At 47.7% G+C, this 286,383-nt stretch overlaps 8 protein-coding genes, 1 long non-coding RNA gene and 3 other non-coding genes across 26 annotated transcripts in view; 6 read left to right on the forward strand and 6 right to left on the reverse strand.

Moving 5' to 3' along the window:
* Positions 1-17,989, forward strand: part of LOC135251718 (receptor-type tyrosine-protein phosphatase-like N) — a 42,683-nt gene extending 24,694 nt beyond the window's left edge. Inside the window, exons 13-23 of one of the 3 annotated variants that reach the window (XM_064329417.1) lie at positions 8,346-8,555; positions 8,926-9,162; positions 9,838-9,985; positions 10,821-10,894; positions 11,264-11,341; positions 11,615-11,734; positions 12,188-12,354; positions 13,871-13,924; positions 14,113-14,177; positions 14,577-14,662; positions 15,307-17,989. In XM_064329417.1, coding sequence (XP_064185487.1) covers positions 8,346-8,555; positions 8,926-9,162; positions 9,838-9,985; positions 10,821-10,894; positions 11,264-11,341; positions 11,615-11,734; positions 12,188-12,354; positions 13,871-13,924; positions 14,113-14,177; positions 14,577-14,662; positions 15,307-15,378 — 1,311 coding nt within the window. In that variant the 3' untranslated portion in view covers positions 15,379-17,989. Of the gene's footprint in view, positions 1-8,345; positions 8,556-8,925; positions 9,163-9,837; positions 9,986-10,820; positions 10,895-11,263; positions 11,342-11,614; positions 11,735-11,816; positions 11,850-12,187; positions 12,355-13,870; positions 13,925-14,112; positions 14,178-14,576; positions 14,663-15,306 lie in introns of those variants that run through there. The other 2 variants (XM_064329418.1, XM_064329419.1) reach the window with 2 other exon arrangements.
* A 443-nt stretch (positions 17,990-18,432) lies between these two features.
* LOC135251727 (dnaJ homolog subfamily B member 6-like) lies at positions 18,433-29,646 on the reverse strand. 8 transcript variants are annotated; one of them, XM_064329439.1, is made up of 11 exons: positions 28,626-29,646; positions 27,442-27,528; positions 26,276-26,385; positions 26,062-26,115; positions 25,490-25,573; positions 24,859-24,960; positions 23,786-23,890; positions 23,131-23,248; positions 22,944-23,014; positions 22,069-22,245; positions 18,433-20,271 (listed from the first exon to the last, which is right to left on the reverse strand). In XM_064329439.1, the coding sequence occupies exons 2-11, from the start codon at positions 27,504-27,506 to the stop codon at positions 20,222-20,224; spliced, it is 936 nt and encodes a 311-aa protein (XP_064185509.1). In that variant the 5' UTR covers positions 27,507-27,528; positions 28,626-29,646; the 3' UTR covers positions 18,433-20,221. The 8 variants fall into 8 exon arrangements, with proteins under 8 accessions (XP_064185509.1, XP_064185507.1, XP_064185505.1 ...); XM_064329437.1 differs by lacking the exon at positions 28,626-29,646 and adding an exon at positions 27,857-28,484; XM_064329435.1 differs by lacking the exon at positions 28,626-29,646 and adding an exon at positions 27,691-27,845.
* A 3,070-nt stretch (positions 29,647-32,716) lies between these two features.
* On the reverse strand, positions 32,717-35,323 carry LOC135251722 (tubulin alpha chain-like). The gene is made up of 4 exons (XM_064329425.1): positions 35,289-35,323; positions 34,466-34,688; positions 34,049-34,197; positions 32,717-33,892 (listed from the first exon to the last, which is right to left on the reverse strand). Exons 1-4 carry the CDS (start codon positions 35,313-35,315, stop codon positions 32,915-32,917), a joined length of 1,377 nt encoding a protein of 458 aa, XP_064185495.1. The 5' UTR covers positions 35,316-35,323; the 3' UTR covers positions 32,717-32,914.
* Positions 35,324-47,452: 12,129 nt separating this feature from the next.
* On the forward strand, positions 47,453-55,417 carry LOC135251723 (tubulin alpha chain-like). Its single transcript, XM_064329426.1, has 4 exons — positions 47,453-47,608; positions 51,066-51,288; positions 53,671-53,819; positions 54,158-55,417. Exons 1-4 carry the CDS (start codon positions 47,606-47,608, stop codon positions 55,130-55,132), a joined length of 1,350 nt encoding a protein of 449 aa, XP_064185496.1. The 5' UTR covers positions 47,453-47,605; the 3' UTR covers positions 55,133-55,417.
* A 9,492-nt stretch (positions 55,418-64,909) lies between these two features.
* On the forward strand, positions 64,910-68,097 carry LOC135251725 (motor neuron and pancreas homeobox 1-like). Its single transcript, XM_064329432.1, has 3 exons — positions 64,910-65,885; positions 66,594-66,754; positions 67,209-68,097. The coding sequence occupies exons 1-3, from the start codon at positions 65,465-65,467 to the stop codon at positions 67,575-67,577; spliced, it is 951 nt and encodes a 316-aa protein (XP_064185502.1). The 5' UTR covers positions 64,910-65,464; the 3' UTR covers positions 67,578-68,097.
* Positions 68,098-69,848: 1,751 nt separating this feature from the next.
* On the forward strand, positions 69,849-82,141 carry atic (5-aminoimidazole-4-carboxamide ribonucleotide formyltransferase/IMP cyclohydrolase). The gene is made up of 15 exons (XM_064329421.1): positions 69,849-70,008; positions 70,994-71,120; positions 71,426-71,569; positions 72,543-72,631; positions 73,172-73,323; positions 75,257-75,413; positions 75,898-76,023; positions 76,683-76,790; positions 77,427-77,512; positions 78,145-78,234; positions 78,624-78,749; positions 78,880-78,972; positions 79,108-79,290; positions 79,587-79,742; positions 80,223-82,141. The coding sequence occupies exons 1-15, from the start codon at positions 69,990-69,992 to the stop codon at positions 80,340-80,342; spliced, it is 1,776 nt and encodes a 591-aa protein (XP_064185491.1). The 5' UTR covers positions 69,849-69,989; the 3' UTR covers positions 80,343-82,141.
* Positions 81,378-113,936, reverse strand: LOC135251716 (fibronectin-like). Of its 3 annotated transcripts, none has more exons than XM_064329416.1 (47): positions 113,550-113,936; positions 112,929-113,054; positions 112,492-112,629; positions 112,252-112,383; positions 111,746-111,883; positions 110,569-110,727; positions 109,671-109,868; positions 109,295-109,477; positions 108,676-108,852; positions 107,039-107,194; positions 106,793-106,921; positions 106,371-106,514; positions 104,341-104,462; positions 103,017-103,185; positions 102,485-102,661; positions 102,043-102,171; positions 101,626-101,715; positions 101,305-101,499; positions 100,258-100,536; positions 99,746-100,006; positions 98,897-98,991; positions 98,435-98,603; positions 97,977-98,063; positions 97,266-97,457; positions 95,595-95,867; positions 95,003-95,086; positions 94,443-94,634; positions 94,199-94,288; positions 93,790-94,056; positions 93,534-93,650; positions 93,052-93,216; positions 91,967-92,122; positions 91,351-91,464; positions 90,615-90,884; positions 89,738-89,925; positions 89,192-89,279; positions 88,834-89,013; positions 88,086-88,175; positions 87,754-87,942; positions 86,981-87,070; positions 86,122-86,249; positions 84,849-84,987; positions 84,414-84,572; positions 83,865-83,990; positions 83,556-83,662; positions 82,968-83,081; positions 81,378-82,466 (listed from the first exon to the last, which is right to left on the reverse strand). In XM_064329416.1, exons 1-47 carry the CDS (start codon positions 113,704-113,706, stop codon positions 82,398-82,400), a joined length of 7,197 nt encoding a protein of 2,398 aa, XP_064185486.1. In that variant the 5' UTR covers positions 113,707-113,936; the 3' UTR covers positions 81,378-82,397. The 3 variants fall into 3 exon arrangements, with proteins under 3 accessions (XP_064185486.1, XP_064185484.1, XP_064185485.1); XM_064329414.1 differs by having other exon boundaries at positions 86,122-86,564; XM_064329415.1 differs by lacking the exon at positions 95,003-95,086 and having other exon boundaries at positions 86,122-86,564.
* Positions 113,937-137,983: 24,047 nt separating this feature from the next.
* On the reverse strand, positions 137,984-138,065 carry trnas-aga (transfer RNA serine (anticodon AGA)). Its single transcript has one exon. It is a non-coding gene; the product is annotated as a tRNA-Ser (tRNA).
* Positions 138,066-142,043: 3,978 nt separating this feature from the next.
* trnas-uga (transfer RNA serine (anticodon UGA)) lies at positions 142,044-142,125 on the reverse strand. The gene has a single exon. It is a non-coding gene; the product is annotated as a tRNA-Ser (tRNA).
* A 176-nt stretch (positions 142,126-142,301) lies between these two features.
* On the reverse strand, positions 142,302-142,383 carry trnas-aga (transfer RNA serine (anticodon AGA)). Its single transcript has one exon. It is a non-coding gene; the product is annotated as a tRNA-Ser (tRNA).
* Positions 142,384-163,800: 21,417 nt separating this feature from the next.
* On the forward strand, positions 163,801-183,774 carry LOC135251728 (uncharacterized). 4 transcript variants are annotated; one of them, XR_010329193.1, is made up of 5 exons: positions 163,801-164,260; positions 164,477-164,558; positions 173,853-173,960; positions 180,383-181,674; positions 183,512-183,774. It is a non-coding gene; the product is annotated as an uncharacterized LOC135251728 (long non-coding RNA). The 4 variants fall into 4 exon arrangements; XR_010329195.1 differs by lacking the exon at positions 180,383-181,674 and having other exon boundaries at positions 163,803-164,260; XR_010329192.1 differs by lacking the exon at positions 183,512-183,774 and having other exon boundaries at positions 163,803-164,260; positions 180,383-182,200.
* A 37,990-nt stretch (positions 183,775-221,764) lies between these two features.
* pard3bb (par-3 family cell polarity regulator beta b) overlaps positions 221,765-286,383 on the forward strand; it is a 273,730-nt gene continuing 209,111 nt past the window's right edge. Inside the window, 2 exon segments of the mRNA XM_064329842.1 lie at positions 221,765-223,098; positions 243,424-243,525. Coding sequence (XP_064185912.1) covers positions 222,982-223,098; positions 243,424-243,525 — 219 coding nt within the window. The 5' untranslated portion in view covers positions 221,765-222,981.

Consider the following 286,383-nt stretch of genomic DNA (forward strand, 5'->3'; position numbering starts at 1 on the left):
TGCAATTAAACTGCTACATTGATCCTGTTATAAGATGAAAATTCATGACCCACATATATGGCATTGTAACAATTTACTTACATATATTTTCAGAATAACAGCAGTTTAAAAAAGCATATACATTATGTTTACATATTTTCAAACGTGATTGCGCTTGGAAGTATTTATTGTCAATCAGGTCTATTTTTGGCTCGCAATCTAATCGGCTACTAATACCATTACTCACTGCTGCGGCTAATAATGTGATAAAGATTCTAATAACTTCCTCAGTCCTTGTTTTGCCCCGGTGAGGCCTTGTTGTGCATCATCTGATTTGCCCCGGCGTCTGCCGCCGCCGCCGCCGCGCGTCCTGTCCTGTGCGTCGTCGCCGCGTAGGATTAGTTACCCCGAAGTGGGCACGGCGGAAATCTGTCATAAAAGCATCTCAAACTCCAGAGGCGTCCATTTTGTTTGGTGGGGCTTTTCCCTCCCGTGCAGTGCAGTGCAGTGAGAGGCTTTTTCAGATGAGAGGTATTCTTCTTCTTCTTCTTCTTCTTCTTCTTCTTCTTCTTCTCTCATCTCTCCCCGCCGCATCTGCCTCCTGAAGCACGACCAGGGCCAGCCAGGAGGGTGCTGCTGGAGAAATAGTTTTATATTTATCGCACAAAATTTACATTTTTTCCTCCTCGGAAGAGCAGCGAGCCGTTTTCCCCAAATAATTGCCAAGAGATGGCAAAGAAAACCTCTTTTATTTTGTATTTATTCATAACTGACATTTTGATATATATATATATATGTATATATTTATATGCACACACACAAACTCATGAGTGTCAATGACTGTCAGTTAATCATCAGAATGCGTAGGGACTCTTGGATTAGTAGAATTACAGATGCTTATCTGTAACGGTTGATCCTGGAAAGCAGTTCTCTGAGTGCAGTGTTTCCTGTTTACCCGTCTTAATTATCCTCATCCTCAAAGACGAAGACCAAGTTACCGTACAATTTAGAAAAAAACTGCGTTGGAAGATGCTGTGAATTATTGATTGTTTTTGGCATTTATAAATAATCATTTGAATAAACTCCCCTGCTGAATAGACTCACCGAGTAATTCACATGGATGTTTATTATTTTGACAGTTTGCATGAGGATTAATGAGCACCTGGGAAAGTCTGCAGGTGTATTCAGATTGTTAATTGATTGAATAAACTTATGCCCCTGTTGAATACCTAAGTAAATCCCCCCTGAGTATGTTTGAGTTGCAGTTAAATGACAGCTACTGTGCTGGAAAACATCAGGGTAATCTGGGCTTCTTGCCATTCTTGGATTTAGAAAAGATATAGTCAAAGTAAATATATGAAATTATGAATATGATTTAAACTTGGACAATTAATTTGAGCCTATTTTGGAAGTTCCATTTTCCATATAATCTATGTGTTCTGCAGGGATGACAGGCTGCTTTCTTTAATGTCTTCCGTCTGTACGGACTTCTCTTGCCGAAAGTTTCATAAAGCACCCGATCGTTCCCTTTCCCTCTCAATAGTCTTTTTTTAAATTAGAAAGGTGATTCTTGTCATTATGCTGATAATAACCGATGATATTTTTAAAAATCAATTTCCGTTAGAGTCAGAGTTTATTGGGAGCTTGTCCTGAAAGATAACATGTGGCCCAAAGTTAATTATCGCAGGTGTGTAGCCGCCTAAATCCGAAGTCTTCAACCCTCCACTCCCACTCTCTCCGGGGGGTCTAAATGGGATAGGGGGACTGTAAGTGTCTGCAAATCCTGTTGCTGGGTCATCTTTTCTCCCCCCCTCGCAAAACACACGCATACACACACACACATACACGTATGCGCGTACACGCACACACATATACATGTATGTGCATGCACACACACACACACACACACACAGGCACACAGAAGCATGCAATGCACACCCGAACAGCATCTCATTCATTCGTCACCCTTAACGTAAAACTAAACATAGCGAGCCTTAAAAAAATATTACGCTATATTAGCATTGAGTAAAACAGAGTGAAGCTGGACAGGTCTTATGTGAGTAGACTGGTAGTTGGGTGTTAGTGATGGGTGTCTCCCTTCCTGTGGTACCCCAGAGAGCTTATCACGGACACACAGAGTGACAGACAGGTTATTCAGAGCTCTCCTTCAGAGGTGATCCAGCCTATCAGGGCTCCTGTCCTGTTTTCATTGTGAGGAACATTGCGGATGTGCGGATTACTGCGTTTTGTGTGTGTGTGTGTTTGGGTGTGTGTATGTGCTCAGGCGTGCACTGAAGGTTGAGTTGTCACTGTGTTCACTGCTGTCCTCCCCCCCCCATACCTCCCCCCCTCCCCCCTCAGACGGTGATGTCAGGTGAGGCGGTTGCTGTGGTTACGGAGGTCAGAGCAGTCTGGACATTGGCGATGATGTAATGCGTTTGTCATCCATACTCTTGCGGTCTTCATCTCCATCGCACATTTCAGTAATTCTCGCATATTTCGCGTCGGTTTGCGCGCTCCCTCCCGCCCCAGTTTTATTAGACCAGAAAACGCACGCATTCAGAACGCATCTTTCCCAAACACGATTTGTCATTTTTTTCCACACGTCTTCTGCTCTCCTTTCCGTCTCCCGCGGACGATTTAAAAATCGCGGACGCGTCGAACCGACGAGGCCCCGTTTGTTTAAAGTTTACCGCGAGCTTATCGCGACGCCGGGGGCGACGCTCCTTCGGAGATAAGAGATCGCCGCGGAGACCGGCGGCTGTAATTACAGAACGCCGTTCGTTTCCTCGACGACCTCTGACGAGCCGCAGGTGCGTTAGCGTTTTAAAAACGATCAGACGCGAGACCCCGCGCCTGTACCCGTGTGCTTTTCGGGCGCGTGCTCTCCTGTGCATTTCAGAGGGACTCGTAAAGCTGGTGGATGGCTGGGGAGGGCTGTCGCTGTGCTGTGACAGACAGGAGAGGGTGTTTGCTCCCCTCAGTGTGGAGGGTGCAGGATGTAGAGAGAACGCTCTGCGGAGGGCAAATAAGATGACTGTGACTTTCCCTTCTGTTCTACCCCATATCCCCCCCATACACCACCCCCCCCTTTTGTGATGCAGATAGTAATTCCCTTTGTCATCTGACTGTCTTTGCTCCGCAAACACCCCGCAAATCACACACACAACGCACACACACACACACACACACACACACACACGCACGCATGTACGCACGTGTTCATGCACACATTCAGTTTTCCCGGGAAAGATTGTCGGTTACTTTTACCGAACGTTTTCTTGTGCGTGATGAGAAACGGAGAGAGTGTGGGACAGGGCCACAGGCCTGTCTCAGGGACCCTGTTCTTGGAGGTATGCGGGGGTCAGCACTCTTGTCCCGAGTCCGCTGGACGGCCGGCATTGTTTTGCTGGGAAACCCCGGATCTGTGGGTGTAACCAGTGGGTGGGCGGATAGGGGTGGACCCCCGAATCTGTGGGTGATTGAAAGGGTCAGCAAAGGTCAAGGGGTGATATTGGGGGGTGCTATAGAGGTCCTGGGACCCTGCGTATCTGTCTTTCTCCCTCTGTCTCTCCCTCTCTCTCTCTCTCTCTCTCTGTCTTTCTCTGTTTCTCACCCTCCCCCTCTCTCTCTCTCTCTGTCTGCCGCTCTCTCTTTCTCTGTCTCTCGCCCTCCCCCTCTCTCTCTCTCTGTCTGCCTCTCTCTCTTTCTTTCTCTCTCTCTCTTTCTCTGTCTCTCACCCTCCTCCTCTTTCTCTGTCTGTCCCTCTCTCTCTTTCTTTCTCTCTTTCTCTTTCTCTGTCTCTCACCCTCCTCCTCTCTCTCTTTCTCTGTCTGTCCCTCTCTCTCTTTCTTTCTCTCTTTCTCTTTCTCTGTCTCTCACCCTACTCCTCTCGCTTTCTCTGTCTGTCCCTCTCTCTCTCTCTCTCTCTCTCTCTCTTCCTCCCTGTCCCTCTCTGTCTCTGTGGAGTAGAGTGCTTTTCTCTCCGCGCTTTTCCGTAGTGGATGGTGTAAAAGTGAGGAGTGTTCGCGGTTGCTGCGGTAACGAGCAGCGCCCCTTCCCCTCCCTCTAATCACTGCACTTTTACAGAGATAGCGGAACACGGGGATTTGGCGCGATATGGGGTCACGAAATAGCACACATTTCCCCTCGGCTGTGGTCTGTGCTGGGAGGAGGAACAGCGTGGTGCCCTGAAAAACAAATGCTTCGTTTGAGAGGAGTAAAAATTTTACTTCAGTTTTTTTTACACCTGTATTTTATTTTATTGATTTTTTTTTTTTTTTAGGTTTTTTGCTATTGAAAATTTTCAGGGTCATTCAGATGAACCTGTCAGTTTTCAGTCGAGAAAACCTAAAGAATATAGGTGTAACAAATTGAAGTCAAAATTGTAGGTTTATCCAATAAAGCATTTTTTTTGTTGTTCAGTATACCATTTTGTTACTCTTCCCAGCATCCTTCACTTCGTATCAGGGGCTGCCCAGCATACACAAAATGTTCTCGCAATGTTACTGGAATGTTCTGTCAATGTTTTAACATTGCTGCTGCGTGACAGCAACGTTGTGAGAACGCTTTGTGTTAGCAGGGTGTTTGCTGGCTCGATCTGTATCTCTGGAGCAGGGTATGAGATGAACACCATCCGTCAGCCAAATGCTGGTAAAATTTTAGTTGTGGCTGGGAATATTTTTCTACTCCGTCAGCCACTTTGTCTGATAACCAACCAGGTTCTGTTATATTGTAAAATGTTGAAAATGGCGGGTGATTTTTAGAATCCACACGGCACTCTGGCCAGTGGGTGAAAAGGTTAATTTTATGCCTTGGTATGGAGAATGAGGCCAGCTGCCTGTGTGTGTGCATTATAAGGATCTCATGTGTGCATTATGAAGGTCTCATGTGTGCATTATAAGGACCTCATGTGTGTGTTGTAAGGACCTCATGTGTGTGTTATAAGGACCTCATGTGTGCATTATAAGGACCTCATGTGTGCATTATAAGGACCTCATGTGTGCATTATAAGGACCTCATGTGTGCATTATAAGGACCTCATGTGTGCATTATAAGGACCTCATGTGTGTGTTATAAGGACCTCATGTGTGCATTATAAGGACCTCATGTGCATTATAAGGACCTCATGTGTGTGTTATAAGGACCTTATGTTTCCTGGTAATACTCGGAGTTGCAGATGTATATAAATATGCATTGAATATATGATATAGCTATAATACATAATTAAAAAATACATTTTATAGCTACTGACGGAACTGAATGCACGTACACACATATTTCTGCATGGCTTACCTTGTCATGGCATGACTGTACAGAATACCCAATTTGGCTCGAGTAGCAAATTACAGGTGAAATCTTGCTAGCTAGCAAACTTTTCTTATCCCCTGGACAACGGCAGAACAGCTTGCCAAAAAGTTAGCTGCTACCACTATTTACAGTTATTTTAATAACGCTGCCCTTTAGGCAAATAAACCCATTTAAGTGTAATAAAACGAATTAGCTATGAACTACAATTTCTGGATTCTGGCTGACTGTTTTGTCATAGCTAGACAACTAGCTAATTAAATTGCTGAAGAGACAGGAGACTTTTGACTTTTAGTTTATTTGACATATTTGAAATGGTGGAAACGTGGAGAAACTGTCGAGGATAATACGACAAAGACCGGGACTTATTTCCATCGTAGTCCTCGATGTTCTTTTAGCCCTCACTAGATGACGAAAGGCATCATAGTTTTGAGCAACAAAGAAACATAAAACAACATCATATCACATCATGAAATGCAATAGATTTTTCAGAATTGCTCATTTCATTATAAAATATAAAATGACAAGATCCATATTTTAATGGTTTAATATACTGTGAAAATGAAAAGGATACAACTACAACTCACACATACACTACACTACAGGGATACACTATATGGATGTGGATTTAACTGCAAATTAAAAAACATCAATATCAATGCTATCTGTTTATTTTTTTGTCTGTGGCTAATGAGTGTGTACTATTAAATGGAGTGTTTTTGTTTTAGTGTCATAAGCTGGATTATTTGCATGTAAAACTTTATATTGTGTGTCATTAGCTGAGATACATATTCAGCATGTATAAATCTTTATATCTCGGTGCCTGTCACTTGCTTATAAGCATATTAATAACAATAGCTTTTTTTGCAAATGAACTAATATTAGTTATCGCCAGGCAACCTGTGTTGTATTGTAATGTGCAATTGTGAGGAGAAACATTGAAATGCAATTTAATTGTGTTCCTGGGCTTTGATGATTGACGCGGTCTCCGTGGTTTATGTAACCGTCTGAGTGGGTGTGTCTGTGTGTATATGTGGCCACACCCTTTTCACTTCCTTCCACCTCCTGTCTTCCTAGCTCCTCATTACCTCATCCTTACGCCCCCTCCCGAGCCCCCTCCTGCTCCTGCTCCCCTGCCCTGCTCGCCCCCTCACCCCTTCACCCCGGTCCTCCTGTCTGTCACCCCGCTCAGTCTGTCCCCGGGTGTCTTTGTCCCGCTGTCTGCATTCGGCCCATTTTTCCTCTCTCTCTCTCTCTTTCTCCCTCTCTCCCTCTCATTCTCTCTCTCTCTCTCTCTCTCTCTCTGTGACGCTGTCCTCCCAGTGTAAGAGGCTGTCAGTCTCCCCTCCGTGGCCCCACTACTGGGGCAGCAGGTGAAGCATCCCTCTCACGCATTCCAGGGGCCAGTGAGGGGGGGTTGGGTTGGGGGGGTTGGTGGGGGGGGGGGCAGGAGAGGGACAGAGAAATAAGAGAGGAGAGGACCGAGGGAGAAGGAGAGATAAGAATAGATGAGAGTTTGAGAAGGAAGAGAGGAGGGACGGGGAGTCGGTCTGTGACCTATCATGGCCGACTCCAGGGTGTCTGTGCTCCCGTCGGCTTCCCCTCCAGTAAGACCCGCCGTCCTGCTTCTCTTCCAGGGTCGCGACTAAAACTGTCAGCCGCAAACGTCCCGCGTGCTGTATCCACGGCACGACGGGTCGCCACCCGTTTTTGTCGTCTCGTTTCATCTGGAAGAGTTCGCTCACGCACACGGTTATATTTCTCTTCCTCTACCGTGCGTGCGGTCCAGAACTCGACAGCACCAGCTTATCACCGTATGGAGACACCGTGTATGAATGGCACTGAGAGAATAAAGACACAGGCTACAGGAGCAAACAGGGGAAAGTGCTAGTTCTCTCTCGCTCTCTCTCTCTTTCTCTCTCTCTCTGTCTGTCTGAAAGAGGTTGCAGTGCCTCTCTTCTCCTTCTGATGGACGGGGATTACATGGAGCATTTTGCTGTTGCCATGGCAGCGTCAGGGCCCATTCTCCGAGCCCCTGCTGAGGCTCCCAGTTGCCATGACAACATCAACAGGCTGGGGTTGAGGGCTGGTGTGGGGGTACATCGCATCATTACCCCCTTCCCTTTCTCTCTTTCTCTCTCTCTCTCTCTCCCTCCCTCTCTCTCTCTCTCTCACTCCTTCTGTATCACTCTCTATCTCTCTCATTTTCTCTCTGCCAATGCGTGCGCTCAGACACAAAGCTGAGTGACAGGGTGTCCTCCTCATTAACTCAGCTTGGGGGGGGGGGTTCTCTTTAATCGTTTACATGCCAGTAATGAAGCAAAGCGAGTTGTGGGGGGGGGAGTGACTTCCACTAATTATTTGTGGTTGATGAGTGTGGCGCGTGTCGGGCTGTGTGTGTGTGTTCGTGTGTGTGTGTGTGTGCGCGCGCGTGTGTGTGTGTGTGGCGTATGTGTATGTGTTGCCCGGGTAATTAGTAGCTGATGATGGCGCCGACGGCTGGCTTTTTTACACAAACAGAGGGAGACACAAAAGCGGGCGAGGGGGGCACGGGCAGGGCACCTTCTGGGCACACGCCTAGTGGGACCACACAGCGCACCCCCTTCAGCCCGGGCAACGGAGGGGGGGGGGGGGGTGGGGGGAGGCTCTTCATCGCCATTCAGTTTCTGCAAAGACAATGGCGGGAGGCTGACCTTTGACCCCTGCACAGGTCATAGGTCACAGGTCACAACTCCTCCACAAAAAACGAGCTCTGCTTCAGTAAGCTAGGCCCCTGCCCAGGGCTTTCTCTCACTTTTGTTCACTTGGGTCTTTTTGTGACATTAGAACCCCGGTGTGCTCTCCCTCTGTTTTGATTGGCTGAGAGCGATGCTGTCTCCCCCCTAGTCCCCAGCTCAGTCTTCCCTCTAGCTCTGTGTTCTGTGAACTACTGGAGGGACGAGAGGAGTCCCTTACCTTTTATCGTTTAACAGCGGCGGTGGCCTCGCCGGGCCGATAAAATCAATTTGGGAAACGTCCCGCTTCGCTTTCTCCCGTCTCGTTCTCTTTCGCCTGCACAGAGGAGCGACGGGCGAGGGTTGCCCCAGGCGACGCGGGTTCGGGACGGCTCCCGCTGGGTGTTCCTCACCCTGGTGGGCGTGGCGTGCGTGGGCGGGATCCTGGTGGCGGCGCTGACCATCGCCTGCCTCCGACACCACGCCCGTCAGCTGGCCTCGGGCAAGCTGGGCCTGGGCCCCGAGGGGGGAAGCGACACGCACTATGACTACCAGGTACGGCAACACCACTGGGACAAAATGCACGCTGGTAGCGAGAAGGCGACAGGTGTACATGTATGTGGGGGGAATAGTTAGAGCGGGGGGGTCTCAAACCCCAGTCCTGGAGGGGTGAAGTCGCTGCTGTGATTTTTTTTGTGAATTCCTATAAATCAGCAGCAAATTTAGGCCTTGGAAACAAGGTGTGCGGACCCTTTAGACAATCGGAGACTTAAAATAAGCACTTGAGTGCAAAAACTAAAACCAGTAGACACAGCAGCCTTCTGGGATGTGACTTTGTGATGCCTGGTCTTGAGGGGTGTGCATTTTGTTACTTAGCAATATCTCCATACGAATTCAAGGACTGAATCAGCTCTGTTCTTCTCAGGAATTGTGTCGTCAGCACATGGCGGCCAAGTTCGGTCGACAGGAGGCGGGAGGCGGGGCAGGGGGAGGCGGAGGGGGCGGGGGCGGGGGGGGCACGGACACCTCCAGGGTGAGCAGCGTGTCGTCCCAGTTCAGCGACGCCCCGCAGCCCAGCCCCAGCTCGCACAGCAGCACCCCCTCCTGGTGTGAGGAGCCGGCGCAGTCCAACATGGACATCTCCACCGGTCACATGATCCTGGTCAGTGAGAGACTCGCGTCATCGCCTCGGCCGCCAAACTGACATTTTGAAAGTAAACGTCTAAATTCTCAGAAAGCGCAATGGAGATTTATTTATAATATCATTTTGTGAACATTTAAAATGAACAGTGCAGTATAAGGACGGCTGAATGGTTTAGAAACTGACCTTGTAGCTAAAATGTTGCAGGTTCGATTCTCACTGCTGTTGTACTCTGGAACAAGGTACTTAATTTGCACTGCTTCAGTATATATCAAGCTGTATAAATGGATGCTATTGTATAAACTGCCAAAGCTGTGTAAATTTCTGTGGATAGGGACGTCTGCCTGTAACGTAAAATTCATGTAATAAACACTAAAGAACATACAGGATGTACAATCTCCATGCCGAAAGTTAGATGAATACTGTGACAAGCAAACAAAAGCTGGTACTCACACTCTACAATAAAATGCTGAAGCTTTATTACTTTCTGACGTTACTGAATTCTGCAATATGCAGAATATGAGATTATGCATTTAAGAATAATAATAATGATAAGAATTCATTGCAAAGTGTGGGTGCTGACTTTAGCTTGTCACAGTATTAATCTTTTAGCCACAGGAGTGAGTTTGAGCCGAGCGGTTGTGAGTTTTTTGGGGCGTACCTCTTGAAGTTGGTGCCTGTGCCCCGCATACCCAGGCCTACATGGAGGACCACCTGAAGAACAAGGACCGCCTCCTCAGGGAGTGGGAGGCCCTGTGCTCCTACCAGGCGGAGCCCAGCGCCGTGTCCGTGGCCCAGAGCGAGACCAACATCAAGAAGAACCGCAACCCCGACTTCGTACCCTGTGAGTACCCGCCCCTCACCCCCACCCCCCCTTCATCCCTACTGCTACCTCTCCCTTTCCCTCCTGCTCTACCTCTCCCTTTCCCTCCTACTCCTACCTCGCCTTTTCCCTCCTGCTCCACCTCTCCCTTTCGCTCCTGCTCCACCTCTCCCTTTCGCTCCTGCTCCACCTCTCCCTTTCCCTCCTCCTCCACCTCTCCCTTTCCCTCCTGCTCTACCTCTCCCTTTCCCTCCTACTCCTACCTCGCCTTTTCCCTCCTGCTCCACCTCTCCCTTTCCCTCCTGCTCCACCTCTCCCTTTCACTCCTGCTCCACCTCTCCCTTTCCCTCCTGCTCCACCTCTCCCTTTCCCTCCTGCTCCACCTCTCCTTTCCCTCCGCTCCACCTCTCCCTTTCCCCCTGCTCCACCTCTCCCTTTCCCTCCTGCTCCACCTCTCTTTCCCTCCTGCTCCACCTCTCCTTTTCCCTCTCTCACCTCTCCCTTTCCCCCTGCTCCGCCTCTCCTTGTCTCTGTTCCCCTTCCTTTCCCTCCTGCTCACTCTCCTTTCCCTCCTGCTCCACCTCTCTCTTTCCCTCCTGCTCCACCTCTCCTTTTCCCTCCTGCTCCACATTTCCCTTTCCCTCCTGCTCCACCTCTCCCTTTCCCGCCTGCTCCACCACTCCCTTTCCCTCCTGCTCCACCTCTCCTTTTCGCTCCTGCTCCACCTCTCCCCGACATCTTTCCGCTTCGCCGTCTTCTCACGGTTGTTCGCTAGCCGTCCGTTCTTCCGTTGTTTGCTAGTTTCTCCACGCGCTCTCCGTTGTTCGTTGTTCACGCGCGCTGTGCTCTGTTGCAGACGACCACTCGCGAGTGAAGCTGAAGGCGGAGGTCAACCCCTCCCGCGCGGACTACATAAACGCCAGCACCATCGTAAGCACCGCCCCGCGTTCCTCTCCCCTGGCTGGCCGCCGCACGGGCTAGCCGCCGCACAGACCGCACTGGTCCCCCCTTCGGTCCTTCTCATTGGTCCCAGTAACTCAGTCTCACCGACAGTAACGTACCCTTCCTCCTCCCCCTGTCCTCTGAACCGGCGAAACGTTCACGGGACGAGAAGGAACTCTTTCTGGAGAAGAGAGAGTAGCGTAACAGTATTGGGGTGAGGCAGGCCGATGGAATGCCATCTGCGGCCCCTGAAGGGGGGTGGGTGGGGGTGGGTGGGGTTTGGGGGGTGGGGGGGGGTTGGTGAGAGTCCCCGGGCTGTGCTGTGACCGCTGACTTGTGTCGTTTCCGTGGCCACAGATTGAGCACGATCCTCGAATGCCCGCCTACATCGCCACCCAGGGACCCCTCTCACACACCATCGCCGACTTCTGGCAGGTTGGTCGCGTTACACCATCTGTGTTTGTGTGTGTGTGTGTTAATGTGTGTGTGTGTGTCTGAGCGTGTGTGTATCTTTAAGCAAAATGCACATTGCTGCACATGTGTTCTTGGTGTGCGTGACAGCGTATAGTGATGCCCTAGGGTGGGTGTGTGTGTGTGCTTGCTTGAGTAGCTGTCTGTGCCCTGTGGATGGTATACGCACGGCAGTATGTTTTGCACCATAGCCGGTGCGACAGGGCACGTTACCCAGCCGGTCGTGCTGCGTTGCAGATGGTGTGGGAGAACGGCTGCACGGTAATCGTGATGATGACGGCGCTGGTGGAGGACGGGGAGAAGCAGTGCGACCGCTATTGGCCGGATGAGGGCTCCTCCCTCTACCACATCTACGAGGTACAGCCCCCCCCCCACTCTCCACTGTGCGTGAGCATGCACCGCTTCCCTGTGGCGACTAACCGCGTGTTTTCATTCCCAGGTGAACCTGGTCTTCTAACCAAGCATGGTTATTCTCAGGTGAACCTGGTTTAACCATGCTTGGTCATTCCCAGGTGAACCTGGTCTTCTAACCAAGCGTGGTCATTCTCAGGTGAACCTGGTCTTCTAACCAAGCATGGTTATTCTCAGGTGAACCTGGTTTAACCATGCTTGGTCATTCCCAGGTGAACCTGGTCTTCTAACCAAGCATGGTTATTCCCAGGTGAACCTGGTTTAACCATGCTTGGTCATTCCCAGGTGAACCTGGTCTTCTAACCAAGCGTGGTCATTCTCAGGTGAACCTGGTCTTCTAACCAAGCATAGTCATTCTCAGGTGAACCTGGTCTTCTAACCAAGCATGGTCATTCTCAGGTGAACCTGGTCTCCGAGCACATCTGGTGTAATGACTTTCTGGTGCGGAGCTTCTACCTGAAGAACGTACAGACGCAGGAGACGCGCACGCTGACGCAGTTCCACTTCCTGAGCTGGCCTGCCCAGGGAATCCCCACCTCCACTCGCCCCCTGCTGGACTTCCGCAGGTACTGACGCACACGCTTACCCACAGGGTGTACCGTATGTTACGTGCATTATATTGTGAATATTATTTGCAAATGAACAAAATAATAATCGCATTACGCACACACAAACACACACACACACAGACAGACACACACTGTCACACATACACACACACACAGACACACACATACTCACACACGCACACACGCTCAAACACACACAATATCATACACTAATTAATTGTAACAATAATGGAATTCTGGTCACTGTGCCAACTATTTTATTTCCCATCACCCAGCCCAACAGGGTCGCCCTCACACCAGTCTGTCTGTCACGCCTCGTTCCACTCAAACGCTCACCCTGAGCCCTGGGGCCCGTGTGAGGCTCCTCCTCCTGCTGTCCTTAAAGGCCCTGTGTGTGGAGGGCCCTCCTCCTCCTCTCCTCTCTCCCCCGTTCCTCTCGTTTCTCTCGTTTCCTCCACCTTTCCTTCGCATCCAGTGACTGGGCCCTGGTTGAGGCTCCTCCTCCTGCTGTCCTTAAAGGCCCTGTGTGTGGAGGGCCCTCCTCCTCCTCTCCTCTCTCCCCCATTCCTCTCGTTTCTCTCGTTTTCTCCACCTTTCCTTCGCATCCAGTGACTGGGCCCTGGTTGAGGCTCCTCCTCCTGCTGTCCTTAAAGGCCCTGTGTGTGGAGGGCCCTCCTCCTCCTCTCCTCTCTCCCCTGTTCCTCTCGTTTATCTCATTTCTCTTGTTTCCTCCACCTTTCCTTCGCCTCGGGCTGCGGTCCTCCTCCTTCCCACCTCCACCCCCCTCTCCATGCTCCTCCCTCTCTTCCTCCCTCCCTCCCTCCCTCCGCGATGGGGGTCAGCGGGGCCCGTGAGTTAATCCACATCTGTCAGTGTCATTTTTGTGATTTGCAGCTAGTAGTCTGGGTCCAGTTGCATAGTCACAAAAATGATCATTGGCAGGTGTGACTGCAGCAAGAGCGACGCTGACTGGACGGTCCATCGCCTCTCTCCTTCCTCCTCCCTCTACTTCTCCTCCTCTTCCTCCTCCCCCTCATCTTCCTCTTCCTGCTCCTCTTCCTCCAGGGCGTCCGCTGCAGGGCCAGCTCCTGCTCTCGGGGGCCGCTCCTCCTGCAGAGGCTACTCTGTCTGTCAATTGGCTCATCTTCCTGTCTTACTTAAACTTGCACCAATCAGGGCCTCGGTCGCAGCTCCTGTCCCGCCTCCCCCTTTTCGAGCCTGATCCCTTTGTACCGTCTAGTATCCTCTGTTCTTTGACTGTGAGGGAGTGTAATGTGGGTTCAGATTAAAATTTAAATATTCATTATGCGCAGATAAATCAAGTTTGATGTTGCCTTCATGTTTCAACGTCGTATTTTCCGACAGGGCCATTACTGTGGCTGATCCTCTCTCCGTTTCTCTCTCTCTCCCTCTCTTTCTCTCCCTCCCTCCCTCCCTGTCTCACTTTCTTATCCTTCTCCTTCACCATTTGCTCTTTCAATTGCTTTTTTCTCTCTCATCGGTCTCTGCGCAGGAAGGTAAACAAGTGCTACAGAGGCCGGTCCTGCCCAATAATCGTGCACTGCAGGTAAAACTGCCGACTGCAATACCAACAGTGGCCACTAGGTAGAAAACACATCTCAGGAAACAGTAGAATCAAAGTAGCATTTTGTTATTTGTGTTCATATTCAGTAGCATTAGCAATAAGTACATTCCTGTAAGTTATGCTTTGTGCTGGTTGTCTTGCCGTTTCTGAGTATTCTCCGTTTCATGCAGCGATGGAACAGGCAGAACGGGCACCTATATCCTGATTGACATGGTCCTGAACCGCATGGCCAAAGGTGAGTCTAAAAACCTTCCTGTTCACTTCCTTCTCAAATGTACATATTTCTGAAATTACATGGCAGAAGAAATTCCTTTAGAAATATTCAATGTTGTAATATCTGAGCTGGCTTGTGTGGACACATCTGTGTGTATACACAGTAAAATGTTCATTGTTAAATCAGCTCTTACAGAGTACACGTAGACCCTTTTGGACCAATATGTGTGAAGCACAGTGGTTTGAGAATATCTCTAGCATTCCGCCTATTTCAGGTTCAATTTCTGAGCGAAGCAATGCTTTAGTAGGGTACAAAATCCAAATGCCTTTACTGCTGTATTAATGGATAATATGTAAGCAAATGTGTACCTTGCTGTGGACAACTGCATCTTCTGCATATCAGTCACTAAAATGAATAAAGGTTGCGTTTCAGGAGTGAAGGAAATCGACATCGCTGCAACCCTCGAACATATCCGTGACCAGAGACCAGGCATGGTGCGCACCAAGGTACGACCATTTTGCCTCAGTTCATATTAATAATTCACAATTAATTCATATGTCGGGAGTAAAGCAGCGAGTCCTTCCTTAGCCCTTTTTTAGGTGTGAGATCACAAATCTGAGATTAGAATTTTTTTTCGAATGAACAGTACATTCCAATGTGGATGCGACAGTCACTGCTTATATTTGAAAACAACTAGAAGTTCTAGAACACTGATTTAGAATTATGAAAAAAAAAAAAACCTGCTGTGTTCAATGGGATAATGTGTATTTGAGCAATAGCAGGGTGAGAATGTGTCAGTGTGCGTGCGTGTACGATGTGTGTGTACGATGCACGCGTGTGGGCATGTACAATGCGTGCATGTAGGCATGCACGATGCATGTGTGTATGATGCGTGCGTGTAGGCGCGTACGATGTGTGTGTGTATGATACATGTGGGCGTGTATGATGTATGTGTGTATAATACGTGTGTGTGGCGTGTACGATGCGTGTGTGTATGATGCGTGCATGTAGGCGTGTACGATGTGTGTGTGTATGATACGTGTGGGCGTGTATGATGTACGTGTGTATAATACGTGTGTGTGGCGTGTACGATGCAAGCGTGTGTGTGTGTGCCGCTACATTTCCCCTCGGCTTCTCTCTCCGTTCGCAGGACCAGTTTGAGTTTGCCCTGACGGCCGTGGCGGAGGAGGTCAACGCCATCCTGAAAGCGCTGCCCCAATAAGCTCCGCCCACTCCGTGCCGACCCCCTGCCCTCCCTCACGCCCCCCATCCTCCCCCCCCCGCCGTCTTCTTCTCCTGCGCCTCCTGACACTCGTAGTCACACGGAAAATGTTATCTGGAAACATCCCTGCATGGCCTTCATTCTGACTTCAACAAAAAAAGAATATACAGTACGAGTTGTTTAAACGAGCTGTGTGTTTCTCCCCTTGTGTTACTGTCCCTTTTTTTTCTTCGGAAGACACGGCGAATATCCGGGTGAGCGCGATGGTAACGACAGAGCCGCCCCCACCCCCCCCCCCCCCACCGGAACGCAAATCCGTTTCCGAGCCCCTCGCGAGATCAGAGCGGAATGGCGGGAGAGGGCACAGCTCTGTGAGAAACCCACTAAGGTCACAGACGCCATTTTAATGTCATTAGCCTTGGCTTTTACGGTTTTACGGTCAGGTGATCAGGTGCGGTCGCTGCATTTTAAAGTGTGGGGAACATCAGGCAGAGATGCATTTCCTGTACGTGATAAGAGACCGATAAAACCTGTCTGGAAATTCACCCAACTTCTGTGCCTTCCTCGCTGGTTGTTATGACGCTCTGCACTTTCTCTCAGTAACATAATAATAATAATAATTATAATAATAATAGCTCTTTTTACGACAGTTCCACTGCAGAAATGCAGAAGGACGCTTGTCTTGCGTTCTCCTGGCTGCGTGCTCCCAATTCCTCTGTGATCTTGTGAACGGATTCCCCCCCCACTTTGAAACACTCAGACGATTACCTGTCTCAAACATTACACTGCTGAAAGCACAGAGGCCTAAATGGATGTGAAAATCGCTAATCTAAACCTACTATGCGCTAACTGTATCCAGAACTACCTACCAACTGTCATCTCCGATTCTGTGGAGTGCCTTTAGCTTCTTCAGCAGTTCTCTGGATTGAGTGATTCCACACTTTTTAAAAATCATTTCTAAGGTTCTAAAGTACACTCTCAAAAAAGAAAGGGTAACACCGGAAATTTTCATTTTTTCAGTATCGTCACCGTATCCCATGAAAACGCGAAAACCGAAAATGTTTCTGTCCAACTCTTCGGTACTTTTTGACAATGGCACTTTTTTCGTACCTCACTTAGCGTTCAGCTCGGAAAGCCTCTCATTTCAGTTGTGCACAGAAGTAATTGAGTACTGCTCAGAATGACGTATTTTCATTTTTAGAAAATGCGACCTATTATCACAAAACAACATGGCCAGTATACTTTTTTTTAAAACCAGATTTACATCTAAATGGAGCAAATTGTTAATTTGAGTGGGGAGCGTTTTTAGAATTTCAGTGCCGCGCCTAACTACTTTCCACATATTGGAAAAAAAAGTTGTTTTCGCTTTTTAAAAAGTTGTTGTCAGTAAAAAGTACAAAGGCCAGGTTCTATGTAGTAGTGAATTATACTGACCAGAGCAACGATATGTCTCTGACTTGGTTTAATACTTTTTTGGACAACATTGGAGTTCTGTGACTTCTGGTATTATCAGCATTGGCTAGACTGACAATAATTGTTTGTAGAAAATATTAATTGGTCTTTTCATAGTATCACGTTGACAATACTGAAAAAGTTTAAATTACCTGTGTTATCCTTTAAACACATCTGTTTTGAGAGTGTAGTGCCCAACAAATTATGATTGAGCTTACTGTTAAAAAAATTTGCTTTTTAGACACCACTCACAAAACTGGATAGATCTCTTGCAGCATTACACCAAGAAAATTCTGTTTTCACAACTCAACAGGTGGTCAATATAAGGTCAATTTAATACATAAAAGCTGGTATTTTGTGTTAAATCCGTTCTTTAGTCTTTGTGGCAGTTATCTCACTACTGTCAGTGTTTTCTTTCTGAATTTGCTCAGAAGACACATGCTAGTTTTGTGAGGTAAATCTCACGCAAAACTAGCGTAAGTTCACCTATGCCATGATAGGGACCACTGAACATGTGTGAGGAGTTGGTCTGCTTTAAATATCCCCCTCCCCTACCCCTGCCCCCCCCACCCCCACACTATTTGATTTTCCCGTCAGCACGTTCACAAACTGTCTGTTTCTGCCTGTCGACCTGTCACGGTATTTTCAAAACGACAAAAACGTCAGAATCCGTTTCTATCTTTTTTTTTTTTTCTTTTTCTTCTCACTGTTGCATATGCACAAAGAGGGGGAACCTTCTCTGTCAGGTCTTTTTGGATGTGCTCAGAATGCAACGAGTGTTACCGAAACGATCGAGCCGTTACAACTGCCTGTCGGAGATCCCTTTATAGGTGGTGTGTGTGTGTGTGTGTGCGTGTTTGGGGTGGGGGTGTGTGTGGGGGGGGGGGGAGGCGAGTCGTGACTGCTGGGGCTCCTCTGATTCCCTACGTCATTTTTCCACATTTATACCCGGCTCCTGTACCACCCTGCAGCTGCTCTCTCCCTCTTTCCCTCCCTCCCTCCCTCTCTCTCTCACTCTCTCTCTCTGCCCATAAACACAGGAGCAGGTTCAACCTCTGTCGCCATCAATGATCGTTGTAAATGATTGATCTCGTATTGCTGTGTTCCTGTAGCAAACAAGTAGAAAACAAAATAAATAAACAAAAAAAAAAAGACAAAACATGAATGTTATATAGGGGAAAAAAAATCTATTTATTTTGTAACTTTGTGATGAATACATTTTGTCTGTGAAGTGATGCAACTGCACAGTGGGCTTGTGTGTTTTCTTTATCGTCGTTTCTTTTTTCCAATCCTTATTTCCTGACCCTCCCTGGGAACTATGGGAACCCACAAAAAAACCGCCAACCGCAGAGGAGTGTGTAACATTTAGACGAGGTCCCGCGGTTGACTTGACGGACCTTCCAGGGTGACCGTCGCGTGGTCTGAACCATGGACCTGGTCAGGTCACATGATCATCTAAGAAGATATGAGGCATGAAAAAAAATAACTCACTTAAATCTTTTGAAAATGATTTACAGTGGATAAAATGGTAAGGCACCCACTACCAAGCTGTTTTGGAACGCGATTCTGCGGGGGGAAAAAAACAATCATGACCGAAATTAATTATCATTCAAAATGCTTTAATTTGCAAAACACATCAATGTGTACACTTACACGCTTTGAAGTAGAAAAGTATCCATACAACGACATTAGACAACTGCAGTATGTCCTTACAGTACAGGCATGAGGAGTGCCAGGTCTTCACAGCCACATTTTCTTTTTCTTTCCTTCACTCATCCCTTCTTCATACCTCCACTGAAGTCTTTCTCTCATACCACATGCAATGACCAGTTCTTTAATTATCCACATTTTCCTAAATGAAGCTGGGAGAGGTAATCGGCAGGCACGCACACTTGGGAGCGTGTGTGGACACAAGGCACAAAGTACAGGGCCGCAGTGCATACCGTGGAATTGATTAGACTGCTCTCCTTCTCAGCCAATCGCAGCCAATAATAGCAAAGGAGCGCAGGTGTTTGTGAGGCCCACGTGACTTTGAGGTGCAATGTGAACATCCTGAACTCTCACTGTGGTTCTCAGGATGTGCAGCAAGGTGGAGAAAACCCCAGACATGTATCCAGGAGAAAACAAAAACTAACATCAGTTTCGAGGACAAGAAAATAAAATGAAATTCCGCTAAAAAAATTTCTCACCAATCACTTTATTTAGAATAAATAAATAAACAAAATCTGAATCTGCTTCTCAAACAGTGCAGGCGTGCATGTTTCTTGTTGGATGCTGATATATCTGGGTCAGTGCACAACAAACAGCCCAGTACCTTTTTTTTTTGTCTCCCATAAATTACATTCCATATTTTTCCATTTTCACACATCTTTCTTGTAGTTTTTATTTCCATTATTTTTCACGTGTATTTTTTTTTCTCGTGTGGAGACAAAAGCGAGGAGACAAAAGGTCCAAGGACGAGGGAGCCGATTGGACAGCTTTGAATCGATGCACACGCAAAGGCAGGAAAGCCTGCAGCCATAGGCCGGGCTTCTTTTTACCTCCAGGGGGGCGAATCGGTCAATGAAACCTTGAGATTGCAGGGAGGGTGAAAGAGAAAGAGACAGATCAGGGAGAAAAGGAATCAAAACGCAAACAACAGGATTCAAAGAGTGTGTGGGAGGAAGTACTTCGCTCTAGGGTTTTCAACACACTTGTTCCTGGTTTTGGTTATACAACTTGTTGTACGTCGCTCTGGATAAGGGCGTCTGCCAAATGCCTGTAATGTAATGTAATGTAATGTAATGAAGCAGGTTCTGTTGGAAAGTATTCTGTTGGAATGCCGATGAATGAATAGGAGGGCGAAACAGGGCAGGGACAGGTACTACTTAGATTAAGCAGTGTGTGTTCCTCTTATGGTCACGCCTGAACCAGACTGAGCCATGCAGATGTAAGTCGACAGCAGCCACACAGGTTTTTGAAAGTAAACATTTTAATTCTGATGTCACACAATGAGTCAGTAATGAATTCACTGACACGAGGCACAAGTTCTACCTTCACACACGTCTAAACACAAACACAAATTTTTTGAAAGGTCTTTTCACTGATATTCACTTTAAAGAAGAAGGCGTAATGGACATTCACAAGATTCTCATTTCAGAAAATAAAAAAAATACCCGTTCTGTTTGGTTGCTAAGCAGCCCTCCTTCCCTTGAACTTTACTCTCCTTTATCGTCATAGTGATGTGATGTCATAGTGATGTGATAGGCACCAGCCGGTCTGACACGGGCAAAGTCAGCCAGGCGCCATGACAGAAACAGGCCAGACGTGGGTGGGGGGGCAAACAGAAGCAACTCAAAAGTTGATCATTTCACAGTGTTGGGGGGGGGGGGGTGTGTGGAAGGAGAAGATGTTATGCTTCCTTTGTACGCCACGTAGACTTGTTTGCCCCTCTACTCAGACCTGTTCAATAAAGCACAAAAGAAAAGTGTGCAAGACTTGATCACATTACATTGTTTCAAAACATCTTTGGCAACTGATTTCACAATGTCAGTACAGAGAGTCAAAATGGCCGTTATATTTAAAATACTGGTTTTATTTTTGGGGCACAGCTATTGCCCACATCTGACAATTGGGTCCTACCCAATTAGTTAGAGCAAAGATCTTCATAACATAACATAACATAACATAATATAATATAATATAATGAAGAGAACAGGCTATTCAGCCCAACGATGCTCGCCATTTTCCTAACTAAATTAGTGCATCATATTCACATCAAAATGCAAAAAGGATTATATACTGATACAAGCTTTTTGATAACTTTGATCTTATGAAAGAGGAGTGCTGATATTCTTATAATCTTTATAAAAAACTGCAGCACGTGTCCTTCTGTCATATGATAACAAGCACTTTTATGCATTAAAAGTCTAAGAAAAAGATATTGAAAGAAATGTAATTTTTGATAGCAAGCATTTAAGATGGCATTGGCTATATTATAACAGCATCCATTCATTCATGACAGATATATATATTGAAAATAAATGGAATATTTATTCAAATGCTACACATAACAATCACAACACGTGTACGCTGAAACGCATTACGAACATCAGCACTTGGAGAGATTCTCCCTCTAGACAGGGACACCAAATCACTGGGGCTGCTTCCACACAAACATTTGGCGAAAAGAAACCAGCGCACGAATGGCCACACTATGTTAGTGGTCATGATGCATACAGACAAACCAGGAAATAATTCACGCAAAGATGCTGTGAAATTGTTCATCTCTGGGAAGGAGAATCCAGGAATCGTTCAAAAGAACCAAGTGCACACTGGAGCTCTACAGAGTGTCAGTGCCCCAAACAGAAAGGCCAATCCTGAACCCTTCAAAAGAACCAGGTGCACACTGCAGCTCTACAGAGTGTCAGTGCCCCAAACAGAAAGGACAATCCTGAACCCTTCAAAAGAACCAGGTGCACGCTGCAGCTCTACAGAGTGTCAGTGCCCCAAACAGAAAGGCCAATCCTGAACCCTTCAACAGAACCAGGTGCACACTGCAGCTCTACAGAGTGTCAGTGCCCCAAACAGAAAGGCCAATCCTGAACCCTTCAAAAGAACCAGGTGCACACTGCAGCTCTACAGAGTGTCAGTGCCCCAAACAGAAAGGATAACACATGTAGTGTACTTCATTGCATTCAGTGGTGTGAGAAAGTATTTGCCCCCTGATTACCCGATTTTCTCTATTATTGCACATTTGTCACTCTGAACGGCTTAAAATCTTTTCCACGAAAAGATAGTTCAGCTAGTTCAAGCTTGCACTCTGCATCACAAAAAAAAAAGCCAGTTTCTTTAAATGCACAAAAATTACCTTGAGCGAGTCTAACACAGCGGAGTACTATGAAATCACTGGAAGAGCCAAGAAAGGCAAGAAGCAGAAGAGAAAACACACTACAAAACCCTAAGGAGAAACCACATCACCGCCAGCCCGCTGGAAGAAGAGAAAGATACACAGTAAAATGGCCAGCGTTGATTCAACTCTAAAAGGGTATGAACAAATCCAATAGTACTCTGATTTAATTTAACACTGAACACTACTGTGCAAACCGTCAAAACGACAGGAACCTCGTTAGTCGCCTCACAGCAGCACACAGTTGAAATTCCGACGCCCAGTTCCTGGGTCTGCCCGGTCGTTGAAGGCTCCGCCCTCCCGGGTTCTAGCCCCGCCCTCGTGTTCCCAGGCCCCGCCCCCCCCAGCACCTGTGTTCAAATCGGCGGCCGCCGCCCCCTGCTGCCGCACGGGGGTCCCTGGGTCCTGCCCGTCCTTGAACTTCCTCTTCCTGTTGTCGCGCTGCTGCTGCTGCTGCCGCCGTACCGCCGGGCCCTGGCCTGGCCACCGGCCGCGCGCGACGTCGAGGGCCGCCGGGTCCTCCACGCCTGTAACGAAGCAACGCGCGGCAAAGCGCCCAGTGCTGAATTAACTCTCACAGTGTGCGCGTGGCCCCGCCTGGACTCGCATAAACGTGGAGTTCGAAGTAACACCGGTCATTACACTGTGTGCAGGGACACTGCGCGGAGAGGTACTGTAAAGAGAGGGACTGCAGTAGGATTGGGAAAAAGAAACAAAGAGGGTGGGAGATGGTGGAGGGGGGGGGGGGTTCTGGGAGGGGTGTGGGGTGTGGGGAGTCATAACAGGAAGATGGGAGAGGGATCGGTTACTCAAATCATGGTCCATGAGGGTTGAGAACTGCTGGTTTTCCACCCTCCCTTTACCTGGGAGTCAGGTGCGAAGACAGTCTGGCCAATCAGTAACACTAACTGTTCAGTTGATTACCTGGGAGAATAGAAAATCAGGGCCGGATTTGGATCTGAGAGCCAGATTTGAGTATCCATGAGTAAGGGCAGTGGTAATCAAACCCTGTTCCTAAAGATCTACCCTCCTGTAGGGTTTTATTCCAACCCTAAGGAAGCACACCTCATTCAACAGCTAGAGATCACGTTGAGCTGCTAATCAGTAGAGTCTGGTGTGCCAAATTAGGGTTGAAATGAAAACCTACAGGATGGAAGATCTCCAGGAACAGGGTTGACTACCACTGGGTTAGGGGATCAAAGGATGCACATCGGCAGGTGCTAACCATTGATCAGCACGGTCTTCAAGACTCCATCCTCCACAATCTCGGTTCTCTCCTGGCCATTTTCCTTCACTCTGTTCAACAGTCATGGATTTCAGGGCATCAAAGGCACAGTCAATCGCATTTTTTAAAAATAATAATAATTTAAATAAAGAAGACAAAATCGTAACAAGGAAAAGAAAGAACTGACGTTTTGGTGGTTATGCTTCTTCCATTGACGGTTCTTGTGCAGGTGGTGACGGAGGTGGATCTCATCCCAACTCCAAATAAAGTATTTGCCAGTCCTCTCATTGATTGGAAGAAGCTTGCTCCTGAAAGACGAACAAGATTACAACACTACCAGATTAAAAACATCCACCTTACCAGCAGACCATTCAAATACTTTTCTGTGCTCTATTGATCTTGCCTGGTGTAATTGAGCCTGCAGGTATGACCAGAAGGCAGGGCTTGCACTTTTTTAGAGGTTCCAATATACCAGACAAGATCAGTAAAGCATAGAAAAGTATTTGAATCCAAAACAAATACATATTTGACCCAGGTCTGCTTACCAGAGACTCGAAAGGACTACTCCTTCTGAGAGTTAGTCTTATTAAGGGCTCGTCTTTTTGAAGTGATTTTATTCCATTTGTGAGTCCATATTCCGGAGAACCGGTTTTCCATATTCCGGAGAACCGGTTTTCCTCCTGTTTTGTCAGCTAGGATGAGGTGCAGTGAATCACAGATGAATTGCATCTGGAATTTCAATAAAATTCCACAATTTCCACACTGCACATTTGCAGAGTTGGTCATAATTCGGCCATCCAATCCATTCACACTCTGGTGACGATTTGTGTGCCTGGGAGCACTTTTACCTCCGGTGGAGGGGGAGGAAAAGGAGCTTGTCCCAGGCTGCGAGCTGTAAGAACTTCCCCAGGTCCAGCCGTTCCTCCCGCCACCGAAATCAGAGTCATCTGCAAACCATACGCAGAGAAGAAGCAGTGAGCTCTTACCCACTCTGCAACATAACAGTTCAACTTTCAGAAATCTTTACTTGACACAAAATGCACACAGTAAAATGTTCAGCGTTGTGCGTGTGCATGTGGGGACGGAGGTGGATGTAATCCAACCTCCAAATAAAGCATATTTCAGTCCTAACCATTGATGATTGGAAGAAGCTCCCTCCTGACAGATGAACAAGATTACAACACTACCAGATTAGAAACATCCACCTTACCAGCAGACCTAGCTGACAAAACAGGAGGAAAACCAGTTCTCTGGAATATGGAAAACCGGTTCTCTGGAATATGGAAAACCGGTTCTCTGGAATATGGACTCACAAATGGAATAAAATCACTTCAAGAAGACGAGCCCTTAATAAGACTAACTCTCAGAAGTTACTAAGGAGTAGTCCTTTCGAGCCTCTGGTAAGCAGACCTGGGTCAAATATGTGTTTGTTTTGGATTCAAATACTTTTCTGTGCTCTATTGATCTTGCCTGGTGTAATTGAGCCTGCAGGTATGACCAGAAGGCAGGGCTTGCACTTTTTTAGAGGTTCCAATATACCAGACAAGATCAGTAAAGCATAGAAAAGTATCTGAATCCAAAACAAATACGTATTTGACCCAGGTCTGCTTACCAGAGACTCGAAAGGACTACTCCTTCTGAGAGTTAGTCTTATTAAGGGCTCGTCATTTTGAAGTGATTTTATTCCATTTGTGAGTCCATATTCCAGAGAACCGGTTTTCCATATTCCAGAGAACCAGTTTTCCTCCTGTTTTGTCAGCTAGGATGAGGTGCATTGAATCACAGATTAATTACGTCTGGAATTTCAATAAAATTCCACAATTTCCACACTGCACATTTGCAGAGTTGGTCATAATTCGGCCATCCAATCCATTCACACTCTGGTGACGATTTGTGTGCCTGGGTGCACTTTTACCTCTGGTGGAGGGGGAGGAAAAGAAGGAGCTTGTCCCAGGCTGCGAGCTGTAAGAACTTCCCCAGGCCCTGTCGTTCATCCCGCCACCGAAAACAAAGTCATCTGCAAACCAGACATGGAGAAGAAGCAGTGAGCTCTTACCCACACCACAACACAACAATTCAACTTTCAGAAATCTTTACTTCACATAGCATGTACACAGTAAAATGTTTAGCATTAAATCAACTCTTACAGAGTACACATGGTCCCCTTCTGCACTCTGATAAGAGCTGAATTAGCGCTGCACATTTTACTGTGTAGACGGGAAAGCTGTCGAAGGCTCATTGGTCCAAGAAGAAAGGAATACACGATACAACACAACCCGCAATACCACACATTAAAATAAAGACATTAAAAGGAAACTGTAAAATAAGGAATTAAATTAAGTACATGTATTTATTGTGGATTTTTATAACGTATCACTATGAAGTGATAAAAGCAGTTGGACTGTGCACACACTGTGACGAGGAGGCTTTGCGCTGTGTGTGGCTGTGGGCCTTGGGGGGCCCAACTCTGTCCCAAGGCCCGCAGTAAGTAAATTGTCAGTAAGCCTCACGAAACTCATTAGAGTAGCTGGAGAAAGGCTCGTTACCCCCGAAAATATCCCGAAACACGTCGTCCGGGTTGCGGAAAGGCGTATCCCAGAAATCCCTCTGTGCGGAGGAGCCCCCGATGCCTGGGGAGAAACGGTAAAAAGGTCATGTGACCCGGAGACGGGTAATCGGGAAGGCGCGGCGGGATTTGGGGATACTGCGCGACAAAGAAACGGAATTCGGAATTTAAAAAATTCCCATCTTAGCAACGGCTGCAAGTGAAATATATATATTTTTTAAAAAACTTAACAGACACTCTCATCCACAGCAATTTCTACAGATTACGTTTTTTACATGTACAATCCACTCACACGGCTTGGACATTTTACCAAACGCAATTCAGGTTAGGTACCTCGGCTCAAGGATGCAAGGCATCCAACCTGGCAAATGAGCTGAAAACCAGCCCAGCTCCATCACTGTTGCACGGCACCTGCCACCCCCAAGAAGCCTTACATGCACCAAGTGAAAGAGTCACACCGTACTTTGATGGCAGTTTATGGCTGATGCTGGTTTGATTAGTCTACAGAGGGACGGGGTGCGAGACAGGCAGATGATAAACACGCCCTCTCACCTGTGCTACGGTTTCCACGGCTGCCGCCGTGGTCGTAAGCGTCTCGCCTTGAACCTGCGAATGAGTTCAGAGCAACGTTTTGAACATGAAAGCAAAGAAGTACGCGGAAAAAACAAGACTATGTTAAATGAGAACTCAGGCCCCCCCCCCCCCGATCCTAACCCCAATTCGGACCCTGAGGAGCGAGGCCTGGAGCGGGCAGAGCAGTACTTACTGTCAGACAGAACTTCGTAGGCCTCTGCGATCTCCTTGAACTTCCTTTCCGCTTCCTCCTTACTATCTGGATTCTTGTCTGGGTGATACTGTAGGGCTAGCTTCCTATACCTACACACACACACGCGCGCGTTAACAAAAAAAACTTTTCCGTAAAAGCAGGCACTCAAATTTTAGGGTACAGTACAGGGTTGAGTTTTCAACAAGGGGGTCCACTGACCCCTGGGGGAACTTGAAAGTAGTGTAGGGGGTTATTGACCAGACTTGATATACAATGTATTGATTGAAGAATATTTTTTTTTAATGTAACACTTTATAACTAATGGGGGTCCCCAGAATGCCTTTATGCTTGGTTGGACATCCCTAGATCCAAAAAGGTTGGAAACCCCCTCTAGACTATTCAAAGGTGAAACTGAGCTCTGTCTTTTTTTTCCACCACCACTTTGGAGTTTGAACCTCTGCTGTGACAGCAACATTTTATCGCCGTTTTGACGAAGTTAGGCTACATTCAGGGGGGAAAAAAATATTTTGTGCACCACTATATCGCTATCTAGTGGCTACGACAACGGAACCCCGACAAGCAGAACATTTGTTCTTCCTAGGAGCACGAACTCGGCGCTCGTAAATTGAAAAACTTAGGAGAACATTAATGCATCCCGTTTCGTAAGCGCACTAATGCGTCCGATTTCGTAGATCAGGCGCTACTAAATTATTTTTACAGTTAACAAATGCTCCTAAAGTGGGGGCACTGTAGAGTTCTGAAAAGCGTTTAGCTCTCAGACAAACGCGTTTTTGTAAGTTTGCCTGCTTATCATCGCTAGTTTTAGTTTCGCTTTCAGTTTTATACTGTAGCTTTGGGGCATAATATTAACCACTGGAAACAACCCTCAGATCACTGTGAAGCGGTTAATTGTACTACAAGCAACGCGTTCTCCTATCTCACACCTTTTATTTATGCCTATCTTTTTTTCTATGCAATTTTATGAGTAAGTTTATAGAGTGCCCAATACTACATACCGCTGTGTTACAATTTATGGTTAATAATCATTTTAAACGACGCATGCATTGGTTAATGTATACTAAACTACTACTGCAGAATCCGTTTATTAAAAGTTTCTAACATTCAAACCACAAAACCATCAAGACAACAAATGATCGCCGACTTACGCCTTTTTTATATCTTCCGAGGAGGCATTTCGCGGTACTCCCAGCACGTGATAATAATCCACCATGTCTTTACTAGACTTCAAGAACCTACCAAAAACAAAGCACTTCAGTTATAGGCTACGACAATCTGCGTCTGGAGAATCTTACTGATTTTATAGGACTCCGAATCTCTTTCACTTTTGGTTGCTGTTCACATGATCGTTGGCTCTGTAACATATGACACATAACATATGAACACAGCATACTTACACGTACTATATTTACATTAACGTAGCTAACTCAGATCTAATAAATAACACTCATGTAGGTTAAGGATCTCTACACTGTTCCTTTTTAAACGCATGGGTATGTCCCTAGCGGCAATAAATGCGCGTACACTTTTCCAAGGTTGCCCTGCCGTCCCGGCTTTTCTCACCTAAATACTTAAACTTTCAAGATGAAGGTGCAGGTTTAAAAAAAAGCCTCGGTTACTATTTTCTGTTAATAGTTGGGTAACTTTGAAAATCCACCGTGGGTGCAGTCAGATACAGTGTGTCGCGAATTAAATTGTGCATCTTTCCGTGAAAACCACGGAATATATTTGTAGAAATAGGTAGGCTACAGGAAAAATTGAAAAGTTATAATTCAGCCTCCTTCCTCTCCATAGCAAAATGTCCGGTGTTAATTCAACTCAAGCAGAGTAGAGTACAAGTATGTACTCCGTAAGAGTCGATTTAACACTGTACATCGTCCTCTGTTCCTCCAATTGTTTTGAGAGACAATTGGGCCGGAAATATTGAAATTTCTGCAGGCCACCTGTCTCTCAAAACAATCGGGGGAACACACTTCCTCTGACCTCACAACACTGCCAACGACTGACACTCCAAGCAGCAAGTTAACTGTGTCGTGACATTTACTTAATACTGGAATGTTCTATGCCAGAACCAATGTAGGATTGCGTGTACTGAAACTAATAAAAGCTAGCTGCAGATAGAGTACTAGGCCTAGCTCGGCATACAGATATGAAGTAGCTACATATTCCAATATACAGAGACATAAAAAAAATCCAAACCAATTGAGAATCAGAATGTTTACAAACAGGTGCATCAAAAATATTAAACTGTAGTGACATATTAGCTGATTATAACAATGTAGTAAAATATAGTAGATATAGTCTTGCACTAAACACTATGCAGATACCTTACCTTTTCTTCTTCTGTCCAGCAAGATGCTGTCTGTGCCCTTTTTTCTAATTAGAAATGATTTTTGTTAGCTTCCAGATTGCACTGACCATAGACACATGAATAAGCGTGTTGCAACCCCCTACAAACCATTACCAGCTAATTCTATGGAGCACGTTCATTATTTGGGCCATCGTGGCCTCTCCACTTCACCCTGGGGAACTACATTAAAGTCAACAATTTAAGCATAACGGGAAATTTAAAAAAATAAATACAGAGCTAATAATTCTTGGCACTGTTATGTTAGTGTTGTATTTGGAATAGTTATAGGCCCCAACAATTATTACTAAAAATATACTGGTCGGGCAGTAGGCTAGACTATCCTGCACGTGCCGGAGGGCTTAGTGTGTGCGCGCATGCACATGATTTCTGCGTGAAAGCTTGCTAAAGTACCTTCAATAATGGTTCGACTAACGAGCTAGAAGTTAAGACGTTAAGATTTGGTTACAGAGATCGGCTGAAAATGTACTCTCTGTCTCCACTGAGGCGCATGTTTGGTGAACATTCTGGTGCAAAATGGCCAGGTGGGTGTTACTCATTGGTGATGGCTGATGTGAGCTTACTCGTTCACTGCAAATAACTTTGAGACCATGAGATGAAATACGCTCTGTAAGTGCAAACCATAATTATTAAGAGAGCTATAAAACTAATCTGTTCGCAGCCCCTGGAAAAATAATGTCACTGTACAAGCAGCTCCGGAGTTAGGCCTACTTGAAGTCTATTTTCTTGCTTTACGCCACTATTGCAGCCATTGTAAAGTTGGCTGTCTTATCTAAAATATCCCTCAATGAACATAGAAACTGTATGGGACAATCGTATAAAAAACAGTTGAACTATCTGTTTAAGGAAGTGTAGTGGCTCACTGACTTCTACTTTATGCAACCGTTCTACTTTGGCCAAAAGAGGGCACTCCAGGATAATTATCCATTTATGAACATTTTGCACCACCGTCAAATCAGATATTAAATTATTTGCAAGTTTAATTAAAAAAAAAAATTAAAAACAAAGGGCTGCTTCAGAAAAATCACAGTCTTCAACAATTTAAGTCCAAAAAAGAAACAGAAAATAGCCTGCAGCATAAAGAAGAATAGGTGTCACTGTGGGGGTGTAACGGTAGCCTAAACGTCCTGTAAGTGGTGTAATGGGATTTTTGCAGTGAATTTTATGAAGATTAAGTGGCAGGTTGCACTCGGTAAGCAATTCGCTAGATAACACATATTGAAATAGCCCATACACACTAAAATATATTTCAACTGTAGTATTCGTAAGTTCAATTTTTTTGTACAAATCTGCTTCTACTTATAAGTATGCATTATTTGTTCAGCACCGAGGAGAATATATGCAATTAAATTAACACTAAAGACGCGGTGATAAAAATAAGTCTGGCCGACAATATTGGGTGCAACTACTTATAACTCTCGTCTAAAGCATATGGACTATTAGGATACATTTACCACAAGGTGACGCCACAAGCAAGCCAGCGCTCCACATCAACGTAAACAGCAATGTCGCGTAGCCTACTTATTTTCTAAAATTTCAAGTGTAGTAATTTTAACTAAAAGGTTTTCAAAAAAAAAAAAACTTCTTAAAGTTAGTTGGCTATTCATAACAGCTTTATGTTGGCGACAGCAAAACACACGGCTTGCTAACAAGGTAGACTAGGCTTATACGGCCTAGCCGTTTTTTGTGTTGAGAAACTGTCCCCGGTTAAAATACATGTTTTTTTCATGTTATTGTTCTTATTCGCAAAATAGCTAACACTAGGTAGTTACTATTAGCAACCTATGTTACATTCAAATAAGAAATCAGTGGACTAACCATAAACTGTATAACGTTACAGTAACGTTAGTTAACCCTTGTCCATCTTGGTTACCATGGAGACGCTACAATCGCTTCTAACATGCATTTTGAGTGAAACGCCTTTTGAGTATTAGGCCTACGTGAAAACATTAAGTGTTTTTCCATTTTTCATTCTACTATCCTTTTTTGTTGTTGTTGTTATTTTGTTATTACAAATTACTTCCTTATATACTTAAAAGCTTGCATCTTATAATTATTATAGCTTACATTGTAATATTTAGTAAAAGCAGAAAGATCTTCATTTTATAAATAATAATAATAACAACAACAACAATAATAACACTGATATATTTTTGTTAAATCTTCATTGTAAACACACTTACCAAAAGCTTTAAATAAAGTCATTGGCCTATAGTACAGCAAGGGTTCACTTCAGTTGTGGGTTTCACATAATTTAAAATCACATTGCTCCCGCAAGAATTGATTGAAATGACCATTAAATAGCTAATGTTTTTTAAAAAAAATTTTTTTTACTGTCATATCAATGATGTATCCCACATGAAAAGTGAGCAGACCTTACGTTTTGATGTGTGGAATGAATGTATGTGTAATTTCAGGGACAATAGCATGGAGCAAAATTTAGCATGAAATTCAGAACCAGTTGACCACCACAAGAGTAATTTTGCTTCATTTGGCAGGGGAGTATAAATACTTAAATACTTGGGTGAAGGTCAATTAAATGCCCAAGGTTTGTAGTATAGTCACATTTAATAATAATTTTTAAAAAATCACATCACAGCTCTGGTGCAATGAGATGATTAGCTCTTGTTATACAGTACTCACTGTCAGAATTTTTTGTTCTTTCGGGAACACATTTCCCAAATGTACCTCAGTGGCAAGCATGCCGTTATGGGAACCTTTTCATATTACCCTTTTTTCTGAGAGTACAGAATGTGTGGTGAACTGAATTAAACTGGGTACAAAATTGTTAACATACAAAAAACTAATGTTAACAAGCAAGTCACAAGATCACAACTGTGCTTGCATAGAGTTAATCTTCTTTGTAAGGCCTTAAAAAAAAAAAAAAACTAGACAACTGTGCACATATTTGGAAAATATTCCATCGCATTGATTCCAACTGCTGTAGAATACAGTCATCTGCCAGACTTGAGACAGCTGCCTAGAAATTTTAGAAATCCCAGGGTAAGACCTTCCCAAACGGATGAACCTCTTTACTTTCTTCTGTCGCTACTCACTAAAATGTCATCCTGTTACCTCTTTTTCATCGTTTGCTTAAATCTGTAATGGTGTCTGCGTGTTCTTATCTCCCCGCTTTTAACTCTACCAAGCTTTTTGATTCCGGCCATGGCTTGCTTGTGCTGTGCGCGGGCCAGTTTTTTAAACAAGGAACAAAAAGTAGCAAGGTCGTAGCCAGAAACTGAAACTGACCACCCCTTCCCTAAACCGTGAAACGTGAATATAACTGTTGCTTGGGGCAGAAAAGGTTGGTCAAGATGTAGGCCACTAACAAGACAAAGGGTATATTGTTTTCTGTTGCATGGAGCCCTAGGATCACCATGTAATCTTTGCATTTTTCCAGCATGTTCACAAGTGGTCAGTACACAGGCTTACAGTGTAAGGCTTGGGCCTCACTGCCTCATGAAAAGAGGAATGTAAAATATGAATATAAGTTTCACAAAAACAATGGAGGAAGTGAGGTAATGATTTGTATTTGTACATCTGGTCCATTTGCACGAATGTTTGGGAATTGATATTTTTGCCATTTGGAATCAGATTAAATGAGTCGTAATACTTACTTTGGAAACACATCTTTCTTGCAAAACAAATTAATTCAGGCAATAATTATTCATTGTAAATAAATCATTAGTTCCGCATTAATGTGAAATTATGTGGAGATACATTCTTAGATTTTTAGAAAGTTGTTTGACATGAATTATGTATTTATTGTATGTAAGCATTTATTATATGTAAGCATATGTTAGAGATACTGCAGCTTTAATGACCCTTCAGAGAAAACCTCATTTAGGAAACTGGTTTCTCAGTTCCTCAGTGGAATTTTTGTGCTGTCAGCGTTTATAAAATGCAGAAGTCACTTGAGTGGCATGTTGTTTTCATATAGTTTCTGGCCTGAAGTTTCAAATGTGCAATTTTTTTGTGTGGAAGCTGAAGTTACAAAAATATACCATTTTTAAATGTGACCTTTTTCCCCCAACATGAAATAATAGAAAAATACATTGTATTACTTTCAACTCGGTATTTATTGAAAACATGGACTCAACCTGACATGTGGCAAGAATATTCTAAGCTTTAAAACTTTGGAATGATTCCTAAAATTGACCCTTCAGAATACAGCTGAATGCAGCAACCGCTAACCGGAAGTGGCTGTGGGACTGGAATGGAGGGGTCAGTGAGCCTGGAGAATGTCTTCTTCATTAGTACTCCTCTCCCTCTTCTTCATCCTCCCCCACACTGTCGGTGCCCACCTCTTCATAGTCCTTCTCCAGGGCGGCCATGTCTTCTCTGGCTTCGGAGAACTCTCCCTCCTCCATGCCCTCCCCCACGTACCAGTGAACGAAGGCACGCTTGGCGTACATCAGGTCGAACTTGTGGTCCAGACGGGCCCAGGCCTCGGCGATGGCGGTGGTGTTGCTCAGCATGCACACGGCTCTCTGGACCTTGGCCAGGTCTCCCCCGGGCACCACGGTGGGCGGCTGGTAGTTGATACCCACCTTGAAGCCGGTGGGACACCAGTCCACGAACTGGATGGTGCGTTTGGTCTTGATGGTGGCGATGGCTGAGTTGACATCTTTGGGCACCACGTCGCCGCGGTAAAGCAGGCAGCAGGCCATGTACTTGCCGTGACGGGGGTCGCATTTCACCATCTGATTGGCTGGCTCAAAGCAGGCGTTGGTGATGTCAGCCACTGAGAGCTGCTCGTGGTAGGCCTTCTCGGCGGAGATTACTGGGGCGTAGGTGGCCAGTGGGAAGTGGATGCGGGGGTAGGGCACCAAGTTGGTCTGGAACTCTGTCAGGTCCACATTCAGGGCCCCGTCGAAGCGCAGGGAGGCAGTGATGGAGGAAACGATCTGGCCGATGAGCCGGTTGAGGTTGGTGTAGGTGGGGCGCTCAATGTCCAGGTTCCTGCGGCAGATGTCGTAGATGGCCTCGTTGTCCACCATGAAGGCACAGTCGGAGTGCTCCAGGGTGGTGTGGGTGGTCAGGATGGAGTTGTAGGGCTCCACCACAGCTGTGGACACCTGGGGTGCTGGGTAGACGGCGAACTCAAGCTTGGACTTCTTGCCGTAGTCGACAGAGAGGCGTTCCATCAGCAGGGAGGTGAACCCTGACCCAGTGCCACCGCCGAAGCTGTGGAAGATCAGGAAACCCTGGAGCCCGGTGCACTGGTCTGCCTGTAGTATGGAATGGAGAGGATTTCTTTACTTCTTTAAACAAATAATATGTAGGCTGTAATAGATGCTTATTGAAAATGGCCTTTCTGTTTCTGTACAGGGGGGAAAAAAAGTCATTATCCACAGAATAATACTCATTTAGAAGAGCAGACTCACCAGTTTGCGTGTTCTGTCTAGTACCAGGTCGATGATCTCCTTGCCGATGGTGTAGTGTCCGCGGGCGTAGTTGTTGGCGGCGTCCTCCTTGCCAGTGATGAGCTGCTCTGGGTGGAACAGCTGACGGTAGGTACCTGTGCGTACCTCATCTGAGGTGGGGAAAGGCAGAGAGAACCGTTAGCCAGTGCTGTAGCCTAGCAACTACAAAAATAATAATAATTATCATCATCATCATCATCAAAAAAAAAAAAAACTCAAAATGGTTTTTAATATGTGCTGACATAATCACCAAAACCAAGGTCCACTCAGCAGAGATGTTGCCGTACTTTCATTACAATTCATAAACAATAATACAATTCATGGGACCCGAGTGTTTATGTGGTAGACGTTACAAGTGGGAATGTAGAGACTCCTTACCAATGACGGTGGGCTCCAGGTCTACGAACACGGCACGGGGGACATGTTTGCCCGCCCCGGTCTCGCTGAAGAAGGTGTTGAAGGAGTCGTCTCCCCCTCCAATCGTCTTGTCACTGGGCATCTGCCCGTCCGGCTGGATGCCGTGTTCCAGGCAGTACAGCTCCCAGCATGCATTGCCCATCTGGGCACCGGCTTGGCCGACATGCATAGAAATACACTCACGCTGAAAAGGAAGAAAGAAAGTAGGACAGGGTTACCATGTGATGGCAAGGTAATTAATTTAAGATGTGTGACACTCTGAAAAAGGATGTGTTAATATCCTCTGCACTTTTTTTTGGGTTACTACTTTTCCTGTTACTGTCAACACATTTTGTGTCAAAGCTGCTGCTTTTTGTGCTACAAATATACAATTTATGTGTTACAATGGGTGACTTTTTTTTGAACACGGACTGTGTTGAGAGTAACACAAAATGTGTTGTCCATAACTTGACATGGAGGTGTGTTTAAAAAAATGACATGCTACGTGTTGCTTTTAAACACATTTGTGTTGAGAATGTGTGCCCTCTCGCAGTGTCGATCGACCGTGATTCAGATATTGACAGGCAGAGACAGATGTGTGTAGAAAGCTCGTATTGAACCGCTCGCTAATGCAACAGAACAAAAAAAGGAGCTGAGTGGTCATGTGTGCACAGACAGCAGGGGCTCAGGTTTTTTGGGGTAATGGTGCGCAGTCAGCACTATCAGTGGCAGATGTTGCCCCAGGGGTAGGGCTGGGTTTCAATTCAGGGGCTGGGAACAGATAATCCTCCATCTCCACCCTCACTCTGAGAGACTGCCCTCCGCCTTCCATCTGTTGAGCTATTATTTGATCAAGGTTTTGGAAGAAGAACAAAGTTGTATTGTGACAATCATTTAAGCACACTGTACAAGCAATACTTCTGCTATTTGTCTTTAACCTGTATAATGAACCCTTTGTGAGTGGGGGGGGGCGGGGGGGAACTGAAGTGCCGTAGTCTGCTAATGGCGGTAAGAGGAGAGAGGGCTCCCATTTTGTTTAGTCATGCAGAAGGACATGACATCTGAACCAATCGATTAGCTGGGATTTTCCTTTGTTCTCTCGCAGCCTAACTGCCCTCTGCGGCTCAAATGCACAGTGTGCCTCCCACCCCTCCCCTCCCCTCCCCTCTTCACCCCACTCTACCCTGCCCCAACGTCATAAATCACCAGTTCCCTAAAGGTTTTTTACCATCTGAAAAGTCAGTTAGTATCTTTGTAATATCAGTTAGTATCTTTGTAATATCGGTTAGTATCTTTGTAATATCGGTTAGTATCTTTGTAATATCAGTTAGTATCTTTGTAATATCAGTTAGTATCTTTGTAATATCACGGCATTTGAGTCCTCCCAGTATCACACATCTTTGCACAGATTCACTACATGTATTTTGTTACATGTTAAAACACACAAAAGCTATGCGTGTGACAAGCAGAAACGCAGGCCCCTTGAACTGCGATCCAGTCTAATGAGTTCTGTTAGCTTAAAAAAAGAAAAAAAGACACGCCACAGAAAGAAAAAGAGATTTTAGTGTTCGGGTTGCCTGTGGCTGTGTGGGGGGGGGGAGGGGAGGGGGGGAGGCGACGTCACCGCGCACATTCCCTCATCCTCTCTCTCTCTCTCTCTCTCTCTCTCTCTCTCTCTCTCTCTTTCCCTCTCTCTCTCTCTCTCTCTCTCTCTCTCTCTCTCTCGCCGCGCGCGCGCGTGAGGGAAAAATGACGGGCGTCGCCCCGGCCGTCCCTCACGGAGACTGCGCCGAGCGAAAGCGGAAAAACACCCCCAGTGTGTCCCCGAGGACGGGAGGGGGGAGGGCAAGAGGGCGCCTCTCCCCCTCCCCCCACCGAGGCCATGCGGCCCGGCCCGCCCTGCTTTGTTGCTACGGATATCTGATTTGAGCGCGCAAGAGCCGCGGAAGAAAAAAAAGAAAGAAAAAAAAACCCTCGTCATCCCTCTCTCTCTCGCTCGCTCGCTCGCCCCGGATCTCTCGCTCGCCCCCAGGGCACCTCTCTCCACGCTTAAAGGCTTAAGGCGCTGCCTCTCTCCGGTTTTGGCTTCGCGCCCAATTAAAAAAACTTCAGCCTCCCCCCCATCCATAAACAACCTCTGCCTTTGCGGTAAAACCAGGAGAGTTGGAAAAATAACCGGTGCCCTGCCATATAAGCCGTATTAACTTAACATGTCTGACTACACAAAGGCTACCATTTCCTCGGAAGAGAGAAAAAATAATAATCCGCGAGCAAAATGAAGGACGTCTTGAGTAAAGGATGGACTGCCGGGACAAACTGCGCCAGCGATTCCTGGCGTCTGGCCCGTAGGCTCTGAGAGAGGGAGCACGCAGTTACACTGCAGCGTGAGTCTCTCTCTCTCTCTCAATTTCAATTTCAAGGTGCTTTATTGGCATGACAAATATAGGCACTTGTGTTGCCAAAGCAGCGGTTACAACATACAACTATATACAGTGAATCCGAGAATGTGAATTTGTTATATAAAAAATATAAAAATATATACAAAAATATCAGTAAGTGTTGTCGCCAGTTATATTGGAAATGTGAATGCATTCTGTCGCCTCGGATGTCAAGACATGAAAGTGAATGTTCGCATATATCCTATTTGTTGCATAACAACGGTCCAAGTTCAACTACCAACGACAGTTTTGCTTGACAACAGTAAAATATGCCCAAACGGCTGCAGAAGAATATTTCAATTCCAGGTGATTAAATCGATAAAAATCAATAAATACAAAAGTAACCATATGTAGTCATTGTTGGTAACCCGTTGTATATAAGTGGAATAAACCCCTCCGGGCTGTCTCGGTTATTAGAAAATAATGTAGGCTACTTCGGTGGTAGTATGGGGTTACAGAAGAAATCATAGGACAGATGGACCGACGGCAACGTCGCTTTTTCATACGTCAGTGGGCTAATTTGCCTAATCTTCGCGGTACTTTAGACCGCGGTGGAAACGCAGACAACAATGGGCTGAAGGAACCTTTTAGTTCCTTGAAAAGTAGTTCCTGGGACTAAAAGTTCCGGGTACTTTTGGTGGAAACCCGGCTAAAAGGTTCCTAGTCCTGGGATAAAGTTCCTGCGGTGAAAACGCGGCTTTAGTGTGCGTGGGGAACTAAGGCTCAGGACCAGCTGAGATTGTTAGCTTTGCTCAACTCTTGGTATTGCAGGGCTCTTCCTCTCTCTCTCCCCCCCTCCCTCTCTCTCTCTCTCTCTCTCTCATCCTCCATCTTACTGCACATCCTGCCTCTACCGAAAAAGAATACAGCCGCAGCAACACTGTTGTTTCCCTGCTCTCTGCGTACAGGCACATTTAACCACATTCATTCCATATGTCTGCAAGAATAATCATTCATTCGCCGGTGTAAGAATCAGAAAAATGAAAAAAATAAATAATAAATAAATGAAAAATCCAAGCAGCACATTTAAACATCTTTCATTTTCAGAGGGTAATTTCTACGTTGCCTGCGCGCTAAAGGAGAAGGTAAAGCTGAAAAGACGAAGACGATCGGAATTCAGATCTCATCTACGTCAGCACTCACCATTTTGTTAGATTCTCCTTCTGGCGAACGTTGAGGATTCGGGAAAAGAAGGCAGCAATGCAGAGACTGGGCTGAGGCGGGGTTTTTATAGTGTGGGGGCGGGGGGCGGAGGGAGAGGGTGGAGGGAGGGAGGAGGGGGGGGGGAACAGGAAGTCGGCTCCCTGTTGGCGGGAGCAACAGTTAGCAGAGGGAAAAAAAAAAAAGAAAAAAGGGGGCCGGCCTTCTCCAAGCAGCAAAACTCCCTCTTCCACAAGGCCCGAGAGCCTGTGAGGAAGACCAGTGAGGAAGAGCCTCACCACGCACAGTATTTACACGAAAGCTGTCCATAAATTCAGAGACGCAGGGCGCGCTCGAATGTGCGCATGTTCGCGTGAACGTCCCCGTACGTCAGCAAGCAACGCTTTTTTAAATTCAAAGGGTCCAAAGCCCGCCCCCATATCTCTTTCTCTTTCTTTTTCTCTGGGAGTGAGGTCAGGTGATTTTCTGAGCTTGCTCACCAGGAGGTGACAGAGACAATGCAGGGGCGACCGCCACACCCACAGGGAGAGCGAATTGTTAAGCGACCAACAGGAACCAGAGCCGCAGCATATAGCCTTGGGCTAAAATTGTAGCTTCACCTTTGAAATGAAGGGAAGTTTCACCCTGTTTATTTCCCCTTTTGGCTCATTTTCAGCCCCGATCCCTTACACAGATTTCACTTGTGTGACAAAAGGACAACCAATCTCTTATTCAACAAGATTTCACATTCACATTTCAGGTATCTTAAATAAGGAATGATTCACTGTTTTAATAATTGTTGGGATGTAACAGTGTAAATGGTTTCTTTTGTTTTTACTTTATTTCTTTTTTTGCAGATTAGTGGTTGCTCTTGTTTTTATTTTATTTATTTTTTTGCAGAGAAGTGGGCAGTCACACTTGTGTAAAAGCTGGACAGTGTTTTATTTTTCAATGAATTCCCCTGAAAAAGGGGGAGAGCCATGCTTGTGGAAAAGGAGAAATGGAACACGGACGGCTGTCTCTTTGTGATGTCACAGTGGGAGGGAGGAAACCTGGTTGCATTGAGACATATGGGAGCTGGGCGGGGGAGGGGAGGCACCGAACAGACAACTCTGTCCCACTGGCTTTTCACTTAGCCATATTTATGTCTAAATAAACAGCTGAATGCTATTTGAATGGGATTGGCTTTAATAGCTTGACTGCAGAGTGACCTGGCAGAACTGGTTTTAACAGGCGTTTTTAAAATATATTCAGATCAGATGTTCAAACATTTATTTTGGTGTGCGTCCAATCGCACGCAGTCATCCTGAACAACGCGAAAAAGATGAAAATTTACTTTTACATATAAAAAAGGGTTTAAAAAAGAAAAAATTATGTTCTCCATTTTCTTTTTTTTGCAACACAAACCTTCAAACAATCCAATAAACATCTTCAAACAAGAGAGTAGTGCGACCTGGATTGTATCCGGGTTTAAGCATTCTCCCCTGCAGGTTGCCCTTGTGGATTTTACTTGCAAATTTCCGGCATTGTAAGTAAATGAGTGTGTTTCCTGAAATGCGAAAACACACGCAAGAGCAAACACTGAAAATAACAAACGCTTGCGCAAGGTTTAAACTTTAACTCTCTGCACCAATATACGCACCAATGGGAAATCAGGATCGGCATCTCCAACTGAGTCAGGAATGCCATGGAAGAATTCTCGGTCCGTGCGGAGTCTGGGAAGCAGGATATCCACGTTTTCCCAATTCCCATTCTTTTCTGAGAATTCCATTATACTTAGCAAGCCTTGGTGTTCAGGTATCTCTGCTTATGTAACATCCTCTGTGTAAAACACTTTACCCAGTCTTCTTCAGTAATTCAGACTAGCCGGTTCAGTTACTAGGCACTGATTAATTGATATTTGGAAAGGGCATACGAATCTTGTAAACACACTACCGTAGAGCTTTTGATCACCATGCAAGCGGGGGGGGGGGGGGGGGGGAACAAGAGCCAGCCAGTGAGAAGGTGGGTTTTCAGATTAAACAAACCGGCTTTACTCAGCTGACTTCAGCTGACGCACACGAATGAAAGGAACAACAAATCAGTATGCGGCCATGTAGACGAAGTACACAGCCATGAATTAATACTGAATAGAAGATACTCTTCAAGCACAATGGTTTGAAACCCCCCCTTTTGCTTGTGGTGACCAGCTAGGAGAGCCAAACCGGAATGACAAACGCTTGCCTGGAGAAACTTGCAACTATTTTTGGAATGCTGACTGAACTGCTAGATAGCCAGTGTTTTAAACAAAAACACTTCACCTGCAGATGTTTTGTACCGTAAAAAAAAAAAAAAAAAAAAAAACCCATATCGGGTCTGTAATTTGAACATCCATTTGTCATTAAATATGCTTTGAAATTCCTTCATGGAGTAAGGTAAAGCTTTTTGACCTTTCAAGTTAACCTCAGTGCTCGTTGATCATTTCCTGTCGATGCACACATGGGGTGGGTCTCGCAGGATATAGCGGTGTGTCCAGGTATCCATGGCAACCACACATCCAATCAGAGACAGCTTGACAGCAAGTGCCAGGCCTCACACGAAACCTGTGGCAGAAAACACTTAGTGAATTCAGTCTGGCGCCAACACACACACATGCCAATATCTTTCTGCATACAGTATGTATATTGTATTACAATACATTACACAATATACATATTTCACAGACACTAAGAAACGTGTTTGACTGATATATTATTTCTACCAGACTGACTTTTAAAAAAGAAATTTGATTGCCCATTAAAGTATTTAGGGAGAGGTGTAGGGACAGTTCTCAGTGCTGCTGTGGCAGTAAGTTTTATATGGTCAGTGAAAGTAAAAAAAAAATGCATGAGACATTTTACATTACATTACATTTTGGGGTGTATATTATGCCTCCTGTGGTTTTCAGTTACTGACCATTCACCATCTGATGTGTCAGCAAAATATGCAAAACATGGAGTACCAATGAATGGTATCGCAGTGCCTAAAAGCGATTGGTCCAGAGCCCTAGACATGCATGTTGTAGTTCCAGTAAATAACTATTATTCAATGCTATACATTCTATTCTTTCAGCAGATATTCTACAGCTACAGTTCCCAACCTGTAACATATGTGACTATAATGGTGGTCTTCCATGACGAGCACTGTTAGCAGTCAGATGTTTTGAATATTATAATATTATAAGTGATGAAAGCCAAGTTGCTCACTTTTCACTGTCCGCACCTCTTATAAATAAATGATCTTAACCTAATTCTCAGTGAGTCTGTGCTGAATTGTTGCTACGATGTGAGAGAAATTTTACTTTCTCATTAAAGCCACCAGCTCCCTGAGAAGATACTGGTCTTTTCCTTCTTTCTTTTTTTATTTTTATTTTTTTATTTTTTTTTGAAAAAATGGAACAAAAAAAAAAGAAGTTATTTTTTATTTTCTTTTGTGGAATGCAGGGTGACGTCGGTGACCTTATTTAGGAAAGGTGCTTCATCAAAGGCACAGGAGCTTTCTGAGAGCATGCTTAAATTACAGGCAAGACTTGCTGTCCTTCAACACCAGGGCCTTTAGCCCCAAGAGGAAATAAAACTATAACTATAACCATGTGCAGTTCTGGAGCCAAAGGATGATTATTTTTAAAAAATGGAATAAATGGTATCATTTATTCTTTTCGAAGCGGCTGACGTGTGCCTTATTCAGAGGCATTAAGGGGGTTAGGTAGTGTCTTACTCAGGCAGACACGTGTCCACTTAACCGCAAGCCTCGCCCACGAGCAATAACTTACTATAACCATTCTCTGAGCTAGGTCAATACCAAGTAAGAACAAATGGTCTTGTGTCTTACTTATCACAACTGTTTTCTAACTATTACTTATTTTCAGGCACACGTCTTAACAAATTTTTCAAAATTGTGATACTAATGAAATAAGAGAAGAGTAGATCCACGTTCAGTTAACTTCGAATGATTGCAGTTGTAACACCTATTTCAAGGACGAGCACTACCTCCCGCTCTAACAGTGCACGTCATGAAGCCCGTTTGGAAATCCGACTCCTCAAAATTGAAATGCCTCAGGTTATATCATGCGCGAAATTAGCACCAGTGTGTGTGTGTCCTGAAAGGAAAATGGGGCTCGAAAGGTTACCCTGGGTGTGCGTCAGTGCGCCCTTAGCATGCTGGGAAGGCACAATTTGATGACGTTCAAGAGGATGAAACGGCTGAACACTTGACAAAACGTTCCAGTAACATTGTGAGAACATTTTGTGTTGGCTGGGTATACCAGGGGCACAGTGTCAACGTTGTTTTAACAATGTTTTTGTGGATCTGCTAAATTGGCCTGGGTTTTCTCACCGGTTTGCGTGTTCTGTCTCATGCCAGGTCAACGATCTCCTCGCCAATGGTGCAGTGCCCACTGGAATAATTGTTGGCACCATGAGCTGATCTGGGTGGGAAAGGTGGCGGTGGGTAGCCGTCCGCACCTCGTCTGGTGGGAAAAGGACACTGTTATTGCCAAGTGGTATGACATTGAGCGTTTGATGTTACGAGCGGTGAGTTGCTTTGAGTGAAACAGCTGATGTAAATCATTGGTTCTGAGGTTGAGGATATAATGTTTTAATTATGCAGAATGTTGATATATTTCTACATTTTCAGGTGAACAATCTGACAGGTTACCTTTTACCAGTGACGTTGGGCTCCAGGTCTACTAAGACAGCACGGGGGACATGTTTGCCTGCCCCGGTCTCGCTGAAGCAGGTATTGAAGGAGTCGTCTCCCCCTCCAACCATCTTGTCGGATCCCATGTTCCAGGCACTACAGCTCCCAGCATGCATTGTCCATCTGAACTCTTGCCAGGCCTACATGGACAGAGATACATTCCTGCTAGAATAAAACGGAAGTGAAATGAACCACACACCAGTATTTAATTTTTTTTTGGTGGGTGGGGGGAATAATTTGTTAAGCTGTGTTATTTTAACTGGGAAAAAAAAAAATACAAACAGTATCTTTTCCAAACAGAAAATGCCAAAACACAGATAGGCTAAAAAGATATTCTTTGCCAAAATATACTCTGCTGTCTCAGAGAAAGTTCACATCTATTTGAGCTTGATGCAGTGCTTCAAGAACCACATTCATGAAATGAATGGAGGGGAACTATGTTCTTTGTGTTGGGTATTAAGAGTTGAGACACTGGTATGCGTATGCTAAAGCATTCCTCACTCCTCTTTGTCTGTGTTCTTTCTCTGCGCAGTTAAATTGACTGTTGTTGTACCTCAGCTTGGCCAGTGAGTCCTTAATTTCCCCAGGAACTCTTTCTGCTGTTATTTTTTTTCCCTATGCTCTTTGCCCAGGGCACTCCTGTAGTATTTAGAGAAAGACAGGATCCCATAGAAACAGGTAGGCTGTGAACTCACTCACCGAGTCTCTACTCTGTGTACTTCACCTGATCAGAGGGAACTATAATATGGCACTTGCGGCAACGCGTTGTGTCCTTGGGTGTCCGAAGCAAATCCAAAAATTGGAATTCGCTATTGCAATCTCTCTCCCCTCTGGTCCATGATTGCAATCTCCCATTGCAATTTTTTATTCTCGCAAATTTCTCTGGTACACGCATAATTAGAAAGCTGGAAAACCACTACTACTGTACAGACACCATTTTTACATGTGATAAATTTGTGTGTACTATAGTATGCTTTCTTTTGTATTAGTTACGTATGGCATAATTTGTTACCAAAGTAGGCGGACCGATAAAAGTCTAGCATGTGCTTGGCTTAGTCGTAAATATTCCCTGTAGCCCTGAATCAGTAACTGTGAGCTGAACACCACGGGAGCAGCAATCTACCTGCGGTTTCAAAAGAGGCAGAGAGTCCAGGGGTCAGGAAATAAAAGTCCTGCTTTTGCTTTCACTAATTAGCTCAACCTCCTGGCTTGCAGAATTGTGCTAATTATAAAAAATCCAGGTCATTGGTACAGAATACTAGGGGGAGGACTTTTGCTTTCTGAACAGGGATTTTTCTCCTCTGAGGTTTCAAACAGTGTACTTTCAAAATGGTGCTTGAGAAAAACCTAGCGTGCTGTGTCCTGCGTGGCCTATATTTAACCTCTTAACAATTTCTCCTGAGCGGGCTGAGGGTATATCGGGGTCTGGTGGAACACTGTGCCCTCAGAACCAGTTTATTCTGCATCTTCTTAAGAGTGAAGCTGGCAACCCGGAACACAAGATGACATAGCTCAGGAGGTAAGTGCGGTTGTCTGGCAGTCGGAGGGTTGCCAGGTCGATCCCCTGCCCTGAGCGTGTCGAAGTGTCCCTGAGCAAGACGCCTGACCCCTAACTGCTCTGGTGAATGAGCAACATCGATTGTAAAGCGCTTTGGATAAAAGCGCTATATAAATGCAGTCCATTTACCATTTGCCAGGACAGAGTCAGTCACAGTTCTGTGATCTGCTCGTGTGCGATAATGATGATGACGATCACAGGTAACGCAGATATTCAGCGGGCTGCACTGCAGAGCTGTCAGGATGAAAATGAGACTTCAGGGCACATTAACCAGAGGGAGGGAGCTGATCCCCTGCGCATTGCTGCTGCTGCTGCTGCTGTTTGTTGCTGAGTCACTCTGTCGCCCTGAGGTCCAGACAGCCATGATTCACATTTACTTGTGTCGGCCTTTGACGGCCTCTTTAGAGGCTCAGAGGCACTTAACCCCCCGTGGGCTCTGTTGACTGACACAGACCATAATATTTCATATTACTAACATTCATATTTACCGACATAGAATATGAAATGTGGAGTGTAGACTATTGCACTTTCTGCTCCAAAATGTATTTAATCAAATCACATTTATTTTGCGATTTGAAGCAAAAATATGTTTGCTATTTCACCTTTGCGGGGAATATAATTTTAAGGATTCAGATCTGCTTCTTTTGTTTGATCATGTATTTGCATTCTGGCAACAAACAAGAGCTCGGACTTCAAATACTGTTGATATATGCAAAAGCACTTTAAACCATTTGAAGAGCAGGTTTTTTGGAATGCTTATTCAATATTCCAAGGCAGTGTTCTAGAACTCCATCGGTTTCTATTACCAGTGCCGATTGTTACACCAGCATTGGAATGTTCACTTCAGAACATTCTAATTACATATTTGTGATCTCACATCTTAAAGCCTTAAATTTAGCTTGACCCCTTTAACAACTGTGTCTGTGTGGATCAGTGGAATATTGTGCATCATCATCTGGATTGAACTTCCCTGTTCTTAAAAAGCCATAGATTGACAAGTGCATATACGCTGTCCCCTAGTGGTCGTGGAGGGAAAAAGAAGAGGCAGGAGGGAATGGTATTCTTGTGACTGACACTTGCCTTCCTGGCTCTGTAGATTCCAGCTGCAACTCCATGTCAGATTGAAGAGAGAGATGGCTGCCAACAGTGGTGCAGCATGATAGTCTGCATATGCAGTCTCTGTAGCCCCCTAAATTTGAAACTAAAACTAAAGCAAGTTTTAGTCTGGGCCTTTTGAGCCCCCTCCCCTCACCACCCTCTCTGATTTGGGGCCCCGGGTAGTCAATTCCACTGTTGCCCCGCACTGTGACGCCCCTGTGTGTGTGTGTGTGTGTGTGTGTGTGTGCGTGCGTGTGTGTGTGTATGTGTGCATTTGTGCATGTGCGTGTGATGCCCCTGGCTGCCAATGCAAAGCATATTTTCATGGAATTATTTGATTTAAAAAATTTTTTTTAAAGAAATGAAATGGCAAATCATTACTCTTGCACCTGCTTGGATTTTACAGATGTCAAATCAGAGCTGATGATAAATAATTCACAGATTGGAAATACTTATGTTTTTTTCTTTTTTTCTTGCTGAACTCACTGCTATATTGAACTGTCTTGTATCAGAGATAATTTTACCTCTAGGGGGCAGCCTAGCTAAATAAAGGGTAACTAAATAACAAATGGCCCGCAGGCCTAACTTTCTATTCGTGTGACAGCAACTCAAGTGCACTATGTGCCTATAATTATGCACATGCTACCAGATACCAGATTCCCAGTGTAGAGTAACCTCTAGGTAATCCCGCCCCATATGTAAAGAGGGCTCAGAGTTGCCGAAGAGGAAACTGAGATGACAGGGCTTTGCACAAATTTCAAACTTTCAAAAAACTTTTTAAAATTAGATTTATTAATACCATCTGCAGTTTAAGCTTGTGTTCCGTGACAGTGGTAAGCAGTGACAGCATTAGTGGTAAAATATAAAAACTGCATAGTATTGACTGTGCCGCCATTTTAATGTTGGGGAAAGGAAATGACCACCTTGACATATGAAATGGCAGCCTGACATTTTTATGGTTGGCTAGTAAAGTAGGGCGCCAATATTAAAAGGGACCGAGGGACCTTCTGTTTCCTTTCCTCACTATTCAAATCTGAGTTAGAGTGGGTAGACTTCCACCTGACCATTACTATCCAGGGAATGTTAAATAAGCTCTATATAGTCTTTCATTGGAGGTGATGATGAAACTCTTCTTGTAATGAATGAAATCCCATTGGACTCATGGCTATAGTACCTACACAACAAGAAAAGCAGCCAACCCTACACTGCAGCAGTAAGCACAAGGTTTATTACAAGGTCTAAAGAACCTCGGGGGCCCCACCCACACTCCTGTTTACAGACAATAAGTCTAATTCACACACACCCCTAAAGCTATGCACACACACGCCCTCCTTTTCTCCATTGAGCATAGGCCTTGCTGTTTGTTGAAGAGTAAGTGTGTGTGTGTGTGCGCGCATGCTCGCGAGCATGCGTATGTGTGCGTGTGCATGTGTGTCGTCTTTGTGTGTGTACATGCATGCTTGCATGTGTGTTTGTGTGTGTGCGTACATGCGTGCATGCGTGCATGTGTGTGTGTGCGTGCATAAGTGCATGTGTGTGTTTGTGTGTGTGTGTGTGTGTGTATGTCAGGCACCTTCTCAGTAACTTGTTGTATTTCATTATATTTATCACTATCACTCATAATCAAGCTAAATTATTTGATCAAATTCTTGACCTGCTTTTCTTGATTCACAGATAGTAATAATCTGTAATTTGGCACGGTTAAAATGAATGTATTTTGCGTTATTCGTTGTGATATGACACCTTCTATAGGTTTTAGGTAAAGAAACAAAATTACATTTATTTTCCCCAGTTAGCATCTTGTTAATGATGGTATACGATTGATGAATCAGACATTACTACCTTATGCATACCCAAAACTTTTCCGTGCTGTATATTCTCAAATAAATTCAGCAGTTTTTTCCCGTTGCGGTAAAGCGCTTAGTCTTCAGTGTCCACCATTATTATTACGCCATGCGCGTGAGTGCGCGAGAGTGCCGATAGCGCCCCTCCTTCGCAGTTCCGCTCGGTGCAGTCGGCTATATAACCTAAAAACAGAACCGACAGTCTGGTACAACTAGCTCACGGAGACCACATTGAAGGTGTACTGTGAGGAGTTCAACTGATAAACACTTTTCGCTTTTAAACCATTTATATTTTTTACTTTTAAAGAAAGACCAACACAGAAACAAAATGGTGAGTTATTTTTCTCTCTCAAAAACATTACCTTTATCATTTATACACTGCGTGAAGGAGTTATCTCCTTATGAGCCATTCTAACTCTTCTAATATGAACTGTAGTGTTTTCCGATGTTCCGATGTTTCCGATTGTGCCTGATGTTCTTTGAATTTCCTGAGCAGTACAGTACATTATAAATTAACAAGGTGCGCACTTAAAATGTGCGGGAAACACCAGTCGCAGTTGTCATTTCCCTGAATAAACGTAGTGATTGGCTGGACGCGGTGCCAGTTCATATGAACAACCTTCAGAGATTATTAAAATAGTTATTACAAGAGTTTAATTATAGCTCATTACAGCTGCTGCGACCAATGGCAGCATTATCTGTACGGATTTTATTACTTATTGCAACATCCAGAGCGGCACTCGGTGCAATGCAGCATAGTTGTCGCAAGAGTTTTTGTAATCCCTGTTCTAATAATGTGAGCGCTGACGCATCGCAAGCTATTTTTCCGTACATGCAGTGGTAAGGAATTACCAGACGGGGCGCGATTTCCCAGAATGACAGTGCATTACCCTTAGTGTAACGCACTAAAGGTAATGCACTGTCCCTTAGTGTGTGTGTGTGTGTGTATATATATATGTATAGAGAGAGAGAGGCAGAAATAGAACTAGTTGGGCCAGACTACTTTGGTGGGCATGTACAATTGGGTGCGGTTCAGCCAAGATAAATGGGTGGACCAAGCTACTATTTATTATTTAGGTGGCTCTTGCCCACCCCAGGTCATCCACCAACCCTAAGCCAGTGATATGACAGTGATATATGTGGAGATATTAAAATGAGAAACTCCATTAATGATTGTGTTCGTGGTTTTGTGGCTGTTATAAGGCATTATATGGTAAAAATGACAAGTAGAGCAGAAAAGTATATTTGCATTCAAAATGCAGAGAACAGATTTCAGCCGATGCAGAGGATGATTGATTATTTAGGTGTGACCTAATATCTGTTTTATTTGGTGATCCACAAGTTTAACTGGACTGCATTGCGTTAGGGCCAGTTTTTCAGATGGCAGTTTAATTAAGCTTTATTTAAATCTTATGGCAGTCAGGGAAGGGGTTAAACAAGCTTCAGGATTTCTCCCATCTACTGAAGTTCACTCTCTGTTTTGTGGATGGTAATTGCCGTTTTTAAGAAAAAGGGAGAATAAAATTGTGGTCCATTAATAATTAGATATACATTACAGCAGAGATAGAGAATAATGAGCTCATGTACTTTTTCTATCATTCTGCTGGTAACTGTGTTGCACGGATACACCTACGTATATTAACGTCAATGCCCTCTTTTAGACTATTCCTGTTTCTGAAGGCAAGACTGTGCGTGTACGGTCTTGACGTCAGAAACGGGAGTAGTTTAGGAGTTTGTAGGCTACGAGATCGAGAGCAGCACATTGCAGACTTGGCTGCGTTCTTCGCCAGACGTTGATTAGCATTTGGGCGTTCCCTGCCCTACTTCTTGCAGGTGGGACGGGAAGTCAGAGGTTCGGACTGGCTCGGTCCAGCGTAGACTTCGTAAAGCCGCATTAACTGGAACCAGCAGCGAATTGCCTATGCTGACAGCATATGTGACCGACAATCATTTACAGAAGGCACTCGACGTACTGCAATAAGCAAACAGTAGCCACCTGTCCACTGTCCTACACTGCAGTTTTATGTTTGTTTAGATTGCCATTTAGACTTCTGCGGTGTGCGAGGCCGGCCTGGCTAGTTTTCGTGCGCACACTAAGGAGAGGAGACAGACAGAGTCTCCTTGAAATAGCTGCCAACTGACTTGGGCCCTCATGCCCAAACGGGGAAATCACATGTTCCCACACAGTCTGTCTGCCCTGTCAGGTTGGAGGGACAGGAACAGCTGTGACAGAACAGTGTTAAAAATAGAAGCCCCTGGTCCTCCGGAGAGAGGGCGAAATAAAAGAAAGTCCCCGATTGTGGGAAAGTTGGACGCAGTTTTGGGTCACGGTGCTCTCTAGACGTACAGTAGAACTGGGGCGCCTCCTCAGAGGTGGGGGCTATTTCCAGCTCAGAGTTCGCCGCAAGCATCGCCCGCTCGCCCCCCCCCACTCCTACCCACCCACCCCATATCACCAGGTCTGTACTGTAGACTGTACCTGTTTTTTGAATGGACACACAAATATACGTCATGATTTTACAAAACCTGATCTTGAATCTGGGACTAAGTTTTTGCAGCTTAATGAAGTTAACAAGAGAGTCCAGAGAGGACTTTTGGTTTAGTTGTTTCACAGCTCTTACCATTTTTGCTTCGCATGCATTTTCACAGCTGGATACACACTGAGGTTAAGCACCTCGTTCAAGGGTGCAATGGCAAGGATACAACCTGAGAGTCGAACCTGCTAACCTTTGGGCTGCAAGTCCAGTTCCCTACTACCTGTTATACTACACTGCCTTCCTTATACTCACAAATCTTTCTCAGATCCCATCAGCTCTCTGCTACTGTGCGGACTGCATGCTCCAAATACTGTCGCTCTGAAAAAACCAGTCCGGGCTCCTCGAGCGAATTCGTCACATACTTACAGTGCTCTCACACCGACGAACCGGTTGATGTGTACTCTGAAGAGAGGGCGTGACTAGCTGAGTTGCCGCCAAACAGTCGGGTAAATAAAGCCACAGTAAATATGTACTTTTCCCTGGCCTGATCGGACCCGATAAGAGATCTGGGCGTAGTTCATTCAGAGCCTACAGCTGAAGGGAATTTATAAGGTAAAAGTAGGAGCAAAGGTTTCAACAAACCTTTCTTTCAATATTCACATAACACAATTCGGGTTTTGAAACATCAATGAAATGTTGCCGTGTTAACAGACGCTATAAAGTTCATATGAAGAGGTCGTTCCGTGTCATGTGATATGTGAATTGTGATTTTCCCGTTAGTGGCTGCACACTATAATGCATAGACTAGAACTTGTGTTTTATATGGCATTTTGAGATTAGTGCCTAAAGGCTTCTGGTACTACTTTGGAAACCTCAGTTCTGTGGTTTAGTACACAGAAGAGCAGTACGCAGAAGAAATTACTTGTAAAAGGGTAGTTATCATTCACACAATGCAGAATCAGAATCTACATAAGATTATGACTGTTTCAGTTGACTTACGACCTCCCTTCCACAAGCCCTGAGAACACCTGGCTGCTCTACCTGTGGGTGATCTAACCCAGGTGTAGGTGATCCAACCCAAAGGTTTTCAAGCTTTTCTGATCCAGGGACCCCCCATCACGAGTTAAAACGGGTTATTCAAAAATCTTTAGCACATATATATCAGGTGCCACCTAGTGGTGAAATACGGCATGTCTTGAAAAGCAAAATGAGGCCACTTAAGGCCAGGCCAATTTCACATCAACGCCGAAACCACGGCAACCCTCCACTGAAACGCGCGATACGAACGTGTGGCGTTGTTCTCTTCGACAGCGTGAGTGCATCTCGGTCCACGTGGGGCAAGCGGGCGTCCAGATGGGCAACACCTGCTGGGAGCTATACTGCCTGGAGCACGGCATCCAGCCGGACGGCCAGATGCCCAGCCTGAAGCCGGTGGGCGGCCACGACGACTCCTTCACCACCTTCTTCAGCGATACGGGCGCCGGCAAGTACGTGCCCCGCGCCATCTTCGTCGACCTGGAGCCCACCGTCATCGGTGAGTCCGCGGGAAACACCGCGCGTCCGTGTGCTGTATGTTCTGGTCCAGTGGTCTCCAAGCCCTGGTCCTGGAGAGCTACATGGTCTGCTGGGTTTTTGTTTTTTCGCCTTAAAATCAGCACCCAGTTGAGACCCAAGACGCCAGGTGAGTTGAGTTCACTGTGTAATCGACTGCTCTAATTGATTCATGAAGTGCAGAGTCACTGTGAAAACCGGCAGACCCTGTAGCTCTCCAGGACCAGGGTTGGAAGCTACTGTTGTGTCCTGAGAAACCGCATTGGTGACTAGTGCGTTTGTGCTTTTTGTGGCTGTTGTAAGGCATTAGAAGGTAAAAATGTAAGACGAGTAGAACAGGAAGTATATATTTACAAATTCAAAATGCAGAGAACAGGTTTCAGCTGATGCCGAGGACAATTGATTATTTAGGTGTGACCTAATGTCTGTTTTATTCGGTCATGCACAAGTTTAACCGGACTGCAGTGTGCTTAGGGCCAGTTTTTCTGATGGAAGTTTAATTTAGCTTTATTTAAATCTTATGGCAGTTGGAGAAGGGGTTAAACGTGCTTCAGGATTTCGCCCGTTGTCGTGTACATACATGTTCATCTACTGAATGCAGGAAGTTCGCACTCTGTTTTGTGGATGGTAATTGCCCTTTTTATAAGAAAAGGAGAGAGGTTCTGTTTGAAGGGGATCTACCCACTCTGCCTTTTGTTGCAGAATGAGAGACTTCCATGGGAGCTGGTCACAGTTCTTCAGCTGAGCCCCGGCCCCAGGTTTTTTGGTGGCCCTAGAAAGCAGTGTTGTTGTGGCCCCTGGAAGTAATGGGGACATTTGTGGCTTTAAATGACCGCGTGGAGGGTTTATGCCAGTGGCCAGCTCTGTTCTTCAAAATGGCGTTCAACGGCAGCTCTGTCCTTTAGAACGGATTTGTGATGTGTGACTAAGAACATAGCCATTCATCTGTTGCCCATTCTCATTTTCAGTTTGCGTGGGTTCTCATCTAGGAAATCAAATACTGTAATATTTATCCTATTTGAAAGTTTAATATTTAATTATTCATTATTGGTCCTCCTGATGATGTTAAATTAATATTTAGAGAAGTGGAATAATTGTATGATAAATACCATCTAACTATAAGAAATACCATCCCTCTGTGAAAATGATATCCTCAGCCTTTGGAAAAAAACAGTTTACTGACTTACAGTTGTGAGCAAAAAAAAGAAACATGGTTTCTCCCTGTTATCAAATCAGGTACATACATGGCCAATTGTATGTGGACACCCGAACATCACATCCACATGTGCTTGTTGAAAATCTTTATCCAAAACCATGGGCGTTAATATGGAGTTGGTGCCCCCATTTGCTGCTACAACAGCCTCCATTCTTCTGGGAAGGCTTTGTACTATATTTTGGAACTTGGCAGCAGGGATTCGTTTCCATTCAGCCTCCGGGGCATTAGTTAGGTCGGGCACTGACGTTGGGTGACAAGGCCTGGCTCGCAGACGGCATTCCAGTCCCAGAGAGCGCATTTCCACTGCTCCGGAGTCCAACGGCGGTGTGCTTTACACCCCTCCAGCCGACGCTTAGCACTGCGTGCAGCTGCTCGGCCACGGAAACCAATTTCGCGAAGCGCCCGACAAACACTTCTCCTGCTGACGTTGCTTCCAGAGGCAGTCTGGTAACTTGGTAGAGGGTTGTTGCAGCCGAGGACAGGTGATTTTTTTACGCGCTGTGCACTTCAGCACTCAGCGGTCCCGTTTTGTGAGCTTGTGTGGCCTACTGAGCTGCTGTTGCTCCTAGACGTTTCCACAATAACAGCACTTGCAGTTCACAGGGGCAGCTCCAGCAGGGCAGAAATTTGATGAACTGGCTTGTTGGAAAGGTGGTGTCCTGTGACAGCGCCACGTTGAAAGTCACAGAGCTCTTCAGTACAACCCATTCTACTGCCAATGTTTGTCTATGGAGATACCCATGGCCGTAGTGTAGCACAGTGGGTAAGGAACTGGGCTTGTAACCGAAAGGTCGCAGGTTCGATTCCCAGGTCGGACACTGCCGTTGTACCCTTGAGAAAGGTACTTAACCGAAAGTGTTTCAGTATATATCCAGCTATATAAATGGATACTGTGTAAAAATGCTATGTAAAAGTTGTGTAAGTTGCTCTGGATAAGAGCGTCTGCTAAATGCCTGTAATGTAATGTATGCTTCATTTTATGCCCCTGACAGCAATGGGTGAGCCGAGCACGCTAATTAGAAGGGGAACCCTCATACTTTTGGCCATGTAGCGTATCAGCAGCTGTTCTGCGGCTAACTAGCTGTTTGTCACAATATAGTTGGAAATGTTAATTGGACACTTTCCCCCACCCCCCCCCCCCCCCTCCAGATGAGGTACGCACAGGAACCTATCGCCAGCTGTTCCACCCGGAGCAGCTCATCTCAGGCAAGGAGGACGCCGCCAACAACTACGCCCGCGGACACTACACCATCGGCAAGGAGATCATCGATTCGGTCCTGGACCGGATACGCAAACTGGTAAATGCCATTGAAGTATGATTACTATAAATGTAAATTCTCAGGTGACGACCTGTCCTAAGAAAGGTATTGTGTACCTTGTTACGGTAGCAACGTGAACAGGCAATGATGAGGGACATTATTTAGTCATTTAAGGTGTGAGATCACAAATATGTGGTTAGAATGTCCTTAACTGAACATTCTAATGCTGACGTTGCAGTAATTACCGGTGGTTGGTAAGCAATGGAGCTCTAGAACACTGACTCAGAATGTTGAAAAAACATTCCCAAGAACAGAATCTTCAAAGGGCTAAATGAATGTGCACCAGTCAAGTCTTTTTATCTTCTTCTTCCTCAAAGGCAGACCAGTGCACTGGACTCCAAGGGTTCCTGGTCTTCCACAGCTTTGGTGGTGGCACTGGGTCTGGGTTCACCTCCCTGCTCATGGAACGCCTCTCTGTTGATTTTGGCAAGAAGTCCAAGCTGGAGTTTGCCATTTACCCAGCTCCCCAGGTGTCCACAGCTGTGGTGGAGCCCTACAACTCCATCCTGACCACCCACACCACCCTGGAGCACTCCGACTGCGCCTTCATGGTGGACAACGAGGCCATCTACGACATCTGCCGCAGGAACCTGGACATTGAGCGCCCGTCCTACACCAACCTCAACCGGCTCATCAGCCAGATCGTCTCCTCCATCACTGCCTCCCTGCGCTTTGACGGGGCCCTGAATGTGGACCTGACAGAGTTCCAGACCAACTTGGTGCCCTACCCCCGCATCCACTTCCCACTGGCCACCTATGCTCCAGTAATCTCTGCTGAGAAGGCCTACCACGAGCAGCTCTCAGTGGCCGAGATCACCAACTCCTGCTTTGAGCCAGCCAATCAGATGGTGAAATGCGACCCCCGTCACGGCAAGTACATGGCCTGCTGTCTGCTTTACCGCGGCGACGTGGTGCCCAAAGATGTGAACGTAGCCATCGCCGCCATCAAGACCAAACGCTCCATCCAGTTTGTGGACTGGTGTCCCACCGGCTTCAAGGTGGGTATCAACTACCAGCCGCCCACCGTGGTGCCCGGGGGAGACCTGGCCAAGGTCCAGAGAGCCGTGTGCATGCTGAGCAACACCACCGCCATCGCCGAGGCCTGGGCCCGTCTGGACCACAAGTTCGACCTGATGTACGCCAAGCGTGCCTTCGTTCACTGGTACGTGGGGGAGGGCATGGAGGAGGGAGAGTTCTCCGAAGCCAGAGAAGACATGGCCGCCCTGGAGAAGGACTATGAAGAGGTGGGCATCGACTCCTTTGAAGAGGACGAGGAGGGAGAGGAGTATTAAGTAGAGTCGTGCCAGTGAAACCAAAGAAAAAACGATTAGCTAGATTACATCACTGGAAAATGAAACAACTTAAATGGACGCTTTGAAAAAGGAAATGATGTCCTCCGGTTTTTGTAGATATTTTTTGCATTCGTGTTGTTTGCTCACCTTCAAGGCAACTACTGTAAATATCCAGTGTGTAGCACAGAAAATGGGTGGGTTGTCATGGAAATGATCTTTGACCTGACCTGATTCATTGGCACAGACAGTGACTGCCAAACATGCTTAATAAACAACATCTGAATACTTGTTGTCATACCTTGTATTTTCATTATTATTATTATTATTTTTTGCATACAAACATAATCAACATGATTAGTTTCTGTTTGATGCTTGATTGATTTATAATTTAGGCAAATGGAATTAGGCAAATTAATTCAAATGTGCTAATTAATTCAAGAAATAACACAAGTAAATGCGTTCATTAGGTAATCTGTTTACAAATAAATGCCTGTATACATACTGGGGCAGACAAATTCGATTAATTAATTATTTAACTTTCATCTGTTCTTTTCTAAATATTTTAATGGAATTAATTTTTATTTACCACCATTGAACTTTTAGTGCCTGTATAGCTGAATACTTGTTCAGCCCATATTATGAAAGCATTTAGTATTTCAAGATTTATAGGCATTTCTAAGTGTACTATATTTCAACAGTATGCATATTTATTAGAAATATATATATATATATATATGCAAAATGCAAATTGACCTGACTTACAGTTTTTCACATACTATATCTAGTTTTTTCAAGCTACAGTATTACTATACCTCCACTAGTGGGAGACAAACACCAAAAAGTGCATCGCTAACGACCACAGTTCAAAAGAACCATAGAGCTTTGAGAAGTATTTAGCCACGTGGTGGCGTCTCCTCCCGCGTCTGTACGTACAGACAGATAAGACGTACAGATAACACACGGTAGATAACAGGCACTCTAACTTCTTACTTGAAGTGACAGTACATAACTCATAATGGTGTGTTCAGGCCCTGATCACTGTGAACGCTGGTTTGTGACGATGCCCTACACAAAGTGCTACACAAATGAAATTGAATTGAATTGAATTGAAAAAACACAAAATTAAAACACAGTGTTTTAATTTTGTGACACAATACAAGTGCCTTGGATGACAAAAACATTGCCGTGGAAACAGCGGCTAGTGGTTACCATTTTCCACTCTCATTATGTAAGTGTGATTATTTATATAATTCACATGTGTACTCTTCATATGTTGGGTGTTCACATGTGGTTTTATGAGCACGTGTGGTTTTTGAGCACGCAATTTGTTTTGCGAGGGTACTGTGTGACAGTGTCTAATTGGTAAACCCGGACTTCATTAGAACAAATTAAGCTGTTGAGGATGACGGGGATTTCCAGCAGCACAATAGCAGTTAGCTGCACGAGCCTGTCCGCGGGACGACAAAATTAGCGGATTAAACGGGACAGCTAGCTGTCGGCGGCGAGGAGGCAGCGGCCGGTGATTAATGTGCGCTGGTGGGCGGGCGGGGGGGGGGGGTTGCTTGTGTATTGTGTCAGAAAGCAAGTGAAACGTCTTCATCAATTTGTACCCATTATCATGTCAAAGGGGGCGGGGGGAGCGGGTAGAGCGGGGAAGCATCCGGGACCTGCTGTCTACCCATCTGCGCAGTCGGCAACAAGCTCGCGCCAGTGCGGACACGCACTGCTTTTACCCATACAGGCAGCCCCGCTTTGCCGTAATACCGTTTAATAACCACAGTGCATCAGTACCTGGGATTTGCTTTACATGCAGGGTTCATTGTCTTAAATTAACCAGGGGTCTCAAACCCTGGCTGATTTGCAGAAATTAAACCTAGTACATTATCATCCAGTTAAACTGAAATTGAAATAGATTGGAAAAAGTAACTGAAGATTTAGGAATTTTGCGAGCTGGGTGTGTTGGTAGACTTACTGGTATGTGCTATGTTATTTCTGATGCAGGTGACAGAGCTCAAACGGGTGCTACAACACTGACAAAGGCAAATGCTAAAAAGCAGAAAAATGATATGCATATGATTTCAAACAACTGTACCAGTAAAAAACATTAATTTAAAAATGTACATTTATTAGATGTCTTGACGTAACACATTTATTAGTCTTACTTCTCTTCAGACTGTCAAGGAATGTTCTGGAATACTGACTGAGTAGGAGTCCTGTCGTGTGACTGTGTGATGGTGCACAGTAATGACCAGAGGAACGATCCAAAGCCTCTGAATGCAGAACCACTGTCCCTGAAACCTATGCAGGTTTGCACCCAAACAGAACTGCAAATCCACTCCAGGGGCGACATAGCTCAGGAGGTAAGACCGATTGTCTGGCAGTCGGAGGGTTGCTGGTTCAAACCCCGCCCCTGGGCATGTCGAAGTGTCCTTGAGCAAGACACCTAACCCCTAACTCCTAACTGCTCTGGCGAATGAGAGGCATCAATTGTAAAGCGCTTTGGATAAAAGCGCTATATAAATGCAGTCCATTTACCATTTACCACTCCGAGCGGTAGTAAGCATCTCAGTGGCTGAGCTTGTGACTAGATTACAAAGAGGAACCTTCTCACAGGTAAATAAACCATCTACACATGTCCATTTACCTCTACCTTTATCTATGACATAATACAAAACCAACATTTGTCCCATTTCAAGACATTCCAAATGGGACAAATAGCTCACACATAGGGCCAGTTTCACAGGCATGGACTAAATTATATTTCCAATGTAAATTCTCTATTCTCAGTTTAGTCCAGGACTAAGCTAAATATGTGTCTGAAAAAAACCGGCCCCTAATGTGGAAAATTAAACGTATATTTGCATGCAAAATGAAAAAACAGCATTATAAAATCGGGACGGAGTGTAGCACAGTGGGTAAGGAACTGGGCTTGTAACCGAAAGGTCGCAGGTTCGATTCCCGGGTAAGGACACTGCCGTTGTACCCTTGAGCAAGGTACTTAACCTGCATTGCTTCAGTATATATCCAGCTGTATAAATGGATACAATGTAAAATGCTATGTAAAAAGTTGTGTAAGTCGCTCTGGATAAGAGCGTCTGCTAAATGCCTGTAATGTAATGTAAAATGGGGCATTTACCCATAAAGAAAGTTGCCTCTGTACATAGCAGTGCAGAGCACAAGCCACCCACGTACTCTGCCTCTAGCAGCAGTCTGCTGTGTGAGAAGTTTAACTCGTCCCGCATTGTCCCAGAGAAACAGATGTGTGTAACAGCTCTCCGTTTCTAATTATCCTCTTAATTCTCTGTCTCACTGTCATTTGTGTGCTTCGCCTTGTGCTCTTCCATCTAATTCAGAGGGGTGGGGTGGAGGGTGGGGTGGGGCAATCACTGAATGCCCGCCCCATCCCCCAGCAGCTGGCACGCTCCCCTCCTGCCCCCCCCACCCCCTGCATTGTCCCGACGTCTCACTCTCACGGTCATCGTTAATCACGTCCTGCAGGGGTCAGTTCTACCGCCCCCCCCCCCCCGCCCATGCTTGGTTAGGAAGTCTTCAATACCCCGCCCTCATTCAGAAGAACATGAGCACACAAGAAAAGGGTGACGCCGGGACAATGGGGTCATTTCGGCTTCATCTCACTCTGATTGGTGGCTCATTGTTCTCGGGTCCCATCAGGGAATGTATCGTTTGTTATCGGGGGGGGGGGGGGAGGGGGGTATGGGGGGGGGAGTTGTAGAGTTCCTCAGAAGCATCTTCTTTGGCCTGATGTTCCCCCTTCCTAGACTCAGACAGCTCTGGCCCAGGTCAGTGTCTGGGCACTCAGCTCTCTCTATCAAACGAGACCGCAAAATGGCCGCAGCTGAAACTCTCTGAGGTTTGAGGCACTCTTAAAACCCTTAAAAATCCTTCTCTGCAGTTGACTGGGACCTCCAGATGTAAATGAGCTTAGTAGCTAACCCTCTGGTACAGCTGAGTTGTACATAGTTCCTGACAAACAAACAAACAAAAAAAAACTATATAAAACCAATAGAGGGACATAGCTGACCCCAAATCGAAGCTGAAGCCTTTACATAACAGCAGAGATCACAGACAACCTCTTTATCAGAACATGTCATTGCATCCATTACATTACATTACATTACATTACAGGCATTTAGCAGACGCTCTTATCCAGAGCGACTTACACAACTTTTACATAGCATTTTACATTGTATCCATTTATACAGCTGGATATATACTGAAGCAATTCCGGTTAAGTACCTTGCTCAAGGGTACAACGGCAGTGTCCTTACCCGGGAATCGAACCTGCGACCTTTCGGTTACAAGCCCAGCTCCTTACCCGCTGTGCTACACTCCGTCCAAACCTAACTTGTGAATACCAGGGCAGTCAGTGAGAAGGACAACACAACATCATGGGAATATCCCACCAAACTGGACACACTTCTCTCTACCAAACAAACATTAAAGCACAGACTACATTAAATAGGCAGAACATCTAAAAAAAAAAAAAAAGTGACCACAGCCCTGCTAGCAGAAAGTTGGATGTTCTCTCTCCTCATTACATTACATTACAGGCATTTAGCAGACGCTCTTATCCAGAGCGACTTACACAACTTTTTTACATAGCATTTTACATTGTATCCATTTATACACCATTTATACAGCTGGATATATACTCTCTCCTCAGCAAAGCACAGCACAGCGCCCGTGTCACAGTGTACATTTGTGTATCAATAGCAGCAGAACGGCTCTATTACAGTCTGTGAGTGATGAACGCTGCGGCGCTCACCCCTTCCCTGGGGGCCAATCCTGGGGACTTGTTGAGCATCTGTGCACTTGTCTTTGTTGTTACTGCTGTTTTCATTGGAGGGGGGAGGACCAATTAGACATCAGATGACGGCTTTGTGTGGTGAAGAATGCGGGTGACGGGGTGCTCCACGACCTCGTTAATCATTTGCCTAAGTGGCTTCCTCACACCCTGGCGGTACGTCGCTGTACATTGTAGACGGGCAGTGCGCTTGTGTCTCATCAACGTTTTCGTGGTTCATAAGCTGGAAATTTAACTTGCTTTCCATTGGAAAACCTTACACGGACACCACACACACACACACACACAGATACACACTTGCACGCGCACACACATACAACACAAACAAACATAAAAACGAAACACTCAATATGTTTAAATGGTTTCTGAGGACAAAGATCAATCAGAAGGCAGAAGTGAAACTGAAACCGCTCAAACTTTTACACCCCAGTGTACGCAATCACTAAAAGCCCAGTGCTTTACTTTGAAGTCAATGCATGATTGAGCATCAATAAAAGACCCAAGTGCATGACCTGATAAACACAATCACAATAATTAGGTCGGTATTAATGATTAGCTAAAACGCCCTTTCTTGTTATTAGCAGAGAGGGAGATAACCGAAACCGTTTGTCCGTTCTACTGTTGGAATTGAGTTTTTTTATGACGGAGGGGTGAGATTATGTGCAGTTTAGCGATGGGGGATAGCAAGGTGAGAGTAATTACGCTCGGCGATAAGGAGTGATTACCTGCGATCGGCGTGGTCACACACAATGGCTCCCCTGTGCGGGACAGTGACTTGTGATGTTGTAAAAGTCTCTTTAACAGTCTCATAAACCTCCCTGTGCGTTCTGTCTGTCTGGAAGGGTTTATTATTTATTTGTTTTCCTTGCCTGAGCTGAAAAAACACATTGGTGTTCAGCAACATCAGCAACATGTAAATGTAAATAAGTGTACAGGATATATAAAAATTATATATATGCAAATAATTTATTTGGCCTTTCATTACCTTTACATTTATTTTTATTTTTATTTTATTTTTATCCCTTCAGAGAATACAATTTTATATTTCTTTTAAAAGACCTGATATAGTAAACTACGTCAACATGTTGATGAGTTAACATGTTATCTTTAATTATTTATATACTGTACTTGTTCATTTATGTAAGATTACCGAATATGTTTGTTTCACCTGTAAAATATGTTAAATCCAAGGATATAGAGGAGTACTATTTCACTGTATGTTTAGTGTTAATATGAGATTAACTGAGATCAAGTGTACTCTATCAGAGTACATATAACAATGAGAGTTCACTTAGCAGCGAATGTACTAATAAGAGGGAAACAAACTTAAGTTTAATTCTTATCCATATACAAAGCGCAAACAATGCATTTCCTGCAACAAGGAACAATGAACACATCCTGGAACTCACAGGAACGCCCGAAACATATCAATGGTCCTCCAAACTCCATCGCAATTAACTGTCTCTGTTTCAAATGAGTTTGATTATCAAACGCTTCCAAATCTGTTCCCATGGAGACCCTGGTCCTCAATATTGAACTGATTGTGTAGTGTTGTATCTATTCAGGTGCTTTCTCATACCTTTTGTGCTTTTGTTTTTATGGCAGGCCCTTGTTGTTTTATCACATTAAAGAGCTTTAAACAGAGCGTTCAGAGTGTTATTGTACTGTATCTCCACCTGACAAATGTGTTCATGCCAGGTAAGTCTGTTTCTATGGGTGCACTCAACTATAATTTGCCTTAAACAACGAGGTCGTTGATAGAAATATTCATTATTTTTGCGATGAGTGATAAATAATTTAACTCATATTTGCAATGTGGACTCATTTTGTCTGCAGTCTGTGTTACTTCTTTCATAAAGAGACACAGATGCACACCCAACGACAAAATGAGCAAATTGATCTGAAGTGTCAACGGACTTGGCTGAATATGAGCAAATATGATATAAACAGATGAGAACATGGTGTCACTTCAATGCAAATGTAGCGCGTAGCTTAAGGCTGCTCAAAACTGTCCCTGGAGATCTACCATCCTGTAGGTTTTCACTCCAGCCCTAACAAATCGCACCTCATTCAACAGCTAGAGATCTTGTTGAGCTGCCAAATTACTAGAATCGGGGTGTGCCAAATTAGGGTTGAAATGAAAACCTACAGGACGGTAGATCTTCAGCAGTAGGGTTGGGCAGCCCCTAGATAAGCACATTACACAAAAGGTTTGTCACAATATGCTTTACAGCAGACTCTCACTATTTGCATTTAATGGCTGCAACAAGGTACTTCCTGCAAAACCCAAAAAGCTCCATTTCCAGGATAGCTGCAGGCTGCTTATCAGCTTACGGACAAACTCTGCACCAGCCTGTGAGTAAACAAAATGCTGACTTCGACAAAGAATTGTTTTAAAAAAATAAATAAATAAATAAAAATGGAGCCCTTGGAAAGCCAATCAGTTATTGCGTTATTACCAGGAGATCGGCCTAGCATTGTGATAATGGGTGAAAAATGTACCTGTAATTGACGGCGAGCTCTTTCATCTTCCTACAACACTTTCGGGCACTAAAATTTTACTGCCTGAGAATTAACTGATAAGCATTTGACTTTGTGGCGCAATGTGACACCCCACCGAAGGATGACCTGTAGGTGCACCTGAGTGAGGTGAGGGACTGAGATGCTCATTACCTGTGGGGCTGCGTTTGAACCTGCGGTCCATACAGTAACCCTGTTTGAGTCACTGTGTGAAATGCCAGGGGCCTTTTGATGTGTTTTTCTGTGGGCGTGGCAGCTGATAGGCTATTGTTAAGGCCTGAATCGAATCCTCCCGCACCATATTTTGTAAAAAAAAAAAGAGTAAAAATTGTTTTTTTAAAAATTAAGCAATTGTCACTTTCTTGTTATTTAAACAAGCCTTTTTGTTCATTTGTGCAGCAGGTGCAAGTTGTCAAAAGAGGAACTTTGATTTAAATTTGCTAGTCAAAATCAGTCAAACAATATGCTGGCAGAACGGATTGCAGTGTTTCATGGAGGATCTTTGCCTGTAGGTAAAATCTGCAGTCTGATCTCACTCTGTGTAGCAACATGCCCTGGGCGGCAGGTAAGGAACTGGTCTTGTAACCTGAAGGTCACAGGTTTGAATCCCAGATTAGACACTGCTGTTGCACAGGTACTTTACCTGCATTGCTTCAGTATACATCCTGCTGTGTAAATGGTTGCAATGTATATGCTACGTAAACGTTGTGTAAGTCCGATCTCCCCAGTGGTGGAACGAACTCCCCGTCCCTCTCCGAACCTCCCCCTCACTATCCATCTTCCACCGTGGCCTGAAGACTCATCTCTTCAGACTATACCTAGACTAACCACCACCACGCTGTATAATAAAAATAAAATAAAAAATAAAAAAAAACCTTTTTTCCTGTCACTTGTTACATGTTGCCCCATCCCTGCACTTCTTGGTAATTTGTATTTGTCCTAATACTGTAGCTTATTCTTCTGCCTAGTTGGCTTTGCAGATGTTAGACCAGAATAGTGTTCATTGTTCTCGGCTAGAAATAGCTGTACAAAATAAGTAATTGTACCTTACTGAACCCGTGTTCAGCAGTTTGTTTACGATCGTGAAATGCACTTTTTTGTACGTCGCTTTGGATAAAAGCGTCTGCCAAATGAATGTAATGTAATGTAATGTAATCTCACTCTGTGTAGCGATGTGTCCTGGAGAATGCTCATCACTGGAGGGGTGGTGCAGTCTAAGACAACCAGGCATGAAACCAGGTTGAAGGTTCAAAACCCGGGTGGCAGTGCTAACTGTTAGCAAAAACACTATTATTAATTACATTTATATAGCACTTTTCCAAATGCTCAAAGTGCTTTACAGTGAAGGGGAACTCACCTCACCCAGCACCAATGTGTAGCACCCACCTGGGTGATGCACGGCAGCCAATTTGCGCCAGAACGCTCACCACACATTAGCGAAGGTGGAGAGGGAGAGAACATTTATTCAGCCAGTTAAGTGTCATGGGATCTTTAATGACCACAGAGAGTCAGGACCTCGGTTTAACGTCTCATCCGAAAGACAGACTATGCAGCTGTTTAGTGCTTAGGGCCACAGAATTGGAGTTTATTTGCTATTTTTTGGGAACACTTTGGGGCCACAACAACAACATTCTTCTTTAGGGTCACAAAAACCCTATAGGTGGCTCTGCCAGGTGGAACTGTACTGTTTTGCCAGAGTGCAAAGTACTGAATATAATGCTGGTACAATGTCATCCTAGTGAAGATTTCAGCAATCAGATAAGCAAAGTGATAAAATATAATCTGTATTCACAAATGAATGAATGATGAATGTATAAATATTGACTAGATTGTCTATTACATGTGACTCATGAGGTTGCAAATGCTGTATTAATATAGTCCAAATGCATTTTGCATGAATATTCATTGGAAAACAGAGGCTGTTAACACTAATTTTGAACGTTTACATAAAGTGGAGGACAGAATCCACCACCAGGTACTAAACCAAACAAACAAAAATACTCTGAATACTATTATTATTATTATTATTATTATTATTATTATTATTATTATACGGTGCTGAATATATGCTAATCATGTCACAATACTTCTATGAGGTCGCAGCAAATGGGTAATTATTTGATTTAAAAAATTCTCTGGAAGTTTGATAAGGTCGATAGACGAGCCAATCAGAGCATTTTGCATGCATATTCATTGGAAAACAGAGGCTGTTCACACTAATTTTGAACGTTTACATAAAGTGGAGGACAGAATCCACCACCAGGTACTAAACCAAACAAACAAAAATACTCTGAATACTATTATTATTATTATTATTATTATTATACGGTGCTGAATATATGCTAATCATGTCACAATACTTCTATGAGGTCGCAGCAAATGGGTAATTATTTGATTTAAAAAATTCTCAGGAAGTTTGATAAGGTCGATAGACGAGCCAATCAGAGCACGGACAGCGCGAGGGGTGGGAAACACTGGGTGACTGATAAAGAACCGAAGTAGCACAAAGTTGTAATACGGTCTGAAGGAGGTGGAGACTGAACAACACAAATTAGAGGAAGAAACAAGTATACAAGAGAAGGACTGAAGTTAATAGGCTCCGAGTATAATAAATTAATGTTCACATTAGCGCAAAGTGAACAGAATGTTCTGTCCTGTGGGTTGAAAAATTTGCGAGTGTGTCATTGCTCATAGATAAGAGAAACACCTTCTGACGTTGAACATTTGCCAAGACGTTTCTCGACTGGAGGATGTAAAAATTTATAAATGTGTTTTGATATCCTTTTTTTCAAAAGAGTTCTGGACTATTTACAACCATATCACCACGTGCACGATAAACTCGAGGTGCAAGACAGATTTCACATAGCGCTCATTTTATCAAGCACAGGGTAGCGTGTGTGAGATGTGAGATATTTTGCTTAAGTGAATATTCTGCAAAAAAAGAAAAGATTTAGAACAGGCTTGTTACGATCCTGGAAAGCGCTGCTATGGATAAATCTAAAAACTTTCGAATTGATGCTCTCCTGGCGGACGAATCGCATTGGAAATGGGACCTCCCCTCAAGACAGAATTCGGACATCCCGGCTGGCAGCCCCGTGCCCTGCGTGCGCGCGGGGATTCCATTGCCCCGGGGGACTTGTGGAGCCGGTCAGCTATTGACCGAACTTGACTTCAAATCGGGTTCGCAGAACCTTCCACGCGAAGGCCTGGCGCCTCAAGGTGCGATGTACTCGCCACCCATGTACCCCATGTCCGCCATCGGAGACAGGTTTCCAGACTTCTACCCAGGATTCGCGCAACTAATGCAAGCTACACCAGAACACTTTAGGGTGGCGGGAATGTCTGGCTCCTTCCCGCTGGACCACTGGATCGGCACTGGTATGGTGCCACGCCTGCTCGAATACATGAGTAAGTTTAATAAATCTGTGATTTTTGTCTACCAAATTTTACCCCAGTTAGCTATTGAACAGCATAAAACCCTGTGTTGCCTGTTTGTCTTTAATTCTTTATTCAAAATAGAAAACCGATTAAATCGAAAAACTAAAAGACTGAACTAGAAATGCTGTTTTCTTCTTCCTTTTTAAAAATCATATTATGCATATTCGCCACATCTGCGCTTTTACGAGCGGCTCATGAACAAGAATAACACATTTGCAGTAATATCCACTGTTTAAAATAAAAATTAGAAAAAAAAACTTAAGCATCCAGTTTTACAAATGTGCGTGATGTTCCTGATTGTCGATCCAAAGGTCACGCAAAGCCAGGATACAGTCTGTGTGGGTTAACTTATAACCAGAGGTAAACAATATATTTATGCCAACAATTGGATAAGGTAAAAAACGAAAAGGGGCAGTCAGCGGTCTGCGTTACACACAGCACAATTTCTATAATTTCAGATGGGGGTTCACTTTAAAGACAGCAGGTTGTCATGTACGCAGTAAGGGCCAGGGAATGCCACACTACATGATAGGCCACATGATAATACAACTATAATAATAATAATAATAATAATAATAATAATAGAAGAATAATTTTATGACAAGGCTGCCTGAACCTGTTCCTGGAAGTCTGCCATATTTTAACCCTGTAACACTGCTGTTTCTTCCCTCCCCCCAGCCGGGCCCCAGTCAGAGCTGATGGGGAGGAATCGCAGACCTCGTACAGCCTTCACTAGTCAGCAGCTCCTGGAGCTGGAGAACCAGTTCAAGCTCAACAAGTACCTGTCCCGCCCCAAACGCTTCGAGGTGGCCAGCTCCCTGATGCTCACCGAGACCCAGGTGACCCCGGGCCCACACATAAGGGGGTGGGGGGTGGGTAAGCTTTCAGGGGTCCCGTCACTGGATAGGGCCCAAGCGAGAATCTATGTAGACATTAGGACATCCAAAAGGTTAGGGGTGGCTCAGTGTGGAAAACTGGTGTAGAAGATGAGAAAATGAAAATTATTAATTGCTTATTTGGGACCTGGACGTTAGAATAGAATCTCATTGAAATGTTTGTCTTTGCTCCTGTGTGGATGTGCCTGTGTTATCCTGCCTGACAGTTAGGTAGAGGAGGGTGCTGTTACGGGCAGGGCCAGCATACTGATCCTTTCGGAACATTTTGGGGGGGGTCTGTGACATCACAAACGGGGGATTGTAATCACAGACTGGCGAGTGGGCTTTTGGGTGGGCTTTTCAGAGCTCCCTCTGGATCCACAGTAGTCGTAATACGGGTTTGGTGTTCCGTGCGCAGGTGAAGATCTGGTTCCAGAACCGGCGCATGAAGTGGAAGCGCGGCCGCAAGGCCACGGGCCAGGGCGAGGCGGACCCCCAGAGCGGGTACGGGCGAACGGACCGGCCCGGCAAGACCGCAGGGGAAGAGACAGAGGAGGAGGAGGAGGGGGAGGGGGAGGTGGAGGTGGATGAAGAGGAGGAAGAGGAAGGGGGGAAAGACACGCGTCGCGAATGCGCCACGAAGGGTCGCGTCAGGTCATCGTCCCGCTCCCTACCGGACTTCCTGGGGTCCCCGGGGGACCCCCGCCGGTACTGCCCCCGCCGCCCTTGCGCTGGGCGGGAGCTGGAGGAGGCGAGGGGGGACGGGAGGATCACAGTGGAGCTGTGAGGAGCCCCGTTTCTCCTCTTATTAGAGGAACACCCCTGTGTTTTAATGTGCATGGGGGCCATTCGCTGGAGAGCGACTGCATTTTCGCTTCAGTTTGGAACATTTCCTCACCGGCTGGGATGTGGCAAAGTCACACAGAAGACACAGAGCACTGAGACTACACCGACATGTAACTAATTTGCTTTGTTCTTTACTTTGAACTACACATTTTAAAGAAAGTTTTACACATGTTAAGGTACATTTCTTTCGTTTCATCAAAATGAAGGCAAACCAACATCTGAGAACTGACAAATAAATTCATCACTTGCTTAAAACTTACGGCTCAAACAAAAAAAAAGTCCCAACGCATCAGCTTTTTTTAAAGGTGTGATGCTTTTTCAGATATTCTCTGAATACTGAACACTCTCTGTATCACCTGGGAAGGCGTGCTGCATGTTTTGATGCAGTTCTCATTTGTGTCCCTGTCACATCTGCTCATTTTCTGTATAAAATGTATTTATAAAAATAGAGAAAACAAAAAAGGTTCTTGTCTACTGTTTTTTCTTTTGCAATGAAATTCTTTTTTATACAATATCTTCAGGCCTAGAGTTTGTACTGTATGGTTTTATCAGGCTGTTTTCACCTCCTCAGTAAAGATTCCATTGTTAAAAATGTGTATAGGATTGAATTTTTTCAGATCATAAGTAAAGAACAATAACATTCACCACGAGGCTTCAATACATGTACACCATTCATTTCAATTTACAAAAAATGTCAGGCTTACCTATTACTGTGTAATACGAAGAGATTATGTGATGTTTTTGAGCAATTGGCTTTACTGGTTGAGAGATCTGTCACCTGTTCATACTTTAAGGCGTTATACCAAAATGCTTCAGGGTCTGTGCTGGACATGGCAGGGTGAAGCCAAATTTGTTTGCTTAAACAGGGAGCTCACCCTCCCCTCAATTGCCATCATCTTTCACAGACCAGCAGTACGGGGAGAGATTCTAGAGAATCAATCCACTGAATGTTCTTATTTTCTGGAGGCCACCGTGAACTACAGTGAACATGACCTCAGCGGGTACACAGTCATTGTGCACAGTTTACAACAGGCCATGATAATATAGTAATGTAGGCCTACACCTCAATCATGATGCGTATAGCTGGTCAGTGCCCTGAGGCTCAATACACTCACAATACCACGTCAAAAATGAAAAAATATCCCATTGCATATTCATACATTACATTGACAGTACTGGGTTGCATTTATTTGCGTCACATAAACCTAATTATGCATGTGACCCCTGGAAATTCTGACCCACGGTATGGCAAACTGTGAGTGAGAATATGAAGTGATGTCAGTGCTCCCTCTGGTGGCCGCCTGTACTCAGCACACTATCATGTTGAATCACGGAGCACTTCAGCATCAAACTCCACCTCGGGCAGTTTTGTTAAATACGAAACTGAGGTGGAAACCTATTTATTAATGCTGATGATTATACGTAACCTCTTAAATTCTGTAAGGGCAGAAATATAGATGAAACTTGAAATTAAACAGTGCGGAGGAGACTCGAGTAGTCATTGGTGTTATTCTATTCAGTCCGTGGTACTTCAAAATAGAGCACTAGGTACATCGGAGTCAGAAAAGACAGGGTATAGCAAAGGATGTACAGGCTACCCTCTACTTCGCATTTGATGTATACACGTCTTATATAAACGTTCCGAAATCAGATGCACGACATCCGTGTGCAAAATAAGCGTTTGCTTAATCAACAGGGAGTCAAGTCTTTGATCAATGCGCTGAGATTTAAAAAAAAATGCATTTCAGAGTTTTCCCTTCGCATAGGCAGCGATCCATGTTTCTGACCTAGTTGGTAGCTATGGTTTGACTATTGACTTCACATCGCTTCGTATTTAATTTAGACGCAAGTTTCCAGTGATAGTCTAGCATAAGCCGGAAGTAAGGGGTCTATTTTCTTGCGGACTGGGTTGGGAGAGAAAGATACAGAATGTAATAACAAGAATCCACCATTTTCTTCATTTTGGTCCTGAGTTTGTTGTAAGTGGTACCTTGTCTTCAACTCTGTATTTTGCGGGCTGACCACCACCGACGAGCAAGATATAGCCTACAGATGATGATGAAGAGCCTAAAAAGTCGCTAGCTAAAACTTTGAATTACTCACATAATAAACACACGATAGAACATTGTATAACGTCAAATGGTGCTCACAGGTGGCGGTCGATCTGGACTTCACCTCCCAGCATCCAAAAGCTTGTGGAATAGTGGAAAACGCCACTTGTGGAAGACAGGGCGGTACACAAATTGTGAACTTCCCGGCATGCACTTTGTAATATAAAAAAATCGCACCCACGTGTTTTCACTCTGCCGGTCTTTTTTTTTGGAAAACATCAAGAGACCTGGACGCTTGCAGCATGGCCTGTGCTGAAATTGGTATCTAGTTTACTATTTGTATTACTTTACGAATGTATCTGCTATATCATGTTTTTATACATGTACCAGTTATAAGAATAGGTTTTATGATGTTCTTTTTGTGACGAGTTGGCTAACCTTCTAGTAAGCTATGTTTGCTCGTAGTGTTCCATCGTTATTTACGATCAAAGACCGTGCAAGTGACACTGGGGTCTGGATTGAACTTGGCTAAATGTGGACTTAAATGTGGGTAGCTGGTTAGCAGGTCTAAGTACCGTAAATGTGCTAACGTTAGGTATAACACGAGCTATCTTGTCAATAAGTCATCTTATTTAAGGCAGCTAATTAAACTAATAAAGACCGTGATTACGGAGAAAAGGTTATGCGATAACGATAACCAAGTTTTTTTTAACGCTGCAGTGTGCGTGAACATCATTACTACAGGTGTGTGTAGCTACAATGAGATGAGTTAACTTATTGCACCAGAGTTGTAATTCGTTTGAGCTTAAGACGAAGTATTGCACAAACGTCGTCTCAGACCCCGGAACTTGTGGTGGTGATGTGCGCGGAATAAGTAACGATGCTCTCGTGCAGTTTATCTTCAGGAATAACATTGTTGCTACTCGGGGACAAATTGTGCAAATTATTAGTTTTCGGGATCGCATTGTCTTAGATGTAGCTAGACATGGTTGTAGTTGAAACTAGGTGTGTTTCAAGCGTGTTGTTGAACGGGCTTAATCTCGGGTATGGCCGATATTGATTGATCAACAGTTATACGCGGTCTGTTTGATTTTAAAATACACGTGGTGGCGATCAAATCGTGCAACGTACTTTCGCAATACTCCAGACATTTCCCAATATTGCGTATGTATGGCATGACGCCAGCTTCTAATAGAGCATACTGGTCCTGATTACGTCTGTGTGAAGAAGCTTTTGGTTCATAAAATATTTCAGGTGAACACGTTATGAATGACGATTGATGTTGCTACCTTCCCCCCCTGTACAGCACTACTGAGTGTGTCCGATAAAACCGGACTGCTGGATTTTGCTAAGCGTTTGGTGTCCGTGGGACTGTCCCTCGTTGCGTCGGGGGGCACCGCCAAAGCTCTTCGTGATGCAGGACTGTCCGTTAGGTACACGTCTTTCTCTCCTCTTTTACCTCTTCCATGATTTTCCCTTTTGCCAAATGAATATTTTCACTAAATGGATGGAACTGTAATAAAATGATACACTAAGCTACAGTTCTCTTCCACTGTACCCATGAACCAGAACATTTGAAAGGAAAGTTATCTCTGCGTTCCTGTAAATGTACACCTGCCTTCACACAGCTGTCAGGACATCAAATTTTGCACAATGGAATATCTGTCAGGTTGAAGACTTACTGGTGAATGTGTGCTCTCACGTGTGTAATGGCTTTACCTGCCCCTCTTATCCTTAGGGATGTGTCGGAATTGACCGGTTTTCCCGAGATGTTGGGGGGCAGAGTTAAGACTTTGCACCCTGCGGTCCACGGGGGGATTTTGGCCCGGCACACCCCCTCCGATAAAGCTGACATGGAGAACCTCGGCTTCAGTCTGGTCAGGTGAGCAACATGTCGGCACTCTTCCTCTCCCCCCCCTTTTTTTAAAATCCCTTTTAGGTTTAAGATCACAAATACATGGTAAAAATGTTCTTAACTGAACATTCTAATGCTGCTGTAACAATCACAGCTGGTAATTGAAAGCAATGGAGTTCTAGAACACTGACTTAGAATGTTGGAGAGAAAAAAACATTCCAAAAAAACCTATTCCTCAAAGGGTTAAGTAGACATTAGGTATTTTATTTTCACTAGGTTGTCAATGTTTTCAAAAGTTTCATTTGTGACCGAGTGGTCCAAATAAAACCCCACATGACCTTGCTAAGGTGTGCATCAAATTTGCAGTAATACAGTCAAGGGCCTGGATTGTGTGGGGCATTACGCATGTCTAATGTAATCCAGATAGTTAAGAGGCTTCCGCTGTTTCCAAGTCTGCAGCTCGTGTAAAATGTTTGTGATTGTCTGCGATAATTTTAAACGAAATACACGTGGACTCTGAAATGAGCAGTGGATGACCAGCACCATTCTCCTTTGCCCTAACGTCACCTGACAGATTTGAACACAGCGAGCCTGTGCTCAGTATATTTGGTGAAACGAGGGCACTGAAGACTGAAGGAATTAATGTCCTTTCTGTTACAGTTCAGCTTTTGGGGATAGACATCTTAAAGAGCTGATTTTTAGCTGATCAGGATACTTCTTTAAGAATACTCTTCTTTTGTTTTTCTTTGTCCTACGGCAGTGGTTCTCAACCCTGTTCCTGGAGGTCTAACATCCTGTAGGTTTCCCACTCCAACCCTAACAAAGCACGCCTCATTCAACAGCTAGAGATCCCCTTGAGCTGCTAATTAGTAGAATCAGGTGTGCCAAATTAGGGTTGAAATGAAAACCTCCAGGATGATAGATCTCCAGGAACAGGGTTTCAAACCGCTGTCCTGCGCATTGTGAAACGCTTGTGACTCTTGGTGTTGTGTTTGGCCAGGGTGGTTGTGTGTAACCTGTACCCGTTTGTGAAGACCGTCTCTTCCCCGAATGTGACTGTGGCAGATGCCGTGGAACAGATTGACATCGGTGAGTTGTCAGTGTCTTTGGCCTCCTTGTCGTCATGGACACGTACATCTAGGCCTCAGGTGTCAAACTCCAGGCCTGGAGGGCCGCAGTGTCTGCTGGTTTTCGGGGTGTTCATGGCACAAGTGTTTTACTCGAGTCATTGATTGGCTCAGGAATCCACACACCTTGTTCTCAAGGTGTTAATTGGCGGCTGATTGAAATGAAAACAAAAACATGCAGACACTTCAGTTTGACCCCTGATCTCGGCCCTGTTGCCCAGGATGGAAGACCAGAGGCTTAAGCTGAACCTTTGCAGTGCTCCGAATGTCTCCACTGTCTTTGTGGAACAACACCTATGGCTAATTTAGCACGTGCGCTGGAGACTCTATATTTACAAACGTTTCCCAGTGAGCAGCACTTAACTGGGGGGTCTTTCAACAGTGATCTGGACTACATCAGCAGCCAACCGCTGGCCTGTGTTGGTTTATTTTGTGTTGATTTTTAGCCTGTGTCTACAAAAGAATTGTGTGAAGCACCTGGCCTTTTTTTTTTTTTTTCAAGGTGGGGTGACGCTCCTTCGTGCGGCTGCCAAGAACCACGCTCGAGTGACCATCGTGTGCGACCCTGGAGACTATGACCTCGTTGCTACGGAGATGGAGGCATGCGACAGCAAGGACACCACACTGGAGACCCGCAAAACCCTGGCGCTGAAGGTAACCGTAGCAACTGCTGTGTGCGTCCCAATAACCTGGCACCGAAGGGCAACCGTGACAACGGCAGCATTCCATTTTAACTGTGACCCTGATTGTAGCTGTAACAGTGTTACTAAGGTCCTGTCTTCCTGGCCCTGAATGTAACCACGACAACTGGAGTGTTCCCATTTAACCTTGGCCAAAAAATGTCACTGGTTTCCCCCCCCCCCCCGGTTCTTGATGTTTCATGAAAACGTTAAAGCTATTCACTCTAATTATACGTGCTATACATGCTAATTTAGATGACCTTTTTTCTTTACACATCCCACTTTTGTCCTTTGCTGTGTGTTATTTGGGTGGCGTTTTTTCGGATTCAGTCTTCTTGTTTCCTTGTTAAAAGGTGTGTAAAGTTTCATCAGTGCTGTGTGGATAGAGCAGGTTTAGAAGGCCCCGTTTGACTCCCGGCGGTAAGCTGAGAAATCATTACCGGGAGACCACCGTAACGGACATCTTGTCTGTTAATTTAGCCTGTCTGCTGTCAGCACCGCTCCACCAGGTCATATACTTGGCAAAAAAAAGCGCTTCTGATAAAAAGTGACTGGTAATGAAGGCCACTGCAAGATGACCCTGGGCACCTTTCTGAAAATACATCGGCAGTTCACCTTTCAATTAGTCTTGACGTTTTCCATAAGAATGGAGCTTTCTGGGAAAGTCGTTATGCTTTTTAAAATGAATTTCAAAGAAAATGTGTGTCTGGACATGCCAAGAAGACGACGCTTTCAAGCATGTAAAATTCCCAGTGTCACTTAAAACCAATTTTCACCAGTGTTTGCCAAACCTTGTCGTACGGTATGTTTTTTGAAGACCCAGAGCACATTTGCACGTTTGAATAAACACGTCTGCGATTACAGAGGATCCATTATATTGATAGGAGCTTAGCTAGTGTCCGTCTGTGTGCTTTGGAGCTTCAGTAGAGGTGGAGTGCAGCAGGTTCAGTGTGACATCATCTGTGTATAGAGTTCAAACTGTTCTCTTTGTGTATCAGACCCTGCCCCCTGTTTTTTAAACACCACTTTCATTATGTGGTAACAACAACAGCAGTAGTCGTAGTAATGGTTGTAGTAAGTAGGAGTTTTATTTGTATAGTACTTTAAAGTAGAACACATTACAATAAAAAACAATGAAGATTTGCACTGCCTTAGAGGGTGAACATGTAGGAAGCACATAAACAAAAGGTGTACCCAAATAAAACGGAGAACAGTGAAGTACAGAAATGTCAGGAATCAGTGTACACTTTATAAACAAGACTTGGAAAAACTAGGTGAATTAAAAAAAAAAAAATCAATAAACTTTGGAAAAAATGTGCTACTGTGAATATATAAAGTTACTTCAGCTTAAAGATGCTTTGTGTGGCTTGATGTGGAGACAGAGCATCCCTTAGTTTAAAAAAAAAAAAAAAAAAAAGCCAGGTCACTTTTTTTTTTTTTTTTTGATTTTTAGTTGGGCTTTGCATTCCTCCCTGTGTGGTGTGATGTTTTGAGGAGGTCCAGAGGGGGGCAGCACATCCCTTGGAAAGGGCTTGGGAAGAGGTCCTTTTTGATAAGATGAGCTTTAAGGGAAGGCTTCAGTCGTGCAAATGGAGGACATGTTGTTTTTTTTGCACTGAATGCTGTGAATAAGAATCGGTCATTGAAATGTGAAGGGATCTACTGTTTGTTCATGTAGTCCCAACTCTGTTCCTGGAGATCTACCATCATGTCGGTTTTCATTTCAATCCTAATTTAGCGCACCTGATTATATTAATTGGCAGTTCAACACGATCTCTAGCTGTTGAATGAGGTGTGCTTTGTTAGGGTTGGAGTGAAAACCTTCAGAACTGTATGTCTACAGGAACAGAGTAGGGCAGGCCTGATGTAGTCTCTCGGATTAGTTTAAGGTCCTTTTACCCCCCCAGGCCTTCACTCACACCGCCCAGTATGACGACGCCATCTCAGACTACTTCCGCAGGGAGTACAGCGGGGGGGTGTCCCAGCTGCCCCTGCGTTACGGCATGAACCCCCACCAGGCCCCCGCCCAAATCTACACCCTGCGCCCCGCCCTTCCCATCAAAGGTACGGCTGCGTAGCTCCGCGGGAACGAAGAATCTGGAAATTGTGTTTGTGGGGGGTAAAAATAATATGAGAGAGGGCCCTCACTGCTCACACAAGCACAGACAGACACACACGTGCACACATACACACGTACACAGGCATACACACACTTGGTAAATGGTAAATGGACTGCATTTATATAGCGCTTTTATCCAAAGCGCTTTACAATTGATGCCTCTCATTCACCAGAGCAGTTAGGGGTTTAGGTGTCTTGCTCAGGGGCACTTCGACACGCCCAGGGTGGGGATCGAACCGGCAACCCTCCGAATGCCAGACAACCGCTCTTACCTCCTGAGCTATGTCGCCCCCCACTCTTCATATCGACAGTGTTCATTGATAGATCAGATTGATTCTGATAAGATTCTTCAGTTAAGACTAAGCACGGTCCTAATCCGATGTCTTATCCGTTCCTTTATCCATCCGTGTCTTTTTTTTTTGGCCGCAGTGGTGAACGGGTCGCCGGGGTTCATAAACCTGTGCGACGCCCTGAACGGCTGGCAGCTGGTCAGGGAGCTGAAGCGCGCCCTGGGCATGCCCGCCGCCACCTCCTTCAAGCACGTGAGCCCGGCAGGTGAGACGCGCGACCGGCGGCCATTTTAGTTCGTAATAGTCCAACCCACATCTGATTGGAGGACTTAACGTTTAAATGGAGGATTTAACCACTTTTAATTGTTGTATCTGTGGATCTTTAGGACCCGCTCAATAGCGTTTACTGTTGGTAAATATTATAAAACATGTCTTGTGTAGATTTTCCAGGGCCCATTTTGGGGTGCACAGCTTTGTTCCAACCAGTTACCTTTTGTTTTAGTGTTCTGACAGCCCTATAAACCTAGCTGGTTCAGTCCTGTAGTTGAGCACAGAAAAATGTTACACTTGCTGTCTGCAACTGTAGCTGGTATTTATACAAGTGTCAGATCAAGATATGATTTAAATAATTAATAGGTAAGAGCTGAAGTTGGCGCAAAATCCTAGAATGTTTTTTTAAATTAATTCTATTGTATCTATATATCTATTGTTAATTTCTTTTTTTGGAAAATTAAAAACGCAGGTTGGTTTATATTACCGCAAGGAGTGCATTATCACATTTGGACACCGGGTGGCGTACAGTCACTTCAGAAAATGAACTTCTGAGCTTCACTGTATTTAACGTGGCCTAAGAGCTCAGGCGGGTAAAAAAAGGTAATGCTCCGTTTCCTTTTGCGAGTGGTGAAGTATATCTGTGTCCACTAGGTGCCGCTGTTGCTGTTCCGCTGAGTGAGGAGGAGGCTAAAGTCTGCATGGTGAACGACCTTCTCCAGGACCTCACCCCACTGGCCACCGCTTACGCCAGAGCAAGAGGCAACGTCTCTCCCTTTATTTAGTCCCCGCTGTTTTAAAAAAATTTTTTTTTCTTCTTTCTGTGTACCCCAGGGCTGCTCAGCTTTGTTTCCGGAGGTCTACACTCCTGTAGGTTTTCACTCTTACCGTAACCAAGCATACCTCATTCAACAGCTTGAGATCCTGTTGAGCTACAGTAACTAGTATAATCACGTATACTGTTCACTCTCAGGATAACTTCTAACCAGTAGAATCAGGCGTGCTAAATTAGGGTCAAAACGAAAGCCTACAGGACAGTAAATCTCCAGGAACAGGCTTGCGCTGCCCTAGTGTTCCCCATTACTGTCTCAGTTGCTGTCATGGCCCCCTTTTCCCACCAGACGTCTCTCCCTGATTTTCATTTGGATCAATAATCAATATTCTCCGAAGCCTGTATGCCTCCCTCAGTCAGGACTTGTAATTCTGAAGGGCTTTGAAGAGTAATTATTCTGAATGATGACATCACAGCAGGGAAATTCATTTTGACTGTTTCCGCTGTGAGCTTGGCGGCTCTCGTTCCGGACGAAGCGGTCCTGAGTGTAGACGTGGTTGTTGAGACTCACCGCTCTTTGAGTTCGGCAGGATTTTGACGAACCCCCCCTCTCCCTTCCGTCCCAGGCGCTGACAGGATGTCCTCATTTGGCGACTTCATCGCCCTGTCTGACGTCTGCGACGTTCCCACCGCCAAGATCATCTCCAGAGAGGCAAGTGAGCGGAAGAAGCAGCAGCTCTCTTAACCTGGGAAAGGGCTTTAGACCTGCTGGATCAGGCCCCACTGCTGGACCTTCCACTGAGGCAGTGGGACCAGCTCTCTAACCTGGGAAAGGGCTCTAGACCTGCTGGATCAGGCCCCACTGCTGGCCCTTCCACTGAGGCAGTGGGACCAGCTGTCTAACCTGGGAAAGGGCTCTAGATCTGCTGGATCAGGCCCCACTGCTGGCCCTTCCACTGAGGCACTGTTCCAGTCGGTTACTGTTCAAGGGTCGGGAGTTTAATATTCCTATGATGTAATGTAATGCAAGCAAGGCCTGCTTTGTCTTCGTAAAGTCTGCTCTCGGGTTTATGGGACAGTAGCTTGAGAGGAAAGGAAGGGGTCTGTCTGTGTTATTCTGGGAGGTTCATTTTTAAGAGGTACTGCGTCTTACTCAAGCAACGGTCTTTTTTTTTTTTTTTTAAAGAGTATTATGTTCCCTTGTTTGGTATTTGACATTGAAAACATCTTGAACCAATTGTTCTGGCGCGGTTTTCTTTGCTGCTGCTAACGGTAATAAATGTGGTTCTTGGGGCTCAGGAGACGGGCTGCAGTGTTACTGAAGGGTCTGGCGTTCCTTCTCAGGTCTCCGATGGGATCGTCGCCCCGGGTTACGAAGAGGAAGCGCTGAAAATTCTCTCCAAGAAGAAGAACGGCAACTACTGTGTCCTTCAGGTGAGGTGGACGGCACCACAGCCGATTTTGAATTTCACCGGTTGAGGACACGGAGGAGGTGCACGTCCGCAGGTAGAAACGGTGCTCCCACTTGAGTGGCGGTTTGAGCCGCTCCAGGTCTTATTAAAGGAGTGTGTGTACGTGTGTGTGTGTGTGTGTGTGTGTGCACGCACGCACGTACGTGTGTGTGTGAGAGAGTGTGTGTGCACGTGTGAGTGTGTGTGCACGTGTGGTGCGGTTGTGTAGTGCGCGGTGCGTAGTGCTGCGTGGAGTGGCGGCAGTCGTAGTGCGTGTGCGCGTGTGTGCGTGTGGTGCTGTTGGTGTGCGTGGTGTGTCGTCGTGTGCGCTCTCCGGGCAGCAGTAACGGCCTCTCTCCCCGTGTCTCTCAGATGGACCCAGAGTACGAGCCTGACGACGCTGAGGTGCGCGTGCTGTTCGGACTGCACCTCAAACAGAGGAGGAACGGGGCCGCGGTGGACAAGGCCCTCTTCAGCAACGTGGTCACCAAGGGCAAGGTGAAGGCAGTGACCTGCGAGAGGGGGGAGGGGTTTGATTGATTGATTGATTGATTTGTCACCGTGCGTTCACGCGGTTGTTCTCAGGTTGCCGTAGCAGTGACCTTTCACCCCCGGGCTTGTTTTACAGCTGTCTGAGAATGCGGTGCGTGACCTCACCGTGGCGACTATTGCCCTCAAGTACACCCAGTCCAACTCCGTGTGCTACGCCAAGGATGGCCAGGTAACGTGGTCATGGGAAAGGGGGTTTGACTGTGGACCAGTAAGGGGGGAGATGGGTCCCTGAAGGTGTTTCGGATGGGGAAAGCGTTGGGTGAAAGGTGTCGTTTGGGCTTGATGGATTTAACCTGCCGTCCAGGTCATTGGCATCGGGGCGGGACAGCAGTCACGGATCCACTGCACCCGATTGGCTGGAGACAAAGCGGACAACTGGTGGCTCAGGCACCACCCCAGGGTGCTGTCCATGAAGTTCAGGAGCGGCGTGAAGCGGGCGGAGATGGCCAACGGCATCGACCAGTACGTGAGCGGGACGATCGGAGAGGTAACGACACCGCAAGCGCACACATTCGCACTCACTCACTCACTCACTCACTCTCACACACGGTCGCTCACACACACGCACACATGCTGTCTCACACAAACACTCACACACACTCGCACACACACATAAACGCACTGCTGTGTGTCATTGCTGCGCACAGCAAACGCATACATAAAGGGCATGTCTGCTGTGTGACGCTTGTTCCACAGTGAATCCTCAGCTGTTTGTAAAGGTGCGAGGACTGCTCTCTGTCTGTTTCTCACGCCTCTCTGTCCCTGGTCACGTGACCGCCCCAGGGCCCGGACCTGGCCGTGTGGAAGGGCCTGTTTGAGGAGGTCCCGGAGCCGCTCTCGGAGACGGAGCGCAGGAACTGGATCAGCTCCCTGCAGGCCGTGGCCCTCGGCTCCGACGCCTTCTTCCCCTTCAGAGACAACGTGGACCGAGCCAAACGGGTGATCACATCCGGCTCACATCCGGCTCACATCCGGCTCACATCCAGCACACGTCCGGCTCACATCCGCCTCGCGTCCGGCTAACATCTGGCACTTAACAAAACACCGTTATAAAGCACTGCACAAACCGTTAAAAAGCCCACAATAGACGGAAGAGGGAAACATAAGTGGAAAAGTAAAACTGGAGCATAGTGTAGAGCTAAATAATAAAAAAAAAAGTAAAAGCATGCCTATAGAGATGAGTTTTCAAAAGCTTTTTAAAAGTGCATTTAAGTCATACACTTCTTTTTTGAAGTGCATAAAAGTAAGCACATTTGTCTGTGGGCTTTAACTGCGGTAATTTTCCACTTGTACTCCTTTTGAATTGGCTTCAATCCATTAGAGGTTCCCATGTGGAGGAGCTGTTTTGAGCCGTTTAAATCTCAAATCCTTTGGTTCGCTGACTCGGTTGGTGACCGACCCCTGCCTTCGTGTTTCCAGAGCGGGGTGGAGTACATCGCCGCCCCCGCGGGGTCCACTGCCGACCAGGTGGTCATCGACGCCTGCAACGAGCTGGGCATCAGCCTGGCGCACACCAACCTGCGCCTCTTCCACCACTGAGGAGGTCCGTTACCCTGCGGCGCGACGCGGCGCGTCGCCAACCCTAAATCTCCTGTTGCCGTTGGCGACGCCCGCGCTCATTCCGCGCTTGAGCACTTCCATACGCGCGCACTCCTCTGTGTCGTTCGCCGTGCGCTCCGAGCATTCCTTCCCTACTGGAAACCGTTACTGTTTTTCTAAGGTTCCTCCATGAAATGAGGAAAATAAATGGGTTTGGATATAATCCCCGTGATTTGTGAAGTTCTTTTCTTATTTGTACCGAGTGAGATGGACAGAATGGACATGCGGCTAGTTCAGGTGACTTTCCTCAATGTTACAAAATGATAATCGTGATTTAGAGGTTATTTTTAGTATTCAGTCTCATTATTTCCAGATTAGATATGGGAACTTGTCCAAACGTATTGTAGATAACCTTTCTTAGAAAGCCATTGGAAGAATTTAAAATGGTGCCAAACTGCATGTCGTGTTTCGAACTGACTTTCTGATGTAACAAATTTTTTTTGTTCTCCAGCAAATTGGTAACATTTTGACCCACCTGAGAATTAAGAATTGGCTCAATATCAGAATTCTGAATTGTTGTAGTACTTGTATGAATATCTGATGTACTATGCAATGCAAAGAAGAAGCTAGAAGTTGGCTGAGTTTGAGTAGTTGAGTCATCCAAGGCTGGAATTTCATTATAACCAGAGCTTGGTTTAGGATTATTTGGAAGGTCTGCCTCAAACTTTCTTTAAGATGTAGAACAATCCTGACCTGCTGCTTTTGTGTCTGAAACCCAGCCACACCATCAGTTTTCATGTATTTGCTAAAATGGTAGAACTATAATGTTGTAGCGACTCATAATTGCATATAATGTTGTAACTTGTAATAACCTGCCTATAATTTTGACCTCTGGGACATGAAGTCCAAACTACTCCTACCTGCTTGCGAATATAAAAATGCTAATCTATACATGCAAGAGCTATAAAGTTAGAGACAGTATTTATGCTGCGTACATCCCTTTTTAAAATAAAAAAAGCAGTCAAAAATCAGACGTTTTTTGAGGTTCTTGTAAAACTTTATTAAAAGGAATTTCTGTCCACAGTAGTAAAGACTTTGGCACCTACAGTATAAAAATAAAAAAAAGTTTACACCTCAAAATTTGCATTCACACAAAATGCTTGGAAGAGAGGGATAAATAAAACTAGTTTTTTTTTTTTCTTTAAAAGTGAAAAACTACAACAAATCGGTCGAGATCGGCAAGCGTCACGGACAGTGCTTCCCCTACGAGAGCAGAAGCTATCGGAGAGAAATAAAACGAACACGCATTTCAGGACGGGGAAGCGAACGTAGTCTGCGCACGGGTTCGACAGCTTGCGTTTGCTAAAACAGTGCTTCATTTCAGATGTTTTTTCTATTTTCTTTTTTTTTTTTCTTAAAAAACAAAAAAAGTACAATAACAGAAAAGTGACAACACTTAACACGCTGTTACTCAACGTTGCATTTAGAGGAATACTGAAAGGCGCACACTGCCCAATCCTGGGCTCCAAAATCTGAACTAACCAATCGGAACAGGAACCAACATTGCTAGTCACTCTGACTCAAAATGGAGGGGGGTAAAAAAAAAAAAAAAACTTTCCTTTACGGCCTGGGTGTCTCCATGGGGGTTCGTCCTCCTACACTTTTCCTGTAAAGACTACAAACCCCAGGGCCTTTTGGGACTACGTACAGGAAACGCTGCACAGGGAATGTTTTTCTTTAAAGTGTCTCAAAGGGGTGTTAAAAAACAGGACATCAATTAACCAACTGTTTGGGGGGGGTGGGAAAAGGCACTTTTTTGGTTTTTTTTTTGGGCAGAAGTCTTTAGAGCTGATTTTGCAGAAAGGAGTGTGAGGTGAAGCAGCAGCAGATCTTTGATCAGATTATCCAGAGAATAAGGCACGAAGATGTGTTAGTACAGTCTGGGGTGAGGGCCTCCTCAACATCACCGGTGCGGTACGTAGCTGGGGGGCAGGGGGGGGTGGGCTGGGGGTGGGGGGGCGGGACAGGACGGACAGGATGGGGGGGGCTTCTGGTTCACTCTCGGGGGATCTGTGCATCTGCGAGGAGGTCTGGTCTCAGGCACTCGATGGGGCACTGGATGTTCTGTTGGGAGTAATACAGCCGTCAGTTCCAGTAAACCCTTCTGATTTTATCCAGCCTGCGCACATGATTCATACCTGCATTTCCAAGCAGGGTGACTGGTGCAGCACATTTTTGCATTTCAGTACTCAACCCCCCCGCCCCCCCCATTCTCCCCATTTGATTTAGTTTGCAGTCTCTTCAGTGAGGCTAAAATGGTCAAAAACACTCGCCATTTTTTTACATTTCTGGTCTAATCACACACTACTCACAAATTTTCTTCCTTTTTTTTCGTTTTTTTGTTTCATGATTAGATGTGTGGTGCCTGATGCTTTTAGTCAACTGCTATGACTAATTTGATATGAGATTACCATTTGTAATTTAGTTACTTGGTGAAAAATTAATCATGTCAAATTCAGCTACTTCCCCTACAGATACAGTTTGCAGGGCCATGGGGTCTGTGACAGAGAGAGTGACAGAAGAGAAGCTGAAGCGGGGAGGCGGAGGACGAGGAGAGGCGCTCACCAGTTTGCGCAGGGTGTTCTCCCTGTAGCGTTCGTACAGGTCCGTGTGGACCGGCTGCACGAAGTCCACGTCCAGACCCCCGCCTGGCCGACGGCAGTTCTCACAGCGCCAACCCTGAGAGGAGAGCACAGCGGTTACACACACACACACACACACACACACACCTGTCACTCACCTGCGCGACATTCACGCTCCACACCTGCATGACATTCACACTCAAAGGTGGAGTAACACTCCAGCAAACGCACCTGTACAACATTCACACTCACAGGTGGAGTCACACACCTGCATAACATACACACTCACAGGTGGAGTCACATCTGTACAACATACACACTCACAGGTGGAGTCACACACCTGCATAACATACACACTCACAGGTGGAGTCACATCTGTACAAAATACACACTCACAGGTGGAGTCACACACCTGCATAATATACACGCTCACAGGTGGAGTCACACACCTGCATAATATACACGCTCACAGATGGAGTCACACCTGCACAACATACACACTCACAGGTGGAGTCACATTCACGCTCATGGGTGGAGTCACATTCACGCTCGCGGGCGGCCTGCGTCTTACCTGCTGCCCGCCGTAGCAAGTGCAGGTGCAGATGGCTCCCAGGTACTCCTTCTGCCACTGGTTCCCCACCTTGTACACCTTCCCGTTATCGTAGCAGGTGTCCTCATCTGGACGAGTCGACAGGGAGGGAGTCAAACAAACCACCCACAGCCTAACGGAGGCTACACAAATCCCCTCGGCCATAATCATCATCATCATCATCATCCTCGCTGAGAGGGTTCTGATGGCCGTTCTCAATGCTAACGGGGGTTCAGTGGAGGACGGGACGGCACGCCCACGCCCCCCCTCCCGGTTTTTTGCGGTACTCACGCGGCTCGCACTTGAACTCGCCCTTCCCGTTGCCCAGGCAGGTGCAGGTCATCAGGTGGCCGTTCTCGGCCTGCCGGTCCCACTTCTCGCCGATGCGGTAGTTGTTGCCATTGTCGTGGCACCACTCTGTTTTGGGAGGAGAGGAGAGGAGACGGTTCCTCAGGGGGGGTCAGGCACTCGCCCTATACCCACCCCCGTTCCCCCACGCAGAGGCTGTACGAGCCAATCGGTCCCATACGGCCGTCACATGATCGGTGACCATGAAGCCACCACAATATCTTACCAGAGAAATACCCAAGCCTTAGTGTTTGCACGGCCAGCTAAACAGCTGAAGCAGCTGACCGTGCAAATCTCAGCGATTGACATTGGATTAGTCAACAGTGACGCCACACAGCTACCATGGGTAGAATTCAATACACAAACATTTTGATGGGTCTTTTGCCATAATGTCCTGGGTTCAATTCCTCAGTGGTGCGAGACCTGCCGTTCCACGGCTAACTACAGTACGCCGGAACGCGAGGTGCATGATGGGATAGGGGAGCCACTCACTGGAGGAGTCGCATCTAAAATGGCCGCTGCCGAGGCCGAGGCACTTGCACCAGAGCTTGAAGCCGGTGTCCGACATGCGCTCCCACTCATCGCCCACGTCGTGGTAGGTGGCCGTGAAGGTGTCGTAGCACACGTCCTTGGAGGGCACGTTCCCTGGAACTGGAGGGAGGGAGGGAGGAGGCACACAGCCATTTAATTAACCAATCAAAGCCAAATCGGACAAATGCACATCAACACAATGGACCACCTCAATTTAAAGAATCAATCAAAGCCAAATCAGACAAATGCACATCAACACAATGGACCACCTCAGTACAAATACCTGCAGTTTCACCTGAGTAACAGTGAGCAATTACTCATTTTCGAATTAGCTTCAGCTTAAGGCCTGTTTTTGCAGGTTGTGTGTGCAGTATAACTGTGCAGCTGACTCTGTACCTGTGTTGCTGACGGTGATCATCTCCTCCAGGATCTTGTGCTTGAGGGCCCCCTTGATGGCCTCGACGATGACGTTGTAGGAGGCCCCGGAGGTCAGGCCCACGAGCGTGGCGCTGGTGGAGGTGCCTGGGAGGCGCATCTGGAGGGGAAGAAAAGTTTGGAGAGCAGGTCAGAAATGCTAAGGGATCCCGTCTGGTGATTATGTAATGGCCACCCAATATCCTCCTTCGCACTGAACCCTCTGAAGAACAGGTTTTTTTCCCTCAAAATTCTAAGCCAGTGTTCTAGAACTCCACTGCTTCCAATCACCGGCAGTGATTGTGACATCAGCATTAGAATGTTGTTCAGTTAAGAACATTTTAATCACATATTTGTGATCTTATATCTTAAAGGGTTAAATCCCCAAATCCCCCCCCCAACCTCTCACCGTGCCTGACCCCTCCATATACGGTAGACAGTGGACAGACAGATATAACTGAGGATTCAGCAATAGAAAGAAAAGAAGAAGAAGAAGAAAAAAGAAGCCTTGTAAAGGCCAAGGTTGTTCAGTTGGCGGGACGGCGGACACATCGCAGACAGAAGCAGTCATTTCCTGTCTGCCTTCCCCTGGCGTTTACCCCACGGAGCAGGAGCGCTACCTCACGCCGCTCCCCCCGCACGTGGTCCGAGCGCACAGACGGACTCTCGGGCTATCGAGCCAGCGGCGCTGGAACGCAGCGGCGGTCTCTCCCCGCTGCTCGCCCCAGCACCGCTGCCTGGACGCCTCCCAGAGCTGAGGCAATCTGCTAGGACACCGGCCAGTTTCCATGGCGTTCTCCTCCTCCTGGAGGGGGGTCGGCGGGAGCCCCAGTTCCCTCACGCGAGACGGCGCTTGGACAGCGCTGCGGCCTCTCGAGAGGGGGGCCGTCTGGACGAGTGCGTATGTGCGTGCGTGTGTACAGTATACGGTCTTGATAGGGTTCGCCTGAGTTCATGTCTGCGAGCGAGCGTGTGTATATCAGTTTATCTGCCTTCGGGAAACTTCTGTGTGTGCATGTGTGTCTGGGTATATACCAGGAACACCTTCTGGTTGCCATGGGTGATAGGGTGACTGTGTATGTGGGTATGTACATGGAACACCTTCTCGTTGTCATGGGTGATGGCGGGTGTTTGTTTGTATGTACCTGGAACACCTTCTCGTTGTGGTGGGTGATAGGGTGACTGTGTGCGTGGGTATGTACATGGAACACCTTCTCGTTGCCGTGGGTGATGGCGGGTGTTTGTTTGTATGTACCTGGAACACCTTCTCGTTGCCGTGGGTGATGGGGTGGCAGGACAGCAGGTACTCGGAGCTCTGCAGGGACGGCTGCCAGGAGACGGTGGTCTGGGTCTGAGACTCCTGTGGGACCGCAGTCTCGTTCTCTGGAAAACCAAAGGGAAAGCTCCCTTCATTCACCCGCACCACGTGCACCAGCTCCCCGTCGGCGCCCGGCTGGGGCACGCGGGCCAGGGGCTCGCGGCCGTCGGGCCCCTGGGGCTGTCCGTTGGGGCCCAGGCTCTGGTACTCGGTGTAGATGTGCTGGCCCTGCTGGCCCAGGGTGCCGTGCCCGCTGGTGCCCGCCAGCTGCACGCGGTTCTGGTCGAAGTCGGGCTCGGCGTCCTCGGGCACGTCCAGGGCGTCGGGGCCGGGGCGCTGGGGGACGGGCAGCTCGGGCACCGGCAGCTGGAGCTCGAGTTCTAGCGGAGAGACGGGTTAGGAGGCAAAGCGCGTTAGAGGGGCCTGCGTTAGCACGTCACCGCCAGCAGGGGGCGAATCCGTCAAGATCACCGTCTCTTGCCGGATCCGCTGAGCAAAGCTGGCCGCCATTTCCTTTTGAATATCTATGGCCATTCAAAAGCAAATGCTCTGTTAAAAAGCACTGGAGGAGTAGTTATTCGCATAAGATTAGCTGGCACTGAAAGTGCACTTGTCGCAAAACAAGAGCACTTTGGTTACCTTTTAAGTCCACGCTTTCCTCTGGTGCACAAATGACCCGCGTTTAACGCCTTTTTTTTTGTCAACTCTTACCCATTTTTGGCAAAAAAAAAAGGATGTGTGCATGTGTGTGTGTGTGTGTTTTTGCGTGTGCGAGCGTGAACACGCGTGTACTTACGAGTCCTGGCCTTCCCCACCAGCGGGGTGCTCCGCTGGGAGCCCTGCAGGGCGATGATCTTGATGATGTACTCGGTGCCCGGCTTCAGACCTGGACGCAAAAACAGCGGCACAACGTCAAACAAAATGTCGCCAATAGACGCCAAATTAGCATCAAATTCAAAAATGCTTTACATGTTTTTCCCACGGCGCACAGGAACTTCCGCCGTGGGCTATGCATGGCAAATTGTGGTCACTCACTCACTCACTCACAGACAGCCTTTGAGGGACGTTTTGTGGGACGCATGCGCAGGCGGTGCCAGCTAAAATGTGTCTGCGGAAGTGAGTTGCGCCATTGGGTCTGGACGGTTCCATGCTTGTTTTAGAATACTTTATTGAACCCCCGTGTGGGTAATTTGTCCTCTGCATTTGACCCATGCTAGCTGCTTAGGAGCAGTGGGCAGCCATAGTGCAGCACCCGGGGGACCAAACTCCAGCTCTGAGGCCAGTGCCTTGGCCAAGGGCAATGGCAGGAGTGTACCTGACCTGGCACGCACGTCCTGTGGGTGTGTACCTGGAAGGGAACAGCGCCAACCTCTGTGCCACTGTGCTGCCCATGTTTCCATACAGTAGAGTGCTTGAGGAGGAGCTCAAAGTTCATGAATAGCCTGTTCTCCCGTAGCAGTTAATGGGACAGCAGTGCTACTCTGTGATTTATGAAAGGCTCGCTGTTAGGGTGCTGATGGAGCAGGGCGGCGTGGGGTTTGGGGGGGGGGTGGTGTCCGGGGCAGGTACCTGAGATGGTGGCGTAGTTCATGCCGGCGTGGGGGCGTGGGGTGAGCTCGCGGGGGGAGCCGCCGGACACCTCGTAGGTGATGAAGTAGCCCGTGATGCGCGTGCGCGGGGCGTCCCAGGTGAAGGAGATGGCGTTGGGGGTCAGAGAGGTGAAGCGGATGTTGGTGGGGCCCTCGACCGACGGTTTCACTGCCAAAAAAAAACGGACAAACCTGAACGATACTGACACAGGCACTGTGCACCAGCACACAAAAAAAAAAAAACAGCATCCCCTTAAAAGAGAACGCCTACACCCAATTTTTTTTCGTGATTTTTTTGGATGGGGCACGTACTTGTGTTGGCAGTGATGGTGAAGGGGGCACTGCGTGCATCTCCGTTCAGGGTGTAGAAGTGGATGGTGTAGGCGGTACCTGGCTGCAGACCTGCAAGAGATCATTTGATAATGAAAATGCGCCCATCCTACAGTTAGCCGGGAGCAGCAGCAGAAGCATCACTGTAATAGAAGGCTAATAATAACCTATACCCGCGCAACCCACCTCTCTGCGGGCAGCAGTGTCCGGAGGTATTTGCTCTAACCACGCACTACACCACCAGATTTCGCTAATTATTTTACCTCCTTGGTCGAGGAAGTAAGCCTGTTAGTGAAATCATGTCTTTTAGTGCAGGCCTGGAGCAAATACCTGCAGACACTGCGGCCCACAGGACCTGGAGTTGAATAGGCCCGGCCTATACGGTACAAACCCTGTTCCTTGAGATCTACTGTCCAGTAGGTTTTCATTTCAACCATAATGTGGCACACCTCATTCTACTAATTAGCAACTGAATGACATCCCTAGCTGTTGAATGAGGTGTCTTTTGTTAGGTTGGAGTGGAAACATACAGGACAATAGATCTCCAGTAACACACGTTAGGAACCACTGAGAGTGTTATAAGCAGGTAATAAACCCTACACAGCAGCAGACAGCTGTGTGTATTAAGAGGGTAATAGTACGAGTGAGATTGTAAGAGCAGAGTGTTATAAGCATGTAATAAACCCTACGCAGCAGCAGAGGGCTGTGAGTAATAAGAGGGTAATAGTACCAGTGAGAGTGTAAGAGCGGAGCTCAGGCGAGATGGTCCTTTGGATGGGGGCGTGGCTGCCGCTGGCGGGCGTGGCTTCGATGAGGAAGCCGGAGATGGTCTCCACCTTGGAGCGCCAGGTGAGCGTGATGGAGGAGTCCTTGATGTCTATGATCCGAACGCGGCGAGGGGGGCTAATTGCTGTAACGGAACGGAAGTGTAAAAAAAAAAAAATGTTAAAAAATTTAATTCAGTGGCGAGTCCAGCGCGATAAACTTTTCATAATGAATGCGGAGTGTAAAGGGACATCTTAGCTTAGCAATGGGATAAATGACCCGCACTGAGGCCAGCTGCTGGGTTACGAGAAGATCGGACTTACTGTCCAGGGTGGTGACCTCTCCCTGGAGGGGTCGGCTGGTGAGCGTGTCCTTCAGTGCGTAGACGAGGACTTCGTAGGTAGAGGCCACCTGCGAAAGATGAACGGTGATGACATCATCAAGCAGGAACGTGGGGACATGCTCATCGTAATTACAAACAATCCCACGAGACAAAGAAGAAGCAAATGCAGACTTCACATGTTTCTGATTTCTCTTCAGTGTAGAGACTGAAGTTGTTGGCAGCGAGTCCATGCTTTCATCCACCCACTCAACGGGGAATTACAAGCCTGGTGTCTGTGATGGCTTTGCTAGCCCTGGAGGGGGGCATGTCTCAGCACTGAGTTTAAACTAAACAGAAACTCAATTTGGTCTCTTATTATGCCATCAACAGAGGTCATCCATCCACACAGAATGCTGGAGAAGTACAACAGCAGCTGTTGGAAAAGTATGAAGGGAACCAAACAATGGACAAATGTCTCCGACGAGGTCAACTTGGAAAACTATGGAAAAGGTATATGGAAAAAAAAGAAAGAAAGGAAATACGTTACCATGAGCGAAGACACGAAGACCTGAGTGGTGTCCGGTGCCAGGCTGATCTCCTTGGTGGGCCCGCTCTTGTTCTTGGGGTTGATGACCACGCGGTAGCCGGAAAGCTGGGCACGGGGGGCGTCCCAGGAGATGGTGAAGGCTGAAGGACTAACCTGAGTGAATTTCAGGTTTGTGGGGGCAGGAATGGCTGTTGGGGGGAGGGTAGAGGTGGGGGGTTGGTAGAGAGATGTTAAAATCACATCTACAAACACAAACAAAAGCATGTTTTACAATACTGAGAATCCAGGCTGATTTGAAGAGTGATTGTGACATCGAGACAGCTTTTGGAGTATACACACTAGACCTCGGTCACATATGCCTTTGAAATACTTCAACTCCTTGAAGAATGGGAAAATCTGAAAACACTTCCGTGGGTTCTTAAGGTGTAATTAAACACTACAGAAGGGGATGCCAACCCTGTTCCTGGTGATCTACTGTCCCGTACTGTTTTCACTCCAGCCCTAACAAAACAACACCAACAGCAAGAGATCTCACTGAGCTGGTAATTAGCAGAGCCAGGCGTGCCAAATTAGGGTTGAAATGAAGACATACAGAACGGTAGATGTCCAGGAATCGAATTGGGCAGCTCAAGAACTGTGTTCTGAAAACTGGTGAAAATAGATGCTTCAGGCGTGCCAAATCAGGGTTGAAACGAAAGTACAGTACATCTCCAGGAACAGGGATTGGGCTTCCCAGTGTTGTGTGAAGGAAGAAACCGGTGAAAACAGATGTTTTATTTTCTGTAGGAGCTTTAATAGTGTCTAAAAGGGCTAAAATTTCCCAAATAAATGATTTAACCCGGGTCTGCTGTGGTCGTACGCTGGGCTCGGGGCCTACCTGTGGCCTGCGCCCCCTCCAGGGCGGGGCTCGGGGTGCGGTCGTGCAGGGCGATGACCCTGACGGTGTACTCCGTCCCGGGACGCAGCCCCCGCAGCTGGGCGGTTTCGGCCTCCCCGTCGGGGGCGGGGCGGAGCTCGCGCTCGCCCTCCTCGGCGCTGGAGTAGGTGACCCTGTAGGAGGTCACCGCCCCCTCGGGGGCCTCCCAGGAGATCCTCATGGAGGTGGAGTCCACGTCGGAGAAGATCAGGTCTTTGGGTCGGTCCACAGCTGGAATACGAGGAGAGGGGGGTTAGGACCTAGACGTGGGGTGGGGGGGGGGGCGCCCACCACAAAACAGAGGGGGGGGGAAAGAAGGCCCCCAGTGCATGCCAGTTTGAGGCGGTTTGGACCCGTAAACAGAGTGCTGATCTGGAAAAACCGAAAAAAAAACTCTGGCAGCAATGTTCCCAGTGAAAAACCATTTAATGAAGGAAAAACCTATAAATCCTGGTTTTTTTATGAGATGGCCTTTAAAGAGTGAGTCAATGCCATTATTCTACATGACGACTTTGACAGTGTTGGAGGAAAAAAAAACAGTGAACTCCTGTAAAATCCCTGTAAATGAAAACATTCTACTGGGGGAAAAGACAAAAAAAGGATACAATGCGTTATAAGTGTCCTTTCCAAGGGATTGTGGGTAATGTTTAGAGTTGGGTGGAGTGGGGGCCGGGGGAGGGGGGGAGGGGGGGCTCACCGGTAATTGCGGTCTCCACCAGAGGCGCGCTCTCCCCATCCTCTCCAAGGGCGAACACGCTCAGCTCGTATTCGGCTGTGGGCATCAGGCCCGAGAAGGTGATCTCCGTCTGGTCTGGAACGCAGATTGAGGGCCATCAGAAACAAAATGGTGGCCAGGAAAACGCTTCTGTGCGTACCGTTCAGCCCGCCAACCTGCCGTTTAGGATTCAGCCGTGTACCACAACCAGCGTTTCTAATGAACCATGTAGCATGCAAATGGCTGCCTGCTAGGCCAGGATAATGTGGTATAATGCTGAGGAAGCAGTGCTTGTAATGCTTGTACAAATGTAAGTCCATCTGGACAATAGAGTCTGCTAAATTACAGTTATGTACATTTATTTATTTGGCATTTGGCTAAATGTAAGTAATGTAATGCAAATAATAAAATACATACAGCTCGTGAAATTCTTAACCTTTTCAGCTCATTATGACATGGCTAAACCACCCCCCTCCATACCCCCCCCCCCCACCCCTCCGCTCCCTCACCCAAACTAAATGCAGGCAGAGATGGGGGGGGGGCGTTTTTTTGGGGTTTTTTTTGTTGGTAGAGGGCAAAAACACAGCTGAAATCCTACCGGGAGCAACCACTTCGGAGAAGGTGGGGCCTTGGCCGTTTTTGGGGGTGCCGGTGACCCGGTACCCTGTGACGGGGCCTTGAGCAGGGGTCCAGCGCACCGTGATGGTGTTGTCCTTCACGTCGGTCACCTCCATCTCAGACGGGGACTTGATATCTACGACAGAGAGAGAGAGAGAGAGAGAGAGAGAGAGAGAGATGATGATTTACACTTCCTGTGATTTACACTTCCTGTACGGCTAGCTGAGTCTCCACTCGATAGCCCTCAAAGGCAGAAGTGCATCTCTAACAAGACAAACATCTTTTATCCCAGACGGGGCCTCGATATCTACGAGACAGACAGATGATGATTTACACTTCCTGTACGGCTAGCTAATGCTCCACTTGACAGCACTCCAAGACAGAAGTGCATCGCTATGACAAATTAACAAAGTCCTGGGCACATATCCATGGTATGCGAAAATGCAAACTTGCCTAAGATGACCCGGAGTTGCTTAAGAACACCGTCAGGACACGGACACAGAGCTCTACGCTAACATTTTTTTCCAATGAGCACATGTGCTCCCAAGCTGAAAAATTTAGGAGCACACCAATGCATCCCAATTAGTAGATGCTAAATTATTTTTCCAGTTAGCACACATCGATTTTCAGGAGCAAGTGCTCATAAAATGGGTGCACCGGATTATAGATCAGCATTCCTAAAGTAAGGCTGTGATTGGTGGCCCAGGAGATCAGCATCCGTAAAATAAGGCTGTGATTGGGGGACCAGGAGATCAGCATTCCAAAAGTAGGGCTGTGATTGGTGGCCCAGGAGATCACCAATCCTACAGTGAGGCTGTGATTGGGGGACAAGAGATCACCATTCCTACAGTGAGGCTGTGATTGGTGGCCCAGGAGATCACCATTCCTACAGTGAGGCTGTGATTGGGGGACAGGAGATCAGCATTCCTACAGTGAGGCTGTGATTGGTGGCCCAGGACATCAGCATTCGTAAAGTAAGGCTGTGATTGGGGGACCAGGAGATCAGCTTTCCTACAGTGAGGCTTTGTGACTGGGGGCCCAGGTGTGATCATAAGCAGCCCGTACCTGTCCTGTGAGTGACATAGACGGGAGTGCTGGAGGCGGGACTGTCTCCTCGCCCCGTCACGGCGTAGACGGTGATGGTGTACTCGGTCCCGGGGCGCAGGTCCCGAATGGTAGCGGAGGACTGGGACCCGGGGACAGTGAACTCCTTGGGGATGCCGTGGCCTCCTGGGGTGGGACAGAGAGAGACGGAAGCGTTTTTCGGTTACAAGCCCTAAGACAGGGGCGTTCCCTGACCAAGTGTACTGGGGCACGTGGCCCAAAAAAAGGATCGTGAAAAAAAACAGAGACCACTATCACTGTCAAGCAACTAAGGGGGGGAAAAAACTAAAATTTTCAACCATGAGTGTTTATTGCAGGGGCCTGGGGTCTGTGCCCTAGTAGAGCTGTAAGTCAAGCGACGGCCCTGCCCCAAGACATTGCAATGAAACATTACAAATGGTAATAACCATGGCGTCTGGACAAAAAGAATCAGATCCACTGACCTGTCTCCCCGTGGGTGATCCTGTAGTACCGCACGGAGACAGAGGGGGCGTCCCAGCGGATGGTAATGCTGTCGGGGGTGGAGGTGGTCACAACCAGGTCGGTGGGGGCGTCCGAAACTGGGGAAACAGCGAGACGACGATAAAGTGAACGAGAATCGAGAACAGTTTGGGGAAAATACCAAAAAAAAAAAATAGAATAGATCACAGCTTTGTGGGGAAACGTGGGACACAAATGGGGCAAAAAAGGGAAACGCACTGGTTGCCTGGCGACCGGTGAGCGGCAGGCTCTCCTGGGTGCCGCTGACGGCGAGGATGTTGATGATGTACTCGGTCTCCGGGGCCAGGCCCGTCAGGGCGAAGTGGCTCCGGGTCGGGGGCAGCCTCTCCTCCCTGGAGCGGCCGCCGCTGGCCGCCTGGTAGCGGACCTTGTAGCCGGTGATGACGGCGCGCGGCGCCACCCAGTGGACGGTGAAGGAGTTGGTGGACACCTCGGAGAAGTCCAGGGCCGTGGGCGAGTCCAGGACTGTGGAATGGGGGGGGGGGAAGGGGAACAGAAAAGTAGCGGGTAAATAAGTCGCGTAGTGCTTCACAGAACGCCGATCCCTCCCTCACCCCTCCACGCCGATGGATAGAACCTTCCGGACCCCAGGTTTCCCCACACTCACTTGTCTTCTGGGTGCCAGTGACAGGCTTGCTCTCCCGCTGCTCGAACACGCACACCACGCTCACCACGTACTCCGTGTTGGGCAGCAGGTCTGCGGAGAGCGGACACACACACACGCGGGTCAGACAGTGGCACGCGGTCTCGTCGAACCGCTCGACAGGCGGCAGTTAAATTCCAACCGCCGTCTCTCCAGCCCGCGGCCCGCGGCGCGCGTACACAGGCGCGGTCGACGAAGGCGCTCTTACCGCGCAGGACGACGCTGTTGGTGTTGCCGCCCACGTTGCGCTCGGTGACGTCGTCGTCGTTGTTGATCGGGTGGTAGCGGACGATGAAGCGGGTGATGTCGGCGGACGTGAGGACAGTAGGGGCGGTCCAGGTGACCTCTATGGTGTCGGGGCCCACCTCTCCGAAATTCAGATCAGTGGGGGCAGGAACGGCTGAGGAGAGAGATGGGGGAGGGGGGGGAGCAGTGAGACTAAGCCAGAGGAGTTGAGGATGGTCTGATTTCCACGAAATCTTGCATATAAAACCCTGGCAAATACACACTCAAATTCATCAATGCTTCATTGGATTTGAGTGGAAAAAAAGGCCTTGGGAGTTAAAAAAAAAAAAAAGATTAAATGGGAGGAAAATGAGCTCCAGCTTGCGGACTGCGATTAAGTAAGAGTTTGGACTTGTAGCAAATTGGGGTTTCACAAAACAAAACCACATGGTCCCCAGAAACGGTCCCCCTTTAACACTGACGCGATAACGTTCCAAAAAAATTAAAAAACAAAAAAAAAACAAAGGAGACGCAGCCGCCTACATCTCGTCTGGTTCACCACGGGGAAACCGTTCCCAGACCCCGCCGCTTCAGGCGCAACTTTCCCATCTCCACTAATCATGCCATCTGAAATAAATAATCACAGTCACACGTCCAGATGTTCCAGCTGCAGTGCAGTCGAGTGGAAAAGCAATGCATCTTGGGTAGTCGTCAGAACTGTAACTATTGGTATTTAGGGGCAAAATTTCGAATTCGCTGATAGGCATTTTGAAGTATAAAGAGATAGTTCTTATAGAAATTAGCTGTATCCTTTACCATGCACCAACCGTAAAAATTTGGCATTTGAATGTAACCCCCAGAATGGAAGCAATTAACAGCAGTGGAACATATGGACGAACAAAAGGACAATGAAACACAGCTATTTTAAAAGGGCACTGGATGGCATCAGCAGTATAATTCAAGTACAACAAATGTCTCATACTTTTAGCCTTTCTCAGGGAATCATTTTTAAAAAGTCAAATCAAAGAACGTTGCTAAAAAAGGCAACATGGGAGATTCGAGGTGAAATGAAGTTTAAAAAAAATCTTAAATCTCGGACCCTTCCGCCACGAAAAAGAAAGATTTGTAGATTCACCAGTCTGCTGTGTGAGGGTGGTGGGCGGGCTCTCTCCGCTCTCGGTCACCGTGGTGACGCTGATGTCATAGTCGATGCCGGGCTCCAGTCCGTGCACGGTGTAATAGCCCGCCGTGGGCGCCACCATGTCCTCGAAAATGGGGACGCTCTCCCCCGCGGCCACCACGGTGATGCGGTAGCCCGTGACCGCGGTGAAGTTAATCGGGCTCCACCGCAAGCCGATGGTCGTGTCGGTGACATCGACAAAGTTCAGGTCAGTAAGCTGGGGGACGTCTAGTAGTGGGGGGGGTTAGACAGGGAACGAGGAGGCCAAAGACGTAACAGACAAAAAAAAAAAAAAAAAGACATAAAAGATATAACACAGAGACGAGACGGAAAAGCAGAAGAGATTATCGTGAGTTACACAAGCAATGCATTCTGGGAACCATGACAGCACTGTGTGATATGGGGATGCTTTACCATCACAAGTTTAGCTCGATTACAAACTACTGTCATCTCTAGTTTTACCTCCAAAGGACTTCTACCAAAATCAATCCTGTTAATTGAAAATGTACTGAAATACTACACGAGTTTAAATGAAATACTATTCAAACTAGTTTAAATTAAATACTATTTAGACTAGTTTAAATTAAATAATATCCAGACTAGTTTAAATTAAACAACCTGTGAAGCATGGGACACATCAATAAGCTATACCAGCAATAAAATATTCATAATAATCTTAGATCTTTTTTTTTTTTTTGCTAGCTTACAGGACACTTGTGTGGTAAGGTCATATCACCTATGGAAGCAGCACGGGCTATGCATACAATTCAGCAAAATTGACACGTTAGTAAAACAGAGAGTAATGCTAGCTTTAAAACAAAACCATTCCAGCAAAATGACTCGGCATTAAACGAGCCTTTAGCAGTAGCCAAGACCAGAACCGTTCCCGGCCAAGCAGAACTCTTTTCAGGAAACACGGCAGGTCAAGTTTTTAAGGATCGCGGGGCAGGACAAGGCATTCTGCTCAGATTAATAAATTGCAGTGGCTTCGAAGACGATTAAAACTAGCTTTCACTCGTGATGGCTCTGCTTAAATGCTCTTGTAACAACGATAAGGATCGAGGAAAGAGGCTAAAATATCAGATGACTCCGCTGATCCGGTGCCAGCACTTCCTGGCTCCAGTTGGCCAGTGGACTTCACCGGAAATTCTGTCCTCACATAAAATGGAGTCTAAAGAAGAGTCGCATTCCTTGACCCTCTCCAGCTCTTTACTGAGTCCTAACGCCCGATGAGACGCAACTACCCAATTTCGTTTCCAGAGCCAGGAGTTCTCTGCTGTCGTTCCTTTATTTTAGCTGGAAGTCATTTCAGGTAGTTTTGTTCTTGCTTGCATAGTTTTAACGTTCAATAGGCTAGTTGGCAGGATGCCAGTTGCACAGAGTCTATACTTCTTGCAGGTCTTTCTTGGGACTACGCTTGGCAATATACTTGTCTGCATGGTCAAGTCGCTCTGGGCAGGAGTACCTGCTAAACTTCAGTAAAGTTGAGCAAAGCTCTAGGAATTGATGGACCCATGGGGGGGGGGGGGCAGCGTGGGCGCCCCCCAAAAAAAGAGAGAGAGCACATGGGGGGTGTCGGGTGTTTGAAAGGCGGCGCCGGAGGGGGTGTGGCCTGAGCGGTCCTACCTGGCGTGACGGTGCTGGAGACGGGCTCGCTCTCCATGTCGTCCTTGACGGTGAAGACGCTGACGTTGTACTCCACACCGGGGCTCAGGTTCTCCAGCGTGCAGGAGCTCTGCCCCGCCCTCACGAACTCCTCCACGGAGTTCCCGCGCTGCCCGTTGGTGGGCGTGCACGCCACCCGGTACCCGGTGATGTCTACGAAAAAGGAAGGGCCAAGCAGAAGAAAGAGGGATGGAGATGAGGAGGAGGAGGAGGAGGAAGGGGATAGAAAAACAGTAAAAAGGTAAAAAATAATTATATCATACGCTAGGTGTGGACTAGGCCTAGAACTGAAATGGCGATGTGGATCTCGAAAGTGGTTGTGTTTATTTACACACGCAATGTACTGTTCAGTACACTATTCTACGGCTTAACACAGAGGCAAATTACAGAGCTTATATTTCTTATAACAGAGAGCATGTTTAGTATCTTGCTTAAAAGACAAAAAGGCCTCTTTATCCACAAAAGAATGGTGCATTCTGTTTATGAACTCAACCCATAATTTCCACCAGTACTGAAATGTATCCTCTGTATTCACTGCATAAACACTGAGGACTGAGAGACATGAGTGCACAGCACTGCAGGAGAACCGGGCCAAGATCACCAACACAGAGTGCAACAAAGACCAGCTGATTTTTGGCTGAACGCAGGGGGCAGAAGAGGGGTCATATTTACCAGGGGTCTTGGTGTCGGTCCACTGAACCGTCAGCTCCCCGGTGCCTGGGTTGGACTCCAGATTGAGGTCAGTAGGTGGGGACAGGCCTGTCCAAACCCAAAGGTGAACAACGTAAGAACTTTCGGAGAGACCACAGCGCAGCTCAAGTCGTCGTGTATCTTTCAAGCTCGGCACAACCAAACCCAGGGCAGCTCGCGTGCAATACAAACAACCCCAGTCTGTTTATTCAGCTGCTCATCAAAGAAATTCACCAGAGAAAAGTTTCTGTCCTTGAATACTGACCATTTCTAAAAGTACCGAATCATAGTGCTTTTGAGTCAAAACCTAAAATAACACAAATTCAACTGAATTCTTGAAACAGTAATATATTTTTTTTTTAATTCGCATTTTGAAAAGTTAACTCGGGATAACATAAAATAAAGAGTTTTTTTCGGTTAGGCTGTCTGCGTTCTCTTACGTGTGACCACGCGGTTTGTGATGGGCCTGCCGTGCTCGCGCCCGTTGATGACCGGCTGGACGCTGTAGGTGTACTCGATCCCGGGGGTCAGGCCGGAGATGTGGATGCTGCCCGAATCGGAGGTGACCTCCCTGGGAGCTTCCCCGCCCTGGCTGGGCCTCACGGACAGCTGCGGAAAGAACCGGAAAACCCGGGGTGAGGTCAGGGGGTCGAAGGTCAGGGGTGAGCCCCTTTCTCTCAGACACCGCAGGAGCCAGACTGCCTTCGCAGCCGGGGTGTTGCATTTCTGTGCCATAAAAAATCTTTTACTTCATTTATTTATTTTTCCAAGATACTAGTCATTAGCAAATCAGAATCACACAATCGAGTTCTTCTTCGCGGTGTTTTATTGACCAGCGTTTGGGCAAAAGATGCCTTCATCAGATACCAGACCTCAAATACAGCATAAATTTCTTTTTTTACCTTGTAGCCAATGCGAGGCACAGGGGACCAGGAGATGATGATGGAGGTGTCTGTGACATCAGTGCTGATGCGAGGGGCGTTGCCCATTGGCTGAGCTAAAGGAGCAGAACACAGGACACACATGTTTTTCAGTCTTAAAGGGGCAGGACACACTTGTGTTTCAGTCTTAAAGGGGCAGGACACACTTGTGTTTCAGTCTTAAAGGGGCAGGACACACTTGTGTTTCAGTCTTAAAGGGGTAGGACACACTTGTGTTTCAGTCTTAAAGGGGCAGGACAGAAATGTGTTTCAGTCTTAAAGGGGCAGGACAGAAATGTGTTTCAGTCTTAAAGGGGCAGGACACAGATGTGTTTCAGTCTTAAAGGGGCAGGACACACTTGTGTTTCAGTCTTAAAGGGGTAGGACACACTTGTGTTTCAGTCTTAAAGGGGCAGGACAGAAATGTGTTTCAGTCTTAAAGGGGCAGGACAGAAATGTGTTTCAGTCTTAAAGGGGCAGGACACAGATGTGTTTCAGTCTTAAAGGGGCAGGACACAAATGTGTTTCAGTCTTAAAGGGGCAGGACACAGATGTGTTTCAGTCTTAAAGGGGCAGGACACACATGTGTTTCAGTTTTAAAGGGGCAGGACACACTTGTGTTTCAGTCTTAAAGGGGCAGGACACAAATGTGTTTCAGTCTTAAAGGGGCAGGACACACTTGTGTTTCAGCCTTAAACTGCTATCAAACCCCGGCAGTACTAAACCGTTTCCTGACCCCCCATCCTCCCACCCCTCACCCGCCTGACAACATCCTCAGCTGGCTGCCATAGCAACCGTTCGGGGGCGGGGTTTTCCCGCCGGGAGACTCACTGGTGGTGAAGGTGCCGCGGACGCCCTCGCTGACCACGTCGCCGGCCTCGGAGTGCAGGGTGACGACGTACTCGGTGCGGGGACGCAGGTTCAGCAGGGTGTACTGGGACAGGCGCGGGGGCACCTTCAGCTGCCTGGAGTTGGCGCCCTCCGTCAGGATCAGGCGGTAGCCCGTGATCCGGGCCCGGGGCACCCCCCAGATGACGATGACGCTGTCCTCGGTCACGTTGGCGAAGCGGAGGTCGGCGGGGGCGTCGGGCTCTGGGAAAACCCGATCGCTAGTGTTACACCATCATGCCAGCCTCAGATATTCACTATTATACCCATTACATGTTAATATTAAATTTATATATAATGGGCATATATTAGTAAAAAGGAATATATAATACCTAATTAAAATATATTTAATGCACAGATTCAGCTTAGTCCTGGACTAAATTGAGTTTTTTATTAATTAATATTAAAAAAATATTTAAAATTCCCCCCCTCCCCTTGTCCGAGTCTTTACTCACTCGTGGCCCTCTCCCCGACCAGGGGCCTGCTCTCCGCCCCCCCGCTGATGGCGTAGACGTAGAAGCGGTAGACCGTCCCGGGCTGCAGCGGGGACACCTCCGCGGACGCCTCGCGCGTGACGGGCAGCTGGATCTCGCGCTGCGGCGCGCTCCCCTCCACCAGCGGCAGGACGCTCACGCGGTACCCCGAGACCCCGCCGCGGGGCGCCGTCCAGACGATGGCGATCTTCACGTCGGTCACCTCGTAGAACTGCAGGTCCGTCGGGGACGGGACTTCCTCTGCGGGGGGGGGGTGGGGGAGAGGAGAACGCGGTCGTGCGTCAGGCGTGAGGCGCGCACAAAAAAGGCAAAAGCGGGACGGGGGGGTGGGAGTGAGTCTGTCATGCGTCACATGACGCACCGCCCCCGTTGCTCAGAGTACAAACCCGCGCGGAGAGAAGCCAGGCTGGTCGCTGGGAGACTCAGCGTCCCGGTATTGGGTTAACAGACACACATTCCCTGCTCATAGCTCACCTTATAAGGGTGCACAGCTAGCGGAGGCGTTCCAACTCCAACTCCTCCGTTTCACGTACGTGTTAATGCCAGTTCATCTTTGCTCGTGTGACAAAAATATCGCTGAGCCTCTCCCCCCCCAGGAGTTCACAAGAATTATGACACTAACTCCTCACTGACACTTCCTGCGAATCCTGTGAGTTATTGCCCGAATCCACGTGCAAACGTAAACGCAGATAAACGAGTCGGATTGAAATCACTCCATATTTTTTCCCCCAGTCTTCTGTCTGCGAGGTTTCAGGTATTAACTTGACTAAAACGGTTTATAAATAGTGTTTTGAAGTAACACTATCAGTAATGAATTAAAATGGATTTCCTGAATTTTTGTTTTATCCAACCGATCATTAGTGACTTTGTAAGGGGGACTTTGGCGTGAGTTGAGCGATTGAGCTATACTTATGTAAGGGGGGGTGCATTACAGACGACGGGGGTGTGCGCACACACAGGGTATATTTGGGCTGAGGGTACACGTCGGCGGCGGCGGGGGGCACACACCTGGCAGAGGTTCTCCGGCGGTGTGGACCTGGACGAAAATGGGCTCGCTCTCCAGGGTCTCCTCCACGGCGTAGATGCTGATGTTGTAGAGCAGGCCGGGTCGAAGGTCGCTCAAGGTCACGGAGGTGGCGGTGTCGGGCAGGGTGAGCTCTGTGCTGCTGCCCTCTATGGACGGGGTGTAGACCACGCGGTACCCTGCACAAAAAAAAAACACACACACACAAAAGTGGGCGGGGTTAGAGAAGGGTGTCTCCATGGTAACCGTGAACATGAGCGCGAGCCATTGGCCCTTTTTTCGGATGAGGCCGTGGATTGGCTCACCTGTGATGGGAGCCAGGGGCTTGGACCAGCTGACCATGATGGAGGTCTCTCCCACCTCGTCCACTGCGTGCTCAGCTGGGGCATCGGGAGCTGTGGGGGGACAGGAGAGGAGTTATCACTCACCAAGAACAGAAAGGACACATTGTGTACATTACACTGGACCGGGAAAGATTCAAGTCTATTTCAATTCAACTAGATATTATTATTATTATTATTATTATTAGCAGTAGTAGTAGTACTAATAATAATAATAATAATTTCAAAAAATGTAATCCTTTGACTGGAAAAAATAAATTCTATGAACGTTATTAAATTCTTGAACTGAATTTCAGACAAACTGTATATGAGAATATGAAACGTGAAACTGAAATATGACATATGAGCCCCAGTGTCCCCAGGGGCGGGCGGGCGGCTCACCGGTGGTCTGCGAGGTGGTCAGGATGAGGTTGGGCGTGCCCTCGGGCGTCACCTCGTACACGCTCACGATGTACTTGCGCCCGGGCAGCAGCTCGCTCAGGTTGACCGAGGTGGCGGTGTGGGGCAGGTCTGGAGCACCGAAGCGAGACAGTTAAAACATTCAACAGTTTCTGAGCAGCAAGACGTTATTACGACCAGCCAATTATTACGAAAATGTAATATATCAATACATCCCACCGTTGTAAAATATATATTTTTTTAATTAGACACATCATAGAGTAGGGATAAGAAAGCCATATGCTATTCCATCAGCGGAATATTCCGATAAAGGAATATTCAGCGGAATATTGAGATAAAGGAATATTCAGCGGAATATTGAAGGAATGAAGGAATATTCCGGTTGAATGAGGGCAGCGTGATTCAAGGGGGGGGGGGGACTGACCCAGGACCACGGGTTTGGCTCCATCCTCGCTCAGCTCGTACTCCACCCGGAACCCGGACACGGTGTCGGACGCCGACACCCAGGACACCACAAAGCTGCTGGAGGTGATCTCCGTCACCGACTCCGAGATGTCCACCACCGGCGGGGGCGGTGTGGTCTCCCCCTCGGACGTATCCACTGCGGGGGAGAGGAGGCGCAACCAAAAAGCTGGTGAGATGATGTCCATCCCTCTTCACCCCCATACCCCAACTCCCCACCCCACCACCGTTAAAAAGACTGAAGAACAGAGAAGCAGCCTTCACCCCCCTTCCCCACCCCACCACCGTTAAAAAGACTGAAGAACAGAGAAGCAGCCTTCACCCCCCACTCCTCCCCACCCCACCACCGTTAAAAAAGTGTGAGGAACACAGAAACAGCCTTCACCCCCCCACCTCCACTCTCCTCCCCACCACACCACCACCATTGGAAAAAAAAGAACCCGAAGAACAGAGAAACAGGAAGTGGGCCACGGCCGCACAGGAAGTTCACTCACGGGAGCCGTAGGTGGTGGTGAAGTCGAAGCGGGTGACCTCGCGGCGGCCGTAGCGCAGGATGCTGATCAGCTGACCCTCGTACGTGATCCCCGGGCGAAGCCCCGCGATGGTGTAGGAGTTCAGGTGGCCCGGGATGGTCACCTCCTTCCACGGGGCGCGCGTGTTTTTCTGCGAGAGCGCGGGGGGGGGAACAGAGGGACAGACAGAGGTCACACCTGACTATTCCCATACGGGACAGAGACTTAAAACCTGTCCAAAAAAAAAAAGCGGGGAGGGAAAAAAACCCCACTCCTGGCACTGAGGAGCGGACATTTTGAGCATTCCTAATCCCACGCAGACCAGATCTTGTGTGTCTTTGCGACGGTTCTCTGTAAAAAGGGCCATACAAATAAAACTGAATTGAATTTAATTGAATAGATGCTTAGTCACTCGAACGCACAATCACAAGTACTAATCAAGGGACTTGGTCAATCCCAAGGACCAGAAATCATGCACTGAGCACATAGCTGATATTCTATGCAGGTTTTGTCCAGAGCTGTTTTCACCAAGGTCACAGCCTCAGCTGTGTGCAGTGCGGTTGCTGGCTTAAATGCAATACCACTCCCTTCCAGTGGAAACACTGAGACGCTTTCACCTTCTGAAAAACTGAGCGCGTTTCACGACCCGAGAGGAGAGCAGCGGGCATCGAAATGAAAAATAAATAAATAAATAAATCTTCAAACTCCGTGAGAGGAAATGTACTGGCATCTAATTAAAAATAAAAACACTGCAGCCACATGGCCGACAAAGATCACTTCCAAAAGTCACCCACAAGAATTTTTAAAGGAGCCCATTTTTTTTTTTTTTTTTGCCATAAAAGCATTTTTTCCATAGTTGAAGGAAAAAAAAAAAGACTTGGACACTGCTTTTAAGACTGCCGTATCCTTGTCCTCAGAGAGGAGTGTGTGGCTGTACCCATAATCCCCCGGGGCGGTCTGGCAGCCGGTTCTGTACCGCGCCTGTTCTCCTGTTTACAGCAGACGTCCCAGTAAGCGTTCACAGACTCCGGACGGTTTAGGTGCAACTCTTTTCCAAAATAGGCAACAATAAAAAAACATTCCTTCCTGGTATACTCAGAATGACTATCTAATGAAAGGGGGGGGGGGGGGGGTTGTGGAAACAAACATAGCAATCACCTGCTTGGATACTAACCCAGGGTGGTCTGATTAAAGAAACACATGGGACCTTAGAAGGCGTTAGACTGAAGGCATTCAGCGCTGCGCAGACAGAGGGAAAAGGTGAGGCTCGAAAGGACAGGTCAAAGGTCGGGACAGCCGCGCTCACCTGTCTCCACTTGAGGATGTACTGCGTGATGTGAGCGGAGGCGGGGGCGTTCCACTGGATGGGGTGCGAATCGGGCTGGTTCCCAGACTCTGTGATGATCACCTGGACGGGGCGATTACCGCCTGAAAAAGAGAAAGCAACGTGGTTCACAGAGACATTTTTACCCCTTTATAAATGGGCCTTGAAATCACAGTGTTTATTGATAAAATCTTACGTTTAAGGAACAACAGTGAAAAGACACATCTAACACTGTGAGATATCTGGGTCATATCAAATAATAGTGGCACTCCATCACTGGCCCAGTGTAAAATGCAAACACCAGCTGCAAGGCATTCTGGGAAAAAGGAGAAACTTGACAGTGCTGTGCAAGATTCCTGTGAGGGTTTGTGCTAGGTGATGTGAGGGAAAGTTCAAGGATGGTATGTTTATGCGACCGTTAAACCTTCAAAACCTAAATTACCCACCGAGTTTAGAGATACACATCCAAGACCAAAACCACATCAACAGCACCGATCTACTAAAAAAAAAACCCATTTGTGCAAAGCCATGGTGAAAGTCACTGCAGCTTTTGTTCTCTAGTTCACAGATCCTCAAACATCTTCAAACAAACAAGAACTATATCTATATAATAAAAAAAAACCTTTTAACGACATAATAAATAAGCTGACTGGGTCGTTCTGTACCTGGTCAGACAAGAGGGCCGTGGGAGCAAAAGCATCATTCCCCCGGAACTCAAAACAGCCTCCTCCAGATCAGATCCTAATCACAAATCTGGACTCGATTTTTCCCCAATTACAACTCCCCAGGCAAAGCAGATCTTATACAGCACAGCATTTAAATTCCACTTAGTCAGGCAACGCACCCCGGCCACCCGACTCCCCTTCACCCCCCCCCCCCGACACGCTCTTAAACGCAACTCTTAAACAGCTGCGTGTGATTCAGCGCAGGTAAGTGTGCGCTGAGAGGGAATCTGGAAACCTGAGTAACATTTTGCTTTGCCTGCACGTGCGTGCGTGCGTGCGAGGTGTGGAACGAGGACACGGCCGTCTCCGCGTAGCTCTGATCTAGCTGAGCCCGACAGCACACGCCGAACTTGTCACATGGGGACGATTCCTAAAAGAACGGCCCGACGCACACGAGGCAGGTAATAAAGAGCCTCGCCCCCCCCTCCACACACCCATTCCACCCCCCCCCCCGGGGTGGGAGAGAACGAACCCACACAGCAGCTGTCGGCAGCACCAGACTACAGCAAACAACAAAGGGTTTCCATGGAGGTAACGAGGGGAAGGAACGAGGGGTAAGAGAGTAAAGGAAAGGGGCGTGTGTAACACCCCCCATCTGCCACACATCAAAGACCCCCCACCACCTCCCAAACACACGCCCCCCCCCCAGGCCCCCACTACCACTGTGGGAGGGGATTTCCTGCTCTTAAATTTACAGGCCCGTTTACATTACATCTGACAAATGGTTTTTCCGCAGCGTCGATGAGCAGATCACACAATCGCTGCGAGTGGAGGCTAAACAATTAGCCGGCTATAATCTTTCCCCCGAACACACACACACACACAGTTCTGTCTTCAGCACATGGGACGGTCCCATTCACAGGCACACAGGGTGAAGGAGAAAATGAGTAAAATGCATATGGCGCCCAGTCCTCAGCCGCAATGAGACTGTGCCCTGCCACAGTACACCGTTCTTACTGGGACAATCATGCTATAGTACACTGTTCTTACTGGGACAATCGTGCTATAGTACACTGTTCTTACTGGGACAATCGTGCTATAGCACACTGTTCTTACTGGGACAATCGTGCTATAGCACACTGTTCTTACTGGGACAATCGTGCTATAGTACACTGTTCTTACTGGGACAATCATGCTACAGTACACTGTTCTTACTGGGACAATCATGCTATAGTACACTGTTCTTACTGGGACAATCATGCTATAGTACACTGTTCTTACTGGGACAATTGTGCTATAGTACATAGTTCTCACTGGGACAATCATGCTATAGTACACCACACTCACCAGAGCCAGTATGCTGGGGCTCACAGCTCAGCTCTCCGATGCCGTTGCCGTAGCAATAGCACCTGTACTGGATGCCATGGATGACTTTGTCCCAGGACTCGCCGATCTGGTAGAAAGCCCTGGTCTCCGGCTCCTGGCACTGATCTGGGGTCAGAAACGGAAAGTGAGGTTTAAAATAAAATTCACAGTAATATTATCACTCATATTATCCTACATAATGGAGAGGACTGAGTTGGAAGTAAATGTGTCAGGTAACGACATTTTTGTGTGAGGTTTTATTTAGCAAAGAACCGCCCTAGATTACTCTAAATTTACAGAGCTGCTATTGCATGTCAATTAAAATGACATTTGGTTGCATAGATATACATGATTAAAATTATTCAACAACAAGGAAGAGGGAAAAAAACAGCCAAGGAACTGACCAATGGCGTCGCACTTCCAGCGGCCACGCCCCTGGCCGAAGCAGGTGCAGTTCATCATGTAGCCCTCGTCGTGGCGCTTGGTGAAGGTCTGGTTCACCTCGTAGGTCAGCCCGTCGATGATGCACTGGTCTGTGACAGGAAGCGGAGCAGGAAGTTACCTCACAATGACTGACCGAACTGCACTCTCAGTGCTCCGGAAAGTGAATTTCCGGTCAGGCACGAGTTCAGCCCCCTTCCCCCCCTCACCTTTCAGCTGGGAGTAGGCGATGCAGCTCCACTCGCCCCGCCCGTTCCCCTGGCACGTGCAGCGCATCATGTGACCCAGCACGTCGTGGCGCTTGTCCCACTGGTCGCCGGTGCGGTACATCACGCCGTCGCTGGTCGTGCACACCTCCTCGTGAGCTGCGGAGACGCGGAGGAGCCAATCGCGTTACAGGGACACGGACACACACACACACACGCACGCAGACACACACACACACACACACACACACACGCAGGCAGAAACACGCACACACATGCACACACACACACACACGTACACACACACCCACACACACACATACGTAGACACACGCACACACACACACGCACACACACACACACACACGCACGCAGACACACCCCCACACACACACACACACACACATACACACAAAGACACACCCACACACACACACACACACACGCAGACACACACACCCACACGCACCCCCACCCCCCCAGTCTGCAACCTCACCTACTAAAGGTTAGAGCCGTGTCTGCCCAAACAGCATAAAGACACAATCTTATCAATACACTATATATCGCAGGGTAGTTTAAGCATCTCCGCTTTAAGCACCTTTACCTATGAAAGTCTGTCACAGCAGAGGAGACCTAAGAAGTTAAGGAGTTAAAACTGAACTGTGGTGCCTTGCAGCAGAACTGGGGGGCATTTCGTAAAGCAGGATCACTGAGCTGGCCTGGATAACTGCGCTGAGTAACACCCAGAACAGCTCTTTTTCAGTCCATGTTCAAGATTTGGGAAAGATCCGAGTTTTATCCAGCGAACTCAGTAATCCTGCTTTATGAAACAGGGCCCTGGGACAGACACACTCCCTGGCAGCCGGACCCCGGGCTGGAGCCAGACTCCATCATGGCTGATGGTGCACTGAAGGGCAGCTCCTGATGGCCGGGCCATTACTGCCTCTTTAGGTCACATTACAGCTCAGCTTCTCATGGTAATTCCCCCCCATTCATCAAATTGCTTTTTGAGACTGTACCCTAACCTCTTTACTGGCCACCGCATTTAACAGTCCTGCACATTCCCGGGGGCCTATTAAGACAAATGGTGATTGCATCCAATTAAAACAATCTATTGCAAATCTCCAAAGGACCCCCCAGCCCCCCCGCCCCCCGCCTCCCTCGACACACACCATCCAAGACCCCTAAACAAAGCCCTCCCCATTTCTCATGAAACCCGCCCCCCCCCCCCCCACAAGTAAAGGTCTTTTATCAATATCAATAGAGCCCCCCTGGGGAGGGACAATCCCCGCCCAGGTAATTGACACCTTGGTGTAGTAACAGTGGCTCCCTCACATGCATTTACTTTTTACAGCATTCGTGCAATTATGCAGAAATGCCCCTAATGAGGATGAAACGATCAGGCCCCCTGTTTGCAAGCCATTGTTACGGCCGCCATCCATTGTTTGCCTAGCACAGCCTCTCTCCCAGGAGTTATAACTCAAGGGTAGAGCACAGCTGCTGGGAAAGTGGCAGTTGGTTTGGGGGCAGGGGGCTGGCTATTACAGACCAGGACGGGTTGTGTCAACTCATCCAGTCTGTAGTTGGGAGGACCCTCTTTTGGATGAGAATGAAACTGAATTTGGTTCCGAGGAGCTCACCGGCCATGGGGCAGAACCCAAACTTCTGCTCCCGGTCGTAGTCGTAGCTGGTGCCGCACCACCTCATGCCGTCGCTGCGCCCATCGGCGGTGCAGTCGGTGTAGTTGCGCCCGTTGTACAGGTAGGGGAAGTGGCACAGCGCCCCGTTGGAGTTGCCCCCTCTGGTTGTCACCAGCACTGGGGAAATCAAACACAAGCAGAGCAAAGTCAGGTTTACGTAAGGAGTGAGATCACAAATACATGATTAGAATGTTCTTAACTGAACAACATTCTAATGCTGATGTCACAACCACTACTGGCAAATGAAAGCAAGGGAGTTCTAGAACACTTAGAATTTTGGAGAAAAAAAAACATTCCAAAAAAACCTAGTCTTCAAAGGGTTAAAAACTAACATGTTTATGGAAACAAACACATATTTTCATTTTTTGCTAGCAGATTGCTCCCAGAGATTTGACATCTCACCCACTTACACAGGAGATTATCTTCATTCAAGATCAGAGCAGCTCTATCACAACCAGAACCAGAAAATAACCCCACAAGACCATTAATCCTTACAGCTGCCCTATGTATAGCACTTTAACCACCCCCCTAACCCCCCGCCCGGCAGAACTGAGCTCACCGTTTTTCTCCGTGCAGAAGGAGTACTGGCGGTCGGACTCATAGTCGGAGGAGGTGCTGCACCACAGCTGCCCGTCCTTGCGCCCGTCCGAGGTGCAGGAGTAGTAGGTCTGGCCCATGAAGACGAAGGGGAAGACGCAGGGCTGGCCGTTGGAGTTCCCGCCGTACACGTGAGACTGGCCGTCTGCACCGCAACAACATGCAAAACACGTTTTCAAACTAAAACAGCTGCACTCAAGACAAGCCACAGAAGCCGTTTCGCTGCTTCCCTCCTGCTTCACTGATACAGGAGAAGCTAACACTGTGAGGTTCTGTGAAAACACTATCTACCCCTCTCGAATTTGTAATTAATTTTTGGAAACCGCGGCGGTACCCACCCCACTCCTGGCAGCTCACGCCGTTGCCCAGGCAGGTGCACAGCATCTGCTTGCTGCCCTGCGTCCTGATCCAGCGCATGCCCAGGAAGTAGGCCATGCCCGAGTCCGTCGAGCAGGCGCCCTCCAGGGGGGGCTCGGGGTGGGGCACGGGGCGGTACACCGCCGAATGGACGTTGGTCACCACTCGTGTTCCGGTGCCTGGAGGGTTTCACAGCACGGGAGGCACGAAGGCTTCGTCATTGCATCACATCACAGGCATTCAGCAGACGCTCTTATGCAGAGTGACTTACACAACTTTTTTACACAGCATTTACACCGCATCCATTCACACAGCTGGAAATATATACTGAAGCAATGGAGGTTAAGTAGCTTGCTCAAGGGTACAACGGCAGTGTCCTACCCAGGAATCGAACCTACGTCCTTTCGGTTACAGGCCCGGTTCTTTAGCCACTATGCTGCACTGCCACCCGAAGCAGGACACCATTCACTCAGAATTACATCACAGGCATTGTGCAGACACACATATCCACAGCGACTAACACAGACATTTTGCAGACAAAATAACTTTGTCGAAGACAGACCATTCACTCAGTATCCATTTATGCAGCTGGATTGATACTGAAAAAGTTCAGGTTAAGTACTTCGCTTAAGGGTACAAGGGCAGTGTCCTACCCAGCAATTGAACCTATGACCTTTCGGTTACAAGCCCAGTTCCTTAGCCACTACGGTACAACTACGACTAACACAGGCATTTTGCAGACAAAATAACTTTGTCGCAGGCAGACCATTCACTCAGTATCCATTCATGCAGCCGCATCTATACTGAAGCAATATGACCTTTGCGTAAGGGTACAGGGGCAGTGTCAGCGGGGGCAGAGGGGGGCGTGACGGGTCTCACCCAGAGAGCTGGTGTGCAGGGAGGCGTGTCTCTCGCACTTCCATTCGCCGCGCCCGTTGCCCGTGCACAGGCACTGCAGCACGTGCCCGTGGACGTCGGTCTTGCTCCAGGCCTCCCCGATGCGGTACGAGGCCTGCATGTCCTGGTCATTGCAGCGATCTGCGGTGGGGGGGGGGTTGGGGGTTGGGGGTTGGGGGGGGGAAAGAGGCGGGAGCGTGAGTCGGCCTGCGGGACGTCAACAACGACAACACAAGACCAAAAACGAGGAGGGAGCTGCTGGGGGAGGGGGAGGGGACGGTGAGCGGCTGCTTTTCGTTTTTTTTTCCCCGCTGGAAACTTCGTGTGTGGGCCGCCCCGTGAGCCGTAAGCACACGCAAATGGCATCCAGAAGTCTGCGTCTCAGAAACCGCTTTCGCACATCTGGAGGGGTTTCTGACATCACAGGAGTAACTGAGGACACCGAGTCTTCGTCAGCTCAGACACGGTCGCACGGTCAGTTTGAGGAAACGGAACCCTGACCATCGGAAATGTCTCGACGACCATAGGTGCACAGTGACCTCAGCGGTGTCCATCGCAACCGACAACAAATGAAGCTCAACGGTCGGTCACTTTCCACCCAAACAGCCAGTACGCAAGACTAGAGTCTCTAGGATTAGGGCTATGATGTCAATGAGGCAAAACTATTTACAGGATAATGGCACGTGGCCTGGAAGCGTTTAGAAGAGTAGAAGGTGAAATGTGCAGAACTCTCCGCCATTTTGATAGACTACAAGCCATGCCTTTTTCATAGAGGCCTTGTCCTACCATTTAGGCCGGCCCTGGTACAAAACACAAAATAACCGAATAAAGACTGTTTTACTATAGGAGGACCAAACTACACTTCTGAATGGTTTTCCCCGTAGACAAAACCACAAAAATCACTAAGTGGTCTGAAGCGAATGTACTTTTTTCCGACCGTCGGTTACGAAAGGTTTACGTTGCCGGGAAACGCTTACGCTCCCTTCCAGATGTTGCAAAGCCTGCGTCAACAGGTTAAACTCTAACGGGCTGAATGAGTAAGAAAAACAGGACCCCACTGGTCAGGCACGGTGGGCGTAGGCATGTGTACAGTATGCGGGAATGGTCCGTTGACACAGCAAGGGGCCCGGTGCTTTTTGTCCGGCGGCAGGACCCTTACTTCTGGATGTGCAGGTGATGCGTCCGTTGCCCTCGCCCAGACAGGTGCAGTCCACCATCATCCAACCCTGGTAGGGCTTCTCCCAGGTCTCCCCCACCAGGTAAGAAGTGCCGGCCGTGTTGTCGTAGCAACGCTCCGCTGCAGAGAGGGAGGGAGAGAATGGCGGGGAGGCGCGGTTAACCTCTGAACTCTGCCGGTCGGGGAGCAACGACAACGATGGCCACTTTCATGGTAAAATTTTCCACTCATGTGGAACATGTGAATGCTTGATTAACTTGCGTGTTTTTGAACACACAAACCTGGGAAGGGATTACTTATTAAATAAAATAGTTAAGAGATTTGCAATATTCGGACAAGTCTCTCTCTCTCCAAGGAACAAAGGTACAGGGAGAAGTAAGGACCACTTTTCTTCAGAGATACCTGAAGTGGACCCACAGGTATGTGTAAAAAAATAAAACCACATCCAACCCTTTTGACGGCTGATAACTGCACGTGCAGATTCTCACCAACAGGTTTGCAGGTCCACTCCCCCTTGCCATTTCCCAAACAGACGCACTCCAGCATGTAGCTTCCGGTGTCGTGAGGTCTTTTCCAGGTGTCTCCGATTTTGTAGGACTGGCCTCCCTCGTGACAACGGTCTGAGAAAAGAAAGGGACATTTTAATTCTCTAACATTATTAACCCCCACAGCTAGTCACACACCTACCCCCAAAAGGATATGCCATTTCGTGTGACTGGTAGACTCACTCGCTATTGTGCAGCTGATTTTTCCCCGACCAGAGCCGATGCACGTGCAGTCCCAAATCATCCCGTCCTTCGGCCGCTCATACGTCTCCCCGACCCGGTAAGACCGTGCGGTGATTTTGTCGTAACACGTCTCCTCGGCTGCGGGAAATGAAAAAATAGCTCATTTTGAATTTCACTAATCAAAGGAGCGCGTGCTTCGGTCCCCGCTTGCACGGGAAACTGGGAAGCGACGGGGACTTAACTTGTCCGATCACATACAACCAACGACGAATCAAAAGCTGAACAGAATGCCGTTGTCCCTATATTTAACATTTATATAACGGAAAGACGAAGGGACGGGGATGGGCACAGGAATGACACGACGTCCGTGAGAGGAAGGCAGTGGAAACTTTACGTTACTATTGGAACACCTTAAACCCATGGAACTGAAAGCTCACCTTCAGGTTTGGTTTTGCATTTAATTCCAGCAACTCCGTGACAAGTGCAGATCAATGTACTTCCCAAATACTGGCGTTCCCACTGCTGGTTAATTCCATAATACTGGCCATTCTCGTTGCAGCCATCTACGGGGCAAAGATAAACGATCACACTGAATTCCCAAGCATCCTCTTCTTATACACACACACCTCTGCGCAGTTGCTGGTAATCGGAAAGTTTATTTTCCATCCTCGATTCTCATCTCATCAGAGTCTGCGTTCAACTATTAGTAAGTACCCAATGCATATGTCTACTTTAAAAATGTGCTATGCACTGAAACCGAACAATGGAATTGAGTTTTTAAGGTCAAATCCAAGTAAGTTACCTCTCATAAAGATAAATGCATGAATAAAATGTGCTTTGAACTGCGTGCGTGCGTGCGAATAAATCGCATATTTAACAGCTTTTGCTATAATTAAATGCAATGCGACAACCAAATAGGCTAGCGCATTAAATCCCAAATCAGGTAATGCACAGGTAATGCATGTATATTATTCCACGGGCAATATGGTACGCTACTATGATAGCAATATATATATTCTTAATGTCCAAGAATCTGGTGGATGGGAAGGTCTACTCACCTTGAGAAACTGACGAGGATGCGTATGATGCTGCCTCGTCCATGCTGGGATAAACTCGTTCCTGAGCCTGTCGCCGGTTTTTGTTCTTCGGCATGCAATGAACGGCGCTGCCGATGCATAGTGCCACCAGCAACCCAGTAACCGGGCTACTGGTCATTTTGGGACGGAAAAAAATGGACGTCTGGAAATGGAAAGTCTCTTAGTGTGAACAAAAATCTAAAAAGTTTACCACCCTTTTATCCTCCCAAACGAAAGTATATACACAACTCGAGAAGGCGCAGAGTTTTTCGGTAACGGAGGCTATTGCTCTGACTTCTCGCGCACTCTCTGGCTGCCTTCCCAGTTCTACTCGAAGCCTCCGTTGTGCAGCCGGACTGAGAAGCGCAGTCGTAGCGCGTGCCTTTTATGTGTACCGACACATTTCAGGAGGAGGGTCCAGCCCAAGCCACGGTTTTTTTTTCGTCACCGTCATAGAGGTATTATTCATCATCTGCTAACACAAGAAGAAAATGAGAGAAGTTGGGTTGGAGGGGGGGGGGGACTGTTTCTGACATTAAAACAGTGTATTCATTAGAGGTGTATTTTTAGTACTTATTTAACGAGTACGTTGTTTTCACAGCTACAAATGCAATTTGCATATGGTGCGGTCGGTCTTAAATTTGTAACTGGCACATTACCTGAGTTACGCACATTTGAAAAAATATAGGTGTTTTATAGATATTAGTACACTCCAAGATGTTACACTGATGCATAATAACTGACTGCTCGACACCGAAAACGAGAAGTCAAACTTCTAGCTCCTAAGTTGAATACTATCTCTAAAGACTAAGTCTCCTGTTTGATGTCCTAGCTCGTTACAGTTTTTGTGGTTTCAAATGCTAAAAAATGTAATGTAGTCCTATTTTTCAGTGGATCATTGTCGTTTGTTTGTTTTTGTTTTTTGTTGTTGTTGTTTTTTTGTGAATAGAACCTTTAGTGACCGGTTAGTACTTATAACTATATTTTCCAAGCCTGATGTTTGTTAAAATCCTCAACGGTCGTCTCACAAAGGGTATATTTGCTTTACGCGGTAGTTACCTGATTATTATTCCGAATAAGTATGTATGGGTAACCAGATACGTATATGATACGGTAACTATTCTAACAGTGGAATCTCAGCGTGAATGATTTTCCTCCCTCACGTAGTAATATATATATTAGGGCTTCTTACTATGAATGTCAGTGTTTTCTCTAAATCTCTTCACATTTCTAGACCTGATGACAAAATCATGAAGTTGGCAAAACCCAGATACGGGGTATGAGGATACACAGTATATTCTTTTCCAAATTTGCTTTGGGTCACTGTTCTGCTATTTAGGATAAGTAAGACCAGCTGTGGTATTTTTGTTTTGTTTGTTTATTGCATCCCTCCTGCCATTACACATTCGTAACAGTTCTAAACTGGATGAACAAAGTTTTTTTTAATTATTTTTGTTTGTTTGTTTGGTCCAAATCATGTAATTCCTATTCCAGGGTTGCGAACTGCAAATGGCTCCAGGGCTATCATGATGTAATGGAGTTAAAACACACCATGCAAGTGGCATCTCATGAAGAACAATGGGGCGACATAGCTCAGGAGGTAAGACCGATTGTCTGGCAGTCGGAGGGTTGCCGGTTCAAACCTTGCCCTGGGCATGTCGAAGTGTCCTTGAGCAAGACACCTAACCCCTAACCCCTAACTGCTCTGGCTAATAAGAGGCATCAATTGTAAAGCGCTTTGGATAAAAGCGCTATATAAATGCAGTCCATTAACAATGTCTTGCCCTCCGCATGCAAACCCAATGTAATCTCCGTGGGCTTTTGGCTCACATCTCACATCTTACACATGCATCCAATTAGATTAAATCCCGAGATGAGGTCCCCTGTAAAACCATCTTTCTATGGATGAGGTTTCTGTGGGCCTCAGAAAAGTCAAATTTAAATTTTCAATATGTGTCATCTTGTGAAATCAGAATCCTTTGGGGTTTTTTTTTTTTGTTGTTGCTATTGTTCCTCAGGACTGTGTTTTGCCAACATTTATCTAAAGGACACTGACATCAGGAGATGGAGACAAGTCCGGAGAAAACAAATTGGAAAGTATTTAGACCTTATGATGTCACTGGATCCATGACAACCACCGGTATGTTTTCAGTGATTTTCTATTTCTGTGATGATTTGAGAACATCTAGTCTGCACATTTTATCAGAAGCATTTTGTCTCTCGCAAGTAAGTGTGTCATTTTGAACGTAGCCAGTCACTTTTTGTGGATGATCATCTCTGATAGGACATTGGATCGTAATGGCATTCTGTGACCTTTAATAGTCCGTGATATGCTGTAAATGGACGGAGTGTAGCACAGTGGGTAAGGAACTGGACTTGTAACCGAAAGGTCGTAGGTTCGATTCCCGGGTAAGGACCCTGCCGTTGTACCCTTGAGCAAGGTACTTAACCAGAATTGCTTCAGTATATATCCAGCTGTATAAATGGATACAATGTAAAGTGCTATGTAAAAAGTTGTGTAAGTTGCTCTGGAGCGTCTGCTAAATGCCTGTAATGTAATGTAAATGGATGAACACTTTGAGCACGTTGAACATGCTGCTGAACGAGTGACTACATGAATGCATCCATACAGCATTCATGTAAACACCCGGTACTCTGCACCTCACTGAGAAAACATGGACGCTAAATGAGGACAGAGCAATCGGACTCAGAGTTTGGCATGTTATTCATATCAAAGACTGCTGGAATAATGCAAAAAAAAATAAAAAACGGTTGTTGTTTGTGTTGTATTATGAATGATTTCACTGACACAAATTACAACTGGTAATCCCTGGTACCAGAAGATAAAGTGCATTTCATTAACCAACTTTTTTAAATTTTTTACTTCAGTTAAAAAAAAAACAACTTTGGCAGCAGCAACTGCCACATTCAAATTCTGTTCTGTCATCGGTTGGCTTTGTTTGTTGCCTTTGTCCATGATAGATTACAGCTTTCGTCATTCTTTTTTTTTTTTTACATTAGTTTTGAAATATTTAGTAAAGCAGTTTAACCTCACTATAGGGAACAACAACGGTTTTTCTGCCCTGAGTCTGAACCCTGAGCCATTGCATTACAAACCAGCCCTCTCCTCCTACCCATAGCCTGCTCCGGTGATCAGTAACTGACTGTTACTCACTGGCTGAATTGGGTCTGACTTTGAGGAGACGCATCTGTGGGGTGAGGCTATTTTTCCTGCTAGTGTTGAGTTGAGGAGCTTCAGATATGAGTTTTTTTTTTCTTTTTTTTTGGGGGGGGGTTAATATGGAGAGACTCCCTGGGGGAGTATGTAGGCTTTCAGCTCACCACTCTGTTTAATGAAAGTCCCTGGGAAAGGCTCATCCCTGATGAACCCCACTGTGACGGGCCAGATTAATTATTTTCAAATACGGACGTGGAACAGATATGCAACTGAAAAAGTTCTGCGTCGAGTGTGCATGTATGACTATATATGTTGTAATATATGTTATGTGTGTGTGTGTGTGTGTGTATAATATGATTCATGTGAACATGATGCATATGATCGTGCAAAATAAATATTATTACACGGAGGATATGGATCTTTTGTAGAATGTGGAAAATTACCAAGTGCTGACGATGTGTCAAATGATAAGGTAAGGGTTAATCCTTAAGCCACGCTCCAGACAACCATATCCACCCCCCCCCCACCCAACCTTATCACCTGTCTACAAATGCATGAGGTCCTGCTCCACTGGATTGCCTATGCCTGACTCACAGCATCTCAGTTCCCCTGTGTGTGCGTGGGGTGGGGCGGGGAGGGGGGGGGGGTGTATGTGTTGTGGGGAAGGGGGATGGGGGTGATGTGGTGAGTGGTGAGTCCCTCCTGGATGACTTGTCTCCCTGTACTGTGCATTGAAAGATGCTTGTTTCCCCATAAAACTGTAATGATGCCTGTAAAAGTACTATGTCTCGTTCACTGGACCCTAAACCACACTGGGAATAGCCATCAGTTTTACTAAGGGTCTGCTAAATGCCTGTAATAATAATAATAATAATAATAATATAATGTATGTAGTGAACATGTGAGTTCATTACTAAAGTCCTTCCTAACCAATAGAGATGTTTTTTGTGTTTACATGTAAAAAGTACATATTGAAGTGGCGTCCGTTCTCTTGAGTCATGCTTATGTCAACGTTTGCTCCCAAAATACTCGTAGCTTAGGCTGGACGTCCGAAAATAAGTCACCAGGTATGAAAAATGCTTTTCAGTGACAGGAGCAAATGGGAATTTAAAAAGAAAACAAAGACGGTGTTTATGAAAGCTGATTGTTGATGGACAAAACAGAGGACTGGTTGAGCCTCAGACTGGACTGAAGAGTACCAGACTGAGTCATTGAGCAAGAACAGCAGTCGAGGTACTGACAGGGGCAGTGATGTTCCCGTAAGTGACTGTCTGGCTCGGGCTTGCTACCTCCGTGGTTTCATGAGGACTTCATACACTAAAACTGAATCACTGCAGTGCTCACTTCTCCATGACAGTGCGACCAACACTCTTCCCTTTATGAAATAAATGCAAACTTTAAAAAAAATAAATGCCTCCTCTACCAGGTAGCTATACACGGACTGGTGATTCCTGAAAGTTCCGGGTACCACGTCTGTATTTAAAAAAGCACTTGCGAAAGAAGTGTTCCTATTTTAAAAGGTCCAAATCAAACGAATACTTACAAACGCATTGTATTTTCACGCCCTTATTTTTTGTGGTACGGTATTGTTTTGCGGTTGCATTTTGTTTTGTCCTTTCCAAAACAGGGCACAGAAAGAATTTTGTCTTCAGTGAGCAGATTCATAAACTGGCGAGTCATCTTAATTTGTGGACAAACTCCATATCGGAAGATCAGGAAGCTGGGAAGGACAAGAGAAAAGTTGAAGGATCAGCAGAACTCCAGTAGCTGGCAAGACTCCTATAATCTCTAACGCAGGCCACAGTATTGGGTTGCATTAGAATGACTCATAAACTATACAGGCCTGATGTAGACAGATTTGAATTCCTTCATATATATATATATATATATACATCTTCAGCTGATGGTCCATCCCCTTCCTGCTTGCCCAGGGTTCGGCCTGCTGAATAAACATGTCTGCACAAGGTGGACGCTTTAGGGTCAGTGTGTGCAGCCCTGATGCACAAAAACCACAACATTAAGGCCCTGAAGAACCCTGAAATCCAGACGATTTTTCGTCCTGGACTATATACAGCGCTGGCCCTCAAGGCCTCAAAGCACTTCTGCCTGTGGGCGGCGCCTCACATCCTATGAAGAGATCACCCGGTGACGCTCTCGCCTTCCGCAGTTGGTCGATTGTGGGCGCAAATACGATTTGAAATGGCAGACCGTTGATCTGATTGGTTATCGTGACATGTTGCCCGTCCTTCCGGTCGCTTCTTCGGCTTGCCTCGTGTCGGCAGCTATCCCAGCATGCCTTGCAGACGCTAAAAAATAGCCTCTCATTGAAAATGAATGGAAGTGATGTCATCACCTGAGAGAATTGGACGTGTAGCTTTACCCTGATAGTCCACAGTCTGATACTGTCACTGATTGGCCCGAGATTACACTCGTCTGATGCATCAGAGTTAAATCAGTTCCTGATTAGAGGGGAGGAAAACCAGCAGCAGGACTGGCCTCAGGGGGCCATATTTCAGTACCTCTGATACAGAGGATGATGTTTGGGACACAGCTGTCTGTCTCTTCCTCCTGTCCTCCAGATCTGGCCCCGGGCCACCCCCGCCCCCAAACTAGTTTGTGCGCTGCTTTTTTCTTCCAAACAATTACCTTTTTTTTTTTTTTTTTCTGACAGCTCAATCAGCTATGCTGTTCTTGAGCACAGTTAAAATCTTTAGGCCACACTTGCAGCCTGTGGCTGTTGCTGGTGCTTACACCAATGTCAGATCAAGATATGGGACTGAGCTAATTAAATAAATAGAAGCGGAAACACGGGACGGCAGAACATCCCGAAACGGATCAGCCCATCTTGTGCATCCCTGCCCTCGGAACTCTCAGTCTCTGGGCTTGGCCAGAGAACAAAGGGGAACGTGAACTCCTGAACTTCCCAATTATCTGATAACTCTCTCCGACTGAAATGATCCCACACCAAAACCGCGGTCCATTTTGGATGTTACTTTATCTTTCTTCAAGGTGAACCATGTTTTTTTTTGCTTTTTAATTTGGAGGGCTGTATTTGTGTGTGTGTGTGTGTTTGTGTGTGTGTCTGTGTCTGTGTCTGTGTGTGTGCATCAGCCTCTTTTTAAGCTGACAAAGTAGAAGCCTTAGAACTCACTTTAGTACATGAATGTGGGTTTGACGTAAAGTATTAAGCCACTTCTAGACTAAACAGCTGATTTTATTCGTATGACTTCATTAACGGGATGGCTTCTATTAATGCTGTTTGCTGCTGTTGTTTCTCCAAAGACAGGGCCCCATTTAGCCTTGTGGAAAAGACACACAAATAACCCTGTTTTTTTTGGTGGGGCGGGGGCATTTTAATTGAATTAAGTGCCCCTCAGGTGCAGTCCTCAGAGAGGTATTTTTGGTGTCTCTCCCCACAATGCACTGCACTGTTCTCTCAGGTGCTCCCAGCATAACGTCTGGGTTATTACCTGGGGCCAGGTGACACGCAGGTTAGACGCCGGTGCAGGCCGGATGGCTGGGTGGGGATATTTACCTGCACGGACTGGGCAGTGGACCGTCTAGAACATTGTGTGCTTCCCTCTCAAAGCAGCACAGTCAACCCAGTGTGATGTGCAGGGCAATGAGTGGAAGGGGGCGGAGTCACAGCTTGTCTAGTGATGTCACAGCTTGTTTAGATTTGGAACCTTCTGTTGAGACAAATAAATGCTAAAAGGTGCTTTCTGATGGCAAATGTATAACAGCTTTATTGCAATGCAACTCTTAAGAAACTGGGAAGTTCTAGAGAAATAAAGCAGGGGCCTGTATGCATTTTTTGCTTGGACAGTACAGAAACACCTTAAAAGATAAGAACTAAAGTAGAAAAGGGTGGCAAAAAAAATATGTGGTCCACAAAACCTGGACTTGAATACAAAGCTCGAACCTTAGGCACGAGCACAAATTTTTATATGCTGACTTAGCGTATTTCTCCAAGCCTGCACCATCATTCAGAGACTGGACCACTGCAAAAAAACAAAAAACAGGTTCTGAATCACAGCACGTCTGCTGTGGGTTTTTGAGCGGGATGGGAAAACCTGGGGTAGGGTTTCCAGTAAACGGGCCAGGGATCGTTTTTCGGCGGGAGGAACGTGGAGCCAGAAGAGTTAGATTCTTTTTTTTTTTTTTCCCCAGGACCGGGCCGTTCCTGCCAGATTCCATGAGCGCGAGCACGTAATGCGAAAAGCGGGAAAAGCCGCGTGTGTCCATGGTTACCTCAAAACAGATGGAGAGAATTCCAGGCGAATGAGCACCCGGAGCGTCTCTGCAACTGTTGAGTCACGAGCTTCCCCGAGCCTGTGGAAGTCCATCTTTAGGGAAGGAACACGGCGAGGGCGGCTGGGCGGGACGCGTCCCACACGCGGACTCTTTCCAGTGCCCCCGCGGTGAGGCAACCTCACCGCCACGGTCCATCTGGGACTCCGTCAAAAAAAAACGGAAAAAACATTCCGGGAGCTCTTTTTTCCCTTCCTTGGGTCATCCTCTCCCGGACGGCAAGCGGCTCCGGGCCAGGTCTGCACCGAGTCCGGCCCGGCAGTGCCTCGCTTCGGGCCAGAACCCGCTCACTCTCACACACACACGCCGTCAGCCAGAACCAGCACTGCCCCCCGCAGTCCCGCTCAGAATCATGCTCACGCAAACAGAGTAATGCTAATTATGCTTTATCTCACAGCATACGGAGCATGCCGTACTCATTACACATTACACTAGAAGGGGCGACATAGCTCAGGAGGTAAGACCGATTGTCTGGCAGTCGGAGGGTTGCCGGTTCAAACCCCGCCCTGGGCATGTCGAAGTGTCCTTGAGCAAGACACCTAACCACTAACTCCTAACTGCTCTGGCGAATGAGAGGCATCAATTGTAAAGCGCTTTGGATAAAAGCGCTATATAAATGCAGTCCATTTACTATATGCTTTTACTTCACTCCCATCATAATGCTGGAGGATATCCAGAAGGAGTAAGACCATCAAACCGTCTGACAGCCATCTTTCAGCCAGCATCACCGTTAATGATTATGACGATCTTTGATGGGCTTCCGCGATGAGCTTCAGGCTAAAGACGAGAAGAAAAAAAAAACCGTCTTGACAATGATGTCACCGTCTGTGAAGAGCGGTTGCGAGGCTGTCTCTGGCTCTCTCTCTCTCTCTCCGCGGGGGTGGCGGACGCCACAAAGACTAACACCAGAGGGGCTTCTCACAGCTGGAGAGATAGAGGGCGGGGGGGGGGGGGGGCAGACGGATCAAGTGAGGCCAAAGTGTGTCCTGCAGGAACCCAGCAGAGCTGATAAGGAGATCCCGGGGGCCCTTTTGTTATTCCAACCGTCATCTGCCTGGAGTTTAAGCAGACCCCTCCCTACCCCCCGCCAACCCATCCCCGCTCCACCCCCCCCAGAAATGATTATAGAACACTGGAATGGTAAACAGTCACCAGGGTTTTCAAATCAACTTTAAACATTGCTGATAAGCACTGATAGGATGGAGACAAAAATCAAGGGATGCACTTTTTTATTTTATTTAAAAAACACTCGGGTTTTTTCATTTTACCCTTGCATTACAAATGATACTGTTACATAAGCAACACAGATACCCCACCTACTTCTTCCCTCCCGCCTAAAATAGTGTCTTATATAAGAGTAAGACAGCGAAGTTGTCCCAAATGAAATGGACGGAATTGATGACATCATTAACGATCTGGGTGTTGGTGGAAGGAAGGAATAATTACAGCGAATAACATGTTTAAAGCCAGACTTCAAGGAGGAATAAATTAACCTCTCATTATGGCCAATTATGTTACACAAACACACACCAGTCATTCCAGATCGGGGCTGAACAATGTTATTGCTGCTATGCATGTGTCTGTGCATGCTGGAGTTATTGATGAGATTGTTTAAAAAAATGACAGGTATTAACTTCAAAGCACCCCCAAAGTTTTTGCATCGTTTCCGCAGGCTGATGTGTTCTCGCGTTTTTGCGAAGCAGTGAAAGGAGTCGTACTGAGTCCTGCTGAAGTGTGTTTTTGCAGGGCTGTGTTAAACCGCCAGGGTGTTATACTGCTGACCAACGCTCCCTGGCCAGCCTGCACGCCTCCACCCAACCCCACCCCGCCCTATTTCAGTCTTTCGCCCCTTGTCCCAGTAGCCCCCCCCCCCCCTCCCCCGGGACATGTACATTCATATTATTTACGCTCATACCTGCTTTATTATTCGATTTCACATTTATCATACATTGTCAGTGGTCAGTTCATGGTCTCCACATTGTCTGTAATTTTCTAAAAATTAGAGGTGTAAAAAAAAAAAGAAATAAAAAGGCTTCAGTGTGGATTCAAGCGCATTGGGTCAGCTGTCATCGTTGTGAAATTCGTGGAGGCACAGGTGTAGTTTTTCCCCCTCCGTAAGCTGGAAGTCGCAGGCCTGATCAAAGGCTTGGCCACGCATTTGTCCCTGTAGGTGCGAGGAGCCACCTCACTCCGGGACAGATGTTGGCGCAAAGGGTCATGGGAAGGGAACTGCGAGGAAAGGAAAGGATCGGGAACTCATACGCAAGAAAGCTAATATTTACCCTCCTCTCAGCGCAATAGGAATAAGTTAGCGAGGGCGATGAACACGTCTGAAAATGGTGCAACTTTTAATGACCCTGGAACACGCCGCATGGAAGATTACAGAATCCGTGCTGAAGAGAATACCGACTGTGTGGTCATTCTAAAACGCACACTGCCTCAAGGACTGGTATTTTGAAGAAAAAAAAAAAACATTTCTCGTCAACCATTCGATAGGTTTTGTTTTTTTTTTTTTGTTTCGTTTCGAATAGCGTTGTGACAAGGCCATAACATTTCTCACGTTAAAACGAAAAATATTTTTTTTAAAAACACGGAGTGATGCTTTCTGTGAGGTACGTGTCAAAAACGCGAGCGGGTTGCGCAGGTGGGCTGTGTCGTCAGCACATTCGGACAAAGGGAACTGTGATCGGGGGGCGGGCAGTGCGACCGTTTCCAGCACTCCCGGGGGGACGTGTGTGCGGTCGAAGGTTTTTCGGTGACAGGGATGAGACGGATGTTCAGTCATGTTCCGCTTACTCACCGCTTTTTCGTCTGCTGGCTGAATTTAAACCGTCCACACCCTTACCCCTACCCCACCACACCCACAGCCTGCCCCCCCCTCCTCCTCCTAGTCTCTGACATTACATTGACTCTGCGATCTGAGATGGGGAGGTGGGGTGGGGGGACGGAATTGGCAACAGAGAGCTTCTTTCATAGCTCGGAGTCAGGCCCATAAGACATTAATCAAAGGAGACCCCAGCTGATCAGTCACAGGTGCCTCTCCCAGGCCCAGACACTGAAGGCGCAGGTGTACTACCTGCACTACCTGCAGTACCTAACTCGAACGAATTAAAATAGCAACTGCGGACAAGCTCTTTGCTGACTGGCAGTTTTAGTTTTGTTAGACCTGGGCCTGTAAACCGCTGCCTATTTTTTGGCGACAGAAAGAGTGAGGTCCTCCCAAACGCTTTTTGGGTTTCACACCACAGTTCACCTCTACACGGTAAACCCATATCGCAGATAGCTCAGAGTAACGGCTGCAGGAGCATTGGGCGTTGGTCATGGAGTTCGAGCTCAGCGAGATGTCGAGAAAAGTACTCTCCCACTGTGCACCAGTCCAGTGAAGATATGTGTGATGTAATGCTGTAAAAACATTCTCCATGAATAAGGATATTAGCTAAAGAAATTAACTTGTCTATGTAATCAAATAAACAACACACATTATTCAGTCGTTCTATGCACGAGTATCTGTTTGTCTACTAAACCCCACTGAAAACAGTTCTTAACATATTTGCCTACTGAATATGTGTAATGAAGCTGTCTGACAAGTAATTCTGACAGGAGCCAAAACCAAGGTGATGTAAATTAAAAAAGAAAGTGATTCTTTTTAATTCATTTAAGGAGACCTTGATCCATAGAATAGGCATTATCAGTAGTGGAATATTCCTTTAGAAATTATTTTAAAAACATACTTGTTCAAACTTTCTTTTTGGTGGAAATCTATTCCCAGACCAACCAAAGTTTTTACTGATATGTCATGCTGCTTTGTCTTCAAGCAATTTTCTAACATCTGACATGTGTCCGGGTAAAATTGAGTGTTTGTTGTTAATTATTTTTGTTTTGGATCATTAAAAAACAGACCAGGCTGTAATTGTGTTTTACCGGCAGTGTGACACACAAAAACATGCACACACGTTTCCTTATTTTAAATCGTGTCTCATACGTTATAGCTAGCAGCTCATTTAAGCCTAAAGTTGTCAATAAAACTACGGGTTAACTAAACACATAGCCGTAGTTTTATTGAAAACTTTAGACTTAAATGAGCTGCTAGCTATAGCCTAATGTATGAGACACAATTAAAATAAGCCAACGCAAATCGGCCACAAGACACATCACTGTTTGAAGCGAAGTTTTGAGGTTTATTGAGTGAAAATAACCGCAGTGGAGACAGGCATACATTTTCCAGATGGTAACTTACTGCCCCGGGATCGGTTAGGAGGCGGGGCTCGTAAACCAGTAAGCGTGTACGGTGACACGAGCGCCGAGGAACGTGGGAGGGGATGTTGCTGTAGCAACCGAAAGCAGCGCACTTCGGATATACTTTCAAACTATGCCGGAAGTCTTGAGAGTGTCTGTCAATGGTGCCATAAATGGAAACTGGGGAAAGCTCAATTGCAGCGCAGTATTTTTAGAACTAAATCAGCACATTAATTAATCTAATTTGGCTTGATCCCCGAAGATTAAAAATGTACAATTTGAATAATTTTTTCCGCTCCATTTTATTCCACCTCTTCCCCCCCCTTTTTTAGTTGATGATAAATATTACACCAGTCTTCAATATTTCCTTACTATGCAGGATAACATATTGCGAATAAGATAATCACTTTCCACATGCTTTTGGGACGAATGAGTCTTCCGGAGATCCACGTGAGTAGATTACATATGTGTGTTTAGGATTGTCACGTAACGTAAGTAGGGCTGCCTGCTAACGTTAATCATTAACATCCCGAATGTTCTTACTCACGAACTTGGAATAAACAGCTCCAAGCTCTCTCTCCAAGACAAGCAAAAAAAAAAAAAAAAAAAAGAACTAATAAAATAAATAAACACATTTTAAAACACGCTTGACTTAGAAGGTCTTGTAGAGCTATGCTGGTACGGTGGTGCGCTCTGTTCCTGAATTAGTCATACATTCCTGTCTAGACAGTGGGTCTGGCCTGTAGGATCTCTGGTAGGGGCATTGAGGAGATGGGGAGCGCTTCCCTTCTCCCAGAAGACGAGCGAAAGAGAACCCCAGGGGCCCGGTGCTTAACCCCGAATGCAAACAGCTCCAGTCACACACAGGGAGGGGGTAACCCGGCAGGAGGGTGCATGTTGCAGATTAATTCAGTAATGGGAGACAGCACCAACCCCTTCTTCACTGGGGGGTGATTAGAAAGGATTAAAGAAAGGGACCCCTTTCTTTAACCCAGCACTCAGGGTGTCACAGTAAGGCCCAGCGGTAATTAAAATGAAGAAAAAAAAAAAAACACGCCCGGTTTCATTCACAAATGGTCCGCCAGCCCTCGCCCAGAACTGGCAAGTCTGAGTAGCGTCTGTGAAACCCCAAAAAACGCCTGTGCTCGGTAAACCGGGCTCCGGAGTCTTCCCGCCAGGCGGTGCTGAGCAAGACGTCCCGACCTGACCGTCGCTGTTTGCTGAGGTGTCTGGGCGGGCGTGCTACCGACAGGTCAGGATGGCTGCCCGGAGACTCGCAGGTAACCCAAGTCCTTTCGGTGCCAGAGACACTTTAATGATTTCCTGTGAAATATGCCGCTGCTCACCTTCTCTCACATCCACCCCCCCCCCCTCCTCCAGCAACGAGCAGACACTCTCCAGAGCTATGTTTGTTAATTACCATCACTTCGCCAACACCAATCTTTAACCCTTCAAGGTGTAAGGTCACCAATATGTGACAGGAATGTTCTTAACTGAACATTCTAATGCTGATGTAACAGCCACTTACTGGCGACTGAAAGCAATGGAGTTCTATAACAATAACTTGGAATTTTGAATAAACATTCAAAAAAAAGGGTTAAAACATCATTAGTAGTCAACGATTTGAAGTGACATTAACTTTGTAGTGTAATTAACATTATTCAGGAGAAAAAATCTCCTTCCACCATCTGTCAGTTTAAAAGAAATGCAATGCTCAACACAAGTATGCAAATCTGTCCTGCACTACATGATAATCATTATATCAGTGGCTATGGTGCATGGGTATGTACAAATAACATCTATTAAAAACACTCTACAGTCGTGTCAGTGCACATTCTCCCACACAGGGTCATTAAGAGCTTGTTTGCACAACCTTGCAAATAAAGAATGACTTTGGGATTTGGGGATGCAAAAATAATAAATCAAAACTTGAAAAGGTCAGAGATAAAGTTTCCGTTGGAATTCAGCCAGACTAAAATTAAAGGATTGTAAACAGATGATAAATAGATAAATGGAAATAAAAGTTTACATTTGGCGACGGAAATGAGTCGACTGTCTCACACACAAAAAAATAAACAGCTGTTTGTGTTTCCACTCGTAGTTGTCCAGTTCTGTATATATTTTACAGTGAGGCGGTGTCTGCAGGGAGGTGACGTCCGTGATGGGAAACTTCATAATCAAACAAAGTGGGTGAAAAGGACGTTAAAGTAATGGGGGATTTGTTCTGATCTGCGTTCACTCGGTAGTTTGGCTCCTGCAGAGCAGTTTGTGCCCACAGTAACTTGGCATTGAACAGTCCTGGCATATATCGCCTCCGTCAAAGTAAATAAGCTCAGAAGTAAGGCATGCGGGTATGTGACAACTCCATGCCGGCGGGCATCTTCGCGCAGCGCGTCCAAATGGTCTCAAAATAAACCTGCACTGTTTAAAAAAATTTTTTTTTTTAATTTTAAATGTTAACGCTGGGAGCAGAAATATGTTTTTCACCAAGTCTTCATATTTCCCCTCCCAGTTTGGAACCCGTGCAGAAGCTAAATCCATCTTTCGGACGAAGCGCTAGACCGAGGTCCTGACTCAGCGTGGTCCTTGAAGAAGCCGTGACATCTTGTCAAAAGAGTAAGGGTTTTTCCTGGCGTTCCCTGGTGAAATTCCCGCTCTGTCTCTCCCCCAGCTGCCACCAAATCATCCCCCTGTGTGCTACGGGCTCAGCTGATGTGTGCCGAGCGTTCTGGCGCAAAATGGCCGCCGTGCATTAGCTAGGTGGGTGCTACACACTGGTGGTGGTCGAGGTGAGCTTTCTTCCTCATCACTGTAAAGCACTTTGAATCTACTTTCAGAAAAGCACTATATACAGTAAATGCAAGGCATTATTATTATTATTATTATTATTATTATTATTATTATTATAATAATAATAAAACAGAGGTTGTAGTATGCACCCATGACATATTGGCCAGTCAGACTGCATCACTTCTCCAGGCCCTGGGAGAATCGAGTCAGTGGCTGAGGCGTGGCCCCACCATTACCCACAGAGGAAACTTCTCTCTCTCTCTCTCTCTCTCTCACTCTGTCAGCGAAGGGGCGACCAAATCAGCTCCGAGATTGGGCTGTGGTTCCAGGGGTGTGGTGATCACTGGGGTAGGGGCACGTGCCGCACGTTTCCTGTCCCGTCCCCGCCACACAGGACCGCCAATAAACCTCAGCCCCTCTCTCAAAAATGTGACACACCTTTTTTTCATATCGCTCTGTCCTCACTAACAGACACTGCTTAGCCCCTCAGTTCGGCCTGGCACATGACGTCACCCTGAAATGCTGAACAGTCTTATTAACTGGATATTTGTAATCGGGATCAGGGGTGTCCAACTGAATCCCAAGGGGGCTGCGGTGTCTGCGGGTTTTTGTGGTTTCCTTTCAATCAGCTGCCAATTAAGGCCTTGAGAACAAAGAGTGTGGATTCCTTAGAAAATCAGTGACTGAAACGAAATATGTGTGCTGAGAACACCCCAAAAACCAGCAGGCACTGCGGCCCTCCAGGACTGGATTTTAACACCTGTGCAATAGAGGACAGATGCAAAGGTTTGTCTGACAATGTTTTGCATTACATTACAGGCATTTAGCAGACACTCTTATCCAGAGCGACTTACACAACTTTTACATAGCATTTTTTTATATTGTATCCATATATACAGCTGGATATATACTGAAGCAATTACAGTTAAGTACCGTCAAGGTACACGGCAGTCTTACCAGAATCGAACCTGCGACCTTTCGGTTACAAGCCCAGTTCCTTACCCACTGTGCTACACTCCGTCCTATGCAGAGGTGGATAGTTCAGGGGTCAGTAAGTAAAAGTTCTGCCGTGTGATTCTTCCACCCTTGAACTCATCCAGCCGATTTCACTGATTAAGGTCTACCTCCTCGCTGAGGAATTGTGCTAATTAGCCAATCCAGATGATTGCAGCAAAATACTTGGGAGGACTTTTACTCTCTGAACCTGGATTTTCCACCTCTGATGGTGTCTGACAACTCTAGCTCCTTTGAGTTTGGACATCTGGCCAGCAAGTATTTCATTTTTAAAAACATGTCAACTTTATGACAAAATAGCTGCCTTTAGCCACAACATATTACAAGGTGTTCAAATCACCATGACATTTCCATACGCTCATCTTTGGCATTTCTTGCTGACAGCTGAAGGCTTTTATCTCTATAGGGTGGGTCGTCAGGGTGATGAGATATACTTTGAACAAACAGGGGGAAGTACAGTAATTTGGGTTGGCCCTTAACCATTTCAAAACCACACACTTCTGCATATGCCAAGAAGTGGTCATTTTGAAACAGCTGTTTTCTTACGCAATGAGGTCAAAAGATCCAAAAGTTCACAGCTCAGATGTTCATAGCTCAGATGTGGGAAAAAATCTGAAACTCTGATTATTTGCTTGAAATCAGTAACTGTTCTTCATGCCCCATATACTGTACGTATGCACCAATATCGATCCACCTGCTTTTATATAATCACTGCAGACGACACAGCTGCTCATTTTGTATGTATTTAAGTAAGCAGGTCGCAGGCACTCTGCTTGGTCTCCACGGTAACAGTGTAATGTCTCTGCCTGTACGTACCAGTTTCTCATTGGGAGTAAGACTCTGGGACAGTTCCGTGAAGGAGACAGTGCATTCACTCCATACAGCAGAAGTTGAAAATACAGGTCCAGAAAGTAAAAGCCCCTGCCCCTGTATTTTTTTTTTCCAATCGCCTGGATTTGCTAATTAAGAAGAGTCCTTCCTCCCCAGTACTGTGTTCCAATAACCTGGAATTGCTAATTAGCACAATTCTTCAGCGAGGAGGTGGAACTAATTAGCGAAATCATCTGGCTGAGTACATGGGTGGAGGAAACACACGGCAGGACTTTTACTTTCTGACCCCTGGACTTTCCCCGTCTCCTACACAGCTGCTCATTTCGCCTCCAGCTCCACGTCTTCCTACACCCACCTCTACAGCTGTTGTTTGAGCTGAGGGTTGAATACTGGATATGATGCCTCAGGTCTGTTATTAAACTACAGCAGGGATTCTGTGAGCGGTAGGAGGAGCACATACTCTGCACCCGTGTGGAGACAAGTGCTCGAAAAAAAAAAAAACGTGTCTGTTCAAGCGTCAAAAAAAAAAAAAAAATCGAACCATTTCTCCATCTTTTTTTCCCCATTCTTTTCTTGTCCCTGGACTTCCCCTGGCACACTCATAACAAGGTAAGCAAGGTAACCGACTTCAAACACGGGGCTTTCGAGCAGGAGGTGAGCGTGTTTCCGAAGGGGGGGAACACTGTTTGCACTGGGACACACCACAGCGTTTAATGACCGTGTCTAGAGGCAAGTGCTGGGCACGTCTATGAGGCCGCTCTTTTTAGAGTGCAACACTTTTAGGGTCTTCCCTTGTAGCTTTCAAGTCTGGGGGGGCTCGCCAAATATGCTTGACCTGACTTGAGTCTGGGAGTTGGCGGGAATGGAATTCTCCGTGCCACCGTATCCACCGCCAAAGCCACATCAGTCGCCACGTGCCCTACGCCACTGCCCTTAGCGACAGCGTTTAATATAGACATTTTACATCGTTTTTCCCTGTCCTTTATAATGTTTATGCTCTCCGTTTAAGGCTTTTGTAATATTAAATACCGTACATCTGCTTGAAATATAAATGTTTTTTTGTTTTTTTTTAAATAAGAAATTAACCAACTGCCGCAGAACTTTTAACCACACGTAGACACAGTAAGCCAGACATGCTTCACCGACAAGGCTCCTTTTGGCTGATGGAAAATGTTAAAACAAACAGCTGTTTTTAAGAAACTGTGACCTTCCGTACGCCGAAGATATTTCATCACCTCCCTACCACTTTTTCTCACCCATTCCAAAAACAAAAGACAACGAATAAAAAATTACACCATTGGTGTTATCAGATCCTCAAATATTCCTCTGTCTAAGATGGTGTACAGCCAACAACCTCAACTGTAAAACCACTTCCCCTCTTGAGTGCATATTAACAAATATAAACAAGCAATACATAACCTTAGAACCACAATGGTCATAATTTATATCCTACTTCAGTTCCTGAAAGAAGTTACTATAGGCCTGTGGTGCGATCATATCTTCACCGGTCCCTCATTCAAAAGTGGTTTAGAGCCAATAACCAATGTCCTCTTGAGAGTGTAATTTTATATTTAAAATGAATACTCATAAAACCTCAGTGATAATTATTTAAATTCCACCCTGCAGCTGAAGAAATGAGATTCACTAGAGCCCTGTGGTTAAGGTTTGGGCAAATTTTATTTGGCACCTGTGTCCCGCCTCTTTCCCTCCCCTACCCTGGCCTGGAGTTTTCCCCCATCCAAAAAAACAATCCTCTCCCCCAACCACCCTGGTCCGGTACAGACATGCGGTAGATTCCGTGTCTGAATCTGAAGTTAAAGCCCCCCTGACGTCATAAGACTCGCTCGCACGCCTCGGCTCGGCTCAAGGTCGGAAGGCTGTGTGTGATGTAATCGGCATAATGAACCCGGCGGGTAATAAATCAGCTGAACTCCTCTTTGAAGTGGAATGGAGGGCAGCTCCTGCTCCCACATTGTAGGGCTCGCGTTCCTGTCCAGAGAGCAAAAGGGCTTGTTGCTACAGGCATACGTAGGTTAGTTACCCTGTCTACCGGCATGTCAAATGAGAAGCCACTCCTGACACCTTATCGCGCACGCAGACGGAATGACTCAGGGAACGGGGAGACTAGGATGATTACTGCTCAGTATTGTTTTTTGGAAAATGCCAAACATTTTAAGCATGTCCTCTGGGTAGACGTTTTAGTTATGGGGAAAATACTATTTCTCAAATGGAAACCGAAATGAATCATCAGCCGATGTTTGATACCCGATGTTGTATTGTGCGCCTGATAAAAAAATATTCCCGACACAAATTTTGTCCTTGTTGATAATGATTTAATTCATATTTTCTATAAATGCTTTTATAAGCATTGTCACGGACTAATTGCTGTCCGCAGAATACAAATTTGGTAAGTACTAATTTATACATAGGCCACTTTACAGATTATAAATAGGTCGAATTATACGAATAGGCCTACCTCATTCAATATCTTGCTGAACGCTATTTAACATTAAACATAATTAAATCCTTGATCAATCACGAGGTTACTGCCTGAGAGGTCACATGATTTGCAGCGCTTCCGCCACCTGTTGAATAACATAGACCTCTTTGTCAGTTTCATTATGAGAATGTTCCTGCTCTGCGTAAACTAATGTTCGAATATTCACCCTTCGATGATACCAGAGCAGTAAATATTACCTATCTCACATATTTTACAATGTTTTAAATAATTTGGCAGACGTGTCTCGTCTCACGAAAGGGAAATCGGATAGGAGGCAGGTTTTAGGGAGGTAACGCAGCGTAAGAACAAACTTATCTTTGCGTGTTTCATTCATCGCCAAGAAGCTCGCTTTCCTCGGACGTATTCAACAGACATTGCGATAAACTGACCTGACCCCTGAAGGAGAAGTTCCCTCCCTCTGAAAATACGTGAGAACGAAAGAGAGAGCGAGCGATACAGCGATTGCTGGCTGTGACTAACCAGGCAAGGTGATTTACTCTCTCTAGAAACGATTTCTCTGTGGACCAGGCCGCCTGTGTGTTATTCTAGCATATGCTTTCGTGCGGTTCTCTGTAATTCTGATGTGTATTATTGTTTCACCGTTTTCTGCAGACAAAACATGTCTTACATAACCAGATGGATCAGGCAGATCTAAAGCGAACCTTAGTCGCCTCAGAAATATCAAATTAGAGACCATCTGGATTGTTTCCAAAAACTAAGGACAAAAACAAATATTTTCCTTCCATATTATGTCTTCCCCCCACTGCTTACGTAATCGCGTGTGTAATATGGCCTGGTAGCTGAGTAAAGTAACAGAAGTCTGGACCGCGCGACAGGTTTGAGGACAGAATTAACAGATCCTCCGGTCTGTCTAGCGGAGTAAGCCGCCAGCGTGTCTGATTTTGGAGTGCCGCCTCAACCAGTGGTCTCGACCAAAATTAAAGTAAATAAAAATAGAGCGTTTAGAGAGAGACGTCATGATCTAGAACCCGTATGTGCAAAATGAGGGAGTTCAAGGGGCAAGTGCATTATCGTGCAAATATGCTGTCGAATTACAAGTATTCAGTACTGCAGACAAGCAAACAGACAGCCAGGTTGTACACTCATACAGTGCAGACTGTCTGTCTGCTAAAACAGACCAGGTGGACTATGTGAAGGTGATACAAACATTGCTGGCGCAGACACTAAGATGGACTCATCGTCTTGCTGTGACCTCTGTGTATCATTCACACCCGGCCCAGTTACAGACATACTGAATGAAAGTGAAAAGAGCTATCACGGTTACTGACAAGGCTGACTTGATATTCTGTGGAGCCAATGTAAACAACATTTTTGTACTGGAAAACAGCAATTGGGGAACTGGTGGAGTTGGGGCTTCCTCCATGTATGGGCATCAGTAGCAAGAAGCTGTAGCATGAGCAAGGCAGTAGCTATGAATTGTCAGAGTATATATATATAGCATATATATTAACTAATTAAACTTTAAAAAAATAAATAAATAAATAGTTACACTTCGTATCCTGACCTCCATCGGGCCTAGGCCCGGGACGAAGTGTCCCAGTTGTTCCCTCCTATCTGTGACCCTGATCGTGGGTCACGTGACCTCAGGACGATGATGCCTGTGCCAAATAATGCAGCCCTGTGGGGCGTGGTGCTACGCTAGAAGGATACGTTTTTTTGAACACCGTTTTAAAAAAAACAGAAGGTCAGCAGCCGTTTTTAAGTCTCTCAGATATTTCCCCCCAGTTATGTTCAGATGCACATAAGAGCTTTCTGATAGGACGGAGATCGTCCAGGCCCTCCTGGGATCGTCCTATAGGGGCTGTACGTACAGATGTATCCACTATCGCCAGTTGGATCAGGCTGATCTAGTCTCAGTCTTGAAGCACTTCCTCATCTCCATAAATAAGCACAGATAATTTAAAAATGCAGACAAAAATATTGCTGGCACCGCATGTATATATGTGCAGGTCAGCAACCCTTTGACCTTTAAGTTATTTATACATTTTTTTTTTTAAGTTGGCAGATTTTTCTATGAATTGTCCTTTGTCTCTTGTGGTCAATCTTTTGTGGAAGAAAAAAGAAAAAAAAAAAAAACCTGAAAAACGTCCAGGCAAATAGTTTTTAATTGTTCATATGCAGCTCTCTTTGGGCATATGGGAGCTGTTTTTGTTTATAGTGGTTTGTTTTCTCTGTGACTTTCCCATGGTGCAGTGGAGGCAATGAACCACAAAGCCTTTCCTACCACCGCATGGGCTTGTGCATCTTTATTACCAAACCTCAAAGGCTTGTGGGCAGGGATGGGGGGGATTTAACTCATCCAGCCACGACTTCCTGTTACGAAAGGGGGGAATGCCACACTCCTCGAAAAATCCCAACCGTCAGCGATGTTTTTAATTTGGCAAGTTGCGTTAGCGGTCTGAAGGGTTTATGGTACGGCACGTGAGATTCTTGGAAAAGCTTTGCTGGACCCTTCTCGCGTACAGCCCCTTTGGACTGAGCAGGCTGGAAATCGTGACTCTTCAAGCAGAAAGGATACTGCCAAGGACCGAACTGTATTTGATAATACTAACATTATTTTACTCGGACTTTAACCAGCACATCAACTTACTGTAAACTGAGATTTTAAACTGTGTACGTGCTGACATTGGTCCAGTGGGATACGTCAGATGAGATGGGCTGTTCCATCTAGTTAAACCAGCAGAAACTTAAAAGAACATTTGGATACAGTTGTTCAAAGAAATTAATGAAGCTAGACTATAAAACATCAGCATTAATTTAACTGCAATTAAAAGGGACAGGAATTTCTAAACCAGAGGCCAGCCTAACAAAGGGTAGTGCCTGTGTTTGACTGGCTGCTTACTACAAAGTGAAAGCGGCCATCTTCTTCATACGTCTGATCACATGACATCCATATTTCATTGCGAGGAATTTAAGTTCAGGTTGAGCCTCCTCAGACTGTAAAGTCAGTGAAGTCAGGTCCCTTTAGATCTTGGCAAAGAGGTGCACATCTGACAAATATAATATACACAATACAGCACTAGTTCAACTAAAGCACAGTTGGAATGATCCCAAAGACCCTGTTGCACTCAAACCAGAACCCATTCGGAATGATTCACTTGTTTTACTCCAGAGTCTTCAGATCGAATCGGACTCTTAGACCTTGGCTCTGTGTGTCAGGGGGTTTGGGGGCAGTTGCCAGTTCACATATAATCCAGAAGATTCATATGCATACGTTGTGCTGTGAATAACCTGGAATAAACAGGCTGCAGCCAAAATGGCAATTTATGTCTGTCCGGATATTGGAATCATCAGTTTAAGCAGGGAAGATTCTTCAGGCAGTGTGTGTGTGTGTGCGTGTGTGTGTGTGTGTGTGTGTGTGTGTCTGTGTGTGTTTGCCAGACTACTTGTACTATATATTAATATCTCTAATTAATATATCTTAAGTTTACTGGAGAAATTTCATTTATCACCGCTATGATAAGAACTACAGAAAGCACACAGTTTACACAGTGATCTGGGGGCAAGTTCATCCACTTGAGCCTGGGGCCGCTGCACGGTTTCCTGTCTTGGCGGCGTGGAGAACGAGTCGGTGTGCAGCCACTGGGTTCGGATCACTATTCTGTGCACATCAGCGTATCCTAAATCTCTTCCGGACTGAAGGAGAAAACAGAGCGAGCTGTCGTTTATCTGAAAGGGTCTCCGTAGCAACTGTTCTCCGTGGAGTTCCCCTGTTCTCGGAAGGCCGGAGCATGTATATATTCATAAATATTCATGACACATTTTTCCCAAATGATACATTTTCACTTTTTTTTTTTCTCTTCTTTTCAACAGGTAATTAGAGTGGCTGGGTGGTATTGCCATCAGTATTCAATTTACACCTCAGACATTCCTTATCGTCCATGGTCAGCCAAAATCCAGAACACACACAGGTTGGCCCAACCCCCCTCCCCCCTCCCACACACACACACACACACACACACACAACTGTATTTTTAGAAATATTTTCCCAGTTCAGGGTCATTTAAGTTGACCAGCCGTCCTGTGGAAATACCCCAGGACTAAATAAAAACAAAAAACAAGGCTACCTGCGCGTGTGGAATTTGGGAGGTAACCGTAGAGAGAGAGAGAGAGAGAGAGAGGAGGAGACATGGAGGAGAGAGAGAGGGAGGAAAGAGAGAGAGAGCGAGGGGTTAATTTTGCTCTGTAAGGAAAGCGATGAGGTAAGCGCTCTGAGAGAGAGAGGCAGCTGGAGGAGCAGCCTGGACGTCTCTCAGACACGGCTCAGGAGTGACAGGTCCGTACGCGCAATCAGCTCTTCAGCGGCAGAACCCCCCCCAGCCCCAACCCCCACCCCCACCCCCACCCCCCCCATCCGCATGATGGACTACCCTCCACATGACTAGTTTGGAGACGACTCTCATCTGGGATACGATATGGTATACGATAAGGCCGGGTGGGGGGTGGGGGTGCAAATTTATTTTAAAAAAGTGTTTTTGTTTTTCGTTTCTTTTAATTTGTTATCAAGGTTTTGTTTCCCTGCAGTGTGAGTCGGGTCCGGAGGAGAGACGCGGTCCGTCTGCTTTCGCTCCTCATTACCCTGATGAATGGCGCGCAGGAGGTCAACACCTTTACTTCTGAGAAATTAGGACGAGCGATCTCTCAAAGTCGATCTGCCGGAACGTGGGCGATGGGCCGCGGGTGCGAACACGGGGAGCGGTGAATGGGCGCATTGTTAAAACTCGGCCTTGATGTTTATTGTTATTGCTGAGATATTAAACAGGACCCCATGATGGTGCCCTAGGGAGCTTTTGGGAATAGCCGAACTACCACTCCATCGTTTTTCATGGGTACGAGCAAGGGGTCTGGAGATTGTGTGTGTGTGCGTGTGTGTGTGTGTGCGTGTGTACATTGGTGTTTGTGTGCATATGCATGAGTATGTATTAGTTTATGTATGGTCATACAATATTGCATTCACATCTCTCTACTACACGTAGTTGGCAGGATTCGAACTTGGGCAGGGAGTCCCCAGCTGATTTTTTAGCCTACCCAGTGACACATTTCTAGTCACATCCAGAAACATAACTGTTCTGACATCCTGAAGCAAAGTTTTAACCTGAAAAGTTTTTCCAAAAACGCAGCAGGCTGGGGGTGTGTGTGTGTGGGGGGGGCTGGGGGATTGAAATGCATAGACCCTGAGAACTGCAATCCTCTTGGGGGTCTGGGGGCATGACCCCCCCCCCCCCCCAGAATAATTTGTTTTTAATGAACAGCTGTGTAACGATCGTGTCTGGTGAATTCTGGTGAAGTGGAAAATACTTTGGACTACTGAGTACATCTCAATCACAACATGAAATCCCCATCTTGATTGTATTAAATTATTTTTCTTATCAGCCCTGGGTGGGGGGGGGGGGGAGTATTGTAACCTCTCTGGTCCCAGGTGTAATTAATTTCATAAAAGATAATCGGTGTACAAAAATGCTTGATAATCACGAACAAGCCTGACCACCTGAAACAACCCTGCTAATATTACTATTACTCCTAAAATAGACTCCACGTAGTCGGCAGGATTCGAACCTGCGCGGGGAGACCCCAATGGATTTCTAGTCCATCGCCTTAACCACTCGGCCACGACTACCTACGTCAACAAGGGCCCAGCTGAAGCCTTCCCACTCTCTGAAGGATAGCTGCCAGAAGTGAGAGTCAAACACAACCCTCCAGAAGAGACTCATTCCGGCTCATTCCAGTTGCTTATTTTATCCATCCTTGTCTACTCGGCCCTTGCCTGACTCGGAAATTAATTGAGGTCCACCATCTTCAAGGATATTCCAACCCGTTAAATGCTCCCCGGAGGAGCTAGGAGTGAGGAGCTAGGAGGCTCCCGAAGGATGCTTGAGCAAGGAAACACAAGTACATCCTTTTGCTGAGGTGTTTTTTATTAACTGCGTGACATATAATCGACCTGTGGATCCACCTCTCCCTGTCTGCCACGTATGTCTGTATAACATGATGTAGGGTCCTCAGGTCTCGCCCATTCCGATCTGACATTGGGGCAACATTAGAATGGCATTATGGGAAAGTAGGAGTCTGAGGATGGTGATTCAGTTGTGGAGATCCCCGTTCCTGGAGGGCATGCATGCATTTCTATGCAGGCTTTTGTTAGCGCCAGCCATGCTGGATAAATTAGCAACACATTAGCTTACATTAGTGACAATAAGCTCAATTTGCAAAACATCCACAGCAGTTCACTCATATGAACTCAGGAACAGTCATCAGCTGTAATTTCTGTACTACTGAATAACAGTACTGAAAATGTTAGATCACATAAATGATTATGGTAATTATATGTCTAAGAAAAGAATTTGTCACAAAATTTAGACACAGACATAAGTGTCCAAATCGGAGATTCGTCACTTCCGAATCTCCGATTTTAATCCTTTATTTTCCATATATATATATAAAAGTGAGTTTCCATGGTAACAAGACCCTGTATTTTCCTGGAGCACAGAGCCGGGTGTGTTCGTTCTGGAGCCCTGCTGTCTGACTGGCTGTTGGGGCATTGTTTGTCTAACCCCCTCAGGGGCACAAGTTCAGCGCAGGCTATCTCTGTCTGCCATCTTCCACTCTCACGCCAGAACCAGACTTACTGGACCTTGTGTGGGGTCTACCCAGTTTCTAACTGTACATTAATGGATAAAACAATAAATATTTTGTTTTACACATAAATACCCAGCCTGCAGAAAATGCGTGGACCTTAATGCAGCACCAGATCAAAATGAGTCATCATCTCAGTTAGCACAAGATGGCTGCTCTGGCTCTTATTATGGCTTAGAGATGGGGCGTCGAACTCCAGTCCTGGAGGGCTGCAGTGTCTGCAAGTATTTGTGGTTTCCTTTCAATCAGCTGCCATCAAGGCCTTGAGAACAAGGTGACTTAAGTCAATCAAAAGCCGCGTTTCCACCGCAGGAACTATACCCCGGAACTAGGAACCTTTTGAGGAACTCAGTGCGTTTCCACCGCAGGAACTAGGGTCTAAATTTAGTTCTGGGGGCTTTGTTTTACCCCCCAAAACGTTCCTGCTCGGGGGGTAGTACTTTCCGAAAGTACAGGAACCTTTTGGGTGGAGCTTGCAGCGCTGAACATTTCTGATTGGTCGAGTACTCGTAGCATTTGTGTTGTATTTATTTTCCGCCATTACCCGCCATGTTTGAAAATATGCAGCGGCAAAACAATTTATTTTCATAATAACTTCAAATCAAACTTGTATGTTATGCGGCGCAGTAGCCTACTTTTGGTTATAGCCTGTCAACGTCTTGGAATTATAACGTGTGCTCTTCTGTTCTTTTCTTGCTTTAGTATTCGTTTTATAAAATGCTAAGCATTCGTGCTGGGACAGCATATTACGTAGGCTACCAAAACATTCAAACGGATTAATTCGGTTGCTGAATATTTTCTTCGGATTTTCTTGTTAGCCCGTTGTAATTGACTCAAAACGTTTGATACAGTTATTTGAGGTATGCGGTAGTTCTGCATAATTAACATTGGTGATACAGTACAAGCAAACTGGAAATCACCTTCCGCACTTTTTATCCGGGTAAAATAACAGGTTAATTCTAGTAATCTTCCCTTTAGCTTTTTCAAACTGCCGTAATTTTACTCAATTTTACTGCCATTTTTCAATTCCACGAAAAGACCAGGAAGACTATGGACTCATTTATGATGCATGGTTCGCATCTGGAGGGCACACTTCAGCCGCGTTTCCACCGCAGGAACTATACCCCGGAACTAGGAACCTTTTGAGGAACTCAGTGCGTTTCCACCGCAGGAACTAGGGTCTAAATTTAGTTCTGGGGGCTTTGTTTACCCCCAAAACGTTCCTGCTCGGGGTAGTACTTTCGAAAGTACAGGAACCTTTGGTGGAGCTTGTAGCGCTGAACATTTCTGATTGGTCGAGTACTCGCAGCATTTGTGTTGTATTTATTTTCCGCCATTACCCGCCATGTTTGAAAATATGCAGCGGCAAACCAATTAATTTTCATAATAACTCAAATCAAACTTGTATGTTATGCGGCGCAGTAGCCTAGTTTTGGTTATAGCCTGTCAACGTCTTGGAATTATAACGTGTGCTCTTCTGTTGTTTTCTTGCTTTAGTATTCGTTTTATAAAATGCTAAGATTCGTGCTGGGACAGCATATTACGTAGGCTACCAAAACATTCAAACGGATTAATTCGGTTGCTGAATATTTCTTCCGGATTTTCTTTGTTAGTCCGTTGTAATTGACTCAACGTTTGATACAGTTATGTGAGGTATGCGGTAGTTAACTTAATTAACATTGGTGATACAGTACAAGCAAACTGGAAATCACCATCCGCACTTTTATCCGGGTAAAATAACAGGTTAATCTCTAGCTAATCTTCCCTTTAGCCTTTCTAATGCAGTAATTTACTGCCATTTCAATTCACGAAAGACCAGAAGACTTGGACTAATTTATGGTGCATGGTTCGATTGGAGGCACTTCGCTGCTGCTAGATAACTGAAGAAAGCAAACGGTGGCTGTACCACTAACTAAATTTACATTTACTCAAAGTCCAGAGTTTTCGTTCTATTCTTGTCATTTGCCATTGCCTATATGAAATTGTGGCTACGAGAGTAATACAAACACAAATGTTTACAAACGGTGCATGTTTTCTGCTGTTGTGCTAGTTATCTATAATTGATGAGATATATGAATCATAATCAAAGTAACCATATAGAGTCATGTTGGTAACGGCAGTGAATAAACCCTCGGGGTGTCGTTATTAGAAATATGGCTTGTGGTAGTTGGGTTCTGAAGAATCATATGTCAGACGATGCGACAGTTCTCTGTCAGTGAATTGCTTCTTCGGGTACTTTGCGTGGAAGGACAACCATGGCTGAGCCTTTGTTCTAAGTATTCTGGACGAAAGTTCGGTTTGGAAGCTTACTGTCAGCTGCAAGGAAAGCAAACGGTGGCTGTACCACTACTAATTTACATTTTCCACAAGTCCGAGTTTTCGTTCTATTCTTGTCATTTTGCGATTAGCCTATATGGAATTGACGACGAGAAAGTAATAAAACAGCAAATTGTTTACAACGTGTGCATGTTTTCTGCTGTTAATGAATGTGTTTGAGAGGATATATGAAAATCAATAAATACAGAAGTAACCATATATAGTCATTGTTGGTAACCCGTTGTATATAAGTGGAATAAACCCCTCCGGGCTGTCCCGGTTATTAGAAAATAATGTAGGCTACTTCGGTGGTAGTATGGAGTTACAGAAGAAATCATATGACAGATGGACCGACGACAACGTCAGTGGGCTAATTTGCCTAATCTTCGCGGTACTTTAGACCCCGGTGGAAACGCAGACAACCATTGGCTGAAGGAACCTTTTAGTTCGTGGTAAAGTAGTTCCTGGGACTGAAAGTTCCGGGTAATTTTGGTGGAAACGCGGCTAAAGACTTGTGCTGAAATACACCCAAAGTCTGTTTTATACCCCTGGTTTAGAAGGAGTGACGTCGTCTCTGTCAGATTCAAACCAACGCCTCCGGAAGAGACTGTATCACTCTTAGCCATCCAGACTCAGAATTAAAGAGCGTAGTCGGCAGGATTCGAACCTGCGCGGGGAGACCCCAATGGATTTCAAGTCCATCGCCTTAACCGCTCGGCCACGACTACTTGCATGTGGTGTTTTAGTAGTTGCTGTCAGGAGTGGGACTTGAACCCATGAAGCCGAAAGAAAGAAAATGTCACATAAATACCGCACCTGAGAATAAAAGCGTCTTAGTTTAAGTCTTTTCTGCAGAATACATGAGGAAGTCTGCAAATATCACTTGCAACTAAAACACATAACACGTAGTCGGCAGGATTCGAACCTGCGCGGGGAGACCCCAATGGATTTCTAGTCCATCGCCTTAACCACTCGGCCACGACTACTCTCTGGTGTTTGCTGTCCATAGAGGAAATGTTATTCTTCACACACATCCAGAAAACCAACAGTTCTCACTTTCTGACTGGCTGGGATTCCAAACCGCGTCTTCTGAAGGGACTGCAACCTGAACGCAGCATCATAAACCACTTCGAGGTCCTAGGTCCGTTCTCCGTCTACTTTGGTGGGACCCGTCCAACAATCCAAGAACTCAGTGACTACCTTGGGTTCCACACTGGTTGACCAGTCTCCTTTCTTTACCCACACTCTCCTGAGCTATCACTAGTATTCTACTCCTCAGTTACATTCAGTTACTTCAAAAAAGCATTCTTCCTCATCCCTTCTCGACCCAGAAATGGATAGCTGGCCGCCATCCCACAGAAGATTTGAATTGCATAATAAATAATGGAAGGAAACATGACCTTGTTTGGCTTCTTCAGTGAAGGATACCAGAATCTGTAGGCTTAGTATTATCCTGTCTGCAAGACTTCAAGTCCCATGAGGCTTTGCCTGATGAAAACAATTGCGCCCTATGGCTGTGGAGCCTTGTTTGAACATGAATATGGTCTTTATCAATGATTACCTTTATCAACCCAATCACTCAGGACCCCTGTGATGTGATCATTGCCTTTCGTAAAGCCCATGGACATAAAATTTGGTGCAAAACGCACTTAGCCGGGAGCTAAGTCCTTTTTTTTCATCAGTTCCAAAGACACAGTGGGGCCAGTCATGGAAAGATGAGGAGAGAACTATGGATAGAGTGACAGAAGAGAGGGAGACTCCCCAGGGAAACTTCCCAGCAGGAAGTCTTCCAGACACGGCCACCGTGGACTCTCACCACCACCATCTTAGCCCAGCTGGTCATCGTGGGATGTTTTTTTTTTTTGACCCATTACAAATTTGTTTGAGCCGGCGATAAAAGAAGACTCAGGACATATTGGGTCACTAGCCCACAGTCCACCCACCCAACTCCCAAACTGTTTCTTTCTTTTGGGGGGGAGGGGAATTCCCCGGCCTCATTCTGTCATCCTGGTTACAGGCCCATGGCTTGTGAGTGTCCTCAACCTTATTTGAATTACTTCTGAACAGTTATGATTTTAAATAGCATTATACATGGTGAAATTCCCGGGCCCAGGACAAAATTATGTTATCATATTGTTTCTGGACCCCCGAGACAATAATATTTACCACAAGTTCACAGACCATTGGGCCCCCAACCCCACCCCACCCCCCTCCAGGGCCTAGAACAACATATCATGTGTGGGCAACTACCCTTTGACCTGCTCGGTGTATCTTGTGGATCATTTCTGTTTCTGCGTGACGGAATCAGAGAGCAGTGCTTGCGGGGACACATTACCCGAAAAACAAAGATTAAGCAAAGTTTGAGCTCATCGGAGATGTGGAGATCTGCCGGATGCGTACGTACAAGCAAACACAATCACGCACGCGTGGTTCGGCACGTATTTTAAACGGCACCACGGAGAGGACAGTCGGTCTTTTTTCCCCAGTGGAATTTGGGGCTGACCTTGTGCCAGTTTTCCGGCCACGCCCTTGAATTTACGTCCGCCTCTTTTAAGAGAGTCGAGTACAGAAGAGGTTGGTGTTAGACCTGTTTGTTTACCCTCGGTGTGTGTGTGTGTGAAGATGAGAGGTGGACAGCCGCTTAAACTGGCTTCCAGAGTGTTTATTTAATTCCCCCCTGTGGGCACACTTGCCCCCCTGAGCCCTGGTGCCATTCAATCTGTCTGTTTACGAAACTCAAAGTGCGCCATGTAAGAGTCGAGGAAAGCGGGGGCATTAAAATATTTTTTTTGCTTCACCGCAAAAAAAAAAGGTAAACGAAACATTAATATTTTAGGACAGGATGTTTCTGGGGATTTATTTTTGGTCGGGAAGATCTGAGGAACAAGGTACAGTAATAGCCGCATGTGTGCTAGCTTATTGGATGTATTCTGTTTCCCTGTTTATTCCAGTGAGCAGCTTCATACTGGCAAGAAAATGCAACACCAAAAACAAAAAACCCAGTAATAGAAGGCACCGAAATGCACAACTAAATGTCGGTCACTCTTTTTAGAGCATAAAATCTCCACAGTCTCCTCTAAACTGAACACAGCAGAACTGTGATCGCTGCTGCGTTTGTTGTGCTTGTTGTTATCTATTATGCTTTGTGTCTGGAGGACCAAACATTTAAGTCTCTGATGTCTTTGCAGTCCAATCGCTCAGAGGCTGCAGAGTGCCTGCCTTAACATGCAGACTCGGTCTGGGATTTCCGGAAGTCCTCATTTGTTCCCCGCAGTTTGATCTGCATCAAAATCCTTTTCAACACAATTTGAATGGCTCTCTTACCGGGAAGTCTGTAGAATCTGATCCATGAGAATACGCTTTTCTCCTTAAGCCCCTTTCAACAGCCCCGAGGCGTGGGGTGAAATACATGCGGTGTGGTGTGTAGCAATTGCTTCATTTCGGTCAATAACAAGAAACACATGGCGCTCGACAGGATAAGCCCCGATGATTACCACGGTAACAATTAAACCTGAGAAAATGTGAGGGGCAGCCCCACCGGAGGACACAGGAGATGAGCGGTTGGTGATGGGACGTCCATTTTGGAGGTGGGGTGGAGGGGGGGGGGTTGGGGTAGGAAATAGCATTGAGTTGAATGACGACACAATGCCTTTGTCCAGTGCTAACTCACTTTTGCACAGGGGGGCAGTGCTGCTGTGATCACAGACTGTGGGAGGTGGGGGTTGGTACTTCGACCTCCGACCAGTGAGGGGGGACCATGAATAAATAAAAACATTTGGGGCTGAGCGAAACATATCTTGGAATATATGTATCTTGGAACCCCGTAGACCACTGTCAGAGAGTGTCCTGCACATCTGATACTGTCTTGTCTATATGGGAGAGGGCTGGAAAGGGTCAGAAGAGCAACTTAAGAAGAGAGGAGATGTTTTGCATACAGTCCTTCCTGTTGTTTACCAAGCTGGAGGGAAATGGCAGTGTGAAATGGACAGAATGACACTGGACAGTGGTTGGGCAACTTCAGTTGCACAGCAGAGATGGTATGTTGATGAGTGAGATTTGAACTGACATCCAGTAAGATGGAGCAACCATCTCTTCCTTTTCAGACCCACCCTTGAAAAAGAGGAACGTGGACCCCAGAGCACTGCCCCCCCCCCAAAAAAAACAAAACATGCATGGGTGTGGTGGTGAACCCTCCCCCTCACCCACTGCTCTAAGGTTCCACATCTGTGTCTGAGTGGAATCAGTCATCTCCCACCCCCGGTGAACGACCTCATTACATACATCCATGAACCCCGCCCCCTCTTCCCCCCCCCCAACTCCCCCGACCACTGGGGACTGTGAGAGAATGTGCCAGATCTGTGTGTGCTCCGGGGGGGTGTGTGATAGGACTACTACACTCTCACACAAAGAAAAGAGAGAACGCACGTCATCAAGATCCACAGACTTGCGCAGTTTATTTTTAATTTTTTTTGATCAACAGCTGCAATGGAAAACAAAAAAGAGAAAAGCTTTTTTTCCCCTCACTGAGCATTTGAAATATTATATGTGAGGCCTTGATTACACAATGAGGAACAGAATTAACTGTCATTTATAATTTGTTCAGTTTGAAGAGGGGGGCCCATGAGCTGTGCTTCTGGGTATGCAGGTCACAGTGAAGTGGTCCCCCAGACATCTCAGCCGACACTCCCCCACAGAAATCTCGCCCACCAGCAACACAGAGAGACTTCCTGAACTCCCCCCCCCCCCCACCCACCATGAGAGCTGGCTGGAACAGGGCAGACTCATTTCTGAGTAGTTCGTCATCCATCCCATTTTGCAGAGTCAGGGGGGTGGGGTGGTGAAAAAACATTTCTTCGGCTTCACACAACACCTTAAACAGACATCAGCTATTCGGTCTCTTTGTCTTCATTCCTTCTTAGGGCAACCTCTCTCTGGTTCTGTCTTAAAAATGTTCAGACACAGTCTCATTTTCGTCCATCCGAGAAAAAAACCGGTGCTTTCCTTAGTTTTGAAATATTTCTGCCCAGGATGGTTTCATTGCCTTATGACATCACCGTGACGCTATGGAGGGCCAATCCTTTCATGGTCTTGAGAACCGTGGTCTTTAAGAAACAAAATGGTTGCTCATCCAAAACATTGCAGTTCACCTGATATCCAGCCGCCCCCCCCCCCCCCCAGACTTGGTCATGTCTCTCTACCATTCATAGTCCTCTGCTGGCTACTGATATCGACTTGCATCAAGTTCAATAATCGCAAAGTCATGGCTTGAAGAGATAATCGGACCTTACAAACCAGTTAGGCCCTTCAGACCTCTCCATTCTGCAACCTCTGGCCACCAGAACTCACTTCCTGCCTACCTGCCTTTCCCATTGATGTTTCCAGTCTATTCAGGCCCCTCCCACGACGGTTGGGACAGCAGAAACCCTCCCCATCTTCCCACACAAATCAAAGACTTGCCTCTTCATGGCCCCCCTGGCCCTCTTTACCCGTTTTCTTTTCCTTTTTTGACTCCGGAGACTAACACTGACGTTCGCCACTTTTAGACGTCGCTCTGTAATTCTGCCAAGTACGAGTGCGAGTAATGTAGTGTAATTTAATGTAATTGGCTCATGGCTTATGTGGATTTAGTGGCTGTCGCATAAACCTGAGAACCCGAATGCATATTGCAACAAAAAAAAACCTGTTAATTAATGAGACCGTTTGCATTCAAAATAGTTCAAAATTTATGACTGACCTTTGACCTTGCAGCCAAACTGGGCGACCCCAAAACTGTTTCACGTGCCACGTCCCAAAACACCAAGCATATGATAGACTTGAGCATATGATTTCAGTTGAGTCCCTGCTATGAATGAGCCACCAGAATCTGAATAAAATCAAGTACTTAGAGAGGAGCTTGCATGATCCTGTGTGCGCATATTGTATGTGAAAGAAAGAATGAAAGAAAGAAAGAATAAATTTGTTTCTTTTCAGTCTTTCATTCTGCCTTCAGCCACACAGGAAAGTGAGCGGTCGTGCTCTGCACATGACATCTGGATTCTTCCGGACCTGGGATCCCTTCCAGAGGGTCTGTGGGGTGACGCACCGCACCCCACACCGAAGCTGTCCACCCCCTCACCACCTCCTCCCCGCCTGCCCCCCCCCCCCCTCCCCGCGCCGGGGACTCTCACCCTCGCGTCCGCGTGACTCCAACCTCACCCTCGCCCTCACCCTCGCCCCCTCATCCCACATCCCGGACCCCACGCTGCCAGAACAACATGGGCGTGTCCCCCCCGGCGCGGCCCAAACCAGGAGCGGGATCGCCTCCAGCTGCCGAACGGGTAGCCCTGTTTCCCCCCGTTCCGTCTCTCTCCCTGCTATTACGCATATTTATAGATCAGGCCCCGCTTAAATGTGGCCACTGAGCTAAGCCTTCAAAAAGCTCTGTGGTTCCCAAACACAAAACACGTCTACGAAGCGAAATCTGGTGCCTGGGGGATTCCTTTAGTATCATACTGGTCCATGCAGGCCCGCAGATCTGAGGTGCTTATCAACAAAGGCCGTGAATTTTATCAAACAGAAGAGGGCCTGGCAGAGGTGATTGTGGCCACAATAAAGTGATGACTGTTAACATTTGAAAAGTGACAGTTAAACTGTAGTTTTTAAAAATAAGTTTCAGTTGATGCCTCGTAGCTTTTCTTGGGCTCTGTGTACAAGTCTCTGCTCCGGGATTATGAGGCGTGTTCTTCCCCCAAAACAGCCTGTTTTAGGGGGCCAGTCTGAGGGAGGGGCGGGGGGGGGAGGCTGTAAAAACAAAGACCTCTGCTCTGCTCTGCTTACTGGTCATCTGGATAAACATGGTTGGAGTATCAGAGGAGATTTCCCCGGCTCCTAAACAAGCACTCATAATGCAGGTCCAGGTCCATGTGTGCGTACACATCCGCTCATTTCCACCCTGTTTTATGTCTCTCTCTCAGAACAACATTTTTCCATAATTCTTGTAACTATAGCTCTATTGTGTAAGTAACTGTTATTGAGCAGTGACACCTCTAAATAAGCCAAAATCTACAGTTAACTACACCCCTCCCCCCTCCCATTACTTTTTATTTACCTGCTTCCCCTGTCTGTGGGTCACACACTCTCAGTTCAATTCAGTTTTATTTGTATAGCACTTATAGCAAATGGCATTGTCACAAAACGGCTTTCCTGAGATCCGGGCCTGAGCCCCCCCACAGCAGGCCAAGGGCGACAGTGGCAAGGAAAAACTCCCTGGCTGGTAACAGGAAGAAAGCTTGAGCAGAACCTGACTGAGAGGGCGGAGCCCATCTGCTGCGGGCTGGCATTGGGTAATTGGAAAATGGCTGATTACATAATACGTGTATAATAAACAGAAAAAATGACAGTGCATAGATGTGAATGACGGTATTCTTTTGTTGGTTTAGGCCAGTAAAGCGCACCTGGGTGTACTGGTCCTCAGTCCAGGGGTCAGGGCAGCTCACCACAGCAGCTCCACAACTGGGTGGAGAAAGACATGAGCTCCAGCCCAACCCTGCAAAGAGAGAGAGGGAGGGAGAGAGAGAGAGAGGGGTGTCAGATAGAGAGAGAGAGAAGGAGGAGTGAGCGACGCAGAGAGAGAGGAGATAGAAAAAGAAAGAGAGAATGAGGAGTGTCAGAGAGATAGAGAAAGAAGGAAGAATGTGCGAGAGAGAGATGGAGAGAGAGAGAGCGAGGCTCAGTTCTGTTTTAAAGTGAGGCTCTCCAGTTCTGCTTGGGGGGGGGGGGAATAAATCAGAATATAAACAGAATGGCTGAGACCTCAATCACTCCCAGAGCTCTCCAGTTATAGCAGCATCCGCGCATATTCTCCTCGGGCTGAGGGCGTTTCCCCATGACCATGCGTTTGAGTGTGTGTGTGTGTGTGTGTGTGCGTGTGCATGTGTCTGTGTCTGTGTGTGCGCGTGTGCGTGCGTGCGTGTGCGTGTGTGTACATGCACGTGCGTGAGTGTGCTCTGTGTGAGTGGGTGGGTGGTGCGTGTGCTGGTGTGGTCATGTGCGTGCGTGTGTGTGTGTGATGTACATGCAGTGTGAGTGTGTGTGTGTGTGTGTGTGTGTGTGTCGGGAGCTGGCGTGTGTGAGTGTGTGTGCGTGCGTGCGTGTGTGTGTGTATGTACATGCACGTGCGTGAGTGTGTGCTTGTGTGTGTGTGTGTGCTTGTGTGTGTGTGTATGTACATGTGTGTGTGTCCGTGTGTGTGCACGTGCGTGTATATGATTGTGTGTGTGTGTTTGTGTGTGTGTTCAGGTGCACACGTGTGAGTGTGTGCGTTTGTTTGAATGTGTGTGTGCAGGCGCACGTGCATGCGCGAGTGTGTGTGAGTGTGTGTGCCTGTGTGTGTGTGTGAGGAGAGCAAAGCGATGAGCAAAATATTTCTTAGTTTCCTCCATTATAGGCAGTTGCGGTATATGGAGGAGAAGATATTTCTTGTACCCAGAATGTTTCCTGTCGGTGCAATTGAGATGCAATTGAGTCTAACCTGTGTTTTGTTTGCTGTATCCCTACTGGTATGCTTTCTGCTACTCTAGTGAAGGACATCAGACAGCAACTGAAATATATTTGGGCCCTTATGATGTATTTTATAAATGCGGACCTAAATAAAGAATTAAAATGTGTGTGTGCGTGCATGTGTGTGTATGTGTGTGTGTGTGGGCGTGTGAGCGTGTGTGTGTGTGAGTGTGTGTAGAGTGTGCCTGTGTGTGTGTGTGTGAGAGTGTGTGTGTGTGTGTGCGCGCGTGTGTGTGCGTGTGTGAGTGTGTCCGCATGTGTGAGTGTGTGTGCACGCGTGTGTGTGAGTGTGTGTGCGCATGTGTGTGCACGTGCGTGTGTGAGTGTGTGTGTGCGTGTGTGAGTGTGTGTGTGTGTGTGTGTGTGGAGTGTGTGTGTGGTGTGTGTGGTGTGGGTGTGTGTGTGTACGTGGGTGTCGGTGTGTGCTCATGCAGGTGTCGGTGGTCTGCACATGAATGTGCGGTACAGTAAGACTGTTATTAAACAGACGGCCGCACAAAAACACTGAATCAGAGGCGAGGCTGGGACATGACTCGGAGCATGAGCAAACCTTCCATAACAGGAACGCATTGTGTCATCTCCGACCAATCGGATTCCTCCACCGCCATTCCCATTCCGCTTTGCTCTCTCCTCCTCTCCCTCAGAAGCCATACGTCTGTCAGCTCATAAAATGACATTACTCTCCGCCATTAATCTGCCCGCATCCCAATTCATAACAAACGCGTGATCACACGTGCTGACACGTTTATGTCCCACGAAGAAAAAAAAACACCCCAGTACAAGTGTAACAAACTAATGGAGACAGAAAAAGAGGCAAATTATATTTTTTCCTTAAAGCAACTGGCAAAAGTATTTCATGACTTAAGCCCTGCAAGAATGCTTAGGTGTTCTGTAAACTATGCTATAGTGGTGCAATTAATAAAAAGACTGAGAGACTAGATCACAGTAAAAACAGATATGCTGCATTCGTTGGTGAAAATCATAGGCGGAGTTTGATGTTTAAGCTCGGGTGGGGTGGGGGGCATCATGGACCGGAGGGGGTGGGGGGTCTCATCAGATTGCGATCGCAAAGAGGGGGCCAGACTTCCTGTTGTAGAGGCTGAGCGCGGGGGGGATGGTACAGGTCACAGACTGGGTAGGGGGGTTGGGAGGGAGGGGGGCATAGGTCCCCCTGTTAGCTGCTAGGGGTTTATTTACATGCCACCTTTCGAGAACAATTTCACAAAGTGCTTCACTTCACTATATAAGTAAAATAGATACATTTAAAATAAAAGTAATAAAAAGAAGGACATAAACACAGAGTTACACAACAAAGACCAATCTGGGTCACAAAGAGACACAAATGCAAGACAGCTGCCAGATAGGTCAGTACAGGGGAAATCTGACTGTAATTCTTTAATGAGTGTCCATGGGACTGAGGGGGAGGGGGAGGGGGGGGAGGGGGTGGCAGTATTTTGCTGAGTGCGCTGTATAATTGCCTGGTTCTCCTGGGACGGTGGAGATCAGATCTAGTTTGTCATCGCCGTCGTCGCTCAAAGCTTTGAAGTGATCTCCCTGGCGAGGAATCCTCCCCCATTTTTCCCCGAACCCTGCGAACGCTCTCAACATCTCGCGTGGGATTTCGTCCGAAATGGCTCCTCTTTGTCCGGCCCAGCTTATCGTTGACCGTTTGTGGAAACTAGGCTGTAAATCCCCCCCCCCACCCCCACTTGTAGCAGTTTCGCAGAATTTCACCTAAATTTCTGCGCTAACGAGCTAAACCAAGCCAGCTGTAGCTTTCAACAGCCTAATGACCTGTTTGAAGACACGGACATGGAGTGCTGCAGCTGCATTGCATGGTTCTGATACTGCATCTGCCAGTCTGAATGAGCAAATAAATTAAAGAGAGGCCATAATGTCATATCAAGGCATGGCATTTATAAATTCTGACTTAAATTGATGGGACTCGTGAAGATTTATTTATTAAGCTGGGACAGCTAACAGTAATGAAATTAAGCAATCAATTAATTTATTTATTTATTTTGTAATTCCATTACTTTATTCTTTGTGTGTCTTTATATTATATATGTTTACACAGGCTTTTATTCTTCCCCCAAATATGGTGTGGATATTAGTCTACAGTATCTACGTTTCTGTATGTGGAAAAATGGCTGTGGATATTGAGGTAAGATTGATGAAGTCTGAAAAAAAGACAATAGAATCTTAAACTGGAAATGAAAGAGAAACACCACACCCAGCTGCTTACAGCTGCAAGTGTTCCTGGGAAATCCAATCATAACGAAACAGGTTCAGCCTCTGGAATCTCACATCCAGCCAATAAGATATCACCATGAAGACCTCATATGTGTCCATGCATTACTGATTACAGGCATCCATTTTACCCTGGAATACTGACACACCTCACACATGGTTCTTGTAGAGAGCTGGAGCCTTTGGGGTAGTTACTCAGGGTGTAGAACAGTTGTATTCCACAATCCAGGAAAACAGCATCAAAATGTGCAACAACAGTCAAAAGTACTTTATCGTGACAGTTAAAAAATGACTATAATCGAGTGTGCCAAATGAGGGTTGAAATGAAGGATCTCCAGATCTCCAGGTTCTTTAGATCTCCAGGAAGAGGATTGGGCTGTCCTGATCTAGAGGACCACCAGTTCATCTCCAGCGCCGCTCTCCTCCTATAGGAAGTCCCCACAGGTCCGATTTTTCAAAGGCAGCCAAACAGAGAGGTCATCCCCGCTCTCTTGCGCTCGCTCACTCTCTCTCTCTGTTCTGACAAAACACAGCTGCGCAAGCAATCATGTGACCTCACGTCACGAATCCGGTCACGTGACCCTTTGCCGTGCTATCTGGATATTTGCGTGTGTGCGTGGACAACGTTGCTCCAGAGAATTCCTGCAAACCCCTTTTTCCACAGTGGGGAATCTGACAAACACAATGATCAATCTGTTTATGTAACAGAGAGTTCTGTATAACACCAGGAGTCCATCGACTATAGCAGGACTTATGTTTACTGTCCAGCCTCAGACTGAGGACTCACAGAGTAGTTTCAGTAAAAATGTGAGATTTCTGGTTTTCTCTGTGACGTTTTAGATGCTTAAAGCAAGCAGTGAGATTTCATGAATCTTTTTACACTGAACACAAACCAATGAGTGGAAGTTATAAACCTTCCATTGCTCCCAGTTCTGTGTATGGCACTGAATCTTGAGGAGAAAGAAAAATAGAATACCCAGGAAAACTTAGTGGGAAGGAATGAGCATGGAGAAGCAATGGAATGGAATATTCGGCAGATGAAAATAACATCAGATCAGAACCCATCGGGATTCCCATAAACTACGGGTAAAATATGGCCGACTTGAATGTCCAGTAATATAAGTTGGGGAGGATAACAGTTTGACTGTCAGCAGAGGGATATAGAACGCCTCTTCTTCTATCTGCCAAGACATCCGATTGGAGCGATGAGGTGTGGCATCGATGATGTCTTTGTGAATTTACATTCATTTTCAAAAAAAGAGACTTTCGCATTAATTCGACAGGCAGTGCTCGACTTGGGACATGTCATTTTACCCAGATGTGAGTGTGATAACAGCAGCAGGTATATTCATAAAGCAGGCCACTGATTGGTAGAAGGCCTGAATGATGATATGGGGACAAAAAACTGAGAAGTACACCCTCCTCTCACACTAGGGCAATTAAACAAGACAACAATACTGCTATTAGGTTAAAACATATTATAAAATTGACATTGTAAAGATGCGTTATTTTATTTTGCAAATGCAAAATTGTATTCTGAGTGGTTTCGATTAAAACTCGTTGATTGCAATCCAGGGAGTGCGCCACACGGGTTGCGTTTACCTCGCTGAAGTAAGGTCTCGAAATCTCGACGCTTCTTCATCTCTGCAAACCTCCGCGATCGTTCGCCAGCGGTGTTCAGCCGCCGTGTTTCAGTGTATTTTTTTCCTCGCCGAACACACGCTACAAACGACAAACCGGGTGACATACCTAACCGCTGGCTCGGAACCGGACTTCTACTGTATATGCGAAGGGGGTGGTGGGGGGAGAGGTGGTCAGACGAACGGCAGAACTGGCCCGTCGCTATGGCGCCCTGCCAAAATCCTCCCCCTGATGAGAAAACCATCGGCGGCGGCGGCGGCAGCGACGTCTTTCATACGCTTGCAGCCCGTTTGTGCAGACGCAGCAGACGAGAAGCGGCTCGGCTCGGCTCAGACCCCATTAAAAAAAAAAACATTTTTTTTGGTAAGAGCAGCAACTCGGTAAATAACGAGAGATGGTGGGGGGGGTTTTGGTAATGAAGGCAAACGGGGCTGACCAAAGCTGCCACCCCCCCCTTTGCCTCCGGTGCAGACAGAACAGGGCGGTTTGGAAATGGCTGGGGTGACAGTCACCCTCAGTGGGTCAGTCTGGGTCATGCAGTGTTCCTGGGTTCCTGTGGGATGGGGGGGCACTGGAGGGTAGCTGTCTGCGCTGTGCACCAGGTCAACCGCAGCCACCGGGGCAATATTTGAGCAAGGGGGCGGGGGGGGGACGCTGCGAAGGAATGAAGGCCTTGTGTGTTTGCCTGCCGGGCGGGGGCCGGTCCAGACGACTCTACCTTTGTGAGCTTCAGAACCGCTCCACAAACAGAGGACGCGCAGTCACGCAATCGCCGCTCTCCGGCTTGTGATTGGTCGGCCTGCTCTATGGTGACTGGAAGACTGCAGGACTGCGAGAAGAATTTTGTGGGAATAATGTCATCACACACCCCCCCCCCCCGACCACATTTTACGGACAGGCGGCACGGTCGCTGTCCTGGGTTGACCAGCAAGTGAAGGGACATTCCGACAGACAGACCTGTATTTCAGTGGAAAGTACAGTGTCTTAGAAACACAAAATACTGTATCATAAAAACACAATGCACTTCCCCTTTCATTTCCCTTTTAATAATTTCAATTTTGCAGTTTTTTCATTTCTCAGGAATAGGGCCTCCCTCTCTCTCTTCAGGGGCCTCAGCATGAATTTTCACATCATCACCGTTTCCACGGCAACAGCTACTGTATGACGCCACACCACAGATGCTGAAGCTTGCAGACCTTGCAGTTGGGGTCGGAGGTTACAGCCAGCAGTCTGTTGAGTGAAGGCCCGTTAGCCCTTGCGTTCTCTGCGACCTGCTCTGTCACGCGTGGGCAATCAGACGAGGCTAATTTATGTAGCCCCCGTCCAGCAGGTGCCTTCAATAAACCAGCTCTATACAGTAGCCTAGTCTTGCCCGCCCCCCTCCCCCGCTGGTCTACACACAGTGAACAATCAGTGCATGATATTGTAACAAATTATATTATGATACCGAACTGCAGCCAAATGATCTGATCACAAGTCTCTCCTCGCTGTGCATTAGTGACGGAACACCGCTCGCCTGTCAAGTTCAAAGTTCAACTGTGACATCATCGTCACACTTTTTTTTTTCTTTTTCTTTTTTTTCTCCTTTTTTTTTCGATTATCGCAAGTGTAGAGTTTCCAGTCTCATTTTTTTGGTGGGGGGGGGGGCAGGGGGGGGGGCTGAAGGAGAAACTTTACACTGAACTCAAAGCCTTGTCACAAAGCAGAGTAATGAGAACAAGATGCAGCCGGTTCGCTCCCTGCTCCGAGAGCGAGCGAGCGGGCGGGCGAGCGAGGGCTCCGGTACCTCCTAATGAAGTTCCCCTCAGCGCCCCGCTCCCCTTTATTCCACATCTGTTTCCAACAACTCAAAAGTGGGCCTGTGAGAAAACAATATGTAGGTCACCGCCGTGAGCCCCGACGCAGAGACCGCGGAAAACAGAGCCATATATCACCGGCGGCTGAGCGCAGACCCGGCCAGAGCACGGCTATCCTCATCATCGGCGGCAGCGACGGTCTTTCACCCACAAACCAAAGCCACGTTACACACGGCCTCCTCTGCGCAGTCAGTCTTCTTTAAGAGATCTTATGTATCCTGCTAAGACCCCGGAATTCATCCCCCCCCCACATCCAAGGCACTTGTATTATTAAAAAAAAAAAATTTAATACTTCATTTTTTTCTCCTGGGATCCCTGGCTACTGTTACTTTCTGTAATTTTTTCTTTTTCTTTTTTTTTTTTTTGCATCTGCAATATCTTCCAACACTCTGCACTGGGCTTTCCTAAGGTCATGGGTCAAAGGTCAAAGGTCTCCTCTAAACCTTAGCCTGTACAGCGCAATTAGAAGCACTTTCTGTTGTACAGTTTCACTTGTGCATGCTACTTACCCGTGTTTGTGTAGACACTGGCTTGAAAACGGCCAGAACATATAAACCGACAGAATGGAAAATAAAACGTCTCTGCTCATATAAATCCTTTTGCTCACACATTCGCCAGGTTCTCTGTGTGTTTATTACCACTGATTTCTTTTCCCACATTTTCATTCCAGTCAGATCTTATGTCAGTTAACGGTTAAATCACACAATGTTAGCATTAGAGTTCAAATGGGCAGTAATACCTTTGATTGAAAACGGTGTAAATAGGCCCGTTTTAGAAAATCATAAGTTCTATTTTAGGTATATTTAATCACCTGCATCCCTCCCTCAGTTTTTCTGTCTGCGGAACTAGAATGGAAGACCAGGTTGTGGTTGCTATGGAACTCCCAGCATTCTCGAACAGTTGATGAGGAGCATCATACGATGGCTCTCTGTGATAATTAAAAACAGCAAATTTCAGACGATTTTTCTGTTCTACGGTTCCGGGTGTAATGCGACCAAATAAAATGCTACGGGCTTTTTTCACCTCCTGCAGTCCTTCGGCTGTCCCGCCAGAGAACTTTCACAGCCGACGCGACATCGTTCCTCAGCCAGAGAACCGAGCCCATGGCGTTACTCAGCCGAAATAACAGCCAGGACCTCTCCGAAGTGACATCAGCATCGCTTGTTCTGGAAAATTCCTAAAACTGCCCGCCGGTTTCCCACAAACCAAGCCAAATAAAGTAATCTAAGAAAACACATGACTGTTTGTCTCACTTAATTAACCAGTCCCCCCCCTCACTGTTTATTTTAATACAAAACGATAGAACATTAACTTGCTTTTCAGCTTCATCATACCATTTACTGTAACTGAGAAACGAAACCTAAACAATTGGCTTGGATTTATATTTATGACAAGCATGAAGGATTGGAAGCATCCTGTGTAAAAACACACCTACTTGTGCTCAGCCACCACAAGGAAGCCAAACCACAGCCATGTTGAGCTATGTGATGAGGTCATTGTTTTTCCTCTATGGTGTATTGCAGCTTAAGAGTCTATGGTCTCCCTTCCTCCATTTGGTCAGATTCCATGACCACTCAAGATACCAATCATCAGAAATGCTTGAATATAATGCCCACGCCTTTGCTCCAGCTGTGACTCACGGTGTCCAAGCCAATCAAATGCCAGTGCCAAATGCCTCACAATATACATATATGGGCTTGATTTACTAAGACCTTCAGCATGAGCAGAACCGTTTACCAAACACACAACTAATAACACAACAAATGATTGGTGCAATAAAAACATCAAGACCAATCATTGGCCACGTTACTGGTTTTTGCATGTGCTAAAAAGTTTTGCGCATGCTAAAGGCCTTATTAAATCGGGCCCTATGTGAGGAGAATCCTGCCATTTTGACAGTCGTGCTTTGCTGCCACCCTGTGGTCGATATAAGCAATGCAACCGCATCGTTTGGGGAACCTGACAGCGGGGAGCTAACACGTCCCCTGATGAAATGTCATGCTTAAAACACTCATTTAGCGTTGAAAATTATCAGTGAAATTGAGCTTGAGTAAACACAGTGAACTAAATTAGCTTCCGGAATTCCAGTTCCCCAGGTGCACACCTGCATCAGTGACTGTACAACTTCATCATTTGTGTGTCTATCAAATTCAGTCAAAGCTCTTCAACTTGAACACAGTGACTATAATATAACATTCTCTTTTTTTTAAAGTCCTCCTGATAACCAAAAAGAAAGAAATAAGAAAGATTTTTAAAAATCCTTCTCCAGCAGAACAAATGGTAATACGTTTTGGATTCACCATACATACTGTATGAATAGAATAAATTCACATTCACCAGTCTTCACAAAAAGAAAGAAAAATATGGGATATTATTCATTTTTTCAATATTTCTAGGAACAGGTATGGTGACCAGAATGCCACCCTGAGGCCTTATGGGGTGAAAGGTCAGTGAAGTAAGACCATGCTGAAAATCAGCTGCAATATGCATACTTTCCCAATACTGACCTCATAACTTGACATGAATGTATCTCTGTTATTTCAGTACATTCCTTTTCTAATCATTTTCCAAAACTGCCATGATGTTACATAATATTTATTTTAAATATTTATAAAAATGTAGGTGAAATTAAAATAATTGCATGATGCTGTGTGAACCATGCTTTCTGCAGCAGATTGTATTCTACAGTCCATGTTAAAAAAGTTTATCTTAATAAAAAACAGCACCCCATTTCTTTGATTGTGTGCTGACAAGGCAGATGGTCTAGCTAGGAGTGTTAGCTCTTAAATAGCAGCCAACGTTAGTCTAGTAACAATAAGTGTTAATTGCTGAGTGAGTAAAACACAGATAGTGGTGCAGCAACCTTATGGTTTGCAAGGCTATAGGGGCCAAAGCTACCTGTTACTCTTCCTGTTTACGTGGTGTCTTGCTGCAAGCCTGACAGTAATCAAGCAGATTGGCTGTGCAGCTGGGTACATTTAATTGAGGTTAAATGTTATTATAATCTTATTGTGCATGTTTACAGGAACACTTTCTCTCTCTCTATCTCTCTATAAATATATATATATATATATATATATGTATATATGTGTGTGTGTGTGTGTGCTGTATGTACGTACTAAAATTGTATTCTACAGGTAAAGACTTGTACTTTCAAAAGTGTACTGCAGGGGGCACCATTGATCCACAAAATTAAGATGTGTGGCGGGTCCCTGTTCAGAGCAGGTTTTTCTGTCCTTTGTTTTGTACCTTTGTGTTGAGAACAGGAAGTGCAATCCCCCAGCACTGCTTACAGTGTATTTCAGGGTTTAATTTCCCATGATCACTTCAGATTACTATGGTAACAAGAACACAATGTTCAAGGAAAACGCAGTTTTCAAATCTGTGATTTGCCCACTTTGTTTAATTCCATTCAGCGAGAAACTCCCTGTGATGTGAAGCATATTTCTGATACAGTTCGGCTGAGATTAAGGTTCAACACTGGAACAATAAACCTGGCTGCAGCTCTGAGTGTGTTTATGTTCTCTCCGCCCCTGTTCTTGGCGTCGGTTCAACGTCGGGTTCACATTAAACACAAACTGCAGTAACCTCAGCCACATCTGTGCCCCTTTAACTAACATACATAATTTGATTAGCCCTCATTGAGATCTGAAATCGATAATCACAGATCCTGGGTTTGGGCCCCTCTCGGGCAGGGTCGAGTGCTCCTCTGGAGACCAAATATTTCCAGCGAGTGATTAAGTCGAACCGAAGTCATTTTCTGCATTTTTAAAATTATTTATTTAACACACACTCACATTCCTCCTGCTTAAGAGGCATTAGGGTTATTAGTAGCAGACGTGCATTTGCTCACAGATTATGCTCTTTCAGCTGGAGCTAGGTTTCCTCCTCTTACATCATCTCCAGCTCAGACGAATGACTGCAGCAGTTTGAAGTGAAACTGACCTGGACCATGTGGCCCCGGGCCAGCATCTTGGCACGTAGGTGGCGTGCCAGTTTACCATATTCTGTGTATCCCCCCCCCCCTCCCCACACATCCTAGCCCCACTAGATCTAGAGAAACAGTTTTTTTTTTTTTTTTCATTTCCAGCAGGTCTCAGTTAACCAGGTTAGACTGAACTGTCAATTCAATACTCGCCTTCATTTGATATCCCTTGATAGGTATCTGTCACAGGACCTTTGGGGGAGGAGAAGCCTGTGTATTGCTAATAAAATGATTAATGAATCATGGGATGAAACATAGCGATTTGATTCCATTTCAAGTAATTTTATCTTTTCGTGTAATTCATTTTATTTTATTCCCCATTCTTACTGTATCTTTCCTTATTATTCTTTTCCCGAAGGTTGGGTGAGACCATTGAGGATCATATCCTATGCATGTTCATGTACGCCACGAAATACTGACGGAAGAAATTTAAAGATGGTTCTCAAATTGTATTTGTCCATGAAATCAGTAAACTGATTGTGTTCATTACAGGAAAAAACGGTTTTTTAATTTGTTATGGGACCTAGAAGCAAAAGCTAAACCGAAGAGAGCATCACCATCATAAGTAAGTTCCAGTGATAAACATAAGAACAAATAGGAAGAAAGAAAATAATTAATGGCTGTCATCTTTCTAGCAGCACAAACCATACTCAAATATACCTTCAAAAACATTTCACAGACGATGAGAGCTCAATTAACAGTTCAGTCGCATTAAATTAATTGAGCCCAGTCAGAACAAAGACGAGCATTCGCAGAAGATCTCTAACCGCAGGATCAAGAAAACATCCCTAAACACCCTAAAACTGTATGACTGTTTGTAGCCTACCCGTATTTGTAGAAATTGATATAATTCTGGCGGATGTTTTGGAGGAAGTTTTTCATGAACAATAAATTATTCTCCGCTTTGTTGATTTTGGATCAGCCGTTCTCTGTGAGTGGATTAAATGCCGTCTCCACAGCGACGAATGAGGTCATCGCCGGGCGCTGGCACCGTGCGGTGAACTCGCCAACCGCCAAACGGGAGGTCTTAGAGGGTTAAAGGGTTCCTGCCCTTTCTCTCTCTCTCTCTCCCTCTCTCTCTCTCTCGCCCGACAGCCTCTGTTTTCTGAGGACCGCGCGGGTGTTCTTCGTGTTGTGTTATTCGTCATCGCGTGTGGAAAAAGAGGCGTTAGCGTTAGCGTCATCTCTGTAAGGCGCTAGCGCCACGGGGAACAGCAGCTTGCCAAGCCGCGCGCGACTATGTCGGTTCAGAACACAACGTTCTACTTCCGCCGTGCTGTCACTCTCCCTTCCCGTAGAGCTGGGCCTGATTCTCGACGAGAAAAAAATGGGTTTAAATCCCCGCTCCCCCTGTTCAGAGCAGTTCGGGTTAATTGCTCGAAAAGACACTGTGATAATGGAAGCCATTACGTTGCTGAGAGAGTGTATGATGTGGGGGAAGAAGAAGAAGAAAAAAAAATTAAATGGCTCTCCGGACCTCATTGCAACAGGGTGAGAATTTACTAATGTTCGAGCTGTGAAATAACCGCCCATTGATGCAGCGGGGGGAAAGATTTGAGAAGCGCTGTAAAAACCCAAGGGAAAGGTAGACTATGAAAATGTATGAATACCCTCCAGGCACACTTACTGTCTGTGTCATAGCTCTTCGGTGGAACCAGAGCAGATGCCGTTGTAGTGGTGACAGGCAAACGCGCTCACGCGGACAGGCACTTATACTCGGCTCGGGAGTGTAAGGGCCACGCAACAGCGATTCGGTTCCTCTGTCTGTTTCCCTGCCAGCCGCGTTGAATGAATATTAATATTCCCCCCCTTTTTTTTTTAAACGATCCGTGATGAACGTTGAGCAGGAGTTCATCCAAAGGAGATTCTCAGATGAACTCCTGGTATCTCTCGACCCAGGACAGACCAATTCCATCTCTCTCTCTCTCTCTCGCTCTCTCTCTCTCTCTCCTTCCCACTCTCCCTCTCTTTCCCCTGCCATGGAGTCTTATTGAGCCTGATTACAATTTATAGGGACAGATACCATCAGCCCAACCTTCGAGGCTCGTGCGTGTACAGTAATCAGCCCGGGGCTGCATTGGCCGCGCGCGACACAATGAGGCTAAATAAATCAGACGGGGGAAGTGGCGGGATTTGAGCCGGCGGGTGCAAAGGGGTGGACAAAAGGGGGGAAATCCCATTTTCCCCATCTGTAACGTTCCGGCCGACGACGGTCCGGTCGGAACGCCAGGCGGACCAGGAAAAGTAGAGGTCGCGGTTTTTTTTTTTTTTTTAACAGGCTATCATCGCCCTGATGTACTTAACCGCTAAGTGCACAAATCAAGGGCTTCGGTGGCCATACCGACTCTCTGCGGGAAATGAAATTGGAATGAGAAGAGATAAACGGGACACCAGATTTCAATAAAGGAAAATGAAAAAAAAAAAAATATATATATATATAGGGATGTGCTGACAGCTTCATTTGCAGAGGGGAAATTTACTTTATTTCAGTTAACGGGGTGGAATTGTCTTTATTTTTTTTCCCCTCCCAGGTTGGAAAAGATAAGGCCCATTAGGCCAAATGGAATGCCATTATTCTGTGATGATCTGCCATCGACCTGCCAATCAGGATTCACGGTCATGCTCAGCAGGACGGCAACAATGGGAACGCAAACTAGGAGCTCAGGAAGACCTACCGCCCCCCCCCGCCTCCCCTTTTCCGCCCCCACCCCACCCCCCAAACCAGAGGTCTTCTGCCACTGCGGGCTGGGGAATGTTGCTGACATGGGTGTGTCACACAAAGAGGATCTGTCTCTTGATTCTAAAATAAATGAAAGCCTTGTTGTGGTTTAGCACCACCTCGTAATATTCCTGAGCGTGAAACAGAACTGACATCAGGTTTAAATGTGATACAATTCTTGACACTTCATTATTGCACGAGAGCAAACCAGAAGATTTTTTTCCCACAGTGATATGTCAAAATCTCTTATTTTCTGAGGGTATGTTCTGCTAATATTGAGAAATGATTATTCTATACATCCATCCATTATCTATACCCGCTTATTCCTGAGCAGGGTCACAGGGTCACCTTTAGGTCTTGTAACCTAAAGGTCGCAGGTTCGATTTCCCGGTAGGCCACTGCCATTGTACCTCTGAGCAACGTACTTAACCTGCATTGCTCCAGTATATATATATCCAGCTGTATAACTGGATACAATGTAAGTTGCTCTGGATAAGAGCATCTGCTAAATGCCTGTAATGTAACGATCTCACAGGTGCAATTAACATTGCCCACTATATGAACCCCGTCTGACTTTTGAAACTTGATGCTTTCCACATTTCCTTAAAGACCTTGAATCACTATCGACTGTTGACACACTCTACGCCAGTGCGGCGATAACAAGTACAGGCAACTGGGTATCAGTTTGCCATTCAGTTTGAGCTCATCTTTAGAGAGGGCTTGGATTAGCTCCAAGGTTCTGGCCCATAAAAAAATGCCCCTGAGAAAGTGATACAGTAGCCGGCACAGGGACCGGTGTCGTATATTTACACTAATCCAAACTTCCCCTTTCAGCAAAAACGTCCAGAAAGGAAATGGAACCGTTTCCTATGCTTAAATCTTCATGGCAATTATGCCTGGACAATGAATGGGACTTTGACTGTAGAAACGGGGACATTGTCTACAGTGACAACCAGACCCTGTAAGGGATTAAAGAGTAGAGGCTCAATCTCTAAAATGCCATTAAACATGGCCTATATCTTAAACAGCTCTCTCTCTCTCTCTCTCTCTCTCTCTCTCTCTCTCTCTACCCGGCCAATTCAGCTCACAGGACAATCTTATCAGCCCACACACATAAAAACTACAGATGAAGGCATCCACAAAAGAGTTTCAATCCTCTATTTAATCTGAAGTCAGCTTTGTCTGTTGAATAATATATTTGTTTTGGGGGTTTTTTTTCTCCAGCTCATTTCAGCGACTGCCAAAGTCATTACTTTGTTTAAGAAATGTTTCGCAGCGTTAATGAAAAACCATAATGATGTGTGAATAGACCGAAGGAGAAAATCAACATCTTCGGTCCCCCTGTTGACTGAAAACGTAAGTTAATCAAGTAGATTAATTGACAGTAGATTAACATTAATGAACAGTTTATAGATGGAAAATCAGCGGTGTTTTGAACACTGGAAGCGGAAGTTGACGCAGAGGTCAAGCACAAAGAGAGGCAGATGAGAGAGTCTGATCTGAGTAAAGCCGAAACGTGGCTGAAGCAGCGTTTAGTGTTTAGCGTAGCGTGTATTCCCCCGGTTTCCCTGCCAAGTTTTTCCCATTATTTTATCGGTCTCGCGAATCAGACTCGTTTGATGTGAAACTTCGCTGAAAGTGGGGATTAAGACGAAGCTCAGAACCGTGGCCAATATCGTTCGTCAGAGCTGCTCTGTTGCTCTCATGAGATACGCGGGTTCCCCGTACAAAACATTATATTTGCTTTAAACGGCCAGACGTTTTTGAAATGAAACGGCACACGTCCACTTTTATATTTTGGACTTAGCCGCGTATTTGCGCTCTGATAATGACCGCCTTTTGAAAGCGGATTTACCATGTAATCACAAAAAAAGGTGAGGTAAACCTGCCATTGATACTCAGTCCTCTCTGTTGGAAGCTGGAGAGGTTTTCTGTTTGCTTTGGTCTCGATATCTTCTATTTCTCCGGCAAAGATGACTGTGCTTGCAGGAAATGCATCCTGTACTAAATGCTTTGATGTTTAAAGTTCCCTTGATCATTTGCGTACTTAATTTGTACTGGTTATGTTTCGGCGATGGATCCTTCTGAAGTCTAGAAGTGCAGCTGATTGAGGGATTGAGGCGGTGACCCTGACAGAGAAGAATTATGAACGATGCGGCTGACCTGGAAAAGGTAAACATTCCGCCATAATGCATCCATTATTACAACGGTCTCAATTCTCAGGGTGATTTATTAAGTGCTAATTGGATTTAATAATCTTTCATGAACACTTATGTTCACTTACGACAAGTGACGTGTGTTGTATAACCTTTGACGTTAGTGGTAGTAAGTGGCGGCAATTGTTTTTGGAGTTTCTATAAAAAAAAAACTACTGATTACTGTTATTAATGATAGTGAGTGGTACACTAGAGGGCTTGATATGACATTATTTCCAATATGTATATATAAAATCCTCCAAACTAAAATATTACTCCCAATAAGTCTAAAACATAACATGCGATATTGTAATCATCGCTGTCATAATCAACATCATCGGCATTGTCATGGCAACTTTCATTGTCTTCCACATCATCATCGTTGCAGCAATCCTCATCAAATTAATTAGATCCGTCCCCCCCCCCCCCCAACTTGCTGAGTGACAGCAGTCTGGGATTTGTTGTCTCCGGTGTAACGGGACCTCAGATGACACGTCGGGGTCTTCATCAAACTGTTACCGCGACCTCGCCCGTTTTCCATTTACACTAAATCACGCGGCAAAATCCAAAAGTGTCACATCGTGTCAACTTCGCGGGGGGGGGGGGGGGGGCGGTCACGTAACAGGCGGCAAGCAGATAAACACAAGCTGACCTTGTGCTAAACCGAGGGAGTGAAAGACCTGAGTAATCACACCAGTGCCGGCGGGTGGGGGGGTGGCCTTATCGGAGGAGGAGGAGGAGTAGTGAAGGTCGAGTTGCAGCTTTCACCTTTTCCTGCCACTCAAAGAGGAGATAGAGGCCTAATGCCATCCCCCAGCAGAGCTGCAGTGCAAAGCAGGAAGTCACAAGTCAAACAGGAAGTGCATTTTCCCCCTCAAAAAATACCAACTGCGGCCAAAGAATTCAGACCTTTGTTCAGAAACGACGAATGCTTAACCTAATTTTCAGCTGGTTACCAAATGCAGTCTCAATTTCCACAGATTTTTATCAACACCCTTAAATGGCATTTATGTGCATATTTACAAAACATTGAGGTTAAGAAAAGAGACTTCTCGGTAATCAAGTCACTTTGTCCTTAGTTCTTAGATTTTAAAATGTTTAGAATATGCCTGCGTGTAGAGTTTAATCATCAGAGGAAATACCTGCTCACACACTAGCGGTTCAGACCTATGGTACAGCTGTACACTGTCAGATTTCATTAGCCATTACAGAACTGTACGTCAGAGCGGAACAGGTAAGAACAACACATCTGCCACGGCTAAGTCTCTTTAATGGCAGCTGCACCCTCGCCTGTTTATGTACTGTGTCAAAATGAGAAGTAATTTATTTTCACAAATTACTTCTCATTTTGTATTTTTAGAACAGCACATTAATCTAATGCTTAACAGCGAAGTTAGGATTTTGTCTTTTTTTCATTTTCTAAATCAGGTAACAGATCTTAAAGACAATGGGGGCTTCCAAAACTAGCCAATCAGAAAAAAGGTTTTGCCTCAATTCAGGCTGCAGGCTGCAGTCCAATAGCGCAGGTACACAGGTGTGGTACAGGTCTGATCTATGTCTTTAGCAGACGATGACAGGAAGTCTACTGAGGTGGAGTACAGTCGGCTTCATCGCTATCTTGGCCAGGGCTGCTCTTTGTTACCACTGTGTGAGGACCCTCTAGTTCTTATCAAGTGTCCTACAGTGAGAGAGCAGTACAGCGTTGTGTGGGGCTTTTAAGAGTGGAAAAATTGTTGCCGGCTCATGGTTAAGTGTGTCAGAAGAGTGCTCGCGCTTCTGTCGTCGGGCTCCATATGTTTGTTCCGAGTGCGTTGCCATAGCATTCAGACGAGAGTACGGAAATAATTAGATGTACCAAATGGGAGAACAAGGTAGAGCTTCCCTGTATGCATATCACAGCAAACCCCCTCCCCCTTACATGATGAAAACGTGAACTGCACGTGCTAGTCCAGTGGCGACCATGGTTACAGTTGCATGCTTATCTTGAGAGAACTAGGGAGTTTTATGTTTGTTTTCCCCATAGCTTTCCAAAAGGACGCTTTCCCCCAAACGTTTTTAAGGTTTTTTTAAACGCAGTCAGGCCAGTTCTAGTTCTTCAGTGAGCGGTGGGTGGGTGGGCTGACTCAGGCTCACTGGGGCCATTATGCGGGATAAGAAGGAACAGATCGTTCCCTGAGCGTCTGGAACTCCAAAACAGTCAGATGGAGTGATTAAATTGCTCCCTCCGTTAACATGATCCGTGTTCACCAGGAGCTTAATTAACCGGGATGAAATGTCAGTCCTAACAGGAGTCGGATCGCGCCTCGGGCAGAATCGGTGCCCTTTTTTTGCACACCCGGCCGGTCTGCCAGCTCTAGACACTACGAACAGGCTTCCGCACCGAGCTAGGCCGAAGTCACAGAGGGCAGAAGGAGCCCTACTGAGAGGCTGGGAGACTTCTTTCGTGGCGTACTGCTAACATCGTTGCATTCCAATTGCAAAGACCAGACCATTGAATCCAAACTAAGACTCGGGCAAATCTTTCATTTGTTATGCACACTGCTAACTAACTAATAACAGTGTAGTATAATGGGTAAAGGAACTGGTCTTGTAACCTCAAGGTTTCTGGTTCGATTCCTGGATAGGACACTGCCGTTGTACCCTTGAGCAAGGTCCAAAAAAAGCACCAAGCTTTTTCTCTAATGACCATGGCTAGTGGGAAGGCCCTGAGTGGCTGCCTCATACACTGAAAAAATGTTTCATTTTGATAAACCCAAAATTTTATTTCAGGTTGTTACTCTGATATCTTTTTAGGTTTTCCCAACTGAAAATTTTTAGGTTCTTTCAAATGAACCTAAAAATGTTCAACTGTGAAACCCTAAAAAGCACAGATGTAAGAAACTAAAGTAAAAATTTTTTAATGTTTATCCAATTTAACATGTCTTTTGGTGTATGAAGCACTTGTCACTAACTCTTTCCTCTTCACATGGGTTCATGTTTGATTCATTGCACGTGGAAGAGAGAAAATAAGATGCTAAGATTAAAAGAAAAACACAGAGAATGAATACCTTTTGCTAGCACAACACTAGCAGCACCACATCATGCTGAAACCAGGCTCTCTCATCTCCATACCAAGTAGGCAATAAACTATCGGGTATCTGTCCATACGGAGAACAGCGAAACCTGCTTAGATTCAGCGTTTTACAGGAGAAGGGAATTGAATCAATTTCCTACAATGCATGTATCATCTTTTCCGTAATCTCTGAAAGAATGTATTTCTAATGGGATTAGAGTTTAAGTCGAATGTTAACTGATACGAGCAAATGATTAATGCGCTCAATTGATCTGTTACATTTCTTTTCCAAATTACCTGTGAGACAAAACGTGACGTGCTCATTCTTACTAACCAGCTTGTGAGACAGGCACAGTTGGTAACTTAATGAACTTTGTTTCGTGTATTTGCATAGCGGCTTGTTTAATCACAAGGAATGAAGCCAGATAACTACCAATTAAACTAACTGCTCATTATTGTGGAAAATGTTCTGTAATGTAGTGTCCTGGGGACAGCCTTGCGATACAGAGCAGCCCTGCAGTATAAAGAAGATAAACTTAATCCTACGGGTAAAAAGTGTGTTATCATATTTCAAAGAGCCTCTTATACTGAAATGTATTTGAATAGTATTGCTATGTTGATGTTCATATTAATACATTTTATAGTAAAAATATAGTTCATGAATTTCACTATAAAATTCATTGGGAAAAAAAAGAATTGTATGCATTCAAAGCATTCCCACCAAATGAGGTCGTCCAAATACATATTCATGTTGAGTGTGAAAAATGTGACAGCTGAATTAAGTAACGCCAGTGTTAAGTTCAAACCATGCACACACATTAATCATTTCTGGGTTTCAGTTGAGAGCTTAAGGATGTAAGTATTGATGTTTTATTCAAAGGACAACATGGGCTGCAAAAGGAAAAAAAAAACGGAAAAAAAACGAAGATTCAGCAAGAGCCTTTAAACAAATAATTCAAAACCCAACTGCCATTAGAACTCCAGACTCCTGGAAACGCTTGGCAAAATTGCAACCTTCTGTCACTGGGCGGACCTCGCTTTGTAGTCTAAAGCAATAAACACACAGCCGAGGCCCGTCTCTGCTGTTTGGAGAAGCTAACATTACCAGGGAAGTTTGGGCCATTGCGCAGGGAATGTGTGTTTTCGCTCGGAAAAAAAAAAAAAAAAGGTCCTGAATCGGAGTTGCGGCTCAGGGGCTCCAAGCAGCTGGTGTCCCGGGTCTGGGCCGCATTTCGGAGAGCGAGAGAGGAACAGCACCAGGTCAGCTGCGTTCGTACCGATAACTGTTTCATAAATCTTAACCCAGTCTTATTATACTGTGTCCATGAATCAAAAGGCTGGCATGGCTCTGGAAACACAAAACTAGACCCTATGAATACCAATGGAAGGGAAAAGTACATTAACTTATGCATTATGTATACTCGCAATTACTAGAAGACCAAAAGCACCCTCCCCAGAAAAAATATCACAGTGTCATAGATGAATGCTTTGAGATGGCCTTCTGCAGTAAATATTCATTATAAACCGGGCTGTGGTTTGACGTATGTGCGGCTTAATGTCTGCCTTTTACATGGAGATGTCAAAGAACAAAGTATTCAATATCATATTTCAACCACGATGAAATATATATATATATATATATATATATATATATATAAATAGAATCCAGACCAAGGTCATGATTTCCTTGCAAAGGACATTGTCTGTTTGGGATGATGCTGTGGGCTACCCCTGGCCCTCGTCTGGAATCGGTCAGTCATGGCCACAACTGGGACCCCGAAACGTCAGCGGGTCCCAGCCAGCGCACATGTGGCCCCGCCCCCTCTTCCTCCTTTGAGGAGCTACCGCAGGATACTAAAAAAAAAAAAAAAACCAGAGAAGAAGATGAATGGCCGTTGATGAAGGGGCGGGCCTTTACTGCTGTGGAATGGAATGCTGTCGATGTGTGTGGGGGGGGGGTCTGAAGACGCTTAAGAGCTCTGCCCCCCTGGAACTTCTGAACGCCGTGTCCTATTACTCAGGTTTTAACCCCCCCCACCCCAACCATTCACCCCACCCTGTCCACAAATCTCATAGGCTGTGCGACCTTGGGAGAGCTACCTGGAGCGCTGGGATGGCGTTCGGTCAGTAGGGGGCGGTGGTGGTGTCCATTTCAGCGCTGTTGCAGTGGTGCTCATTGCAGGTGGTGGGATGAGCTATGGACAGTGTGGCATGCACCTTGTTCAAGAGGACTTCAAACATGCGGATGCTGGAATGAAAGGGCACAGTGACTCATTGCTGCTCTCCTTAAACCAGAGGAACCTCTAAGTTCACTTTACTTCAGACTGGATGAAGCTCCTATCTTTCCTACCAAAGAGCAAACCCCCTCCACCTACACCACCCACCCCCCTCACTGCTGACCTCCCCCAAAAAGCCTTCACTTCAGACCTCTCAACCCCTTCTCAGACTGCGTCAGACAGATCAAAGCTCCCAGATCAAAGCTCCCTCCTCTTTGTGCCCCAAAAAAGCATCAGCGTGCCACTGGACTCAGGGGAGAAGGAAGTGAACAATTCCCATGACATCGGGCTTCCTTCAGCAACAGGTTTCAGACTCCTCAGCACCTCCTGCAACCTCCCTCGGCAACAGGTTTCAAACTCCTCAGCACCTCCTGCTTCCTCCTTCCGCAACAGGTTTCAGACTCCTCATCACCTCCTGCAACCTCCCTCTGCAACAGGTTTCAGACTCCCTTGCGCCTCCTGCAACCTCCCTCAGCAACAGGTTTCAAACTCCTCAGCACCTCCTGCTTCCTCCTTCCGCAACAGGTTTCAGACTCATCAGCACCTCCCGCAACCTCCCTCAGCAACAGGTTTCAGACTCCCTTGCGCCTCCTGCAACCCGATCCTCCTCTGGCCTCCTCTCCTGCTCAGCGATTTACAGCCCGAGTCTCCATGAATCAATCTGCGCCACTTCCGCGGGCCGGGCGCCCACTCCCGCCGCGACTCTGAAAAGCTACGAGCTGTCAGTGCCCCAGTGAAATATCCCGGTCCAAATATTGCCATTGGCAAAAGGGAGCGGAGACAGCCAAGAAAATAATTATGATTTTCACTGAAAATACTATCCAAGAAATAGTTTCCGAATGCTCTGAACGGTTTGATCTACAAGAGAGCCCCCGTCAGATGGACAGAGGCAGGCTGGATTTGCGAGCCGTCTCGTATTCAGAGGTGCCTCCTTTTGCCGGTGAGAAACGTCTCTCTTCGCGACTCGGGAACATAATGACGGTATGTCTAACGTCTCTGCTTAAGCACTGGCCGTCGAGCAGAAGAACACAATGCAGCCGAATGGCATGCTGTCTCTGGTTCCCGCGAAGAAGATCTTAGCCAAGCTAAACAAGACTGCCGTGCCGACTGCTCCGAGAAAACTGACAGTCAGACAGCGCAGCTGTCCGCCCCAGTCGTCACATAAAATATAGCGCACATTTTTTTGCTTGGATAAAGCATTTTTCGGCTTCATCTGCCGGATGTCTCCATTGTTTGGAAAAGGTGATGAGAAGTCTTGATGAAAAGGGACATAGAAAAGGGCCCGGTAAGGGGTGGCCAAATGGCACGAACGGGAAAGAAAGTCAATGCTATATACAGTTCCCTACAAGACGAAATCGTCGCAGGAAAAGCAAATGCATTCATATTTAAAAACGTTTCAATTTGACTGGTGCTTGACAGTTAATCCCCTTGCAACTTCATTTTACCATGATTTATAAAATAATTTATAAAATGAATGTAAACTGTTAAGGAAATAATTGAAAAAAATGCAGCATTTGGCAGATATTGGATTTTCTTTTACAGCGCTGTAATTATTTTCTAGACAATTCTGTTTTTCTTTATGCTTGCCTTCACAATCCGTATGAAAAAATACACCACTAGATGGCAATGTTGCTTAAACAAACAAACCAAAAAAAAAAAAACGGTAAAAATCCAGAATTTGACACTGACCAAAGGAAACATTTCTTTTGTTGCAATTTATTTGATTTTTTTTATTCTACTGTAGCATCTCAGAAATAACATACATTAAGCTGTTTATAAGAGTATGCAAAATGAGCCCAGAAATGTACATAGTACCATTCCCGCTTATGTGCTAAATGGAGGAGGAAATGTCTTCAGCAACGGTGCTCAAAGGCTTACTCACCAGTCCAGCCCCACACATATCAACAAGCTTACATAGGCGAACCGATGCGTTTCGTTTTTCTTCATTACCAGAATTGAAGAGTGAATTCTACTAATCCAACCCAGTCGGGCCTCTACGTGCACATCACACCTGTGCTTTTTTTTTTTAACAATTCAAAAAAAGCGCACAAAAAGAACACAAGCAACCGTTAATCTCACCTGCCAATAGCTGGCACGTGCCTGTGCGCCCGACATCAAAGCAACCATATAATCACCTATAACGAGGACGGGAAGCACCTGGATTATACACCTGGCAGCCACAGTCGTGCCCCGACTCACCCGTCCACTAAGTGTCTGCTTGTAAGGGTAATTTTTGGGGTCGGCGCTCTCTGACCAGTACAAAACCGAAGCAGAAACGCAAAGCAGCCTCTCGGCCAGTAAATGAACGAGAACGCTGATGTCATCGTTCCCCCCATATCGCGATCAATCAGGTACCGTTTGAACTCTTCCACTTGAATGGGCTCCAGACTGTCTGAAGTGCGATCTGATCCTGCTTTAATATTATTCCACGGAGGTTTTACGACCTCCGTAAACATACAGAAACTTTCCCGCGGTAAAAAAAAAAAAATCAATTTAAAGTGTTCAACACATAATGAAATGCTGTCGTAGACTGAGGCAGCTGGAAAACAAATTTCACACGTCATAAAACTGCAAATCTGCATATTCAGTCCACGGTATGAATATATGTATGCACATTATACACGCAGACTGGACGATCACAGAAATTATTCACCGAGATATCCGTATATACATAGAAATTATTCACAGACATACACATGAATGTATACTATATATTGCTTTATTTGTATCTGTCTATACATCTATCTGTCTGTCTGTCTGTCTGTCTGCCTGTCATGCACCATTTCTAACTATTCAGTTGTACATTGTACATATTTAAACACACACATTCCTTCTGTAGCCTTCTCTTTCCACTCCAGCAGATTTCTGATGAGTGATCTGGTGCAAAATGGCTGCCATGAATTACTCAGCTGTGTGTTACACTGTGGTTTCAATGGTGGTGAATTTCTTACTCTTCACTTAATTGCATGATTCCAAGATGCATACAAATGCAATCGATGAATAATATGACTAACAACGTCAAAAGTCTGCTTAAAATCAATAAATGCAATCAGTAGTAAAGGTTCTATTGACCTGATGTTGTGGTCAGACTACAAAAAGACAGACAAAGGTGGCCACTCTCAACCATCCCCAAATGTGTTTGTCCAAGTAAGTGTTCTTGAGTGGCTGTAGTTTCTGAGTACACTCTAAAAAATGTAAAATTCTCAACAGGTCGAATAAGTTACTTGACTAGATGTATTAAAAGAAGGAATAAATGGCATTACATTACTAGAAAAACAGGAGTGTGGAACTGTGTGAAACTGTCCTAGGACCAGGCGTGCCACCAGGCATTTTGGGCCCCATCCACCACCCCAGGCCAACCTAAAATCCTTTTTTAAAAATAAATTTTTTTGAGGGCCCCTGTCAGTGAGAGTCCTTGGAATAGTCCTAACTCTTCCTCCCAATACAGCACCCCTGTCTGACCGATCAGTGAAATACATTTTACTGAGTGTGAAAATGACTGTTTACGGTATGTTACGTTAAATGAACGAAGATAATTCAGCTATGCGGTCTTCCTTTCCAAAGGAAGGTTCAATAGGAGGTTGAACAGTATAATGTTTGGCATTAAGTCAGCTCGAAAAAAGTAGTTTAAGCTCTGATGGAATACACTTGATCCCTCTTGAACTTTATGAGAGTTAAATTAACACCGATCCTTTTATTGTGTGAATATAGAAAATGGATAAGACAAGACAATCAAACCTTAAAATCAACTGAATGCCCTTTTGCTGAAGGACATTATTTAATGAACCTGGAGCTCGGATGCTCATCTTAGTAAGAGTCCTCATTAGAGGTCATGGGTAGTCGTGTCATTTCTGATTTACTGGGCAGTGCCCCGCCACTTCATTCTCACCAACGGCGGTGTCATAATGAAATGACACTGTAGTTTAACCCTTCCTGTGTGCAGGTAACTCAACAATGGACAAGCTGATGGCATCACAATGCAGCGGTTCCTCAACAGTGGGTCGAGGGCCTACAGTACCGATGGATCATGGGCGGCAGTGTAGTATAATGGGTAAGGAACTGCTCTTGTAACATAAAGGTCACAGGTTTGATTCCCCGGGTAGGACACTGCCGCTGTGCCCTTGAGCAAGGGACTTAACCTGCATTGCTTCCGTGTATATCCAGAATGGATGCAATGTAAATGCTGTGTGAAGGTTGTGTAAGTCACTCTAGACGACAGCGTCTGCTAAATGCCTGTAATGTAATGTAATGTAATGTAGGCTAATGGGAGAGTGGAATTAGATTGTTTGATACATGGAGAAAAAATTAACATGCTGGCTATCGGGGTGAGCAGTTCCATTCCTGCAAAGCCGGTGTGTGCAAGTTTTTGCTGTCTCTGATTATACTCGCCAAATTAACTAATTATCTGAATACACTTGATGCTGGTTCAACAGTAGATTTAGAACACAGGATGTTTCAGGTTGGGACACAGGAGCACTCTTCAACTGTTCCTTTGTGAACATATGAAGAAATGTAGCTATACTATGGATTACTAAATAAATGACTGGGTTGATTATTTGAGAGCAGAAATTGGCATGAAATCCATAAACAGATGCGGTCCTCTTTTCCACACCCCTGTTATATATATATTATACATGTTTTGTAAATGTTAACAGAAGTCAGATGAAACACTGCGCCAGTTACAGTGTGCAAACAGTCGCGGTGACATCTGTTTAAAACATTTCATTTCTGTATTTGAAAATATGTTCCGCTATAATTTAATAATGAGCGGGTCACAGGAAGAGCGTTCGCTCGTTTGTCAGGCTCCCGGGAACCGAGCCTCAATTAATGTCACGTGACGCAGTCTCCTTGTCTCCGTCCGCTTCTGCTCTCTGTTGGCTCCGTTTGAAAAAAAAAACCCATACTCCAACATGTTAGACTCGCACCTGGAGCTGTCTATGAAGAACTCTGCCCTGGCGCCGCGTGCGCAGCGATCTCAGACCCGCCTTTCAGGAAGTGCCGTTATCGCGCGCCCCGCTGGTGCGCCATAACGCGTGCTTTATTGCTTCTGCGGCCGCATCAGTGGGGTAATTTCTGCTCCGCGCGTGAAATGGCGAGAAGGCGGGATTCTTCAGAACAAAACTCCCTATAAAGGCACAGTGTCGCGTGTTAAAATAATGAAACACGCCATATCGTTTTTATTGTCTTTTTAATTACATCTATCCATCTTTCCAAGGCTGTGAGTAAAGGTTTATGATACGCTCTATATCACCACGAGTGCACTGCTTGAGAGGGCCTACAGCTAGCCATTGTAAAGCATTGCTTTGTTTCATTGCTTTTTTTATTTTTTCCTTCACTATCATTGAGTCTCTCTTTCATAAAGCACCCCTTTGGTTGTGTGTTGCTTTGACTGAACGCCAAAGAGCCTTTGGGGTGGAAATCGTTAAGTGGTTATTGAAAATCACAATGGTCATTGTGGAAGCTCTGCAATCACCATGTCGGATTACTAATTCATTAACGAATTGAACATTAGATGCGCGAGGCTTTCATAACGAGTCTGGTGAGGCCCGGCGAATAGGATGTCTCACCGCAGCATGTCATCTGTGGATCTGAGATCCAGACGCCCGAGATTATTGAGTTTATGATGAGCGCAGACCTCATCTCACTGAGGTCATAGACCAAGTCGACGATGTCACTGTGAAATAATGAGGTCGTTATACCGTGACCGCCCACAAATTTTACTTGTGTTTATTTCAAGGGCAAAAAAATAATGTTTTTTTTTTTTTTCCCTCCCTCAAATCTCCAATCATCACATGATATGAGATAAATGCAAATTTGTCCCGCAGACAAACTCTCTTCTTTCCTCCTGTGGGTACGTGCGTCCCTGTTTCGCTCTCCGCACAAATGGCTTTTATATCAGTACCCAAATGCGACTAAATGACCATCCTGCCAGCAGCATTATGGTCAGCAGCTGAAGATGCAGATTGAAACGTGTCAGCTGGGTTCTCCTCATTTCTCTGCTCTCCACAGATTGCCACGCAGATTGGAACATTAACATATTCATGTCCTTCCTGCCCGAGATATTTCTCTCTCTCCCCCCCCCTCCCCCCCCCTTAATGACTGACATCATGTGTGGTCATAGTAGTAGCACATGTTCCAAAAAGAAAGTTTTTCACGAGGAAACAAAGTTATAACAAGTCATAGCTTCCCCTTCCCAAATGAAGTCCAGACCTCCAGCATGAGTTTAGGTTTTTTTCATACGCGCTCCTAACCTGGGGTAGACTCGTAAAACGATGCCGGTGCTTAATTGCACATAAAACAAAAAAAAAAAAAACAGGGGCCCACTCCTCACTTTAGTTCTGCATTCCATTACTTTACCAGAAGGTATGATCCGGGAATTCCGACATTTCTCGGACACGGGGGGGGGATCAGGGACAGAACTGGGCGATGGTTTTCCAGAGGACCGTGTCCGAAAACAGCCTCCTAAACCGTTTCCTTAAAATATGTAGTCTGCTGAACTCACTGCCTACTGTTTGGTGCGTACGTTTTAGCATGCAATGTGAAGTATGCAACAACAAAAAATGCTCTCCGTGCTATTTTCCAGTGGTGCTGTGGAAGTGTGTTAAGATGTCCGGCCCTTGTAGTCCTCTCTGATGTATGGGCCCCAATGGTGTCTCCGCCTCTTCCTCTCTGTGGGGCCTCCGAAAAAGTATGGTTTACTTCCTGAAAAGTCTGCTCCCAAATACACTCAAAGAAACAAACCTCAGAAACAAATCGTTTCAACCAGAGATTTTAAGTACACTGTGTTTAGAGAACATACTTAACCTTCTCAACCAGTGTGTTCGGCTTCTATACTCAATAGTGGGCAAGTAAGCTGTTTTGGACATGGCCCAGATCTCATCACCATGACACCAATCCCCCTGTGTCACCCTGCCCATTGAACTCCCAGTATACAGCTCATTTTCCTGACTGGAATCCTTCAACTGAAATGGGTACCTGGAAACTACCCCTTTCCTCACAATGAAACAGCCCCATTCTGTGTCATATGGGATTCAAATCTGCGGCCTTCTGAACACAAGCCTCATAAACACAGACTGCCTGCTGGCATCACTGGCTGTCACGTTCTATCTCAAATGCCCAGGCCTACTCTGGCACAAAAGAAGTAATGGAAAAGCAAGTGTAGGTTGTCTGTGGTGGCTGCCATTTTTTCCCCCTGTTCTTTTTAATTAGTTTTTAATTGCATTCATAGCATTTGAGTGTAAGAAAAATGGAAAGAAACTTTTTAATTAAAGATTTACATTCTCCCAACGCTACAAAAACAATTGAGTCATTTCTTATGAATATTATTAGCAGTTTCATTATCCAAATCAAATCACTTGCTCATTGGCTGATAGGGAAACAATATGATCTCCTCCTCCTTCCAAACGCGCGCGCACGCACGCACAGGGAACTATCTTGCAAGTGCTTATTTTATACGCTATATGTTTCTCTTCAGATTGATTGTATTCGTATGTGATTTGGAGGTTTAACTGTTAATTTAAATATATCTGTTAAATAATAATTATGACCCTAAAGGACCGAACAAGAACAATTAAGTATAACTGCTCCTATAATACAATATTCACATTGCTCCCCGAACTTCTTGCGAAAGTGCTCCACACTTTCAGTTTACCATCTTGGACATAAAAAGGTCTCCTCTGTCATCGTTACTGGAAGCTGTTCGGAAACGACATTGAAAGATTAAGCTTTGTTTCTCGCGAATACGAAAACCAACCGACGCGGCGTAAACAAACCTGCCGCTAAAATGATAATGTTTTATCGCCGGAAAAGACCTTCCGTGCAGCGAGACCGCAGAGTTGATGCATTTCTGCTGAATTCCAGGCATGGTCGGTGTCCCCAGCCCTTGGGGTACATTTGTTTCCCGATCTGCTTCTTATCTTCCATTTATCACCTCACCCCCTCCTCCCTTCTCTACCTCCATCCCTCTGAAAATGAGAAAAAAAGGAGCCGGTCTGCTTCACAGATGAGACATCTGACATTTATAAAGATGCGCATAATCTAAACAAATAGGCTTTTTGCATGCATGGGAATATGCCGGGCTAAACAAATGATAGCTAACAGCAATAGCTTTGCGTTAATGGCTCCTCGCTGCTAATTCAAATGCACTTTGTCTTGTTGAGACGCCTCTAATGATCATTACGGGTGTTGACTGTGGTCCTCTTGACACGATCCATCACAGTTCTAAGGGACAAATCACCATTACTGCGTTTTTACGCTTGCCCACACCCCGGTTCCCCCCTCGGAGAAACGGGGAAATGTGTGGAGTTTGGATAACATCTCATTACACGACTTTAATTTAGTTCCCTTTTGTTAATTAAAGTCTGAGACGGGGAACAAAGGCACGTCTAATTAAACCAAACAGGGCGGTTACGTTTTCCACACAGCAAGAGGCTGGCATACCTGATTATGATGATTACAGAGATAGCCCTTAAGTAGAAAGTGGAAAAATTACATCATCAGTTTAGCAACCAAGAGCGCAGTGCCCTGCGTGAACTGAAACTATCTGTGTGTGCACATCCCTTCACTTTAACCCAGAGCTGCAATATCCTCGCCTCGGTCCATCAATCAATCCAGTATCATTCTTATAAAAAAAAGAATTAATTTTCACAATGATAGACTGATGAAAGTAGTGTTCTACCAGCACATGGAAGACCCTGGATAAAATGGCAAACACCTGCTCAGTTGTATTGAATTAGCAAAATGCGTAGCACCTTTTGTTTGTTTGTTTGTTTGTTTGTTTGTTTGTTTAAAGCTCTGGACCTCCTGGCATGTTGCTGCTATAACACATCGCCAACAGTAGGCATAAATTAATTAAGGTACATTACTGTATCTAGTATTCTTTGACATCTTTTTCATACTTAATTGTTGTTTAAAGGCAGCTACGCCATATAAAAATTTAATTAGCCTTGGCGCTGCATGAATTAAAATCTAAATCTGAATTCACCTGTTTATTCGCTATTAACATCCCCACCCACACACACACGCACACACACTCATGCACACACGCACACACACTCATGCACACACACACACACACATACAGACACACATACATAGACACACACACACACACTCGTAAAAGCAAATGGATTGTAGCATACTGTAATTATCATGGGAGCATTTCTGAATGTTTCTTTGTCCTGGGCTGCTATATTTTGGATAATTCTACTGACCAGTCTCCTGACAGATGCATTTACAGTATTTATATTTATTCTGGGGATTTATTGATTGTGACTGCTGTAAAAATCAGTTTAAAAACTCCAGAGATGTTGGTGGTCAGAGGGGAAGTCTAACAAAGTTCATGCTAAATGTTTTTAACTGGTTTGCTTGAGGCAAAAAAAAAGGTTATTGTGAACATTTAGAAGTAAAACAATTTAGTTATGACACTTGTTTAAATTATGTTTTGTGTCATTTTCATTGCTTCGTTTATCTTTTTTTTAGCAGAATGTCTTAGTTAATTTGTAGAATATGGGCAGCTTCCGTAACTAATTCAGTTTGAGAATGTCCTGGTATGTTACAATATGTGTACAAAAACATTAGCTGCAGTGTAGTTCCCCATGTGACGAAGAGAAAAGCAGAGAACTTTATTTAGAACCAAAATGACCAAATTTAGATATATACTTTTTCATTGAACCCCGTGGGGTTTTTTGTCCTCTGAATTTGACCCATCCTAGTTACTTAGGAGCAGTGGGCAGCCGCAGTGCAGCGCCCGGGGACCAAACTCCAGCTCTGAGGCCAGTGTCTTGGTCAAGGGCACTGCAGGAGCGCACCTAACATGCATGTCTTTGAGTGTGGGGGGAAACCGGAGTACCCAGAGTAAACCCACGCGAACCCGGGGAGAACATGCAGACTCCACGCAGAGAGGATCCGGTCAGACCCGGATTTGAACCCGGAACCTCCTGCTTGCGAGGCAACAGTGCTAACCACTATGCCACCGTGCCCGTCCGGCCTGTGAATTGTGTCATTGCCATGGCGTCAAAATGACTTCTTCAAATCAATTACATTTTCAACAATACAAATAATGTGAGTTTGGTCTACCTTTTCACTGTATCCTATATCCATGTTCATGACAGAATTTTACTGTAAGATGGGCTTACATTTCATATTATGTGGCCCTAATACCTGTGTAACTATAGTGTAACTATAGATGCAGCGTACAGTGGTGAGACCTGTGGACATCTGTATTTCAAACGTTGTTTTCCCCTGTAGTGATGAGACTGCCATAGCAACCGTGAGTGACAACCAGCCAGTTCATTCATATTCCAACGATCACAACACGAGTTTCAGAAACACAAACATCAGACAGGAGATAAAATTCACGCGGCTTCAAAATGAAACTGTAGGAAAACACTGCAATGAAGACGTTGTCGTCTCCGAGACAATGCTTTTACCCTTGAAAACTGGTGAACATCCCTTTCCTAATCTGTTTAACAGGTGTGACCGACTTTGCGTTAACAAATCATCCAGACGCCCACAATTCCAGTGTCAACAAAAATGGCGGCTCTTGGCGGCAAGGACCGTTTGGGCCTGGAAGTTATCAGAGGAGCCTTTTTTTGTCTCCCTGACACCCCTCTCGCTCGTATTCGGAAAGGGAGTAACGTTTCATCCTTGCTCGGAGAGGAACGTCTGTTTCGTGTCCGTCGGCGTGGAAAGAGCAGGCCCCGCCCGGAGCACATTCGGTACAAAGAGGGGGGGGAGTCTAAGAGACTCGACGAAATCTGTTATACGCCAGGGACTCCTGACCCTAAAAGAACCGCGGGGATGAAGACAGCTGGACAGGAGTCGAGCAACCCCCCCGCCCCCCCCCGCCGCCCAGCCCCCCTCCCAATGTCCCCCCCCTTTCTCCTGTTTACAGCCGAATTTCCGTCTTCGCATCGAGAGAAAATGAGACGCACGCAGAGAGCTCTGCCATTAGCAGAAAATGTGGAACAATGCGAAGGAATGATTCCTTTGTTTGAGAGATTGACAAGGAGATCCATACTGACATTCAAAATGAATTACTCACCACATGCAACACTGCCAATCTATACTGTGAAATGTTTTTTCTTCTTCTTCTTCTTTTTTTCCCCGCAAGAACTAAGGAATTGATCGGAAGCTTTCCCTGACATTAGTGCAGGCACAGATTTTTAAGAGGCCTAATCCAACAGGATAACGCCACTCCTCGCTGTGCTGTAGGGCTACTACCAATTAGTTGATCAATTGACTACTAAAAGCTGCAATCAACCTTTAAAAAAAAAAGGTGTGCTCGATTAATCACTGAGTCACATGACTGCACTGCTTTTTAAAATGGTGGATAGTAGAGCTTGTGAGAGGGATACAACAATCCCAGGAAAACTGTATTGTATCTGTAATTGTATCTGGAAGCATTTTCCAAAAAATAGCCAAATAACCAAAGTAGGCTATAAAGTGCCTTTGCAATGCAATGAAGAAGAAGAAAAGATTGCTACCTCATTACCACCTTCCTTGTCCTTTACAAAACGAGTTAAGACAAAGATTTGTCTGCATATTCTTTCTTCTTCTTCGCTATAGATTGCTAATATAAATAGCAATTCATTAACTCATTTTCAGAAACATACCCGACTCTCAAAATTTCCTACTGTGCTGGTAGTGTGAAGGCGCGCTTTGGGAAGGAGGGGAACTGAGACTGTGAGTTAACATGGCCGTCAAAAAACTGTTACTGGAGCAACGATAGCTCGAGCAGAACCCTGGGAGCTTGCGAGAGACCTGTAAGCACCGCGCGAGATGTGCTGCCGCGGGAACAACGCATCCACACCTTCCGCGACGGAGGTGTGAATGTATCGTTAGTACCGCCTAACGAGGATCTGCAAAATGCAAAAAATCCGTCGCTTGCTGTGTGCATTATGGTAAACTAAGAGGTTTGGTTATTCGGGGCAATGCGAGAGAATAGATGTCTTTTGAGAGCAATGAGGAATTAAAAATGTGAACCGCATTTTAATTTTAACAGGCTATTTGTGTTGTTATAAAACCACTGAAAAATGCACTGCTACTTGTTAATTAAGTATGAGTCGTTTTTGCGAACAGACAGTGAGTAGGCAGTAAATGGATAATAAGTATTCCGTTTTAGAGTGTGGAATTTATTTGGCAGGAGTGTTTTAGAAATCTTAGGACCGTTAACGCGTGTGAACGTGCGTTGCGTCCCTGTTTGTGTAGAATTCGGTACTTTTGTATTGTGACACCGACATCAGGCGAAATGAACGAGCTGTTTCTGTAACTGTCACGAGCAGGTGATGTTTAACACGCGGCGGTATGTTGGCATGCCAACGCGTCCAGTGTGTCCCGGTGGTCGTGTCTGGGTTCTGTCTCTGATCCTTGTCTCTGGGCGGACTAGTACCGCTTCGACCTTTTTTCGTAGCGCTGTGTTCCAAAGAGCTTTAGTTGTGTTAACTGTTTAACGGAGCCTATGCGATCAGGTCTGACAGCCCTAGACCCGGTGGGACTGCGTCTTTGACCCCGTACGTACCCCTCTTCTCCTGTCATCCCCGAGTGTCTGGCTTCAGAGACGTTCTGACAGCTTACCCTAAAAACGTCACCCGCGGCCTCTCCCTCTGAGATATCCCGGTTCCAGCATAAAAATCTGTTTCAGGGCAAAGGCGAACTCGATCTATGGTGAAAGTTTTACTGTCTGTTGAAATGCTGTCTAAAGGCTGACACGTATGCGCGTATGAGTATGCGCGTGCTCGTGAGTGCGTGTGTCAGTGTGCGTGTGTGTATGTGTGTGTGTATTTGATTATATTCTGCAAGTTGAATTGGTTGGGTCCACATTTGTGATGTTGGTGGTTTGTTCGTTTTGGACCTTGGACATGTATTTTTAACAGTGTTAATATTTGTGAATTGAGAATCTTTTAAGTGTTTGTTTTCAAGTGTATCATTGAACACAGCTGAGTACATTTGGCCAAATCTTTACCAATGACGCGGAGAGAGAGCTAGACTAAGGCAGTCGGGATATTGTCACAGAAATCACTCAACAGTGCAGACATTTAAACTGGAACGTCTATAAAAAAAGCGCTCGTTCACTCACTGTCTGGATTTTGTCTTTTTGGAAGTTTTTCTGACCTAATTCATCCTTTGTGACTAATTCAGCGGAGAACGATCCGCTCAAGCATGCAGACGGGCCATTAATTCTCGCTTTTCTAGTTTTTGTTACGACCGAACAATCAACGCTGCGCATACTGAAGAGCTCCTAATGCTTTTCTCGCGCATCTGGGGCCGGCGTGCCCAGAAATAACACGGTACCCCAGGGGCGCGCGCAGTGACAGACCCTCGTTCGAGCCCAGGGCCTCGGATTCTTGCTCCTAAATTGGGCGGCTCCACCGCCTTGTAAAAACACAAAGCCAGGGCTCCCGGGGGAAGTTTATTTAAGTTTTATAGCTCCGATGCTGTTTTAAAATTCTCTGATGGAGGAGTGAGTGAGGGTGATGTTGATGTTGACCAGGTTTTCTGGAGGGGGGGTGCGGGTGGGAGTGGGAGTGTGGGGGGAGGGGGTACACGGCTGGTTTGCTGTCATCACAGGAGTCAGCTGACCTCTCCCTCTCCCTCTTGCAGGTATGGGGCACAGCTGGCGGTACATTCCCGATTTTGAGTGACCGTGATGCACAGCCGGCCCCCAGGCTAATCGCCCTCATCGTCTACCGCTCAGGCGGCAGTTGGACCGGGTCAGTCCTGAAGGACGAGGCTGTGGCAGGGGTACCAGGTCGGAATTTTCAATGATTAAGTCCTTACAGCGAGCAAAGGGCTACTTCTGAAGACAATCTCTTGATTGTGTGTGTGTGTGTGTGTGTGTGTGTGTATGCGTGTATGGGTGTGTATGTGTGTGTGTGGTGTGTATGCTATGTTGTTGTGGTGTGTGTGTTGTGTGTGCATATGTCGATGTATGTGTGTGGTGTTGTGTGTGGTGTGTGACGTGTGTGGTGTTGTTGTGTGTTGTAGTTGTGTGTGTGTGTGTGTTGTAGTGTGTTTGTGTATGTGTGTGTTTGTGAGTGTGCGTGTTTCTGTATGTGTGTGTGTGTGCGTACATGTCCGTGCTTGTGTGTGTGTGTGTGTGTGTAAGCATGCTTGGAGGGGGGATCATACTGTGTCCAGCACACTCTCACTTCAGACCTTTGACTGATTGAGTCACTTCCCTGGACTTCCCATCATCAGGGCTCAATTACTCCTGAAGAAAAAAGAAAAAAAAAGAAAAGAAAAAAAGTTTAGCCGCTGAACCCTTCAAACCGCAGACACCCCTGAAACAGTCACTCAGCGTCACCTTGGAAACCAACCGCCCTGAGGCCATCCTTTCAGACCTACGGGAGCTGAGTTCAGGATGCATTAGGAGTAATGTGAAGTGTCTTCGCCCCCCCACCGCCCCACCGCCCACACTCCCACCCCCCCCCCCTTTGTGACCTGGAGGATGTGGAGAGCTCAAACACTTCACTGCCGCTGCCTGTTGAATGACAAACACCGAGGCCTCAGACACGCCCGGCCCTGCTTGCGATGGCGTAATGGCCGCCTGATCCCCGTTGTCAGCGCCGTGACGGTTTACGAAGCGGAGCTGCGGGCCCCTTCCTGCCTTCAGCGAGCCGCTCGGAGCGCGGGTGTCTGGGAAACGTTTCTCCCCGTGCGTACGAGCTTCGGCGCGGCGCGGCGCGACCTCGTTTCTGTCACCGGCGCACGGCGGCCGTCTGCCTTGCTCCCGATTGGCCGCGGATGCGCTCGCTCTCCTGTCAGTTGCTACGAGCGCCGGAGAGGAGTGGCCAGGATTCCGTCCGTCGTACGAAGCGAGGACTCGGCTTTTACAATTCAGGAGACAGCGGAATATATTTGTAGCATTTGTGTACATGCAGTTTGTGTGTGTGTGTGCCTGTCTGTGCCTGTGGGTGTGTGTATGTGTGCCCATCTGTGTGTGCCTGTCTGAGTGTGTGTGTGTGTATATGTGTGTGTGTGTGTATATATGTGTGTGTGCATTTGTAGAGGCTGCTGTTTCAGTGCGAAGCTGCAGTGGGATATGGGGCCAGCAGCCTTGCTGAACTGTGCAGGTAAAATTGCATTTGCGCTGGTGCGGGCGATTGGGCGGGAGCGGGGGTGGGTGGGGGTGGGGGGTGGATTAGGGGGGGGGTGGGTGAGATTGCGTTAGGGTCAGACTACCGCATTAGCTCTGGGAAACGCTGCCTCCTGCACCGGAGCTGGGGACAGATTTATCCTCCTTGCTCTTCGCCCCTGCTCTCCCCCCCCCCCCCCCCCACCCCCGCCACCGCGTGTAATATCCTGCCCGGGCTGAGGGGGTGAGTTAGCTGTGCAGCGTTTCGCTCCTCTCAGGACTAAACGCATTAAAACGCGATAAAATCGCCCCCCCCCCCCCCGCTTCCCTGCCCTCCTCATCTTGAGGCCTGGCCACACGAAGCGGCTCTTTGAAGCAGAGAAGCAGCCCGATCATTTCACTATTAGCCAGTTTGCTGGTGCATCGTCGTCTTCTTCTGCTCCTTCTTCTTCTGCTTCTCCTCCTCCTCCTTCTTCTGCTGCTCCTTTTTTTCTTCTTCTCCTCCTTCTTCTTCTGCTTCTCCTCCTTCTTCTGCTCCTCCTCTTTCTACTTCTCCTCCTTCTTCTGCTCCTTCTTCTGCTTCTCTTTCTTCTTCTGCTTCTGCTTCTCCTCCTCCTTCTTCTGCTGCTCCTTTTTTTCTTCTTCTTCTCCTTCTTCTGCTTCTCCTCCTTCTACTTCTCCTTCTTCTGCTCCTCCTGCTTCTACGTCGTCTTCTTCTCCTTTTTTTCTTCTTCTCCTTCTTCTGCGTCTCCTCCTCCTTCTTCTGCTTCTCCTGCTCCTCCTCCTTTGTTGTTGGGAGGTTGGTTGGCGTAGTGACCCATTTGGATTTGTAGAGCAACCCGAAGCCCTCCCTTGGCGGTGTTCGCGGTTGTCGCTCACGGATGCGCCTCGCGTTGGGATGGCGGAGCGCTTGATATGCATGGAGACATCCTCATCTCCCCTCGGTGGGGTTGTGTGTATGTGTATGTGTGTCTGCGTGTGTGTGTGTGTATGTCTGGAGTGGGGGGGGGGTGTTATCCCATTCCCTAGTGGCCCCCTCCCTCACAGAAAACAGGGCTTCGCCGTCGCACTTTGACGACTTCCCTTCTCTTTTTTACGGGCGGTAATCCCGCGGATCGGTGTTTGAGATCGCGGGCCCCTGGGGGACGGCCCAGTCGCGCGGCGGCAAAGCGAAAACCCACCAGGGGGACTACTGAAGACAGCGAGGGCCCCCTCTAATCAGGACCACATCAGCACACAGGCATCAGACAGACAGCCCCTAAAAAAAACACCGGGCTGTCAAAATGCAGCCCCCTCCCTCCCTCTATCCCTCCCTCCCTCCCATCCTCCCTCTCATCCCTCCCTCTCATCCCCTAACACACTCAAAGTCACTCTCTCAGCTACCCTGGCTCTGGTCCTCAACGATCCCCCCAGTCCGGTTCTGAGTTTTGAGCTCAGGCTTCTTCAGCCTTCCGGCTCAAGGAGGAGATAAGCTTGTTTGTTCGAGGATGCTGGAGTCGCTCGGGGGGGAAAAAAAGACGCGAACGTTCGGCTGAACGCAGCGCGCATTTATTAATCAGCTTTGCACCGTGAGCCCGTCTCGATATGCCCTTTCATACCAACTTCCAGAGCCCCACTCGCTGGATCTTCAGTGGGTCCCTGGAGGATTCCGTCAACGTGGCCTAATCTAGTACTTCTGCTGTTTCTTTACATTACATTACATTACATTACAGGCATTTAGCAGACGCTCTTATCCAGAGCGACGTACAACAAAGTGCATCAGTTCAAGGTGCAGAGGTGCGAAAGAAACACACCAGAGTGAAGTAAAGATCGTAGTGCCAGAAGTGACCACATAGATCAGGACTCCAACCCTGCAGAGTAACCTGTTCAGCAAACAAATAATCCTGCCAAGTACAGACTAGCACTGAAAGCGTTTTAGAGAGCGTTTGGGGTTCTTCTTATTCCTATATGTAACCATGACAGCATAAGAGTGTGATGGTGGTTGCTTTTCAGATAAATAACCCGCAGTGCACTTTATTCCTTTTTTTTTTTATTAATAGATGTAGATTTTTGGATAGCGTTTCATGGATGGGTTTCTTGAACAGAGAGCTGTGTTATTACCCTGTGCTTGGAATGGACTTGCACTTCACTTCGCTAGAGGAAATGCTAGTGTAATCTGCGCACAGTGAACGGGTAACTGCAAGCGAGGTCCTGGGGGACGTGCTAGAGGCATGTCTGATTTAATATTGCTTGATATGGACCCCCCCCCCCCCCACCCTTCCTCTTAACACCCACCTCTCCACTGGGAGGTGACCTTCAAGGTGCTGGAGTCAGGGAGCTAACTGCTCCTCACTCTGCATGTGAATTCATATAAGTCTAATTGAGCTTCAGCACCGACCTCCTCTCAAATTCCCCCCCAGACCCCCCCACCATGCCCTCCCCTCTCCTCTACGTGCACTGTTCTGTTTATAAGTGCGTAAACTTATCAGACTGCTAATCCTAAGAGAGCCCTTTTGTGTGAGTGTCTGCATCTCCTCCAAGTTCTTACCCCGAGCATCCTTGAGCATTTTCAACTGATTTATTGGGAGTTTCAATGGCTCTTATGTTTTATGTGGAGTTCTTGTTAAATTTTAAATGGAAAAAAAAAATCATTCAAATATTCTTTTTTTTTTTTTTTTGCAGTGTATTTATCATGCAGGGCTGATATGCGTATAAACTGGAAGCATTTAGAGACTCTCTCTAGTGTGCAAGCCATTGGCTGAAGTTGATTAAAGTTATGTCTTTTTAGGGCTAAATGGAACTCCTAATATCTCCAAAGGAAAACTTTGAGTCCTCACAAGATATTGACCTATGAATAATAACTAACTGTTCTGCAGGAAAATGTGTTTTGGGACATCACAATTGCTGGGAGCTACTGAGAGGGTACAGATTAGATCCTGTGAGTAATATTTTTGTTTGAGGCATCATTTGGGATATTCTGACATTATATAATATTCATACATATAATATCCAGACATACAGCCATTGTGTTGGCAACAGTTTTCAGCGAATTAATTATCTCATGTTTATATAAAAGTTTTCAGGAAATATATTTAAATCACTTCAGTTTAATAGGGGCTTCAATCAAGGAGAAAAATTATTTGGAAAATATGCAAGTACTACACTTTATATTCCCTGTGATAAACACTGATGTTCTAGCTGTTGTAACTGATGGTTATCTAAATGCACTGAATATGCATTTGACGTCCCAGATAAACACATCCAATAGACAGATTAATTCGGAGCTGTATTATTCAGGCTTTGCTGAATACATTAATTTGAATTGGGTAAAATCATCACATAGAATAATAGTGGGGAGGCTGTGTTGTTTACTGAAGTCATTAGCGGTCATAATTATTTATAATGCAGTTCAAATGTTATCTATGTAGTATATAGAAAAATAAAAGTAGAGGGAAAGAAAGCCAAGAGTTATTAATGGATCAGCTAAAGAATTAAGTAAGGATAGAATTGTGTTTTTGGTTGGCACATAATGTTGGTACATGACGTCTGATTGCCAGGTGATTCTTATGTACGGTAGTGATGCACTCAAAAGTGCATTGATGGAATGTATGTCGATACCCGCAATATGTCCATATTTAGAATAAACCACTCATTTCATATCCATGGATGAGACCGTGAGACTGTGTACTCAGTTCAGTCTCCCATGACTACAGAAAGTCAAAATAATATTCTGCAGCACATAGCTAGGTGCATTTCATAAAAGTCAAAGTCCTTTGTAAAGAATAGTCTTCAAAACCTTTATGAATTTTGGCACCGGGAAGACAGTGGGAAAAAAAACAAAAACCTGCAAGGTGGGCAAAGCAAACGGAGCGCTGCTTTGCTCTGCAGCTTCATTTTCAATCCAGCTCGGCTAATGGGCTCTAATTTGGGCCCTGGGGTACGGTAGATTGGCTCGATGGTGTCTCCAGCTCTGTTTTTCAATAAGCGATCCCCATCTGGTAGGGAGAACAGGAAACAGGTACCGCTCGGACCCCCTGCCATCTTACCCCAGCTGCTCCACTATCACCCCCCCCCACCCACCACCCCCCCCCCCCCCCAATCGGCGCCGCTTCTCGCTAGCATGCCGGGGCTCTCTCTCCGTTAACTGCCTCTCCCAATCACATTACACGGGAAACAATCGGCCCCTCGACAGCCCTCTCTCTCTTCCTCTGTCTCTCTCTCTCTCCTTCTCTCTCTCTCTCTCTCTCTGGGCGGGAAGAGGTAGGAGCACGGTCGTGCAATTAGAACGTCAGCCGTGACCTCCGTAGCGAGTCGAACAGCAGGGGGAATCCTCGTTGCGTGACAGTGTTGACACGCCCTGGTACGGCACCACACTGATGCTTACCTTACACACAGACACTGTTGATACTCACAGTTGGGTTAGGGGGGCGGGGAGGGGGGTGGAAAGCAGTGGTTAACTCTTCGGTGAGAAGGTTTTTTTTTGGAATGTTGTGGAAATTGTCAGCCAGTATTCTAGAACTCCACTGCTTTCAATTACCAGTGCTGATTGTTACATCAGCATTAGAATGTTCAGTCACGAGCATTCTAATCACGTATCTGTGATCTCACATGTTAAGAGGGTCGATGTGATATTTGTGCCTACTCTGGGGAATGGAGATTTTGAAATGATTCATCAGCGTTTGATGTGTAGTCACAGGTGCCCTCATCCCTGTTGTCACTTCCTGCTCATATGACCGTGGGGCTGTGGGGCTACAGGGTGGCTAAAAGGTGAGAGATGAATCCAGAGCTCTTGGGAAGGCTCGGTGGAACATGACACTATTGCAAACCAGATATTAGCCTTTCTTGGCGTAGCGAAATTGGCTCCTATATAGAGATGGGTCATCTCAGACTAGGGAGTTTTTCATTTTGTTGTTGCACCGGCGATGAGCGAAATGGGACAAACGAGGGGCCGTTGTTAGCATTTCGTTTCATTTCCACGGCATCATCACAATGGCTCTTTTTCGCAGTCATTTCACGCCGGTCCGGAGCGAAACAGCCGTTACGTAACCGCTAAAATAACATATTGTGTCTTTCGCGTCTTTTTCTCAGGATTCGCGCGCCCGTCCGTCGCGAAACCCTATTTTTAGCGGGCTTCATGTCCTCGTCGGGAACGAGGACTGTGAATCACGGGAGTCGTGTGAGAAAACCACACGCGTCGAGCGAACCGTCTGAAAAAAAAAAACTTGTTTTTTTACGAGCAAGTTTTCCTTATGAAAATAAGTAGGCTGTAATTTTTCCTGTTGTCACTCACATCTGCTTGTACTTTCCCTTGTTTACCCAGCACTTTGTTTTGTCCTGGGTCAGGTTGGAGGCACAGTGTGGAAGGAGGGAACTGCCTCGCTTGAGCTCGACTCAACAACTTTTGCAAATTCTCCCCGGAGTTCCCATTGGTGCAGAGACAGGAAGTGGGCGGGGCCCACTGGCGTTTGCGTCTCGTCGTGCGATTCAGCGGCACGGAGAAGGTGAGCAACGAGGATGAATTGAGACGTCCTCCGTGCCTTCGTGGCAGTAATGAGTGAGAAATGGAAGGAAGGAAGGAGAATGAGAAGCAAAGTGTTTGTGAATCATCCTGGGGGGGCGGGCGCTGGGTGGGGGGGGGTGCTGGGTGAGGGGGGGGGGGGCAGATGGAATAATAACCGAGGCCCAGGCTCACGCAGGCCATCAGCATCAATTTCCGCGATATTGAGAAAGAAGATGGAGCTCGACCGCGAAGCCGCGTGCTAATAAACGTTTATTAAACGCATGCATCTTGCCCGCCCGCGACGGCCCAGACAGCTGTCACACAGTCGGGAGTCTGAGACCGCGCCCTGGATATGAAAGAGAACGAGTGCCGAGAACGAGAGAGTGAGAGAGAGCTGGCCCCGTATTTGAAGCAGGCTCTGGGAAAATTTCGGTAATTTTTTACCCCCCCCAGAGGGTTATTATTACTGATCTGTAAATAATATGTCCCTTAACCCAAGATGCCTTGCAGGAGAGAACGAGCACCCGGTAATGGCGATGATCTATCTTCTTCGGGGGGGAAAAAATACAAGACAAAAATGCACCCAGAATGCATTGCAATGTGGATACATCATCGTTCATCCTATACAAAGTTTAGGAACGGTCGTGACAAGCCCCACTTCTCCGACGCAGAAAGAGGGGGGGCCTGCTCGCTCGGTGTCTGTCTGTCACATTCCACGGTGGCCATGAATTATGGAAACCTTTCTATTTTTAGCACCGCGCGTGGAGGTTAACTTCACATCAGCGATCTGAGAAGCCTGACCTTCAAACATTCCCCCGGCGTTGGCGGCGTACGCGGGCGACGCCCGGCCGGTTGGCGGGGATAAAACGGGTTCCGTGCGCGGCTGACGATAACCCGCGGGGCGCGCCGAGCACCCCGATCTCGGGCCGGACGCCATAATCTCGCCCTCTAGAACCTTCTGCCGGTGTGACCCCGGCTGGAACTTTACCTTCATCCGCGTTCGGGAGAGGAATCCAAGACTGTAAATAGCAACTGTAAAAAAAGACAGGGTGGATGGGCAGGAGTGCTGATGCTGACTGTGGGGAAGTGTTGGAGTGGGGGGGGGGGGGTGGGGAGGTGGGTTGATGTGTGTGGGAGGGGGGTCGGGGTGGGTGTTTGGAGTGTGTGTGTGCGAGTGTGTTGGGGTGGTGTGTGTTTATGTGGCGGGGGGGGTTTGTGTTGATGTGGGGCGGGTAGGTGGGTTGTAGGGTGTAGGTTGTGGTGATGCTGGGAGGGGGGGAAGGTGGGGTGGGTGGGTGGATGGTTGTGGTGATTTGTAGGGGTGCTGGTGGCAGGTGGGGATGGGGGGGTTGTGTTGATGTGTGCGGGGGTGAGTCGCTCCTGCACATGTCCACTGAGGGATAGTGTTATTAAGGAGATCTGTGAGCTGAAGCAGGAAGGAGCGATCCCCAGCCAGCCCCATAGGTCTTATTTACTACCGCCGTTGTCATGACGATATACTGTCATATATAAACCTTGCGGCGTCGGTGACAGTAGGAAGCTTCTGTCTGCCGTCTCTCCACCCCTGGGTCCTGTGAGAAGACCCTGATGGCTTCACGCTGGAGCCAGAACAGGCAGAGGAATCTGTCTCCCCGGTCCCGCGTTATGGCTTTGTTTGGGTGTTGCGTGTAAAAAAAAAAAAAAAATGATTTTCTCGTTTGAACTCGCTTGTGCCATTTTTTTTTTTTTTTGCGCCGTCATCCCGACGCCCCATGAGAAAGAGCAGACGCTACGTATTTAAAGGCCTGTCGCTATGGAGCGGAGACGGTCTGTTAAAAAGGGACCGGAAAATGGCCGGGGTCATGTGGAAGCTGTCAATTTCATGGATGAGAGCTGTGCCTCAGTGATGGAATCAGCGAGGGAGGGGGCGCGGGGGGGGGGACAGGGGGGCCGCGACTCGCTCTGGCTAAGGGAAGTAATCCCTTGTAGTGTGATCGTAGTCCCAGAAGTTATCCTGGAAGGATGATTGATCCCCATTAAGCGCCAGCAATAAGGAAGCCGAACGCTCGCGATGGTCGGTATTCATTTTTACGCTTCGTTTTCTCATTTATGTTTTTAATTCGCTCGGTTAAGGTGGGAGCCATGCTTCGTGGGGTTTTTTTATATATTTTAAATAACCATTTTAAAAAGCGGTAATCTAGTCATTCCAGAATTATTGGATCTTTTAAATTCCATTGATCTACGCTTTGGTGTCTCATACAGGCTCTGGGTGCCTCCGGGTATTCAATAAACAGGAACTCGAGGGAGGGGGCCTCTTTTAGACAATCAAAAGCTCTATATTAAAGGTGTCATGATGTCTTATTGGGTCACTCAAAACGGTTAGCTGCTTTCTTCCTGCTTCCAAAGCTCAGCCCGTAGGTAAGGGCTCACAAAGCTAGCCGACAGTGCTAGCCGCCTCAAAGTCCAGAGCCTCAGCTCGTACGTAAGGGCTCACAAAGCTAACCGACAGTGCTAGCCACCTCGTAATTTCCAGAGCCTCGGCCCGTAGGTAGGGGGCTCCACAAGTGCCTAGCCGACAAGGCTCCGCTAGCCGACAGCTAGCGCTGAAGGTAACCAGAAGTGCTAGCCGCTAGTCGTAAAAGGTGAACCAGGAATATTAGCGATCTGCGTCTTCCGGTGTTGAGCCCTGCTGTAGTGGCGAGCAGGAGCGGATGCAGATGGCATCTTTCGGTGTGGACGAGCATGCTGGGAATGCTGATTGCACTTCACTGGCTTCCTGACTGAAGAGGGCTTGGAACTGAAGGGGACACGCTGCAGTCAGCATCTTTAGGGGAAATGGATCGATGTTCGCGGAAGAGGAACCCGGCCCTGCTGTTTTTTTTTCTGCTGAACGTTCTTAAAAAACAAACAACTGCAAAATAGTCCAGTGGTCCCATTATATTGTGTATTTATGGTAATTATATGTAATATAAATAATGAACAGCATATGGGCATACAATACTGAATGTTGTAACTAACATTTATGCATATGCAACTCCGTGCCCAACACAAAATGGCACTAAAACTTTGCAGCTTATGCGTTGGCAAAGAATACTGTTGACATGCAACCAAGGCTCTTTCATTTCATAAAGGCATGCCATGATTTTTTTGTGTATCACAAGTGGACATAAGTTGCCTGTTCCCAGCAAGAAAACAGCAAACAGACAAAGCAGCCAGGTTCCTAGATATTATGATCCACGGAGACAGAGTTATTAAAATAATCAAGAATGCTTTATAATCAGTTAATGATACCCACAGTAATCTCAGCGCCCCTGCTACATTTTCTTCATTTTGGGATAAGTGACGTGACGTCTGGCAATGCTTTTGCTTCATTTGGGAGATAATTGCCGTAATTGAGAATCTATTGCGCGGCTGGACATCCTGGGACAAAGCTGACGGGATGTGATGCGCGTGTCCCTTCCTCCATTAACCGCATCCTCTGTGCCAGACGTTGTTCGGAGAGGAACGGCGGCCCTGCGAACCCGCGAAGGCTCGTCACGCAGCCCCTCGAGCCGAGCGGGTTTTCTGCACACAAAGCGTTTCCCCCTTTTCTCTCACTCAGAACGGGGACGGACGACGACTGATCGCCCTTGCTCGTCTTCCCGAGAGAACCGAACCTCCGTATGCAAATCAGATCTTTTTCCTGACAGCCGCTCGTCCGCGTCGCGTCAGAGGTCCGCGTACGGAGCCGTGTTAAAATTACCCATAACCCACCATACCCCACGGCATGCGCTCTCTCTCTCTCTCTCTCTCTCTGGTAGCACACAACAGCCCACAGATTAATCTCTGTCATTAATAATTCAATCGCGCTCTTTTTGTTTAATAAACAGTGTGTCAGTGATTTATCGGGGAGGGACTGTAATTTGATTGCTTGTGGAACAGGGCGGATATGCATATGGCTGTCTGTGTGGATAAACAGAAATATTAGCGCAGAGGAGGAACCGGGGGGTTGTGGGGGTTTGGGGGTGGGGGATCAGAAATACACCAGTTGGAGCTCGTGTGAGGAGAAGGGGGGGGGTGCAATTATCCCCAAATTACATAATCACCCCTGATGGATGACTCCCTGCACCCCAGTCTGTTTGGAGCTCAATTTCACAAATGCAATATCATTAGGGCCATGACAAGATGCGTATTGGTTTGTGTGTGTTTGCTCTTTCTCCCTCCCTCCCCCCTCACTTTATTTCATTGTTTCTGTAGTTGTGGCAGAAATAGTTTTTTTTTTTCCAAAGTAAATATATTTGAAACGATTGCAAGGCACTTGGTACCGCGCTGCAGAAGAGTACGTGTGCTGCCGTGAACTTCATCATCCTCTTCCTTCAGAAGGGGGGGCAGGGCGAGTCTTCTTCTTCTTCTTCTCTCCTGTGACGAACGCAACACTGCTTCTCCTGCCGCTATCGCTATCACAGGTTCCACCTCCACACAGGCTACAGTGACAGCTGTGAGCCGATCACAGCTCCGAGCGGAATCCATATGCCCATGTGATCTCATTCCTCAGACTTCCCGTTCCCCACAGACAGCATTTGTTTTTGTTTTTTTTTTGTTTTGTTTTTTAATGACTCGCATTGGTCCCGTCTCTCGACCCCCGCTTCGTTCGTCCCTTGCACTCTTTATATTTTAATAGCCGTCATTATTAAGCGATGTGTCATTGCTTCCTTCGCCGTTTCCCCTTTCGTCAGTGTGTTGTGTGCATGACAATGACGCTCAGCCGCGGTGTACTGCGATTGAACCCAAGGGTTAGATTCTGATATTATGTATGTCTCTTGGGCCCCCAGAGGAAAGAAAAAAGAAAAAAAAGCTCTGTAATCTAGATGTGTAGCAGTGGGGCGGCAGGGGCAGTGTGTGGTGCTGCGCCAGGCCCTGAATGCTGCAGGCAACAGCCCATTAAACGCTGGAATGCAGATTAAAGCAACAATGTCCTCCTCTTAAAGACGCCCCCCCGCTGGCGGCCGTGCGCATATCTGTCACCACTAGATGGCACTGTGGTATAGAAACAGAAGGTGCACTTGCAGGCGTGCGTGCGTCCGTTTGTGTCTGCATCCTGCAACTATATTGTGGTCCTTTCTTTTTTTTTCTTCCAGAAAATGGAGAACTCTGGTTGAAGGAAACACCGAGTGGATTTTCACAATGTACAGCTTGCCGCCAACTGAATTATCCGACCCGATGTACAGTGTGCATTATTTATTCGTTACGTTCAGAAGAAAAAACACCTGAATATCTGAACTTCATTACGTTCATTAATGGTGTTTTAGGAATGAATTAGTAGAAATAGATGCACGTTTAAGTAGGAGGAATGAAAATAGCCACGTCCTTAAGAAATACTGCATTGCTAATAATAGCTGTACGTCTAAGGAGCATTGATGATAATAGGCAGATAATAGGCCCACTAACGATGCTACAGCTAGATGATAGCGTAGTGCCATCGCAGTTATTATCATGATGATAGTTGCTGCACCACATCATTTGTGATTTCATTATTAACAACCATGTACATTTTAACAAAAGATGAAATTTTGGAAAAAAAAAGCTTCCCGGCTCAGGCTGTTTTGTTCTGCTGTTGCAGCGTCGAGTGGGCTGCCATTTTGTGCTTTGATTGTGAGGAACGCAACGATGCGCGGAGAGACTACAGTCATGTACCAGAGAGAGAGAACAGAGCGAGCGAAAGAGATAGACAGAGAGATATCCCACGAGAAATTATGATAAATCAACAATAACTGGCGGATTCTCCGTCTACGCACGTTTTGTCCTCATAGCAAACAGACTACAGATCAGAATAGATCACAGCACCATTAAGAACTACTTCCACAGCGTCAGTCACACCCGTACAGCCGTCTGCTCTTCCCCAGAAAAAACAATTTAAATTTTTCCAGCGATGCGTATCGTCACCATCGATGATGTCACGGTCACCACCAGAAGAGCTTCCAAGTTTTTATCAGTCACTTTAGGAATTTTTTTTTTTTTTTTGAAAGGAGGCGGTTGAGCGGCCTTCCCTTGGGGGGGGGGGGGGGGGGTAAACCGTGGTAGGGGGATTATCTCTTTGTGTGATTAATTTGAGAAATGTGAAAAGTTGAAACGGCAGAACGAAGCGCGCCGCCACACTCTTTGCATATTTCTTTGTCTCGGCTCCCGTTGTCAGACGTGCGGTAATTGAATATGTGATTAATTATGTGAAGGTAGTGATTGTGACACGGCGGCGGCGACAGGCTGCTACGCATCCCCCCCCCCCCCCCCAGAGGAGACCGTTTCCCAGCATTCCGCGGGGCGAACATGCTGCTTGTCAAATTGCTCATTAAACAATGAAACTCTGCCGTATATGGGTTTGTCCCCCTCCCCCAGAACTCGAGACAGATGTTTAGTTAAGGAAAAAAGAAGGTAAAATATTCAATGTAAATGTATATATTAAACAACAACAACAAAATAACATGTCAGGGAATTGTTGATCTTTCAAGAGAACGGCTGAACGAATTCCGATTTGTAGTTGCCATGGCATTTGCCTCTCTCTCTCTCTCTCCTTGGCAAATGATGACAATAAATACATTTCCCATAACCCCCCACCCCCCCAGCCACCTCCCCTCCCCCACCTCGGTTACACCCTGCCAGGAGAGTCTGTGCCGGCGCACGAGGGCTGAATGGAGAGCCGCTGACGCTGCCAAACTGCCTGCCGGCCCACTTAAACAAACTGCGCTCGCTGAAAAGGGCCCTGATTGGAACTCCCGCTGCCTGCAATCATCCAATCAGGAGCTGTGCAATCCCCACCCCACTGTGCCAATCAGAGGCGGCGGCGGGCCCCATTGTTCCCGCCGCCCGCGCGGTAGGATGACAAACAGCGCGTCCCGCGGCCGGGCCTGGGGGGCCCCGCGTCAGACGCCGCCGGGGCGACTTCGTGTCCCGTCCGCCGCGGGCGGCTCGGCCCGCCTGAGGAGGGGGTTCGCGGCTCGCCAGGGCAACCGGGAGACTCCGGGGTCCCGACCCCAATCTGGCGTGTCGCATGTAACATGGCGGGGGGGCCGGGCAAGGGGGTGGGGGGTGAGGAGAGGACGCACGCAGGCAGACAGGCAGGCAGGCTGCCAGGGAGGGAGAGTTTCTCCCCCCCCACCATCCAGTGCATCCTTTTCGAATTTAGCACAGTCCATTACGTTGGCGTGCTCGCTGGGTCAATTAACTGTGCGGTAATCCCCCAGTGTCAATGGGTGTAATTACGTTTTTAAGTGGAAATTGAGGCTTTGGATGGAGCTCGGCGCTGGGCGAGATTAACGGAACTGAGGCGAGCGAGGCGGAGTGGGGGGGGGGGGGGGCGGGTTCCGAAACGGGGTCGAGTTCTTCCCCCCCCGCTATTTCGTGCGGTCGGGTCACGAGAATACGTGGTCGGAAACGCAGGCGTCGTAGTCTTATCAAAACAGAATCGACCCGGTTCGACGAGGAATTCGCCGATACAGTACATGCGCGCTTGTCCGGTCGTTAAGGCAACGTTCCACACTACAGAGCCGCCACTCGTCACATTGATTTAGCCGGCAGTTAATCATTTGTAAACGTTTATTACCGGCACGTTAATTACTGTTACTATTCAATCGAGAATACAATTACAATATAGCTAAAGGAGTAGTTCTCACAATTATAGCTATTTTACAGATGTCTTTATTTTGACTTTTCCCACAAGCGTGAAAAAAACCCTAAATTAAAATAAGAATGTTTAATTAATTGTGCATGAGAGTTCTGTGTGCAGAGCATGTCTGGAATAAAGAACATACTCCTTGCTACAGAAACCTTGGCACCAAGATGAATAATTGCTGATTGGGGGAAATGAGTGGCCGGCTGGTTACTTATGAGAGATTTCACAAGCGATGCATTAAATCTGTCGAAGCACACCCTTTATTTTCTGCGGTTTTTTTTGTTATTTTTTTTTGTCCGGGCCTAATTCTGCGAATGGGAGTTTTTTTTTTTTTTGCGGGCATCGTATAAGTCTCAGACATACTGACAAGAGATAACAACAGGAGGTTGATAAGAACAAACAAGAGATACGAGCCAAAGTGCTGTCAGGCCTTGGGGATGAAGGGGGGGGGGGGGGGGCGCGAGTGAAACAAATAACGGATTATTGATGAATGCCCCGACGATAAATCGTTCATTTACACGATTCCACCTGCCCCTGTAATGTCTCACCGCGAAGCATTTTCAATTTACCACAGGCTGACTCCATTATAACCAGCCGCCATCACTGCATGGTGACGAAGGTCCATAATGAGCAGGGGTGTGGGGCGTGGGGTAAGGGGGGGGGGGGGGGGTTTGGGGCGGGGGGGGGGGGTAGGGGGAGGGGGGCTGGGCGGGGGTGCGTCTGGATCAAGGGATGCAGTACGCCATTACAAAGCGCGAACGAATGGGGTGTGGGGTAGGGGCGGGGGAGATTGGGGGGGGGGGGTGGCGTGCGCAGATCGAGGGGTTCGCGGTGCGCCATTACAAAGCGCGAACGAACGCGGGAGAAAAAGCGCTCCGCGAGCAAAGAGCAGACCGCATCATCACTCCGAGTGATCCAAATGCCACCCTTATTACACGAGCGGCCATAAAAGCTAATAAGCTCATTCAATCAGGGCCCCTTTCCTCCCCACCCCCCTCGCCCCCACCCCAGTCTCCCGAGGCCTGTCGGGTTCATAGCCCTTGTTTTTTATGCCCTGCTATGAGGGGACCGTATTTCACGACGACGAAAGAAAGAAAAAAAGCTAAAAGCTGCCTCCGCCGCCGCCGCTAACACTCTGCCGCTCCGTGTTCTCTACTGTACCCTGCATTAGCACCCATTCATCTTTAGCCGCCGCGCCGCGCCGAGCGCCGCCACCGGCTCTCTCTCTCCCTTAAGAGCCGGGCCGGGGCGTCGCGTGTTTGTGGGGTGGAGGAGGACTAATTAAGGTGGGCATGCGGTGGGATTAGAGTGCTGCTCGTTTTCCTTGCTTCCTGGGCCTTCACAAAGGCTCAAGTCTTTTTTTTACCCCCACAACCCACCCACCCACCCACCCACCCCCCCGGCCCCCTCCAAAATGGATGGGCGAGTTGATTAAAAGGGCATTAATTAAGCCTGAACAAGTGGAGCCAGTCTCTCAATCTTTTCAGAGGGGCCTAATTTTTCCACTCTTTACTGCTGTCATTTTGAAATCCATTTTAGAACCGAGAAGAGGGAGTTAGTGGTGGGGGGGGGGGGACAAAGCCAGGGTAAAGGGGCTTTTTCAGCCCTGCGGAGCGAAATGCTAAATTCGATGAATACCCTCTCCTACTTTTAAGAGAGCCATCAGTGCAGCAGGCCTTAATTATGAGGTTGAGAAAACAAATGATTTTTCTTTTATATGTGCTCATGTTGCCCTTACACTGGAGTCGAAAAATAATCATATAACGTCACTGAAGAGTGTCATTTACCTTTACCTTTACCATCTGATATAGAATACGTTTGGAAATGATTATTTTGTGTTGATGTCAGAAAAAGGCATTTTGGTTTACGGTAAATATGGTTTATACTGCCCACAACACAGTGTTTCCATTCTGTGTGTGTTAATTTGTGTTTGTGTGTCTCTCTCTCTTTGTGTCTGTCATTCTCTTTCTTTCTCTCTCTCGCACTCTCTCTCTCTCTCTCTCTGTCTCTCTCTGTGCATGAGTCTTTGTGTTCGCACGCGTTTGTGATATTCGCCGCTTCTCTTCTGTTTATCGAGCTTTAATGATCAAGATCAGATTTGCGTCGTTGATTGTTTCAGCAAGTAAGCCTGTTTTATATAGTGTTTCACTGTACAATGTGTATATATGAGGATTCTTGTGTTGTTAGATATCAAATGTTGGCTTGAGACGCATATCCACATTTTGTACACTAGCAACTGTACATTATTATGCATATAATAAGAATTCTGTGACTTTAAAGACCTTAACCTGAATGCAAAAACTACACACAGAACACGAAAAAAACCCTTTCATTTGAAACAATCACAAAGACTACAAAGGGGAAAAATAGTTCAAGAATTCAAGTGACATTTCAAAGATGTTTGCTTTATAAAGATCTTGACATTTCAGTGTGCAATTTCATATCCTGAAATATAAATTATGGTTTTGAACCCTTTCTTTTCTTTTTTTTTTTTGGATCAGGTGATTTTTAAAAATCTTTTTATTTTTTAAAAAGTGAATATCGATTGTTCCCGCTCGAGTCATAATAAGGGTACCGCGGTCGGCGGGGTGTCCTTCCCCTGCGGAGACCTCTCTCATTAAACCTTTTCGGTCACACCTCAGACCCCGGGGAGACCCGGGCTTCCGCGCCTTCGCCATTATCCCGGTCCGCGGGCGCCGCCGCGAAATGCGCTTGGAATCCGGTCCGCCATGACGTTAGGACAGGGTCTCACGCGGCGACCGAAATTAAATTTCGCAACCCGTCACACGGATTGGCCAGAAATACCCCGACGCTCACTGCATATGCATCAAGACTTTTTTTCTTTGTGTTGGTGTGTGTGTGTGGGACTTGCCATTGTGCTGTGTGATTGGGTTTGGAGAACGAGTTAATTAACATACAGGTGATTGTGGGACAAAGCTACTCAAATGGCCCCCTTGTGGTTCAGGTGGAGAATGCGCTGGCAGAGTATTTCAGGTGGAGAATGTGAGTATTTCTTTGGTCGAGTCTTGAAAGGAGTGAAAGATTTTTTGTACTTTTTAATCTTTCAAAAATCATGCGTCACTGAGAAAAGGATCTGTATCGGTACAAAAGTCGGAGACGAAACTGGCAGGAATGCGTTACTGATGGAACCAAACCAGTAATATACTTATCAGAATGAGGCCTGCAGCCCTTCAATATGCCGAAACTGGGCAGATGGTGGAAGTTGTTATGTCTGACATGTTTTTCTTTCTGTGGATTGATGTTTTAAATTTCCATTAAATTCCTCCTAATGAAGTGTTGCTGCGCTAAGTCAATCATTAATCCACGGTGCAGCTTCCTTAAAAGACAAATCAATTCCTGCGTGGTGGAAATGAAATGCAAGCTTATGCAGGGCATTGTTTTGCAGAAACTGCGGTCGCATGCCAGGGTGAAAGCACACCTCCTTCTGAGCTGCATAATAAGTGAGGCGCAAGACCACAGATATGTGATTAGAATGTTGTTAACTGGACATTCTAATGCCGATGTAACAACCATTACTGGTGACTGAAAGCAGTGGAGTTCTAGAACACTGACATTGAATTTTGAAGGAAGAAAAAACATTCCAAAAAACCTACTCTTCAAAGGGTTACTGAGTCCGCCATTAGTAAAGAACCAGAGCCAAGGCACTCAGAAGTCTGAAAGCACAGCAAGCTCCTCCCACGGTTGACCGATTTTATTTTATTTTAATTTTAAACTTGTAATAACTCGTTCTCGCCCTGTGCGACTGTAAGTGCAATTGACCCAGCGTAATCTAATGCCAACCCCTAGCTGCATCTTATTAACCTCATTAGAATAGCTTCAGTATATTACCAGCGATAGAAACGTATTGGGGTTAGCTTTGGCGCCTGTGACAGCTATGCATTAATTATCGTCCACCGGCAAAGGCACTGGCCCACATTCCCGGTTAGCGAGGGACGGATTGGCTGCAGCTGTCCACAGGCTGTGCTGTTACCATGAGACGTACACAATGGGACGAATTCTGGATGGGAACCGCGTTTGCTCTTTTTCTTATTTTTTATTAAATAAACATTTTGGTTTTTTTTTGGAAGCCCAGGTTTGGCGGGAGAAACCCAGATCCGTCCGTTGCGATTCTCTGCGACTCTGGACACTTCTTCGCTTCTTTTGGAGTTGAATAACAGAGCACTCCACTCTCCTCTCCTCTCCCCCCATCCACCCAGTTTTTGCGGATTTTCACAGGAACTTGTGCATGAATATTTAATCAGCGACAGCTGCTGTGCAATGTGTGTCGTGCTTGTGGTGGACACCAGCTAGCCCGAGGGAGGTGTGGCACAGACGGTCACATGACTCCTGGGATCTTCTTCTCGTGCGACCCTCTAGAACTTATTTGAGGGAAACTTCAACTCTGAAAGAGTTCCAATTAAAGTTCATCATCATCTGAAGGGGCTGCTCGAGAAGGCACAATTGTGCCAGGAATGTTTTTTTGTTTTGTTTTTTTTCCACAAACTGGCCCACATTTTTCACAGTTGGCTTGCGGGTGGTCCACTTGCTTGGCTTTGTTTGGTTCAGCCAATTGCAACAGCTGTGCTGAACTATGGAAGTCATGGTAAAAACTGCTAGTTTGAGTGAGCCATACGGAAGCCCTGTGCATTGAGGTGTTCATTGAGGTGTGTTGCAAACCTGCGGTTCCTTTGTGTTGCAAAGTGGTGTTGACGGAGTGAATTGTTTTTATGGTTTCTGAGCAGAACACAAAATGGGAGCCGTGGTCCAGGTAAAGACTGGTTCAAACTTAACATCAACCTTGGGCTGTAGTCCTCTCGCATACATAATCCAACTCTAACGATAGTGCAACCCGCTGATTCCTAATGTTCTCTACCATAGTTTTCCCTCATAATACAGCTTGTTTGTTTTTTTGTGGGCAAGAAGAAGACTTCAGTCTGCCTATCCATGCAACCTGCCCAGCTCCCTTGTCTCCCCCCGTAAATCCCATCCAAATGAAATGGAGGGGGGGAAAAAGCACCCCTAATGATGAAAGTATTGTATTTTAAAGAGACAGACAGAGCAGTGGCAGTCGGGTCAGGTTTTAAAAGGGCTGGCAGACGAGCCTTGGCTGAAATAACAGAGTGCCTGCTCAGTTCAGGGCCAATTACCCGCTAACACTGATAGGCTCTCTCCAGCCCACTGCTAGGCAGTGTCACACGGAGGGGGTCGCCCTGTAATGATACTGTTCCAGGTTCGAGAGAGAGAGAGTCTATCTGTTGCCATGGAAACCGTAACCATTCTCATAAAATCACCCCGTTTTTTTCTTTTTTTTGTTTTTTTTTCCACAAAAAAAAAAAAAACGTGGCATGTTAATTCAAATACATTGTATCATTGTTCAAGAAATTGAGTTTTTTTTATTTTAATTTCTTTTAAAAAGGAACAACACCCTGAATTTCACTTTCTTTGTCCTCTAGCTATGAAAGCTGGCCATGGAATGAACACACAAGATTACGGATGTGGATTTCAGGCATGGTCAGGGGAAGGTAGCAGTGCAGTTCATCTGAAACTGATATATACTGTATATATATTTATTTTTTTGCTACAGTGTCCTCTAAAAAAATCATCCAAGTTCAAGCAGCTTAGCAACTCAGCTAATTTCTGACTTAACACTTGGCTCTGCTCCTGTCCTTGCTCCCGTCCCAGAGATTTGGAGGAGGAGGAGGAGGAGGAGGGGGGGGGGGATAAAAACACACACTACAGCAGAAATTGTCAGGGAGTGAGATGGTTTAGAACATTTTTTTCCCTCTCTCCCCGTGTTGCTGTGTGGGAGAGAGAGAGAGAGAGAGAGAGAGAGGCTGCCAATTTGAGCTGAGTTCTTGCCGCAGCGGAGAGAGAGAGAGAGAGAGAGAGAGAGAGAGAGAGAGAGAGAGAAAAGGTCAGCGTGGGGCCGCTGCTCCTCAGCAAAGACAAAGGGAAGAAATTATCCTTCAAAGTGGATAAAAGCTACAGCAGCGTGTCAAATACCGAGCTCTCCACAGCACTTCTCCACACAGAGAGAGAGAGAGAGAGAGAGAGAGGGAAAAAACTTGTCTTTTATAAAGCGTTTTTATTCAACTTCCTGCTCTGAACTCTTCGATGACTCGGTCAGGCGAGATTTAAAAAGAGAGATAGAGAGAGTCAGAGAGTTCAGGCCAAGACTCCTCACCTCCATGCCGAAGTCACATCTCTGCTGTAAACTTCTAACCCTGTGCTTTAGACACAGATCACGTCCGTGGTCTGCTTTACAGCGGGCTTCAAAGGGAAAAGGAGAGGGAGGCCATGTTGAGTCAGGGGAATGGAGTTCAATCAATATTCTGACCAAATTCAGGCCTTTCTGTTTCCTGAGGATGCCTCCTTTCTCTTTCAATGTTTTGTAGCATGAGAGGGTTTCGGGCCTCCGTGACTTTGGGGGACAGGCAGCTGAATTCGGTAGCCCTCCTCAGACTCAGACCGGTGGGAGACGTTGACTGATTTAGGAGGGGGGGGCGGGAGAGGAGGACGTGTAAATGGCTGCATTTGGACCGATGGCTATGCCCGCCCACGCCCACGCCCCCCCCCCCCCCCCCCCTCCTCCATTCCCCCTCGCCGCAGTCCAAAACAACTGACTCAAGGAGTGAGCTCATTTCACAAGACTTGCGGGGCCCAATTAATATTCCCTTTGAAAGACAGGGAACTGCAGTTGAATGAAAACAAAATTTAATTTAACCCTTTAAGGTGTAAGATAAAGCGTGCAGTGCGTGTGATTAGAATGCTCTTCAGCTGAACATTCTCACAGCGATGTAACGATCACCACTGGAAACTGAAAGAGTTCTAGAACGCTAGCTTAGAAGTTTGAGCAAAATAAAAACACATTCCAAAAATCCTACTTTTCAAAAAGTTATAATAATCCAAAAGGAATCAAAAGGACTGCAGTTTTAATGAGGCACATCACAGATTTAGTTTTCCGCTGTTCGAGCAGCTCTCAAATATCTTTTTTTAATTACACTGTACATACACAATGCATCCGTATTTAGCACTAAGCCTTAAGGTCTCTGTTGTTCCCTTAATGAGTTCCCTTAACTTCCTAAAATGAGGGCTGGGTAACAGCATAGAAGAATAGTTTTTTGGGGGGTTTTTTTTTGGAATGTTTTTTTTCCCAACATTCTAAGCCAGTGTTCTAGAACTCAATTGATTTCAGTCATCAGCAGCGATTGTGACATCAGCACTGGAATGTTCAGTCAGGAAAATTCCAATCACTTATTTGTGACCTCACAAGGGTCAAGACTGATTTACACATTTCAGGCTCTGTCTGAAGCACAGGGAGTCACTTTCCCTCCTTCAGCAGCGCCTTTCTCCAGGTCTCTGTGTGCTTACCCCTGTCTCTCATCCCCACAAGAGGTCTCTGGGTGTCATGTGATTTACGAGGGGAAAAATTTAGCTCCGTCAGAGCGTTTAGTTAAGATGCTCTGCGGTTAGTCTGGTCACCTGAGAATGGCCCCCTTTCGCTCTTCGTCCGACTGTAGGAAGCAGCTGTGATGTTTTTGTCAGCGGCCAGCGAAGGAGAGCCTTCTGCGCATTCTACTGAAGTAATAAATAATGAAGTTTTTTTTGGATCGAGGGAATAAGCCGGGCTCTCCCCGGCAGAGGTCAGAACGTGTCAAATTGCACGAGTTTGGGCCGAGGGTGACCTGGATACACTCGGCTAAATAGATTTTCTCCCGGCCCTTCAGTCCGGTGACCTTTCCTGACCAGAGCCGTTCGGAAAAAATCCAATTTGGGCGAGGGGTGCGCCAGGGCCCCCTTCCTCCCGCCGCTGCGGAGCGAAGGGGGTTCGGCTCCAGCCCGGTTTGAGCCGCCGTGTTTGCCTTTATCTAAACGCCTCAGAAGCGGGTTCCTCCAGCGGAAACACCACACCATCTGCACCATGTGGTTCTCTGGAACATGGGGGGGCGGGGGAAGGGGGGGAGGGGGGTTGCTAATGCTTATGGGGGCCACAGAACAGGTGTGTTACATTACATTACATTACAGGCATTTAGCACAACTTTTTACATAGCATTTTACATTGTATCCATTCATACAGCTGGATATATACTGAAGCAATGCAGGTTAAGTACCTTGCTCAAGGGTACAACGGCAGTGTCCTTACCCGGGAATCGAACCTGCGACCTTTCGGTTACAAGCCCAGTTCCTTACCCACTGTGCTACACTCCGACTCCGCTCACCTGATGTGCAGGTAAACTGGCCGCTCGGTTGAGGTGAATGGCGTGGCCGTAGGAAGCGTTCAGCAGGTGGATGAGCAGCGGTTGTAGCGCTAGCACTGTTCACACACTGTATCCGTGTGTGTGTTGTGTCGCTCGCGCCGTCGTCTGAAGTGTGGTTCTGAATGTCTTATTTGGCCTCGGGGGGGCCTTTCAGCTCACAATGCAGTGGCCCCCTTGTGTTACATTAAACAAGGCGGACGGAGTGTGTCTGACTGTGCGCGTAATGAAGAAACTGCTGTGGCAGGGTGAGAAAGAGAGAGAAAGAGAAACAAAGAGAGAGAGACTGAGTGAAACTGAAAGAGAGAGAGAGAAACAGAGATAGGGTTAGAGAGAAACAGACAGAGGGAGAAACAGAGTGAGCGAAAGAGAGACGGAGTGAGAGAGGGTGAGGGAGACAGAGAGAGAGAGAGAGAGAGAGGTGAGGGAGACAGAGAGAGAGAGAAAAAGAGAGAGAGAGAGAGAGAGTGAGAGAGAAAGAGAGAGAGTCTGAGTGCAGCTGAAAACCCTATCACTCGGACACTCCGATGTGACGGCAGCCCAAACTGTCTGCTGGACCACGTCCTGCCGCGGTCTCTCCTGTTTTCACTGGGGGCGGTGTAATTCCCCCTCCCGGATTAAATAACAGGGCCTGTGTTCCGAAGGGGCCTGTCACATGTATCCACAGAGGAACCGGGGGAATGCCCAGAAACCGGAGACATCCCCCCCCCCCCCGTCCTCCCCCCGAATCCCCGCGGACCTGGAGTCGCTCTGCGTGACGTGGCTGTCGGATAGTGGATGCCCCCGAGTCAAGAATGAAGAAGAAGAAGAAAAAAAAGGCCACTGCTGCCCCATTTGTTTTCTCTCCCCTAATCTGTCAACATTCTCATTCCGGGTCCGACAAGGTGTTAAATGTCCCCAAACGTCTGCTCCAGAGCGCGGGGTAGAGGGGGGGGTGGGTGGGTCTGGCCCCCTCTGTTTGTGTTATTTGAGTGGAACTGTGGGGTTGTGTTGGGACCCCCCCCCCCCAACACACACACACCTAGAAACACACTCACATAGACATACACACACCCACACACACACAGCACAGACTCACACACACATAAATGCACAGACTCACACACCACACATACACACACACACACACCAGCATATACACAGACAGACTCTCACACACACTCTGACACACACACACACACACACACACATACACACACACATACACACACACACCACGCAAACACGACACCACACACCACACGCACACCACACCACACACACACACACCACACACACACACACACACACACACACACACACACTCACAGGCACACACACACCGGCAGGTCAGTACGGAGCGCAGCCCCTGCTTACCTCTCATGTTCTGGCTCAGAGTGACAGTGCCAAGGTCGGGCAGGAAGCGGCCGTCGGCTCCTCCAATCGCATCGCGGGAGAGAGAGAGAGCCGAGCGGAGACGGGGGCCTGGGGCTGCAGAGGAGTGAGACACGTAAATACGGGAGGAAACGGAGGTTTATACAACACCCTGATGGGACACCGCAGCGCCAAGTCTGCCAGAGGAACTCTAAGCGTGTGAGAGACTTCTTCATGCGTGTCTTCTTTTGTGTATGTGTGTGTGTGTGTCTGTATGTAGGTGTGTGTGTGTGTGTCTGTGTGTGGTGTGTGTGTGTGTGTGTGTCTGTATGTGGGTGTGTGTGTGTGTGTGTGTATGTGTTCTCATGTGTACGTGTATGTGTGTGTGTTTGTATGTGCCTGTGTGTATGTGTGTGTGTTCTCATGTGTACGTGTATGTGTGTGTGTTTGTATGTGTTTGTGTGTGTGTGTGATTGTGCAAGAGTTTGCATGCCTTTGTGTGTGTGTGTGTGTGTGTGATTGTGAAAGAGTGTGCATGCCTTTGTGTGTGTGTGAGAGTCTGTACGTGTGTGTGAGTGTGGGTGTGTGCTAGAAACAGGATGTTGACTCTCCCCAGCCATCCGTGTGTGTCAGTCAGTATGCTGATTTCTGAGTTCCTCACCATAATTCCCACACCACTATTAATCCCCTCTCCTTTTAGGCCCCAATATTTATAAATCAATATTTATTTTTCCTTGTCCCCAGACTCACCCTGGAAACACTTTAATGTTGATTAAATCAAAGGAAGTGCATCGTCTCTAATTGTCCCCTCCTCTGACATATAATCAACATAATCTATTAACCCCCCACCAACCCAACCCAAGGACAAAGAAGAAAAAATTAGATAATAACACTGCAACTACACACAGCATCAGGTCTGTTATAAGGATTCATCTGTGCTTTAAATCGCTTCAGAAACTTCTAGCCGAAATGGCTTTCCCTTTCATCTTAATCTTGTGTGTTTTCAGCTAAAAGAAACAAACTCTTTATGACCTGTGACTGGGTCAGTAATTAATACCAGAAGACAGGAGAGTCGGAGAAAATCCAGTCCTCCAGATAACGTCTTTCCCTGTTCTTCTGATAATACCGCTTTTCAAACATTGTTTGAAGGTTCAGTGGTACGACGTCGGTGCCCTACCCAAGGTTTAAACCGGCAGTCTTACCACTGTGGTATATTTCCACAATTCAGTATGTGTTATGTCACTCTTTATCGCATCTGTGGAGGTTATTACACAACCGCAGTACGCTTTTTGCAATATGGTGGGTCACCAAAAATAAACCTTGTAACAGTTTATGCTCAGGTCATCGGCCGTTTAAAAAAAACCTTCCGTGGAAATAAAGAATAAAAACATAATCAAATAAGCAAAGAGCACTGAGAGGACATCAGTGGGGTTTAGTTCAGCACAAAAAACTGGCATCTTTGTACCTCGATCTTTGCCTCAGAACAAAAATATGGGCTAACAGGAAGGAGGTTTTTGTGCACACACACACACACACACACTCACGCACACAAGCATGCACAGACATACACACATGTACACACACACATACACACTCACCCATACAAACACACATGCATGCACACGCACACACACAAACACACCCACACTCACACACACAAATGCACACACACACACACCCATACAAACGCACCCACACTCATACACACAAACGCACACACACACACATATACAATCAGGAAAAACACAATGGTAAGGTTAGGGTATACGATTCAAACCCCTCTGTCAGTGAAGCAGCAGGAGGGTGCACCCACATTGGATGCCGGGACTTGCCGAAAACGCCAGGCACCTCTAGGGGGCAGCCTTCACCACAAAGTATCAAAGCCCGGGAGGACCAGTCCAGTCCCACCGGCTCAGCGGCTTGGAACCTTCTGGCATCACTAACGGGGGTCTTATCGTTATTGTCAGTCACAGAAAAACTCTTCATCTTTTAGCCAGCGTCTTATGATGCACCCATCATGAACTGCTGTGATAAAGTGAATGCTATATGATGCTTTATGTTGGTTATGCATCCCATTCGCTCCCTTTTAAACTAATTTACTGATGTATCTCTCAATGGTGCTTAATACATGTAATGCGCTCAGTTCTCCATCAAACAATACTTCCTCAAGCTATTGAATTTGAGGGCATATGGGTGACCGATAAAAATAAAAAAAAAGCTTGAATGTATATAGCTGTAGATATATGGAATTCCAAATGTAGGATAAATTGTATTTTCTTGCTTGGGGGGGAAAGAAGAAAAAAAAAGAACAACAGCAGCAACAACAACAGTGGATAATTTCACAAGCTAAAACACAGACAATAAAGCACCCGTCAATGAAAAGCTAAATGAATTAGAATGTAACCATAGCAACGTGTTCTACCCCCCCGCCCCCGCCCCCCCCAACCCCCCCGATGTGTGAAGCCAACGTTTGGAGCCACACGCTGACGTAGAGAGAGCTCTCTTATAGGCATCTGCTGCGGTCGGATCGTTATTGGCGGTACGGCGTACGGGTTGGCGGTGGGGGTGGGGGGGGGGGAGACCGTCTGAGGCCCGGGCCCGGCCTGCACTGGTCCAGACAGACACGGCCCGGTAAACAGGCCTGGCACTCGAATCTCAACGGGCTAATTCAAGTCCATCGATCCGACATCGACCGGCACCCAGTTCCTGTGCTTTCTTTAAACAACATAAATAAAGAGGACAGAGGAAGAGCTACACTTGTCCTTAGCGAAAGAAATACTTACCCAATTATATTTCTTTTCTTGAAACCCTGAATTTATCGCTGGTTCTGCGCAAACTAAATAAGCCAGATAAATAATAAGCTTTTTGGAAAGAGTGTGACTTCTCCTTTGTTTCTCTGCGTCTGCCTCTTAACATCACCAAAGCACCATTACAGACTAGCGTGAAACTCTCTTCAGCCGCACCAACTACCCCCCTTTATTAGTCCCGTTAGAATAGAACCACGAAGTGCTACCTTCTCCAGTCTTCAGGGACGAAACAACAGAGAAGAAAAAGCTGGTCTCGCAGTGTCTCCAAATGCACCAAACTCTCCAACCGCCCTGCCTTCCCTCTAACCATCCACACATTAAAAAAAAAAAAAAAAAACCCACAAGGATTTCCATTCCATTATTACGGACTAAACTGTACATGTAATTGCTTGATGAGAAAGAAAATGAGATGGTGCTCAGAACGTGCTTCGCCAATGAGAAACTCATATGTAACTGGCAAATGGCTCATTTAAAGAGAATACATTTCGGTTATAATTCCCCTATAATATGACATTTCTGCGCAGCGCCTTGTTGCATGGGCTGTGCAGTTGTCAATCAGGATAGTTATGCATTTGCAATTAGCACACATTTACATAACGTAATGGGCTGAGTTTGGTCACAGAATGCCATCGGATCTCGATCGGGTCCTTGGCTGATGAGCGGATCGGATGCTGACCCCCTCCAAGCCAGAAAAGATCTGAGCGATTGCCTCTGACTTTCAGCCCGCTATGTTCAAGACCCCCCCACCCCTTTTTTTTCTCACAAAAGAATAAATTGCTTCATGCATGAAAACGTTTTTATTTCTTAAAGTGCAAAAAGCGACGGTGACCCAGGGGTCAGCCTTTCATTTTTCCCCCACAGATTAACTCCCTTCTCGTCCAGAATTCATAGGAACGCAAAGTCTATTCATGTGCTGTTTTTTGACCAAATCAGCTTAAGGCGAACCTGTGGAATACCAATGCACCCACGGGCAGCTCCCCTCAAAGCCACCTTGGGTCCCCTCTAAGATATACGAAAAAAAAAAGTAAAAGCAGAGAAAGTATTTGGTCCTGAGACCTGGCAGAAAAAAAAAGTTTCAAGTATTTTCATTTTTTGAGATTCTTAGATGACAAAAAAAAATGTGTTGCGGTTGCATATTTTTTTAATATTATTTTTTTTTTAGATTTTTCTGTCGGATTTCCCTTGTGGTGTATGTTGCAGCACGATACAATTTATGGTTCTTGAGAATAAGACCCTACAGGGGACGAAAATGAATTGGTGGATTTTAGGAGGTTATATCAGCCTTGTTAAAGCAGTACACTTGTTGCATGTTTGATATGTCCAAACCAAACAGGTTCTCTGGATTTTATTTTGTCATTCTCATTCATTGCTCCAAGAGACTTTGCAAAGGTGTTACAGCAGTAAAATAATTGTATTAGGGCAAACTTTTTTTTCTCCAGAGCAAACACCCTTTAACCCTGGTGATACATCCGTCCTGCTCTGTGTTTCATTTTCACCTCACAGAGCCTGCGACAGCCCCGCAGGTCAGGGAGCAGAAGCTGCGAGGTCTCTGGCCCCCATGGGCTTGTGGGATAGGTGTAGAGGCTTACACCTCCAGCCACCTGCAGCTGCCCCTTCACCGTCCTGTGGCCTCCTCTGGGTCTGCTCCCCTGCCCTGTGAGGAGGTCCGTGGGGGGGGGAGGAGGCGTTGATTGGCCTACCAGCCCACCCCCCCCCGGCGTCCAGCAGGCCCCTGTCGCCTGACACCATCTCACATCGATGACTCTATCTGGGGGCCTGGAGGACCTGTAAGCCATTAAACACTCTGAGACAAAAACAAGATCCATCAGTGTGATAAGAAGTCCAGCAGTATTGTGTGTTGGACTCTCCCCCCCTCCCCTGCTGCCGCCGACCCCCCCCCCCCGCCGACCCCCACCCAATTTCCAGTGGTCACTCCCAACCCGACCGCCTCAGTCCAGCCGTATCTCATCAGCACCTTATCTGAGGGCACGCGATGGCCTCATTGACACCGTCGCTCTCAGAGTGTTTTGAAGTGAACTCCCTCGGCTGTCTTAAAAAATTAAAATTAAAATAAACCAATGAAAATCAGCAAAAGTTGTCAGCCTTTTCCAATACAATCGAACGTTAGTCTAAAAATCAGTGCGCCTGTGTTCCTCAAATGACACTTACCGCCATTATGTTTATCTTAGTTTGTTCCGCTATGAATAGAGCACGTAATTGCCCAAATCACTGCTAATTAGCGTAAAATTCTGAAATTCTGAATCATCGTGGTGATTCTGAAGGTTTCATACCCCAGAATCTGTCAAGTGCCTAGACAAATTTTTTTTTTTGATATTTTACAATACACTTAAAAAAAAAAATTCTCTTCCTGTAGTTTTAATTACGGCTTCTTTTCTTCCACCTTTGAAAAGGTTTATGTGACAACGTGCTAATTTGTTCCATTAAGCCCAGGTGCTTGTTAGCGCATCTGTCACCATTCTATTGCTGAATGCCTCTCTTCAGGAATATCTGTGTTCCGTGCGAGAAATTAAAAATCCCAACCCCATACGTCTATTTCTGAATCCTGGAGACAGCGCGGAATCAGTCTCATCGATTCCCCCCCCCCCCCCTTCATAATCGTTACACAGCCTCAGTCTTAATGTTAAAGTAGTATTTCTATGGCCCTTAGGTTTAGAAACCACGGTTGAAAGTAATGGAAAACAAAGGAACTTGCTGGTTGCCATGCCAGAAAAGCCTGCTGGAGAGTACACCCTTGTTGGTTTAGGAATTGCTCATCTCACTGGAATCCTGGATGGGTTTTGAGCACTGAGGTTGCCACAAACATGTTTGTTGAAGTTTTTTTTTTACGCTTTGACTTGGGTAAGATACTCGTTCTTTCTCCGTTCTCGCGGACCATCAGAGAACGCTGACACGGTGTTCTGTTAAAAACTCGCTTGCGTAATACTGCGAAACCAAGAACTCGGTTTTTTTTTTTTTTTTTTGAAGAAAAACTCAGTCCTTGCCAAGACATATTTTTTCACTTTGCTTTGTTCCAACGGAGAAAGCCATTCCGTAGGAAAATGTGGTATTGATTATCTGGGGCTCGCATTCCCACTTAGGACTGCGGGAAATGTTTCCAAATTTGTCCATTCCACATGAACGGATTGGAATGCATCAGGCTCTGCGGTTTAAGGTCAGCAGGGCTGCCAATGGGGGGGGTGGATGTACTGGGGGGGGAGCAAGGCAACTGGTTACATTGTCCTGGGCCCTTGGTGTCGGGGGGTGGGGGGGGGGGGGGATTGTCCAATGGTCAGTGAACTTGCGGTAAATATTATTGAATGATACACACAGAGAAAATATTGTCCCGACATGGGAATTTGAAGGCTAGAGCTGAAGGGATGCATTTAACTTTAACCATCAATCAAACTATAACCCACAACCCTGAATCAAACACTGGCGGTTCATTGTCGAATGGGCTGTTGGTTGCGGTCGGTTGGGACAAAATGTTTTTTTTTTTTTTTTTTTTTCAAATAAATATGTAGTTCTTTCAAATGAAGTATAGTGCTCGCACACAAAGAGGCGTGCTCACAGGTTTTTTGAGACGCCTGATTCACTTAAGCAAACGGATGACCTGGCTCTCTCGCTGAACACATATATTGCACATTTCGTAAAAAGAGCAGACGAGGGGAAAAACTCCTTTGTTCCACTTCTAACAGCCGAAAACAAACTCTTTGTTTTCACCCGGTGCTTCACCGTTGCCTGGATGCTCAGCGCCGCCGTTAATTCGCCAAACAGGAACCGATTTGATGACTTTCCCGAGGTAACAAAAAAAAAAAAAAAAAAGCATGCCGGTGCCCCCGACCGTGTCATCGCCCCCTCTCCTTATCTCCCGCACACAGTCGCTCCGCGTCTCTGCAGCGCAGCAGGCGGGGGGGGGGGGGAGTGGCCGCCCTGTTACGCCTAATGCGCCGACAGCAGGGAATTTCACTTCCTGTTTCCAACCGCTTATCCATTTCCCCATTTCTGTGTCATGAGAAATAGTATCTTTTTGGGTTAAATTCCAATGTTGTATTCCGCCGTGTCTCTATCTGAGGTAGAAAGTCCAGGGGTCGGAAAGTAAAAGTTCTGCCATGTGTCAGCCGGCTGATTTCACAAGTTAGTTCCGCCTCCCGGCTGGAGAATTAGGAAATTCCAGGTGACTGGGGCAAAATACTTTTTTTTAAAGGGGAGTTTTACTTTCTGAAGCTGGATTTTTCCACCGCTGGTGTCGGTGTCACCGCAAAATTGCAGAAGCCCTAATATACAGCTTCAGGGAGCCGAAACTGATGCCTTGAATTATACACATTTTATAAACAGTGCAAAGGGCGTGTAGTGAGAGCAGGTAACAACAGCGCAAAATACATATTTAGTGATAAATAGATAAATAAAGACAATAGAGACGACTGGCACTATCTGTTCATCGACCATAGAGCAGGGCTGCCCAACCCTGTTCCTGGAGATCTACCATCCTGTAGGTTTTCATTTCAACTGCAATTTGGCATATCTGATTCTACTGTTTAGCAGCTCAAGGGGATCTCTGGCTGTTCAATGAGACGTATTTTGTTAGAGTTGAAGTGAAAACTTACAGGACGGTAGATCTCCAGGAACAGGGTTTGGGGAGCCCTGCCAGACGGGATGAAGAAATAATTATCAAAGCTGTAGTCATGGCAATCATGGTGTAACTGTGACTATGGCAACCAAGGTGATGGAGTGAGAGAGGCAGAGAGAGAGAGAGAGAGAGAGAGAGAGAGAGAGAGAGAGATGGTGGTAAAACACTACTTGGGGTCTGTGAGAAAATCATGTGACCTGTCACACAATACTTTTCAGAAGCTGGAGATGAAATCGTTTTTTAACATTTGTCAAAGATGTTGATGTGCTGTGTCACATGGTAGCCTCCTCGTCTTCAGAGTAAGTCTAAGTCAAAATTTAAACTTTTAACGAAGGCTTCTCCTGTTTCAGAATTGTTTTTTTCCAGGAAAAAGTCCCTAGAGCATAGCAGACTTCTCCAGGAACCCTGAGGAACTTGCCTTGTGTGAAGGGGCACAAAAGGTGAAGGATATTTTCCCTTTCTAGTCTATTTCCAGGGATAATCCAGTCAGCGTGGCAATCCCACGATGAAGTAATCCAGGAGACGGCATGTGGAACACACTGTCAGGGGCAGAGAACCCAGGTTCTGAAAGCAAAAGTCCTCCCCAGTATTTTGGTCCAATCACCTGGATAATTAGCACAATTCTTTCAGCGTTCATGGGTGGAAAAAACACAGCAGGACTTTTACTTTTCTGACCCCAGGACTTTCCACCTCTAAGCACATTTGTACATTTGGAATTTTGTTTATGGTTTTTCATCAAGTGAAAATTGAATCTCATATTATTAAAACATTAGTCACCCGCCACAAAAAGCTTGGATGAAAAGTATTGTAGAATCCGTGGGTCTTCCTTAGTTCTCTCTGATCTCCCATATCCTGAATCCAACAGCTTTACCAACTACAACATTTCACCATAACATAGTGATGGTATCCTTTTTAAAGTAAAAAAAACCCCAAAAACATAGACGTCATTCTCAAATGTGTACACATACTAAACCGCTTACATCAACAATGAAAGTCACGAACAAACAGACCAGGCCTCCAGAAACTCCGGAGGCTTCCGTTTTTCAGTTTTTCAAGAAAAACTTGATATTGCACACATACACAGGAATGCACATACAGCACACGCACGCACGTACAGCACACATACACGCACGCACGCACATACAGCACACATACACAGGAATGCACATACAGCACACACGCACGCACGCACGTACAGCACACATACACGCACGTACAGCACACATACACGCACGCACGCACGCACGCACGCACGTACAGCACACATACACGCACGCACGTACAGCACACATACACAGGAATGCACATACAGCACACACACGGACGCACACACGCACGCACGCACGCACACAGACATGTACAGCAGGGCACCTTCCGCCTCTAAATCAGCGCGAGATCCATACCGCTGATTGTCCCCAGGATGGGGCTGAGCTGCGTGAGCAGGGGCGAATGACTGCTATCGACGGAGCGCCAACCTCAGACCCCCCCCCCCCCCCGCAAATATGGAAGTGCGACCGCGAGAATGACATGCTCTTTCCTCTCTCCCCTCTCTCTCTCTCTCTCCCCCCCTTTCTCTCTCTCTCTCTCTCTCTCCCTCTCTTTTGTGTGTGTGTGGCCGCTGATCGAATCCCTGAGAGCGGAATACGCGCGGGTATTGATTCCACCTGCTGCGGCGAGCCGCACAAAAGGAGAACCCCCGTCAGAAACGCGGAGCGCATCGACATCGCCCCCCAACCCCGAACCCCCCCCCCCCCCGCGAACCGACCCTGCCCACCCTCCGAAACACCCCGCCCCCCACCCCCACGTCTCCAGTCCTGACGACACCTCCCCCTGCACTCCTCCACCTCATCATTCTCCCCCTCCTCCACTCCTCCACTCCTCCATTTCGGCTCCAGCTGTTCCCCGTCCCGCAGCCTCGCGCACCGGCGGGCGCATGGTTAATTAAGCCGTCGCGTGTGGGAGGCGCGGGCGGGGCGGCGCGGCGCGGGCGGCGACTGGAAGGCGAAAAAAAAAAACTGCACACAAACTGCAAATTAGGACAAAATGAAATGTTTCAGGGCAAAGTGTTTTCCAAGCCTCCTCCTACTGCCCCCCCCCACCCCCCCGTCCACCCAGATTCCACCCCCCGTTGAGATTCTTTGTCCCACACATGTTCGACAGACACCTTAATTTGCCTCCAGCCTCCTCCCTCATACACCTACCCGGTGTGCTCACAGCGTGGCCCATATGAAAGGGACAAAGGGCCCCAGATATAAGGGCTAACCTCCACAAGGGGTCCCCAGGGCCTGGTCATGCACCTGAACCCTTTTCATTGGCAGCAGGGTCAAGTGCTGATGCTAATAAAAATGTATCTTCCACTGAGCATGGTCAAGATGTGAAGATATTAGGAAGCAAATCACAATCGTTCCATTTTGGATTTATCTTTTTTTTTTCTTCTTCTCCATGACCATGGTCCTGTGGTTATGGCCCTAGGAAATATGGTCAAAACACCCATCCAAACCTCTTGAGCAAAACACGTCCAAAACACACCCTGGCTCCTCCTCCTGGATGACATATTACACACAGAGAAATAATGACATCACCGGTACTGAGCCAAGCACGTGTTGGCCAATACACATTTTACACGTCAAACTCGTCTGACTGGTAGAGCAACAGACATTATACACATATCCGCCATAACACAACTGACAGCAGCACTGTGGGAATATCGATCGGACATGTTGTACTGCAGGTTTGTATAGGCTTGTATAGGCATCACAGAAATACCTCAGCTGCAATTGTTCTGCAAGGTTATTCATACTGTGATGCTGTCAAATGAGTTTGAAAACAATTCCGCGGAACGTTTACCAACTTCGTGTGACTTGAACACGGAATGACGTCACAGACATAAAAAGGAAGGCCCTTTTGCCGAACGTGGAAACAGGAACGGCCAGACAGCGGGACAGAGTGACTTTTCAGGTGTAACAGGAACCACAGTTTGAACCACAGATTCACAGATAAAGAGGCTATTGCTGCGGTGGGCCAATTTATACACAGAGACACACTGAGAGAAAGCAGAAACAGTGCACTGCATTGTCCTCGAATTAGTCAGTTCAATTCTGTTTTTACTGTTTACAAAATATTTTGAAGGAACTTGTTAACTGCTAAATCAATAATTGTATGTACTGGCAATGGGAAATTTCTTATTAACTTTAACTTTTAACTCACTTTAGTAACTTACAACTTTGAGAAAATGAAAGGGTCATTATTTATTCCAAACAGAGGTACTTTAGTGAAGGGTCATTACAACTGCCTAGATAAGATTTCAAGTTATTCTCAGATCTTTAAACTATGTGTGATAGTAAGTATCACACCACATCCAAATACAGGGGAAGAAAATCAATTGCATGTAGAAAATATACACAAGTTCACCATTCAATCGATTTTTCCCTGTGCGTGTGTGTGTTTACATATGTGTGTGATTAGAGAACTGTGCTTGTAACTGAGATGTTGTAGGCACTGCTGGTGTACCCTTGAGTAAGGAACTTAACCTAATAACCTGTGTTTTAAGTGCAATGTGTGTATAAATGGTAATCTGTATTGATTTGAATAACAGTGTCAGGTAAGTGTCTAAGAGTTCTGTGGCTGCTACGAGACAAAAATATACATTTATTCTAAATTGATTATCAAGAAAGTTGTTGTTGGATGAGTCCCAAAATGGCTGCTGTTAAAAAAAAGAGAATAATGAAACGCATTACCTCATAGAAATATGTCTAATAAGGCATCACACAACTGATTCTCAGACTGCATTGTTGCTTGTTTGCTGATCATTTTTTAACAATTCAGAGTGATATTTGAGTACTTTAAAGCAGGAGCGTCAAACTGTTACCCAAGGGTGCCGCAGTGTTTGCAGGTTTTTTTTTCTTCTTCATTAAATCAGTCACTGTGGCCAATGAAAGCCTTGAGAAACAAGGTGTGTGGGTTCCTTGGCCAATCAGTGACTTAAACAAAACGCTTGTGAAACACTGAGAACACCCCAAAAACCAGCACACACCACGGACCTCCAGGACTGGAGTTTGGACACCTGTGCCGTGAAGGACCTGCTGAAAGGGCGGGTCTAACGCGCGCGTTCGATATTTCGGGGTTTGTGACAGCGTGAGAGACCAGTCATCAGGGAGAACGGTCCTGGCAGGCACGGACCTACAGATGGCTCGTTCTCTCGGTCCCTGGCATCGCTGGCACAGGAGACGGCACATACAGGTTTTAAAGAGGAGGATTAGGGAATTAATTGTTCTGTGTACTGAAGAGACATTTAGGAAGGGATTACAGAAAAAAAACTGGTTGTCAGAATAGTGTTTCCGTCTGGCCTTGCATATGGACGTGTAAAGATAAATAAGGTCACGGATAGACATGTAATATGATAATGTTATGCATCTGCTGTTGATTTTTAAAGTGGCTGTATGTGCACAAAATACACGTTACACAACAATATAAATATATAAATAAACATACGATGTGATGATGGAACATTGTTAGATCAAGCCTCCAAAGGAGAACAGAAAACATATAAAACACAGAAAAGGGACAAAGAAGTTATGGCCAGTTCATAGATTATGCTGTTAGATTTAGTCTAGGAAATGTAGGGTAGTTTAGTTTTCTGCATGATTTTAATGTTTTCCTGCAGACCCACTGAAAACACAACGAGAGCGCTGTGGAATAAAACATGAGTGCCAAGTTGAAATGGGCAGAAGCAGAAGATGATTAGCTGATTGAGCCGTGGCAGGAACATTTAGGGTTTATATTGTCATCCACAGACAGCTCGTTGCCAGAGTAAACAAAGCCCGGAAATTGAAAAAATAAAAAATAAAAATCTGGGTAGCTTGACAGATACAGTTGCCAATTGCATGTCCTGGTGTCATAGAACCAACTCTGGGAAAACATTAAATGATTAGTTCATAAGTTCATAGACAGACAGCATCAGTAAGGATAATTAGGAAGGAATTTTTATAATGAATCATTTTTTACGCAAAGGGTAGTCAATGTGTGGAACAGCGTGCCAGGTCATGTAGTAGAGGCAGAAACTCTGGGGATTTTCAAGACTAGGCTTGATACAGTGTTAGACGCTATCTAGTCTGTAGGTAATCAGAGCACTAATTTAGTCAGGAAAACGGCGAGCATCGTTGGGCCGAATGGCCTGTTCTTGTCATTATCTTGTTGACACTGTATGACTGTAAAATTTACACTGAATCCTGAGGTGATGACTCATAGTACATTTCTCCAGTTTCAAAATTGTGCGTAGTGCATCAGACCCAACTTCCTTGATCCCGTGAGTCTGCGGCAGCCGATTCATTACACAGTGTCAGGTTCAATCGCTTACAGACCCTCCTGAGGTTCTCAGGATCATTAGTGTGTGTGTGAGCGCTAGACCTTCCGGGTGATAATGAGCTGTGATTGGTGGGAGAGGCAAAGTTCTTCATTTGGCGAGAGGAGTTCAGCGGAAAGCCAAAGAGGTTAGTCAGCAGAAAGCCGGGCTGAGCACTGAGGCACTGTAACAACAAATCGCAAACGTCACCGGAAAGGCAGAATGGTGAAACAGAAGTTTTCTTCAGGACAACAAGAGTAAAACTTTTTTTTTACTTTGAGGTCAACACTGCCATTTCTTCACCCGGCCTGCTCAGCGATACGGCAGTTGAACGGTCGTCATGGAGACTGTTTCTAGCATGTGGCTGTTTTTTTTTTTTTTTTTTAAATGTGGAAACAGAAATTAGTTTGGGGCTAGTCTGACCCTGACACATTGTACTGGCAGGTTTCCCCTCCTCTGGGTACTCTGGGTACTTTCCTCCGACAGTTCAAAGACGTGCATGTTGGTTAGGCTCCAGCACCCTCTGCAAACCTGACCAGGAATAAGCGGTTATAGATAATGGATGGATGGATGGATAGAGTGGAATAATAGAGTCTAAACTGACAGATGCAAGCAACTATGGTCAAAAATATTCACATTTGCCTGTCTGTAAATTAGTCTTGCACTAGCTCCCAGAAATGATATCCTCAACCAAATGTATCATATATGGAGACAACATATTTTAGACACCTTTTGTTCACCTATACGATGTGGTGACTCATGTCACATTCCAGTAATTTTTCTACTAATATGAATGACTTACAGTCTACCAAATCAAAAGTTGCAAGGGTTGGGAAGTGAGTGATACCTACCAATAAGTCTTTATTAAAGACAAATCTTACAACTTAAAAACAAAATGTATGTGAACAAGTTTCATGATAATTTTCATTACAAATTGTCCTTAGGTGACTGACAATAATGATCATCAAACAAAGGCACCAAACAGCTGTATTATTAAATTAAAATGTAAATAGACAAAAAACTATTCATGCAACCCTGCGTACATCTATAAAATATCTACTTGATAGCTGGTTAAAATTGTGTGCCATAATTTCCACCCCGCCATAATACAATGAGTAATTAATTGATTTTAGTGCACATTTGACTTGTTTGGATCGAGTTAGATATGCTACTACTAGAGCCAACACAGGAATATAATGTAGACTTGGTGGTATTTGTTGCAAAAACGGACATTACGGGAAGGATAAATGTGCAAAGCTGGCACAATTAGTTACGGGACGAGGTATCGCAGTCTCCTGGCACTTGAATTGGCGTACTGGCCCTTTAATAAAGTGAGAGCGAGTGGCCTGAGATTGTTTGGATGTTCGGTTTGCTTGGTGGAGTTTCGGACTTAGGAAACAAGTAGTCTCTTGGATAATCGTAACCTATATAGCTAACTAGCTATACTTCAGTAGAGAGAATACTGCTGTTGGTATCCCAAGAACTAAAACTGCTTGAGCGCTGACGAACGTGAAGTGGAAACGTATTCTGGAAAAATAGGGAATTGGAATTTCTGAAAGGAGGACAGAGACCCGAATGGGAAAATCAAACTTGGCTTCCCGCAGCGTTTCTCCATCTTTCGAAGTCTCAGACTGCAAGTAACTTAGCTAGCTGAAGTCAAAATGTTACAGAATTGTAACCGATTAGCGTCAGGTAAAATAATAATATTTTGCTAATGTGTCTTATTTACTTCGGGAGCTGGAGTTTGGCACGCTGTCTAGTTTGCTAACGCTCTTTTTGGGGTAACTAGCTAGCAACTTAATCAGCGCTGTCTACATAGCTTTACACAGCTAAACAATGCTGTGAAACTACAAAAAATAAAACTCTGTAACTGATGCTGACTTATTCTGACGTCTGGGGTTTTGTAGCATATTGACGACTATATCCAAAATATCAGTTTAAGTTAGCTGGCTAGCTAAGTGGCTAACTTAGAGTAGGAAGACAAATGGAAGAGTCGTCATTCCAAGGTAGCTAGCTAGCCAGGGTCTTTTGTCATTTTTGTGTAGACTAAGACGACTACAACTACATTAACCTGTTTTCGGCTTTATGCTGTTTATCTAAATACAATATCGCCATTCAATTTGGTGTAACTTTAATTTACTTATTATCTATATAAACTAGCTAACCGCTAGTGTCCCAGCGAGTTGAGTAGCTACCTAGGTACGCACCTGATCAACAGGTTTATTTTATTGATTTGACGTTGACTAACAAGCTGGCTAATCCACAAATGACACCTGTTGCTTCTGTTTCTTGGACTTAACTTACGTTAGCGAACATAAAACTTTTATCTCGTTAGCAGTGTTGGCCAGAATTGGCTTCAGGGTGAACTCCACAGGCCACAGTAATTGTATAACATTATCGAGAAGGTGGAGACACTACCCTTCTTGTTAGCTCGTTAGAAATTATATCTGCGTTACATATTATAGCGAAAGGACAGGGAGTAAGTATTCGTTTGGGATTGATACATCGAAATGAAAGTGACTGTAACTTTCGGAAGAACTGGCGTTGTTGTCCCTTGCAAAGAAGGATGGACGGTCCGCGACCTTATCCAACAAGCGACTCAACGATACCGAAAGATTCTGGAACAGGTAAATATGCACGTTTATCTTGTTGACGCTTTCTCGAAACATTCAGCGGGTCTAGGCTTTTTAAAAAACGTAATGGAGAAATTGATTAATAGAATGTTCTTTGCTGGGGAATATTTGTAACTGTGGGCGGAAAGGAGACCTGTGCACCTGTTCCTCCACCGAGATCATTCCTTTCCACCTGTGTTTGGACCATGTGACCACGCCAAGCTTAGTTAGGTCGTCCGTTGTCACTTCGCTAAACGTGTTACTTGAATATTAATATTCAAGTATTCTCAAAGTTTTGGGCGTATTGTCTGTTTTACATTCATTATGTAGAATGTGAGAATAAACACGGCGTTGTAATTTTTTTTTACGCGTTGCTACAGTGGATCTGTAGGCTATTGTTGGTTTGTGTGGGAAGATTTATAATCAGCAAAACCCATGAGCTGAGATAACGCTCAGGTATTTCTGTTGTGTTGATACTAAGTCACTAAGTAACGTTTGCTTGTTCTGGAACTTTTGAAGTTTTTTTTTAAACAATGAGCTAACCTCATTTTTTATGGCTTTCCATTGTTACAAATGTTAGCAGTAGCTTTACTACGTACAAAATTACTGTAATTACATCTGCAGTCTGATGTTATTGCCTCTGCTCAGACTAGTCAGAATATATATTTTAAGAAAAAACGCCATGCAATGCAGATTTACCAGGCAACTTCAATGAGGACAGGCCACACCCCTGCTGACACCTGCTAGGCTGGAAGCAGAGCTCTGAACTGAACACAGACCAGGACTGGCAACCCAGAGAGATGAGAAGAGGTTGAGAAACAAGACCAGGTTAAAATCTAGTATATGACTGGACCTAACACGCGTGATCCGGCCGACCAATGGTGTGACTTCATAACTCGGCCGACCAATGGCGTGACTTCATCGCTCACTCAGTCAGGCGCAGGCATTCACGTTTGCAGGGCTGGCCCCTGCTGTTGCGGTCCAGCCAAAAACAGTCTGTTTGTCCAAAAGTGAAGCTGCAGCATTGTGGACATGCAGGAGAGGCCTCTCAGCTAAAGATGTCTGGACCCATCAGGGCATTGCTGAATCCCTCATGATACATTACATTACATTACATTACAGGCATTTAGCAGACGCTCTTATCCAGAGCGACGCACACAACTTTTTACATAGCACTTTTATACAGCAGGATATATACTGAAGCAATGCAGGTTAAGTACCTTGCTCAAGGGTACAACGGCAGTGTTCTTACCCGGGAATCGAACCTGCGACCTTTCGGTTACAAGCGCAGTTCCTTACCCACTGTGTCACACTCCGTCCTGATACAGTGTCCAGTTCAGGATGACACAGTGACTGCCTGTGGAGGGATGCAGTCCTGCAGATGGTTCTGCTGTCTCTTAACGCCTCTTCCTCACTGGCCGCATGCGCATGCATGCGTTGCAGACTGCGTCGGCTCAGAGCCGCATCCATTTAGTGGTTTCTGACTTCACCAAATGTGCACAGTGGTGTTTGGACCCTGGATCCGTTCCAGAGACGCGCGAAACTGCAAACTGCCGCACGCTCCACCCACACGTTCCGTTTGATAACGAGGTGTGTGAGAACACTGCTCACCAAATTCGTGGGGGGTGGGGCTGTGCGGTTAGTCATGAAATCAAGCTTATAATCAATTTGAATAAAGAAACCAAATTATTGAGCTGCTTCCCACAACTGCAGCAGTGACCTCCCACCCCCCCCAACAAGAACTTTGATTGTCCATATGTTCCCTAAAATATCTGTAGTAAGCACAAAGTAAAGCACAATTTAAAACAAAGACCGGTCATTCTTTTGATGTGTGCATTAATGATGGCGATCTGAGAGAGTGGGATCCGGACCAGACCGGACCCAAGCCGTGCTAGGCTATAGTAACCCACGCAAATACAAGCAGAAGCCCAGCGGCAGTGCGTTAAAGCTGAATCAGGGCATGCTTGACACCTTTTGCACAGTGAAACAGTAATGGCCTCGGGCACTTGGTCACCAGGCATTTAAATTTGCTCAATGTTTGATCCCATTATGGGTTCAGACAGATGAGGGACCTGTGGAGTGGTCTGGGAGCCTCGCAGTGGCATGTGTGGCTGTGGGACCCTGAACCTCGTCGGGATGCCTGATCTCGTTTCGCCCTGTCCTGGGGAAGGGGGTGGGCTGCGGATCGAGACGGGTGTCGCTTATTACGCGCGGAGCCTGACGTGTAGAATAAGTGACGGAAGGAGGCGTCGGCTTCATCAGCCCCCCCCCCCTCCCCACTTTCCTCGAGATGTCGCCGCCAATCGGAGTGAGACGCTTCTCCCTGACCTCTGCGGCGTCTGGATGACGAAGCCAATACGATCCGAGACTCTGAGAGGAGTACATCGCTCACAAGGGGTCAAGGGGTCAGGGGTCGGAGGTTCACGGTGTGGGAGGCCGGTGCCCTTCTGCAAATCTGCTCTTAAATTCGCGCTTTACGCGGTGGGAAGGCAAAACTGCTCGCACCTGTCCTCGTCCGTCAAAGCTCTGACACGGCGGCAACCTGTTCGCTTTCATTTCAGCCCTAATTCGGCACGCCTGACTCTAATAACTGGCGGCTGAACAAGATCTCTAGCCGCTCAATGCGGCGCGCTTTGTTATGGCTGGAATGGAAACCTACAGGACTGTCGATCTCCAGGAACAGGGTTGGTTACCACTGCTCTAACAGAACCTGTTTTTAAATGTTTCATTTACATTATTTACAAGATTCTTCTGGGGGTTTGCCAGTTCCCCAAAAGTAAGAAAGGAAACGGAGATTCTTCCAAGCATCAATGCCGGGCGCCTCGTCTCCCGCATGCAATGGCTTTCTTCAACAGTAAAACTCCGCAGTTACAGAACAGAGGCCGGATGCCAAGAGTTTGGTTCGTTTAATGAACTATATCCTCTGGAATATTGAAAGCAGAGAAATATGACTCAGGCATTTAATGGGCTGCCTTTAATGTTCATTCACTCATGCGTGATGTGCAAATCAAGTTCAAATGTTGCACTAACATTTACAAGCATGGGAACCAGGATGTTGCCCTTTGAATACAACAGAAAATGGGGACAACAGAGAACTAATTTAAATGATGGAAACGATACAAGTCACGAGCCAGATTCGTGCCAACATAGTATTGTATCCTCTTGGCCACCGCCTTCAGTTCCTGGGAACTGGTGTTGACAAACATGTGATTAGAATGTTCTTAACTGAACATTCTAACGCTGATGTCACAATCGCTGCTGGAGACTGAAAGCAGTGGAGTTCTAGGACGCTGGTTTAGAATTTTGAACAATAGCATTCCAAAAAACCTGCTCTTCAAAGACTTTAAGTGGATGCTGCCACGTTAATGGGCCAAATGGACTCAAACTGCTGGATCAAGTGATTGACCTGCCTTTGAGATCCGCGAAAGGATGCTCTTTGATTAATAATGAAGCGGCGCTGCACTTGGGATCTCTGCGAACCAGAAACCCCTGTCCTCTCTGGAGACCGCTGAAGAGCCATTTCCCCATTTTACCTGTCCTTTCCGTGCTGACTTGAATTTAAATGCTGAGCCTCAAATAACCGTTTTTACACCCAAAAATGACTGTAAAGTGCACATTTGCGCTTTTCACAGAGAAAGTTTTACATTCATTCTTATGAGCCGTGTTGCTAATGGCGTCTACCGATCGTTCCTGTAAAGGCTATAATCGAACCCTGGGGCATTGTGGGATCTCTCTGCTCGGCAGCCTGCGATTGGCCACGATTCTGTCCCTCTGGGGAAGCAGGTCCCGGTTGCGGCGTCTCTGATTTTCTCAGTGGAGATGCATTATTGAGCTGTCTGAGCTGTGGAGTGGCTGTCTGACTGAAACTCCTGTTCAAAGTGCTCGGCTGCCTCAGCCCACCTCTCACCACAGAACTCTCTAGAATGAGCTAGGCGTGAGCCGGTTCTGCACTGCTCGCTCGCTCTTATGATGGATGCTCCTAGACTTTGTCACCAAAGCTACTCCAGCTGTGCTTGATAATAGACTGACATTTATTAGTGTTGTGCAGCTACACCTTATTTTGATTGTCAGACAAATTCCCCATCAGCACTAATGCTCTTTTAGCCTCGTTCCCTCCCCCGTGTCGCTCTGGGTCAAAGCTGCGAAATGGATAAATGTAAACGTGATGTGAGATGCCTTTGTGCCCGTGTTTGGCGTTGGATTGAGATCTCTAAGCGTCCGTCCTGCAGGCCGGGGAGGTGGAGACGATGCTGGGCGGCGTGACGTGGGTGTTGAGGGGGGGGTTTTTATTGTGTGGCTGCGGGGCAGAGCCCAGGCTGCAGGCCGGGGAGGTGGAGACGGTGCTGGGCGGCGTGACGTGGGTGTTGAGGGGGGGGTTTTTATTGTGTGGCTGCGGGGCAGGGCTCAGGCTGCAGGCTGGGTTAGGCGATGGAGCCGATGCTATCGGCGCTATCGGGCCGCGCAGGTGGGCCGGGGGGGGAGGGCGAGTGGGTGGGGGGTGTGCGTGGGGGGGGGTTAAGCACCGCCGCGCGCGTTTCCCGCCAGCCTCGGCCCCCGCCATTGTGCGTTTGTTTAGTATTCCTGACAGGACGCCCTTATCGGGCCATCCCTCGCCCCGGGGGGGGGGGGGCGGTGATGTACAGGCGCACGCCGTGCAGGATGGATGGCCTCCGTTTCGCGGAACACTGTAGCCCCCCCCTGGGCCCCCCAGTCCCCCCCAGTCCCATTTGCAGGGCTGCCGAGCTCTTCTCTGCTGTGGCCCACGCAGGGCGGCTGCTCCCTGAATAAGTCATCCCACACTGGACAGGAGAGGAAATCAGCTCAGCCTGCTGCCCGGCCTCTCAGTCTGAGCTGTCTCTCACACACACACACACACACGCATACACACACCCTCTCTCACACACACACACACACAAGCATGCATGCGCACACACACTCACCACACCAGACCACACCACACACACACTCTCACATGCATACACACACCCTCTCTCTCACACACACACCAAGCATGCATGCGCACACACACACACCACACCAGACCACACCACACACACACTCTCACACGCATACACACACCCTCTCTCTCACACACACACACACACACACTCTCACACACACTCTCACACGCATGCACACACCCTCTCTCACACACACACACACACACTCACGAGACCACACCACACACACCATACACACACTCTCTCACACACATACAAACACACAGACAGACACACACACAATCTCTCACTCACACACAAAGATACACAGACACACACACACACACACACACACACATACACCTCCTCCCGTTTGAGCTTATTGACACTGGTTATGAAGGGGCCATCTTGCTGTACGAGCAGGAGGATAAAAACGTAATCGGTGGTACATGAAGCCCTGCATGTGTCTGGCTCTCTGAGCCCTGACGGTTATGACATCATCTTGCTCTTCTCTCCACACAACATCACTGTGGAAACAGGAAACTGGAGTTCATGTTTCTCCGAGTACTGTGATTGGCAGCCCTGGAATTGCATGTAGATGGGGAGGATGGCCTCAGGCTTAATCTGTGCAGGAGTTCAAAGTTTGAATAACAGTTTAAGGCACTGAAGGTGTGTTTTAGGTGTGGCTGGAGATTTAGTTGATACTTTGGTCGCATGTGGAAAGTGGCCAGTTTTCTGCATACCATAAGTCACATTGATATGCATTAATTATTCATAACACTTATTTAACCGGTTTTAAATGGATCTGAAGTTAATATGTTTTCAGTGCCTCAAGGAACTAGTAATTTATTGCTGCTTAACTCTAAAAGTTCAAAAGGTGCTGTTTTTATTTCCACCACGTCTCACATCTGAAATTGATTGCTGGTTTTTAAAAATTTTTTTTTACGGGAAGCGAAGCGCATCCGGACTGCCGGAGTGTCGGAACTCGGAAGTGCCGAAGATTCGCCGATCTGTGATGTCATGGTCCGCGGCTGCTTTCAGCCGGTGACGGTTAATGGGATTGGGGGGGGGGGGGGTCCGCGGCGTGTCCGCTCATTGTGGCTAAACCGGAAGCCCCCCCCGCGTCCCGGGCGAACACGCGGGGCGGCTTAGTTCCGGTTAGCTGCCGGTAAATGGATGCGTCGCGGTCTGTCCAAAACTGTTTTATCTATAAGCTTGTTTTCCGCCCACCATCCGGATGGCTTCCCTTATGAATCAGCGGGGTTCGTTTCATGCGCTTGACACTGAGGCCTTTCTCTGCAGTTTCGAGCGAACGGGTCAAGTCCGAGACAGGAGAGAGGTTAATAATGGATGGCGTCTGTGAAGCCTTGCCGTCTGTATCGTGTGAAACCTCCTGACCTGGAGGGGAGCAGCGCCCTGCAGGTTTTCTCTGTGTTTCAGCACCAGCGATTAAGCCATTGATTGGCTGAAGAGTCCACACACCTTGCGGTCAAGGTCGTGATTGGCTGCTGATTTGAAGGGAACACACAAGGATCTTTAGACACTGAGGCCCACCAAGACTAGAGTTTGATGCTTCTGATTTGTATAGTGCGTTTTATCTCACAAGCTCAGAGTGAAGAGGGGAAGCTCACATCTACCCATACCAATGTTTACACCCACCTGGGTGATCACATTACCCATGAGAGCACAGGCAGTGTTAAAAATAAGAAACATAATCCAAATTCCTGCTCCAGACAGAAATATGCGGTTTCAAATTTGACAAGGTCGCCGTAGCTCTCATGCACACTGAGCGAGCGTTTCAGTAAGATGTCCAACTACATTATGGGTTTAAGAAACGAGACTGCCACTCCTGTAAATTTCGGCAAAATGAGCTGCCTGCTAAGCAGATGCACGGTGTGTTGGCTCGAGAGTTGCCCGGAGGAGTCGCGCTGCATTTTTAGGCGAGTGGTGGTGTCCGGCCCTGAGCGCGTGTGGCGGAGGAAAGCTCGGACCCGCGTGTCACTCCGCCTCGGGGCCGGCGATGGGACAGTACGCTCCGGTATCGATCCGCTTCCCGCCGCAAATGAAATGCTTTGTTAGGCAGAACCCGCGATTGTGATTAGTAAGTGGTCCCGCCGGCCTGATTAATGGACGCCTTCTCCCCTGCGGCATCGTCGCCGGAATATCGAATTATCGGCGTTTCGGCTTTAAGAAAAGTTCACTCTGCTCGTCTGTGTGCGGAATCAAACAAGTGTAAAATCAGCTTTTTTAAAAAAATATATAGCTTCATTCGCCATATAGCCTACAATTAGATTGTTATGGTCCTATCCAGTCCCTTATTTGTGCATTACTCAACCAGTCGATATATTTTATGGATCGATGATTCACTGTATAGCTTTAACAGGAATTTATGCATAATTCCATTGAGTTGCCGCAGCTTAATTTTGGAGCTTGCCGCTACGGTGAACACAGAGAAATGTAGCCTGTGCGGTAAATCTGGCTACGGTGCTGATTTGATGCTGTAGTCCCTCCATGCACTCGGTGCACTGCCCTTATCACCATTAAACATACGTTTTATGAGTTTTTATTACCGCAGTTGATGTACAGTCACCGGGTGGAGGGCTTGGTATGTGACCCGTGTGCCAGGACTGTAGCGCGGTTTGCATATAAAACGTGCGGAACCCCTCCTCTCCGCTGCCCGGTCTCTCAGTCCGCGTGGCCGGACTTTTTGAAGTGCGAGCTCCATGTCGCAGCTTTAAAATGACAGCGTCTTAGCCTTGTCACTTCCTGGATGGAACGCGGAGCGGTGCCGCTAATTACCGGATTTTCCCTGCCCTCCTTGAAGTCTCCCGCGCTCGCCTTCTTTGCTTTTTTTTGTGTCATGGTAATCTCGCGCATTTCTTCCAGCGGTGTAATTATGCATATAATGTGTTTCGGGATTAAAGTGCAATAAGCGGCGGCTTTTTTCTTTCTTATTGCAAAATGCCACACTAATCTTCACTACTTCAGTGCTGTGCAGTACTTCACCACTTACCATTTCCCAGCAGCCTCGTATTTGCCGAAGAATGACATCACTTTAAAAGGGGAGTTAATGCTCTGATTTAACGGGGGATTTTCTCTCTAAATATGGAATGCATTTGGGCTACTTGAACTCTTCTTTTGTGCTGTTTAACATATTCAAGGAAATACAGAGAGCTGAAGTAGGCCTATATTAGAAACCATGGGCTAGATTTGGTACTGTGAATTAGAGGAGTAGTTTTTTTTTTTTGGTCACAGAAGGGATATTTCCACTGTCAGAAATGTGACTACTGTGGTGGTTTGGTTCAGAATACTGCTCTTGTTTCAAATATATGCTCGCTCTTTGGTAAACTTTTGATTAGCCATCAGAAGTACTGATTTGTATAGAACTATACACTGTTGACTTGAAGGCTGTGTTCTGTTCTACTGCAGCCTTCTTCTGTCTGAAGTGTCTGTGCTTGTCCTAGCATATTAAAACTTCTGTACCTTCAAGTGAGAATCACTGAACGCTGGCTAAGTTGAAGAGCAATCACTGCTAAGGCAGTAGTAAAAATGTCAGTGTTTGTGTAACTTGCTCCTCCTATGAGAAATTCATTTACATTGTTTTTGCTTTCCCCCTGCTTTGCCCCCAAATTTGCAATGGCCCAATCAGTGCTCATTACTTGATCCTCTGCTATTGATTCGCCATTGATTTGGGATATCCCCCAAAGCTCACAATGCCAAACACTTGTCACACTCCAGATGGCAAATCAGGCTTGATTATTTTATTGATATGAGAATCTTTGAATGTTTTTAGCCAACTAGTCTCTACCTAAGCATAAATACTTTATACTACTGGCACCCTAAGTGCTCTACATTTCTCTGTTCTGTATTTCTACTTCCTCTAGTTGTAGGTTGCCTGTCATTTTGTTGAAGGAAAAAAACAAAACTGGATACTCCTCAGTCTTCTCCGATAGGCCAGTTCTCTGTACAAGGAAGCGGATGGCTCTTTATTTAAACGGTTAAGTGCAGGGGGATGCAAACAGCGGTGCTTCTGGCCTCCTAGCTGATGAGTCATGCAGCTGGTTCCCCCAGGCTGGGGCTCTGGCTCGGGCTCTGGCTCTGGCTCACATGGAGGAGGAAGCCTGCTGATTGGCTCAGAGCTGCGTTGCCTGCGGTTGGCATAGCGACTCCTGGCCAGAGGGAGGAAGTAGTTAGGAGTCATTAAGGAAGTTATCCAAGTGTGGGGGGGGGGGGGGGAGGGAGGAAGTGGGGGTAAAAGGACCCCCCTAATTACAAAGATAAATGCACGGCTCAGTTTTTTCATTAAGCTCAGAAGCGCCCTGTCGCTGGAACGCTGAGCTCGGCCGCCAAAAACCAGCTGATATGGCGGAAAAGGTGGCGCCCTGCCAGAAAATATAGCATTAGAAAGAGGCGCGTTAAAAACGAGCTGAACTCTGCAGCCCTGTGTGCTGCAGAAGGAATCTGAGACCGTGAGGACAGAGTGGAATGGGCTCTGCTGGTGGTGCGTTTGAGCACAGCAGGATATAGGCTATGTTGCGATATGTGTTGTGTCATCACTCCTATATTGGAATATGTATAGTATTGTCACTCCTATATTGGGATATGTGCTGTATCATCACCCCTATATTGCGATGTGTAGTATCATCACCCCTATATTGGAATATGTATAGTATTGTCACCCCTATATTGCGATGTGTGTTAGATCGTCACTCCCATATTGGGATATGTGTTGTATCATCACTCCTATATTGCGATATGCATTGTATCATCACTCCTATATTGCGATATGTATTGTATTGTCAGCCCTATATTGCGATGTGCATTGTATTGTGATTGAATGAATGAATCGTTGCGTTTATATAGAGCACTTTTGCAAACGCTCAAAGTGCTTTACAGTGATGAGTGGGAACTCACCTCACCCACCACCAATGTGTAGCGCCCAGCTGGGTGTGACCCCTATATTGCGATATGCGTTGTATCATCACCCCTATGTTGTCATATGTGTTGTGTCATCACTCCTGTATTGCGATATGTAATTGTCTTGTTACCCCTATATTGCAGTATGTGTTGTTGTCCTGACTCCTGGGTTTCCTGGTGATACAGAGTCCAACTGCAGACCCAGTTAGAGCGAAAGAAATGGCCTAATGCCGGGATTCTGGAAGTCTCCCAGAACCACGGCTCTGATATTAACATCCCTCATTACCGTTTGGCCTGGATTCTGCCCCGGCGCTGTCCATAACTCTGGCCTGTGGGTTTTAATGCGCACATAAATATCTTCCTTCTTTTACAAACGCGGATTGACGAGTTCGGCGGCGCTCGAAATCAACCGGACAGACCGTTTCCGCGTCGACCAGTGAGATCAGTAGAGACACTCCCTCCGTTTGATTGCTGTTTTTTTATTTTTTATTCCGCTCTTCTGTGCTGTGTTTTATGTGTGCGCTGTGCAGTAGCCTCTCTGCCAGGACTCTGCCACTGAAATTGAGATTTTTATCTCTGTGGCAGTCGCTTGGATGTATAAAAGGGTAAATAAATCAGGCCCCCGTGACGTTTGTGTGTAATCAGGAGTGAAAGAGGAGAGGTGTTGATGGAATCCTGGGCCTGTGTTTGTGTGAGAGACTTTGTGAGGGCGCTCTGGTGGTTCGGCACAAGATGGCCGCCCGAGAAAGGGCTGAAGCCCCGCCCTAGTCCTGCCGGCGTCCTGACCTCCCGTTTGGTCGAATTTTCGACCCATTCTTACATTTCATTAGACTTGGGACATCTAGTGGTTACGTGAATTAATTTAACCACTGGAATTTAGATTAATTAAGATTCTATCAGAAAACTAGACCCTAGTGTCCGTGCTGTTATAGAGCCAGGCCCTAGTGTCTGTGCTGTTATAGTGTCCGTGCTGTTATAGAGCAGGCCCTAGTGTCTGTGCTGTTATAGTGTCTGTGCTGTTATAGAGCAGGCCCTAGTGTCTGTGCTGTTATAGTGTCTGTGCTGTATAGAGCAGGCCCTAGTGTCTGTGCTGTTACAGAGCAGGTCTCTGGTGCATGCTGGGCAGTGCTGGGCGTGTCTGTTTACGCAGGTACGTGCTGTAAGCAGGTAAACGCTGAGCTTCTCCTGGTCTGATGTTTGCAGTGCTGGGTGGGGCTTTTTTTTCCCCGTGTTGTTTGAAGGCAGTCCAGGCTCTGTGTAATAGTTGAGTCATGGCATGCCAGTGATTCTGGCACGTGGATGATGTCAGTGCAGTGAGTTGTCAATCTTTTCTGATCTGGGTGCCCCCGCCCGGGCTTGTGATCATGGACCGGGTGCCGGAGGTGGGGGGTGGAGCCCAGTAGAAAACCCAGGCTTTAGTGCTTAGTTCCCAGTCCCCTGTAAGGTCTAAGCACTGCAAACAGAGCGGTATTGCGAGATCCTGCAGGTCCCTCTCCGTCACCGTCTGGCTGAAACCTGGATCAATGGCGCGCCGCAGTCCCCATTTCCTCTTTAATCACTTAGGCCTTGACTAACAAAGAATTCCTATATCGCCCCATTGGATTATGGGTAATTGGATTTGAGCCTTTTCAGCGGGGCTTTCTGTTGGTTGAGCAGTATCTCCCCCCTGTTAGGACTTCCTGGTGCTTACATCACTGTTCTTAATCTTGACTCAGCCGGAGTGACACCAACGCAGTGTATGGAAATGAAGCAAGCCTGTGTTCTATGCTGAATAAGCAGGGCTCCAGGAAATTAATTTCAGAGGGAATGGTGGGAGATGAAGTCCATAATTTTGATGATTCAGTGTTTTCAAGGAGCTCTGTACTTTTCCAGTCAAGTTGTAGTTGAGTGGTAATATTTCTGCTCTTGAAGCACAGCACGGCACGGTAGTCACTGCCTTGGACATAGGTCTGCGCCATTTTGTGGAGTTGCCAGGCCACGGACCCTACTGTTCATTAGGAATTACACCATATTTCATCAGTGGTGCCACCAGGTCTAAGGGGAAATTACTCTGTTGTGTTGTTTCCCTGATTGATGGACTTGCAGCAGAGAGTAGTCCGCATATTGCTTTATTGACCGGACTGACTTGACACAGAAATGACCTCTGACCTTGTCATGGTCATGACTAAGAGGTGAGGTGTCGGTAGTGTAAGCTGGTATCTTTGGTAACCACTAACGTACCGCAGTGTTAGTGCTGTGTTAGCTTGTACATTACCTGTGTTACCTATGCCAGCCTTATGCTATTACTCTTATTTAGCAAGTGTTGCAATTTTGAAGATGAATCACCTGTCTGTGTTACTGGTTCTCATTGCTTTATCAGTGTTACATATACTAATGTCAGCCTGTAGCCAGTTGGTGTTATGTAAACATATTACGGCAAGTATCGGAGGTATAAAAATAGCCAGCTTATCAAGGCTGATGGAAGTTGTGGGATATCATCATTGTCCCTTGCTGTCACAAGAGAAAGGATAAAAACATTTATACACAAACCGAAGCGTTTCATTCGTCATCCCCTTTTTTTAAATGACAGCCGCTCATTTTATGTAACAGATCAGTCAATCATCGCCCCCCCCCCCCCCCTCCAAACTGTTGACTGTGGTGACAGGGCAGTGGAGTTGCGGCGCTCATAAGAATGGATTTGGTGACCTAATATCTGACAGCAGAGCACTTTGAGCTGTCAGCCGTGCTGTGCGTCTCTCCGCACCTGCGTGGAGTGATCACCTGTGAGGGGGTGGGGGGTGGGGGGTGGGGGGGGTGGGGCTCGGCTGGTAGACGTCAGCGGAAGAATTGTGGGTGTGAACCTCTTCAGGCTCCACTGTGATAGGATATGATTTCCACCATTGAGGCGCAACTGTTCCATATTTGGCAGGGTCACGCATTTTGCTGCGGTGCCGTTTGACGTGGTGAGGAAATGACAATAGATCAGATCCGGCGAACGCAATCCTGCCACAGCGTACGCGTGCTAGCAAAACGAGGCTGAGAGTGGGAAAAAAACATACTGATGATTCATTTAACAGAGGTTGAATCCTAAGATTATGGACTTTATGGAAATATTTTGCTATGATTCATAATGATTCAGATTATTATTTTGCACGCTGTATCGATTGGATTGTGTCGTTGGCCTTCCCAGTAGATTGGAGGTTGTTATAGCAGCAAAGGGTGGACCAACTCCATATTAATGCCCGTAGTTTTGGATGAGATGTTGGATTTTCAGGTGTCCAAATCCTTTTGGCCATGTAGTGTAGGCTACATGTGTAAATTAGTAGAATAAAATGAAATGTGAAAAATGGATAATACTGTAGTTTGCTATTGAAACGGATGCAGTGGGCTTAATTTTCTCCTTCTGTGTTAAACTCGTGCACCTTACCAGCAGAGAGTTGCTCTGCGTGAGTGCAGTTTTGGGTGTGATGTCATCTGAGGTGATGTCATTGAGTAAAGTTCCATACGGTTGGGTTTTTTGGCACCAGTCAGCAACATGACGGCAGATTTGAATAATAAAATAAATAATCGGATGTGACATCTGCCATATTCCTGCCAATTAGCTCCTCGTATTCAAGTCTTTTCCCTATTGCAAATCATTTGGCTTTTGGTTCTATACAAACGCGTGCATCCCGACCCATTCACACGAAAACCGAGCAGCTGGAAATAGAATCGCACGGAATTAATCTGAGTACATCCGTTGATACTGTAAAGAAAAAAAGAAAAAAAAGAAAAGATATTGTGAAAGGCGGAATAATTAGCCTGTTCGTTACTGAAGCGCGCAGGACAGTTATTCTCTGACAGGATGTATTTGACTGCTCAAATTAAATAAAAATCATTATGCCTAAAGTTGAATTCTGCTGTAATGAGCAGTTGCTCATTTCAGATGTCAGGCTAATTGAAACTGTGCCCTCACATGTGTTGGAGGAATGGCAGTTATTTTTAAATACAAATGTTCTAGTTCAGTGTCGACTGGTGCAGTTAAATTATTTTTATAATAAGCATGTTTTCACAAGAATATACGATTATCAAAAGTTAAAATGTGTTGATAAGAATTGACATGTTGTTATTGTTGTTATTATTATTATTATCCGTTGTTGGGGTAATAGTTTGCAGGATTGAAACTATTTTGATTTGCTGCTAATTTTACAACTAGATGGGGGTCATACTGTAATGTGATTGGTCAGCTGTCAGAAATGGGCAGTTGTACCTTAACTGACAGTGTTGTAATTTAATTCCATTCAGCTTGTGAAAGGACCTGAGCTGAATTGACTTTCTGGGGAGGGTATAGATGGCAGAACATTACCTACATAAACACGTTAATCGCTTAGCATATGAGAGCTGAGTTTTTTTAAGAGACTAGTACTGCACACCCAGGACAAACAGGGCTGTGCGTCCGATGTGTCATTGTAGCCTTTCCATTCACGCACTTGTGCACGTTTCCAACCGGTCCTCGCAAGTCAGTGTGCCTGTGAAATCTTACAGTTTTAACGTGGAACGTGTTTTTATGCTTGAAGCGTGCTGTGAGTCTGAATTGGAAGTGGAGAGAAAGCTGACACGTAGACAGTTACACGCTTCAGACACAAGCCTTACAATTTTATAACATTTACATTGCGTCCATTTTAGACAGCTGGATGTGTACTGAAGCATTGCGGGTTAAGTACCTTACTCAACGCGTACAACGGCGGCGTCCCTACCCAGGAATCGAACCTGTGACCTTCCGTTTACAAGCCCAGTTCCTTACCCGCTACGGTACGCCGCCGCCCCGAGCCGGTGGAAACCGGCGGCGCGTTGTGCCGTACGCGGGTGCGTTCGGCCCGAGGCCCGAGCAGAACGCCGGACACGAGCGACCGTGCCGGAGAGAGAGCTCCTCTTCCTCCGTCTGTCTGTCGCGCGTCTCCTCTCCGATCAGCATCCGGCCCTGGCGCTGGGAGGGGGGGGGCGGTGGGTGGGGCTTGGGGGTTAAGGGGGGTGGCATGGGGGGGGTGGGGGGGTGGGGGGAAACTGCGCTTCCCATGTCGCCCTCCCGTCTCATTTTCACCTGCGATTACATCCCCCCCCCCCCCCCCCGAGCAGAGACCCGGACGCCGCCCTGCAGAATATTCATTTCGGCCATTTTGTGACTGTTAAGGGAAGTGGCAATCTGGCAGCTCCGGGGCGCCCCGTCCCCTCTCTCTGCAACACAGCGAGAGAAAAACGACTTTTATTAAATTCATCTCAAAGGAAAATGACTTTTTTTTTCTTTTTTTCGTAGCAGAGAAAGAGTTTCTCAGCTGGAGAGATCTGAGGCTCAGCGTTCTGCGGGAAATACATACGGCGGTGTCCATTATCATCATCATCACCATCATCATCATCATTATTACTATTACATTTGTGCGGATTGCAATGACATTAGGCTGGCTAATGGGCCTTTGACATCTTTAACACAGAGCGGGAGGAGCTGGGAGTCCTGCTGCTAGTTCATCTTCAGGCGGAGTCTGTCGCAGTGGAGCTCGTTACTGACCCCCTCGCGCCCCGGCCCCCCCCCACCCCCCCCCCCGCACCCCCGGCCCTCCCCTGCCCTATCGGAGCAGCCTGTGCTCTCCTGACCCTGCAGTAAGAGTGCAAACGCTCCAGCCGCCTCTCCTGTCTGCTCACTGTGTGTGCGTGTGTGTGTGTGTGCATACGTTCGTGCACGTGTGTGCGGGCGTGTGTGTGTGTGTGTGTGTGTGTGTGTGTGCACGTGCATGCGTATGTTTGTGTGCGTGCGTGTGTCTGTCTGTGTGTGTGCGTGCGCTTGTGTATGTACGCATGTTTGTGTATGTGTATGTGTGTGTGTGTGTGTGTGTGTGTGTGTGTAGGCATGGGCGGGTACTCTTTTTCTTGCCCTGCAGTCAGGTTTGTCCACTCCTTTGACTGGAACGTTACTACGTCACAAGCGGGGTGGAGGCTGCTTTTGTTTAGTGGGGCCCCGCAATCGCAGGCTGGAGTCACGTGTGCTGCGTGTCAGCTGGGCTGCGTGAGAGAGTCAGGTATGCAGATGACCTGTCAGTGCTGCTCAGGCTACCTCTGCGCGCTAGCAATTCTGTTTAGCGGTTCATTTGAGCCTAATGCGCCAGATTGGTTAACCTAATACGCTGATTAGAACTTGATTCATGCGCCTGAGAGCCGAGAGTCGGGAGTAAATCGCTTCCGCGTACGGCCGGCAACGAGCTCCGCGGCCCGTCGCCGCGTCGGAGCCCCGGGTTCGAGTGCAGCGCCTCACCTTCCTTTCCCCCGCTGGTTTTCCACTCTAATTAGAAGAGGGAGTAGCGCGCGTGCTAATATTTGCGCTGTGAATGAAATCTCCTCCAGCCGCTGTTGGGGGGGGGGGGGGAACAGCTGTTTGCGTGCAGAGTAAACACACCAGGAGTGGCCGTGGTGGGATAACCTGGGACCCCCCCCCCACCACCTCTCACGCCTGAAAACAGAGCCGGAGAGCCACACGCGAGCGAGCTAGCGTGCTCTCCTTTAATAAAAACTCTGAAATCCCCGGCTGCAATTTTCACGAAATGCTAAAAGGCCTGGAATTTTCCGTCGGCAGCTGTGCGGGAAGGACGGGGGATAAACGCGAGCAGCTGCGGTCCGTGGAGAGACAGGCGTTTGCGTCCGCTGGCCGGGCTGAGCGGGGGGGCCGCGTGACGGGCGCGGTGCGGAGCCGTTTGTGTTCGCTAGCGATGCCTTGAGCTGGAAAAACACAACAAAAAGAAAATGGAAAGAATCACTTGGGTTGAGCGTGATCAAGGTTTTTAAAAAAAATTGCTTATACGTGTGTGTGTGTGTGTGTGTTTCTGTTTTTGTGTGTGTGTGTGTGTGTTTCTGTGTGTGTGTGTGTATGTGCGCGTGTGTGTGAGTTAGGGATGCACGATTTGTAGAATCACATCAAATTTAAAAAACAGGTCACATGATCGCATAACATGTTTGACCTTGCTGCTGATTGGCTGTTCTGTCAACACCGGATATGTATTATGCTTCTGGGGGAGAAAAAAAAAGTATTTTTTTCCCCAGAAGCGTAAATGGATTTTAGCGTGGGGTCTGAAGCGAATGGATTTAATCATGATTTTAAAGTTTAAGGAGGCTGTATATTTTTATTTTTATAACTAGTCCAACATGAGAGCCAAGCAGTCCTCTTGTTTTTCCCCCTACAAGACTAAATGGTAAATGGACTGCATTTATATAGCGCTTTTATCCAAAGCGCTTTACAATTGATGCCTCTCATTCGCCAGAGCAGTTAGGGGTTAGGTGTCTTGCTCAAGGACACTTCGACATGCCCAGGGCGGGGTTTGAACCGGCAACCCTCCGACTGCCAGACAACTACGCTTACCTCCTGAGCTCCTGAGACCCCCCTCTCTATCTTTCTATCTCTCTCTCTGTCTCTCACTCTCTCCCTCTCCCCCCCCCCCTCTTCCGTCCCTATCGCCGTGCTGCTGTTTTGTTCGGCTGAAGGGAAAGGCCCCCGTACAGAAGGCCTCGGTGCAGGGGACGGGCGGCTTTGCGCAGGTGTACCGGGCGCGTCGCTGTTGTTAGAAGGTCAGATTCGGGGGTTTTCGCCGGAGCGGTTTCGGCGGCCTGACGGGCGGGGCGAGCGGCGGGGGCGGGGGCGGGGGCGGGGGACGGGGGGGGGGAGGACGGGCGAGATCGCTCCCCGGTGAATGTCAGCGGTATCGGCAGCGTATCTCGGGGCGACGGCGACACCGGCGAGGGCGTCGTCGTGGCGACTCGTTCCGGGAGAGACGCGAGCGAGAGAGCGGCGCCCGACGGGTCTGTCCTTTAGCGGGCCGCACGCTATCTGCGTGATGTCATCAGGGTCAGGAAACGCGCGTCGCGGCCGCTCTCTCACACACACTCACTCACACACACACACACACACACACACACTCACTCTCACACACACATACACTCACTCACACATACCACACTCACTCACTCACTGGCACACACACACACCACACTCACTCACTCACAGGCACACACACACACACACACACACTCACTCACTCACTCACTCACTCACTCACGCACACACACACACTCACACACACATGCTCTCACACACACACACACACCACACTCACACACGCACACACTCTTGCACACACACACAAACACACAAATGCTCTCGCACACACACTCGCTCTCGCACACACACACTCTCACACACACACACACACACTCTCACACGCACACACACACACTCTCACACACACACACGCACACGCACTCTCACACACGCACACACACGCCTGATCTGATATCCTCTTACTCCACATCCTGAGAAAAAAAAAAAACAACTGCCACTGTCACGGTATCCGTAGCGATGATATTCAAACGTCTCGCGCACGGCAGACATCTTTATCAGGAAGAGCTCCGTCTGAAAGGGAGCGCCTCGCACTGTTCTCACAGGTGTCAGTTTGTTTTTAAAGGTGGGGTATTTAGCGGAAAGTCGCCGTTCTGGCGCGTGGTATCCGTGGAAACGTAACGGCGGAAAGAGCTGTCGGAGCGTTCGAAAATAACTGAAACTCACGCGGCAGTCCTTCGACTGCTCCAGGTCGTCAGTGGTGTCTTCAGAAGATTCCGGAGAGTTCGCCCTCGCGTGTTTGAGAAGTGCTAAGCAACGTTGTTTAAGTAGTGTTCCTCATCCCATACCTGTACCCCTGGGTTTAATGAGACTCGCTGTGGCCAGGCCAAACGGAGCTCAGGTATTCTCTCAGGTGTGTTTACCTGTTTGCTCTGCGCGGTTCTAACAGCCCGGTGTAATTCAGCGACGGAGGCCCTCTCTGGCGTGAAGCGGGCCTTGCCGTGTGCACGAAGGCGCGTTCTGCGAAACTGGTTTTTCTGACAATGCGGCGCTGTAAAAATAAAAACAGCGTTTTTTTTTCCTGTTTGCACTGAGATTAAGTCGTGTACTGGCTGCTCGAGGTGCTCTCTGGGGGAGAGAGAGGGAGGGAGGGAGGAAGAACAGAACGGTTCCGGCACATTCTGGCGAGGTTTTGCGGCTGCGGCGGTGATAAAAGGGGCTGGAGGGCGCCGTGGGGGAACGCGGGATACATCACATGACCTCCGCGGCGGTCTCTGCGGTGGCCGTAAGACCAAGGCGCCGCCACCCCCCCCCCCCCGGCTCCGCCCTTTATGGGCGCGGTGTTTATGAGTCGGAACATGGCCGTACTGAGAGGGAAGATGGCCGTCCTGAGAGGGAAGATGGCCGTACTGAGGGGAACATGGCTGTACTGAGAGGGAATATGGCCGTACTGAGAGGGAAGATGGCTGTACTGAGAGGGAAGATGGCCGTGCTGAGAGGGAAGATGGCCGTACTGAGGGGAACATGGCCATTCCGACCGTGCTCTTCTCCTGGTTTGGGGCCGTGGCTGAAATAATAATAGACGGTTATCCCTCTGAGCGGTGCTGTGCTGTGCTGCTATATTGTCATTGATTCTGTGCTGGAATGGCTGCAGGGCCCCATCTCTGGCCAGATTCCACCCCCTTACCCCCACTGCTGCCCCCCCCCCTGCCCCCCCCCTCCCGGAGGCGCTGCTGGGCTGTACACAGGAGGAATGCCATAGAGATGGAGCTCTGCCAGAGGACTCCAGTTAATGAGCTTGTTTTCATCCTGCGATTTTGGGCCAAGATACAGAGCGGCATGCTGCAAACAGACACACACACACACACACACACACACACACACTCACACTCACACACACACTGACACAACTCTCACACACACACACACTCACACACACTGACACAACTCACACACACACTGACACAACTCACACACACTGACACACTCACACACACTGACACAACTCACACACACTGACACACACACTAACACACACACCCACCCTCTCACACACACTAACACACACACTGACACGCGCACACACACACACTCACACACTAACACACACACACATCCACCCTCACACACACACACACACACAAACAACTGCCTTCTAAAAGCCAGAGGAAAGAATAGGACGGTGGGGGACCGGGGGGGGGGAACAGGACTAATCGGTCTATTCTTCCTGAGAATTTAGGCTAACCTTTCGCAGTCGCTGCCATTTAGCTTTCTGAAGCACCGTTTGGACACGCAGCCCTTCACCCCCGAGATGGAGGGTGTTCTCCGTCTTTGTCTTCTTTGAGTTGTGTGCAGCGATGTGTGTGTGTGTGCAAGTGTGTAACTACTGGCGGCAGACAGTGTAGCACAATGGGTAAGAAGCTGGTAAAGGTCACAGGTTCGATTCTAAGTGCACAACGGCAGGTAGGACGCTGCCATTGTACCCTTGAGCAAGCTACTCAACCTGCAGTGCTTCAGTACATATCCAGCTGTGTAAATAGATGCAATGTAAATGCTATGTAAAAAAAGTTGTATAAGTCGCTCTGGATAAGAGCGTCTGCTAAATGCCTGTGATGTGATGTAACGTAACTCGTCTCTTGTCCCGTGCAGGAGGGGGACTTCCTGGTTCGGACCCACCACGTGGAGTACTGCGACGGGGGGATCCTGGACCCGGACGACGTGCTGACGGACCTGGTGGAGGACAAGGATAAGGTAGGCCCCAGTGCGCCGGACTCTCTTCAGGGGCCCCGCCCGAACCTCTACAGGGGCCCCCGCCCAACTGTGTACAGGGGCCCTGCTGGACTACATACAGGGGCCCCACCCAACTGTGTACAGGGGCCCTGCTGGACTACCTACAGGGGCCCCGCCCAACTGTGTACAGGGGGCTGGCTGGACTACCTACAGGGGCCCCACCCAAATGTGTACAGGGGCCCTGCTGGACTACCTACAGGGGCCCCGCCCAAATGTGTACAGGGGCCCGCCCGACTTTCTGCCGGGACCCAGCACTCCTCCGGGCTTGGTTCTGCTCCAGCCTGGGGTTCCCTCCAGGGTCCGGGGTGTGGGCGTGGCGCGGGTCCAGCTTGCCCCGCGGGTCCATCGCTTAGCGCCGCGCTGCTGAGAGGAAGGCCTCCGTGTGAGATCGTATCTGTATGTAATCGCGGTAATGGGATGGGAGGAGGCTCCTATCTGTTTGTGTGACTCTGATGCGGGGGCAGGTTACTACGCTGCCGGGGCCTCCTCAGTTTGGCTCGCCGCTGATTTCGGGTGTCGTATCAGATGCGGCGGTTCTGATTATTCTAATTAGCGGCCGTGCGAGGGTCTTTACTGAGAGAGAGATAGGGAGAGAGAGAGAGGGAGAGAGGGAGGGAGAGAGAGAGAGAGAGAGATTAGCTGTAATATCACTTCACAAACAGAACCTGAGGGGGGGTGGGGGGCGGCTGTTCGCCTGCCACAGTTTGTTCCGTTTCCCCTTGCAGAGCTGCGTAGGGAGGCTCGATCTCATTGTCAGTGCTGACGGGTTACACAGGTGTAAACAACACCTGCCTCGCACTCAAGGAGCACTTAAATGCCTGTAATGTAATCTAAGGAGGGATGTTGTTTTGTACTGACGAGTTTGGGCGTGTCATCGAATGCACAAACCGAAGGCCTGTGAACCAATCAGCTGTACGTGTACAAAGGTCCTGGTGCCGTATGTTACATACCGTCTGTGTGATCAGTAACAGGTGAGGTTTGGACCAGGGGTGTCCAGTCTTACCTGAAAAGGGCTAAGACACCTGATTATTACCTATCCAGGTCTTCATTGAAGACCATGATTAGTTAATTAGGTGAATCAGGGGTCTCGGTGCTGAGCTAAAACACAAACCTGCACCCCCACACTGGCTCTTTTCGGATCAGATTAGACCTGGACACCCCCCTGGTCTGGACTGAGTGAAACTGCAGTGGGTCACAGCAGAGTCCTCTCAAGGTTGTTCGGGCGTCCTCGTTCTGTCGAGCTCCCGCAAACGAAGTTGAGCTCGCGCTGTTTACCGCTCTTTTGCATATGTCAGTGCGCCCTGTCGGCGCGGCAGCATCGTTGCCGTGGTGAAACGGCCGAGGCTGAAGTCGGCAGCGGCTTCAACCGTCTGAAATCTCGTGTTACAGGCAAATTGCAAGCTGCACTAAAAAACAAAAAAAAAAACAGTGCCATGTCAGCAGAAATGCTTATTTCTTTCAGGCCTTTAAAAAAAAACACCTGAGACGAAACCGCAATGCGGACCTCGATCGCGATATCGCCAGATTGAGGAGCTGGATGAGCAGCAACATCCTTGTTATCGATTAATTTTGGACTACGGGGTGATAGTTAGAAACTTCAACTCCCACGCTGCCCCGCTGCCGGTGGCAGTTCGCTCCCCAGTCAGCGCGGCGGATCTGGGATCGACGACTCTCCTCCTCGCGAATTACCCACAAATCTCAGCGGCGACAGCGGCGTGGAGCGCGCGGCGGCGAGGCCCTGAGATTAAGTCGGAGGCGTCGCCATGGCGACGGGCGCTGAAATGCCACGGGCGGCGGCGCGTCGGTGTAAATCTTCAGCAGTCGCCGCTAGCTCAGTCAGGACGGCGCCGCCCCGCTCTGCTCAGCTCTCCCGAACCTCTGTCCACACCCCTGTGCTGCTCTCTGCTCAGCTCTCCCGAACCTCTGTCCACACCCCCGTGCTGCTCTCTGCTCAGCTCTCCCGAACCTCTGTCCACACCCCCGTGCTGCTCTCTGCTCAGCTCTCTCGAACCTCTGCCCACACCCCTGTGCTGCTCTCTGCTCAGCTCTCTCGAACCTCTGCCCACACCCCTGTGCTGCTCTCTGCTCAGCTCTCTCGAACCTCTGTCCACACCCCTGTGCTGCTCTCTGCTCAGCTCTCTCGAACCTCTGTCCACACCCCTGTGCTGCTCTCTGCTCAGCTCTCTCGAACCTCTGTCCACACCCCTGTGCTGCTCCCGCTCAGCTCTCCGAACCTCTGTCCACACCCCGTGCTGCTCTCGCTCAGCTCTCCGAACCTCTGTCCACACCCCGCCCTGCTCTGCTCAGCTCTCCGAACCTCTGTCCACACCCCTGTGCTGCTCCGCTCAGCCTCCGAACCTCTGTCCACACCCCTGTGCTGCTCTCTGCTCAGCTCTCCCGAACCTCTGTCCACACCCCTGTGCTGCTCTCTGCTCAGCTCTCCCGAACCTCTGTCCACACCCCTGTGCTGCTCTCTGCTCAGCTCTCCCGAACCTCTGTCCACACCCCTGTGCTGCTCTCTGCTCAGCTCTCTCGAACCTCTGTCCACACCCCTGTGCTGCTCTCTGCTCAGCTCTCCCGAACCTCTGCCCACACCCCTGTGCTGCTCTCTCGAACCTCTGCCCACACCCCTGTGCTGCTCTCTGCTCAGCTCTCTCGAACCTCTGTCCACACCCCTGTGCTGCTCTCTCGAACCTCTGTCCACACCCCTGTGCTGCTCTCTGCTCAGCTCTCCCGAACCTCTGCCCACACCCCTGTGCTGCTCTCTGCTCAGCTCTCTCAAACCTCTGTCCACACCCCTGTGCTGCTCTCTGCTCAGCTCTCCAGAACCTCTGTCCACACCCCTGTGCTGCTCTCTGCTCAGCTCTCCCGAACCTCTGTCCACACCCCTGTGCTGCTCTCTGCTCAGCTCTCCCGAACCTCTGTCCACACCCCTGTGCTGCTCTCTGCTCAGCTCTCCCGAACCTCTGTCCACACCCCTGTGCTGCTCTCTGCTCAGCTCTCCCGAACCTCTGCCCACACCCCTGTGCTGCTCTCTCGAACCTCTGCCCACACCCCTGTGCTGCTCTCTGCTCAGCTCTCCCGAACCTCTGTCCACACCCCTGTGCTGCTCTCTGCTCTTCCCAGAGGCCGCTCTGAGTCTCGATGACGAGCATGTGCTGTAATATTGTTCTGAAAGTTCGAAACGGAAACAAATGAATTGAAATAACGAATCTCGAAAAAGTGCCGATTTGGCAGCGACTTAAACGAGGCTGGAGGTGCTAATTAAATGAGTCCGTCTTAATCACTTCAACAGATTTTTTTGGGGGGAAAAAGTATTATGTTTCTGTCTCTTTTTTTTTTGCAGCTGGCGGGGTCATTAATCTTCCTTTTGGACATGTCAGAAATGGAGAGTAGCCTTTTGGCCTGAGTGGGGGGTTCAGGGGGGTCAGTGGGAACAGTTCCAGGTGAAACAGTAGCTGATGTGGATCACGGTGGGCCCCCCACCCCCGCCCTGTAACCCGGCCCTGCTGTCTCTGACCCCCCTCACCCCCCCGTCACATGGGTCAGTCACCACAGCCAGCTCAGGGTCTTACTGGTCCCATCTCAGTCTCTCACTGTGGTCCCACAGTCCCACCGCTGGGGTACAGGGCACTGGGGCGTACACTTTAATCAAAATGAGAATTTTTAGTGTGTGTGTGTGTGTGTGCGTGTGTGTGTGTGTCAGCATGTGCGTCTCTGAGTGTGTGGGTGAGTGCATGTGTGAAGTTGTGCACGTGTGAGTGAATGTGGGTGTGCATTTCTGAGTGTGCGTGTGTATGTGTGGGTGAGGGTGTGTGTGTGAATGAATGTTGTTGTGTGTGGGTGTGAGTGGGTATGTGTGTGTGTGTGAATGAATGTTAGTGTGTGTTGTGTGGGTGCGTGTGCATCTGCATCTGCATGTGCTTGTGCTTGCCTGGTTACTCACAGTTAAACTGCATGGCGTTGGGGATGTGCTCCTGGCCCACGCGCTCTGATCTTGTTGACGGTTTCGTGACGTATTTTCTGCGTCCGCCGCCCCGCCGTCGCCCCTGTTCTCACGCGTCCGGCGGAACTCTCCGGAAGCGAACGGCGACAATGCCGTTGCCGAGCGACGTTCTCGCCAGCGTCGACCGTGCTCCTTCGCGCCTAAAACCCCGCCTCTGGAAAAAACGCCGTGGCGTGGCGTCGGGGTTCGAGCCGTGTTGCCGCGCCCCCTCAGACGCACGCGCCCCCCTCCGAGCTCCCAAAGCCCCATGTTCGCGTTTTCGGCCTGCGTGGGGTGGGGTCCCGCCGAGGTCTACCCCACCCCTCCCTCAAATTACGCATTCTTATGATGTGCTAATTCATCCCTGGTATGCATATTCATAATTCCACAGGCGTAAAAAACAGTGCCTTACAAAAGCCTCTGTCAGCACAAACTGAACAGAGAAACTCACATTAGAATATTCATTTGGTGCTGTATTGTGCAATTAAATTGTGTTGATGCTGAAATCAGTACCAAAGGTAAAAAAAGAAATTTTAAAACTGCGCTTTTCTCCCCCCAAACATTGTTAAAGTAAAAAATGACAATAAGTTATGTTTTTCCTGATATCATGGGAAATCCATTAAGTCGATCTTCAAAGGCTTTTTATTCCGAGGAAGAATTTCAAAGAGATAAACAACAGTTTTAATCAGGGATGGATGCTTGAATCAGCCGTGAATGAACTCTTCCCTCTGCTGCCCTCTAGAGCTCGCCCAGGGTACTGCCCTCTCTTTCTCTGTTTGACCCCTTTAGGAAAGCAGAATAAACTCAAACTTGAGAAGCATGTTTTCTGACCTGGAACATGCACAGCCTTAGGTAACGGTATTTAATTTTTCTTTAAAAAAAAAAAAAAACTTTCTTTTTTCTTACTAATGTGATATTTCAGAAAGGTGCCCAAATCATTGTTGCCTTAAAGGTTACTGCATAATGGAGGCAAGAGAAAACACTGTTTGGTGTTTGAAATAATATTGATGTGTGTGCGGAAGGTTAATTAAAACCTGCAGTCATTCATCACGGGGGCAGACTGGCCCAGCGGCCCGGCGGGGCTGGGAATCAATCAATGGGGCCTGGGCTGGGCCGGGCGCGTTATGCGCCGTGCTCCGCTAACGCGCTTCGCTAATGTGGTCCGCTACGCTAACGTGCTTCTTTACGCTAACGTGCTCTGCTACACTAACGCGCTTCGTTACGCTAATGTGCCTCAGTAACGTTATTTTATTAGTAACGTGCTCCCCTATGCTAACGTGCTTCGCTACGCTAACGTGCCTTAGTAACGTGCTCCCCTATGCTAACGTGCTTCGCTACGCTAACGTGCTCCGCTAAGACGCCGGCCTGCCTGTCTCTGCTTCTGCGCGTCACGCACCATAAAGCCAGGAAATGCCACCCCAGTGTGATCTCTTTCAAGACTACGGGTGTTTGTGCAGGGCTGTGCATGCGTGTGCATGCGTATGTGAGTGCTTGTGTTTGTATGTCCGTGTGTTGCATGTGAGTGCGTTCACCTCTGTATTGGGCATTCAGTTATGAGGCATTTAGGGTGGTGAGTGCCTTGAGAGGGTTTGTGTGGCGGTAGGTGCTGTCCGCTCCTGTGCGCTGAGTGTCTGCCTCGGGTTTGGACAGGAGAGGTGGTGGGTGGGACGGGGAGGCAGACAGCTTTTGGTGGTTTTGAACGGATGTGGCCGCCTATCTGGCTTCTGTCCTATCTGGTGCCATGGAAACACTGAGGAGCTGTCAGACTTCGGTCTAATAAGAGAAGGAATGCTGTCGGGCATTTTAACCCCCCCCCCCCCAGCCCAGATTGTTGCTTTGACTTCTACCTGACATGGCCCTGACACCGCGCTTTGCCCCCCCCCCCCCCCGTTAAACCTGCTTTAGCCCGCCCACAGATGACCCAATCAGCGCCAGACCCGCGAAATTGGCGGAGGAAGGTGTTGTCTGCCGAGAGGCTTCTGCTCTCTGGGATTTCGGTCAAAGTCTGCGTTTTTTGGCAGAGCTGGGCCTTTGAGAAACGGGGGGGGGGGAGGGGGGGTGGGGGGGAGGTTTCGCACGCCAGGAAAGCGTCCACTCTCGGCAGGGAGGAGATTAGAGGAGGAACGCCAAGCCGTTTAGCTCGTCCATTCACAGCTTCTGACCGGCGATGAAGAATCTCTTAATAACGTCTCTCTCTCTCTCTCTCTCTCTCTCTCCTCTCTCTCTCTCTCTCTCCCTCTCTCTCTCCCTCCCTCCCTCCTCTCCTCCCTCCCTCCTCCTCTCTCTCTCTCTCTCTCTCTGTTTCAATGTTTTCCCTCAGCTGAATAAAAGTTTTTTTTTTTTTTTTTGGGGTTTTTTAAAAAAAGTTACTTTGCCCTGACGTGATTGCATGCGTCGAATTGCTTGGCTGGTCTCACCGGCGATGTTTCCAAAAATCGGTCGCACCACACCCCGGTTTTAGTCGGACGGGCTGGAGCTTTGACGGGAGTCGTTATATATTTCAGCGTAATCTCCGTGTAAATAGTTCCCATCTGTAAGTATGCTGTGGAGCTGATGATCTCTGGCCCAGTTTTTTTTTTTTTGGTTTTTAGAAAGCGACTTGGCTGACGTGATTGCACGCGCTGACGTACTTGGCTAGTTTCGTCGGCGACGTTGCCGAACTCTGTCACACCACCCCGGTCTCAGCCAATCGTATCGATGGATTTATCGGCTGCGAACGATTCTGCCGCTCCTGCATTCGAACGCGATCGGGGAGGCCCGTTTCTCAGACCGGCCTCAGATCACCCATCATGCAGTTCTCTCGGGTCCGACCGGACGGGCTGGAGATTTGTCGGGAGTGGTTACATTTCTGCGTAATCTCCGTGTAAATAATTCCCGTCTGTAAAGTGCAGGAGCCGCGGTGATCTCTGGCAGAGCTGCGTGGCCTGGAGCCGGCGGTTTGTCTGCGTGGGGCCGGGGGGGGGAGGGAGGGGACTGGGCACACAGACGCGCGGGGAGGGCTGTTCACGGGGCCCTTTGACGGGGGGCAGATGGTGTTTTTGCGTGCCTGAGCGCGTAATCTCTTTTAGATTAAGGAAAACAGCCTCGGGTCGGGTGTTTTTGTTTTCCTTCTCCTCAGGAATGTGTGTGTGGGGGGGGGGGGGTTGGGGGGGCGGTGTTGGGTGTCCGTGCGTCCGTGCGTGGGGCTGCCCTCTCCGCGGTCACCACTTGTTCTCTTCTCCCCCCCCCCACCCCACGGTGAGGTGCATTGTGGGACACGCAGCGTCCCGGGCACAGACGGGCGCGGGTGAAATCCGTGTTCCCGTGGTCCAGGGGGAGCGGTCACGGCGAGCGGTCACGCCGAGTCCAGACGTCTGGAAACGCGTGCCCGAGGATTAAGGGGTCAGTGACCGAAAGTTAGCCCCCCCCACGCCCCCCAATATCAATTACAACACCAACATGGCCCCCACCACTGAGGTGCCACAGAGCAGCAAAGTTCACTCAGTCCCCTGAGTCACCCCCCGTCCTACAGCTTTTCTGCGTTATTATTATTTTTAAATTCGGGGGTTTGACCTCTTAGATTTCAGCCTTTCTTTAAACAAAAAAACTAAAGCTTCTTTCTGTGATAAGTGTTGCTTCCCACAGTAGTTGTATCTTTTAACGTTTTTCCGTCTTGTTTATCTGTTCTTTTACTTGGACTCGAGCCTGAAAGGCTTTGCGTCATTGGGCTGGGAGCAGCGTTTGAGAAATCCTCCTCATAGCGCCGCTCTCCTCCCCGGAGGTCAATCAGGGTTAATTAGCCGCCATTTGTTGGACGGCAGCTGGGGGTGGGCGGGCGGGCGGGCGGTCGTCGGGGGCGACGGTGAGACAGACGGAACACATTCCGTCTGCCTGTCTGACAGATCTCCCCATCGCCCCCTACGGGGCGGGGCGAGGCCCCGCGGGTCTACGGGTCGCCGAGCACGCCCAGGACGAGCGGAGCGCTGCGGTTTCGACAACGGCCCTTCCCATGTACCCACATTGGCCCACAGCAGGGCGCCCCTGCGATTGGCTCACCTTTCCCGCCCACCTCATTAATATTCGGCGAGCGTCGGCTGACGCCACAGGCAGGGGGGTGGGGGGTGGGGGGTGGGGGCGGAGTCAGCTCGACCCTACGCGCCCCCCCTCCCCGCGGGAGCCTGCGCCAGACTGGCAGAAGGGGTGCGGGGGGTGGGGGGGGCGTCTCTCCCAGTCAATTAAACACTTCCATGCCCCCCTACCCCCTGCCAAGTGACCCAAGTCTGCCGCCGGTCACCGCTTAATGGAGCCTCCTCCTGTCCGCGCGCCGCACGCAGGTTGGGAGCGGTAATGAGCTGTGACGTTCATTACCGCCACGGGGGCGGGGGGGCCGGGGGGGCCGGGGGGGCGGCGGCGGCGGCGGCGATCGGTTCAAACGCGGTCCGGGCTACACGGTGTGTTCCGTTCAGCTTCATTTACGGCTGTTTGGACACGGTCCCCATCTTTTATTGACTAGCCCCCCCCCATCCCGTTTCCGTCCCCCCCCCACACGTTGTTGCTTTTGCTCCGGCGGCTAATTCATCGTTAGCTGGAGCGGCGCAGACGCGGGGGGGCGATCCGGGGGAGAGATATGATATGAAGCGGCGCGGACGGCCCTGGCAGGCTCCGCCCCCCTGACACGCGGTCACGGTCCGGCGCGCCCGGCGGGACGAGGGCGACCCCGGTGGTCGGGGGGTGTCGGAGGGAGGTGGGCCACGGCGGCGGCGGAGTTGGCGGCGGCGGCGGAGTTGGCGGTGTGACTAAGCGACGGCTCGCCGCGGGTGTCAGCGGGAGGGGATGAGCTATGTGCTCGGGCGAGCGGGAGCGCAGACGGAGAGAGAGAGACTTAAAGTGACAGACGCCCGCGTTACTCACAACCCCATCGCTCATAAAGAGTTATCCCCGTCTCCCTGCCACCCAGCACGCCATGACTAACTCTCTCCTCTCTCTCTCTCTCTCTCTCTCTCTTCCTCCCTCTCTGTCTCTCTCTCTCTCTGTCCCTCTATCCCTCTCTACCCCTCGCCCTCTATCAATCTCTCTCTCCTCCTCCCTCCTCTCCCTCTCTCTCCATCTCTCTCCTTCTCCCCTTCTCTCTCTATTCCTCTCCCTCTCTCTCTTTCTCTCCCCCTCTCCCCTCTCCCCTCTCTCCCCCTCTCCCTCTCGCTCCTCCCTCTCTCTCCCTCTTTCCCCTCTCTCTCCCCCTCTCTCCCTCTCCCTCTCTCTCCCTCTCTCCCCACTCTCTCCCTCTTTCCCCTCTCTCTCCCTCTCTCCCCTTCTCTTTCTCATCTCTCCCTCTTTCCCCACTCTCTCCCTCTCTCCCCTTCTCTCTCCCTCTCTCTTTCTCATCTCTCCCTCTCTCTTCCCTCTCCCTCTCCCCCTGGTCTTTCTTCTCTGTTCACATCCCTGGCTGCTTCAGTTCTAGCTGAGGGGCTTTGGCTAATCTGTTTAAGGGCTGTGGCTGAGTAATGGATCTCGTGTGACTGAAAGGGGGCTTTGAAATGGCGCTTGGCTTGGTGATCACTCTGCAAGTGAAGGAAAGGTGATATAAAGTAATTGAAGGCTGAATGGAGGCCGTAGCTTTCATCCTCTCAGCCATTTCACACTTACTGGAATTAGATTTTTTTTTAGTTTTTTTTATAAATCAAGTTTTACCCCATATTTAACTTTTTTCTCCCAGTCAGTTGAGGAGAGAGCAGATCTGCATGCCTCTGCTGCTTTTTACCGCGCTGAGTGACGCAGTCGTCGTGTCGCAGCCGTTGCGTTGCAGTCGCAGCTGCGCAGCTGACGCATGCAGACGGCAGGGGTCTGATGGAGAAGGGGAGCTGCTCTCGTGCAGCAGGTCAGGCTCCGCCCTGCCTGCTGGCTCCTCCCCCTCTTCCCAACTGCGTCTCTTCCTGCTGCGTCTGCGTCTCCAGGGGTCTACTGGTACCAACGCAGTGAGAAATCAGCTCCCAATCGCATGGAGCCTCTCTCAGCCAATCACAGGAGCTTTAGTAGGATGTGTCACCCACACCCAGAGATCCGCTCCTGGCTTTGCCTCCCACACCCAGAGATCCGCTCCTGGCTTTGCCACCCACACCTAGAGATCCGCTCCTGGCTTTGTCACCCACACCTAGAGATCCACTCCTGGCTTTGCCGTCCACACCCAGAGATCCGCTCCTGGCTTTGCCATCCACACCTAGAGATCCACTCCTGGCTTTCCCACCCGCACCTAGAGATCCGCTCCTGGCTTTCCCACCCGCACCTAGAGATCCGCTCCTGGCTTTGCCATCCACACCTAGAGATCCGTTTCTGGATTTCCCATCCACACCTAGAGATCCGTTTCTGGATTTCCCATCCACACCTAGAGATCCGCTCCTGGATTTCCCATCCACACCTAGAGATCCGCTCCTGGCTTTGCCATCCACACCCAGAGATCCGCTCCTGGCTTTGCCATCCACACCCAGAGATCCGCTCCTGGCTTTGCCACCCACACCTAGAGATCCGCTCCTGGCTTTGTCACCCACACCTAGAGATCCACTCCTGGCTTTGCCGTCCACACCCAGAGATCCGCTCCTGGCTTTGCCATCCACACCTAGAGATCCACTCCTGGCTTTCCCACCCCACCTAGAGATCCGCTCCTGGCTTTCCACCGCACTAGGATCGCTCTGGCTTTGCCATCCACACCTAGAGATCCTTCTGATTCCATCCACACCTAGATCCTTGGATTCCCATCCACACCTAGAGATCCGTTTCTGGATTTCCCATCCACACCTAGAGATCCGTTTCTGGATTTCCCATCCACACCTAGAGATCCGCTCCTGGATTTCCCATCCACACGGTCCAGTCTGGGTCAGTTGTAGAAGACCCCTCCTGTGGTTCAGTATGTGCAGCGGACTCTGCGTGACCTTACCGCTGTGCTCTGTGTGACCTTACCGCCATACCGCCGTACTCTGCTCTTGAGTCGGGGCTTCTGATTGCCGACCCCCCCCCCCCCCCCCCCCCCACGCTGACGGTGTGTGTCTGATCTCATCAGCCCCGTGTGGATGGACCCCCGCCACTGATTACTGAGTGCTGACCGAAACGCCACGCGTGTGATTTCCCCGGCCTCTGATTGGCCTTTCATAAAAACAGGGCCGCCGTTTGATTGGGTTGACCATCTGACCTAACTGCCCGCGAGGGCTGTGTTTGGGGTCTAATGTAGCGACGGATTCGTATGGTGCTGGAACTGTGAGGTCTGCGGGAAGGAAAGTGTTTTCTGTAGTTTTTTTCGTCCGCCTTTTTACATTGCTGCCCTCAGCTCAAACAGCAGAATCCTGCTCCTCTGCAGCCACCATTTTGTGGGTGGGTGCGCATGTGTGTGTCTGTGTGTGCACGCGATTGAGTGAGTTTCTGTCTGTGTACGTGTGTGTGTTTGTGAGTGTGTGAGAGCGTGCGTGCGTGCGATTGTGCGCGTGTGTCTGGGTCCTCATGGGGCCCCAGCAGGGCGTCCACAGACCCGTCCTGGAAGTCTGGCAGAACCAGCGCTCTTCTGTTCAAACTGGACTCCTACAGAGCCGGGCTGAGTCCAGTACTGCAGAACAGACCGTCCCACACAGCCTGGCCTTCCAACACAGACCGCACACACACACGCAAACACACACACACGCACACAGCCTGCCTTCAACACACACCCACACACACACCACAACACACACACACCACACACACACACACACACACACACACACACGCATCACACACACACACTCCCACACACACACACACACAACACACACACACACACCACACACACACATCCACGCTACACACACACACACCACACACACACACCACCCCACACTCGCCTCTCTACACCACTACCCTCTCCGCACGCTCCCTCACTCCTCCTACCATCCCTCTCTCTCGCTCTCACTCATGCTCTGAAATATTCCTGATCTGTGCTGCTGCTGGAGGTAACACAGGGTTTCTATTTTTCTTGTTCTGCTGTGAATTACCTTGGCGACAACGTGGAAACAGCCCATGCTGTCTGTGAGAGTAGGTGCAGATTGAAGGGAGATGAATGAGCCTTAGCACGCGCACACACACACACACACACACACTCACACACACACACACACACACACACACACACACACAAGCACATGCACACGCACACACACACACACACGCACACACACACAAGCGCATGCACACGCACACACACACACACACACACACACAAGCACACGCACACACACACACACACACACACACGTAAGCCACGCGCCCACAGACAACAGGCACGCCGTACACGCATGCACCTGCACACACACACACACACATGCACACACATGCGCCTGCACACACATGCACACGCCTGCACATACGCACACGCCGTACACGCGTGCGCACACACACACCCACACACACACACACACACACACACACACACGCGCGGCCCAGTAGTCTTCCTTAAGCGAATCAGAACCCTCGTCACGCACCTCCACTCCTGGGCAAATAACAATAATCAGGCGGGGAGGTGATGAATGGTGATGATTTGGAGTGTGAGTCACTGTGTAATCCGGAGGGGCTGGAGCTGCACTCAGAGCTTCCTCAGGAGTCCCTGATGGCGGGGAGGGAGCACTTTGCTCCCGCTGGCCTTCCATTTACCTTTAAAGTCCCGCATTTACTGTCACTCTGTACCGCAAGCTCCTCATTTTCAATCTCTCTTCCTTTCTCTCTCTCTCTCTCTCTCGCGCTCTTTTTCTCACTCCCACACTCTCTCTTTCTCTCTCTCTTTCTCTCTGTCTCTCTCTCTCTCTTTTTCTGTCTTTTTGTTTCTCTTTCTCTCTCTTTCCCTCACTCTTTCTCTCTCTTTCTCTCTCTCTCTATCTCTCCCTCTCTCTCTCTCTCTCTGTCTCTCTCTCCCTCCTCCCCTGTCTCTCCCCGCTCTCGCTCCCACACTGTCTCTTTTTCCAGATATGCATTTCTCATGCACGCTTGTGTGTGCATATGCATATGTTTTTGTGTCCATGTGAAGACTCTCCCCACAGCCTGTACGTTAAAGTAATTGACCCCCCCTCCCCCCCCTGCTGTTTCATCTTCTGATGAATTACCAGTAATGCAGATCGTTTTTTTATTTTAAGTGGCGGTTATTTCATTATGATTTTTTGCTTTAATGATCAAGTTGTAAAAGTAAAACGCGCAGGTGGAACGTCAGTAAAATCAGGGGGGGAAAAAAACGGTTTCAGCTGTTGAACGCTGACGGCGCCCGACTCTGCGCTCAGTGCTCAGCGGAGGCACGTGGGGCGGAAACGTCTGCTGCTCCTTTTCGGATCGCTGTGTTCCCGCTCCTCTCAGCGAGAGGCATTTCGCCCTTTTAAACCGAGTCACAGCAGCTCCGGCGAGGCTGTCGCCGGCTGTTAACGGACTTTGAAATCTCTTAAAGTTTCGCTGTGCGTTGCGTTCGAGTTTGGGCTTTGGCTGGGTCACTCGGGGACACGTCCCTTGTTTGTGTGTTTTTTTTAAACCGCTCTGGTTTTGTGGTTTTGGCCCTGCTGAAACGCAGGCTGGCCTCCAGACTCGTCCCCAGGCCCAGGCAGGTTTTTCGTCTGATTCATCCTCGCGCTCCTCCGCTCCCCCGCCGGGGCGACGTGTCCTCCTAACGGGACGGCCCCCCCCCGTGCTGGGGTCCACGAGCTGATGACCTGCATTTTTTGGCTCGTGCTGGAACTTAAATTTTGACCCCGAAAGCCAAAAGGTTTCTCTTGTCCGAGCAACACTGAGCTGTTCTCCACACGTCTGCACTGTCGGTGACTTTACTGAGAATCTCCATAAGGGATTTAGGGTGAGTGCTGTGCAGTAGTGTGTTGGGTATGGTACGATTTGCGCAGGGACTGGGTTATTGTGCCTGTGTGAATGTTCCGGGGCACCCCCAGGGACATTGGGCCCCACCGCCCCGGGCCACCCGGGTACCGTAAAGTTTTTTGAGGGCCCGTGTCAGTCAGGGTCCTTGGACTCACCCCCCCCCCCCCCCCATGCCATACTACTGCGAACATTGGGCAACACTGCAGAGATGTAGCTTTACTGTTGTTTCAGTGTCAGTGTTGGATTCCACGTTCCTGCTTGCTTGGCTGTCGTGTTTGGATGGTTAGCCTTGATCTGGGGGAGTGCCTCGGTGGTAAGAAACAAATGTTCCACATATTCATGATGGAAGTTACTTTGCTCAAGGGACAATGGGCGACTTTAGAAATGTTCTTTGTGACCTCTCTGTCTGTGTTTCTCTTCTGAGTCGTGTGAAAGCGGTTTCGTGGTTAGTTTGTTGCATGACTGTGAGTGCGACTGTGAGCGTTGACTTGACATTCAGTTTCTTCGAGAGGAGATCGAGACCGTGACAGAATTTTGTGACCTTTGAAACGGCTGCTGAGCTGATTAAGGATGGCCATCGCAGTGGAGATTAATACTTATGTAACCACGCATCACCTTTCTTAAGAAGTCAACGTTTTTTTCGTGTGTTTAATCTGCGTTTTTATCTTGGAGTTTAAGTTTTGTGTGAAGTTTGAAAGTTTGTACTCAAACCCGAGAGGGAAGCACAGACGTAAGGTCACAAACTCAGTGTGTGCCAAAATGTGAAAATCGTTTAGCACACACATGCTTGGACACACACACACACACACACACACACAGCGCATGTCATTATGATGCGTTTTCTGTCTCCTGGTGCCTGTGGTCTTTACAGAGTGTACAGTTTGGTGTCTGTCAGTACCTGCTTGAATTGCCTGTGCGGAGTGAGTCTGTATTTACATTATCCCAGACGCGGAGTGGTGGGGTTTCAGTAAACTTGTTTGTAAAAGTTTCAGGGTGTATCATTTCGCGGTGAAAGAGAACAGCCGTTCTGCGTCGAATGAAAGGGAGAGAAAAGCTCCATTAGCCTCTGAAAGTGAACCGCAAGCAGGAAGGAGAGCGAAGAATGCGAAACTGTTGTGAAGATTACGACTTCTTGCGGCGCGGAAAAATGTGTACGTTAAAAAACCATGCAAATCCCGGAGTTGGAAAAGCACCGGGGAGCTGGAGACGGAACGAGCTTCCTGTGTGACCGCGAGCGCGCTGGGAGAACACGGTCTGGGCGGAAGTCGCGACGGGAAGCCGCTCTCTGCCCGAGGAGCGACAGCTTGCCTCGGCGCTCGATGCAAATGTGGCTTTTGGATCTGAGCACGGACTTCTGGGACGTCCACGCAGGGAGAACAGGGGAGGGAGGAGACTGTGTAAATGAGGTTCATTAAGCATTCCGACTTAATTCACCGAGGTCTGCGATGGTTCTGCAGATCTGTTATACCCGCATACGGAAGTCTCCAGAAGGCTGGCGCTCCACTTCAGCTCAAGAGTTAGTTCCCAAAATTTTTGTGCCGTTCGCCTTAACATTGTTTAACAGTATTATGTCGTTGACAGTGGCAGGCAGCTGTAATTTTCTGCAGGGAAAGACGCCCCTGAACACGTCGAATCCCTGGAGGACATTCTGGACCGTAATTCTTGTGTTTCCAGGTGACTGTAAATTAAACGATTGAACTTTACGGGCCCGACCGCTTCAGTGCGGTTTCCTCTTCCTGTTCTGCGGCCTGCAGCGGCCAATCGGCTTCCTGCCCTCCCTAGTGGGGGGCGGTCCTCAGGCGATGACCGACCGTGTTTGTGACAGGGCGTCCTCACTGCACAGTTTTTAAAAGATATTCCCTCTTTGGAGTCCTCTTTGCTTCGCGTTCCTGTGCTGATGATGCTGTCCCTGTAGCCTCAGTGGAACCGTTTCCCAAGTTGAGGGTACGCCATTTAGAGTAGTCACGTGGTAAGACTCTACTCCGTTCTCTCTCACTGAATTTCTTTTTTTTTTCTTTCCCCCTCCCCACTTATGTGTAGGTGTAGCGCTTTTGATTCTGAATTCGCCCCCCCCCCCCCCGCCACTGTCACTTCCTGTCCGCCGTCTTTACCCGCGAAGCTCGCGGCGCGTTTTCGCCCGCTTTGTAGCGTATAGCCTCTCTCGCTAGGCTAATTGCTAGCGCAAATTTAATTTCGGCGGAATGCGCGATTATCTACCCCACGTAAAGCATCTTTAGGGGAATTAGCCGTGATGGTTTCCGCAGACAGCCGGCGTTTGACCGGCGAGAACGACGGGCGGTGAGTCAGTCAGAAAGTGATTTCCAGCAATTTGCGGATCCGCGGCTGAGATTTCTGCGCACGGCTCTCTGAGCCCTTATTACAGGTTACGGGACACGGCCGTCCTCTCGCCGTCCTCTCTTAGCGTCAGCCGCGCTCGCGCTCTCCCGAGAGAAGAAAGTGCGCGCGATTTCGTCTCTATGGCGCCGAGGGAATTTTTTTTTTTTTTGTGATGTCATTCGTGGCGTGTTCGCGGGGTTAAAATTAGCCTCCGGTAAAAAACCCCGTCTTCTCCATCTGTACCGCGCTTCAGCTTTTAAAACGCACTTTCCGCTTATTACCGTTATTATATTTGACATTTTTTATGAGTTAATTGCTTTTTTTCTTTGCAATTCTGAAATGTTGGCGTCGAAGATGGGCTTGAGCACTGCGGTGCTATAGTTCATGCCGTACCTCCGGTCCTCCAAGAATACCCTCTCCTCCCCCCTCCTCCCCGTGATTGTGGGAAGGTGTTCATATGTGACTGTAAAAGTATGAAACTCGCTGCGATATTAAAGTGTTCTCATAACTTTTTTCCCTCGTATCAAAATGTCCGCCACCCGCAGTCCTTTCTATTGCAATTGATTTTCGTCTGCACAACAGAGCCCTGTTTCATGAAGCAGTGTTACTGAGTTGGCCGGATAATTGCATCGAGTCAAACCCGTTACCCTCCCAAATCTAAAACGTGGGCTGAAGTAAAAAGAGCCATTTCAAGTTTTTACTCAGCGCAGACGTCCAGCTAACTCTGTAATCCTGCTTTGTGAAGTTACCCCCCCCCGCTTCATGAAATGCCCCTCTGCTTTGGAAAAAACCACCCTTGTGTCTGTATTCGACTGCTGCTTTCTAGGCCAGGTCTGTCTTGAAAAAGAGATTTCTAATCTCAATGAGACTAGCCTGGTTAAATAAAGGTTAAATAAATAAAAGTAAAAACCCTCTTTGTGAAATACCCCCCCGGGGGGCGCTTTTGTACAATACCCCACTGCTTTGTGAAATGCCCCCTCCCCCTTTCTCAAATAACCCTTGCTTCGTGAAATAACCCGCCTGCTTCACGAAGGGACCCCTGAACTCCCAGTCAGTCAGGTGTAAGATGTCCGCCTCTGGGTGTGAAGTCCTCACCATGGCCCGTTTCTCCCGCCCCCCCGCCCCGCCCCAGTCCAGCCTGTGCCCCTGAGAGCTTTTCCGGGTTAGAATCCGGTACCCGGGGAGGGGGGGGAGGGGACGACTCGTGTCACTTTTCATTTCCGAGCCGGGCGCCCTCTCTCCCTCTCGAACCCGGCGTGGAGGAGAAGGACAACGCGACGCTCCTAAAATAATAGTGATTTGGAAATTAGGAATCCAATTTCATGGGAAATTTAATCAAAACGCGACCTTCCGACGGATCCCCCCGTCTCTCCTAATTTGCCTGTTAATTGCGGAGCGCTGCGGCCATGGAAGCACAATCAGGCCTGTAATAAGTAAATGACTGTGTGCCTTCTGCAGCTGCCGTCTTTCGAACCCCTTTCCCTCCTCTCTCTCTCCGTCTGCGCAGGCCTCTCCTGGGGCCCCCCCCGCCCCGCGCGGCCCTCTCCTGGGGCCCCCCCCCCGCCCCGCGCGATGTATACCGCATTAATAACGCGTCGATTGTGTAGGATAATTAGCCTTAATTGAAACGAGTCTATTAATAGCGAGATGTAAATGGTGCTTTGATGGGAGTCGGTCAAGGGCGGTGGTCATGTGACTTTTGTAATTGATCTCATTTGGAGCTCCCTTTTTAATCGAATGGCTGATGACTCCACCCCTGCACCCTCCCCACCTCCACCCCACAGCCCCCACCCCACAGCGCCCACCACCTCTGTATTACTTATAAAATGCCTTTCTGGCAGTTGAGATTATTTGATGCCTTCCTCTGGTGCGAGATTAGACGCGGAATCACTTTGCAGATGGTCTGACTGTAGCTTCGTGGTTTTGAGACAGAAGCACCCTGAACTTTCTGAAGTACATAACCATCGTATTCGTCACCTTTTCACTGGGGTTAATTAGCATTCAGTGGCAGATGGCGCTTCCTGAATAATGACTGATTGCACAAAGCGTCGAAATGACACTGACAATCTGCTTGGACCGTGTCATCAATTTATAGCAAGCGCGCGCGCGTGTGTGTGTGTGTGTGTGAGTGATCGTGTGTGTGTGTGTGTGTGTGTTTGCTTAATTTCAAACAAGCATGCACTGCAACCGAACCAATCAGTGGGCCTATTTTAGAAGTTGGCGAATGGAAATCTGCTCCCGTTTCTCTGAGTCTCTGATTGCGCCGCACGCCGCCGCGGCTCCGTGGGAGAAAGAGCTCATCGACTAGCGGCTTCTCGACTTCGCACAACTTTGTTTTACGTCGACTTTTGTGAAATAAGCCGATTTAATGCTGAACTTGGACTAGAGTGAGAGTTTATAAAATTGTAGGAGCTGCGAGAGTCGTCTGGTCGTCTCGTCTGAAAGTTTCAGGAAATTAACGATGGGGAGTGATTGCTGAATGCCTGTAGATATTTAATTGGGATGTTAAAAATGAAACTCTCCCAGTGCGATTGAAGTAGCAGAGCACTGAGCGGTAAAGTTTGCTGTAACTCTGCTTGCTGGCTCTTCATTTCACTGCTGTGTGTGTCTGTGTGTGTGTGTGTTTGTGTGTGAGAGTCTGTGTGTGTGTGTGTGTGTGTGTGAGAGTCTGTGTGTGTGTGTTTGTGTGTGAGAGTCTGTGTGTGTGTGTGTGTGTGTGTGTGTGTGTGTGTGTGTGTGTGTTTGTGTGTGAGAGTCGTTGTGTGTGTGTGTGTGTGTGTGTGTGTGAGAGTCTGTGTGTGTGTGTTTGTGTGTGAGAGTCTGTGTGTGTGTGTGTGAGAGTCTGTGAGATACTGCAGGGGGTCTCATGGTCTGGTCCCAGAGTGCTGCTGTCTGTCCCTGATGGCTGTGCCGTGTGTGCGACTTCCTCTTACAACTCTGACCAATCAGACTTCCTCTGATAATTCTGACCAATCGGACCTCCTGACCTGTGCAGCAGCTCTGGCCCAGCAGGGGCCCGTCCAATCAGTCTGTCCGTCTTCCATCCAGCCATCTGTCTCTCTCCTCCGCCACCCTGGGCGGTCTTTCCCCTCATCATGTGACTGATGCTGTTTACTCCGTTCCATAAAAGTACCAAAAGTATACAAACTTTTTTCTTGTGTTTGTCTTTTGATATTTGTTCTTTTTCAGCCCCATAGTTGCTATCAGTGACGCATGGCAGGCCTAATAGTATTCAGTTCATTTGTAAATGAGTGCATTTGATAGGACCATATTTGTGTGAGACACTCTGTGCCTTTGTGGTTTTTACCCTTTTGCCTTTACCTTTTTTTTTGTCTCTGGGGATATAGCAACAGCTGAGCTGTTTAGCTGCTTGTAATGACGCAGGGTTGACTCTGATTTTACTGGGAAACTTAAAATATTTTTGCTCCACGGGGACATACAGAGTACATACGAGTCCAATGGGGACCAGAGAAGGGCCATATGCATTCTGTAAGAGTTGATTTAACACTGGAACACTGGACACTGGACTGTGTGTGTGTGTGTGTGTGTGTGCTTGCACACGCAGTGGGGGGCCCCTTCTCATATATTCCCCCCCCCCACCCCGCACAAATCATTTCGGGATCCAATAAGCTGACTCAAAAAAAAAAAGCTGGACTTTTTTTTTTTTTACCGAGAGCAAATTTAAGAGATGACAATCAAGAAAAAAACGGATAAAGTAAGAAATTGAGGAGTAAACGCAATCAAAGCGGCCGGTCCGCATCGTGGGAGGTGATCGGGTTCTCTCTCGGGGCAGCGATGTGGGCACCCAGGAACTGCAAGATGGCGTGCAGTCCCAGTCACGCCCGTTTCCGGGCCGAAGTTGGCCGAATTCTCCCCGTCGCGCCTCCGAATGTAATAACTCTGAACCGGGCCGGCGTGCGTCGGCGCGAACGCGCCCGCCGTCTCCCCCCGGCTTTGGGCCAGCACCCGCGGCTTCCGTGATTGGATCACGGCCCGACGACTTCCATCCCTTTTCGTTTTTCTCCAGTGAAGGACTGCGGACAGTTATTGCTCTAAATCGCATTGTCCCGGGGCCTTAACCAACCCGATCTGTCACTATCCATCATTCCCCGAGACAGGACAACGGTTTCTTTCCTCTGCTGGGGTCGCATTTCCACATCTGCCAAGCTTTATTGGCGATCGTTTAAAAAAAAAAATTAAAAAAGTAGCATTCACTCGAATTCTTAATAAATATCTGAAAACGCGTCTCTGGATTGTGAAAGCAGTCAGTGTCATAACCGGTCAGGCCTCTGTTTTTAAAGGAGGTTCTTAATCTCCCGTCTTCCCGGTACAGTAAAGGGCGAATAAATAAATAAAACACAGCGAATGGAGAATCAATCACTTTGTTCGGGGCCGCAGCCGGGTTTTCATGAGGCAAATTGTCTCCGCGTCCGTCTCCGTCTCCCGCGCCGTCGCTGTTTTTCGTTGCTGCAGGGGGGGGGGCGCTGTTCCCGGCTCCGGCGCGCAAAACTAATAAAGGCGACGCGAGCGGCCGCGGAGAGGGGCGAGACAATAACCGCGTCCCCGCCAATAAAAAAGAAGGAAAAAAAGAAAAAAACAGGAGCCCGGCCGCCATATTTCTGAAGGAGGAGATCAAATCCCCATCCATCACTGTCGGTCGCCCCTGACGATCCGCGCGCCCGCCACCTTCATTGAGCTGTAAATCAGACCTGGAATAAGATGTGGGGGGGGGGGAGAAGGGATGGGGGGGAGGGTGGAGTTTGTGGGGTGGGGGGAGGTTGGGTATTGTTCGGTTGGACGCGTGCGGCGTGGCTCAGTGAAAAGGGCCGCTCTCACCTTGAACACGAAAACATCGTTCGGGCCCCGCTTGGATGTCTCTCTTCGATGCTCGCGGCTCTGAAAACAGCCTTCTCCGCTTTGTAATCCCGTGAAATGGAGGACGCGTATTAAAATGCATTATGCAGGGACTTCACATGCGATCCAGTGCTCCCCCCCCCCCTCCATTTGTATTGCTCAGCTGTGGCTCAGATTAGTGCTCTGCCACCTGTACCCCACACAGAGCCCTACAGCTGCACTCTTCTCTGCTGTGTGGGGGACTGTTCTCCACACTACAGGCCTCTACGGGAGAGCTTTCACAGGTGGGGAGAGCTTTCACAGGTGGGGTGAGCTTTCACAGGTGGGGAGAGCTTTCACAGGTGGGGTGAGCTTTCACAGGTGGGGAGAGCTTTCACAGGTGGGGTGAGCTTTCACAGGTGGGGAGAGCTTTCACAGGTGGGGTGAGCTTTCACAGGTGGGGTGAGCTTTCACAGGACAGGAGAGGGGCGTGTCAGTAGGGAGGTACTAATTCAGCGCTGACCCATTCTGCACAGTTTAACCCGCAGTGAATTGCTTGCATTTAATAAACCCACCCTGTCCCACGAAAGACAAGGACAGTCTTTGTCCTGTTGCTATGGGCCGCCGGTTACCGTTGGATAACGTTACCGTAGAAACCCAGATTTGTAGCCTTATAGGCTTCACCTATAGGGAGCTCGGATTAACCCCTCCCCTCCTTCCACAGGAACAGCCCAACATTGTTCATGTAGTGACAGGGCTCTAGGGTAAGTGTCACCTGAGATTTCCTTCTGTTTCCTGGCCACAGACAATCTATATTACAGTGATTTAAAAAAAATGTGTTATTGTCTGTGGAATGCTTTTTTAAAATCACACAGTGGACTGAAGCCACTGTGCAGGTGCGTCCCGCAGGGTGAGCCGGTCTCTTCTGTCCCAGACCGAACCTCCCAGAGAACAGTGTCCCTCAGGGTGAGCAGGTCTCAGAGGGACCCCTCTATAAGAGCAGCAGGAAGTGGAGCAGCTGACAGCGTTCAGCCTTGCACTGAGCTCTTAATGCACAGGTAGATCCTCTTTTTGTTGTAGTCTAGCAGTTTCTGGCCAGTTGTGTGTATGGATTTCCCCTCCCCTCCGGTTCTGTGGTTCTCTGTAGGGATCCTGTGTGGTGTGAGGGGCCTGGAGGGGGGGTGGGGGGTGGTGGGATAGGGTAGTGCAGCAGTGCTCCGCACACCCCCCCCCCCCCCCATTGGCCTGGCAGACTTCCCTGCTGTGGATGAAGGCTCAGACTGGGGGGGGAGGGTAATTACATGGCCTAGTGTGAGAGAGCGATACTGGACTGGGGAGAGAAAGAGACTTGTGTCTTTGCGGGGGACTTGGCCAGGGGCATGTCACTGTCCTCAATTACAGGCCCGACTCTCCGCTCAGGAAGCAGCAGCCGCGTCGTAGGCAGCGGTAATTGCAGGCGCTATTAAAATTCTGTGTGTTGCTGTAATTACTGAGGGTGACTCCGGATCTTCTGTGTTTTAAATGAATTTTCACATGACTGCGGTCCATACATATTAAATCATTTAAATGTAATTGGTAAATACCGCCTTTATTTTTTTGGGAGACGGGTAAACTGTAAATCAATTTTCCTAAAACGTGATTAATTAAAATAATGCTTTAATTATAAACCGAAACGAATTTGTGTGGCATTTCTCTGTTTCCCCCGGAGTGGAGGACGCTAGGCTGCGCTTGCTGCATGAGGAATGAGTGCGTCGCCATCGCGCCACCTTAGCACCGGCATGCATAGGAGCTGCGGTACGCTAGGGTATGCTGCTGCTAGCTTAGCACCAGCATGCACAGGAGCTGCGGTACGCTAGGGTATGCTGCTGCTAGCTTAGCACCAGCATGCACAGGAGCTGCGGTACGCTAGGGTATGCTGCTGCTAGCTTAGCACCAGCATGCACAGGAGCTGCGGTATGCTAGGGTATGCTGCTGCTAGCTTAGCACCAGCATGCACAGGAGCTGCAGTATGCTAGGGTATGCTGCTGCTAGCTTAGCACCAGCATGCACAGGAGCTGCAGTATGCTAGGGTATGCTGCTGCTAGCTTAGCACCAGCATGCACAGGAGCTTCAGTATGCTAGGGTATGCTGCTGCTGCTAGCTTAGCACTAGCATGCACCGGAGCTGCAGTATGCTAGGGTATGCTGCTGCTAGCTTAGCACCAACATGCACAGGAGCTGCGGTATGCTAGGGTATGCTGCTGCTAGCTTAGCACCAGCATGCACAGGAGCTTCAGTATGCTAGGGTATGCTGCTGCTAGCTTAGCACCAGCATGCACAGGAGCTTCAGTATGCTAGGGTATGCTGCTGCTAGCTTAGCACCAGCATGCACAGGAGCTGCAGTATGCTAGGGTATGCTGCTGCTAGCTTAGCACCAGCATGCACAGGAGCTGCAGTATGCTAGGGTATGCTGCTGCTAGCTTAGCACCAGCATGCACCGGAGCTGCAGTATGCTAGGGTATGCTGCTGCTAGCTTAGCACCAACATGCACCGGAGCTGCGGTATGCTAGGGTATGCTGCTGCTAGCTTAGCACCAGCATGCACAGGAGCTGCAGTATGCTAGGGTATGCTGCTGCTAGCTTAGCACCAACATGCACCGGAGCTGCGGTATGCTAGGTATGCTGCTGCTAGCTTAGCACCAGCATGCACAGGAGCTGCAGTATGCTAGGGTATGCTGCTGCTAGCTTAGCACCAGCACTGCACGGAGCTGCAGTATGCTAGGGTATGCTGCTGCTAGCTTAGCACCAGCACGCACCGGAGCTGCAGTATGCTAGGGTATGCTGCTGCTAGCTTAGCACCAGCATGCACAGGAGCTGCAGTATGCTAGGGTATGCTGCTGCTAGCTTAGCACCAGCATGCACCGGAGCTGCGGTATGCTAGGGTATGCTGCTGCTAGCTTAGCACCAGCATGCACCGGAGCTGCGGTACGCTAGGATATGGTGCTGGCTGCACCAACATGCACAGGAGCTGCGGTGTGCTAGGATACAGTGCACTCACCTTAGCAACAGCATGCACAGGAGCTGCGATACGCTTGGATACGTTTGCAGAGATCAAGCAGAACAGTTTAAATAACTCCCACAGCTTTTTAAACGCAGGTGCCAATTATGTTTGGCCATTGGCTGCGCTTCCACAAATTCATAACGATTTTCTGAATTACTCTTACTGAATTAATAACGGCTCTGTGATTTCTGTTTTATTTTAGACAGAGTCAGTGTTTCTCATGTAAACTGTGGTTTTCTAATCTATTGTGTAGTTGGCTAGGTAAGTGTGCTCTTTGAAAAAGGAAGAAGTGAAGGTTATCAGAATATGCTTCACTCTTGAGAGCACCCCCTTAAATAATCTACTCCGTAAATGAGACCTCTTGTGTAAGCTGCAGGATTGGGTGCATGAATAGTTACTGTCTCTGTAATTGGACATTTAGTGTGTTACGAGCTAGGTCCGTGCTGTTGCATTGAACCTGCTCTGGCTAAGTAGGGTACGCCTGTAGCTTGTGATGAATTGCATGATGTAAAGCTTTCTGCTATGTGTCTTCTGTATTATTAATTATATTTATTTATTTTTATGTATTGGTACACTACTGTAGGCAAGTTATGGTACACTCTACTGTACGCACATACACACAACCAGTTCGGTAAAACAGGAAGCCATGGTACGGTCTACTGTACACACACCACACCACATACAGTTTAGTAAAACGAAGCAGTGGTACGGTCTACTGTACACACACACACACACACACACAACCAGTTTAGTAAAACAGGAAGCCATGGTATGGTTTACTGTAACACCACACACACACAACCTTAAAAGAACGATGGTTCGTAACACACACACACACAACCAGTTCAGTAAAACAGGAAGCCATGGTACGGTCTACTGTACACACACACACACACACACACACACAACCAGTTTAGTAAAACAGGAAGCCATGGTATGGTTTACTGTACACACACACACACACACACACAACCAGTTTAGTAAAACAGGAAGCCATGGTATGGTTTACTGTACACACACACACACACGCACACACACACAACATATTTAGTCAAACAGCAGGCAGTGCTGGGCTCGGCAGCTCTCCGGAGAGGCATGTTTAAAGTGAGCCCGAGTGGCGCTCTGTAATTATCATGATTCATTGCAGTTGTCTGTTATCCTTGAGCTCCAGGGTTAATCAATATGTCAAGCAGGACAAATCATCTTGACAAGTTATTTTCATGGTTATTGTTTTATGAATAAAACGGTGGCCTGATACTAACTACTGCTGGTAAAGGCGTGCAGTCAATAACCCCCCCCCCATGTGAGTCTTCCTGTGGGGGGTCTGTGTATTGACTGCCGTAGCCTCTGCTCATGCAGTGAGATGGACGTACATATTAGACACGGCCCAACCTTGCCTCTCCCCGTCCTTGTCCTTGTCCACCCATAAGCGGCTGAGGTTTCGGTGACATCACGGCTACTGGGGGACCTTACGCCAGCCGCGGGTCCATTAAATTTCCCATCTTTCCCTCTTCGCTGTGATAAAGTCACGCTAATGGGGAGGATGGGCAGTGCGTTCTGAGCTGTGCGCGGCGTTGTATTTACATTTGACAGCGATAGACCTGGAAGCCGGGGTGACGCCGTCGGCGAACCGCGCATTCCGTAAGATTAATTATCCATCGGCGGCGGTGGCGGCGGCGTAGCGGGCGACCCCTCTCCTATGACCCCGGGGGGGGGGGGAGGGGGGCATGGGGGGGATCAGAAGCCGGAGCCATTCCGTCTGATTGTGTCAAGTTTTAAATCACGCCGCTCGTTAGCGGCTAATGGAGCGAGGCGGACGCTCGGCGGCGCTTTTACCGCGAACCCCCGCCGAAGGGGGGGGGTCATCTCCGTTACCCCGTGATTTAAAACCGAGGCTGAAGAACCCCGCGCCACGCGCGTAAAGGCGCTCGATGACACCGTCCGTCTGTCCGTCCGTCCGTCCGTCCGTCCGAGCGAGCGAGCAAGGCGGAAAAATTCCCGAACGTTAGCACGTTAGCGAGGGAGCGGGGGAACAGGTTCCGACTGAGCCGCAACGTTCCGCAGCGATCCTCGCTTACAGCTGTGAACACCTGGCGGGAATGCCACGGTAACAACAGACAATAATATTGGGGTGGGGGGTAATTTAATTTCAGCGCGCTAATTCACCGCGTTGTTTCGGGTTTTAATTTGCGACGCGCGAGAGGCGCTCGGGTTCCTCTCCCCGTTCGGAGCGCGGCGGAGCGGAACAATGCGGCCGCCGCTCCTCCTCTGACGAGCTTTTTTTTGTTTTTCTCCGCCATTTGCGCGCGGAGCCCTGGCGGGGGCTAAACCATCTGCTAGCGCGATTCGCGGGGCTCCCGCCACGCAGCCGGGATTCGAGATCGATTCGGGAAGAGCTCTGAAAGGCGCGTTTAAGATGGAGAGCGCGGCGGCGGCGTGTTCTTAAGAAAGCCGGGGAGGCGTGAGAACAAAGGGAAGCTGGGGGGGGGGGACTGGTGGGGGGGGGGGGGGCGAGCTAGCTGTGATTGTACGTTTAGCAAACGGAGTTAAATTCACTGCACTTTCAGCCGAGCGGCTTCTTTAGAAAGGCCTAATCTTTTGTTGTTTTGCGCCTCTTTGTCTGCGAGTTTCTGTGCGCGCCTGTGCCAGACACCGCTGTGTTAAGTGGTAGATTTGGGCCCCTAAAACTCAGTTTCCCCCCTCCCCTCCTTTCTCTCCCCCCCATTACCTGTACGAGGCCTCTGGCCCCAGTACGGCTCTGTCTGGATTTTCCAGACGTGATGAATTTTGTTGACTCGATATGACAACCGACAGTAAAAAAAATATGTTCCTAAAGCTTTGTGTGTCCACTGGACTGGACTCCATACGGCCCCGTGCTGGAGGAGAAACACGGTTAGCGTAGCCTGTGAACAGTATGACTCCACTGGAGGAGCAGATGCCTGCAGGTCCCCACACACCTGGGTGGATATGAGGCGCTGAAGCCTGTGACGCGATTGGTCACACTGAGCGGCAGAAGAGCGGAGTCCCTCCCCCTGGTGAAGCTCGCTGCCCTCGAGCCCTACATGCCCTTCAGCCTGAGTTCTGTTCGTTAGAGCGAGGGGACGTGATATTAGCAATAGGTCAATTCCGTTCCAGACATCAGGAAGATTTTTTTTTCCCACGCAGAGAGTAGCCAATGTGTGGAATAGCCTGTAGTAGAGGCAGGAACTCTGGGGGATTTTCTAGACTAGGCTTGATACGGTGTTGGATGCTGTCTAGTCTGTAGGTAATCAGAGCACTGATTTAGTCAGGAAAATGGCGAGCATTGTTGGGCTGAATGGCCTGTGGTCTGTTGATGTGCTGTGCTGTGCTGTTGTTGCCGTTATGTTGTGCTGTCTGTTGCGTTGTGTTTTTGCGCTGTGTTGCTGTGCTGTGCTGTGTTGCCGGTTTGTTGTTTTGTCTTCCTGTGCTGTGTGCTGTGCTGTGCTGTTGTTGTTGTTTCCGCTGTGTTGTGCTGTGCTGTGCTGTGCTGTGCTGTGCTGTGCTGTCGGTGTTGTTGCTGTTATGTAGGCAGGTCAACAGTGATGGGGGTGTGTAATGCTGCTTCAGGCTTGCTTGCCTTTCCTGGCTGGGGGAAAGGATACGTGGAGCTAGCGTGAGGCTAAGCTAGCCGACTAACCGGCCTGGTCGGTAATTTGCCGAGAGCCACAGCCGGGTGCGATGGGGGGAGGGGGGGGAGGGCAGAGAGGGCGTCGCCGGCTTCTGTCCAAATTAGCGGCTGCCGGCGGCGGGTCGTCTCGTACCAGCGAACCGCGAACGGCGCTCGCGGCCGAGAGAGGGGCCCTGCTGTCGCTACAAGGTAGACACCGATTCGCCGTCGCGCGCGCGCGCGCGCGCACCTGTTAGCGCCCTCCTCCAATCAGGGCTCGGCGCGCTAGCGAGCGCCGTTAGCATCTCCGGAGGACGTCCGGGAGAGGAAGAGTGCGATGAAGAGCACGGTGAAGAACGCGTGGCGGCGGGCGGGCGGGTATAATAATTACATATCCCAACTCCGACGGGTTTTTATTGTTTTATAAACGCGGTTCATTTCGCCCCTTTATGGAGCTGGAAATTGATTTAAATGCTAACATATGCGGAGTCGCGCACATTAAACCGAGTGTGAAGAGCACAATTAAACAGACTGCGCCATGGGTTCGTCGCCGCGGGCGACGGAGGGAGGAAAAATAGACGCGCTCTCGGCGCCCTCGTTACCGGACGGGGGAGGAGCCGGCCGGCTGGCGGTAACGGCCGACACCGCGCTCTTCCCGCGGACGGGCTGCGGCCCCCCGCTCCCCGCCGCCCCGCCGAGGGCCCGGAGGTAAACACGAGAGAGAAATCGGAAAATCTCCCCGACCGGCCGACGTCTCTGACCTCTGGAGCGGTCGGGATTTTGGAACGCGGAGCGGGACGCGGAGTCGTTTGAGTTCCAGGGCTTTTTTAAATCCGGATGAGGCTGTTTTTTTGTTTTTTTTTCAGCCTCAGAAACGGTCGTTGGCTTTACTGCAGTTTTCACGTCGTGCTTTTTGAAAGAGGGGAGAACATTTACCAGCAGGCGGCGAATATGACCAAGGCAGGAAAACGGACATCTTGCTAGCTGCCTTGGCCGGAGAGCAGGGTGGTCTAATGAAAAATAAGCTGCGTGGCGGTCGAAGGTTGCGGAAATACTAGGTGTGGCAGTGTTTGAGGGGGGGGGGGGGGCTGACTTGAATTTACCAGCATTGTGTCCTCGTTACCTTCCTCTGACCTGCTGAATACTGGGCAGCTAGCCTGATGCTAAAGCAAGCAGCACACAGTGATATGAGCGGAGCAGTGTGATTCAGCTGAATGGGGGAGAGGCTTTCTGCCTTCTGCAGTGAGCCGAAGGAAGGGTGAGACTCCTGCAGTCTGACATTGCCCAGTCTGATCCAGCTGCATTCGGGGCCTGTCCAGTTTTCACATTAACATCAGTGCTGCAGTCGGTCAGACGATGTCATTGAAGGATGTGATGTAAATGTAAATGCTTCCTGCGGTACAGTTTATGTGATCCAGTGAGATGGCGGTGTAGGGCTGTGAAACCCGGGTGGGCATTGAGTTTCGTCCCGCGTTCGATTGGCCCGCCTAGCCCCGCCCCATCCCATCCTGTGCCGTCCCGGCCTGCCCCTCTCCTCTTTGCCCCGCCCCGCCCCGCCCCGCCTTGCCCAGCCCCGCCCAGCCCCGTCCCGTCCCGTCCCGTCCCGTCCTGACGCGGCTCTGCTCACCCCGGCCTTCCGCTGACAGATGGCGGTCGCGCCCCGCGGCGGGGCCATTATTCCCGCCGTGTCTGACAGACGGCGGAGGAGCCGGCAGCCCGTTAGCCCGTTAGCGCGCGCGCTGGCACGGAGGAAGGGGAAGAGCGGAGAGCCAGCGGCTGACCCGTCCAGCTCCCTGTCACAGACGGAGAACATGGCCGCCGGGCTCTGAGACAGGGCAGGAGCCGCCATTTCTCTTTACTTAACGCTTTTCGGGCGAATCTGCGAAACGCTGTCCTGAGGGGGAGGGAGAGCAGGTGGCTCACCTGGAAGAGCGGTGGACTTGCTGCCTCGCATCGAACAGACCGCTCATCCCCACCTCATTAAGATCAGCTCTCCCAATGCGTGTGCGATCAGCAAAAGAGAAGGGACGTGTATTAAATCCCTTTATTGGGTTGATGATGACTCAGACGTGTGTAAACATGCACATTAGCGTGCTAATTAATAGCACACTCCACAGACCCCGTAAACCTCTCCTGCTTAGATGTCTGTGATTGCGTATCTCTCTTTCTTTTTCTTCCTCTGTTCATGTTCTCATCCTCAGCTGCTTCTAGGTTCCATACATAATATGTCCCCTTCCAGCTTTCATACACATATATCCCCTTCCAGATTTCATACACACATATCCCCTTCCAGGTTCCATACCACATATCCCCTTCCAGCTTCCATACCACATATCCCCTTCCAGCTTCCATACCACATATCCCCTTCCAGGTTCCATACCACATTTCCCCTTCCAGCTTTCATACACACATATCCCCTTCCAGCTTCCATACCACATATCCCCTTCCAGATTTCATACACATATATCCCCTTCCAGCTTTCATACACATATATCCCCTTCCAGGTTCCATACCACATATCCCCTTCCAGGTTCCATACACATATATCCCCTTCCAGGTTCCATACCACATATCCCCTTCCAGCTTCCATCTGTCATATATCCCCATCAAGCTTCCATACACATGTATCCCCTTCCAGATTTCATACACATATATCCCCTTCCAGCTTTCATGCACATATATCCCCTTCCAGGTTCCATACCCCTATATCCCCTTCCAGGTTCCTATACACATATCCCCTTCCAGTTCCATACCACATATCCCCTTCCAGGTTCCATACACTTATATCCCCTTCCAGGTTCCATACCACATATCCCCTTCCAGGTTCCATACCACATATCCCCTTCCAGGTTCCATACACTTATATCCCCTTCCAGGTTCCATACCACATATCCCCTTCCAGGTTCCATACCACATATCCCCTTCCAGGTTCCATACCACATGTCCCCTTCACATATATAACCTTTTGCCGGCTTTCCAGTTTGCACTATAAACTGCAGCTCTTAGGTTCAGAGTTTTCATTTTAAAAATGAGACGCATACAAGCTGACAAAGATAAGGCCAATAAGGAAGAGCATTTCTTTCTTTTTTTATGTACTTATCTAAAAAAAGGCTCCAGCCAGCTGCATGGTGTTGGAGTGGAGAGGGGGAATGAGAAGAGGAATGAGAGGGGGAATGAGAGGGGGAACGTGGCTGACACTAGCAGCCTGTGTGCCTAAAGAACAGCAGAAACGCAGGAGGCGGGAGGGCGGGGCACCGTGTCCCCGGCAGACTGAGCGCACGCTGGGCGCTGGCGTGTGCGCGTCTCCCCGCTAATGACCCGCATCATGCTAAAGGCACACGCGTGTGCGCCGCTCAGCTGCTGGGCCTGTGTGTGCGTGTGTGTGTGTGTGTGTGTGTGCGTGTGTGTGGTGTGCGTGAGGCGGGCGGGGCTGGGGGTGGGGGGTGGGGGGGCGGGATCGCGGGGTTAATTGGGGGACTGAATGAAACGCAGAAGCGAGGCTCTTTATGATCTCTCCTCCTCGATCGGGGGGGGGGGGTGTGACACCTGCGTCCTTTCAGACTCCTCCAGTCAGGAAGCTGCGCCGTTTGTGCCGTTCCCACTTAAAAAAATAAAAAGAAAATAAATTTATATATTTAAAAAAAAAAATTTCGCATAAGATGCTATTATATGAATTAATGGGCGTAATGAACGCGTTTGGTTTGAATACGGTAGGAGGGGGAAGGCGCCCAAATTGCCCGTCTGTTAGACCTTGTCAGATTTCACCGCACGCTTCTCCCCCAACGCTTTGAAGGGAATTCAGAAGCTGGAGGGCTGATTTTAAATTACACATCTGCTTCTGTTAGACGCCGTTGACTTCTGAGATAGGTATTTAAGTCGGTACCTCTCAAGAACACCATTTGCATTTGAAAAAACGTGTGTGTGTGTGTGTGTGTGTGTGAAAAGGCTTCTCGGGTTGTTCACATGTACAAATTCTTGACATATAGACTGGAGCGTTTAGAGAGCCTTTTTTTTTTTTTTTAACTGAATTTTTCAAAAATAAAACTGCCTGTCTCCCGGCGGGGGCGGGGGGGGGATATGGCGTCAGGTGGATTTACATACATTAACAGCGTTACCCCGTCGCCATGGCGCTGGAGACGCAGCCGTTTCGCCCGGGCTGCTTTAATTGGCTGGGCCTCGGACAGACCCGGCATCTACGCGCGCCGGCCCATGAGCCTTAGCGGTGCGCTGGAGGAGGCCCGGCCGCTCGGGGGGGGGGTAGGTGAGGGGTGATGTCTCAGACTGTCTGTGAGCTTAAACAGTGCTCCAGCACTTCCACTTCATTAGGCCCAATCACAGCCCTAATTAAAAGCCTCACCTCCCGTCACCTCCCCCTTGAAGGATGTCCTCCTCCTCCCTGCACTCCCACTCTCTGACCCGAGCGAGGCGGGGTGGAGTGGGGGGAGGGGGCTGGGGGGGTGGTTTCGCACATCAGGCTCCGAGCGGTTTCAGCCTCCCCCCCCCCCCCCCGTTTTAATTCACCGGAGGCCTGGATCGATCCGGGACTCGCCGCCGTGGTTACGGGGGACGTGTCCTCCCCGAGCCTGACAGCGGTAAAGGAGAAGTTAGGGTGTCGGCCCAGACAAAAACAAACTCCCTGCCCCCACCCAACCCCCCCCCCCCGCCCCGGTCACGGTGGAACCGGGCTGCCTGTGTAATGCCGCCTTTTCTGTCTGGAGCGTTACCGGGCCCTGCGGATGGTCACTCGGGAGCTCGAATTACCCCGTTTCCTCCCCCCCCCCGGCGCTCGTCATGGCAACGGCGGGCGCGCGTGGCGGAGAGAGGGATGGGCGAGTTAAGGTTCCGGAGGCCGGCGGCTGCGGAGGAGAGGAAGAGGAGACGTCCTAATTACTCCCTCTCTGCCTTCCGGCCGCTCCTCTTCATCACCGGTGGCAGGTCTGCCGCTTTTATTCGGGCCCGGTTTCCCCCCCCCCCCGGTGCCGGGCGGGTTACCGAGGGAACCTGAAGCCCGGAGAGAGGATTGGTCACGGAGAGGCGAAGAACCCCAGGCTCGCTATATCCCGAGACATAAACACCCTGCCGAAAAAAAACTCTCCGATATCAGGCCGAGGACGAAAATCACTGCCCCGTTTCGCCAGAAAGGCTCCTAAAGACCCCAAAGAATTTAAATGCGAGGTGAATAAGTGCAGAGCGTATGTTTTATTGATGGCTTTTTCAATATTACTGCCATATTACCGGACGCGTTTTAGTGGGAAGTATATCTCATCTGCCTGGCGGTTCACATTTTCCCAGACGCCCCCAGGTAAGGTTTGATTGCAGCCGCGGCCGGAGAGAGAGAGAGAGAGAGAGAGAGAGAGAGGGGGAGAGAGAGAGAGGAGAGGAGAGAGAGAGGGAGGGAGAGGAGGAGAGGGAGAGAGAGAGAGAGAGAGAGAGAGAGAGAGAGGCAGAGAGAGAGGGGCAGAGAGAGAGGCAGGGAGGCAGAGAGAGAGAGGGAGGGAGGCAGAGAGAGGGATGGAGAGAGAGAGAGGGAGAGGGAGGGAGGGAGGGAGGGAGGGAGGGAGGCCTATATTGGGCCGGCTCAGTCCAGCCAGGCAATAAGAAACTGGGTCTAAACAATCCAGAGGGCGATTGAATTTAAGGGAATATTAAATGTTTAAATAATACATTTGGAAAAGATATGAAAGGATATTAAAATAGATTTGCCATTTATCCGGTTTCCAGGCAACGTGGTCTGGAGGAGATGGGGAGAGCTGCTCGGGGACCTAAAGATGATTTAACACGCCCTCCTCGCCCATTTCTGCCGCCCAATTAGAGCACTTTAATGACTTTTATCTTAACTATTAAAAAAAAAAATATATATATATTTTTTAAAGAAAACTGTTAATACTTAGAGCCCAAATCTTTATTAAGGAGGCTGAGAAGGGAATGTGTCGCAGGGTGGTAGTGAGGCAGTCTTGTTCAGACATGCATACAGTCTCAGTGCGTGTCTGTGAACAGGGATGCTTCCATGCACGTCTCGCAGACGGTCAGTCCAAACGCTGCACCCCAACACCCCTCTCTTTTTGGGCGGGGGCACCCTCATGCGCACTCCGAAGAGGTCCCGGCTCGCGTGTCGTCCGGAACGGGCCACGCCCTCCCCCTTTAGAGCCCAGCCTCAGGCCGCTACGCGCTCTTACTGCGCTCAGAGCTGAGGCCAACCGCGCTTTTAATTCCGCTGATAGTCCTATCGACCGCGTGACCTCCCCGCAGCCACCCCGCCCCAAATTACGGTGAATGCTGATGTACAGGACGGGCGTGTGTGGGATAAGTGAGTGATGGGGGTGGGGGGGGTGGGTGGATTGTCATAAATATGCTCTTAATGTAAACTGCACCGCAGAGCTCAGAGAAATGGGATTCACCCCAGATAAGAGCAGGCCAGCGCTGCAAGGGGGTGCGTAGCGTTCAGTGTGGAGTTTTGAAACGACCAGCGGCTAGCCGATTGGGCTGCCGTTCCTAGTCAGAACAAATTACATCCACTGTAAAAAAAAAAAAAAAATCTGTGAATTTTACAGTAAAAGTCTGTAAAACAGCGAAGATACGAAGCTGTAAATGGCTGAGATCCTAAATAATCACACTATTTATGGTGAAGCATTGTCATACTTTCAACATTTGTTGAACATATCGTGCACCCTGCTACCATTTGCTTAACAAATGATTGTCATTATTGAGCGGTATTAAAGTTCTGGCAACCCAGTTACCAGTATTTTACTGTAAAATTATTAATTTTTACTTGCACTTATCAGTGCATAATTACTATAGCATGTAATGTCATCTCATCTCCCTATGACTATTCCTTTATGTGCTGCTGTTCGGTTGACAAGCCTAGGAGAGGAGAGGAGTTATAAAGAGGAGATATGGTGTAGCAGGCTGGGCTGGTGTTGTGGGCAGTGGGTTGATATCGGGGGGGGGGGGGGGGGGGGGGGGTAGCTCTCTAACTGTCAATCTTAAGGCTTGCTTGTGGTTTATTATGGTTATACCGAGCCTCGTATCGATTTGCACTAAACATGTGAACTGCGCACAAAGATAATGCTTTACTGCCGAGCCACCGGTGCCCGTGTGAGGCGGCAGTGAATCACCGATGAGTCGGCGGACATTTTGAAATTCAGCGGCGATTGAATCAAACCCCCGAATTTGCTTTCATGTCGCCGCTAACTGCCGCGACTCGAGCGCGGCCGTGCGATCAGCGGAAAGAGTCGCCGGGCCGACCGCGGTCTCGCGGACGTTTGAAGGACGGCGCCGGACGCTTCGCTTGCAGGGCGGCTGACGCAGCGTAGCGCTCCCGCACTTAGCCCGCCGCGGCTAAAGTGCTCTTCGCGATAATGGAGAGAAAGCTACTCCTCATATCTGCATGGCTCTCCTGAACCTATTAAACAAGCCATTAACGTCTAAACGGTTATGGTCTGCGTATAATGTCTGAAACACAGGTATCGTAGCGTCGTTGCAGTGCAGTAATACAGCATTAGGGCTTTCGCATCTGGCCGACTGCTAGTCTGTAACCCAGATGATGTAGCTGTAACTTAGCTCATCTGGTGTCTAACAAGGTATGCGGGCGGGTTTGTCCCTCTCTCATGTGAATTATATCGTGTTTTTGTTTCATGTCTGTGTTCTAGGCTCCTCAATAGAAGCTTTATACTGTCGGTCTATCACACAACTGAAATGCCACTCAGTAAATATTCAAGATGCAGTTCAGTCGAAATTGGTTTTGTAATTTCTTGTGGCTTTTATTCCGTGCCAGTGTTCTGTTCATTTGAGCGATAGAAAGATGTAATCTTTACCTGCTGATGTAAAATAGGGATAAAATTGGAGAGCAGGCAGGTGGGAAGGATAGTAGGAGGGTGCCATAGCAACCAGAAGTGATTTAGGGAAAAGGGAGAAAAAAAGGCTGGTGCTGGTGCTCTGCGAGTTCTGTTCAGCTGAACCGGTACGTTTCTGTCAGAAATAAGAGCCATAGAGTATTTCCCATTAGTGCCAATGGAAATCAGTCTTTTTTCATTTAGAATTTTGTATTTTTGGGGGGGGGGCAGGTAATCATTTACAATGGGGAAAAATGTGTTTATATAGGAAAATATACGTTTTAATTAACGTGTAAACCTTCAGCATGTCCCTGAGTCAGATGCAGGCCGGTGGCCGGTGGAGTGTCTCAGGCACAGAAAGAGCCCTCAGTCATGCCCTTTACGAGGCTGTGCGGTGCAAACAGGAAGAGCGGCTTGGCGTTAGACGGCTGGGAGAGAGGGAAACCGAATTCTCGTGGGTTCGGCGAGGTTAGGCTGCCCCACGGGGGGGGGCTGAACACCCGGGGCAGTTTTAGAGACGGAGGTGGTGCGGTGCGTTGGGGTGGGGGGTGTAGGGGTAATCGTGTTGAGGTCAGGGACCCATGGGACGGCCTCTTAGTAATGAATAATCACCTAAATGTGTATCCTCACGCTGCGTTGGAGTTCTGAAACCTGCTCGCGTTCGCTCTCCTTCGTGTTCTCTGTCACCGGGGCAGTTACTGGGGCAGTTACCAGCACCCCCCCCCCAATCTCGTGTATGACTGATCTCACACAGCCCCCCCCCACCCCCCAATCTCACATAGACTTGAGGTTATCAGGGTCGTGATGCTGGAGAGCTCACGGAAACTGGGTTGCTTCAGGTTCACTCCTCCAGTGGAGCTACATCTGAATCTCATCAGTCAATACCACACTGTATGAATACAGGCACGGCGCAGGCAAAGGTCAAAGGCATAATGAGGATGGTGATGAGGATGATGATGTTAACGATGAAGGCGATGATGCCGGTAATGATGATGATCGCGCTGCACATGCCTGCAGGGCAGTGGGAGTAGGGGGCGCTGAGCATGTGACCTACCGGGCTCTTTATTTGGACGTGAGGAGGAGGAGGACTCTCATGTTCTGTGTCCACCTGACCGCCTGCCGTCTTTACTGCCTGCGGCATCTTCGCCTGTTCTTTCTATAGGCTGGCCTGGCCTCTGCAGCTCTCCTCTCCTTAATGTGCGATTTTCATACGGTCAGGATCAGGCTTTATGGGGAAGCGGCGGCGGCGATGCGGTGGCCTCTCATTGGCTGGCTGCTGGTGGGCCGCGCTCTGCGATTGGGAGAGATTGTGCAGGAAGCTCGTGGGCGTACGCGACGTGCGCCATTTTCATTTCAGGCCGTGGTCCTTCGCTCTGGTCCGGGAATAACTTCTGCACTCCGGAAGGCTGTAGATTCAAGGTTCTGCAGGAGACACTGCAATTCTTCCCTTTGGCAAAGTGGTCAGTCTGAGTTACTTTAAAAGAGCCACTCTGTACAAATAAGTCTTTGCTGTGTGAGTCGCTTTTGATGACACAGTGTGGGCGGTTCAGGACTAACAGTGCTGTTCATGAACACACACAAACACACACAGAAACACACACACACGTACATGTACACACACACACACCTGTAGACTGAGAAATATAACATCCGACAGGTGGGAGCACTTTCTGCCCAGGATCATTTCAGCCTCCTCTGTGTTTTTGCTTCACGAGGGAAGGTGGGGGGGGGGGAAAGAAAAATGGCCGATCCTCCACGCTCACCTCAGGGTGTGCCGCCTGCACACGCCGTAATTAAAGCCCGCGATTTGGGCCCCAGCCCCCCACCAGCGCCAAGCTTCACTCCGGCGCGGCCGAAGTCAGTTACGTCCCCGGGTTCGCCGTCGGAGCGGATCTGCCGCCGTAACCCCGGTAACGCACGCGCACACACACACACACACGCGCGTTACCGTGATCTGAGAAGCAAATATAGAAACGCCGTCCATCCGTCTTCTCTTCCCACCCCCCCACCACGCCCGACGCCTCCCGAAATAAAACCGATTTCCTGCGGCGGAAAGAAAAAAAAGCGACGGCAGACAAATTTTTACCGACTTCTAATGAACCCCCCCCCCCCCCCGAAATATGAAGCGCTCAGCCGTTTGGGTTTGTGTTATTAATTGCGTGTGAGCGCGTACGTTGCAGTGGGGAGATAAGGACCCTTTTTGGGATTTGTTACGCCTCCTCGCCTGCGATTAGCACCCTGCATGGGGGGGGCGGGGGGGGGGGAAACTGGTAGGGTGATAATCGCAGGACTGGGACGTCCTCACGACGCAGGTCATCTGCTCGCGCGTTTGCCCCCCTCCGCCTGGCGCCGGACCCGATTCCTCTCGTTTCCTAATCTGCTCTCCACACTGTGGAGGGGGGGGGCACCGTGCTACTATGTACGGAGATGATGAGCCATTAGAAAAGAGGTCTGATTGCTGATTGGCCGGGATAGCAGACTCATGTGCTGCGCGGGGTTGGCCGAGGTGCGCGGGCCAGACGTCCGCGTAATCGCTCTGTGTTGTTTCGCTTTAAGGGGGGGGGGGGGGGGGGGAGAAGAAACTGAAGAAGATGAAGAAGAGGGGAATGGGACGATCAAACATGGCTGCTTGGGCCTCGGTGGTGGTGTGTGTTTCCCAGCTGCCTCCTGGAGCCCGCGGAAGTCCTTAAATCACATCGGTCACCGGCGAGGGTTTTGGCGGCGCGCTCGCGGGACGCGTGGAAGAGGAACACGAGCGCTGGCCGGCTCTCTGTTCGCTTGCGAACGTCAGGGCTCCTGGTCGCTTCCTGTTCCCCGCGCCCGGACTCCGTGCGTTTGGTTTGGTTTGGTTTGGTTTGGTTTCCCGCTGCGTCCGTCCTGCGCCCTTGCAGGTGGACGGCCTGGGTTTTCTCCCCGGTCCTCACATCCAGGGTGTGTTACCCTGTCAGAAAAGATTTCTCTTTTTTTTTTTCCCCCCTTCTTCTTTCTGTTCTCTCTCTCTCTCTCTCTCTCTCTCTCTCTCTCTCTCACTCTCTCTCTCTCTCTCTCACTCTCTCACTCTCTCGTTCGCTGGCGCTCGAGAGCTGAATGGCCTGGGCTGGAGATGCTAATGTCTCCCGTTCTCAGAACTTAATGGGCCTCCCTTTCTTCCCGAGCGGAGGGGAGGAAAGGGAATGAAGGAATAATCGGGTAAAACAGCTGCCGGGCGTGTGTGAGACACCTTAATTATTCTGCTCCTCACAGCCGCTCGTTTCTGAGCTCTAACGCGCCTCAGTGTCACAGGAACAGAGCTCCTCAGGACCCATCAGGCTGTGGAGGCCGCACCTTTGGGGTGTGTTTGGTTTGTGTGTGTGTGTGTGTGTGTGTGTGTGTGTGTGTGTACGTGCGTGCGTGCGTGCGTGTGTGCATGTGTGTGGATCTGACAGATGCCCGGGCTGCTGGTGCTGTGGGACTCACCCCCCCTGGAGGACGGCTGCTTATTACTCCTCCACAGAAGCAGTGAGGAAGAAGAGTGATTTGGGGGCGAGGGGCAGATGAGGAGCGGTTAGCGGCGCGCTAGGCTCTGTCGGGTGATGAATACGCGCGGCTCTTATGTGTGTACGGCGGGAGAAATACGGCGGGCTGCCCCCCCCCCGCCCCCACGCCCCCCCACCTCCCGGGCGCTCGTCTGATTCATGGGCGGGTTGCCCTCTCCCTTCGCCGCTGCGTATAAATAACCAGAGGACCGGGCCTGTACCGCAGCGTACTGTACCGCTGCATTCTGGGGCCACTCTCTCTGTGCTCCGCGTGTTCCCCCTCCCCCCTCCCTCCCCGCCCTTACAAGCGTGGTGCCGTTAACACCAGAGCCCCCCCTGACCCCCCAGACCTCCAGACCCCCCCACCAGGTTTCAGGGCAGTCTTTTGAGCGAAAGCAGGAAGTGACCCTGCGTCTACCGGCTCTCCCCCCCCCCCCTCTGTCTCTCTCCCTCCCCTCTCCTCTCCTCTCTTCTCCCTCTGATAAAACCCCGCCTGGTCTGGGGCAGTCGGCTGTGTAATGACACCGTGTCGCTGGCTGGCAGAAGATCTTCGCCGACGCCCCCCCCCCGAAACGCGGCCGTCCCGCCCTGCTATCGGAGGCCCGCCTGTGCGCGCAGATCGCCTCGGAACACGTGTCTGTTCGTACGGGACGCTCGGCTTGAAGCCCCGCCACGGCCGTCACCGCTCTTATCACGAAACGGGCCCAGGAAGCCTCGATACATGATAATGCAAACGGCGGCTGGCAGGTATTAATGCATAACAGGGTTCAGATGAAACTCTCATTTGAATTTATACACTGGGAAATGAATGGAAGTGAGCTTTAGCCCGTGGGTTTGCTGGAGGCTAAAGAGAATAGTTAGCGGTAGCGTCGGTTGTGGAAAATAATGCTTAGTGAGGCGGATTTCGCACCGTGCTATGCTAATGGTCTGGTTTAATATTCCTGAATATGAAAACGCGAGTGGGGAAAGTGAGTGTAGCTGCGTGCTCGGGTGAAGGGGCATTATTTGGAGACCGGCGGTTAACTTGACCAGTTAACCTTACCGCATCCCAGGTTTGAGCAGCGAAGCTCATTTTCGGTCGAATTTCAGTTGAAGCTGATTTGCAAAAACTTGCTCGCACTCAGAGTCTTTTGGGGTTAAGTGAACAGCCAATTGAATACATTTTTAGTGCGTTGAAAGTCATTTTAAGACCCGTTTTTTTTTTTCACTTCGTGTTCACTGCATGTCTGACGTGATGCTTTGCGCTGCGTCGGCCGGCCTGCTTAAAATTTAGTGGACATCTGAGCGCCATCTCCATGGTTTCTCATTAACCAATCCAGTGATCCGCTTCCTCCACACAGAGCACTTCCTGCTGGGGGTGGGGGGGCGGGGGTCATGTGAGTGTGGCGAGGGCGCATTTTTAAACGCTTTTCTCCCGTAACTGTTTCTCCTCGCTCTGTCCGCTGGGGAGTGATTGGGCTCTCGTGACGTCCTGTGATGATGTCACGCGACGCGTGTTTGTTTCCGAGCGGCCGGGTGCGGGGGGGTGGGGGGGGGGTGTATTAATTGGGATTACGGGGCCCCGTTAGTCACCGGCGCGGGACTTGGCGGCTCTCTGCGAGCCATATGGCGCCCCCCGCTGGCCAGCGTCGCCGGACGGCGGGGTCACCGAGCTCCTGCCATAACTCTGGGACGGGCGGAGAGTCGCCAACTGTTCCTCCGAGCTGCCCGGTCCCCCCCCCCCCCCCCCTTCCCGAGCTTCTGCCCGGTCCCCCCCCCCCCCCTTCCCCGAGCTTCTGCCCGGTCCCCCCTCCTCTTCCCCAAGCTTCTGTCGTCCGCGGCGACGGTTTGCCGACGGTTTAGCCGCAGTCCTGCCGCTCTCTCACCACGGCTTGGTAAAATTCCCCCGTCTCCCGTTTCTGTCCATTTTCCCAGTTCTGTTTCCTTCTTCATTCCACGGGTCTCTGCCTGGTTTACTTGGCTTTTTAAATTAATTAATTGGTTTGTTTTGAAATGCTGTGCTGAGCTGGAATCGTCGTGTTTTGTGACAAACTGGTAGCCAAGTCACAAGGTCAGGTGAAAGGTGCGAGTGCGTAATGAACGAGTTTAGGCGGGTCTCTGGACATCGATCGCCTGGGCGTGGCTCATCGACTTGGTCGTGGAGTTTGTGCGCATGCGTGTGCGTGTGTGCATGTGTGCGTGCGTGCGTGCGTGTGTGTGCGTGCGTGTGTGCGTGTGCGTGTGCGTGTGCGTGTGCGTGTGCGTGTGCGTGTGCGTGTGCGTGTGTGTGTGTGTGTGTGCGTGTGCGTGTGTGTGTGTGCGTGTGTGTGTGCGTGTGTGTGTGTGTGTGTCCAGTGCCGCGTGGGAGGGGAACGTTTACTGCCCTGCTTAAGCAGCCGCTCCACTAGCAGATTGACTCTGAATCAGACGGCCCTGCGCTGCTCTGGGCTGTAAACCGGCCTGCAGTTAGTATGGATTAGATGATTTGTAAGAATGGATATTGCAGTTAAACTGTATGAGGAGACGCGCGGCGTTTGGTCGGAGAACGATTTGATTTGGGTGCTGAGCTGAGCTCGGGTGTGTGCTGTGGAGAGGCAGCTCCACACACACACACACACACACACACACACTCAGACACACACACACAAACACACATCACACACACACACAAACACACATGCACACTCTTAATCCTTTAGGAATGTTCTTAATGATTAGAATGTTCTCAACTGAACATTCTAATGCTGATGTCACAGTCACTGCTGCTGACTGAAAGCAACAGAGTTCTAGAACACTGGGGGGGAAAAAAACATTTGAAAAAAAACCTACTCTTTAACAGCCGTTGATGGGAATGTCAGTGCCCCTCCCTCACCTTCCTGTCCCGCACGGTGCAGTGCGACCCGCCCGGCAGATCAAACCCCCGCCCTTCTCTGCTCGGAGGGCTGTTGGGGTTAGGGTGCAGCACAGTGCTACACTTCCTGTCTTCGTTTAGGTGTCTTCCATCACCTCTCCTCCCTCCCTAGTTGTGTAGAAAGCTGTGTTTTTATGAGCTGTTTAAATAGGAGTTGTCAATCGAGCCCGCATGAACATGGGTACACAGACTGTGTGTGTGTGTGTGTGTGTGTGTGTGTGTGTATATACACCACACACACCCTGCACAAACACTGAGAAACACACACACACTCACGCACAGCCTGCGCAAACACTCAGAAACACACATGCACGCACACACACACACACCCTGCACAAACACTCAGAAACACACATGCACACACACACAGCCTGCACAAACACTGAGAAACACACACACACACACACGCACATGCAGAGGCCAGTCCATGAAAAGTGAAGTGAAAGGGCAGTGTTCATCTGCAGAATGATAATGTTGGGGGGGGGGGGGGGGGCGGGCGCATTAATATTCCTCTCTGCCGGTGCGGCGTGTTAACAAGAGGCAGCACGCGTGTGTGGGTTCAGGGACTGACAGGGGAGGTTAAACCCCCCCCACCCCCAGGCCCCCCCGCCCCCGCGCCCCTCTGGAAACTCAATGAAGAGATTATCACCGGGGGCCGCCCCGCTTGAGGTGGACCCGAGGAGGAGGAGGGGGGGGCTCCGGGCCTCCCATTGATCCCGGCCCGTCCCGATTAAAGATCCGGAAAGATCCATAACTGGGGGGGGGGGACTAATGAGAGAGTCCCCCGGTCCGGATGACCAGTTTATCTCCGCAGGGGCTGATTGATGCCCGATCATCGCCCTTCCGCGGGATTGTTACTAAGCAGCAGCCTGGCGGGGTTTATCACCGACACTCTTACCCTGACTTATTTATTACCCC

The sequence above is a fragment of the Anguilla rostrata genome, chromosome 3 (assembly GCF_018555375.3).
Source record: "Anguilla rostrata isolate EN2019 chromosome 3, ASM1855537v3, whole genome shotgun sequence".
Classification (NCBI taxonomy): domain Eukaryota; kingdom Metazoa; phylum Chordata; class Actinopteri; order Anguilliformes; family Anguillidae; genus Anguilla; species Anguilla rostrata.

What these genes read in the sequence shown, in the direction of transcription:
- LOC135251722 (XM_064329425.1), bottom strand. Translation starts at nt 35,315, where the DNA reads ATGGAAGGCGGAGGGCAGTCTCTCAGA. An exon ending in GCGGAGGGCAGTCTCTCAGA is followed by an intron (nt 34,689 to 35,288) that starts GTGAGGGTGGAG and finishes CTTCCTTTTCAG; the next exon opens with CGTGAGTGTATTTCTATGCA. An exon ending in CCTGGAGCCCACCGTCATTG is followed by an intron (nt 34,198 to 34,465) that starts GTAAGGAGTCTC and finishes TCCCCACCTCAG; the next exon opens with ATGAGGTACGCACAGGTACC.
- LOC135251723 (XM_064329426.1), top strand. An exon ending in CCTGGAGCCCACCGTCATCG is followed by an intron (nt 51,289 to 53,670) that starts GTGAGTCCGCGG and finishes CCCCCCCTCCAG; the next exon opens with ATGAGGTACGCACAGGAACC. An exon ending in TGGACCGGATACGCAAACTG is followed by an intron (nt 53,820 to 54,157) that starts GTAAATGCCATT and finishes TCTTCCTCAAAG; the next exon opens with GCAGACCAGTGCACTGGACT.
- LOC135251716 (XM_064329414.1), bottom strand. Translation starts at nt 113,706, where the DNA reads ATGACCAGTAGCCCGGTTACTGGGTTGCTGGTGGCACTATGCATCGGC. An exon ending in CGCCGGAGAACCTCTGCCAG is followed by an intron (nt 100,537 to 101,304) that starts GTGTGTGCCCCC and finishes CCCCCCCCGCAG; the next exon opens with AGGAAGTCCCGTCCCCGACG. An exon ending in GCAACGAGAAGGTGTTCCAG is followed by an intron (nt 84,988 to 86,121) that starts GTACATACAAAC and finishes CTTCCCCTCCAG; the next exon opens with ATGCGCCTCCCAGGCACCTC.
- atic (XM_064329421.1), top strand. An exon ending in CGTGGAACAGATTGACATCG is followed by an intron (nt 72,632 to 73,171) that starts GTGAGTTGTCAG and finishes TTTTTTTTCAAG; the next exon opens with GTGGGGTGACGCTCCTTCGT. An exon ending in CCCCGCCCTTCCCATCAAAG is followed by an intron (nt 75,414 to 75,897) that starts GTACGGCTGCGT and finishes TTTTGGCCGCAG; the next exon opens with TGGTGAACGGGTCGCCGGGG.
- LOC135251725 (XM_064329432.1), top strand. Translation starts at nt 65,465, where the DNA reads ATGGATAAATCTAAAAACTTTCGAATTGATGCTCTCCTGGCGGACGAA. An exon ending in ACGCCTGCTCGAATACATGA is followed by an intron (nt 65,886 to 66,593) that starts GTAAGTTTAATA and finishes CCCTCCCCCCAG; the next exon opens with CCGGGCCCCAGTCAGAGCTG. An exon ending in TGATGCTCACCGAGACCCAG is followed by an intron (nt 66,755 to 67,208) that starts GTGACCCCGGGC and finishes TTCCGTGCGCAG; the next exon opens with GTGAAGATCTGGTTCCAGAA.
- LOC135251727 (XM_064329439.1), bottom strand. Translation starts at nt 27,506, where the DNA reads ATGGTGGATTATTATCACGTGCTGGGAGTACCGCGAAATGCCTCCTCG. An exon ending in TCGGAAGATATAAAAAAGGC is followed by an intron (nt 26,386 to 27,441) that starts GTAAGTCGGCGA and finishes GTGTGTGTGTAG; the next exon opens with GTATAGGAAGCTAGCCCTAC. An exon ending in TTCCTCCCCCTCCACCAGAG is followed by an intron (nt 23,891 to 24,858) that starts GTAAAAGTGCAC and finishes TATGGTTTGCAG; the next exon opens with ATGACTCTGATTTCGGTGGC.